We start from the raw sequence: 287,273 nt of genomic DNA, 5'->3' as shown, positions 1-287,273 counted from the left end.
AATTGGAACGATTTAGGTCATTATAATACAGTATGCGTCCCTGGTACAAAACTCCTTTCATCTGTTGGCATAAACTTCATTGCTCCATTTAAGTGTCCATAAAACGACACTTGAGCACCATCTTTTAGGAATTGAAAAACATTAGCAACACAATGTTTTACAATTTTCTTCATAAACCTTTTTAACTACAGAATTCCCTGTAGGAAAAAATGCAGCCCTTAACGTGGGTAAATTAGAGATCGCAAGGGGACTCTTTAGGGTTCAATTGTTGAATTAAACGATGCACCTGTGGACCGACTGTTGCTAAAAAAAAGCCCGACTTCAATTTTTGTCGTGGATCCCATGTATCAGTAAATGTTGTTCCAACCATTCTACATAATTTGACCATGGTTCGATGGATCTATTAAAAGCCGGAAACATTGGTGGAGCCACGTGCAGAGCGTTAAATTTACCTGTGATGGAATCAACACTATGAGCTACCTCTTGAAACGGTGGGGAGTGAAGGTGATGTTCTGACCCTGGGGGCACTGCCCGAATCTGCTGCAGAGTTTCAAAAATGAAAATCCCATCCCAGTCACCAATAACTGTAGTGTCCTGCAGTGATCAGGAAAGAACTAACGATCAAGTTTGAACACACTTTATAATAACTAAAACGCCTTCTTGGCGTGCACTAATTTCCAAATGCAAGAACAACAAGAAACACAACAATTCTTATGGTGGCAAAAACCAGATAAGAGTACAAGACAATGAAAAGAAAATAATAACCAAAATACTACTCTACAAAATTACAAAGATGAATGCTATGGCGAGTGTCTGCTATGCTAGAGCCGGTGTAACTGTAGATACACCCTGCCGGTCTGACTCTGTTGGCGTGCTTATAATGCCGATTCGGCAGAGTGCTACATGTATTCACACTAGTTCTAATTGGTGGATCTCTGTCACATGGCTTTTTACGAAGTAGTTCTGTGTTTATGCGGAAAGTCTGTTGTTGTTTACACTCACTGGCGATGGTTCGATCTGAACTCTTGAAGGGAGGTCGGCAACCCACCTTGCTAGTCTGTTGTGCAGGTCCTCTAACTGATAAGGGGCTGCTACAACAAGAAGGAATAACAATAAGGGTGGTCTGGATGGTAATAAGTATCTGTTGAACTCAAAAAGCAACCCAGAACAAGCGGAAGGCATCTCCCCCCTCCCCTCCCCCCCAAAAAGTAAAGCAGAGGTGGAATGTACTACAGTGAGTATAACAGTTGAAAAAGGTATAAGCTTCTGTTCGACACAGGGGCACATACGTTGCTGGCTTTGAGAGATTTAGGGGATAGGATGCAATGGGACTCATCACATTATAACTTGTATGAGGTGGGGGATAACGATATATGGCCACCTGGGCCGGTAATGGTAAATTTTCAAGTGGAATCAGCCAAGTTTAGGCAGTGTGCAGAAGTAAGGGAGAGCTAGAGCATGATATCAGGGGTAGACTTTCTGCATCATCATCACACCATCATTGGATTTTGAAAAGGTATATGGGAGCTTAGCAGGAAGACATTCCAGTTAGGGGAAGCTGTTGTCAATGTTGATCTGTTGCCAAGATTGTCTCTTATAGTAGGAAATCCAGTTAACTTTGAGTGGTGACATTAAGGCTTAATTCATATGATTCTGTGTGGAGTGGCACCATGAAGTCGCTCTGGGTGAGTGTGTGTCTTCCCAGTCAGTATGTTGTGTATAGTGTAGTGTATAGGGTAGTAATGTATTAAATACAGTGTGTTGTTTAGTGAGATGAGGTGTTGTATACACACATGAAAAAGACGGAGGCAGGGTAATACCTGTCAATGTGTATAATTTTGGTGCCAAGGAGATTAAGTAGTTAAAGAGAACATTAGTGGCACATTATAAATTCTTAAATAGGAAGCTGGCTACCCAAAATGTGTGAACTATGAGAAAGCGTGCTGTTCGGGAGTGGAATGGTAGATAGATAGTATGATTGTGGTTCGATGAACCCTCTGCCAGGCATTTAAATGTGAATTGCAGAGTAGTCATGTAGATGTAGATTGCATTGCATGAAAACGTTAAGCATTTTTGGGGAACAGAGAGGGCAGAGATGGAAGAACTGTTGTTACTGGTTCAAGATGTTATTTCCATTGGGACCATTGCCTGCAGCATCCATGATTTCATTGGAACACAGGATTCCTATGGGGAAAGAAGCACTGGTGTACCAGAAGCTGTAAGAATACCACAGTTCCTGAAGGCAATTTTAAAAGAATTTATCAGTCAGCAGTTAGCCAACACATAATACAAGAGAGTAATAGTCAATGGGGTACAGAAATTGTAGCCATACTGAAAAAGTCTATGGATGGTTGAAGGAACCACTGCTTCTGCTATTTGAACAATGAGACAACCATGGATGTTTACCCCTTTCCAATCACCACAGAAACAATTGATAATCTTGACCAATGCTGGTATGTCTCAGCAATTGATTTGAGGAATGGGTACTGAAATAAATCAAAATGTACTAAATTTCATTAATTATCTCTGTTGTGATGAAATGATCATGCTACATGAGAGCTGTGCCATAAAAATGAGTGTAATGTTACAGATTTTTGTAGTCAAAACAGCAAAGATAATATCTAAATGTTATTCAATTTTTAAAACAAAAGCAGAAAAGCGAGGTCTCCCTGTTCTGATGTTTACTTTACTACTTGTTGCGTTTCCTTAGTAAACAGAGTATGTGTAATTGCTCTGTGTAATTTTTTATTAAACTACTGGCCATTAAAATTGCTACATCACAAAGATGACATGCCACAGATGCGAAATTTAACCGACAGGAAGAAGATGCTGTGATATGCAAATGATTAGCTTTCCAGACCATTCACACAAGGTTGGCGCTGGTGGTGACACCTACAACGTGCTGACATGAGGAAAGTTTCCAACCGATTCCACATACACAAACAGCAGTTGGCCAGCGTTGCCTGGTGAAACGTTGTGATGCCTCATATGAGGAGAAATGCGTACCATCACGTTTCCAACTTTGATAAATGTCAGATTGTAGCCTATCACGATTGCGGTTTATTGTATCGCCACATTGCTGCTCACTTTGGTCGAGGTCCAATGACTGTTAGCAGAATACGGAATCGGTGGGTTCAGGAGGGTAATAGGGAACACCGTGCTGGATCCCAACGGCCTCATATCACTAGCAGTCGAGATGACAGGCATCTTATCCGCATGACTGTAATGTATTGTGCAGCCATGTCTCGATCCCTGAGTCAGCAGATGGGGACGTTTGCAAGACAACAACCATCTGCACGAACAGTTCGACGATGTTTGCAGCAGCATGGACAATCAGCTCAGAGATCATGGCTGCGGTTACCCTTGACACTGCATCACAGACAGGAGCACCTGCGATAGTGTACTCAATGACGAACCTGGGTGCACGAATGGCAGAACGTCACTTTTTCGGATGAATCCAGGTTCTGTTTACAGCATCATGATGGTTGCATCCCTGTTTGGCGACATCGCAGTGAATGCACATTTGAAGCATGTATTCATCATCGCCATACTGCCATATCAGCAGGTGTGATGGTATGGGGTGCCATTGGTTACACGTCTCGGTCAGCTCTTGTTCGCACTGACGGCACTTTGAACAGTGGACGTTACATTTCAGATGTGTTACGACCCGTGGCTCTACCCTTCATTTGATCCCTGCGAAACCCTACATTTCAGCAGGATAATGCACGACCACATGTGGGAGGTTCTGTACGGGCCTTTCTGGATACAGAAAATGTTCGACTGCTGCTCTGGCCAGCACATTCTCGAGATCTCTCACCAATTGAAAACGTCTGGTCAATGGTGGCTGAGCAACTGGCTCGTCACAATACGCCAGTCACTGCTCTTGATGAACTGTGGTATCGGGTTGAAGCTGCATGGGGAGTTGTACCTGTACACACCATCCAAGCTCTGTTTGACTCAATGCCCAGGCGTATCAAGGCCGTTATTATGGCCACAGGTGGTTGTTCTGGGTACTGATTTCGAAGGATCTATGCAGCCAAATTGTGTGAAAATGTGATCACATGTCACTTCTAGTATAATATACAGGCCAAACTTTCAGGAAACATTCCTCACACACAAAGAAAGAAAATATGTTATGTGGACATGTGTCCAGAAACGCTTACTTTCCATGTTAGAGCTCATTTTATTACTTCTGTTCAAATCACATTTATCATGGAATGGAAACACACAGCAACAGAACGTACCAGCGTGACTTCAAACACTTTGTTACCGGAAATGTTCAAAATGTCCTCTGTTAGCGAGGATACATGCATCCACCCTCCGTTGCATGGAATCTCTGATGCGTTGATGCAGCCCTGGAGAATGGTTTATTGTATCACAGCCGTCCACAATACGAGCACAAAGAGTCTCTACATTTGGTACCGGGGTTGCGTAGACAAGAGCTTTCAAATGCCCCCATAAATGAAAATCAAGAGGGTTGAGGTTAGGAGAGTGTGGAGGCCATGGAATTGGTCCGCCTCTACCAATCCATTGGTCACCGAATCTGTTGTTGAAAAGCGTACGAACACTTCGACTGAAATGTGCAGGAGCTGCATCATGCATGAACCACATGTTGTGTCATACTTGTAAAGGCACATGTTCTAGCAGCACAGGTATCCCGTATGAAATCATGATAACGTGCTCCATTGAGCATAGGTGGAAGGACATGGGGCCCAATCAAGACATCACCAACAATGCCTGCCCAAACGTTCACAGAAAATCTGTGTTGATGACGTGATTGCACAATTGCGTGCGGATTCTCGTCAGCCCACACATGTTGATTTGTGAAAATTTACAATTTGATCACGTTGGAGTACATACTGACGAAACTAAAATGAGCTCTAACATGGAAATTAAGTGTTTCCGGACACATGTCCACATAACATCTTTTCTGTAGTAACACTGTTCACGTTTACGTCGCACTTCACTTAGCGTAGACCGGGACTGTGTCCTATGCATGCCCGATGTTAACTGACTGGGCACGGCCTGTGCTGCCTGAGTTGTTGTTGTTGTTGTTACGCCGGCAGAGGTCGCGTCCGAATTCTCGCGTGCCCTCTGGTGGACGGGACCCTACTTGCAGCACCTACCGTCCGTGACGCGCCGTGCCGATGTGCGCCTCCCGCGATCTTTCCGGTGGCTACTGCATTTTATTTATTTGTGTGTGAGGAGTGTTTCCTGAAAGTTTGTCTATACCTTTTTGTAAAACCCTGTATTTGTCCAATGAATACCCATTTATCATCTGCATTTCTTCTTGGTGTATCAATTTTAATGGCTAGTATTGTATTACTAAATAATAAGTTAATTTTCCTATCGATGTGTTTACAGTAATTTGTAGAATCTTGTAGGATCACATACATCAACCTGGATTATGTGATTTAATGTTTTAGGTCTGTGCATCAGGATTTGGCACATATTGTTTGGATGTAAAACAGAAAACAGATTATCTCTTTGGGTTGTTTCTCTATTATGTACATACAAAGTGAAAACTTTGCATTATATTTCAGGGAAGTCTGAATTCATACTTTTTGTTACCTTGTGCAGTGAAATCAATATAAAATGGTAATTGCATTCAAACAATGACAACGTACAATAACCAGCGAGCCGCGATACATAGAGAGAACAACAAAATAGTGATGGCATATGTTAAACAACAAAGTGAATGAGAGTCAACCAAATAATTATATTTATTTTGCAATGTGTGTTAAATTAATAAGTACGCGTCATTGCTCTCATGACGTGCCTTTCTTAACTGCATTGCATACATTTTGGTAATAGCTAAATACTTTTTTTCAAATTTTTTCTTCCAGTAAGGGAGGATACATTACAATACCAACAGTTGGAAGTGGTTGCAGAGGACAGACCAAACACTGAGTTTTTGGTACTTTTGGGGTGTAATCAGTATATAAGGATGCTGTTCAGTTTGAAAGATACACCAGCAACATTTGAGCATTTCTTAGACTGTGTGTTGATTGGGGATTGAAGCCTCATCAGTGTTTAGTATATTTAGATGACAAAATTTATTTTTCAAGAGACGTGCAAAAATATAAGATGTGACTGACAGAAGTATTCAGGAGATTGTGGGCTGCATGTTTGACATTGATTACTGAAAGTATCATTTTGCATTAGAAGAAGTGAATTTCTTGGGTCACGTAATTAATAAGGATAGTGTGAGGACTAATACGAAATTGATACAAGTGGTGCAAGACTTTCCGGTACCAGGGGCAAGCAAAATATTAGTCTTTCCCAGGCATTGCAAATTACTATAGAAAATTTTTGAGAGGATTTGTAGATATAGCAAAACTACTTACACAATTTCTGAGAAAAGGTATCAAATTTGTGTGGTCTGAGAAGTGTTGGGAAGCATCCAACATGTTAAAGGAAGTACTGATGTCGAGTATAGTATTGGTGTTCCCAGATTTTCAGAAGGAATTTGTATTATCATGTGATGCATCAAACCATGCTATATCAGGTGCATTTTGAACTAGGAGGTCAGTGGGGAAGAACACCGTATTGCTTTTTCATCGAGACAACTGGATGGAGCCCAGAAAAATTATTCTACTGTGGAGAGGGAGATGCTTAGCCTGGTATAGAGTAATGTACTTCCAGTGTTACCTCTACGGGAGAGGGTTAGTTGGTTGATTTGGGGGAGGTGACCAAACAGTGAGGTCATCAGTCCCATCAGATTAGGGAAAGATGGGGAAGGAAGTTGACTGTGTCCATTCAAAAGAATCATCCTAGAATTTGCCTGAAGAGATTTAGAGAAATCACAGAAAACTTAAATCAGGATGGCCAGATGTGGGTTTGAACCATGATCCTTCTGAAAATAAGTCCAGTGTTCTAACCACTGTGCCACTCCAGTCGGTGCAGGAGAGGGGTTAAATTAGTAACCCATCATGGAGCTTTAAAATGGTTACTAGGTTTGAAGGACCCATCCAGTAGACTGAAGAGATGGGTATTAAAACTTAGCGAATTTGAGTGCTAAGTAATCCACAAAATGTGAAAAAAACGCAGAAGTATGGACGCATTAAGCAGCAAAGTAGTGGGGATACAAGGCTAACTTACAACCTTGCTGAGTGGCAAGCAGTGCAGATTGCTGGGGAAGAGTGTAAGTAGAACAGTATGCAGCAACAGTTCAACATGTGTGATGGAGTGTTATGTAAGGAGACAAGATTGGGACCACAAGTGTTTGCAGCAGTGAAGAGGTTCTTAATGATAAGCATGATCACATTTTGTCTGGTGATGGAGTGTGCAGAGAAATGAATCAGAGGATGGCATAGAAGTGCTGGTGGAAAGTGACATCAATCTGTATTTCAGGTACTGTTTGCAGTTTGTGGAATGTGCAGAGCTAAGTCAAAAATGAATATTGTTGCAGAGGTTGCCAGAAGCTACAGAACCATTTTATATTTATTAGGACGGAATTGTTAGGACCGTTTGACCAAACTCCAGCAGGAGCAGGGAATTGATTTATGATGGCTATGATAGACTATTTGCCTCATTAAATTGAGATGCTGGATCATCAGGCAGTCACAGTCATGCAAGCCTTGTTGAGTAGATGGGTGTTGACGTTTAGGGTGCCAGAGACAATAAAAATAGACAAAGAGACAGACTTCATTAAGGAACTAATGAAGGAGTTGTGTTGGTTGTTGAGAATGAAGAAATTAGGAGCTAATCTGTTTCATTCTCAGTCAGATGTAAGGATAGAGCAGGGTAATTGAATGACCGGGAGGATGCTCAGTTATCACACCAACTCTTGCTATATCTATTGTGGTAAGTGCGTATGATTCAAAACTACACACCAGCACAGGGATGTTGTAATACGAGTTAGTGTGTGGTAAAAAGAGGGTGTTGCCATTCATTGTGATTAAACGGAAAGGTAGCAGGGATGGAGAGTCAGTCTGAGAGTTTCCAAGAATTGTGAGAGGGTGCAAAAAGCAAAAACCTAGTTACTGGAGAGGCAGTGAAGTGCATGAGAACTTTATCTCAATAAAAGATGGGCTAGTGTGTGGTGCGGTCAAGTCCATATACACCAAAAGAGAAAATAAAGTTTCTGACACAATACCAGGGCCTGTACCAAATGACTGTAATCATGTAACTGTAAATGTGAAGTTACTACTGGCAACAATGTCAATGATCAAACATATTGGATGCTTACAACAATTTAATGTACACCAGGATCAGTGTTGGGGACTATTGGAAGGATCAAAGAAGACAGCAAAAAATAAGGAGCAGAAGAGTAAGCAGCAGGAGGAGGAGGACCATGTACCTTATACACCACATTCCTTAAGGTTAAGGAGGTAGTCAATGTGTTGTATGTTTCATTATTCTTGCAATTTTTTGGGTAAATTGTTAAAGTAATTTTGGATGAGTTAAATAGGACAGCTGAAGCTGTGAGAGAGTTGGAAGAAGGGAATAGGGCACCTGTAGATTGGAATTTCACATTGACTAAGAGTATTTTGTAATAACACATCTTCAACAACTAAACAGAGGGGTAATGGATTATGCCGTACCATCACTAGCACTCTAAAGTGGCATTTAGAGGCAGTTAAAGCTCAAATGAAATCATTGGACGTGAGAATAACACTAACAAGACTTTTGCAATCACTAGGAGGTGGTATCTGGGACACAGGAGTGGAGTTAATGAGCTTGCCAGAAGACGTTTGTCAGGCACTCCGAGGGCAATTGAGTCTGATCATATTGTCATCCAAGCAATATCTGAAGGGACTGAAGAAGGTGGAGAAAGAACTACCACCAGAACTATAGTTAATACCACAGCTTAACAGTCACTTCTACTATCATGGAGCAACTGTGGAAGAGTTGACAGATAATCCACAGTAGTACATGTCAGTGAAGGAACCATTTCAGTCAAGCACGCTTGCTTAGGTGTTACATGGTACACACCTATCCGGTAACATTAGAAACAGTGAGGAAGTCGGAGGAGACAAAAGAGAGTAGTGTGATACTGATAGTGGAAGACAGTGATCAGCATTTGGTGATGACCAAAGGAGACCTACAGCCATGCCAAAGTGGGGTTGTTATAATGCTGGACACAACAAATACTATGGCCATGAAGAACTAAAGTTTGTTTATCCACATTCAAGTAAATGACAAACATAGAAACAGTAGAATAAGCAGAAGAACACAATCTGAGGAGGAGCACTGTTGGTGTATTGGAGGGTTCCGGCAGGCAGAACAGCGGATGTTGTGGTGTTGTGTGACCCACCACAGGGGGCCTCTGGTGCCTGGTCCGTGAACCTGCAGGTGGCCTGCTGCTGCAGTGTGTATCCAGATGTTGCGCACAGGTTATAGCACCTCTCCCCTCTTGAGGAAGGGGTGCTCCTCTGATGATGATAATGATGAGGTGAGTGATGACACATCCATTGGCTCTGTAGCGGCTGCCACTTGTGATGGCGACGTACACATGGCTTCTGTACCTGGTGCCACAGGTGATGACAGAGGTGGCAGAAGGAGGTTCCTGGCCACCAAGCCAGAAATGGTGAGTAGGAATGGATGTGGCATGCACAGCACCCCCACCCCCCCCCCCCCAAATCACACCCCCCTGGGAGCACGAGCACCTTGACATCTGGGTCCTCGATGTGACGGAACTACGCCATTGTTGATGGCAGCAGCCACTTGGGAAGAGTGCAAGAGGTGCTGTTGGTGAAGGATCTGATGACTCAGGCCCAGCTGACAGCGTAACTGCAGGTGGCAGTGAAGCATTACAGGAAGGGCCAGCAGCATGCATCAGTGTGCCAGACCCCGGAGGAGAGGCAGGAGGCAGTGACATCCAGAATCGTGGCAGCAATGGGACAATGTGGCAGCACCTGGGACGAAAGGCTTTACTCCACCCCAAGAAATTTCAGACCCCAAATACATGATAGATATCTGAAGAAATTGTGGCTTGGTGAAGTTGCACTTCAACTCTGCAGTATGTAAAACCAAGAACAAGGAGCATAAGTTGCATAAATCCTCTTCTGTGGATGCACCTGTCACGATGATGTCTTTGAGATAGTTGATGGATACCCTCAATTTTTCCAAACAAAGAAACACTGAGAAATAGCAGCGGCACTAGCCGCACAAAATGTGAGGTGCTGCTATTGGTACAACCCGGAAGGTGTGTTACTTAATTCTCATCTAGTGGAATGTGTAAATAGGCTCCATAAAAATCAGTTTTAAAGAAAAAAACTGCCCCCGGTGAGTTTGGCTCGTAACTCATCCTGAGGGGGCTAGGTGTCAGTGATAGATTGAGAGTCAATGGGTACTTTAAAGTCACTGCACTTAGGTGAAGCTGATAATTTGGTGTTTTAATGATAATGAGGGGGTAGACCTAATGTAATAGACTTTATGACCCCCAATGATGTCAGGTTGTTGAATTCTGATTTCGTGTGGTCACACAGGCCCAGTGGAATAGGGCACAAACAGCAAAAAACATGGCTGTGATGTATGTTTCATGGTGATGTGGACCATAAAATTAGTAGCACAACCTAACCCATCTGAAAAAGGAGATGAGATATGCTGGTAAGGGTCCTGATTGGAAATGAGGGGCACCACATCTGCAATGGAAAACTGAAAGCATCCAGACCATATTTTCATCACCAGCCTCATTCATTTTGAGGAAAGTCAAGGACAAACCACTGATTTATGCACTGTGCAAGCCATAAACTGCACCATAATTGGAATATGCTGCTTGTTGTACAGAAAGTCAAGTAACTGGAGGCAACACCAGAGATCCCAGGTCCACTTAAGTTTGTGAGTTCAGCAATGTCATAGCCTGCACCTGTGTTCACTTGTAGTTGGAGCCCTTTGTCCATTACTTGCATTATAATAAAAAATTTATTGTTATTCATGAACACTGGAGACATGCAGTTAACATCCATGTTCTTGTCTGCAGGAGAGGGTTGGGAACAACACATAGACACTACATGTCCTTTTCTCCCAAGCTGCTGCAAGTAGCACAATAGTTAGGGTACACAACCCTCTGTCATGTTCCATGAGACACTATGGACAAAATGGGAGTGGTGCCACTGTTATGGTTGTTTTCATTTGACATGTCATTGTCCAATGCAGCACAGAGGTCATATTTGTATGGCTGCCATGTCATCCTCCCCTTGAGAAATAGCTGATGCCCAAAGTCCAGGAACAGGAGCCATCACAGTGATGTCATTTCAAGCTTCAATCTGATCACCAGCAGCATGAGATATCTTGGAAGGCAACCAAAGATGGATTCTCACACTGTAGTGTATACTGACACACATCCTTGTTAGGGCCAACTGAGTGATGGTGCCACAGACCATAGAATCAGTGTAGCAATCACAGTGGGTCTCAGTAACAAATTAGTATTTGGGACAGGCTGTGGAGTTCAGCTACCAAAGCCCAATAGGACTGGTGTTGTTGTTTATGAAAATGATAGAACTCGACACATGATGCAATGACATGCATGCGCTTACGGTGGTCGTTGGAGAATAACTTACACTTTTTGTCAAACAAAAGAGATGCAACTTCCTGGAGCATTGCTGACTGGCACAACAACTGGTAAATCTGAGGTGAAATCCATGAAAGAAACAAAGTCCTGCACATGTTTGTATCTGTTCTGGCGTGACGCCAAGCACTGTCACATCGGCCAGGGATGTTACAGCACAAAGGGCTGTGAGACCATGTTAACCAATAGTATGCTGATGGACCTCTCTCTAGGATGACACTGAGGCAGGAGCAGCCTCTACACAAAGAGAATATAAGCATCACACCACCCAGCCATGGCCTGAGTTTAATACAAGCCATCCTTTGAAGCTTCAGCAGTGACTTAAAAACTGTATTTTTTTTGCCTATATTGGAACTGTATATACTGAAGTAGCTTGATTATCTGCATGTTGCTATTTGCTTGTGACACATTTTTGTGAAAAAACAAAGGTAAGTATCATAATTTATCTTACTGTAATAAGCTCTATTAATATGATTTGCTTGCATTGTTGTCTTGTGATCGGAGAAAGCAGCTTTCCTAGGCACCCTATATTGGATGAATGGGTAGAACACAGCAGTATCAGGGACACCAACTGTGAGAAAGTGTTGCTGAAGCTACTTCTCATAAGTCTCTTAGAATTTGGCCACATCATCAGAAGGGGGAAACAGTGGTGAGTACATTGATGGAGTAGATGTGTGTGTAGTCAACATGGCTGATAAATTCATGGCAGCAGTTGTAAGCGCCTGCTGCTGCTACTTGAGGAGGGATTTGAGCACTGCCTCCATGGACATGAGAACTGGGTGTAACGATCAAGTGGACTAAGCACATGGAAAAGAACACCACATTGGTGCCAACTGTATTGTAATGCTAAACACTACCAATAGTGTGGCCACCAAGAACAAAAGTTTCTTTATCCACATTCAAGTAAACAACAAACCTAGAAACAGTACAATAAATAGTACAATACAATCTGAGAAGGATCTCCAGCTGTGTTTTCTTTATATATAGGAGGGCTTCGGTAGGCAGTGCGGCAAATGCCATTCTGTGGGCACTAGTCTTGTAAACCACCGTAAGCAGCCTCTGATGGCTGGCCCACACAGCTGCAATTGGCAGACTATATGAAGTGCAGTGTGGTCTGGTGTTGTGTATCAGCAGGGGTGGTCACCATACGTCCTACTCACAAGATCCAGACAGGAGGAAATGTATGTGCCATGCAGTTGTTTGTGGCCAAGGTAGACAGACAGCCATGCTGACAGCATACTTCTAATAAGTGGGCATACTCAGTGTATGGCAATTTAATAATGGTTGCAGGTTGTTATACACAATGCAAGTTCATGGGAGCAAGATGCTCAGGGTTAAGAGGCAGTGGATCATTAATTAATGGAACCATGTGTGGCTAGCTGAACCTTTGGTGATGTTTCATAAACAAAACAACACATTCATGAACGAGACCTAAGAACCAAGTTCAGTTCACTCGTAATATAGCCTCACAGGAGGGGCAGATCACTGTGGAGCAACTAATGCACCATGCGGAGCAGTATTGGAATGATAGATGATGAGTAACCATGACCTTGAATGCCATGATTCCTAGTGCCGTAGTGACCTACCGTATTTTGTTTTGCATAAATTTTATTTGAGATGGTGAACTACTCACAACACAGTCCCTGGGTAATCCAGGTTCCAGTGGACTGGGTCTCCCAAGCATGAGACAGAAGGTATTTTTTTATAAAAAAGAATTTGTTAGAGCTTAAGGAAGGGAAGATTGGAAGTGTGGAGAAAGTGATGCAGGGGCAAAAAATTATAGTGGGCACATATACAATAGACAAACACATGAAGAAATTACAAGGAAGCATCCAGAAAGTTCAATGCAATGTAAGAAATGTATATTTAATTACTAAACTTGGGAGTGTGTCACTTATTTTGTAAATTGATGGTGGAAGTATTCATGGTGGGCAGCTGGTCCTAAACAAGACACAGGGGGCTGTGTTTTCCCTGTGGAGGGGGCAATCTAGCATCACTACCTAGTTTTAAATGAAACTTGTAGGAACTTGTAAGAAAGCTGCCCTGGAGCATTGTGTTAGCTACTGCTAGCTACTAAGTGCAATGTGGTGATATGTAGGTTACATGTATGCAAACGGATTGTGGGATGGGCTAGCTGTGCTCTCCAAAACCTGCACCACGCTGCGGTAATAGCCAGAGCAGGCAATGAGAGTCACCACACCAGGACAAGAACCACGTCATTAGCTATGTGACTGGGAGCCAGATATTAGTTGAACAAATATGCCCTGAAGCACTGTAAATAAACATGGGTTTTGAGACAGAGTCATTCAGAGCCCAGCACCCATAGCCAGGGCTATGCTAGGTGATGAGACCACTGTGTGCCACCAGCTGCAGTCATGGGTTCAAGAACGGGTTAGGGCAGCAGCCTCTAACACTAAGTCCAGACTCTGAAACTTAGTGCCTCAGCACAGAAACCTGCCATCTACACCTACCACAATGTGATTCCTGTGAGGAGAGCAATGGGTTACGTCCTGTGCATGGGAGTCTTCGCTTGTCAGCGATGAAGATGCGTGTCACGCCTGAGTCACCTGGGCACAGGAATTCAGCAGCAGAGGGCAGATACAGCAAGAACAAGTAATGCACCACTGACTTTAGCCTTGACTACTGATAGACCATCAGCCACTGCCCAGCTTGATGTCAGCAATATAGGGTGCCTATGAAAGTTCTGTCCCGCCTGGGCAGAAACCAGCCATCCACTGACCGTTGCCAGCCTGCCATGCTAGATTGGAACATGTCTGCCTTAATTGATGATGGCAAAAGGTGTAACTGAATATTAGTAAAGTATTTTTCTAGACCGCTAGTTCATCTCTGGACCCCACCAGCTCACCACTCTGCCCACTCACCTCCAAGTTCTCCACTGCTTCTGTAGTTATCTTTCACACTGCCACATACATTAACTGCTTAGCATCATTTAAAGTAATTTAATGATCTGCAGAAGATGAAGTACATCATCTCATTTTCTATGTAAAATGACAATTTTGTAGTTTCATATCCTGGAAAACTGAGATTACTACATCTAAAGCTACATCCATACTATGCATATGACTGTGAAGTGCATGGCAGAGAGTATGTCCCATTGTGTTAGTTACCAGGGTTTCTTCCCATTCCATTGAGGCATTGAGCATGGGAAAAATGATTGTTTGCATGCCTCTGTGCATGCAGTAATTATTCTAATCTTATCCTTACGATCTATGTTTGAATGATGCATAGGGGGTTGTAGTATATTCCCAGAGTCTTCATTTAAAGCCAGTTCTTAAAACTTTGTTGATAAACTTTGTAAGGATAGTTTATGTCTATTTTCAAGAGTCTTCCAGTTCAGTTCCTTCAGTATCTCTGTGACTCTCTCCCACAGATCAAACAAACCTGTGACCATTTGTGCTGCCTTTCTATGTATGCGTTCAATATCTCCCATTAGTCCTATTTGATACAGGTCCCAGACACTTGAGCAATATTCTAGACTCGGTCACATTAGCAATTTGTAAGCATTCTCCTTTGTAGACTTATTGCAATTCCCCAGTATACTAACCCCCCCTCCCCCCCCCCCCCCCATCCACACCCTTGAACCATGGACCTTGGACCTTGCCGTTGGTGGGGAGGCTTGTGTGCCTCAGCGATACAGATAGCCATACCGTAGGTGCAACCACAACGGAGGGGTATCTGTTGAGAGGCCAGACAAACGTGTGGTTCCTGAAGAGGGGCAGCAGCCTTTTTAGTAGTTGCAGGGGCAACAGTCTAACTCTAACCAAAACTGCCTTGCTGTTGTGGTACTGTGATTGGCTGAAAGCAAGGGGAAACTACAGCCGTAATTTTTCCCAAGGGCATGCAGCTTTACTGTATGGTTATATGGAAGTGAAACATGGACGATAAATAGTGTAGACAAGAAGAGAATAGAAGCATTCGAAATGTGGTGATACAGAAGAATGTTGAAGATTAGATGAGTAGATCACATACTAATGAGGAGGTATTGAATAGAATTGGGGAGAAGAGAAATTTGTGGCACAACTTGACTAGAAGAAGGGATCACTTGGTAGGACATATTCTGAGGCATCAAGGGATCACTAATTTAGTATTGGAGGGCAGTGCAGAGGGTAAAGGTCGTAGAGGGAGACCAAGAGATGAATACACTAAACAGATTCAGAAGGATGTAGGTTGCCGTATGTACTGGGAGATGAAGAATCTTGCGCAGGATCTAGTACATGGAGAGCTGCATCAAACCAGTTTCTGTCCTGAAGACCACAACAACAACGGTATATTGTTGCAGGACGACGTATCAAGCCTAAGACGTAATATTGATAATCTGTAGTTATGCACAAAGTGATTGCAGTACACGTGACGGCTGGAATCAGGTCTGTAGATTAGTACAGCTAAACATTTCACAACAGCGACTTCTGGCGAATACTTCACTTGCATTTTGTTGAATGAGATATGGAGTAAGAAGCCTGGTAAGCTAGTGTCATCGCGAAATAGATAGTAGTCTTGTTCTTGAACCATTATATAAATTTAAATTGGCAATGTTAATAGTGTAGTCCGTCCACTGTGTATACAGTGTAGGGTTTACTTCACCAATGTATATATGACAGCTTCATAATCAGGACTTCAGTTAATTATCAAATAAACGTCATTGCACACTCAATACGTCAGCAACACCTGTCTGTGGGAAGTTATAGTGTTATTTTAGTTGAAATGTGTGAAGACATGAGGGAACATACATGGAATTGCAGAATAACAGACTGACAGGAAAAAAATCACGTCAGCAAAAAAATAAATTAATGTAGAGTAGTTAAATTTCGGGAATTGTCTAGGTAAGATATATAAGTGGCTAACATGGTAAGATCACATGTTAATGTAAGCCACTGCAAATATGAAATGCTGGTATATTAATAACCGGTGTAACTACCAGAAAGTTGAATTCAAGCATGCGTTGTGCTGCACACATGCCATATGTCAGTTTGTGGGATGGAGTTTCGTGCCTGTTGAACTTGATTGGTCAGTGCAGGGATGGTAAATGCTGTTTATTGATGGCGCTGGATTTGTCGTCTGATGATATCTCTTATGTGCTCAGTTGGAGACACATCTGGTGATCGAGGAGGCCAAAGCAACATGACGACATTCTATAGAGCATGTTAGATTATAACATCGGCATGTAGGCTAGACCTTGCCGTTGGTGGGGAGGCTTGTGTGCCTCAGTGATACAGATAGCCGTGCCGTAGGTGCAACCACAATGGAGGGGTATCTGTTGAGAGGCCAGACAAACGTATGGTTCCTGAAGAGGGGCAGCAGCCTTTTCAGTAGTTGCAAGGGCAACAGTCTGGATGATTGACTGATCTGGCCTTGTAACACTAACCAAAACGGCCTTGCTGTGCTGGTACTGCGAATGGCTGAAAGCAAGGGGAAACTACGGCCATAATTTTTTCCTGAGGGCATGCAGCTTTACTGTATGGATGAATGATGATGGCGTCCTCTTGGGTAAAATATTCTGGAGGTAAAATAGTCCCCCATTCGGATCTCTGGGTGGGGACTACTCAGGAGGATGTTGTTATCAGGAGAAAGAAAACTGGCGTTCTACGGATCGGAGCGTGGAATGTCAGATCCCTTAATCGGGCAGGTAGGTTAGAAAATTTAAAAAGGGTAATGGATAGGTTAAAGTTAGATATAATGGGAATTAGTGAAGTTCAGTGGCAGGAGGAACAAGACTTTTGGTCAGCTGAATACAGGGTTATAAATACAAAATCAAATAGGGGTAATGCAGGAGTAGGTTTAATAATGAATAAAGCAATAGGAATGCAGGTAAGCTACTAGAAACAGCACAGTGAATGCATTATTGTGGCCAAGATAGACACGAAGCCCACACCTACTACAGTGGTACAAGTTTATATGCCAACTGGCTCTGCAGATGATGAAGAAATTGAAGAAATGTATGATGAGATAAAAGAAATTATTCAGATAGTGAAGGGAGACGAAAATTTAATAGTCGTGAGTGACTGGAATTCGATAGTAGGAAAAGGAAGAGAAGGAAATGTAGTAGGTAAATATGGATTGGGGTTAAGAAATGAAAGAGGAAGCCCCCTGGTGGAATTTTGCACAGAGCACAACTTCATCATAGCTAACACTTGGTTCAAGAATCATAAAAGAAGGTTGTATACATGGAAGAAGCCTGGAGATACTGACAGGTTTCAGATAGATTATATAATGGTAAGACAGAGATTTAGGAACCAGGTTTTAAATTGTAAGACATTTCCAGGGGCAGATGTGGACTGGTTATGAACTGCAGATTAAAACTGAAGAAACTGCAAAAAGGTGGGAATCTAAGGAGATGGGACCTAGATAAACTGACAGAACCGGAGGTTGTACAGAGTTTCAGGGAGAGCATAAGGGAACAATTGACAAGAATCGGGGAAAGAAATACAGTAGAAGAAGAATGGGTAGCTTTGAGGGATGAAGTAGTGAAGGCAGCAGAGGATCAAGTAGGTAAAAAGACGAGGACTAGTAGAAACCCTTGGGTGACAGAAGAAATATTGAATTTAATTGACAAAAGGAGAAAATATGAAAATGCAGTAAATGAATCAGGCAAACAGGAATACAAACGTCTCAAAAATGAGATCAACAGGAAGTGCAAAATGGCTAAGCAGGGATGGCTAGAGGACAAATGTAAGGATGTAGAGACTTATCTCACTAGGGGTAAGATAGATACTGCCTACAGGAAAATTAAAGAGACCTTTGGAGAAAAGAGATCCACTTGTATGAATATCAAGAGCTCAGATGGAAACCCAGTTCTAAGCAAAGAAGGGAAAGCAGAAAGGTGGAAGGAGTATATAGAGGGTCTATACAAGGGTGATGTACTTGAGGACAATATTATGGAAATGGAAGAGGATATAAATGAAGATGAAATGGGAGATATGATTTTGCGTGAAGAGTTTGACAGAGCACTGAAAGACCTAAGTCGAAACAAGGCCCCCGGAGTAGACAACATTCCATTAGAACTACTGACAGCCTTGGGAGAGCCAGTCCTGACAAAACTCTACCATCTGGTGAGCAGATGTATGAGACAGGCGAAATACCCTCAGACTTCAAGAAGAATATAATAATCCCAATCAAGCAGGTGTTGACAGATGTGAAAATTACCGAACTATCAGTTTAATAAGTCACGGCTGCAAGATACTACCGCGAATTCTTTACAGACGAATGGAAAAACTGGTAGACGCTGACCTCGGGGAAGATCAGTTTGGATTCCGTAGAAATGTTGGAACATGAGAGGCAATACTGACCTTATGACTTATCATAGAAGAAAGATTAAGGAAAGGCAAACCTACGTTTCTAGCATTTGTAGACTTAGAGAAAGCCTTTGACAATGTTGATTGGAATACTTTCTTTCAAATTCTGAGGATGGCAGGTGTAAAATACAGGGAACGAAAGGCTATTTACAATTTGTACAGAAACCAGATGGCAGTTATAAGAGTCAAGGGACATGAAAGGGAAGCAGTGGTTGGGAAGGGAGTGAGACAGGGTTGTAGCCTCTCCCCAATGTTGTTCAATCTGTATACTGAGCAAGCAGTAAAAGAAACAAAAGGGAAATTTGGAGTAGGTATTAAAATCCATGGAGAAGAAATAAAAAAAAATGGCTCTGAGCACTATGGGACTTAACTTCTGTGGTCATCAGTCCCCTAGAACTTAGAACTACTTAAACCTAACTAACCTAAGGACATCACACACATCCATGCCTGAGGCAGGATTCGAACCTGCGTAGCAGTCGCGCGGTTCCAGACTGAGCGCCTTAACCACGACACCACTGCGCCCGGCAAGAAATAAAAACTTTAAGGTTCGCCAATGACATTGTAATTCTGTCAGAGACAGCAAAAGACTTGGAAGAGCAGTTGAATGGAATGGACAATGTCTTGAAAGGAGGATATAAGATGAACATGAAGAAAAGCAAAACGAGGATAATGGAATGTAGTCGAATTAAGTCAGGTGATTCTGAGGGAATTAGATTGGGTATTGAGACACTTAAAGTAGTAAAAGAGTTTAACTACTTGGGGAGCAAAATAACTGATAATGGTCAAAGTAGAGAGGATATAAAATGTAGACTGGCAATGGCAAGCAAAGCTTTTCTGAAGAAGAGAAATTTGTTAACTTCAAGTATAGATTTAAGTGTCAGGAAGTCGTTTCTGAAAGCACTTGTATGGAGTATAGCCATGTATGGAAGTGAAACATGGATGATAAATAGTTTGGACAAGAAGAGAATAGAAGCTTTCGAAATGTGGTGCTACAGAAGAATGCTGAAGATTAGATGGATAGATCACATAACTAATGAGGAGGTACTGAATAGAATTGGGGAGAAGAGGAGTTTGTGGCACAACTTGACTAGAAGAAGGGATCGGTTGGTAGGACATGTTCTGAGACATCAAGGGATCACCAATTTAGTATTGGAGGGCAGAGTGGAGGGTAAAAATTGTAGAGGGAGATCAAGAGATGAATACACTAAGCAGATTCAGAAGGATGTAGGCTGCAGTAGGTACTGGGAGATGAGGGAGCTTGCACAGGATAGAATAGCATGGAGAGCTGCATCAAACCAGTCTCAGGACTGAAGACCACAACAGAAACAACAACAACTACCAATAAATCAAAGTCTCCCATCTGTTTTACCCATGGCTGAGCCTATGTGATCATCCCATTGTATATCCATGCAAAGTGTTATGCTCAGATAGTTGTATGAAATGGCCAATTTCAACTGTGACTCATTGATAATACAGTAATAAGATGCTATGTTTTTCCATTCTGTGAAGTACACAATGTTACTTTTCTGAACATTTAAAGCACATTGCTAATCTTTGCACCACTTTAAAATCTTATCAAGATCTGACTGAATATTTATGCAGCATCTTTCAGATAGTACTTCATTCTAGGTAACAGCATCATCTGCAAACAGTCTGAGGTTACTATTAATATAACTTTCCTGTAGTTAATTCTACATCTGACAATGACTCTCCATCCAAGATAACAGGCTGCATCCTCCCTACCAAAATGTCCTCAGTCTAGTCACAAATTTCTCTTGATACCTCTTATGATCATACTTTTGACAATAAACATAGGTGTGGTACTAAGCTGAATGGAATCAATAAATACTGCAGCTATCTGCCTATCTTGAACTAAAGCTTTCAGTATGTCATGTGAGAAAAGTGCAAGTTGGGTTTCACATTATTGATGTTTTTGAAATCCATGCTGGTTGGCATTGAGGAGGTCATTCTGTTCAAGACACTAAAAAAAATGTTTGAACTCAGAGTATGTTCTAAGATTCTCCAAAAAGTGATGTCGAGGATATTGCACAGTAGTTTTGTGGATCACTTCTATTCCCTTCTTGTAGATGGGTGTGACTTGCTTTTTTCCAAGAACGGGGAATGGCTTTTTTGTTCAAAGGATTTATGGTGGACTGTAGTTAGGAGAGGGGATAAATCAGCCACAAATGCAGTATAAAATCTGACTGGGATTCCATTAGCTCCTGGAATTTTTTCAGTTTTAACAATTCAGCTGTTTCTCAATGCCACTGACACTAATACTTTTCAGTGGTATGAGGATTAAATTGGGGTGATCCTCCTGGGTATACCTTTCTAAAGGAACATTTGAAAACAGAGTTAAGCATTTCAGCTTTTCCTTTGCTACCTTGAATTTCAGTTCCCGTCTCATTCACTAGGGACTGGACACTAACTTTGGTGCCACAAACAGCCTTCATACAGACCATAATTTCTTTGGGTTCTGTGAAAGATGACTTGACACTATTCTGCTACAGTAGTCACTGAAGGCATCACACATTGCTCTCATGTCTCATGTTTCATTCAGCTAATCTCTGTTTATAGCCCTATGCTTTGTATTACACCTATAATGCAGTAATCTGTGTTTCTTTAGAAGTTTCTTTACAGTGGCTGTATACCACGAAGATTCCATCCCACTATGAACTGTTCTACTGGGTACATATCTAACCAGTACATGGTCAACTATTCTTTAAACTTGAGCCAGAGTGTCTCTACATGCTCCTGCCCTGTGATAAAGGTTTTAAGATCCTCATTGAGGTATGACAATACTGACTTATTATTTAGTTTACTGAACATAAATGTCTTTCTGCTTGTTTTAGTTGTCATTTATACTTTGGTAATCATTGTTGCCACAACTGCATCACGGTGAATGATACCAGATTTGATGTGGACATCCTCAAAATGGTCAGGTCTATTTGTTGTATTTACATCCAGTATATTTCCATAATGATTGGGGTTCCTAACTTTCTGTTCCAGGTAGTTTTCAGAGAAGGCATTTACTAATGTTTCATATATCTTATCACACCCACCACTAATAAAATTGTAATTAGATTAGAGATTAGATTAGATTAATACTAGTTCCATGGATCATGAATACGATATTTCCTAATGATGTGGAACGAGTCGAATTTTCCAATACATGACATAATTAGGTTAATTTAACAACATACTTAAGTTAATATAACAACTTTATTTTTTTTGTGTTTTTTTATTTTTATTTTTTTATTTATTTTTTATTTTTTTAATATTTTTTTTTCTTAATTTATATCTAAAAATTCCTCTATGGAGGAATTTATTGTTGGATGATTAAAATCTCCACCAATGATTACAGTATGACTGGGGAATGAACATACAAGTGAACTAAGGTTATCCCTAAAGTTTTTGGGTACATCAAGAGATGAGTCTGGTGGGTGATAAAAGGATCCAATTATCATTTTATTCACATCTCTGATACTGAATCTTGCCCAAACAGTCTCACATGCAGCAGCAGTTTCTTTTTCAGTGGATTTGAGTTTCTTGTCTACTGCGAGAAATACTCCATCTCCATTTCCCATTTGCCTATCCTTTCGATGTACACTTAAATTTTCACCAAGGATCTTACTGCTATCAATTTCAGATTTGAACCAGCTTTCTGTACCAAGTATTACATGAGCTTCATTGCTTTTCCTGAGCACTTCGAACTCTGGTACTTTATTGCATATGCTTCAGCAGTTTACCATAAGAATTTTAATACCCTCACCTTTGGGAGGCATTTTTTTTATCTTACATGGATACTTCTGGGTTTCCTACAGCTGTCATTATCTGGATTGGATGAAGAGCTGCCAAATCTTAAAAAACCCTTGTCTGCATACCACACACCGTCACCTACCTGAAGTCGAGGAAGTTGCAGCCTAACTTGTCATAGAACCTTTGAAGTCTTTGGTTCAGGCCTTCCATTCAGCTCAGGAGCAAAGACCATGGTCAGTTCTGGTGACAATGATACAAACTGTGAGCTTCGTTGAAACTCCATGCACAAGGCTGATCTCCTCAAGCTTCTCTGCCAGTCACTGGAATAACTCAAGTATGATCTCTGAGGCCAGGTGACATGCATCATTTGTTTACCGAACACATTTTAAAAAATGAGATGCACATATTTACAGTGCAGAATTATTTAGACAGTGGAACAGAACAACACCATCAATATTCAAAATGCAAACATTTCAAACTGTCATAGTCTTCTTTAGCATGACTTTAAAAACATCTTTACATATGATATAATAATACTTCAGCATTGTAACATCTGTTAAAGAAGGTGACAAAAATGCTTGACTGTTTGATTCATAATTACTTTATTTCTCATGTTAATGTTTTGACATAAAATTTTTAAAATTTCTATGTAGGAGGAATTGATAGGTGATGAAATAAATTATTTCAAATGTTTTTTGTTAATATATAACTTGCTGACATACTTAAAATTTTGGGAAATTTAATTCTTCATTACAAATATATAAATAGCATTATAACAATAATTTTTAAAATGTTTTGGATTGTTATTTATTTATAAAAGGGCCAGTGCCAGGCCTGTTAATAGAGTAGATTTTGAGGCAGTTATGTATCAATTTACAACCAGTTTTTATGCAGTTGTATACTGTATTTGAAAGATGGTGTTTCATTGTCTGATTGGAAACTTTAACTGGACCTATTCCTGCTTGAGAATCAAAGACCATCATGAGAGGCCAAAGCGAACAAGGTAAGTACTTGTAAGTCCTACATACTCCTTATGCTGTGAAATTATGTGATAGACTAGCCTTGTTTATAATTATTGGCATTATTCAATATTTTATTTAGCTGTTGATGAAATGGTACATCAAACTGTCTATGCAAGTAGTGAAGTCTATCGGAGGCTTTGAACTAATCCCTCCTCTGAATCCTGTGAAAATTTTGCTCTTCCTTGGCTCAAGGAGGGTGACCAAAATTGTCTCCCTTCAAGAGTTGAGGAATTATCCTGTCTGTTATATTGCATTAAAATGTAGTAGAAGAATTTCTCATAGTTTACTGTCAAGGTGGCATGGCGTGCTGCACTTGATTCAGTCATGGCTGGAGGCAGAATCACAAGCCACAGAGATTGCTGAAAGTACTCAAACTTGTTGGATCTGAAATTAAACTCTCTGTGTGATTATTTGATCACACAGGAAGTTTGTATGAGGAGGGTGGTGGCAGTAGTCTGGGCAAAATGCTCTGCCACTGACTAGGTATTGTTTGGGGAGTCCCCACCCCCTTCTTCTTCTTCATCATCATCATCTTCTTCTTCATCATCATTGTTTTCTCCTTCCTTGGATGTTACTGTAACTTATGAATTACAATGTTTGCAGTACCTTATACCTATTAATTGGGGTGATAGATCACATGTGAAGCCATCAACTACCACATCAGAATATTATTGAAGGATCTCTTACAAAATCCAAAGCAATTCTAGTAATACCTAAAGGCTGTTAGTGGTACCAAAACTAGTGCCCAGATATTTGTGATAAAGAGAGGATTGGAAATTGAGGGTAACAAAGCAAAGGCAGAAACACTGAACTCAGTTTTCAAGTGTTCCCTTATAAATGAAAATCCATGGGTATTGGCCCAGTTTAATTCTCATACAACTGCAAAAATGAGTTATATCAGCATCAGTAATGTCAAGAAAAGGCTGAAATCACTAAAACTGATTGAAGCTCCATGGTCAGATGGAATCCCTGTCAGATTCTATACCGAATTTGTGACTGTGTTACCCCTCTTTTCACTGTGATATGGTATCAGACAAAAGTCATGCCCAGTAGATTGAAGAAAGCACAGGCCACACTGAGAGTAGCAGAAGTGATGCACAAAACTACTGTCCTATGTTATAAAATCTTAGAACATATTCTGAGGTCAAACAAAATGAGATATGAAATTTCCTGGCAGGAGAGCTTCTGTGATGTTTGGAAAGTAAGGGATGAGATACTGGTGGAAGTAAAGCTGTGAGGAATGGGCGTGGGTCATGCTTGGGTAGATCAGATGGTAGAGCACTTGCCCGCGAAAGGCAAAGGTCCCGAGTTTGAGTCTCGGTCCAGTACACAGTTTTAATCTGCCAGGAAGTTTCATATCAGGACACAACATGTTATCTTGGATGGAGTGTCAGCAACAGATGTAGAAGTAACTACAGTTGTGCCCTAGGAAAGAGTGTTGGGTCTCTTGCTGTTCATTTTGATTTTGCAGGTAATATTAATAGTAACTTCTGCAAAAGGAGATGGTATAGTTATCACTAAAGAAGAACTGCCTGGAAGTACCTGCATGAATATTCACTCAGAGCATGTATAAGATTTTGGAGTGGTGCAAAGATTGGCAACTTGCTTTAAATGTTAAAAAAAAAGTAAAGTTGTGCACTTCAGAAAATGAAAAAAACATAGTGTCCTATAACTCCAGTTTGACTGAGTCACAGTTGTAATTGGTCAACTCATTCATACACCTGAGAGTAGCACTTTATAGGGGTATGAAATGCGACACTCACGGAGGTTCAGTCATAGGTAAAGTAGGTTGTAGGAACCTGTTTATTGGTGGAATACTAGAGAGATACAATAAGTCTACAAAGGAGACAGCTTACAAGTCACTTATGTCACTCATCCTATAAAATTGCTCAATGTGGGACCTGTACCAACTATCAAATATTCAACATATACAGAGATGGGTAGCACAGATTTGTTGACCTGTGGGAGTGTGTTACAGAGCTGCTGAAGAATTGATCTTCAAGACACTTTAAGATAGATGTAAACTGTCCTAAGAAAGCCTTTTACAGGGTTTCTGGAACCAGCTTCAACAATGTGAGTAAAATATACAACAATCCCCTCCATATCTTACCCATAGGAATTGTAACAACAAGATTAGATTAATTACAGCACCCACAGAGACATTTAAACAGTCATTATTCCCATGCTCCATTTGTGAATAGAAAATGAAGAAGCCCTAATAACTGGTACAATGTGAAGTGCACTCTTCCATGTAGTTCACAGTGTTTTGCAATGTATGAATGTAGATATAGATAGAAAATATTGAAGAGGGCTCTATTTTTTGAACCTGGTAAATCTTTATAAGGTTTTTGGCCTTGGTTTTAGAAAAAGGAATTGATTATTATCCATATATGTAGTTTCTCCATCATTTCCTGTGTACAAATTGTTACCATCAGTGTGTTGTTTCTCTTGAATACTGCTTTGCATTTCATCCATTGATATTTGAAGTCACTTTTTGGTTTTCATCTCCAGTAATTTCCACTTCTTTTTCTGCTTCTTTGAAGACAGTTTAATTATCTTCTTCCACTGATAAAATTTGCTTAAGACCTTTTCATTGTCATCAGAATGCTCATTTCATGCGACCTGTGCAATACCTTAATCTTTCTCCTCACGTACTATTATGCAGGTCCTAATAATTCAGATACAAGGTGTGTTTAATAAGCAATGCAATTTTTTTCTGAAAGCAGGTTGATTTTATTCATAATTCCAATACACCATATTATACCCTTCTCTTCTGGCTAACAAGGGAACCTCCCCATCACACCCCCCTCAGATTTAGTTATTAGTTGGGACAGTGGATAGGCCTTGAAAAACTGAACACAGATCAATCGAGAAAACAGGAAGAAGTTGTGTGGAACTACGAAAAAAAATAAGCAAAATATACAAACAGAGTAGTCCATGCGCAAGATAGGCCACATCAAGGAGAGTGTGAGTTCAGGATCGCCGTGGCCCCATGGTTAGCATGTGCAGCTGTGGAACGAGACGTCCTTGGTTCAAGACGCCGGCACGATAACTCAGCGTGTTCGGTCAGAGGGTTAGCTGCCCTCAGTAATAAAAAAAACTGAGTTAATGGATCATCAACGAACTTAAACGGATGTCGTAAGATGTCCGCCCCGAGCAGATGCAACGAACAAAAGCGGACAAAATGAGATTTAAAAAAAAAAAAAGTCTTCCCTCGAGTGAAAAGTTTACTTTCTTTATTTTCGCGAAGTTATGATCTGTCCATTCGCAAAACACAGACACTAAACTCATTACAGTGAACAGAGACGTCAATGAACGAACGGACAGATCATAACTTCGCGAAAATAAAGAATGTACATGTTTCGCTCAATGGAAGACTTGAACCTAGGACCTCTCGTTTCGCAGATGCTCACGCTAACCACGGTACCACGACGCTCCTCAGCTCACACTATCCTTGATGTTGCCTATCTTGCACACGGACTACTCAATTTGTATATTTTGCTTATTTTTTTCATAGTTGCACACAACTTCTTCCTGTTTTCTCGATTGATCTGTGTTCAGTTTTTCAAGGCCTATCCACTGTGCCAACATATAACTAAATCTGAGGGGGGTGCGATGGGGAGGTTCCCTTGTAAGAAATTCCATTTTACAACATAATCCCCATTCTGCAATGGCCTATATATCTGTGTGGCACTGTTCTACTGGTCAATGTTTTGCCAAGATTTTTTTGAGGCATCAGTCTTCTGTCTGGTTGGATGCAGCCTGCTGTGAACTCCTCTCCTGTGCCAACCTTTTCATCTCAAAGTAATACTTGCAACATACATCCTCAATTATTTGCTGGACGTATTACAATCTCTGTCTTCCTCTACAGTTTTTACACTCTACAGCTCCCTCTAGCGCCACGGAAGTCATTTTGTCATGTCTTAATAGATGATCTGTCATCCTGTACATTCTTCTTGTCAGTGTTTTTTTATATATTCCTTTCCCCTCTGATTCTGCACAGAACCTTCTCATTCCTTACCTTATCAGCCCACCCAATTCTCAACAGTCTTTTGTAGAACCATATATCAAATGCTTTGATTCTCTCCTTTTCTGGTTTTCTGACAGTCCATGTTTCACTACCATACAATACTGTGCTACTATATCCTCAGAAAATTCTTCCTCAGATTAAGGCCTATGTTTGATACTAGTAGACTTTTCTTGGCCAGGAATGCCTTTTTGTCAGTGCTAGTCTGCTTTAGATGACCTCCTTGCTACATCTGTCATTAGTTATTTGGCTCCAAGGTAGCAGAATTCCTTAATTTCATCTACTTCATGACCATCAATCCTGATATGAAGTTTCTTGCTGTTCTCATTTCTGCTTCTTCAGCATTACTTTTGCCTATCTTCAATGTACTCTCAATCTGTATTCTGTAATCATTGGACTATTAATTCCATTCTGCAGATCCTTTAATTTTTCTTCACTTTCACTGAGCATAGCAATGTGATTAGAAAATCTTAACACAATAGCCTTTCACCATGAATTTTAATTCCACTCTTGAATCTTTCTGTTATTTCTGTAATTGCTTCTGTGATGTATAAATTGAACAGTAGGGGTGAAAGACTAAATCCCTACCTTACACCCTTTTTCAGCTGAGCACTTTGTTCTTGGTCTCCCACTCTTATTATTCCCTCTTGGTTCCTGTATGTGTTGTATATTATCTGTCTCTCTCTCTCTAGCTTACCCCTGCTATTCTCTGAATTTCATATACCTTGCACCATTTTACATTGTCAAAGGCTTTTTTCAGGTCACCAAATCTTATGAGCATATCTTGATTTTTCTTCAGGCTTCCTCCATTATCAATGATAGCATGAGACCTTTCTGCTCTGATGCCTTTACCTTTCCTAAGGCCAAAATGATTATTATCTAACACAGCCTAAATTTTCTTTTCCATTCTTCTGCATATTATTCTCATCAGCAACATGGATGCATGAGCCATTTAGCTGATTGTGTGAAATCCTTGCACTTGTTGGCTCTTGCAGTCTTTGGAATTGAGTGGATGATACCCTTCTGAAAGTCATGTGTATATCACCAGAATCAAGCCTAGTTTAGACGATGACACTAGGTTGCAGGCAACTGCACTATTGGCCACTGTGCATGCGTGCTGCACATATGTTCAACTCGTTGGTGAAACTAAACACTTTCGGTGTGTTCCAACTTTGGCGACAATAGTTGCTTGAGTTTTGAGTTTATATGTGTTTGTAGAGTGTAGACAAACTGAAATACGAAATGGGGAATGGAGAATAATGTTCACTTTTTGGCTATCTATGCTTTGCATAGCTGTTTGTAGGATTTCAGTGATGCTGATTACAAAAATAAGCAACACTTTGCTGCTGCTGAGACCATCATGTGCGATCATAATATAGATGGTTTGACAATATCTGAGCTGCAGGGCAAAATTTATTGAGTTAGAAGCACATACACAACTGAATAAAGAAAAATACAAGCAAGTGTAACTCTAGCTGTGGCAATGCTCTCGCCCATAAGACTAAAATCCCATAGTTAGAGTTGGCCAACCCTTTGATAAGGAATATTGTTGAAAGGAGGGAAGGATATACAAATTCCAGAAGCTGCATTCTTTATTCAGTATTCATCTATTTCAAAAGTCGCTGCAGTGCTCCCCCATTCACATATGTTAGAATATTGAAATATTGCCACTGTACAGATCTATCTTCAAGAGAGTAGTTTGCAAACCATTCTCTTCTTAATGCGGCCTGCATTGAATAATTATTGTTGCTAATATTAATAATTATAATTGTTAATAATTATTGTTGTTAATGAAATAGCACCATCATGAACTAAAACTGTATCTGTGTCCTCGGAGTGTTTCACAATGGCATACATGAATAAAACGTTCTCGGTTTTCCAGCTGCGTCAGTTCAAATAAAATCCTCGAGCTTTTGATGGCCACCTCCACCATCGTCGTCAGGCGTTCACTGACTGCCGGGGCTACTACCGTTTCTTGCTTATATAGGTATGATGACATCATCAGCAGCCAATTAGATCGATCCAATGTGGCCTGCGTGTGTAAGTCGACCCGGGTAGCTAGCGGAGCTATTTCCCGAGGCAGCACCGGTGACGTCAGGTGGCGCCTGGGGCAGGCGCCACGTTTGAAACTGCCGCTCCCGCGTCGCACATCTGTCTCTGCTTTCTTTCGATGTCCAACGACCGTCCCCATACCCTGCCGAGTGTGTATCCCTGGTCTCTGTTGAAATTGTTGTTGTTTAAACGAATCTCGGCTGCTCTCTTTATAACAGAGTCCCAATATGTAGATGCATGAGCCAACACTTTTGTATTTTCAAACTGTATTTTATGTCTGTTTTCTAAGCAATGCTCTGCTATGGCAGACTTTCAAGCTCTCTTTGTTTTATATAGCGCTTGTGTTCAGCACAACGCTCCACAACTGTGCCAATTGTTTGTCCAACATACATGCTGCCACACTCACAGGGTACACCATACACACCGGACACTTGAAGAGCAATGTTGTCTTTAACAGGGCGCAACATATGTTGTATGTTGCGGGTGGGCCAGAACACTGCTCTTAGCCCATGTTTCTACAGCAGACATCCTAACTTACTGCTAGTTGCTCCACAGTATGGCAGGAATAGAGTCCAATATGTGTAGACATAGTTGGCATTACTGAACATTGGCTATGAAATGAAGTAAAATTAAACTCAATAGGAGGACATCAGTGAGTCACTTTAGCAGATAATTCTCCACATATGCTGGTACAGCTATTTTGTGAAAGGGCAGATAAATTTATTTGCTGCCAATAAATTCTGTATTGGCTTAATAATAATAAAAATTTTTGAACTTTCTGTTATTAAATGTCCATAACTTAAATTCATAATTTTTATATATGTCTAAAATCAAAGATGATGTGACTTACCAAACGAAAGCGCTGGCACGTCGATAGGCACACAAACAAACACAAATATACACACAAAATTCTAGCTTTTGCAACCAACAGTTGCTTTGTCAGGAAAGAGGGAAGGAGAGGGAAAGACAAAAGGATGTGGGTTTTAAAGGAGAGGGTAAGGAGTCATTCCAATCCCGGGAGCGGAAAGACTTACCTTAGGGGGAAAAAAGGACGGGTATACACTCGCACATACACACATATCCATCCACACATATACAGACACAAGCAGACATATTAAAAGGCAAAGCATTTGGGCAGAGATGTCAGTCGAGGCGGAAGTGCAGAGGCAAAGATGTTGTTGAATGACAGGTGAGGTATGAGTGGCGGCAACTTGAAATTAGTGGAGATTGAGGCCTGGTGGATAATGGGAAGAGAGGATATATTGAAGAGCAAGTTCCCATCTCCGGAGTTTGGATAGGTTGGTGTTAGTGGGAAGTATCCAGATAACCCGGACGGTGTAACACTGTGCCAAGATGTGCTGGCCGTGCACCAAGGCATGTTTAGCCACAGGGTGATCCTCATTACCAACAAACACTGTCTGCCTGTGTCCATTCATGCGAATGGACAGTTTGTTGCTGGTCATTCCCACATAGAATGCGTCACAGTGTAGGCAGGTCAGTTGGTAAATCACGTGGGTGCTTTCACACGTGGCTCTGCCTTTGATCGTGTACACCTTCCGGGTTACAGGACTGGAGTAGGTGGTGGTGGGAGGGTGCATGGGACAGGTTTTACACCAGGGGCGGTTACAAGGGTAGGAGCCAGAAGGTAGGGAAGAAGGTTTGGGGATTTCATAGGGATGAACTAACAGGTTACGAAGGTTAGGTGGATGGCGGAAAGACACTCTTGGTGGAGTGGGCAGGATCTCATGAAGGATGGATCTCATTTCAGGGCAGGATTTGAGGAAGTCGTATCCCTGCTGGAGAGCCACATTCAGAGTCTGATCCAGTCCCGGATAGTATCCTGTCACAAGTGGGGCACTTTTGTGGTTCTTCTGTGGGAATTTCTGGGTTTGAGAGGATGAGGAAGTGGCTCTGATTATTTGCTTCTGTACCAGGTCGGGAGGGTAGTTGCGGGATGCGAAAGCTGTTGTCAGGTTGTTGGTGTAATGGTTCAGGGATTCCGGACTGGAGCAGATTGATTCGCCACGAAGACCTAGGCTGTAGGGAAGGGACCGTTTGATGTGGAATGGGTGGCAGCTGCCATTATGGAGGTACTGTTGCTTGTTCGTGGGTTTGATGTGGACGGACGTGTGAAGCTGGCCATTGGACAGGTGGAGGTCAACGTCAAGGAAAGCGGCATGGGATTTGGAGTAGGACCAGGTGAATCTGATGGAACCAAAGGAGTTGAGGTTGGTGAGGAAATTCTGGAGTTCTTCTTCACTGTGAGTCCAGATCATGAAGATGTCATCAATAAATCTGTACCAAACTTTGGGTTGGCAGGCCTGGGTAACCAAGAAGGCTTCCTCTAAGCGACCCATGAATAGGTTGGCGTACGAGGGGGCCATCCTGGTACCCATGGCTGTTCCCTTTAATTGTTGGTATGTCTGGCCTTCAAAAGTGAAGAAGTTGTGGGTCAGGATGAAGCTGGCTAAGGTAATGAGGAAAGAGGTTTTAGGTAGGGTGGCAGGTGATCAGCATGAAAGGAAGTGCTCCATCGCAGCAAGGCCCTGGATGTGCGGGATATTTGTGTATAAGGAAGTGGCATCAATGGTTACAAGGGTGGTTTCCGGGGGTAACAGATTGGCTAAGGATTCCAGGCGTTCGAGAAAGTGGTTGGTGTCTTTGATGAAGGATGGGAGACTGCATGTAATGGGTTGAAGGTGTTGATCTACGTAGGCAGAGATACGTTCTGTGGGGGCTTGGTAACCAGCTACAATGGGGCAGCCGGGATGATTGGGTTTGTGAATTTTAGGAAGAAGGTAGAAGATAGGGGTGCGGGGTGTCAGTGGGGTCAGGAGGTTGATGGAGTCAAGTGAAAGGTTTTGTAGGGGGCCTAAGGTTCTGAGGATTCCTTGAAGCTCCGCCTGGACATCAGGAATGGGATTACCTTGACAAACTTTGTATGTGGTGTTGTCTGAAAGCTGACGCAGTCCCTCAGTCACATACTCCCAATGATCAAGTACCACGGTCGTGGAACCCTTGTCAGCCGGAAGAATGACGATGGATCGGTCAGCCTTCATTTCTCACTTCCAGCCTTGCCTCTCAATCCTTCTCTTAAAAACGTTAATCCTACTCCCAACATCACCACTGCTGAAGCCCAGGCTATCCGTGATCTGAAGGCTGACCGATCAATCGTCATTCTTCCGGCGGTCAAGGGTTCCACGACCGTGGTACTTGATCATCGGGAGTATGTGGCTGAGGGACTGTGTCAGCTTTCAGACAACACCACATACAAAGTTTGCCAAGGTAATCCCATTCCTGATGTCCAGGCGGAGCTTCAAGGAATCCTCAGAACCTTAGGCCCCCTACAAAACCTTTCACCTGACTCCATCAACCTCCTGACCCCACCGACGCCCCGCACCCCTACTTTCTACCTTCTTCCTAAAATTCACAGACCCAGTCATCCCGGCCTCCCCATTGTAGCTGGTTACCAAGCCCCCACAGAACGTATCTCTGCCTACGTAGATCAACACCTGCAACCCATTACATGCAGTCTCCCATCCTTCATCAAAGACACCAACCACTTTCTCGAACGCCTGGAATCCTTACCAATCTGTTACCCCCGGAAACCATACTTGTAACCATTGATGCCACTTCCTTATACACAAATATCCCGCACATCCAGGGCCGCGCTGCGATGGAGCACTTCCTTTCACGCCGATCACCTGCCACCCTACCTAAAACCTCTTTCCTCATTACCTTAGCCAGCTTCATCCTGACCCACAACTTCTTCACTTTTGAAGGCCAGACATACCAACAATTAAAGGGAACAGCCATGGGTACCAGGATGGCCCCCTCGTACGCCAACCTATTCATGAGTTGCTTAGAGGAAGCCTTCTTGGTTACCCACGCCTGCCAACCCAAAGTTTGGTACAGATTTATTGATGACATCTTCATGATCTGGACTCACAGTGAAGAAGAACTCCAGAATTTCCTCTCCAACCTCAACTCCTTTGGTTCCATCAGATTCACCTGGTCCTACTCCAAATCCCATGCCGCTTTCCTTGACGTTGACCTCCACCTGTCCAATGGCCAGCTTCACACGTCCATCCACATCAAACCCACCAACAAGCAACAGTATCTCCATTATGACAGCTGCCACCCATTCCACATCAAACGGTCCCTTCCCTACAGCCTAGGTCTTCGTGGCAAATGAATCTGCTCCAGTCCGGATTCCCTGAACCATTACACCAACAACCTGACAACAGCTTTCGCATCCCGCAACTGCCCTCCCGACCTGGTACAGAAGCAAATACCCAGAGCCACTTCCTCATCCTCTCAAACCCAGAAACTCCCACAGAAGAACCAAAAAAGTGCCCCACTTGTGACAGGATACTATCCGGGACTGGATCAGACTCTGAATGTGGCTCTCCAGCAGGGATACGACTTCCTCAAATCCTGCCCTGAAATGAGATCCATCCTTCATGAAATCCTCCCCACTCCACCAAGAGTGCCTTTCCACCATCCACCTAACCTTTGTAACCTCTTAGTTCATCCCTATGAAATCCCCAAACCTTCTTCCCTACCTTCTGGCTCCTACCCTTGTAACCGCCCCCGGTGTAAAACCTGTCCCATGCACCCTCCCACCACCACCTACTCCAGTCCTGTAACCCGGAAGGTGTACACGATCAAAGGCAGAGCCACGTGTGAAAGCACCCATGTGATTTACCAACTGACCTGCCTACACTGTGACGGATTCTATGTGGGAATGACCAGCAACAAACTGTCCATTCGGATGAATGGACACAGGCAGACAGTGTTTGTTGGTAATGAGGATCACCCTGTGGCTAAACATGCCTTGGTGCACGGCCAGCACATCTTGGCACAGTGTTACACCGTCCGGGTTATCTGGATACTTCCCACTAACACCAACCTATCCAAACTCCGGAGATGGGAACTTGCTCTTCAATATATCCTCTCTTCCCATTATCCACCAGGCCTCAATCTCCGCTAATTTTAAATTGCCGCCACTCATACCTCACCTGTCATTCAACAACATCTTTGCCTCTGCACTTCCGCCTCGACTGACATCTCTGCCCAAACGCTTTGCCTTTTAATATGTCTGCTTGTGTCTGTATATGTGTGGATGGATATGTGTGTGTGTGCCTGTGTATACCCGTCCTTTTTTCCCCCTAAGGTAAGTCTTTCCGCTCTCGGGATTGGAATGACTCCTTACCCTCTCCTTTAAAACCCACATCCTATCGTCTTTCCCTCTCCTTCCCTCTTTCCTGACGAAGCAACCGTTGGTTGTGAAAGCTAGAATTTTGTGTGTATATTTGTGTTTGTTTGTGTGTCTATCGACATGCCAGCACTTTCGTTTGGTAAGTCACATAATCTTTGTTTTTAAGCAACAGTACCTCCATTATGACAGCTGCCACCCATTCCACATCAAACGATCCCTTCCCTACAGCCTAGGCCTTCGTGGCAAACGACTCTGCTCCAGTCCGGAATCCCTGAATCATTACACCAACAACCTGACAACAGCTTTCGCATCCTGCAACTACCCTCCTGACCTGGTACAGAAGCAAATAACCAGAGCCACTTCCTCATCCCCTCAAACCCAGAATCCCCCACAGAAGAACCACAAAAGTGCCCCACTTGTGACAGGATACTTTCTGGGACTGGACCAGACTCTGAATGTGGCTCTCCAGCAGGGATACGACTTCCTCAAATCCTGCCCTGAAATGAGATCCATCCTTCATGAAATCCTCCCCACTCCTCCAAGAGTGTCTTTCTGCCGTCCACCTAACCTTCGTAACCTGTTAGTTCATCCCTATGAAATCCCCAAACCACCTTCCCTACCCTCTGGCTCCTATCCTTGTAACCGCCCCCGGTGCAAAACCTGTCCCATGCACCCTCCCACCACCACCTACTCCAGTCCTGTAACCCGGAAGGTAGACACGATCAAAGGCAGAGCCACGTGTGAAAGCACCCACGTGATTTACCAACTGACCTGCCTACACTGTGATGCATTCTATGTGGGAATGACCAGCAACAAACTGTCCATTCGCATGAATGGACACAGGCAGACAGTGTTTGTTGGTAATGAGGATCACCCTGTGGCTAAACATGCCTTGGTGCACAGCCAGCACATCTTGGCACAGTGTTACACCGTCCGGGTTATCTGGATACTTCCCACCAACACCAACCTATCCGAACTCCGGAGATGGGAACTTGCCCTTCAGTATATCCTCTCTTCTCTTTATCCGCCTGGCCTCAATCTCCGCTAATTTCAAGTTGCCGCCACTCATACCTCACCTGTCTTTCAACAACTTCTTTGCCTCTACACTTCTGCCTCAACTGACATCTCTGCCCAAACGCTTTGTCTTTAAATATTTCTGCTTGTGTCTGTATGTGTGGATGGATATGTGTGTGTGTGTGTGTGCGAGTGTATACCTGTCCTTTTTTCCCCCTAAGGTAAGTCTTTCCGCTCTCGGGATTGGAATGACTCCTTACCCTCTCCTTTAAAACCCACTTCCTTTCGTCATTCCCTCTCCTTCCCTCTTTCCTGATGAGGCAACAGTTTGTTGCGAAAGCTTGAATTTTGTGTGTATGTTTGTGTTTGTTTGTGTGTCTATCGACCTGCCAGCGCTCTCGTTCGGTAAGTCACCTCATCTTTGTTTTTATATATAATTTTTCCCACGTGGAATGTTTCCCTCTATTATATATATATATATATATATATATATATATATATATATATATATATATATATATATATATATATATATATATATATATATATATATATAAAAAAAAACAAAGATGATGTGACATACCCTAGGTTAGCCATTTAGTAAGGCCTAATATATATATATATATATATACAACCGCTACCACACTATCTATATTAGGCCTTACTAAATGGCTAACCTAGGGTATGGTCCCAGTTGCAGATTACTTGTCTAATTGCTTCCAAGAGTAACAAAAATTATTTAATGCAGTTATTGATAGAATTTAAAAACTTAAATTGTTGTCATAGTCTACTCATTAAGAACTATAATCTTATGTTAAATGTCTAATACCATAAGTCAGTTATTGCAGTTAGAAGCTGTGTATACATCCTGAGGCATGGTGCGCAAGTTAACAAGACCGTATTTATCCAGTGTTTGTGAATGAGTGCATTTAGCAGCTCCCAACAAACTTTACATATAATTTCGAAGCTGGAAAAAACTTTTTCTCTTTGACAGCCCCCACAAAATGATGCATGTAAGTAAGTTTATTTGCTACATTTTTGCAGTATGCACAGAAGAACTGCACCATCAGGCCTGATTTAATTTATTACTTATTTACCAATAACTCTATTCATAACAAAATTTGGAGGCAATATCCCTATCTATTTCTGAACGTACACAGAATCATTGTAAGACATATAGTTCACGACATACAATATTTTATACATGTGAGTTCGACTCTTTAAGGGATAGGGGGTGAGAGTGAACTGGCACTAGCTATTATATATTCAACATTGTTCTGAATGGAAATGCTTTCCCGATTTTCCTTATCAATAAAAAATAAAAGAAATTATGGTTGTCTTCAGAAAAATTTCTCTTATCGACTACTTTTTGGTAACTGCTACTACTTTTTCACTACCTCCATGCATAGTAGCTGTGTCTGACAATCATTACAACCTATTCTCAGTACTCCGATTGTGAATTTGTGGACTGTATCTGATAAAAAAAATAGCTTAGTTCTGAGTATGGGTTATAGTGATCCTAAGGCGTAGCTACTACCTATACCCTGATGTAACAAAAGTCATGGGGTACCTCACATTATTGCATCGGACCTCCTTTTGCCCATTATTGTGCAGCAACTCAACATGGCATGGGTTCAACAAGTCACTGGAAGAAATATTGAGCCATGCTGCTGTCCATAATTGCAAAAGTGATGTGGGTGAACGATTTTGTGCATGAACTGGCCTCTCGATTGTGTCGCATAAATGTTTAATGGGATTCATTTTGGGCAATGTGGTAGCCGAATCATTCTCTTAACTTGCCTGGTATGTGTTTGAAACCAATTGTGAACAGTGACATGTTTGGGAACATGAAATCCATGAATGGCTGCAAATGGTCTCCAAGTAGCTGAAAATAGCTATTTCCGCCAATGATCAATTCAGCTGGGCCAGAGAACCCAATCCATTCCACGTAAACAGAGCCCACACCATTTTGGAGCCGCCACCAGCTTGCACAGTGCCTTGTTGACAACTTGGGTCCATGGCTTCATGGGGCCTGTGCCCAGTCGAATCCTAATCCTACCCTCAGCTCTTACCAACTGAAATGAGGACTCATCTTACCACGTCACAGTTTTCCAGTTGTCTAGAGCCCAACTAATATGGTCCCAGGTCCCAGAGAGGTGCTGCAGGTGATGTGCTGGTAGGAAAGGGACTCGCATTGGTTGTCGCTCCTGCCAAATTTCTCTGCATTGTCCTAATGGGTATGTTCATCGTACATCTCACATTGATTTCTGTGATTATCTCACACAGTGTTGCTTGTCTTTAAGCACTGGGAACTCTACACGAATGCCACTGCTCTCTGTCATTAAGTGAGAGATAATGCCTGAAATTTGTTATTCTTGGCACACTCTTGACACTGTGGATTTCAGATAATTGAACAGCCTATTGATTTCCGAAATGGAATGTCCCATGTGTCTAGCTCCAGCTACTGTTCTGCATTCAAAGTCTGTTAATTTCCTTTGTGTGACATAATCATGTTTGAAACATTTTAACATGAATCACTTAATGACATCTTTACTAGTACACTACCCCTTTATACCTTGTCTACATGATACTACCACCAAGTATATATGTGCATATTGCTACCCCATAATTTTGTCACCTTGATGTAGAGAAGTCAACAAGTAGCAGCAGTTCCAGAAAAGTTTTAAAGAACATAATATTCAGTTTTGACTGTAGAGATTACTGATGTCCTTTGAAAAATTCTACTCAACTGTGAACCTCAAACATGAGGAATTAATCAACTGCAGAAACAGTAATTTCAAAAAGAACTTTCTCTGAAGACAACAACTTTTTATTTTTTTCATTCGGGAAAACTGAGAAAGCATTTCCATTCCAAACAATGTTGAGAGTATGTACATGAAATTTCAGAAGATCTTCTTTTACTGTTTTAATATTGAAGTAAAAAACATTAAAACCTAAGATCAATAAATAATCAGTAGCTAAATGCATAAAAATTTCCACTGAGAGAAACATATTTATACAATATTGTAAAAAACAATAAACTTCTCCAAGAATTTACAATTTATTCTAAAGCTTGCAAAATCTATGGTGGAGTAGTCAGACATGTTGAAATTATGTGGAATATCAGTCTGACTAGGAACTCAAACAAAATTAGATCCACATAGAGAGTTATAAAGAAAGAAACTTACAGTTTGATACCATAAAGAAAGAATATTTTAACACTAGAGGGCTTCACAGTCAAAGACTCAAAGTCAGCCATAAAAAAATTCAATAAATACTTGATTGTACTAGCTGGAGACTTCATCCAGATAAATTGTAAAGGACCATTCCCATGTTTCTCTTGTAAGTCAGTTATCTCTGATGCTTCTGAGTGTACTGATGAAACTAATCCTCATGAAACTGCAAGTAAAATTAAATCATTAAGCCGTTAAATGTCAAGTGGCCATGATGAAATACCTGACATCATATTAAAAGCATTTGTTCACCACATAGGAGTACCACTGACAAAAGTTTTCAACCTCTCTTTAGCAACTAGTGCCTTTTGGGTTTTCTGAAAATAGCAGAAGTTTCTTACTGTTTCAAAAAAGTTCATTGATATAACACCAAACTACTGACCAATAGTTAAGGTCATTTTCAGAAATTCTAGAATAACTTTTTATGACATGTTTATAAAATTTATAAATGAATGATGGTCTCTAACAACCCAACAATGTGCTTTAAAAAGTCCAAATCCACACAAACAGCAAGTCTTGAATTCTGATGCCATACTTTAAATCCATCAACCAATATAAAACAGCTGCGAGTATTTTGGTAGACCTTTCAAAAGCCTTTGATGTCGTGGATGATAAAATCCTGCTCAAAAAATTAGTAAGACAAGGTGTAGCATATTGGTGGTTGTGTTCATGCCTAAAAAACCATCAGTAGAAGATATCACTTCAGTGTGAATTCAGTATTGTGAACAGAACAAGATACAACTGTTTAATTGCAGACAAATTATCAATAAAATATGGTGTTCCTCATTGCTCAATCCTAGGACCATTAGTCTTCTTGATTTATGTGGACAATCTTGTTTAACATATGAGTCCCCATACAATACCCTATTTGCTGATGACAACAGCACATTGCCCATTGGATCCAGCCCAGGAACCTTGCAGATAACAATAGAAAGATGTGATTGCAGATTTTCTTGTCATATTCCAATGATGAAATCGTACTCCAGTTATCAGCTGAGTGGCAGTGTTGTCTTGTCACAATTTTTTGATGAGTTTTGTACCCATTATCTTCACTTGATGATGATGAGTATGAAACTCTTCGAAACATTGCAACAAGATGACTCCATCACTCAGTTAATCGTCTGAGAAGATTTTATCAACAGTAGAAAGTTCAATGAAAAATACACCAATAACACCTTTTTGTAAATATGAAAAATCTGTATTTTATTTACTTATTTATTTCTTGTTCTGGTGATCCAGGTTGTGACAATATCACAGGATATCAGAAATCTATGGTAGCACATAAAAACAAAACAAAATGATTTCATATTACAGTAAACAGGAAACTTAGGTTCTACAACAGAAAATCAATTTTGAGAGATAAATAAATATTACAAAACAATAAGTGTTACTGAAAATACATATTGCAAAATATGCATTTACAATAACGAATAGTCAGGATTAAAAATGTAGATTTGGGCATATATTTGCATTTAACAATACAAGAAATGCTAAACACTCTAGTTCAGTAACTCTTCAGTCGTATAAAATGATCCTTGTAATATGAACTACCTTAAAGTTTTTTTAAACAAGAGATCATCTTCTACCAAACACTTAATTCTTGCAGGGAGGGCGTTAAAAATCTTAGAGCCAATGAAATGGGCTACTTTCTGTACCATACTTAGATTTGCCTGTTCATAGTGAATATCATGTTTTCTTCTCATCTCATGACTATGATACTCACTATTCAGTTTAAAAATGGATTTTTCTTTCCTTATGAAGAACATCAAAGAGAATATATGTTGCGCAGTGGATGTAAGGATTCCAAGTTTCTTAAAAAGATTCCTGCATGTGGCTGTAGGATGGGCTCCACACAGGATCTTTATTGCTCTTTTTTGTGCACGCAGTACTATTTTAGCCAGTGACTGATAGCCCAAAATATAATTCTATGTGCCATGAAAATAACCATAATAGGCTGCCTCCATGGTTTCCATACTTCTATAAGAAGAAATAATGCACAAGTAGCTGAACTCAATCTTTTGCATAGATCCAGGATGTGGTGTGACCAGTTCAGCATGCTGTCAATATACAAGCCAAGGTATTTTGAGGTATCCATCCTGGTTATCACCTGCTCACCTATTTTTACTAGCATTTCTTCATCTTTCAATTTTATGTAATTTAAAGAAAGGCCATTAATGTTAAAACAGTTCACTGTTTCACTTAAAACTTATTTACTGTTTCCTCAAGTTTATCTACTGAATTATCAGTAAGTAGTGTAGTGTCGTCAGTAAAAATGGTGAATCTTAATATTCCACACAGAAAGGCAGATCATTTATGAAGATTATAAAAAGTAGGGGGCCTAGAACTGAGCCTTAGGGTACTCCACATGAGATGGTACCCCATTCTGAAGATATGGGTCTCCATTTTGACTATCCACTACAACCTTGTTTCCTGTTTGACAGGTACGAGTCAAGCCATTTCCCTGATGAACCACTTATACCGAGATGTGCAACTTTTTGTAAAAGAATCTGGTGACTGACACAGTCAAACACTTTTGTTAGGTCACAAAATATACCAACCACCTTCAGTTTGTTTGTTGATATGGTCCATGACATTGTCAGCATATGCAAATATTTCACGTTCTGTAGCGAACCTTCCTGAAATCCGAAGTGCTGTGTTTGGTTTGCTGACGTCTGTCCAATTTGCCTATATCAAGGACGCTACATTTTCCATATAAAGAACACATTTCTTTTACTTTAATGTTAGTTTTTCGAATGTCTTTGCTCACACACGAGTGATATATTAGATCATATCTGTGTGGTAAAGTTGCAACTAACGTATTTCGTTGCTTGTTGCGTTCTAGGAACTTTTTCAGTTCCATTAGGCAGTAATTTTCTTCGTTTTTTGCAGTATCATTTGCATCCACTATACACACAGCATAGTCATATTTTCTCGATATTTTATCATGTAAGTCGATACCAATAATGCTTTTCGTTGTTGCTCCTGGCTTCACAATACCTGCTGCGTCGTATTTTTGGTTTCTTTGAGAAAGTTTCGTCATGTTTTTGCCATGACTATCCGTTAAAAAGAATACACTATTTTCGTGTTTGCACTGTTGTACGTTTTTATTGTTATAGTCTTTCCCATTCGTCACATTACTACATGCAAAAGATGGCATGTTTGCCTTAATGCCGAGCTTAGAGCCTAGAGCCTGTATCACCATTCTGTTAATAAGGTTTGTTCAAAAGTTCATGTTCCCTTGCCGAAGTTTGGTCTAAATAAGCCCCTTCACTCACAGAAAGAACATGAAATTTGTTTTTAACCGCCAACTGTTTGGTGTTTTCACTACCTGGCTATGTTTTCGTATTTACAGCTCTGTTTTTATATGGTATTTTCGTCCACTCGTTAGAGTTTTTTCGCGGAATAGAAATGGACTTTTTTTTTACTAATGGCTCACTTATTTCTTTTCGAAGTTGAGACATCTCACTACTCAATACACTGATGATTTGCTAAAGGCTAGAAATACGCTCATTTAGGTTCATAATTTCTCCCCTACAGTTCACGCCCACTGTACTTTTACCGACATTATTTTCGTTTTTCGCAAGAATACAACTCACTTGTACAGTTAACGTCTCCGTCATCTTGTCAACTTTAATTTATTTCCATCGCACTTAGGCCGGTATTACACTATCATATTTCTTCGTCAAAGTTAATACGTCAAATATTTATGTCAAAGAAATTTGATGGTGTAATAGGAAAATTTCCCAAATCACGCCTGTCGTCAAATAAATATGATCAAATTTAGGGCCTCGTTGCAGATTTGATCATAAAAATCGAAATGTGAAATGTTACCACTTGGAGCTCTAGCATCGCTGCAAAATTCTGTCACCTATATATATTCAGGATGCCTCACATTGTATATTAATTTTGTAGTTGTTGGACACAGAATGCAATTATTACTTTGATCTACAGTAAAAACTGTTCTTAATGCACATAAAGTGTTTTGAACATTTATTTATTTTCAGATATTGGTCCTTTTGTGCTTTATAAATTGATTCATACATTTCAGGTATTATTTTAGTTAATGTGCACTGTGGTATTTGAGTGCTGTACTGTAAGCTAGAGTAACTCTCTCCTCTAGCAAGAAATTGGAATGTTACTGTGAGTCTGTCTTCTACAGATATAGCAGTTCTTAAGTGAATATTGTGCTTTGTGATATGACGAGACACTTTACTGGGCAAATACTGAAATTATTGCTCATTCATTTTTAAGCAATTTATGTACAACTTGACATCCTCCACTAGAGGCTCACGTGACAAATTTTGTTGAATGCTTTCATTGTCTCGTCGTACAACCCACGGCTTCACCCACGTACATTCCCCCCCTCCCCCCCCCCCCCCCACTTCTCTTCCAAATGTGCACACAGTGCAATTGTGGTACATGCAACTGCTGCATATAATAACAAGTTGTTGCTGTGAGCCATCTTGAACTGACAGTGTAATACCCCTTTGTAGCACCAAGACAAATATCTTTGTCAAACAAATTTGAGGAAAATTTGATTATATCTTCATTCAAATCTTTGTCAAAGAAATATGATAGTGTAATACCGGCCTTATTGATTTTGTACAGGACTGTCACAGGGTGAGCAAAACTCTTTTTTTATAAAAATATGTGCTGTATGTATAATATAACTAGCTGGGGTACCTGGCCCCTGTGAGGGAGTTCATATGAGATGGTGTGGCAATTGATATAAAAGGATAAGCTTTAAAGTTTAAGAGGTAAAAATTTTTTTATTGAATACATATTCTAACTAGTTCCAATACTTGTTAATAAACATTTTTCATTTTGTTATTCAGGGTATAGATGTACAAATTTTTCGAATTTCCTACTCGAGAGAAAGGTGCATATAGTGGACCTTGAGAGAAGCAGGACCTTTGAGGTTGATGCTGTAATACTTTAAAGTTGGTCCTTGTGTTTTCTGAATTGTAAAAATGTAGGCTAATGTGATTTGTAACTGCAGTCTTTTAAATTGGAATAGCAGTTCAGTAAAGATCAGTGGTATTCTGGTATTCTGGGGCTAAATAGTGCATGTCCTTTGTACTTCCCAGTCATAAGTTCAGTTTCAGTGATGTTATTCAAGAACTGTATGACAATCACCCTTGTTCCATTACATAGTTTTGGTGAGTTGAGATTTCTGAGTAGTATGATTGGAGATCCAGTTTTAAGTCGAAGACAGTGTAATGGCATTCCTGGTAGTTGCAAGGAGTAGAGAAATTCTGTAGGGAAGTTCATACTTTCTTCAATGTTTACCATCATATATCTGACTCAGTTCACTCCTCCATCTGACTGTGAACCACGCCCACTGCCCCAAATCACTCTCGGTTAACTTTCCAGAGTTTTTTAACCTTGAGCTTTGCCTCACTGTCATACCCCAAATCCTTCAACATGCAAACCAACCTTACATCCACAGAAAGAACCGCAGTTCACTATCTAAAAACTGATCTTGACCTTATGATCCTACCTGCAGACAAAGGCTTCACCACTGTTGTTTTGAACCGTGAAGATTACCTGGCAGAAGGACTCTGCCAGCTGTCAGATATATCCGCCTACAAACCTTGCCACAGTGACATCATTCCAGAAATCCAGCAGGATAGCCAGTCTCTCCTCATATCCTTAGGTCCATCCCAGAACCGCTCCCCAGAGCCCTCTGCTCATCCCTACCACTCTCCACACTCCTACCTTCTACAAGCTTTGTAAATCCATAAACCCAACCACCCAGGATGCCCCATTGTGGCCGGTTATTGTGACTTCACTGAGAGAACCTCTGCTCTCATAGACCAACACCTTCAGCCTATTACCTGGAATTTACCCTCCTATATACAAGATACCAACCATTTCCTCCACCAACTCTCCACAGCTCCTGTTCCTTTACCACACGGTGCCCTGCTCATCATTATTGATGCCACTTCCCTTTACACTAAGATTCCTAGTGCTCATGGCCTAACTGCTGTTGAACACTACCTTTCCTAATGCCCGATGCATTCAAACCAACAACCTCCTTCCTAGTCACCATGACCAACTATATTCTCATCCACAAATACTTCTACTTTGAAAGAATTACCTACAAACAAGTCTGGGATATGGCTACGAGTGCTCGAATGGCACCATCCTATGGCATCCTATTCACAGGACATATAGAGGAATCCTTCCTAAACACCCAAGATCCTAAACCCCTCACTTGGCTCGGATTCATTGGTGACGTCTTTGCAATCTGGGTTGAGGGTGAGGAACCTTATTCACATTCCTCCAGAACCTTAACAGCTTCTCCCCCATTTGTGTCACCTGTTCCTACTCAACCCAACAAACCACCTTCCTAGATGTTGACCTCCATCTCAAAGATTGCTACATGAGTACCTCTGTCCATATCAAATCTACTAACCACATGAAATACTTCCATTTCGACATCTGCCTACCATTTCATAACAAGAAGCACCTTCCATGCAGCCTAGCAACCTATGGTTGTCACATCTGCAGTGACAAGTGGTCCCTCTCGAAATATACTGAGTGTCTCACTGAGGCCTTCACAGACCGCAGTTATGCTCCAAACCTTGTACAAAAACAGATCTCCAGTGCCTTAGCTTTCCGATTTCCCACAACTTCCCAAAGTCTCATCGTCTGGCCACAGAGGAGCACTACCCTTGTAAGTCATTACCTCCCAGGACTGAATTAACTGAATTACATTCTCTGTAAGGGTTTCAACTACCTCTCTTCATTTCCTGAAATGAGAAATGTAGTGCCCACTATCCTTCCCACCCCTCCCATAGTGATATTTCATCATCCACCGAACCTACACGATATACTCGTCATAACCCCTGCTCCCAACCCTTTACCTCATGGCTCATATCCCTGAAATAGACATAAATGCAAGACCTATCCCACACATCCTCCCACCATCAGCTAATCCAGTCTGGCCACAAACTCACCTATTCCATCAAAGGCAGGGCTACCTGTGAGACCAGTCATGTAATCTACAAGCTAAGCTGCAACCACTGTGCTGCATTCTATATAGGAATGACAACCAACAAGCATTCTGTCCACGTGAATGGCCAACACAAACTGTGGCCAGGAAGCAAGTGGACCACCGTGTTGCCGAGCACGCTGTGCAACACAACATCCTTCATTTCAATGACTGCTTCGCAGCCTGTGCCATATGGATCCTTTCCACCAACACCAGCTTTTCTGAAATGCGCAGGTGGGAACTCTCCCTGCAATATATCCTACATTCCTGTAATGCTCCTGCCCTCAACCTTCATTAGTCATTTTTCTCACCCATCCAGTCCCTTCCTCTGTTGCCATTCCAGCACTTCACAGCCATCATTCCACCAACGCACCCAGTCTTTTTACTTCTCTCCTTTTCCACAACCCCCCCCCCGCCCCCCCACCTCTCCCCAGTTTACCGTCTTTATCTATTGTAAAGCAAAACTGATCGTCATCTAACAAATCCTCAACTTCCTTACCCACTCATCTGTAAATTGTACTTGTCAGAAACAAGTTCTTGACAGAGTTGATGGTCACGTTTCGTTGGCAGGAAAAAGGGGTAAGTTTGTGAGAAGAGGCTGGAAAAATGGGGAGATGCATATAGTCGGTCACAGGGGGTAGGGGGCAGGGAAGTTGGAATAGTTTCAAGAATGAAGTCATGGACTGGTGATAGAGGCTAAACTGTAGCTGCACTCCCAAGTTGTTTAGTCACTGTGTCGCCACTCTGCTCACAGTACGTGGAAGATGCCTGCCCGGCTAGCCGTGCAGTCTAACGCACTGCTTTCCGGGCCGGGGAAGGCGTGTCGGTCCCCGGCATGAATCCGCCCGGCGGATTAGTGTCCAGATTCGGCGTGCCTGCCAGTTTCCGGATGGTTTTTAAGGCGGTTTTCCCTCAGCCTCGGCGAATGCAGGCTGGTTCCCCTTATTCCGCCTCGGCTAGACTATGTCGGCGATTGCTGCGCAAACACTTTCTCTACGTACGCGTACACCATAATTACCCTAGCATGCAAACATTGGGGGTTACACTCGTCTGATGTGAGACGTTCCCGCACAATAACCCTGGGTTAAATGTGGGGCGGTGGTGGGGTGAGTGGACTGCGGTAGTCTGTTGTGAACTACTGAGGACGTCGGCGGGGACGAGGCCTCTCCGTCGTTTCTAGGTCCCCAGTTCCATACAATACAATACATGGAAGTTTATTGTAAGCACCGCTTACAGCTCCAGCATATTAGAGTATTGTAGTTCACTTGCAAGATAGCTAACTTTGGCTCATATTCATCAGTGATTCCTTAGATTTTTAGGTTTATTAGGTGTTGGTTCCAGACAAACAGTCACCGTGATGGTCATAGACATGTTCATGTACCTATTTCACAGAATTACATCCGAGATTTTATGCAACTTCCTCTCTTTCAGTAGCTCTGTCAAATCAGTGCTTTAGCTGGCTGTTCTCATAGTAAGGTACAAGTAAAGTAAAGTGTTTGTCCACATAATTGTATTTTGTTGCATTGTTATTTATGTGTCTTTTATAAAAACAAAACATAGTGTTACTTAAATCTTGAGATTTTTTAGTTAATTCCCCACCTTCAGATTCACTGCTAACGTTAATAATTGTGTTGCGTGCAAGTTCGGCACTGAATCTCAAGGGTGAAATTGATTTTTGATTAATTTCGTATTGAGAGACATTTCACATTCTCGGACATGTGTAGTTTTGCACATTAAAGGAAGAAAATGTCCTTTATTACCCATTATTAAAACCGTCAGCGGCTCAGAAAGGGATTTAACATGCAGCAACAAAAATTTTTCATCTTTTCCCAATGGTATAGCGTGTGGTAGGTAGCACAGCAAGTTCAGGACCTCAGCTAATATCATTGCTGTTGGACAACTGTTTCTATTCATGGTAACCAGAATAAAACCTTGTTTTTAGGTGTAGATACGCGTGTAGGACTAAAAGTATAATGTGTTCATTAATGTTAACACTAACCACACATACATGTGCTATAAACTGATCTTCCCACATACTTGCCATAAAAGAACCTTTCAAATGGTCTATGGAACGTCAAAGTAACTAGCTAACGAACGAACGAACTAACTAACCAACTGACTAGCCAAGGTGAATCAAGGCACTAAAAGAAAACCATATTGATGGACAGATACCATGATGTTCGCCCCTGTCGAAATAATTTTGTAGGAGAGTGAGAACGATCTGCAAAGTGGAATATATTGCCTAGACCAGATATGCAAGGACTACAATTTTAATGTTTCTCACGAAACGACAAAGATTATGGTGTTTAAAGAAAGACACTCTGAAAATTCCAAAATAGTTTTAACTTCTTAGGTTGTGTTTTAAGCTACGAGACAGAGAAGACGTACAGAATAAATTAAATAAATATCACATGATTTCTAGAAAAATACTTAGAACGCTGGGCAACAAAGCGTAGAAAGAAAAAAAAATAAAGGAAGGCTACCTTCTTTTCAAATACGGCTCAGAGTAATGGCCATCACGAAAGGTATACGAAATGCTTATACAGACCATTGAAATGATATTTACAAAGCGCTCAAAGGCTGTAAGTGTGAGAAAAGAAATGAGGAATGAAGACGTAAGAAGGGGATTAATTCAGTTAAAGGATAAAAAACAAAACAGGGTAAAATGCCTTGAACATACCTACAAGATGCAAAAAGGAAGACTAACAAATCAAGAGTTGAACTGCAAACCGCGAGAGAGGCTAGATCCCTGAAGCCCACGGAAGAGATTGCTAGATCAGGTCAGGCGAGGGGTCTATCCTTTAAAGAGAAGAGGACGAAGGACCGTCCTCTCAGTCGTCTCTGTCTGTTTCGGCTTTTAAGAATCTTTCTCCTGAGAAGAGAAATATAAAAAGGGGCAGGGAAATGTACGCGTCTCACAGACGAGAATCGCGTGGACGTTCATCGGTGGAAGTAGAAGAAAACTCGCCGAAGCGTTCCGTGAAGAAGGCGACGTTTACACGCCGACTATTAACTGCGAAGTATATTTCCGTGTAACTCGCAGCGTCCCTTAAGGGACGGAATCTCTCCCGGAAGCGCTCCGACGTCGGTGCTTCACAGTTTTTCACATCGCGGGACGGTGTTTAAATATGGTGGCGCGTGGGTGAAATTAATCGAAAGACGTTTTCCTTACAAGGATTCCAATAAATTGGGAAACGTAAGACGAATATAAGAAACTGGGATCTGCAGTCATTAATCTGGGATACTGATAGGAGCGCTTAAAGATTTCATTCTCTCGTGAAAAAACGATTGATTCGTTACAAAGTACAGACGATAATCAGGTACTGGCGGAATTAAAGCTGTGAGGACGGGGCGTGAGTTGTGCTTGGGTAGCTCAGTCGTTAGAGCACTTGCCCGCGAAAGGCAAAGGTCCCGAGTTCGAGTCTCGGTCCGGCACACAGTTTTAATCTGCCAGGAAGTTTCATATCAGCGCACACTCCGCTGTAGAGCGATAATCAGGTGGTTCCGCCGTTAAATAAATATGTCAAAAGACAAAGAAATGTTAAACCAATGCAAGCAAAAAAGTACAATGAATAGTAGAAAATTTACATTATCCACAAATATTTACAGAAATAAAATTAGATACAGAACGCAATTAAAATAAAAAAGTAAAGAAAACAACAATAGTGCACTGCAACAGGTAACTACAGTATGAACAGTAAAATAATCAGAAAGTAAATAGCTGGCAGCTGTGGCCCAGCAGTTCTAGGCGGTTTAGTCCGGAACTGCGCTGCTGTTACGGTCGCATGTTCGAATCCTGCCTTGGCATGGATGTGTGTGATGTCCTTAGGTTAGTTAGGTTTAAGTAGTTCTATGTACAGGGGACTGATGACCTCATATGCTAAGTCCCATTGTGCTTAGAGCCATTTGAACCATTTTTTAGAGAAAATAAATGAAAGGTATCAAGATTTTTTTGTCGGATTATGGATTTTATTTAGTGATTTTTAAACATATTACGCTTTTAACTTTGTTCTTATCCTTGGTTATCTTGATGATAATTCTCCCGTTCTGTTTCGAAGCATTACTTGATTTTTTAAAAGTACTTTTCTTGTAATTTTATGCCCCCAACATGCGGGGGAGCGGAGAGGGGACAAGGAATGACAGTGGCCATGTTGCTGCATATAAAAATTACGAACATTCGCACAGTTTATTTACAGTTTGCGTGAATAAAATAACGGGATTAAAATACAAAAAATATGATCTCGTCTAATGGTCTTAGCCAACTATACTGAAGTGCCAAAGAAACTGATATAGGAATGCGTATTCAAATACAGAGATATGTAAACAGGCAGAATACGGCGCTGCGGTCGGCCAAGCCTAGATAAGGCAACAAGCGTCTGGCGCAGTTGTTAGATCGGTTACTGCTGCTACAATGGCAGGTTATCAAGTTTTAAGTGAGTATGGACAAAGTGTTAGTCAGTGCACGATCGATGGGACACAGCATCTCCGAGGTAGCGATTAAGTGGGGATTTTCCCGTATGACCAGAGAAAATCCCCAACTCGGCCAGGAATCGAACCCGGGACCCCGTGATCCAGAGGTAGCAATGCTAGCCACTAGAGCACAAGATGCAGATAAGGAGGATGGAGAGACGAGGGGCAATACGCATATCTGGGAGTCAGGCAGATGTTTTAGTGAGAAATGTGATCGTTGATTGGGGTCAGGACTAAAAAGGAGAGAAGTGGAGTTGTGGCAATCAGGAAGCCCTGAGGAATATTGGAGCCTTGATTTAAGGAGAGCAACGAACTAAGGGTACAGCCGGTAGGACGGGTATATGTGAAACGGGGTGTTGAGTTAGCAGAGGAAACTGGCTGAAGTTTCTTTGGCATAGGATGTGGATGGTGTGAAAGTAGACTGATAGGAACATGTTGTTCTAGGTACTGCAGCAGGTGGGGATTTTTGGCGATAGGATAGACCAATGGATTTTGATCGTCAGGTTTGCGCATTATTAGAAGTGCTTGTACATTCTTAAGTCATCTTGCTGTGACGAATACAACGTTAACCACTACCACCTCCCTACACTCTTACTTCCTTTACTCTGCTATTGTTCTACACAAATATGGTAAGCGAGGATTTCCTTTATCTTCATAGCTTCTGCGGATAGCGCGACTACTTTAGGAATAGGCAATGATATCTCCCACTCTCCTCAGTTTCGTCCCATACATTCTTATTGCACATAAATTCACACGATGAGGGATTTAGCGCCATTCTTTGTTCGTATTTATTTCTTGTCATTTTTGGTTTCCAGATTCTCAGTCTCCACCCTCCTTCGTTTCGGACTATGTCAAGCATTCCAAACTCACATTAAAATGCAGAGAAATGGTCTGTTATTTGAAACATTAACCATTTTTTAGAGCCCACAAACTCCATATTGGATGTTGATATGTTCTGAACTTAAGTTTTTCGTTAATTTCTACCGTATTGAGCTTAATTTACACTTTCAGTTGTATGCGTGTATGTGTGTTGGTATCTAAGCAAAGTTTTTGATGCGCAAACATCTGACTTACTCAAAGCTGTACCGTGGCATACAGATATTTCTTCGTTCAACGTGAACAGGAAAAGCTGAGTTTCTAAAACATTTTTTTTGTCAATCAATTATTAGATTCAGGAAGAATGGTTATCGTCCAGGGGACACAAAAAAAGGATTAACAAAAATCGGGTACCCTGGATTGTTGATGTGAGGAGCGGTCGTCATATGACAGTTTTATAAGGGGGTTGTTTGTATTGTTGCCCCAGATGATAATTACACGAAATATTTGTCAGTATTTGCAAGTGGTGGGTCCTTGAGGTATGGCAATATGCGAGCACTAAGAAGTAAGTGTAAACAGTTTTATTAACAAAAGGCTGATTACCAAACACACACGCTACGTGCACCCATCATCACTGTGTCTGACATCCTAACAGCGGCTAATTATGGTCGTATTGAAAGGCTCCATGGTGAGCTAAGAAAAGAGACATATTCGCGCCTGAGGCTGCGCTGGTTATCCGGCGCGTTGCGGACGGCGGCCAGTCGCTTACTCCCTGCATCGCACTGTGGCCGGACGCACGTGTACTGACCAAGCAAACTGTCAGCATTCCAGATAGGTCGGCTGGCGAGGGCGTGTTACGTACCGTACGGCTGCGTGCAATCCGTAGACCCTTACATCACTCTCCTCAGAGAAAAAGAGCAACCATAGGCGGTTCAAAACGACCTCCTGGGCGTTATGGATCTATTTCGCCACTTGTGGCATCAGAAGACATCGCAACATGTATTTCATTTGCCTTCAGGACGACAACCTCATACATGACAAATGCTGTTGACAAAAGACAAATTAATAAAAGCAATAAAAACACAATACTGACAATCAAGTATGCATTAACATTACTGGATGAATGGAAAGACTTAATTCTGTTCGCTGCTTCAATGAAGTTTAACTCATTGTTGGAAGAAATTACATTTTCGTGGATATCCTTAATTAAATTATTGTCTTCAGAAAAACTTGATAAGGAATGCTTTCCATATGTTCATATGTATGAATCATTGTAATAAACAGATAACATTCTCGTTAATGGCAAATGTCCAGTTGCGTTAAAATTCTAGGGCAATCATCTCTTGGGGGATGATTCATAAACAATTCTTTCTCACAAAAATAAATGGCTCCGAGCACTATGGGACTTAACATCTGAGGTGATCAGTCCCCTAGAACTGAGAACTACTTAAACCTAACTAACCTAAGGACATCACATACATCCATGCCCGAGGCAGGATTCGAACCTGCGACCATAGCGGTCGCGCGGTTCCAGACTGTAGCGCCTAGAACCGCTCGGCCACCGCGGCCGGCTCTTTCTCACAGCTGCACACTCTGCTGTCTAAGAATACTGCCAATTCAGGGCAAATTAACTTATGACTACATTTACACATATGCAAATCATTTTCATTTAGGGACACAAAATATCTGTGATCCTTGCTGATCAGTAGAAAATCATTTAGTATGTACTTGACATGAATACCTGCCTGTCTCCATTTCACAGGTTAAGTATAAATCTTATAAATTTCAAAATTATGCTTTGATATAGAAATGGGTATAGAAACAATGACAGTGGTTAACTTATAGTAATCATATAAATTGTAAGAGTCAACAGGGTAAATCATAGTATAGGTTGCATCTAGCTTTCGCTCAATGGGTAGTAGGATCTGATTGTCCTGGATGTAGTAGTACGCTGCTCAAACAATCATTTGAACTACTTTCTAAGGCTGTTCATAAGTTAAGGGCATCAATTCTAGCATTTGATAAACTTTCAGTAATCCTTAACAAAAGAGTGTTTAAATCTAAGTGTGCACTCAGAGCATTTAATCCTTGGAATAATTCTTGGATATTTGCGTTCGTTTCATTACGAATGACATGGAAATGCGAGATAAATTACTTTACAATCTGTTCAACGAAAACTGTGTGGTTAGTAATGGTTCTTTGCATATTTTTAATACGATAATTTCATTAGAGAGGTTAGTTGAATCTGTACTGAACTGTTGTTTAAGAGGTAATATTTTGCCTTTAACTTCCAGCAGATCTCGACTAGTTAAAGTACCAAGTACAGTACGAAGGATACTTCCTCGAAAATCAAACCAGGCACGTTTACGCCTAATTAAAGTTTTGTGTGGCAAAAGCTTTAAAAAATAGTACATCTCTTGTTCATAATTAGCAAATGTAGACTCTACCTGCATTCTGACTGTGATCCAGTTATTATACCAAGATGTACCCATTTCGAACCTTTACAGAACGAATTAGATCAATTTGCTTCTTTACAGAATTGAACTGTTGCTGGATTTCACTCAGATTGTACTTGAGTACAAGTTTTGCATTACTTGTTGAAACTACCATGTCTGATCGTGGTTTCGAACAGAACACCTGCACTCTGTGGTACTATTACTACAGCATTAGTAGAATACGGAACCATAGTAAGCATTAGAATAAAAATGAACATGTTTAGTTAGTTATAAATACTAGAGTTAACAATGAACATAAAAGAAATTAGTTTCTTGGGGTAACCTGTGGAATAAAAGCTATTGCACTCGTGCAATAGCTTCAATACTAAATTTTCACAACACATTCACATAAGCACATGGCTGAAATAAACACACGCGTTGCACTGTCACACACTACAAACGTTTACGCAGATTGTAGGGGTGTCTGAAACAGGATCGCCCGGAAAACGTGGCCCTGCCTCGGCCTCGAAGTCTGGACTGCGACCTCACGATTCTCACTTCCTGGGTTTGAGAACAGCAGGTCTGCTTCTCGGTCGGTCCTCGTCGTCTTTCGCTGCTACAGGAAGTCTACCCAGAAATGGCTCTACATAATTGACATGAACGACAATCGAACGAAAGGGCAGTTGGAGCTTAAGAGTGACTGGCGACTACACTTCGAAGATTGTATATGGTCCTTTCCAAAACTTCTTAAACTTTTTGACTTGACTCTTCTTTAACACGCCATTTCTCAGATACACAAGATCTTCAACTCGATACTGTGGTACTGCCGCTTGGCGGTCGCGTTGTCTTGCTCGCCTTCTTTAACTTGTGTGCCAGATCCCTTACGTATTCATTGCTGATTCCGGCAGTCTATCGTGCAAAGTCCAAGGGTGAATGCATTCTTCTTCGATAGACGATCTCATATGGATTTAGGCCAGTTGAGCTGTGCGTTTTGGCATTGTAACAACTTACCAAGTACGGTAAACAAATGGTTCAAATGGCTCTGAGCACTATGGGACTCAACTTCTGAGGTCATTAGTCCCCTATAACTTAGAGCTAGTTAAACCTAACTAACCTAAGGACATCACACACATCCATGCCCGAGGCAGGATTCGAACCTGCGACCGTAGCGGTCTCGCGGTTCCAGACTGCAGCGCTAGAACCGCACGGCCACTTCGGCTGGCACGGTAAACAGACATCACAATTGTCATGTTTGCTGCTCACATAATGGATAACCATTTTAATAAATGTTCTGTGGACTCGCTCGATTCTTCCATTTCCTTCAGGGTGTGCTGGTGTAGTCCTTAACTGAGTTATTTGCATGAGCTTTCAAGTCTGTTGAAGTAATTCACTTATAAAATTCGTTCCTTGATCGCTAATTGTACTTAATGGTGATCCAAACTTAAGAATCCATTCTTTTACAAAAACTTTAACTATAGTCTCAGCGCTCTGATCAGGTATTGGTATCATAAGAAGGCATCTAGCTAAATGATCTAACATTGTCAATATGTATTTGTTTCCGTCTTTAGTTTTAGGCAACGGTCCTACGACACCTCGTCCTACTATCTCAAATGGTTCACTTGTCTCTGGCAGTTCTTGCAATGGTACTCTACTTTTTCCTACATTATTCCGTCTGTTACAGAAATCACATTGTGAAACGAACTCGAAAACGTCAACTTTGCGGCTCGGCCACCAAAACATTTGAGCTATTTTAATGTTTGTTGCTCTTTTACTGCAATGTCCTGATAATAAAGAATCATGTTGTTCTCTCATGATTTGATCTTTCATGCTCTCTGGAATAAATAGGCGGTTTCCTTTACTAGTGATTTTGTACAATAATCCATCTATTTCGACAAAACGTTGATCATTTTTCCACAATTTGCATTTTGGATCTTCTTCTAGATCTGCCTTTAACACTTCTTCTCGACTTATTGTAACACAAACGATGAATGTTGAATTTTCCACGCATTGCATCAGCATTCACGTGTTGTTTACCAGGTCGGTGAATAACCTTAAATTGGTACTCACTCAGTCTTAATGCCCGTCTTGTTAATCTGGAACTTGGATCCTTTAAACTCAATAACCATTTAAGTGCGGCATGATCTGTAATAACTGTAAATTTTCTTCCTGTCAAGAAACACCTGTTATGTGTTATACCAAAAACCAAAGCACAAAGCTCCTTCTCAGTAGTAATATAATTACATTCTGCTTTGTTTAATTGTCTGGAAGCAAATGAGATTGGATGTTCATGACCATCAACTTCTTGAGACAAGATTGCACCTATGGCAAAATTGGATGCATCTGTTGAAAGAATAAAAGGTTTACTGAAATCCGGATAGGCTAACGCTGGGGCTGTGATTAGAGCACTTATAAGTTCTTCCATTGCCTTTTTGCACTCTGTTGACCAATTAAATGTGGTTCCTTTCTTCAGTAGCTGTGTCATTGGACATACTATATTCGCATAACCAGCTATAAATCGTCTGTAGAAATTTGACATGCCAAGAATGATTGTAGTTCTTTCAAATTCTGTGGTTCAGGAAAATTCTTTACATCTTCAGTTAATTTTGGATCAGGTCGAACACCTTCACTGTTTATAATATGGCCAAGAATGTTAACTTCACTTTGTGCAAAATTACATCTATCTATTGATAAAGACAGGTTTGCGCTTCTTACACGCTCAAAAACAGCTTGTAGTCTCTCAGTATGGTGCTTCATGTTTTCGTCAAAAATTGTTATACCATCAAGGTAAACAAGTGCTTGTGTTTGGGTGAGACCTCGTAAAACTGAATCCATCAGGCGGTGAAATGTAGCTGGAGCATTATGAAGTGCAAACGGCATACGAAGATACTTGTTTACTTCTGTTGCAGTTATAAATGAAGTTTTTGCTTGATCATCTGGATGCACTGTTAACTGGTGATCACTTGTTTAATCACATACTGAAAAAATTAGACATCTGCCCAAGTAATCCAAGGTTTCCACTAAATTTGGTAAGGGATAAACGTCGAGTGTGGTCACAGCATTCAAAGATCTGTAATCAACACAAAAAACGGAACTGTGGATCTCCAGGAATTGATTTCTTCTTTACAATTACAACAAGCGAACACCACGGTGGGTCTGAAGGATCTCTTGGTTTTATAATTCCGGCTTCTAATTGTTCTTTAACCATGTTTTCTACCAACTCTCTTTGACTGAATGGTATTCGGTAAGGTTTCTGTGTGATTGGGGCTGCGTTCCCTGTAAGAATACAATGTTGAACTAAATGACTGACAGGTACATCTGCACATTCTCGGAATAAATCTGCATTCTCCAACAAAACAGGCGCTAAAATCTTCTGTTCATCAGTTTTCAAAAAAAGTTCAAATGGCTCTGAGCACTATGGGACTTAACATCTGAGGTCATCAGTCCCCTAGAACTACTTAAACCTAACTAACCTAAGGACATCACACACATCCATGCCCGAGGCAGGATTCGAACCTGCGACTGTAGCGGTCGCGCGGTTCAAGACTGTAGCGCCTAGAACCGCTCGGCCACATTGGCCGGCTGATCAGTTTTCAAATGTTCTATCTTCTTCCAAACCTTGCGCTTCAGTTCATTATTAACTTCGTCTCCTCGTTGCAATTTTGCGGTACTGTTACAAAAATCTGTGTTTGTAACTACATCATTTGTTACCTCATCTGGAGTCTGTATTACGTCACTTTTACTTACGCTCAACACTTCAGCAACTTTTGTTCCTCGTGGCAAAACTACATCCTCATTGCTCATATTCTTTATTGTAACAGGGACTTTTGCGACATTCTGTCTCACCATTGTAGTGACACCTACGCTTGTAGCAACATAACAATGCATTGTATCCAATAACTTACTTTTCTCGGAATGCTCAGTTAATAACAAAGTTCCTTCCTTGCATCGGGGTGACTTAACTTCAACGTAGATTGTCTTTCCTGCTCCCTTGAGAATTAGCTAAGGCTGATCAATTTGAGCATCGACACGGATGTTTTGAACTGATGCATCGTTTGGGCGGTCCATTCCTATGACGTCAGTATTGCTGCTCCTTTAAGTACGATCTGAAGAACGATTTCATAGGTTGTAGTTGCTATGGCCTAGTCTGATCTTTGTTTCTGCGACAAATATCTCTGTCTCGTTAGCGGACAAGAAATCAAATCCAGCGTCGTAACGCGTTTCGTTATTTGAAACTACTTGCGCTCTTGCTGTATATTTATCTTTATCTTTATTTTCACCTTCATTTTGGCCTTGGAAAAGAATTATTTCTGCGTCAACTTCTCCATAGTTATGCAGTTTCCTTCCGTTTAACCCTTGCACTTTTAATAGCGGCGGTTTCAATTTACCCTGTTTATCTATGCAACAGCACATTATTGTCTATGCTTCCCTGTCAGTACGAGGTGCATTCAAGTTCTAAGGCCTCCGATTTTTTTTCTAATTAACTACTCACCCGAAATCGATGAAACTGGCGTTACTTCTCGACGTAATCGCCCTGCAGACGTACACATTTTTCACAACGATGACGCCATGATTCCATGGCAGCGGCGAAGGCTTCTTTAGGAGTCTGCTTTGACCACTGGAAAATCGCTGAGGCAATAGCAGCACGGCTGGTGAATGTACGGCCACGGAGAGTGTCTTTCATTGTTGGAAAAAGCCAAAAGTCACTAGGAGCCAAGTCAGGTGAGTAGGGAGCATGAGGAATCTCTTCAAAGTTGTTATCACGAAGAAACTGTTGCGTAACGTTAGCTCGATGTGCGGGTGCGTTGCCTTGGTGAAACAGCACATGCGCAGCCCTTCCCGGACGTTTTTGTTGCAGTGCAGGAAGGAATTTGTTCTTCAAAACATTTTCGTAGGATACTCCTGTTACCGTAGTGCCCTTTGGAACGCAATGGGTAAGGATTACGCCCTCGCTGTCCCAGAACATGGACACCATCATTTTTTCAGCACTGGCGGTTATCCGAAATTTTTTTGGTGGCGGTGAATCTGTGTGCTTACATTGAGCTGACTGGCGCTTTGTTTCTGGATTGAAAAATGGCATCCACATCTCCTCCATTGTCACAACCGACGAAAAGAAAGTCCCATTCATGCTGTTATTGCACGTCAACATTGCTTGGCAACATGCCACAAGGGCAGCCATGTGGTCGTCCGTCAGCATTCGTGGCACCCACCTGGATGACACTTTTCGCATTTTCAGGTCATCATGCAGCATTGTGTGCACAGAACCCACAGAAATGCCAACTCTGGAGGCGATCTGTTCAACAGTCATTTGGCGATCCCCCAAAACAATTATCTCCACTTTCTCGATCATGTCATCAGACCAGCTTGTGCGAGCCCAAGGTTGTTTCGGTTTGTTGTCACACGATGTTCTGCCTTCATTAAACTGTCGCACCCACGAACGCACTTTCGACACATCCATAACTCCATCACCACATGTATCCTTCAACTGTCGATGAATTTCAATTGGTTTCACACCACGCAAATTCAGAAAACAAATGATTGTACGCTGTTCAAGTAAGGAAAACGTCGCCATTTTAAGTATTTAAAACAGTTCTCATTCTCGCCGCTGGCGGTAAAATTCCATCTGCCGTACGGTGCTGCCATCTCTGGGACGTATTGACAATGAATGCGGCCTCATTTTAAAACAATGCGCATGTTTCTATCTCTTTCCAGTCCGGAGAAAAAAATCGGAGGCCTTAGAACTTGAATGCACCTCGTAAGTACTTTGATGTTTCTCCCACGATATACAGCACCTATCACAAAGTCATTTTCGGTCTGATTTTCGCTGAATCACTGTCTCTTGCAGGGGGCGGACGGAGTGGTGACCCGTACGTCCCCATACTCGTTCAAATATCTGGCACATGGTTTGTTGTTTGCTTTACCTTTCTTCTTGTTGCGACAATCTCTCGAAACATGGCCCTGCATCCCGCATTGATAGCAGATTCCATTTTCTTTGCAATCCTTGCGCTTGTGACCCAGCTCACTGCACCTGTAACATTATACTGTTGTGTTGAAAACTCTGCGTTCTTGTTTCTACAACTCATTTGGTGGTGTTTGTGCTTCATCGAAACCAACAACTGATTTTACTGCTTCATGAAAGATTTTACGTGGTGCAAATCGAACAGCTTTGGTTACATCCTCCCAGTGCATCCCATGAATGCATGTGTCCAAGGCTCTCTGGTCGGCTTCGAACAACTGAATGCGATTTTCATTTTCATCTTCTATTAACTCGTACGTTTGAGCGTTGATGCTTCGAATTCTGTCAGCAAACTGGTCGATAGATTCGTCTCGTCGCATTCGCAAACTGTAAAGCTGCTCTCTGTAAAATCTGATATCGTTTTTAAGTTTAAATCTCTGAACAAACATCGTTCTAGACTCAATGTAATCTTCTGTTTTCACGCAAGTAGGTTCCGCGCTAATGAAATCTTGTGCTGCTCCCTGAATTCTTAATTTGGCAACCACTAGCTTATCGGAATCTGTCCATGATCCTAACACTGCGGCACCTTCAAGTTTACGAAAAAACACCTTCATATCATCTTCGGGTTTCCCGCTAAACACTGGTACTGGTGGTAATAATGAAAAATTCTTTTTTGTAGTTGTACCTGTACTGCATCAACTATCATTTGGCAAGTCTTTCGGAATGTTACGCTCGCTTCTTTCTGCTTTTACCTGCCGAATCTCCTTTTGCAGTTCATTAATAACAGTTTGTAGATCGACAACGTTACTCTGACTGGATTGCGACATTTCGTATAATTTAACGTCAATGAGTCACTCAAATGTAAAATAAAAATTCATCACTGCCTTTCGTGTTCTAGCCAGACTGGAGTAGACCAACCTGAATTCGAGCGTTGGATGTCCCCGTGTAGTCGGAAGATGCTCATGCTACTGCTGCTGCTGCTCTAAGTTCACGTTGTGCTGCACCTGTTCAGGACTGTAGATTTTCCGTAATTATCCTCACGCTGACACCACCTCTATAACAGGGTTGTTTGTGTTGTTGCCCCAGTGGCCGAGCAGTTGTAGGCACTGCAGGCTGGAACCGCGCGACCACTACGGTCGCAGGTTCGAATCCTGCCTCGGGCATGGATGTGTGTGATGTCCTTAGGTTAGTTAGGTTTAAGTAGTTCTACGTTCTAGGGGACTCAGAATTTCAGTCCCATGGTGCTCAGAGCCATTTGAACCATTTTTGATAATTACACGAAATATTTGTCAAGATTTGTAAGCAGTGGGTCCTTGAGGTACGGCAATACGCGAACACCGAGAAGTAAGTTTAGACAGTTTTTTTAACAAAAGGCTGAGTATAAAACACGCACGCTACGCGCACCTATCATCACTGTGTCTGACATCCTAACAGCGGCTAATTACGGTCGTATTGAAAGGCTCCATGTTGAACTAAGAAAAGAGACATAGCAATGTAAAATCATAGCAAATTCCGTGCCTGCTGTCACTTTTCTCTTAGTGAACCAAAGCTTTACTTTCAGTTGCTTTGTCTTTTTGTACGCTATATTTCAGGTCATTATTCAAAAATTCTTAACGTGATAAAAGAATACTGTTTCCTATTTATCACAGGATGTTCTCGAAAAAACCTGTTGTTTCTTGAAAGACGTTTAAGGGCAACCCCTTTGTTTTCCCGTATACAGTTCTCGGAACTGAATACCTTTTACTTTTTTCCCTGCGCGTCATTTCAAGACCCCTGACTCTTCCTACGGCTTTCTGCATGTTATTTTCATTCCATTCATTTTTTGGTTTCTCCCCCTTTGTTTGCTAAAGAACAAAACCGTAAAAAACCAAGTGTTTATATTGTACGTTTCCTCCGGTACTATCCGAAATTGCTTTGTCCTGTACGATCTTACCGCTGTTGTTGGTTTAAAAAAAGCACCGCCTGAACAAGCCTTGAATTACCAACAATACCGACGGGCCGCCGTGTCGTCCTCAGACCTTAGGCGTCACCGGACGCGGATAAGGAGGGGCGTGTGATCAGCACACTGCTCTCCTGGTCGTTGTCAGTTTTCGTAACCGGTGCCGCTACTTCTCAATCAAGCAGCTTCTCATTTGGCCTCATAAGGTCTGAGTGCACCCTGCTTGCCAACAGCACTCGGCAGACCCGAACGGTGACAGATCAGAGTGTGGCCCAGCCCGATAGCGCTTAACTTCGGTGATCTGACGGGAACCGGTGTTACTACTGCGGCAAGACCGTTGGCGTTGTAGTTTAACACTGTTATTATTACTTGGACTAGACATTGCCACAACCTACAATACAGAGCATAGTACCAGTTGTATCTAAAGACACTATGAAAGGTAATATTAATTACTTGCAAACAAAGCACAACAATCCAAAGTTACGTTCATGCTCCGGAAAACTCAATGGAAACAGAACTTGATGTCACTTCGAAATGCGCTGTAGTTTTCATTCATGATCGCGTAAGTGGCCTTATTCCTCCATAGTTCACTCTGCAGTGACGTAACAGGTGCTGTCAATGATAGTCGAATTTAGATACGGTTCTTGCCTGTTACAGTCCGCTATCTGATACTACATGAGCTTCCCCTACGCTTGTAAAATCTGTTGGTTCATTTGAAAAGAAAAACTTTGTAACCACATCGTAAGTTAAAATTTATCCAAACTTTTGTCTTCATTCATATGGCAGATACAATCTTTTGAAATCGGGTAGTAAAACCATGCAATTTTCTGAGTGAGATTGTTGAGTCTTGGCAGTATGGAACCAATTTATTAAATCGATAAGAGTGACGGGTTGATTTACAAAGCACTGTACAACATATAAATTAATAAATAAATATCGCAGAGAACGCTTGTCGCAGGACTGCTTCACGTTCAGAGCTCAGGTGGCGCGGGCCTGGGCAGGACGCTCCTCCAGAAGTCCATCCTGGCGGGCAGCAGGTCCCTGCGAGCCCGCAACTCGCGGCCCACCTCCAGGTAGGCCGGGTCATCGTCCGTGTGCGGCGGCCACGCCACGCCCACAGTCGCCGAGGGCTCCCTGTTGGCAGTGCAGCGCAGGGTCACACAGCGATGACAGCCCCGACATCTAGACTAGTGGAACAAGTGTGAGGCTACAGGGAAAACAGCACTCAGAGCGTCCCCGAATGGTATGCGGCCCATTTACGTTAATGTTACCGCCACGTATGTTCTACATCTACATTTATACTCCGCAAGCCACCCAACGGTGTGTGGCGCAGGGCACTTTACGTGCCACTGTCATTACCTCCCTTTCCTGTTCCAGTCGCGTATGGTTCGCGGGAAGAACGACTGCCGGAAAGCCTCCGTGCGCGCTCGAATCTCTCTAATTTTATATTCGTGATCTCCTCGGGAGGTATAAGTAGGGGGAAGCAATATATTCGATACCTCATCCGGAAACGCACCCTCTCGAAACTTGGACAGCAAGCTACACCGCGATGCAGAGCGCCTCTCTTGCAGCGTCTGCCACTTGAGTTTGCTAAACATCTCCGTAACGCTATCACGCTTACCAAATAACCCTGTGACGAAACGCGCCGCTCTTCTTTGGATCTTCTCTATCTCCTCTGTCAACCCGACCTGGTACGGATCCCACACTGATGAGCAATACTCAAGTATAGGTCGAACGAGTTTTTTGTAAGCCACCTCCTTTGTTGATGGACTACATTTTCTAAGGACTCTCCCAATGAATCTCAACCTGGCACCCGCCTTACCAACAATTTTATATGATCATTCCACTTCAAATCGTTCCGTACGCATACTCCCAGATATTTTACAGAAGTAACTGCTACCAGTGTTTGTTCCGCTATCATATAATCATACAATAAAGGATCCTTCTTTCTATATAATCGCAATACATTACATTTGTCTATGTTAAGGGTCAGTCAACGTGCAGTAACTACTCGCAGACGGCAGGTGGCAGCATTAGCAACGGATGGTACGTAAAGCTTGTTAGGGGCACGCGGGAAAAAGTTCAATTGTTGTCGTAATGCAGAAATGGTGCGATTTGTCCGTCGTCCATTGGCTTTCGACACAAGGGTGGAAGCGTTTCTGAAATGGCTAAGTTTGTTAATTGTTCGCGTGCCGCCTTAGTTAAAGTATACTGTGCATGGCAAAATGGCGCTATCCATAATCGGCGCCAAGGCAGCTGCGGTGCACCGCAGGCCAAAAGTGACAAGGATAAACGGCTGCAGAGAAGTATCGGGCAATTGTTGCGTAATTGACACCCCAGATGAATCAAGCGACTACCAACAGTGTCTGCTCAACGACTATTCAGCGAACGTTGCTGTTTATGGGCCTCCGCAACAGGCGCCTGATTAATGCACACGTTGCATTTTCGGAAGGATCCAGACTAGAGGAGGTCACATTATGGTCTAGGCCCGTGGTTCCCAACAGGTAGCCCGTGGACCCCCAGGGGTCCGCGAGCTATGCCAGGGGGGAGGGGGGTCCACAAGATGCTATTAGAATAAAAAATATATTAAATATATTTCAAAGACAAAGATTTGAGAAATAATCAAAAATTTAACAATAACAGTGATGGCTAAATTGAAAAAGTTTTAAGCTCAATATTTTTTCAATAATGAATATGTCAATGTTTTTTCTAAGTACCAAAAATAGAAAACGTATAAAAAGACTCTTAATTTGGCTTTTTTAGGTACTTGATACTGTGATATGACAAGATACCAATCATGCTCGATGAGGGGATCCTCGAGAAAATTTTGTTGGGAACCCCTGGTGTAGGCAATGTTCTCGTGGCATTGCCTGGATGATCTCGCTATTCGGGAAGGCACAATCGATGTATCTGTCATTGAGGACCCTGTCGACCTGTACATGCTGTTTGTTTTTCCTCGGGCTGATGGCATCTACCAGTAAGGCAATGCGTCGTGTCACACAGCCCACAGTGTAACTGAGTGGTTCGAAGAGCTACAGGATGGGTTTATTGTCCTCCTCTCGCCACCACTCTCTGGATTTGAACCCAATCTAGGAATCTGTAGCCTCGATCGGGCTATTCACGCCATTGGTCCTCAACCGAGAAACTTAGTGCAGCTGGCCACGGCACTGGATCTGGAATGACTCCATATCCCTGTCAGTACTTTCCAGAGCCTCACTGACTCTCTTCTTGCATGGCTCGCAGCGGTCTGTGCTGCAACATTTGGTTATTTCAGGGTTTTAACAGGTGGTCACATAATGTGACTGGACAGTGAATAATATTTCAGTCGTTCAAAATTTAGAGCTTTCATACAGTTGAGAGACGAAGTTTCAGCGGTCATTGTACCCGAAATATTATAGTATAGCATTTCTTCTCTTCGCATATGGTGTTTTTGCACCTTTATTTGACGGGTTTTGATGCAGACGTTTTGTGCACACATGAAGCATAACAGCTCATTTTATAAAATTTGTATGTATAGCTTTCAGTTGAATGTTGAGAGCGCAGTACTAAGACGGCTTTTGAGACGAAGTTTCAGCGGTCATTGTACCCGAAATATTGTGATATAGCATTTCTTCTTTTCGCATATGGCGTTTTTGCACATTTATTTGACGGGTTATGGTGCAAACGTTTTGAGCGCACTTAAAGCATAACAGCTCATTTTATAAAATTTTTGTGTATAATCTTCAGTTGAATGTTGAGAGCGCAGTACTTAGGCGGCTTGTATTTTTGTATTTCATGAACACGCAGACGCAGTACTAACAGTGTTTCTCCGTCGTTAACTAAAGCCCGTGCAGTATCTTTGTGAATTTGAGACCCAGTTGACACGCAGTAAATGTCGTCTATGTTACTGTTAATTTATTCTGAGATGTATCTATACTCTTTTTTTTACATTAGATAACTTTATCTATGGAAAACGAAGCATGAGAGGAAAACAGAGCAATATACATATAAAATTATTCTTTCTCTCTCTCTTCCCTTTTTCTTTCTTTTGTATTGCCGATGGAGGCAATACGAATATCTCCGTCTTTCATTAACAATAATAATTGAATTGTATTGTAAAATATTTATTTAAAAAATAATTCATATGAGAGTTTTTGTATGGTTAATTACTATGTGACGGCTTAGTTAACATAATTTAGAATTAAAAATGTTTTGTATTCAACATATCTTGCAGCCTTCACCCGGCTGATAAATGGTAGTACCTGTATACATAGACAAAGACAAGGGTGCTTGTTTTTTATATTTTTATTCCTCCAGACCAACAGCGAGCTACACGCTCATTGTCAGTGGTCTTATGAAAGGTAAATTTTAATATAATGCCTACATTATACAATATAGACTATAAGTTCTGGGAGTAGAACATGTTTATAAATTTATATATTTTGCGTTAGAGTGTGTAGTACTTACTTTCATTTTATTTGGATATCATCAAAGTATTTTTTCCAGATTTTTGTGAATTATCTGATTTACAGCACGCCCTTCCACTAGTATGAATGAGACTAATCGTGCTGTCTAATACCAGTAATATATTTCGTCCTCACAAATGTTAAAGATGTCACTTCGTGTGTATTTATGTTTTATACGTTTATTATCAATGGACGAAACAAAGACATCGTACAGGTTACCTAAACCACACAAACACTATAAAAACCAAAACCCATGAAGCACTGTAATTGACGTCTTTGAGGATAAAATGCTTCACTGGTATTATACCTCGATTAGCGTCATTCATACCAATATGAAGAGGAGCTGCGAATCAGATAAAACTGATAAAACATTTTCATAAATATCTGAAAATATTCTATGAAGGCACAAAAATAAAATATAAGTAACTACTATATGAATTAACGTAACCACGCATGATTACAAACATGTCTCATAATACATAACCGGTATCTTATAATATTACACATTATAGTACTATACAGTATATCTTCTATAGGACCAGTGACGATGCGCTTGTAGCTCGATAAAGGTCCGGCGGAATAAAAATATGAAAAGCAAGCATCCTTATCTTTGTCTACAGATATAGAAAATGTTGTTTAACAGACTTCTTAGAAGATTAGTAAGGACTTTTATAATTTTGTGCATGAGTGTTTTTGAACTAGATTTAGAAGTTTAGCGATGTTCCAGTGAACTGGAAACACATATACCATTTATGGTCATTTCCGTAATTTTCTTCTCTCTACAAATAGTACTGATATCCTGTGTACCAGAATAGCAAACTTGAGAGCTAGCAGTCTATTTAAGAAATTTACTTACTATTATTATTATGTAAGACATGACAGTTGAGCTAGTAATACTGTATATGAAGGAGACCGAATTCTGATCTATTTCAGAAGGGTCTCAGTCAACTTGGGCACTTGTGGCTAAGAGAGCTGTTTTCAGGTTCTGCCAAAAGTACCTTGGTCACTGTAAATTGAATTGTCGACTGCAAATGATAACAATAATTTTTTATGGTTTTTTATGGTTTTGTTGAAAAGAGTATGACAGTTGGATGCGTCTGGATTTTTGCGGAGTGTCTTTTGACGGCTGTGTTTAGTGTGTTGTCGCTTCGGATTGGGTGTCGCTCGAAGTGCAGCTACTGGAGAGAAAACTGATTAAAAGCGTTAATGCACAAAACACAGTACTTTCAGTCTACCATAGAAAAAAAAAGTCACTTGCCAGAACATTCCACTCTGTGTTTGAGAGCAAGCATAATGATTTACCACAACTAACACTGTGCTATTTTGGTGGCAGCTACACGCACTAGTACTAAAATTGTATTATTTCTGGAATTACTTTTTATGTTAGATTTACTATCTAATGTCATGGCGACCATATGATTGTTCCTGGGCAATTTGCACAGGTCAGCAAATAGCGGTTACACGAGTATACTGACTAATGCTTGCTGTTTACGGAATAAAGCTTTTCATCATCAGTGGAACTGGCATGGAAATAAACAGAGTGAATCACCTAAAACTTCCACCGCAAATATTGCGGTAATGGAAAGTGCTGTTGATGTGCGGTTTTCACAGAATGAACTGGTGGTCAGGGGCGCGCATTGTTAGCCGATAAGCAGATTGTAATAATACTTAGAAAGTTTATTTCTTGTGCAAACATACAGTTTTGAAATGGAACAGTGCCTATTGACATTAACAAACTGAAAGTCGGATAGCTCAGAATGTCAGTGGTATTTATTGCACGATTCTAATGTGAGTGGTTTCCGAGCTATCGTATTTCGAAAAGTTTCCGCATCGGCACTTTGTTTGTCCCACTCACCCACCGTAGTTGCTGGGGACGATATTGTTATGTTAGAAAAAAGTGTGCTTGTGTGTTACTTCAGTGTATTGCGACTTGCTAGTCAGTTATTGTGTAATAATCCAAGCAATAAGTTCTTAGTGGACGATGTTTTTTTTGTGGTTTTAGGGAGCACAACTACAGTGGTCATTAGCGCCCAGACTAAATTATGAATGCACTGCGAGGCACAATGTTAAAACAGCAACTAAAAAGGACAACAGTATAAAAGGCACATTAACAGGCAAGGGATTAAAAGAAAACAGCATAATCAAATGTCCTTAGACAGGTTTGTCAAGTGGATAAAACGAAGAACGCGAGCAGCTGCTCCTGGGTCATCCGCTAAAATTTCATCCAGAGTACATGGCAGGCCAAGATCGATGCGTAGTGTATTAAATTTCGGACAGGACGTTAAAATGTGGCGTAGCGTCAACACTTGCCCACATAGAACGGCGCCGGCGCAGCCGTCAGCAGATGGCGGTGGCTGAACCGGCAGTGTCCAATCCGTAACCGGGCCAAAACGACCTCCTCCCGCCGAGAAGGACGTGAAGAGGCCGTCCAAGCTGTGGGGAGAGGTTTCAAGGCCTGAATCTTGTTTTCAGTAAGTGTAGACCAATCGGCATGCCACAGTGATAAAATGCGCTGACAAATGACCCTGCTAAAATCAGATGAAGGCACACAACAAGAAGCTGTCCGAGGCTGGAGGACCGCAGCCTTGGCCGCGGCATCTGCAGCTTCGTTCCCAGGGATACCGACATGGCCAGTGGACGATGGGATTTACCAGTGTAGGAGTGTAGGAAGAATGCAGTTCGTTCTTGTACAGTATACGCGACAAAGTGTCACAGTAGACGTCAACCATGTCGGCTTATTTGTCAACCTCTTCAACCAGTCCGTGAAAGTGGCAGTGTAACACCTAGAAAACATAACGGAAGGTAACAAGTGACGGCAGAGGAGGGAAAATTAATGTTCTTGCAGCTGTTGTTGTTGATCCACACATTATCTTCCGCGCAATCGCATGCTTAACTGGCGTGGGTCGGGCAAGTCTCCTACGCATTCTCCGTCGACATACATCTACATATACATCTACATGATTATTCTGCGATACACCATAAGTGCCCGAGCTCCGATTTACCTCATTTTATTACAATGATCATTTCTCTCTACGTAGGTGGGAGCCAACAAAACATTTTCATGCTATGAGGTGAGGTTTGGTGATTTCATGAGAAGATTCTGCCACAACGGGAAACACCTTTGTTCTAATAACTGCCACTCCAGTTAGCGTATCATATCCGTCGCACTCTCCCCCCTGTTTCGCGATAATACAAAGCGAGCTGCTATTTTTTGAACTTTTCGATGTCCTTCGTCAATACGATCTGCTGTGGATCCCAAACCACACACCACTACTCCAGAAGAGAGCAGACAAGCGTAGCGTAAGCAGTCTCTCTAGTGGAGCTGTTACATTTTCTAAGTGTTCTGTCAACAAATCGAAGTCTTTGGTTTGCTTACTCACAGGATTATCTATGCTATCGTTCCAAATTAAGTTTTTTCGTAATTGTAATCCCTAAGTAGTAATTGTAATCCATAAGTATTTATCTGAGTTTACAGTCTTAGATTTGTGTGATCGGATTCTTTTCAGTGCTCATATGGATGACTTTACACTTTTCATGATTTAGAATCAATTGCCACTTTTTGCATCATACAGAAATCTTGTCTAAGCCCTTTTGCTATTGTTTTTGACCATCTAATGACTTTATATGAGGGTAAATGACAATATCGGCTGCAAACAATCTTAGTGGACTCCTCAGATTGTCTCCTAAATCATTTATGTACACCAGGAACAACAGAAGGTCTACTGCATAACATTCCTTGGGGAACGCCAGGTATTACTTATGTTTTACTTTCCTTCAGTTATTAAGAACTGTAACCTTTCGGATAGGAAATCACAAATCCATTCACACAACTGAGACGATACTCCATAGGCACGCAATTTAATTAGAAATCGTTTGTAAGGAACGCTGTCAAAAGCCATCTGGAAATCTAAAAATATCGAATCAATTTGACGTCCCCTGTCGACAGCACTCGTTACTTCGTGAGAATAAGGAGCTAGCTAGTTGTGACTCATAAGAACCATATTTTCTGAATCTGTGTTGCATAACATTCGAGCACAATATATGTTTAGCCGGCCGCTGTGGCCGAGCGGTTTTAGACGCTTCAGTCCGGAACCGTGCTGCTGCTACTGTCTCAGGTTCGAATCCTGCCTCGGGCATGGATGTGTGTGTTGCCTTTAGGTTAGTTAGGTTTAAGTAGTTCTAAGTATAGGGGACTGATGACTTCAGATGTTAAGTCCTATAGTGCTTAGAGCCAGTTTTTGAACAATACATGTTTCAAAATCGTACTGCAAAATGGCTCTGAGCACCATGCGACTTAACTTTGGAGGTCATCAGTCCCCTAGAACTTAGAGCTACTTAAACCTAACGAACCTAAGGACAGCAAACATATCCATGCCCGAGGTAGGATTCGAACCTGCGACCGTAGCGGTCGCGCGGTTCCAAACTGAAGCACCTAGAACCGCTCGGCCACTCCGCCCGCAAAATCGTACTGCAAATCGACGTTAATGGTGTGGGTCTGTTATTCAGCGGATTACTCCTATTTCCATTCTTGGGTGTTGGTGTGACTTGTGCAACTTTTGCCTTTGGATACTGATCTTTCTACGAGCGAGTGGTATGTGATTGCTAAGTATCGAGCTATTATATCAGCCCAATCTCGCAGGAACCAGACTGGTTTACAGTCTGGACCGGTAGCCTTGCCTTTCATTAGTGTTACAATCTGCTTCGCTATACGGAGAGTATCTGCTTCCAAGTTACTTATGTTGGCAGTTGTTCTTAATTCGACTTCTGGAGTATTTACTTCGTCTTCTTTTGTGAAGGAATTTCGGAAAACCATGTTTAATAACTCTGCTTTAGTGGCACTGTCATCAATAATATCACCTTTGTTGTCGCGCAGTGAAAGCATTCATTACATCTTGCGACTGGTGTACTTTATATACGACCAAAATGTCTTTGGGTTTTCTACCAGATTTCAAGACAAAGTTTCGTTGTGGAAACTATTACAAGCGTCTCACATTGTAGTTGGCGCTAAATTCCGAGCTAATGTAAAACTTCGCTTATCTTGGGGATTTTGCGTTCTTTTAAATTTGGCATATTTTTTGCGTTGCTACTGCGACAGTGTTCTGACCTGTTTTGTGTACCGTCGGGAGCAGTACCATTTCTTATTAATTTATTTGGTATATATCTCTCAACCCCCCTATGAACCATGGACGTTGCCGTTGGTGGGGAGGCTTGCGTGACTCAGCGATACAGATAGCCGTACCGTAGGTGCAACCACAACGGAGGGGTATCTGTTGAGAGGCCAGACAAACGTGTGGTTCCTGAAGAGGGGTAGCAACCTTTTCAGTAGTTACAGGGGCAACAGTCTGGATGATTGACTGATCTGGCCTTATAACACTAACCAAAACGGCCTTGGTGTGCTGGTACTGCGAACGGCTGAAAGCAAGGGGAAACTACAGCCGTAATTTTTCCCGAGGACATGCAGCTTTACTGTATGATTAAATGATGATGGCGTCCTCTTGGGTAAATTATTCCGGAGGTAAAATAGTCCCCCATTCGGATCTCCGGGCAGGGACTACTCAGGAGGACGTCGTTCTCAGGAGAAAGAAAACTAGCGTTCTACGGATCGGAGCGCGGAATGTCAGATCCCTTAATCGGGCAGGTAGGTTAGAAAATTTAAAAAGGGAAGTGGATAGGTTAAAGTTAGATGTAGTGGGAATTAGTGAAGTTTGGTGGCAGGAGGAACAAGACTTTTGGTCAGGCGAATACAGAGTTATAAATACAAAATCAAATAGGGGTAATGCCGGATTAGGTTTAATAATGAATAAAAAAATAGGAGTGCGGGTAATCTACTACAAACAGGATAGGAACGAATTATTGTGGCCAAGATAGACACGAAGCCCACGCCTACCACAGTAGTACACGTTTATATGCCAACTAGCTCTGCAGATGACGAAGAAATTGAAGAAATGTATGATGAAATAAAAGAAATTATTCAGATAGTGAAGGGAGACGAAAATTTAATAGTCATGGGTGACTGGAATTCGGTAGTAGGAAAAGGGGCAGATGTGGACTCTGACCACAATCTATTGGTTATGAACTGTAGATTAAAACTGAAGAAATTGCAAAAAGGTGGGAATTTAAGGAGATGAGATCTGGATAAATTAAAAGAACCAGAGGTTGTACAGACTTTCAAGGAGAGCATAAGGGAACAACTGACAGGAATGGGGGAAAGAAATACAGTAGAAGAAGAATGGGTAGCTTTGAGGGATGAAGTAGTGAAGGCAGCAGAGGATGAAGTAGGTAAAAAGACGAGGGCTGCTAGAAATCCTTGGGTAACAGAAGAAATATTGAACTTAATTGATGAAAGGAGAAAAAATAAAAATGCAGTAAATGAAGCAGGCAAAAAGGAATACAAACGTCTCAAAAATGAGATCGACAGGAAGTGCAAAATGGCTAAGCAGGCATGGCTAGAGAACAAATGTAAGGATGTAGAGGCTTATCTCACTAGGGGTAAGATAGATACTGCCCTACAGGAAAATTAAAGAGAACTTTGGAGAACAGAGAACCACTTGTATGAATATCAAGAGCTCAGATGGAAACCCAGTTCTAAGCAAAGAAGGGAAAGCAGAAAGGTGGAGGGAGTATATAGAGGGCCTATACAAGGGCAATGTACTTGAGGACAATATTATGGAAATGGATGAGGATGTAGATGAAGATGAAACGGGAGATACAATACATCGTGAAGAATTTGACAGAGCACCGAAAGACCTGAGTCGAAACAAGGCCCCGGGAGTAGACAACATTCCATTAGAACTACTGACGGCCTTGGGGGAGCCAGTCCTGACAAAACTCTACCATCTGGTGAGCAAGATGTATGAGACAGGCGAAATACCCTCAGACTTCAAGAAGAATATAATAATTCCAATCCCAAAGAAAGCAGGTGTTGACAGATGTGAAAAGTACCAAACTATCTGATTAATAAGTCATGGCTGCAAAATACTAACGCGAATTCTTTACAGACGAATGGAAAAAACTAGTAGAAGCCGACCTCGGGGAAGATCAGTTTGGATTCCGTAGGAATATTGGAACACGTGAGGCAATACTGACCCTACGACTTATCTTAGAAGCTAGATTAAGGAACGGCAAACCTAGGCTTCTAGCATTTGTAGACTTAGAGAAAGCTTTTGACAATGTTGACTGAAATACTCTCTTTCAAATTCTGAAGGTGGCAGGGGTAAAATACAGGGAGTGAAAGGCTATTTACAATTTGTACAGAAACCAGATTGCAGTTATAAGAGTCGAGGGACATGAAAGGGAAGCAGTGGTTGGGAAAGGAGTGAGACAGGGTTGTAGCTTTTCCCTGATGTTATTCAATCTGTATATTGAGCAAGCAGTGAAGGAAACAAAAGAAAAATTCGGAGTAGGTATTAAAATCCATGGAGAAGAAATAAAAACTTTGAGGTTCGCCGATGACATTGTAATTCTGTCAGAGACAGCAAAGGACTTGGAAGAGCAGTTGAACGGAATGGATAGTGTCTTGAAAGGAGGATATGAGATGAATATCAACAAAAGCAAAACGAGGATACTGGAATGTAGTCGAATTAAGTCGGGTGATTCTGAGGGAATTAGATTACGAAATGAGACACTTAAAGTAGTAAAGGAGTTTTGCTATTTGGGGAGCAAAATAACTGATGATGGTCGAAGTAGAGAGGAAATAAAATGTAGACTGGCAATGGCAAGGAAAGCGTTTCTGAAGAAGAGAAATTTGTTAACGTCGAGTATAGATTTAAGTGTCAGGAAGTCTTTTCTGAAAGTATTTGTATGGAGTGTAGCCATGTATGGAAGTGAAACATGGACGATAAACCGTTTGGATAAGAAGTGCATAGAAGCTTTTGAAATGTGGTGCTACGTTTTACTCCTACCACCGTAAACATGTATTTTCGCCAACATATGGAGGGTACATTGAAGTCACCACCAGCTATAATAGTATGAGTGGGATACTTATTTGAAACGACACTCAAGTTTTCTATGAACAGTTCAGCAACTGCATCATCTGAGTCGGGGGTTCTGTAAAAGGAACAAATTATTAATATTCCTGTCGTCAAATATAACCTCTAACGGTACTAATTCACAGGAAGCATCTACATCAATTTCGATCGAAGGTAAACTACTTCTGGCAGCAATAAACACTCCACCATCAACTGTATTTAACATATCCTTTCTGAACACGGTTAGGTCTTTCGGCTCAACTTATTTCCGTCTTTATCCAGCATCCCGAACCTATAATGATTTGTGATTCAGCGCTTTCTATTAGAACTTGGAGCTCTGGTTCTTTCCCAACACAGCTACGACAGTTTAAAACTACAATACGGATTGTTGCTATCTCTACCCTCTTCCTGTGTTCATCTTGCAGCCTTTGAAGCTGAAGCCCTTTTTGGCGCTTTCCCTGAGACCCTCTATCCTAAAAACCGCCCAGTCCCCTCCACATAGCCCCTGTTACCCATGTAGCCACTTCCAGCGTGTTGTGGACTCCTAACCTATTTAGTGGAACCCGGAAACCCACTGTCCTATTGCGCAAATTGAGGAATCTGCAACGTAGATGGTGGCAGATTCGTCTGAACCTCCGGTATCAGATCCTCCACTCGGCTCTGTACCAAAGGCCACAGTCGGTTCTACCGACGATCCTACGGATGGTGAGGTTCGCCTTCATCTCCCAAGTAAGACTGGCAGTCCATCCCTATCATACATGTCTCCATCACGAGCTGCATGGAAACGATTATAAGAATCGTGTTAACTTCTGTACATGGGCACTAAGACAGGATACTCCAGATGTACCGTGTATCTTGTTTAGTGCTGATGCCACATTTACCATTCTTTGCCAGGTAAACCACCGAAACACGCATTCTCAATCTGTTATCAGTCCCTATTGGCTTCGTCAGGTGGACGTCAGCGTCCATGGAGTGTAAGCGTATGATGTGGGATAGTGAAACATCAGCTCATAGGCCCGATTTTCATAGATGAAACACTGAACACACGCAAGTATTGCAGCCTCCTAACAGAAGATCTTCCACAGATACTAGAAAATCTTCCTCTGCAGTCTGGGAGGAACCTGTGGTAGCAACGCAGAACAACATGTCTTCAGGAACTGTTTCCAGATCGTTGGATTGGACGCGGAGGACGTATACCTTGGCTGTCCCTTTACCCGAATTTGATGCCTGTAGACTTTTTTCTGCGGGGAAAGTTGAAAGACGCTGTCTACAATGACATACCAACTACACCCAATGACAGGCAACGACGTATTACTGCAGCCTGCTCGAACATCTCCGCTGAAATGCTAGATCGTTTGCAGTAGTCGTTCCATACCAGACTGGAAGCATGTATTGCAACCGCTAGTGGTCATTTTGAACACAACCTGTGACTGTCAGTTGTCTCGTTACTGGCCAGAATCCACATAACTACTGTGTGCACAGGTATTAGACAAGTGTCGATTTAGCAACTTCTCAAAATACGATATCTCGTAAACGACTTGTTTCAGAATCCTGCAACAAACCCCACTGACATTCTAATTTACCCTACTTTTAGTTTGTTAATGTCAAGAGGCACTGATACTCTTAAAAATTGTATGTTTGCAAAAAAAAATATACTTTCTAAATATTATTACAATCTGTTTGTTGGCTAGCAATACGAGCCCCCGACTACCAATCCATTCTGTGAAAACCGCACATCAATAGCACTTTCCATTTTCGCAATATTTGTGGTGTACGTTTTAGGTCATTCACTCTGTAGTAACACATCAGTTTGTATGCGGGATCAAAAACTGCATAGTGGGAGGCGTCAATTCGTTTATTATTCGCAACACTTATGACTGAAGTATGTAAATGGTTCAAGTCACTGTGAGTCGAGGGTAAAGATTTACGATCGACATCAGAAAGTTATTTTTGTCCACCATTGGAGCTTTCAGGGCTTTACATGCAGTCACATTCGTGACTGCGGCCAGAAGTCAAACGCACTTAAGCCCTATTCCCATTAGGGGCTAACACACGGGAAAGCCCGCGGTAGCTTCTAGATAGGTTTAGCATGGAAACACCCTCACTGGCACGTCATAAGATGTTCAGTATTGTGGTCTGTACATGTTGAAACACTTCCTCTGCCGTGTGACGTGCCACAGCTAATGTAATCACAGCTAGCATGCTCTCCGTGTGATGTGAATTATTAACTCGTTGCGTCTGTTTGATTTGTTGCTTGAGTGCTGTTAACGCAATCTACTTCTCCTTCCTATATCCATTCCCCAACACCTATATATCAAACCACGTCTGCTTCGACAAATATAATTTTGACTCAAAAATAAAGACCAGTTTTTAAAAGAAACCGTGACAAACAAGGAAAAAACTGGCAACGAGAAGAAATGCGTTCCGTCTAAGGAGTGTAAAACCTCGTTGCTCATTCATCACATAACAAAATACAACTTGAAACTCATATCCTAAGTACAACTGACTTTTTTTGCATTATACTCAGACCTCTTAAATAGGCACTGTAGTGATATCTAAAGGAATGACGTGGCATGTCACGCTTGTTGAGCGAATCTCTGTTAATGTCCCTACATTAGAGGCGGTGTCGTACTGATGCCAGCAACGTGGAACCCAAGTTATTGCCGTATGTGCTGAATATGGAGGAGCTGCCGTCGACAACAACCACTGGTTCAGTAGTTTACACACATAGGACAAGACACGTTAGAGTGAAGAAGTTGAAAATCGTTTAGAAAATTTCTGCGTTCAGTCTAATTATTTCGTACTGCACTGCGGCACTTGTCTTGATTGTGAGATGAAGTCGTGGATACGTGCACGTAAGTGCCGTTATAATAAAAGTGTAATCGAGCAAATGCTGCATTTCGGATATGCATTTTCTGGGCCATGCTAAGACCCTCAGAGCTCTAAGGGATTTCGCTTTCAGACTTGATTAATACTAAATAAATATCACTATTCAAGAATTATGAATCACAAGAACTTCATTTTGCTCTGACATCACAACCAGTGCTTCTCAATCATTTCTGGACACATTTATATTATGACAAATGAGTTTCCAATTGACATACACAGGAATAAATTTAAAGCATCTCATCTGTGGTTGTAATTGTTCTCTCAATAATTACGATAAAACTGGAAGAACCATAGGGAACAAGGTGATATTCTATGAATAAAAAATTAATAAATACAAATAAGTTATCATATATTATTAGCAGCAAAGAAACAAAACATTCACATTGAAAAATTGTTCTTCAGAAAAACTGCTTTCACTCCCAAAATGGTTTGACAATGCTTCACATAGAAATGACTAAATATGGGTCGTGGGAAGTATTGCCCGGTGGCTGGTTCTAGGCCACTCTGCACTGTTGCCAGTTTTTTCCCCTGTGACATCACTGATGATATCATGCACTGTTGACAAATTTCTCCCCCTCCTCCACCCTCTGACAATGCCCAGTTTTCCTATGTATAGAATGCTGGGAAATCCGAAGTAGGCAGGGTTATCTCCTACTCCTATGACAGCACTGTGAAACTAGTATGCTTGTCCTAAGTGTATATTGGTGGTAAATCAAAAAATGCAAGATGTGCAAGTGTCGTACTGTTTAAAATCTAAGATGGCGGACCACGGAATACAGAGCCAGCCTGCATGGTTGTTAGATTTTCCCTGCTGTATGACAGCCAGCCAGCACGTTTGTCAGATCACTTGTTCTAAATTCCGAAAACAGTGCAGTCTGTATGTTTAACCCCGTTCTGTTGTCACGCGTGAAACGAATTCCCTCACTCCAGAAAGCCTAAGTTTGAAATGGTGGAATATTCAAAGAACTCACAAGTTGTAAGTTTAAAATATGGGGAAATTAAGAATAATGTTCACATGGCCTAAGTTTAAAATGATAGGAAATTCTAAGATGCTCTTTCCTAAGTTTAAAATATTGAGGAAACCTAATGGTTGTCATAACTAGAGAATTTGTCTGGTACAGACTGTGTACCCCACGACACTCGGTGTGCTCAATATGGCGACACAGCTTTCAGATGAATTTCTAAGGCTACACAATTTTACATTTAAACGTGGTCTAATTATAGAACTGGATGATTTCTGGCCTCTCTGTCGTCTGGAAACCGATGCTGTAACATTCCCGCGTATGAAATCTATTGCAGCTCCTAACATACATTCACCTAGAAAAGTTCTCCCCTAAAGACCTCCACACACTATGGTCACAAACTGTAAGGCGCTGAAACTTCTATACAGTAACCGTAAAATAGCTGCAATGACCACATAGTTTTTTGATGTCTCATACTACATTCTTTAACTAACATCGACTTTTTTTGTAGTATGCAGGCTTTGGGGCGAATTAAATTTTAACAGTAGCCATTTCTGAGAAGAGTTCTAATTGGATAGTATGGATCACACAAATGAAGATCCACTTAGCAGCACATTAGTATACGGTTTACACCAAATAAGACATCGATTCTGAGTGACACAAACCCTTTATAAGTTTCCAGAGGTATATGACGACAAATGTTTACGAAATTCACGTCCGATAGCGGTTTGGCAGTTGTATGTTCTCATTATTTTAACAGAATGGGTGCCAAGGAACATATCAGCCAACGTACCGGCATCAGCTGCCTTGTAGGGCTCAGGGATGAACAGAGTGACCAGAGGGACCGATGGCCATAGCAATCTGGTCCCTTCATTCCCACAAACCAACCAACCAACCAAGAGTGACCAGTGTACAGCAGCTACCCATTCAACAACGTTACAAGGTCGTTAAGTAAAAACATATGAAGATTATCGTAAATATGAGAACTTTAATGTTTAAACAATTACCACAGTGTGTGTATATTGGATGGCACAGGAGAAGAACAGTTATTTTTATAAACAACTGTTACATACTGAGACATTTGTTGAGATAGCTACACCAACCACAGTGTCGACCAAAAAGTCCTGCATCACAACTGAAGTCGTTTCATCAGCTGTGCAGTAGGGTAGGAATGCTATTTTATTTATTTACACGACTGTAGGGGACATCAGCAAGTCACAACATCTGTCTATCCAGACACACAAGGCCGCTGCGATCATGTGTAGATGGTAGCAGACCTGATCATACAAAACTGTTAAGGCTTTCGTGGCCACTTGTTGACAAACTGCCTATTGGCTTCTGTCTCGGGTTCTTCGGCCGACGTTCATCTCATGATTTTACTGATGTTTCGCCAGCACGAGTGGCTGGTATTGTCAAAGCCTCACCCTCCATTGCCGGTGGTGAACTGGAGCCGAGCTCTCGGCCGCAGACTATAAGTACTTGGTGTGCCAACGACCGAGGGCTTTTCCGCGGTCATTTCCGGTGCGCTTCTCCTCTTGCTACCAGCGACGGTCGTTCGCTGCATTACGGGAAGCCAGGATCCGTTTACCTTAAGGCTTTCCTCTTTCTTGTTGAAGCTATTCGCAGAGCACGCACTGAGTGAGACCGACCACGTAATAAAATTCGCTGACACGGAATTTCTGTCTGTAGAGAAGCACTATCACACGCGCTTGTTCAGAGAAGCTGTAGAAATACAAAAACACCTGAACAGCTTCAGGAAGAAAGAGGAAAGCCTTGAGGTAAACAGATCCTGGCTTCCCGCACTGCAGCGAACGACCGTCGCAGGTAGCAAGAGGAGAAGCGCACCAGAAATGACTGCGGAGAAGCCCTCGGTCGTTGGCGCGCCAGGTACTTATAGTCTGCGGCCGAGAGCTCGGCTCCAGTTCACCACCGGCAATGGAGGGTGAGGCTTTCACAATGCCAGTCACTCGTGCTGGCGAAACATCAGTAAAATCATCAGATGAACGTCGGCCGAAGGACCCGAGACAGAAGCCAATAGACCTGATCATGCTGCAACCCGACTTCGTGTGACTGCCACCACAGGCTAGCTGGCCTGTGTGGCCGAGCGGTTCTAGGCGCTTCAGTCTGGAACCGCGCGACCGCTACGGTCGCCGGTTCGAATCCTGCCTTGGGCATGGAAGTGTGTACTGTCCTTAGGTTAGTAACGTTTAAGTAGTTCTAAGTTCTAGGGGACTGATGACCTCAGATGTGAAGTCCCATAGTGCTCAGAGCCATTTGAACCATTTGAACCACAGGCTGCGAGCGTACAGAGACTCCCTCTACAGTAGCGCGTGACAATGGCAGCATACGAACAGCAAATATTTCTCGAAACATTTGCGTAACTGACATTTTGATTTCCGCACAACACTTTGAGCAATATTCAAACTCACTGAAAGGCGGTCGTAGCAACGGATTTTGACATTTATAGTCTTGCTAAGGATGCCAGCGAAGAACGGTGTGCGTCTTTTTTTGCATAGTGGCTGATGCCGCGGCCAGAGGTTGGCAATCAGTGCACAGACCTTCGTACAAGCATCGCCGTGTAGGAGCATGGTGAGGCATGCCAAAAAACAGCTGCAGCTCTTCCCGTACCCACCGTCAGGTTGCAATAAACGTGGCCAGGTGGAAGAGGGAACTGCATTACGTCATGGCCTTCTCGCACAGTCGCCTCGGCAGCCCGTCGGACATGTAAAAAACTAAGTGGGCTTGCGTCCACACCCCCAACAGGAAATCAACACACACGTAGTATGTAACACTCCTATATTCCCTGTAACTGTTGCAAATACAAAATGCCGAAAGAAAGCACGTTTCGTTGTTCATTACGTATCTTGTACGTATGTATATGTACAGGGTGACAAAGAAAAACGAGAACATTTTCACAATCCAATAAAACTACAAGTGATGAAGGAAAGAAATAGCATTCATAGTAATTGAAACCTTTCAACTTCACCATTTACAAAACACTGATGGCATTTGTCATTTAAAAAAAAATTATGTCCTTTAGATGGCGTCCTCCTGTAGGAATACATTTGTGAAATCTGCTGTTGAGATTCCTCATTGACCGCTGCAACCTCTCAGCTGCGATACTGTGAATTGCATCCCGAATTATCTTTTTTAACTCATCCAGGGTTCTTGGTCGAGTCGTGTAGACTTTTTTCTTGACGTAGCTCCACAAGAAAAAATCACAAACCGATAAATCTGGTGTGAACTAAGGGGCCAGGGAATGTTGCCGAATCGTGAGATCACATGGCTGCCAAACAATTCTCGCACATATGCCACTGACTGCCGTGCAGTGTATGATATCGCTCCGTCTTTTTGAAACGAGGCTTCTTGAACGGTTGGAAAGTTGTACAATGCAGATGTAACGAAAGTTCGTTACATGTCCACGTAACAACCAGCATTGACAGTTATTGTTTTTCTCTGTTCATTTGCGAAAAAATGCGATCTGATAATCCCATGTGATGAAACGCCACACTGTACTAGCGTGTAAAGGGCGCTCATGAACGTCATTAGGATTTGTGTTTGCCCAGTAATGGTAGTTTTATTTATTCACATAACCTGTGAGATGAAAATGTGGCTCATCTGACACCCACAGTTTGTTTAGAAATTCATCGTCATTGTTTATTTTTGTTATCATTTGTTGACAGAATCCTAATCGTAACCGGTAATCGTTATCCTTCAATTGTTGCGCCATCTGTAGTTAGTAAATCAAGATCAAGAATTCTGCGAACACTCTCCCGGGACATTCTAACCACTGCTTCTTGCTTACGAATTGAATGCCGTGGACTCCGTAACACAGACTCGCGTACAACACCAATGTTCACTGGAGAACGCACACTTCTTGGTCGTCCTGTTGGTTTCTTCTTGAGGGCAGATCCAGTCTCTTCACAGCTATTAATCCAGCATTTTATTGTGTGTTTCGATGGAACGGTATCATGACGTCCTAAATTATAAAAACGTCGAAACTCCCTCTGCTCCGCTACCGAATTATCATTGTTTTTATAAAACATTTTTATGGCTAACACACGCTGTTGTCCGTTCTACTGATCCATGATTGCTGAAATGGCGGACTGTTTACTCGCTAACTGTCGCCAACCCGCAGTGCTGCCACCTGCCCATGGCTGCCTCTACTTATTTCAAACATTCCCATTATTCTGTGTCACCCTGTATGTGTGTATGCATGTATGTCACGCACTGAAGTTTGATACTTATGACACGAATAAATAAATCTGCCTACCTTCCATTTGGTCGATGTCTCGGTCTTTTCTTACCTCCTAGAACCTTGCAAAGTACTTCTTTAGTTTATAATCCGTCACCTGATTACGTCACCTGATTATTTGTTCAGCTAATATCCATATCGTTTTTTATTTTATTTTTTTTATTTTTTTTTTTTTTACAGTGAGAATTACGTTTTCGACTCCAGTCTGTTCTATGATCCATTTGTTGTTTTTCTGGTTTCTACCAATAATTCCCAACATCCATCTCTTAATTACTCGCTTAGCAACCCTCAGTTTTGTTGGACGATTCTTCCTAGTGCGAGACCCTTTAGTCGGAATTGGTTCTAAAATTCCCTTTCTGGACATTTCGCAAACTTACATCAGTCCCACCTTGTTTCACAAGCCGCTATAGGAATTGTAAGGGATGAGACACTAAGCTGGAAAATAGTGTTACTGCATTAAATTGCGTCGAGCTACTGCATAACGTATTTTCTTTTTATACTTTTATTTTACATAGCTACTTTGGGCCTAATCTAAACGTATTTTTGTTTCAAAATTCATATGTAGATCAGAAGTCGATGAGTAACATCATACAAATAACATCCCCGTTTGCAAGTTAAGCGTGTACGAATGGGGAGACTCTTTGACGACAGACTTATGAACTTACTTACGAGTAGTGAATTGGATAAGACGTGTTAGTAACGTTACAAACAAATTAAAGAAAACGGAGTATAGGACGAGAGAGAGTGGCAATTAACCTGTTAGCTTTTATCTATATCCTATATAGAAAAACGAATCTTCACAGTCAGTTCAGCGGTATACCGTACGTACCCAGTCTTTGCGAAATCTGTCAGCATCGACAGCCAGACGTCGTTTATCTCCTCCTCAGAATCTGGATCTGATTCTCGGTCATCTTCCGGAGAGTACAGGATGGCGTGCGCGTCTTCACCGTGCATGGCACCTGTTTTCATTATTACTCTTATTATTTCTAAAACATACTACAAAACTATAAATTGCGTAGTACTATTGGGCAAATAAACAAAATTTACAAAAAAAGAGATCGACTTAAAGGAAATCCAAAATTCTTAACAAGAAGTAGCTTTTCCGTCGGCTTAAAGAAGACCACCCACTGTACTGACTTGACAGAACTTTTGCAGACAGGTTGGTGTGGGTCTTGTAGCTCAACAGTGACACTTCTCCGTTGATGGTCCCTAGTGCGTCAGGTACTTCCTGCACTGTCAGCCTGTCCAATCCTTTCCATGTCCTTCAAAGTGATCTAGGTGGCAGAGCGGCAAAACACTTCTTGACTTACATTCGGAAGGACGACAAATCAAATTCCTATGCAGTTATCCAGATTTATGTTTTTCATTGTTTCCATTAGTAGGTCAAGGCAACTGCGGTGAAAGACAGTCACATTTTTCTCTTCTGCTGTATTAATTATATTTGTTCACAACTAGTTTCAGCCTTCTAGGCCATTCTGAGGTGATTTTTTGGTTTTACAGTAATAAACATTTTCTTACGTATTGAAATGTCAGCGTCTCAAAATTTGTGTTTTTTACTCGTTTTGGTTCACAAATGCTGTCTTGTTGGTTTGGCCGCTTGCCACTTACAAACGCGATATAAGCATGGGATAATAATTTCTAATATTTTACTTCGTCCGAAGAGGCCTTGCAAATTCCAACGCTGCTGATCGTCCGCCGTGTCATCCTCAGACGAATGGCTTTACTGGATGCGGATATGGAGGGTCATGTGGTCAGCACACCGCTCTCACAGCCGTTGTCAGTTTTCGTAGCGGGAGCCGCTACTTCTCAGTCAAGTGGCTCCTCAACTGGCCGCAAAAGGGCTGAATGCATCCCGGTTGGCAACAGCACTCGGCAGATGGGGACTGACGCCCATCGAAGTGCTAACCAGGTCTGACCGTGCTCAACTTCAATGATCTGATGGGAACCGGTTTTACCACTGTGGCAACACCTTTGACAATTTCAAATACTGTGACTGTATTTTGTCTGTTCATCTGAGTAAAGTTACGAAGTAAGAAATGAAATAGTATGGAAAATAAAATAAATTAAAAATAAATAAAAAACACAAATTTCAAGACGCTGATAATTTAATACGTAAGGCATAGTTTTCTGTTGCAGAACCACAAAATCACTTGAGAATGGACTGGAAGGTTGAAACCAGTTGCGAACAAATGAAATTAATACAGATAAAGTGGAAACTGACACCGTCTTTTAATAAATTCATTGCTGTGGTACCCGAAATTAAAAAAAAAAATGCCATGAAGGTTCGATTGAAAAGTACACGGCTGATTTTCTTCATTCATCCGAGGTTGTACACTAACCTTCCTTATTTTACAGCCCAATACAACAAGATAATCTAACAGAAATTGAAAGCTTTGCACTAGGAGCACCTTGACCAACACTAACAAACTGATTCTCCACTAATCATATTGGAGTCGAAGCTCTTTTTTGTTCGGTTTGCTTTAACAATACATATGTTTTTGGTTGGGGTCCGCCTTTAGCAAAACACAATTTTGTTTTTTGTCCCAAACAAGTTTCACTGCAATTGCACATCATCAGTGGGCTTTAATTTTTATGGCTGTTAAACATAAAGAATGTTCTTTACAGTTTGTATACTTGTAAATATTGGTTTTTAAATCGTAACTACAGATTTTCGAAGAAACATAAAATTATGTATTCTAGCTTTTCCTGATGTGTTATGTTTTTAGAGCGACTGATTTCTTTCACAGTTTATCATCTACAACCACATGCGACTTAGTGTAGACAAAATTATTTAAGCAAAAATTACAATATGGCTGAAATTAATTAATTCTATGTGTGTGTGTGTATTTACATTATGTTTCACTTAAGTTTTCTGTTTTCCTCATCTTCTTCACTGTGTTATTGAGTTGTCACTGTCACTGTTTCACAACTGTAAAAACAAGATGGTGGACAGCGGAACAGTTGAAGGTGTAAAAACAAGATAGCTGACAGAACAGTTGAAGGTGTTCCTGGCAGTTGTTCTGGATCTTTCAGAGGTGTCTGTGCCTTTTGTGTGTGTGTGTGTGTGTGTGTGTGTGTGTGTGTGTGTGTGTGTGTGCGTAAGGGACAGAGAGAGAGAGAGAGAGAGAGAGAGAGAAGGTAGAGAGAAAGAGAGAGAGAGAGAGTAGGTTTGAGGATTTTTCATTATTATTATTATTTCATAAACACAAATAAAAAAAAAAGTTTTGAATCATCTCGGGCCCAAGAGTTCTGGAACCAGTACAAAGAATTGGAATACAGATCAACATAAACATCATTTCCGTCCTTTTTATTGCTCATGAAAACCACACATTGAATGTTGTACCACCATACAGCGAGACCTTCAGAGGTAGTGGTCAAGATTATGCACACCAGTACCTCTCATACCCAGTAGCACGTCCTCTTACATTGATGCATGCCTGTATTCATCGTGGAATACTGTCCACAAGTTCATCAAGTCACTGTCCCTCTCCTCAATAGCGATTAGGCGTAGTTCCTCGAGAGTGGTTGGTATTGCAGTTATATATATTTGTATTTAATTAAGTGGCAGACAAAAGTTGACAGTTCTTCTGCTCTAGAGTCTTTGGAGAGACAAGTACTAGAAACTAGGTCTTTGTCGGTGTGTGTCTTTGTGTGGCTGTACAATGTGAAATAAACGTAATGTTCAGTGAAGTAGACAGATTCTTTTTAAACCTAAAACAAGTAAAAGTAACAGGTTATGGGCCCAGTTTCGCTTAAGTGTCCTAAGTGAATCAAAGACTCGAAACAGAGACGAAAAGCTAACAAAATACGATAACGAGTGCTTGAGAGTGAAAACCGTTGTTGTAAAACGTTTTGCTGAACCGTGTTAGAGCAAGTAAGCGCCAAAAATGAGAGTTTTTATGCCCAGTAGAAAATACAGTAGTCAGAATTTGAGGTTAGATTGTCGTCAACTGAGTTTTGAGTGGAGCACAGCCAGCTGAGATTTGAGCTCAGAAACATCGACAGATGAGTTTTAGGTTTTAAGATTTGTTTTCAGTAAGTAACTTTCGGCCATATACGCCTATTGTATTTTGAAGCAAAGATTCAGCAATGGATATGTCAAAAAATATAAAACCACTTAACGGACAAATGGACTGGCCAATTTGGAAACGAAAAATAAGAGACTTGCTCGATTACCATGAAGGTGCATTGGATGTTACTGACATGAGGTTAGTTAAGCACAAGCCACTGGAAGACGGCGCAGCAGATGCACAAGCAAAGAAACACAAAGAACAGTTCGATTTGTATCGAAAGGCAAATAGTTATGCAAAGTGTATGATAACTAGCGCCATCAGTGATGAAGTATATCAAAAGGTAATGGACAAGGAAACAGCTAGCGATATGTGGGACGCCTTAAAGCAGCAGTTTGAAGCTTCATCCAAGGATCAGTTGTTCAAAATCTGCACAGACTTTTTCTCCTTCTGCTGGATACCAGGTGATAATGTTTCTACCCACATTGCAAAATTGAAGAGTTTGTGGAATGATTTAAACAATGGACTCAAAGCTAAAAACGAAAGTGTTTTACCAGACCTTATGTTAGTGTGCAAAACGTTGCGTATTCTGCCAAGTGAATTTGAAACTTTTCAATCAAGTTGGATGTTGTTAACACAGGACGAAGAAAGAACATTTGATGAGTTAACAGTGCAGTTATGTATATTTGAAAGGAATTTCTAGAAGAATCCAAACAGTGACAAAACACCAAAGGAAGCATTAATGGTGAACGTAAGTAAACAAAAACCAGATGGCAAAGGCAAGTTCTTCAAGAATGACCTAAGAAAAGGTGACATTTGCAGTTATTGTAAGCGTAAGGACCACTGGGTAAAGGACTGCAAAAAGTGGATTTCTGATGGAAGACCAAATAAAAATCGAAACAGAAGTCAAGAAAGTTGTGCTGCTGCTAGTGCTGTGCTAATGTCTGTCTGTGAGGAGGCCTATACAGTTGAGGCAGATTCAGCATCGTGGTGGGTTGATAATGGAGCTACAAAGCATGTAACAAACTGTTCACAGTATTTTACAGACTTTCTAAAATTTGACACTCAATGTGGTGTAAAGGTAGCCGGAACAGATTTCTAATGGCAGTGGGAAAAGGCAATATTCAGTTATCATCTCTGAATGATGGTTTGTTCCACAATTATCTAGAAATTTGCTTTCAGTGTTAGCTGCACAGGACCGGAATCCTAATAGTGAATTTAAGTCATCAACAAGAGAGTGTTGGCTTAAAATTGATAACAAGGTAGTGCTGCATGGAACCTGTAAGCCCTTTGGTACCTTGTACAAGGCAGACATTCAACCAAATTTGCCCAAGAAATTGCTGAAGTAAATGCCATTGAAGAAACTTCATTATTGCAGCTGTATCATGGGAGGTGGGGACATCAGGATAAACACCATGTCAGAGGAATGTTAGAAAGGGAGTTAGGCGTAAATGTTCCCTTGGGGAAGTCACTTTGTGAGCCATGCATTTATGGCAAAGCACATCGCTTACCATTTGGTCACAGAGAGAAGTCAACCTGCCCAGGTGAACTAATGTCAGCTGATGTCTGTGGACCCTTCAATGAATCTTTTGAGAAGAAGAGATATATGTTGTGTTCAAAGAGAGCTACACAAAATTTCGGCATTGCTTCCTTGTAAGGCAAAAGTCTGAAGCTATAGATGCATTGAAATATATTCTTCAACATTCAAAGATGCTGGGTCATACAGTCAAAGAGCTGCTGAGTGACAAGGTGGAGAATTCGACAGTAAGGAAGTTAAGGACATACTGCAAGCAGAAGGCGTTACTTAGAGGCTGACAGCACCCTACACACCGCAACAAAATGATGGAAGTGAGCGGGACATGCGAATTATAGTTGAAGTAGCAAGAACCTTCAAGTATTCAAATAAAGAAGCTAATTTCCCATCAGCCATATGGGCAAAATTGGTTGGAGCATCAGTGTGCTTTTTGAATCGAACTGCAAAATCATCTGTGGAAGGAATTAGTTCATTTGAGCTGTGGTTTGGCAAGAAGCCAAGAATAAAACATTTGTTACAATGAAATGAACACCCTAAGCTGCTTACAGGCGTTGATATACGTCAAAGGGGACAGATTTTCATGAATATATGTCCTTGTTGACGTATGTCAACGCCTGTAAGCAGCTTAGGGTGTTCATTTCATTGTAATTTCATTCTAACGAGCAGCATGATCATCGATGGTATCTGTTCTTTCGGACATGTCCGAAAGAACAGATACCATCTTAGTATAAAACATTTATGTATAATAGGCTCTACATGCTATACCCACATTCCAGTTCAAAGAAGATTGAAAGTGGATAAGAAAGCTGTCAAGGGTTATTTCGTGGGGTATGATGGAGATGAGCGTTACAGAATTTGGGTAAAAGAAGAAAACAAAGTCATTCTCAGCAGAGATGTAATCTTCCATGAAAAGCCTGCAAGTTGTGAAGAACAAGTCAAATTACCATTGCAGGATGTTGAGCAAAGTAATCAGGGAAAGTATGCAGCTGAAGAAAAATATGAGGTAAACTCCAACAAGGAGACTGAAGAGGGCAGTGGTGATACCAGAGAAGAGGAAATCTTTATCTAGCCTCATCAACAACTGCGAAATCGTTCAACATTAATGAAACCTTCATGGCTAAATGACTTAGTAATGTTCACTGAAGAGATGCTTAATGAAACAAATGAAGAACCAGAATCATATGAAGAAGCTGTAAACAGTACACAAAGTGTTTACTGGAAGTACGCTTATGAAAAATGAAATGAAGTCACTACAAGAGAATGAGACATGGAAACTTACTACTGTACCACAAGGAACAAGAGCTATACCATGTAAGTGGGTTTTTCGTGTAAAGACTAATCCTGATGGAAGTGTTGAGAAATATAAAGCAAGACTTGTCATCAAGGGATTTAATCAACGCTACGGTGTGGACTACAGTGAGACCTTCAGTCCAGTAGCTAAGTTGAGCACAATTCGTTCAATACAGTTTGATGTGTCTACAGCATACTTGTATGGAGAACTAGAAGAAATAATATTCATGCAACAGCCAAAAGGGTATAATGATGGCACAGAGAGAGTTTGCAAATTAAGGCGAAGTTTGTATGGAATTAAGCAAGCCCCAGAATGTTGGAGTAAACGGTTTGGAGCATTTCTCATATCAGCAGGTTTCAAGGCAAGTGATGCAGATCCTTGTTTACATATCAGAGAAGAAGGTGGCAAGAAACTGTTAGTTGCTCTTTATGTAGACGATGGGTTAGTTATGGCAAGTGATCAGCTGGATGCCAGAAAGTTTGATGATGAGTTGAAGGCGGAATTTAAGATCACTGTGAAACCAGCATCATATTTCCTTGGACTTGAGATAAAACGCTTTGATGATGATGCAATCAAGATATGTCAACAAGCCTATGCAAAGAAGATTCTGAAGCGTTTCAGTTTTCAAGAGTGCAAACCTGACTCAACACCAATTATAAAGGAACCAGATACATTACAGGAAAGAATGCAAAGAAGTGTAACTTTCCCTATCGGCAAGCAGTTGGAGCACTGATGTACCTGATGCTTGGAACGAGACCTGACCTGGCTTATAATGTGAGCTTCCTGTCTCGAACTCTTGACACGGCATCAACAGAAGATATAGTGCGACTAAAGCGAGACTCCGGTATGTAGCAGGTACATGTGACCTAGGCTTAATCTATCGTCCAAATTTGTACAGTGGCATATTAGATTGCTACAGCGATGCAGACTTTGGATGGTGCAACAAAACTGGACGGTCAACATCTGGTGTACTTATTACACATGCAGGTGGAGCTATCTCCTGGCTCAGCCAAAGACAGGCAGTGACTGCAACATCTACAACAGAAACTGTGAAGGAGATAATCTATCTGTGTAGACTTTTTAGAGGAATGAGAAAGCTGAGTGAAGTTTCAGTTCTTAAGGTTGACAATCAGGCAATTGTGAAACTCGCACAAAAACCCGAGTTCCATCATCGCACTAAGCATATAAAAATAAAGTATTTCTTCGTCCGAGAAAAGGTATTGGAAGGAGAGTTAGGAATTCGACATCTTTCAACTGAGGACCAGTTAGCGGATATACTGACGAAGCCGCTGGCAAAACAAAGACTGTTAGATTTATGTCATAAGATGGTTCTTTCATGTTGATGTGTTCCCTTTTTTTTCTTAATTAAATAAGGGAATGTATTACAGTTATATGTGTTTGTATTTAATTAAGTGGCAGACAAAAGTTGGCAGCACTTCTGCTCTAGAGTCTTTGGAGAGACAAGTACTAGAAACTAGGTCTTTGACGGTGTGTGTCTTTGTGTGGCTGTACAATGTGAAATAAATGTAATGTTCAGTGAAGTAGACAGATTCGTTTTAAACCTAAAACAAGTAAAAGTAACAGTTGGTGGGTCACGTCGTCCATAAACAGCCCTCTTCATTCTATCCCACACATAATCATCTTGATGTTGAAGCTCTTTTGTCTGTGTTTGCTTTAACAATAACATATATTTTGAGTGCGGTCCGCCTTAAGAAAAACACAGTTTTGTTTTTTGTCCCAGACATGTTTTACTGCAGTTGCAGCATCATCAGTGTTTTTTTTATTATTATGGCTTTTAAACACAAGGAATGTTCTTTACTGTTTAAATATATATAAATATTAGTTTCTAAATCGTAATTACAGGTTTTTGAAGAGCACATAAAATTGTGTATTCATACCTTCTTACGACATGGTGTGGTTTTCCTGCTGTATTACGTTTTTTGAGTGACTTTTTCTTTACAGTTTGTCTCCTGCAACCATATGCAACTTACCGTAGACAAAACATTTACGCAAAAATTACGACTTCTAAACTGTTATGGCTGTGCCTGAGATTAATAATTCATGTGAAAGGGGTGTGTGAGTTTGTGTGTGTGTATCTATTTGCATTATGTGCCACTTACAGTTTCTTTTTTCGTGATCTTCTTCATTGTAATTCTGTGTACTGAGCTGTCACTGTCACTGTTTACGAGCTGTAATAACAAGGTGGCAGACAGTGGAACAGCAGAAGGTGTGAAAACAAGGTGGCAGACAGTGGAACAGTGGAAGATGTCATTGGCGGTTGTTTTGAATTTCTCAGAGAAATTCAATACACACACACACACACACACACACACACACACACACACACACACGCACACACACACACACATATACACAAACACACACACACACACACATATGTTACACGCATATGTTATCCCAGGCATGTTTGATAGGGTTCATGTCTGGAGAACACGCTGGCTACTCTAGTCGAGCGATGTCGTTATCCTGAAGGAAGTCATTAACAAGATGCACTCGTTGGGGGTGCGAATTGTCGTCCATGAAGACGAATTCCTTGCCAATATGCTGCCAATATGGTTGCACTATCGGTCGGAAGATGGCATTCACGTATCGCACAACCGTTACGGCGTCATGGCCACCAGCGGCGTACGTCGGCCCCACATAACGCCACCCCAAAATAGTAGGGAACCTCCACCATGTTGCAGTCGCTGGTCAGTGTGGTTAAGGCGTTCAGCCTGACCAGGTTGCCTCCAAACACGTCTTGGCTGAAAGCATAAGAGACACTCATCAATGAAGAGAACGTGATGCCAATCCTGAGCGGTTCATTCGGTATGTTGTAGGGCCCATCTGTACCGCGGTGCATGATGTCGTGGTTGCAAAGATGGACTTCGCCATGGACGTCGGGAGTGAAGTTGCGCATCATACAGCCTATTGCATACAGTTAGAATCGTAACATGACGTCCTGTGGCTGCACTAAAAGTATTATTCAACATGGTGGCGTTGCTGTCAGGGTTCCTCCGATTCATAATCCGTAGGTAGCAGTCATCCACTGCAGCAGTAGCCCTTGGGCGGATTGAGCGAGGCATGTTATCGACAGTTCCTGTCTCTCTGTACCTTCTCCATGTCCGAACAACATCGATTTGTTCACTTCGAGACCCCTGGATACTTCCCTTGTTGATTGCCCTTTCTGGTACAAAGTAACAATGCGGACACGATCGAACCGCGGTATTGACCGTCTAGGCATGGTTGAACTACGGACAACACGAGCTGTGTATCTCCTTCCTGGTGGAATGACTAAAACTGATCGGCTGTCGGACCCCTTTCGTCTAATAGGCGCTGCTGATGCATGGTTGTTTACATCGTTGGGCGGGTTTAATGACATCTCTGAACAGTCAGAGGCACTGTGTCCGTGATACAGCATCCAAAGTCAAAATCTATCTTCAGGTGTTCTGGGAACGGGGGTGATGCAAAACTTTTTTTGATGTGTGTGCGTGTGCGTGTGTTTGTGTGTATGTATGTGTGTGAGAAGTGGGGGGTGGAGGCTGGATAGATTGGTGGTATAATTTGAGGGCAGAGAACAGAGATCCATTGCAGAGAGCTGTGTGTTAATTTATTACTTGCTTTCCTTCAACTATGGCTTTTTGTATTTGATAGTTTTCTGCAATCCTTAGTTTTTTGAGGGGGACTGTTGCTACGTTTGGGGATTTTCAAGTAAGTATTGATGTCTGTTGGCATATGTTTCTTGTCCATAAAGTGTTCAGTAAATGTGGAATGACAGCTGTTACAGGCACGTGGTCCATTTTCATCTACAACAACAAAGCAGCCCACGAAATAGGCAACATACTCAAGAACCAAGGGCTAAAAATAGCCTACAGGACAGACAACTCAACACAGAGGAAACTAAGGACGACCAATACAAGCACAGACAAACACAACTTATCTGGTATTCACCAACTAACACGTCAGACTGCAAATCAGTTTATATAGGACAGACAAGCAGAAACTTTAATACCGGATACTCAGAACACAGAAGAGCATTACTTTTATGTTTCTTCGAAAATCTGTAATTACGATTCAAAATCTAACATTTACATGAATACAAAGAGTAAAGAACATTCTTTATGTTTAACAGCTATAAAATAAAAGCACACTGATGATGCTGCAACTGCAGTGAAACATGTTTGGGACAAAAAACAAAATTGTGTTTTGCTAAAGGCGGACCCCATCCAAAAACACATGATGCTCCAGTATTTCCATGGCTTGGCATATGTATGTTGAGCTGGAGATTGTAACACAAAGACCGGCAGGGGTGGCCGAGCGGTTCTAGGCGCTACATTCTGGAACCGCGCGACCGCTACGGTCGCAGGTTCGAATCCTGCCTCGGGCATGGTTGTGTGTGATGTCCTTAGGTTAGTTAGCTTTAAGTAGTTCTAAGTTCTAGGGGACTGATGACCTCAGAAGTTGAGTCCCATAGTGCTCAGAGCCATTTGAATCATTTGTAACACAAAGTGCCCATAGGACATCCACATGCAACTTATCGACACCTTTCGAACTTTAAGAAAGGCCGAAATATTAGCATAAGAGACAGGAGAGCCTTATACCGACAGACCGCACTGTCAGTTACGTGTAGTGAAATCACAACAGCACCAATAGCGAGGAGACGGACTCACGACACCAGTGTGGCAAGAAGGGTAGGCACGGGCCCTTAGAAAGGGACTGTACCACGAGACAGTCCTAGCATTATTCGACGTGTCTGAAGAAGGGGCGGATCAGAAAGATGTAAAGTGGATCTTGCATTGCTATGCGTCGTTTACCGCCGACACCATACTACAGACAACAGGATGTGAAGTTAGAGTTAACTGGGACATGGATTGGCATTCTGTGGTGACGCGTTGAGTCACGAGTCTCGCCTTAGTTTCTGGTGGTCAGATTGAAGCCAGATTGTCCGCAGATGTTACTGTAAAAGGTCACAAGGACGCAGCGAGTCTGTAGATCCATAACTCTTCAACTCTTGCAATCATGGCGAGAGGATCTGCTGCATTTGATTTGGCAATTTTTGAAGCAAATCTGTGTGTGCGCCGGTGTTATATTTAGTGATGAATTTCGTTTAACTCATTTCTAGTAAATAATTCCTTTGACGTATAGCTCTCATTCTGCTTCAGGACTTAGAATGTTATAAACAGTTAACTTCGTGTGGGATAGAGGTCTGGGAACTAAAGGCTCATGTATGGTCCTGTCAGAGTGACCACCTCCTATGTTCGACGCCAATGTGCAATAATCATTCACAGACTACAGATGGAAGCAGTAGCAGTGGATCGTATACACTACTGGCCATTAAAATTGCTACACCACGAAGATCACGTGCTACAGACGCGAAATTTAACCAACAGGAAGAAGATGCTGTGATATGAAAATGATTAGCTTTTCAGAGCATTCACACAAGGTTGGCGCCGGTGGCGACACCTACAACATGCTAACATGAGGAAAGTTTCTAACCGATTTCTCAAACACAAACAGCAGTTGACCGGCGTTGCCTGGTGAAACGTTGTTGTGATGCCTCGTGTAAGGAGGAGAAATGCGTACCATCACGTTTCCGACTTTGATAAAGGTCGAATTGTAGCCTATCGCGATTCCGGTTTATCGTATCGCGACATTGTTGCTCGCGTTGATCGAGATCCAATGACTGTTAGCAGAATATTAAATCGGTGGGTTCAAGAGGGTAATACGGAACGCCGTGCTGGATCCCAACGGCCTCGTATCACTAGCAATCGAGATGACAGGCATCTTATCCGCATGGCTGTAACGGATCGTGCAGCCACGTCTCGATCCCTGGGTCAACGAATGGGGATTTTTGGAAGACAACAACCATCTGCACGAACAGTTCGACGACGTTTGCAGCAGCATGGACTATCAGCTCGGAGACGATGGCTGCGGTTACCCTTGACGCTACGTCACAGACAGGAGCGTCTACGATGGTGTACTCAACGACGAACCTGGGTGCACGAATGGCAAAACGTCACTTTTTCGGATGAATCCAGGTTCTGTTTACAGCATGATGATGGTCGCATCCGTGTTTGGTGACATCGCCGTGAACGCACATTGGACGCGTGTATTCGTCATCGCCCTACTGGCGTATCACCTGGCGTGATGATATGGGGTGCCACTGGTTACACGTCTCGATCACGTCCCTTTCGCATTGATGGCACTTTGAACAGTGGACGTTACATTTCAGTTGTGTAACGTCCAGTGGCTCTACCCTTCATTCGATCCCTGCGAAACCCTACATTTCAGCAGGATAATGCACGACCGCATGTTGCAGGTCGTGTACGGGCCTTTCTGGATACAGAAAATGTTCGACTGGTGCCATAGCCACTACATTCTGTAGATCTCTCACCAACTGAAAACGTCTGGTCAATGGTGGCCGAGCAACTAGTTCGTCACAATACGCCAGTCACTACTCTTGATGAACTGTGGTACCGTGTTGAAGCTGCATGGGCAGCTGTACCTGTACACGCCTTCCAAGCTCTGTTTGACTCAATGCCCAGGCGTATCAAGGCCGTTATTACGGCCAGAGGTTGTTGTTCTGGGTACTGATTTCTCAGGATCTATGCACCCAAATTGCGTGAAAATGTAATCACATGTCAGTTCTAGTATAATATATTTGTCCAATGAATACCCGCTTATCATCTGAATTTCTTCTTGTGTAGCAATTTTAATGGCCTGTAGTGTTTAAAATGTGTCAGGGAAACAGTGCAATAGTTTTCGTAATGCCGAAACGGAACGATTTATCTAAAGTCCAAAAGGGCATGATTATTGGCTTTCAGACCACGGGTGGAAGCATTTCTGAAACGGCTAATTTCGTAAATTGTTCACTTGTTGCAATGGTAAAGTATGTTGTGAATGGTAAAATGGCGCTATCCAAAACTGGCGCCAAGGAACCTATGCGGTATCGCGGGCCATGTATGACAGGGGCGAACGACGGCTGCGGAGATGTGTTCGGGCGAACAGATGTGCAACTGTTGAGCAAGTGATCGCCTAGATGAACCAAGGGACTACCAACAGTGTCGCCTCAACGTCTGTCCAGCGAACTTCGCTGTGTGTGAGCCTTCGCAGCAGGCGCCTGATTCTTGCACCCGTGCTGACTGCTGTTCATCGTCGATGAAAGCTGGAATTCGCGCAACAGTACTGCAGCTGGAAGTCCACCGAGTGGCCTCAGGTGGCATTTGCAGATGAATCGTGATTTATGCTCCACGGGACACATGGCGTGTACAGCAAAAACAAAAACAAAAAATGGTTCAAATGGCTCTGAGCACTATGGGACTTCTGAGGCAGTCAGTCACCTAGAACGTAGAACTAATTAAACCTAACTAACCGAAGGATATCACACACATCCATGCCCGAGGCAGGATTCGAACCTGCGACCGTAGCGGTCGCACGGTTCCAGACTGTAGCGCCTAAAACAGCTCGGCCACTTCGGTCGGCCGTGTACAGCAGAAAGTAAACAAGGAGAGAGCGTTATGGTCTGGGTAATGTTTTCGTGGCATTTTCTGGATGATGTCGTGATTTTTGAAGGCACAATGGATCAATAGAAGTGTGCATTTATCATTGGAGACCACGTACACTTCTTCATGGAGTTTTTTTCGGCACTTTGGCGTCTACTAGCAGGGCAGTGCAATATGTCACATGGCTCGCAGTGCCTGTATTGGTTGGAAGAGCACCTCGGTAAGTTTGCCGTACTCTCCTGGCCACCAATTGCCCCTTCCCGGATTTAAACCCAATCGAGAATCTGGGAAACCACCTCGATCGGGCTATCGCGCCATGGATCCTCTACCGAGAAATCTAGCGCAGCTGGTCACAGCATTAGAATCGGAATGGCTTCAGGTCCCTTTCCATACCTTCAAGAACCTCATTGATTCTCTCCATGTACGTCGCACAGCGGTCCAAACTGCAAAAGGTGGTTATTCAGGCTTTTGACAGGTGTTCACGTTAATGTGACAGGACCGTATATTTTGATTAACAAAATTCGCAAGGAACTACAACCAATCTGATATTTACCTTACTTCATACTTCTTATCCCCGCTCCAATCCAGTGGTATGGCTGTATGACCTTGAACAAAATTTCTCTATCACGTCTATATTATATTGCATATGCCGCCGTATCTATAGACCTTCATCTAACAGCGGATTAAAGCATGTATACATCAGATCTACTGCAGTGGTGTACTAGCTGTGAACTTTGTGTTCATCGTCTCCTTTCTCGGAAAGAGGAAGACGAAGGTAGGAAGGCATCGATGAGTCATATCATTTGTAATCTTGTGTTGAAGTTATTGACAAATATTTTGATTAAAAAAAAGCAATCCGTCTTCAGGCCACAAGTGGCCCATCGGGACCATCCGACCGCCGTATCATCCTCAGCTGAGGATGCGAATAGAAGGGGTGTGTGGTCAGCACACCGCTCTCCCGGTCGTTATGATGGTTTTCTTTGACCGGAACCGCTACTATTCGGTCGAGTAGCTCCGCAATTAGCATCACGAGGCTGAGTGCATCCCGAAAAATGGTAACAGCACATGGCGGCCCCGATGGTCACCCACCCAAATACCGGCCACGCCCGACAGCGCTTAACTTCGGTGATGTGACGGGAACCGCTGTATCCACTGTGGCAAGGCCGTTACCTATATTTTGATAACCACAGACCTAATTTCTGATTATGATGGAGGCGGAAATTAAACAAAAATTATAGTACTTTTCATGACAATGGCCCCATATGGCACGTGCCATCAGAATACAGTTCACGCCACAAAAGCCTTGAGGAACTTACGGATTCTTGACTGGCCTACTCGTTCCCCTGATTTGTCACCACAGGGCACGTCTCCCATACGATGGGAAAACGTATACTCTGATATCTGTCTCCGACCAGCAATGTTTATGAAATGACGCAGCTTGGGTTTAAGGCCTAGTAATAGATTCTTCAATTTGACTTTTGGAGACTGTTTGCTTTTGTCACACGAATACAAGTGTGTGTTGAGTGTGTTCGTACCTGTGGAGACACACTTTGAAAAGCGGCGAAGCAGAATGCTACACGTGTTTTCATTCCCGCGATACGTTATTATGCAAATTAGTCACAGTTTTATACGCAAATTAGAGTGAATTTAATATCTAAATCAATTGTATTTCAACTTAAATCCAATAGAATTCTCGGCAGAATGCGGAAACGCACGTTTATTTTCAATTGCAATACAACAACAGTGGCGGCGTAGGTGATTAATCCATTTTCTTCCATCTAAACAGTTGTAGATATTCTATTGCATGTATACTGCGTATAGGCTAAGGTGGTTTCTGCGTGATGTGCCAGCCGCAGAGAAGCGTGGGAAGTTCAACAGAAGAACTGTTCCACCCCACTCTGGTTTGCTTCAGCCTCGTGCCGGACTCAGGGAGGGGCAGGCCGGATGCTGCAGATAGCTGCCCATTGTGCTGAATCGGCTTCCTGAAGAGAGTTTGTCAGCGAGGGTCAGTCTGCAGCTATTTTCTGCAAAGAATGCCTGCAAAACTTTCCAGGGTGGAAAGAGGATTTGGTAAATAACATGGCCAGTTTTTAAGATAAATGTTAATAAAAAACTTTCTAAGCGGGATACCGATCTCGAAAGCTTTCTAAAAGACACGGAGAATCCCTGGGAATGACGGTCACTCGCTTTGGATGTCTGTTCGGCATCTAGCACAACATTTTTCTCTGTTATTTTTCCTCGTATTGTTATGTTACCATGCTAGGAAACTGCTCGCAAAAGGCACCAAATATAAGACATCTTGAGCGGCTGGAGTACAGTGACGTAAAATTTTTGTACGCATGCTTCTGGCAGAGGGGTTTCAGAACACTTTATTGGAAGGCCGCAGTTTTCCTTTGTTGGTGGGAATAGAGCGACGTCTGCTTAATTTTTTCATTGGTGGAACAAAAATAATACTTTTCGGATCAGCAGTTGCTGCTTGAAACGCAAGAAACGGCCACAGAACTGAAGCACTCTGCTCTTTTGACTTTACTTAGGATTTTGCTCTGAGGAGAGCGACTTCAGACTGAGGGGATACTTCGGCCTCTGTTTGCAGCAGAGTCGCTTTGCGTCGTACACATCAGGTTCCGCACGCAGCTGTGACACTTTGCCGACGCGACGCTCCAGTCGTAGACTTCGCCAGCAGGCTCCTGCGTCACAAGACCTCGTGCGAGGGCGATGCAGCAGCGGCGCGCACACAGCAGCGCTTAGCGAGCGAGGCATCGGCGTCTCCCGCAGCCAGCGCATTCACACTCCAGTGATGGCGAGATTATGGGCAGCACGGCGGCCTAGGTCACAATGAATTCAACAACAGTCAATAATTTCACAGTTAGGTTCTACTTGGCTACTGGGGCTGGCACAGTTGCACGACAACGTGAGTTATGTTCCAAGCATGAATGTAAATCACTCTTGTCGAGTTACGGATTTGAGTTAGTTAAAATGTAATATGTTAGAGAACTGTAGTTACCATCAATTGCTTCCCTTACTGAAATTTGCCACACTTCAATTTTTCTAGTTTTTTTTATTATTATTGTCCTTGCTCTGGAGTAACTTGGTAATGTTTCTTATGAAATCAACATCTGCTAATAAACTCTGGAATATCTCGTACTTTCGAATTTCATTTCATACCTAGTCATCCCTGTGCACATTTATGGAAACTATGGAATTACGCCCACCTGCTGAACCACTGCTGGGCCGAAAATTAGCCTTCGCTAACTCTGTTGCGCACAGTTTAATTAGTTAGTTCATTGGGGAGAGATCCATAGCATCATTTCTCACTCTCTTTAATCACGACTGAGCGGGTGGGGGGAGGGGGAGAGGGGTTTGTAACATCATATTGATGTTTATGATGAACAGCAGTTTCGAATGGAAGGAGAATTTAACCATTTAGTGCATATTTTGCGGGACCTAAGAAATGACGAAATAGGCTACAGGAAGCCAACTTGATCTGTGATACGGATATCAGATCTCCTTATTCTCCTTCTTCTTGTTGGCAACTGACACTTTTTCGCGTCTAGGGATGCTAGGTCCATGCAGTGGTGCACTATTAGACTGGTAATCCCCGCGGGTAATCTTTCACGGGACAAAGTGCCTTGTTTAGAGCATCATTTCTTCCAGAGATGCGCCGCTATTCTTCTATGGATAAACGCAGAACAACGGTTGAAGAATATGAAGGTACGCATTCCAGGAACTGCTAAAAAGCTTCCGGATGAGGTCGTTCCGGGCGCACACTTCAGTTGTAAAGGTGAGTCTACAGTCGAGCTTCACTTGGACGTGTCACAGCAGGAGGAAGAAAATAAAGAAATATTACAGTACCATTCATGACCAAGGCACCATATGGCATATTGTGACTTATACTACATTCTCTGCAGATTCGCAGGATTTTGCATATGCAGTGTAGTACGAAACGCGTAAGTAAATGGGAACGTTTATTGTAACCAATGAACAGAAAGCGGTAGTACGACGTATAATCTAAATCTACATCTACATCCATACTCCGCAAGCCACCTGACGGTGTGTGGCGGAGGGTACCTTGAGTACCTCTATCGGTTCTCCCTTCTATTCCAGTCTCGTATTGTTCGTGGAAAAAGGAATATTGCAATCATTATACTCATTGAAACGTTTTGTTAGAAATATCCGTGCTGTCGTTACCTAATGCCCTGTTTACGTTATTTTCTGTTCGAACTTTACTGATTACGTGCAAGCTGGTCTCTAATTTCTTTTGTCCGATGTGAATTAGTGAACGCAATTCGGAGTTTAAATGCGCTACTGCTTCAATGTCAGGAGAAGCATTAAGCGTTCGATGAAACAAAAAGTTCAAATTTAACTTTGTCCGACGATTTAGACCAATCACTGATTCAAACATTTCGGTTTAAAACTGACTTTCCGTTTGCTGTTTTCATTAACTTGTGGCAGAGCAGATTCCGCTGCTGGCGCCGATTCTTACCGTGTTAAAAGCGGACATCGGTGGACTTAATTGCACTGCCTATTAGGAATAATGACATTCAGATGTTACAAATGTCTGACGGTTGTATACCATTCGGGATGACGAAAAGTGATGAACATAAAATGTTTGTTTGCATGTCGATTTTTCGCAGAAGCTGTTATATATAAATTATTTTCTCCGTTTTAAGCTTACTGAAGGAGTAGATTCTTTTTTCACCAGACGTGTTCCGTTTTTGTTTTTGAAGCATCTTCGGTGATAATTGTGAAAATATTGTACATATGTTTCTAAATATCGCTGTTTATAGATTAAAAAGAGTGTATCTTTATAAATTTAGCGTACAATTTAATTATGTCTCTCTTCCTTCCCCCTCCCCCTCCTTCTCTCTCTCTCTCTTTCATACGTTCTGAAGTCCTCTGCTTTTTGCTCGTTGTTAGCGGAGATTGAGGTTTTTCACTTTTTCAGCTTTCACTAACATTTTTTCTACTTTTACTTTTTTGCACTTCACTTTGTAAAACTTCAGAAAGTATGTCGTCATACGAATATTACTGTACTTTCACCTGTTCCGCTCTCAGCACAGCGTTTTTGTGGGTTCATTTGTTTCTCGTGTAAGTTGTGAGTACTGCCAACTTTGAAAATGCAGTATTTCCCCATTCGTGTGTGTGTGTGTTTTAGTAGAGAAGATGTGTTAAGCGGTTCAGCTGTGATGTAGGTGGAGTGGAGAGGCGGGATGCATTTTGTTTAGGGAGGGGGGGGGGGGTACAAAGTAATTGTAGGAAAACCGAGAACGAACAGGGAGGAGGTGTAGTAAGGAATGGGAACTGAGAGGGGTGGGTAAATGATGGTAGTAAGTCGATGAACTAGAGAGAGACATATGACCCCATCTCCACCTGATCATCCTCTCGCTATCAACACCTCCACCACTCATTCCCATATCCTATTATCACCTCGTCCCTGTTGCTTTCCCTCCTTTTACTAGTCAGACCGCTCCCACCCCAATTCTAACAACCACTCACCACCCCACTCAAATCTCTGCTGAACACCTAACACATCATCCCTAATTTACACTCACTCACTCACACACACACACACACACACACACACACACACACACACACACACACATCTTTTCTCTTTGTTCATCTCCCGTTGTATCTCATGTGCAGTCATAAGGTTGGCAGTGCTCACAACGTATACAAATAAGCACATAAAAACATTATTCTGAGTACGGAACAGGTGAAATATCAGTGATATTTCCATGTCGACACGTTTTGTTAAGTTTTGCCAACTGAAGTGCAAAAAAGAAGTACAAAAAGTACGTCCGCAAAAAAAAAAAAAAAAAAAAAAAACTGCGAACGGTGAATGTGAAGAAAACCAAACTTTTCCGACTTCAACCCTCTCTAGCAATGAGAGAAAAGGCAGTGAGCTTGAGAACATGTGTAAAAGAAGAAAAACACTATAAGTAAATTGTATGCCACATTTATAAAGAAAAACTGTCTTCAGTCTACAAATATCAGAACGTAGAAACATTATTATACCACATTTTCAGAATGATCACTGAAGATACTTTGGTAATAAAAGCGAAACGCGTCTGAAACCACAATTAAAAAGACGGAAGAAGCAATAGTAACCGAATCATGAGCACGTTCGACATCTTGTTTCCAAACAAGCATCTCTCAGCCGGATTTAAATCAATATGCGAGGCGAGCAGGAAAAGCAAGGGCCGTGCGAGTCTTCGTTAGAAAAATCTTTATTAGCCGTTGTAGCTACCTGCTAACCTATTTCGCTTTTTCAGTAGCCGCCGTCATCTTGTAAGTCCTTTTCGTGACGTTGCACTACCTTCGTCAGGCTTTCGGCATAGAAGTTCTCTGCCAAGGAACCAATTGTAAATGGCGGTCTTTAGTACTTCGCCATATTCAAATCGTTATGCATCAAGCTATTGTTTCAAGTGGAAGAAGCGTTAATCGTCGCTATGTGCGAGTTTGAGACTGAAGAGGAAGTGATCTAAACTTTCTTACGGAAATACTGAATCTTATTCGTATGAGTCGCTGTGCGTTCTCGTGGAGAAAGACTAATGCCGGACAACAGTTTCCCAAGCCGTTGATTTCGGATTTGCACGTCTCATTTGGTGAGCATTTCAGAGTGCTTGTCAGTTAAAATTCTTGACCCCTCTCTATGAAATAAACCCCACTTTTAGTCCCATGAAATGGTAGCTACTATTTTTCAACTCGAATGAAGGGATTGCTTGAGTTTTTTCAGTTTTGTCGGAGTTGAATGGCGGCGCTGTATTGACTGTGTTTTGATTCTTCGTTGTTGGTAGATATCCAAGTCTCGTCATCGCTAACAATGTGAGAAAACAAACCGGTTCCGCCTTCTCAATATTTTTAGGGCTCCGTATCTCAATCAGTAAAAACGGCACACTTATGAGATCACTTTATTGCCAGTCTGTCTGTTTGTCCGACTATTAAAAACAGTTTTTCTCGGGAACTAGTAGACGTGTGAAGTAGAAATGAATGTCACATACTAAAGTCTTCGGTCCCGTGGCTGTGTAAAAGCTTGAAGCCTCTAATTGTAAGTCAACGCAGTCAAAAGATACGGCCATTTATGTCACATATTTTGATGCGCGGAAACTCATTCCTCCAAACTTAAAGGGTACTTTCCGCTGGTCGAGAATCATGAAATTTGGCAAGAAGCACGGTAAAACCACAGGAAAATATCCGATAACAGATAACTTTTAATTATATCACACGAAAAGACATTTTTTTTTGGTCATTTGTTATGACTTCAAACTTAAAATTAAAAAGTTCTTGAAAGTATTGGAATCTATTGGGCCCATATGATACCAGCATCAATGTCGATAACAGGCATATATCGTAGAGATCCTCAATTCCCGGAATGGATGAACAGTCTATATACGTAATTATGTTTGTACGGAACCCTCAGTACGCGAATCCTACTCGCATCACGACAATTTTATATCTTTTTGAGTCATCGGTCTCCTGACTGGTCTGATGCCACCCACCACGACCGCCACTTCTGTGGTAATCTCTTCATCTCGGGGTAGCACTTGCGACCTACGTCCTCAGTTATTTGCTGCATGAATTCCGTTGTCAGTCTTCCCCTACAGCTTTTGCTCTCTACAGCCCTTTCTAAGGAAGTTATTCCTCGATGTCTTAACACATTTCCTATCATCCCGTCCTTCTTTATATCAGTGTATCCACACTTTCCTTCCTTCGCCGATGATGCGGAGATCCTTCTCAGTTCACCTAATTTTCAACGTTTTTCCTCAGCACTGTGTCTCAGACGCTTTGATTCTCATCTTTTATAGTATTCCACGATTCACTACCATACAATAGTGTCCTCCAAACGTACATTCTCAGAAATTTATTTTTCAAATGAAATCTTACGTGGGGGGGTCGGACTCGGGGATGCTGAGCACGTCTCACGTGTCCCCTATCGGTCGACTGCTGTGACCGCCCCGGGTACTGCCTGCACTGTGGTTGACACCCGTGGTCGAGTGGGAGATCATTCCAAAGTCTGTCAGGCAGCGAAAGACTTTCCGTGGGACCGATCGTAGGGCCTCCCCGGTTCGTTTGACGAACAGGTTTCGGGAGTTATCTGTTGCTGACGAAGTCTCTGGGCCGGATGAAATCGTTCACCCTGTTCCAGAGGAAGCTTCTCGGTCCGCAAAGTCTGGGCATTCACAGAGGGTGGGTCTGCTGCTACTTGGATGTTCCAACGTTAGGCGCGTAATGGGGTCCCTTAGGAACATAGCTGCCAAGGATGGGAAGGAAGCCAGTGTGAACTCTGTGTGCATACCGGGGGGAGTCATTCCGGCTGAGGAAAGGGTATTTCCAGATGCCATGAAGAATACAGGGTGCAGCCAACTGCAGGCGGTGGCTCATGTTGGTACCAATGACGTGTGTCGCTTTGGATCGGGGCAGATTCTGTCTGGTTTCGGGGGGCTAGTGGAAATGGTAAAGAATCCCAGTCTTACTTGCGAGATTAAGGCGGAGCTCACCCTCTGCACAATCGTCGGCAGAACCAACTGTGGTCCTTTGGTGCAGAGCCGAGTGGAGGGTCTGAGTCAGGCTCAGGTGGTTCTCTGACGTTTTAGACTGCAGATTCCTTGACTTGCGCCATCGGATAGTGGGTTCCCGGGTTTCGCTTAGTAGGTCAGGAGTCCACTACATGCAGGAGGCGGCTACACGGGTAGCGGGGCTGTGTGGAAGGGACTGGGCGGTTTTTTAGGTTAGAGGGTCTCAGGTAACCACAGAAAGGGTTTCCGTCTAAAAATGGGCAGGTAAAACACAGTAAGGTAGTTGTAGAAACGATCGATATTGTAGCTTTGAAATGTCGTAGCTGGGTTGTGAAAGAACCAGAGCTCCAAGCCCTAATAGAAAGCACTGAAGATCAAATAGTTATCTGTACAGAAAGCTAGCTAAAGCCGGAAATAAGTTCAGCCGAATTTTTTTCAAACAATCTAACAGTGTTCAGAAATTATAGAGTAATTACAGTTGGTGATGGATAATTTATTTCTGTCATAAGTAGTTTACCTTGCTGTGTAACTGAAGTAGATAGTTCCTGCGAAAAGAATGGGTAGAGGTTATACTTCACAATCGCACTAAACTTTAAATTGGATCGTTTTACCGCCCCTCCCCTCCCCCTCCCTTCCGGCTCAGAAGATATAGTTGCTGAACAGTTCAAAGAAAACTTGAGTCTCATTTCAAATAGGTACCCCACACATTCAGTTATAGCCGGTGTGAATAAAATCTACCCTCAATATTCTGGAAAAATTATACATTTAAAGCCGGCGGCAGGCATGAAACGTCATCCGAAACTGTACTGAATGCTTCCTCAGAAAATTATTTTGAACAGTTAGTTAATGAGCCCGCTCGACGTGTAAATGGTTGCGAAAGCATACTTGATCTCTTATCTACAAATAATCCTAGATAAATAGGAAGTATCGTGTCGAATACAGAAATCAGCGACCACAAGGCAGTTGCTGCTGGACTGAATACCGTAAAACCTACATCTAACAAAAAGAAACACGAAGTGTATCTATTTTGAAAAGCTGATAAAATGCTCCTAACGCCTTTTTAAGAGACAGTCTTCCCTCCTTCCGATCTGTTCATGTAAGCGTAGAAAAGATGTGGAATGATTTCAAAGAGATAATATCGACGGCAGTTGATACGAGTATATACAACATAAGTTAATAAGTGATGGTACTGATCTCCCGTGGCACACAAAACGGGTCAGATCGCTGATGCAGAAGCAACGAAAAAAGCATGCCAAATTTAAAAAAACGCAAAATCCCCAAGATTTGCAAAGTTTTGCAGAAGTTCGAAATATAACCGATCTTCAATGCGAGATGCTTTTAATAATTCCCACAAAGAAACTCTGTCTCAGAATCTGGCAGAAAACCCAAAGAGATTTTGGTCATACATAAAGCATATCCAGTGGCAAGACGCAATCAATACCTTCACTGCGCGATAACAGCGGTGGAGTCACTGATGACAGAGCCACTAAAGCAGAGTTATTAAACACGGTTTTCCGAAAGTCCTTCACCAAAGAAGACGAAGTAAATATTCCTGAATTCCAATCAAGAACAACTGCGAAGATGAGGAACATAGAAGTAGATATCTTCGGTGTAGCAAAGCATCTTAAATCACTTTAATAAAGGCAAGGCCTCCGATCTAGATTGTATACCAGTGAGGTTCCTTTCAGAATATGCTGATACAATAGTTCCATATTTAACAATTATATACAGTCGCTCGCTCACAGAAAGATCCGTACCTAAAGGCTGGAAAATTGCTCAAGTCACATCAACACCTGAAAAGGAATATAGAATTAGTCCGCTTGATTACAGCCCCATATCACTAACGTCGATTTGCAGTAGGGTTCTGGAATATATACTGCGTTCGAATATTATGAAGTACCTGGAAGAAAACGATTTATTGACACATAGTCAGCACGGATTCAGAAAATATCGTCCTTGTGAAACACAACTAGCTCTTTATACTCATGAAGTAATGAGTGCTATCGATAGGGGATATCAAATTGATTCCGTACTTTTAGATTTCCAGAAGGCTTTCGGCACCGTTCATCACAAGCGTCTCCTAACCGAATTACGTGCCTGTGGAATAACGCCTACGTTGTGCGACTGGATTTCGTGATTTCCTGTCAGAAAGCTCACAGTTCGTAGTAATAGACGGAAAGTCATCGAGTAAAACAGAAACAAAATCTAGCGTTCCCCAAGGAAGTGTTATAGGCCCTCTATTGTTCCTCATCTATATTAACGACATAGGAGACCATCTGAGTAGCTGTCTTAGAGTGTTTGCAGATGATGCTGTCTTTTACCGTCTTGTAAAGTCATCAGATGACCAAAACGAATTGCAAAATGATTTACATAAGATATGTGTATGGTGCGAATACTGGCAGCTGATCCTGAATAAAGGAAGAGTGTGAAGTAATTCACATGAGTGCCGGTACTACAAGAAATCCGCTAAATTTCAATTACGCGGTAAGTAACACAAAACTGAAGGCTCTAAATTCAACTAAATACTTGGGGATTACAATTACAAATAACCTAAATTGGAATGATCACATAGAAAATGTTATGGGTAGAGCAAACCAAAGACTGCGATTCAGTGGCAGAGCACCTAGAAGGTGCAACAGGTCTACTAAAGAGACTGCTTACACCACACTTGTCCGCCCTATTCTGGAGTATTGCTGTGCGGTGTTGGATACGCATTAGGTGGGACTGACGGATGACATCGAAAAAGTTCAGAGAAGGGCAGCTCGTTTTGTATTATCGCGAAATAGGGGAGATAGTGCCACAGACATGATACGTGAATTGGAGAGGCAATCATTAAAACAAAGGGGTTTTTCGTTGCCATGGGTCTTCTCATTAAATTACAATCACCAGTTTTCTTTTCTGAATGTGAAAACATTCTGTTGGCACCCACCTACATAAGGAGAAATGATCATCACGATAAAATAAGAGAAATCAGGGCTCGCACAGAAAAATTTAAGTGCTCGTTTTTTCCCGCGCACCATTCGAGAGTGGGACGCTAGAGAGACAGCATAAAAGTGTTCCATTGAACCATCTGTAACGCACTTTATTGTGAATAGCAGAGTAATCACGTAGATGTAGATGTAGATATCAGGAAACTTCTCTTCCTTTTTGCCTGTTTTACTTTGCTTTTTATGTCCTCGTTTTTCGTCTATCATGTGATATTGTACTTCCAAGGTACCAGAAATCCTTAACTTCGTCTGCTTCGTGGTCACTGATTTTGATATTAAATACATCGGAAATCTTATTTCTGCTACTCCTTATTAGTTTGGTCTTTCTTCGATTTACTTTAAATCCATACTCTGCACTCATTAGACTGTTCATTCCATTGAATGGGTTCAGCAAATCCACTTCTCTTCCGCTGAGGACATCACTGTCATCAGCGAATTTTGTCATTGATATCCTTTCGCCCCGAATTTTAATCCCGTTTTGAACCTTTCTTTTATTTTCCTCATTGCTTTTTATATGTACAGATTGACCAGTAGGGGCCAAAGAGGACACCCCTGCTTCCTACCCTTTTTAATCTGAGCACTTCGTTCATGAGCTTTTAATTTAATTAAACATTGCAACGCAATCTCCTTCTGCTCATAAGTAAGTGGAATTTTAGTAAACAACGATGTCTTTCGATATTCTCATTAGTTATATCTTTTTTTTACTATTTTCTATAGCCTTTCTGTTGGTTCTGAATTTCTATTGACTTTTTAATCGTTTAACCGAGCCGGGAAACAGTTGCTAGGGAGGAGCGCATCATCTACCGTTCACAGTTTTGTTGGAATACAAACAACAAGCAACGAAATCTGTGCTCTCCACCTAGGGAAGCTGTGGAAATATCTTGTAAACATATAATGACAACTCGGCTACCAACCAAAAAGCTTCTAAACCACCAATGTTGCCAAGAAATTCTGATATTACATGACTGGTTTCAAGGCTTAGCTCGTAATCAGGGAATAAAAGATCTTCGAAATGAAACATCTTTCTTCGTTCAATATTATATTATCTGATGATCGGTTATATTATTTAAACTCCGCTTAGGTTTCCTTTTTAGGAAATAAGATTTCGTTCACGGAACTAATGCAAACTGCCTAAACTCTGGGACCATTTCAATAAGGCCACATCAGATTTTTCACACCGTCCTTGCACAAATGAGCTACTTATCCGTCTGTAATGATCAAAGAGTCGACAAGACGTTACGTCACAACAATTATCCCTTACTCTAACGACTTCGTATGTTGATTGCCATGCGCAGATCCGAGTCTCAGCTCAGATGAGTTAACAGCATAGCCGAGCTATCAAGGCTTGGAATTGGGAATATCCACTTCTCTACTACGAGAGAATTAGCGCAGGAGAGATGGCCTCTATTCTCTAACAGTGTAGAAACAGTGTTGTTCTTTTATAGACCATGGTATTTCTTGGACGGTAATAAGTGTTTTGACTGTTTTTAACACTTTTTTATTAGGTCGTTTTCTTGCCTGTTTGTTGGGTACAAATTTTGCAGTCGACTTTAAATCAACTCAGTTCGGAACCGTGCTGCCGCTACGGTCGCTGGTTCGAATCCTACCCCGGGCATGAATGTGTATGATGTCCCTAGGTTAGTTAGGTTTTAGTAGTTCCAAGTTCTAGGGGACTGGTGACCTCAGATGTAAGTCCCATAGTGCTCAGAGCCATTTGAACCATTTTTTTTTAAACCAACTTCCGCACGAGCTACAGACTTGAAGCATTCAGCATAGCTCGGAACTGGATGACAATGCAACATTAATTCTCTTTTGTGTCTAGTGTGTGGCGGAGGGTACTTCGTTTTTAATTTGGTACAAATTTTGCAATTTATTTCAAACTAACTTCCTTATGAGCTAGAGACTTGAAACCCCCTATACAGCTCAGAACTGGATGAATGTGCAATATTAACTTCCTTTCGTCACTGGTTTGTGGCGGAAGGTATTTTAATTTCCTGTCTGTCTGTCTCGTACATATTTTGCAGTTGATTTCAAACTAACTTCCCGATGAGTTAGAGAATTCAAATTTTCTACATAGCTCGTAACTGAGTGACAAATTAATATTATCTCGTTTTCTTGTCTGATGTGTGGTGGAAGGTACCTCGTGCACCATTGCATTCAAGATTTGTTAAATATTAAAAAACGCCATTCAATTGTGCCCGATGTTGTGACATTCTTACAGAAATGGTAAACCAAAACCCTCCAATCTGATTTGCTGATTACACAAAATGCTACTTGAATTACATGCTTGCACTGTTTCTATGCCGTATATAAACTGATTTACTATTACCACAACAGATATCAAAGCGACTCTGGTTTTAGCGACGTAGCATTCCAAATGAAACGCAAAACCAATGAACTACTGAGTCGTGTGACTCGATCAGCGATATTCCCGCCGCCGGTATGGGTCATCTTTCCGGTGGTGTGCGCAGAGCGCGCGGTAGCGCCACATACCTGGCCAATCGGGGAGCGACCGCTAAGCTCTAGCAAGTAGCGAGGATTTTGCTTTCGGACACCTAGCAGTAATGTCGTTTCGGAAGTCTGGCGGACAGTACAGATGCCGTGCGAGGCAGCAGGAAGAGCACATTGCCGGCCGTGGTGGCCGAGCGGTTCTAGGCGCTTCAGTCTGGAATCGCGCGACCGCTACGGTCGCAGGTTCGAATCTTGCCTCGGGCATGGATGTGTGTGATATCCTTAGGTTAGTTAGGTTTAAGTAGTTCTAAGTTCTAGGGGACTGATGACCTCAGATGTTAAGTCCCATAGTGCTCAGAGCCATTTGAACCATTTGAAGAGCACATCTAAAACGGGCTGTTTACCCGGACGAACTCGATAGAGCGTTAGCGAGTGCGGGATCCTGGGTTGCGTCCTGCTTGTGCTGTTGTATAATTTCTGCCCCCTTTGCCCGCGCTTGCCGGCTGGCCGTATATCTAGTTCGCTCGCGGCTTAATGTATAATTGGCCGTACGAAAAATGGTTCAAATGGCTCTGAGCACTATGCGACTTAACTTCTGAGGTCATCAGTCGCCTAGAACTTAGAACTAATTAAACCTAACTAACCAAAGGACATTACACACATCCATGCCCTAGGCAGGATTCGAACCTGCGACCGTAGCGGTCGCTCGGCTCCAGACTGTAGCGCCTAGAACCGCACGGCCACTCAGGCCGACAATTGGCCTTACGCACCTAAGATAATAGATTTTTACTGGTTAGCTGATGTTCATTAATAGGTTGATTAATTCTGCAGATGAGGTGCTGTAATGAATTATTGTGTTTCTAGTTACTTAAGGCAGTCAGTCTGTCTGTTGTAGATACCCACTAGTTCTGGGATTTTTCGTGCCTATTCGTGACCGTTGCTGCTCCCGTTTGGGGGTCCATGCCGAGCCTGTATTGGAAACAGCTGAGTGAGCGGGCGTCCGCTTCTGGGCGTAGTTTGTAGAATCCCACGAGGTTGCTTGGTCACATGAAATTTTATATTTTATATCCTACATTGTAGGGTGCCTACCATTTAAGTAACATGGTTGTGTGCCATGGTATCTGATTTGTTGTTGCCTGTACTCTGAATTACTTTGGTAATACCAATCACTGCAGTAACGAAAGACTACATTTTCTCGTAAAATTTTAGTAAATTGTTCTTCAGGTTGATCATACTTTTGGGGTAAATAATTTTAACTTATTTCACTAAAAGTGTAATAGGCCATAAGTGCCGTGGTTTATGAATGTTTAAATTTTGAAGTAACTTGCTTTCATCTAAATGGTAATTTTAAAGATGTGTGGTAATTTTAAAAAATGTGTTGATGGTTTTATTTGTTATTTGTCTTGTTTATGTGTGCCAAATAAATGTTCAGTGCAACTGTCGATGGTGATGGCCTGATGTGTCACTTGGTCCAGTCCTACCACCCCACAGCCTATTGTCCTGAGCTTGTGTCATTGTGTAAAAGTTGAATTCTATGCTGTGCTGACACATCAACTATCTCATTGCACACACGCTATAAAGGTACCTGACGCTATGATGGTGGTACAAAACACATATATTAAATATGATGTATTTGAATTCATTGACTACCATGTAGGCATCCTTTTACTTGATACAAGAAATTAATTTGTCTTTATTAGGAGAAGCATCGTTAAGAGTAACTGCACGTTGTTATTTACAACACAGCATGTCATTCAAGATTTGTTTGCTGTGTAAAACGTCAGCAATATTATGTGACATAAATTTGTGCTTACTTCGTCGTTGATCGGGTAGTTACTGTTTTTTCGTACAGTCATTTCTCTGCAACTAGGGGTAGAGTGAGCCGTTTGAAATTAGCCCCAGTATAGACCGTCGGACCCTTTGCAGAGTGTTTCCCAATAAGTAGAAACGGCTAGAGGACAAATGTAAGGATACAGGAATGTATATTACTAGGGGAAAGACTGATATGCCTGTGGGACATTTAAAGAGGTCTTTGGAGAAAAGATGAGCAGCTGTATGAATATCAAGAGCTCAGCTGGAAAACTGGTACTAGGCAAAGAAGGAAGAGCTGAAAGGTGGAAGGGGTGTATGGAGAGGCAATACAAGGGAGAAAGCAATATCACACAAGGGAAGGGGACGTAAATAAAGATGAAATGGGCGATATGATATTCCGACAAGAATTTGACAGAGCGCTGAAAGACCTCAGCTGAACTGAGGTCCCTGGAGTAGAACACATTCCGTCAGAACCACTGGTATCCACGGGAGAGCCATACAGGACAAAACTCTTACATTTGGTGTGCAGGATGTATGAGACAGGCGAAATACCCTCTGAGTTCAAAGAGAATGTAATAATTCCAATTCCAAAGAAAGCAGGCGCTGACAGGTGTAAACATTACCGAACTATCAGTTTAATAAGTCACGGCTGCAAATTACTAACAGGAATTCGTGTTAGGCATGGCAATGTGTTGTGGGTTTGGCGTTCCCATACTTTTGTCCTCCTCCTGTATTTCTTTCACTACATTACCCACCTGTATTACTGTATGTGGCTTTGTTATTGGTTCCGTATAGGTCTTGTTACCAGTCATAGCCATGGTTACAAAGCACTCATGGCGGGATCCTGCCGTCCAAGATGTTTAGTGAAGACCAGGTACCGTATACCTGGTTCACATATGGAACCATGAAGCGGAAACTGTTCCGACACCTGAACTCATTAGAGAGTGAATGACTCATTTTCTGGTGTTCACTAACATGCTACATTCAGACCCAATCTCCTCACGTGACGTAGTGAGGGGAATAGTGCATGCATTCTCAAGGCCTGATTGCAATTTATATGCACGTTTTGTGCCGTTACTTCACTGTGACTAATCCATAAAATTTGTCGCCCCAACGTAGGTCGACAATAAATCACAATAACTACACTGAAATTAATTACAGTGTAACATGAATATTTGCGCGTGTTACGTTATGTGTGATTCTGTGCAAGATATTCGTGTGTCCTTACCTGAAAGTCCAGTGTCATCTTTGGTGTTGTTGCGCTCGTGCCTGTAGTGGTAGTAGTATACAGGGTACGGTGACAGCGCCGCTACACTCCTAGCCATGCGGTCGATACCTTCCAGGTAGAACATGTCTGTTAACAGCTGCAAACAGATACACCGCATGAAATTACACGTATTGTTGTGTTAAGGGTTTCTCAATAACGGCCAGCCTATAGTTCTGTATTTGTTTTGTATCACTTTGCGGCCATCAGCCAATCAAGTTATTTTCTATGAACAATTACGATACATTTCGAACTCAAGAAACTAATTTTCAGATCCAGAATTCACTTACGGTTTAATAGCTACAGTAATTTTTAGCCTTAGTGCTGAAACGCTGTTCATAAAAATGTTGACGATTAATGGTAACACTTTTTTTTTCACTGGTACTACCACAAAGTCTGGTGCCGAACAGTTGCCGTGCCATCCTCTGCCATTGGCTTCATTCGGACGCGGTGTGGAGGGGAATGCGGGACCAGCATACCGCTCCGCCGGCTTCTGTCGGCTTCCCAGACCTCGGAGCAGGTACTTGTCAGTCAAGTAGCTCCTCAATTGGCCTCGCGAGGCTGAGTGGTCCCCGCTCCAGTCCTCCCACTAATCTCTGGCAGTACCGGGTATGGAACCCGGGTCCTCCGCCGGGCAGCCAGAAGCGGTGACCACTCAGCTGATTAGGCGGATGGCGCCTGCCTCTGGCAGTGTAAATATCTGGTGCGGACTTGGCGTTATTTACTCTATAATTACTCCTCCAGTGGATCGATGTTACACGCAGTTGCACGATCTACAACAAGTGTAGCAGTGCCCTTCCAACGTACCTCAAGATGTACATCTACAGCTCGTAATGCGACGAAATGAAATAAGTTGAATAAGAAAAAGTGTTGATGATTACAATGTCTCTGTTTATATGGTGTATCTTCACATTACAATGCTCTTCAGACATGTATGCATCTCTGAAGGATCACAAATTGTTCTGAGGATTACAGCTGCGATAAACCTTTACGAACTGCATTCGCAGTTTGCTAAGCTGGACTATCAGGTGTTGCGAAAATCAAAATTTGTGGCGGATCCGGACTCGAACCCAGATTTCCTGTTTATTGCTAGCTGTCGCCTTAACCACTTCGAAACTTCACAGTCAGCTGACGATGATTAAGATTCGTAAAACATGAATCCATTTCGTAATATTTATCACAGCTGTCATTGTCAGAACAATGTCTGTTCTTTCACAGGTCCACAAATGTCTGAAGAACATTGTAATGTAAAGGTACAGACACTGTATAAACACAGGCAATGTAATGATCAATAATAATGTATCTGTCTCAACGGGCTAAAGTGACGAAAAAATATCAGCCTTTCCCTATGCGGGAGTCACGAAATGTGCGACCGTAAGGATCGTGAGTTCCTTGACATACGAAAGTCTGCATAAGTCCTGGAGGCGTACTCGAATAGCCAAAGTGGTGAAGGCGACTGCTCGCGATAAACGGAAAATCTGGGTTCGAGTCTCGGAGCGGTAAAAATTTTCATTTGTCGTAGAGAGCTCACGCCAATCTAGATTTAAAAAATGTGAGTCTAAAATAAATTTTGTGACTGAAGTCTTCCCCAATGAACCATGGACCTTGCCGTTGGTGGGGAGTCTTGCGTGCCTCAGCGATACAGATAGCCGTACCGTAGGTGCAACCACAACGGAGGGGTATCTGTTGAGAGGACAGACAAATGCGTGGTTCCTGAACAGGGGCAGCAGCCTTTTCAATAGTTGCAGGGGCCACAGTCTGAATGATTGACTGATCTGCCCTTGTAACATTAACCAAAACGGCCTTGCTGTACTGGTACTGCGAACGGCTGAAAGCAAGGGGAAACTACAGCCGTAATTTTTCCCGACGGCATGCAGCGTTACTGTATGGTTAAATGACGATGGCGTGCTCTTGGGTAAAATAGTCTCCCATTCGGATCTTCGGATCCCCGGGCGGGGACTACTCAGGAAGACGTTAACAGGAGATGGAGAAACAAAAATGGCGTTCTGCGAATCAGCATGGAATGTCGGATACCTTAACCGGGCAGGTAGGCTAAAAAATTTGAAAAGGGAATGTATAGATTAAAGTTAGATATAGTGGGAATTAGTGAAGTTCGGTGGCAGGAGGAACAAGACGTCTGGTCTGGTAAATATAGGGTTATAAATACAAAATCAAATAGGGGTAATGCAGGAGCAGGTTTAATAATGAGTAAAAAAATAGGAGCGCGGGTAAGCTACTACGAACAGCAGTGTGAACGCATTATTGTAGCCAAGATAGACACGAAGCCCGCGCCTACCTCAGTAGTACAAGTATATATGTCAAATAGCTTCGCAGATGACGAAGAGATTGAAGAAATGTATGATGAGATAAAAGAAATTATTCAGATAGTGAAGGGAGACTTTAATTCGATAGTAGGAGAAGGAAAAGTAGTAGGTGAGTACGGAATGGAGGTAAGAAATGAAAGAGGAAGTCGCCTGGTAGAATTTTCCAAAGAGCATAACTTAATCATAGCCAACACTTGGTTTAAGAATCAGGGAAGAAGGTTGTATATGTGGAAGAGGCCGGAGACACTGGAAGGTTTCAGATAGGTTATATAATGGTAAGACAGATTCAGGAACCAGGTCTTAAATTGTAAGACTTTTCCATGGGCAGATGTGGACTCCGACCATAATTTATTCATTATGAACTGTAGACTAAATCTGAAGAAGCTGCAAAAAAGGTAGGAATTTAAGGAGATGGGGCCTGGATAAACTGAAGGAACCAGAGGTTGTAGAGAGTTTCAGAGAGAGCATTAGGGAACTATCGACAAGAACGGGGGAAAGAAATACATTAGAAGAAGAATGGGTAGCTTTGAGAGATGAAATAGTGAAGGCAGCAGAGGATCAAGTAGGTAAAAGGGTTAGTAGAAATCCTTGGGTAACAGAAGAGATATTGGATTTAATTGATGAGAGGAGAAAATATAAAAATGTAGTAAATGAAGCAGGCAAAAAGGAATACAAACGTCTCAGAAGAGGCATGTATCACTGGGGGAGAGGTAAGGAGACCTTTGAAGAAAAGAGAACCACTTGTATGAATATCAAGAGCTCAGACGGAAAACCGATACTAAGAAGAGATGGGAAAGCAGATAGGTGGAAGGAGTATATAGAGGGTCTGTACAAGGGCGATGTACTTGTGGACAATATTATGGAGATGGAGGAGGACGTTGATGAAATGGGAGATATGATACTACGTGCAGAGTTTGACAGAGCACTGAAAGATCTAAGTCGAAACATGGGCCCAGCAGTAGACAACATTTCATTAGAACTACTGATAGCATTGGGAGAGCCAACCATGACAAAACTCTACCATCTGGTGAGCAAGATGTATGTGACAGGCGAAATACCCTCAGACTTCAAGAAGAATATAATAATTCCAATCCCAAAGAAAGCAGGTGTTGACAGATGTGAAAATTACCGAACTATCAGTTTAATAAGTCACGGCTGCAAAATACTAACATGAATTCTTTACTGAGGAGTGGAAAAACTGGTAGAAGACGGCCTCAGGGAAGATCAGTTTGGATTCCGTAGAAATGTTGGAACATGTGAGGCAATACTGTCCCTATGACTTCTCTTAGAAGATACATTAAGGAAAGGCAAACCCACGTTTATGGCATTTGTAGACTTAGAGAAAGCTTTTGACAATGTTGACTGGAATACTCTCTTTCAAATTCTGAAGGTGGCAGGGGTCATATACAGGGAAATACATGGAGCGAAAGGCTATTTACAATTTATAGAGAAATCAGAAGGCAGTTATAAGAGTCGAGGGGCATGAAAGGGAAGCAGCGGTTGGGAAGGGAGTGAGACAGGGTTGTAGCCTCTCCCCGATGTTATTCAATCTGTATATTGAGCATGCAGTAAAGGAAACAAAAGAAAAATTTGGAGTAGGTTTTAAAGTCCATGGAGAAGAAATAAAAACGTTGAGGTTCGCCGATGACATTGTAATTCTGTCAGAGACAGCAAAGGACTTGGAAGAGCAGTTGAACGGAATGGACAGTGTCTTGAGAGGAGGATATAAGATGAACATCAACAGAAACAAAAGGAGGATAATAGAATGTAGTCGAATTAAATCAGGTGATGCTGAGGGAATTATTAGTAAATGAGAAACTTAAAGTAGTGGATGAGTTTTGCTATTTTGGGAGCAAAATAACTGTTGATGGTTGAAGTAGAGAGAATATAAAATGTAGACTGGCAATGGCAAGGAAAGCGTTTCTGAAGAAGAGAAGTTTGTTAACATCGAGTATAGATTTAAGTTCAGGAAGTCTTTTCTGAAAGTATTTGTGTGGAGTGCAGCCATGGATGGAAGAGAAACATGGACGATAAATAGTTTGGACAAGAAGAGAACATAAGCTTTCGAAAAGCGGTGCTACAGAAGAATGCTGAAGATTAGATGGGCAGATCACGTAACTAATGAGGAGGTACCGAATAGAATTGGTGAGAAGAGGAATTTGTGACACAAGTTGACTAGAAGAAGGGATCGATTGGTAGGACATGTTCTAAGGCATCAAGGGATCGCCAGTTTAGTATTTGAGAGCAGCATGGAGGGTAAAAACCGTAAAGGGAGACCAAGAGATGAATATACTAAGAAGATTCAGAAGGACGTAGGTTGCAGTAGTACTTGGAGATGAAGAAGCTTGCGCAGGATAGAGTAGAATGGATAACTGCATGAAACCAGTCTCTGAACTGAAGACAATGACAACAACAACAACATCAACAACAGCTACTGGTAAGTCATTTAAAAATTGCAAACACAGTCATGATAGATAAAAAATGTTGCAACAGTAACACAGCGACGGGTGTGATGAACGTAGCGGTAATAATTAAACTTTCGCCACTTGAGAGGGCCCCATGGAAAACGAGTGATAGTAGAACAATGAAACTCTGTGGAAATATTTGTAAGAACATGTGGAAAAGACTGAACGAATAAACAGTTGAAAGAAACACATTTAGTTTCCACATGAGATGGTAACATGTGTTAATTGCGTGCCGCGTTTACGTTCCAGGTTACAAATATTGCTGAATGTGACGACCATCTGCATCCGCAACAGCCTGGAACTGCACTAGAGAGACCATTTCAAAATGTTCGCAGCACTTTTCGGACGGTGGGCCGTGGAATGTTGAGCTGTCGTGACAAAGTTCGCTCACTGCTTGAAGAGCGCACATTGCGTACAGTATTCTCAGCCATGGCAACACTAACTTCAACAATCTGTGGCGCAATTGGCCGTCGGCCTTTCCCAGGAGCAGTTCCCATGGAGCCGGACCTCTCCGTATTCCTTTGAATTGTCGATACTAGCGAAGAGGAGCAGCACTACAGATGTTTTGATAAAACATCTTTACGAGTAAAGCCCCGCTCATCTTGTCCAGATCCCTGTTGTCTGTCTGCAGTTGTAATGCCCACTGATGCTTGTGTTTCAACCCTGCATCGCCGTACTAGTACCGGCGCCTAACGTCTAGTCATGATACTAACTCTATTAACAACGCAAATACTGCTTCGCGCACTCTGAACATCGTTCCTAAGACTTTGTACACATACTGCTAATAGTTTCCAGTCTACACTGGCTGAGGAGCGAGGCTTTTATTATAACCACACTGTAGCTCAGAGGCTTCAGAAGAGACTCTACCCCACATCGGTGTACTGCAACATACGCGTCAAACAGTGGTTGGAAGGGGGAAATAATCTAAAAATACGTTTCCAAACATCTGTTACGCTGTCCGCAATTTCTGGGCTCTTTTTCGGTACTACACTGTGAACTTCACTATTCAGTCATCACAGTGCTGTTAAAACACATATTTTGTCTTCCAGTTTTGGCAGTCGAGAAATGAACGTATCATCACTGATTCATGGAACTAGTAACGGCCATAAACTAGACGAAAAACACAAAACTAACAAGAATTCGGGGAAAAAGGAGCGAAATAAGACCAAATTTAAGCACGTTGTTATTGGGGAAGAGTTTCGAGAAGAGCTGAAGTGGAGATCCATCATTTGAAAAAGGCGGCTGACAATGAAAGCCCTTCAAAAATAAAAAAAAATAAAAAATGGAAAGGCAGCCTGTCCTGGAGGTATAGTAGTTTAATTGTTGAAGTACGAAGAATGTAAAGTAGTAGAAGCGCTAGTAACTACTATTTATTTAATGATGTGGCTCAAGGAGATGAATAACCCCAAAAAGGATGATATGGTATTTTACCGCCCTGTATAAGAAAGGGATCAGGAGAGATGCAAGTAATTATGGGGATATTAGTGTAGTGGATTCGGTGAGTAAGTTGTTCAGCAGTGTAGCAAAGCACAGGCTGGGGAAGACTGTCCATGTCTCTGTGTCTCAATAACAGTTGGGTGATATTGCTGGGAAAAGCTGTGTTGATAATATTTTTTGTGAACGCCATATGTCACAGAAAATAATCACGAAAATTAAGATCTCCATTGTATTTTTATTTAGAAAAGGCCTATGTTTCAGTGCCAAGGAAGTTACTATGGACAGCACAGGAAAATGTTGAAGTGGATGGTGCATTAATAGAGTTGGTGAGAAGGATGTACCACCAATGCTAGGCAATTGTGAAGGTTGGTGGTAGTATATAGAAAGTTTTAAAACAAGTAAAGAAACGAGACAAGGATGTTCTATGTCGCCAGCCTTATTTAAGCTGTAATTAGAAGTTGTTCTTGGTTACCGGATAAGACAGTGAAGAAATCTGGGTGTAGCAGTACAGCATCAAAGTTTATACTCATCACTGTTTGACAACGATGAGGTACTTATGGCTCTAGATAAGAATGATGTCCTGTATCAAATGAGAAAGCTAATGCATGCTTATAAGCAATAGAGACTAACAGTCAATATAGATAGAACAGAATGTCCCATTGTTGAAGTCGGCAAGGTGAGGATTCGGATTTTGAATTTGGCTGGGAAAAAAATGTGGAAGTGTTCAAGTATATGGGTTCACTAATCGATAAAATCATCCATTGTGAAGTGCACTATCCAACAGTACAAGATAAGTGAGGGTAGCTGTCAGATAGTTAAATGGTATCTTAAAGAGTCGATACATACACAGACGAACTAAAAAAGTAGTGCTCCGGAAAGTGATTTAAAGCTTTCTGGCATATGGGAGAGAGCGTTGGACACTGAACGAGAGACAAGGGGAGAAAATGAGGCTGCTGAAATGGACAGGAGCATGAGGGCACTCGCTTTGATCGACTGAGGAATGAATACGTAATAATGGAGATAAAATGCGATGGAACCAGTCACAGATAGGACTGATGCTCGAGCATTGGTACGGACATGCCCGATAGACGGAGGAAGAACATGGCCGATGCGTTTGCTCACCTGGTCTCCGCCATGGAGAAGGAACCGAGGGAGACCGAGTGGAACGTGGAGTGGAACTATAGCCAAAGTCTATCGGGAGAAGATTTCTAGGATAAAATCTTGTGGCATCTGAGAACAGGCAACTGCATGCGAGTGGAAACACCTGCCAAAGTAAAAGGTAAGTAAGTTAAAATTGTAGAAGATTGAGAATAAGAAGGAAAGTTATTCTGTAACATCTCGTCGACGACGCGGTCATCAGAGACAGGTTGTTAATGTAGTGCAAAATGTCGGGGCATTGTCGCTCCGGTTTTATAGGCGACAGTGCTTAGTAGGTTTAGTTAGAGCAATAATAATAGTGTTAATAAAAATGGTAATGCGATAGAAACGCATTGGAAGACTGTGGGTTATGGCAGGACTGGGAATGATGAAAGCAGATGACTAAGCGGCACAAAAGGGTTCAAGATTACAGGACGGAGGAGAAGATGACAGCTGGTTAAATTAGTTGAGTTGTTTTGAACCACTAGAGCGAAAGCGTGAGATTATTCGAAAGATGCACTAAAATAGCTGCTTATAATAATTAATCATTATTAGCGACACACTGTTTCGGTGTTTATCACCATTATCAGGTACTTGCGAATACAGTTTTGGTGAGACTGTTTATAAATGTGAATGTCATTTATATTAAAGCTAAAATGATGTGACGTCCATGTTACGACATGAGTGAACTGACTTATAATTGTCAATGTCTTATTACAAGGTAAATGACGTGAATTTACTGAAAAATGTTTGCCAGTTCTACTCTTACGACGTTATATGTTTACAAAAATTATACAGATGAACAGCGATATTATTTTATTAAATAAATTTTTCACGATTATCTTTGGTTGTTGCACATGTTAATTCCGATTCATCCTTTTTCGTGTTCTAAAACTTCAATAAAGTATTTGAGGTGGTATTTGTGCCTAAATTCTGTATGCTCGTTGAATATTTGTAGTGGTATTTTCTCGTGTATATTTAGGTTTCCAGTTCTTCAAGAATGTTCATTAGAACACATTTTGGTATTCGGTGTAGGGCATGGAGTATTTTCGATTGTACCGGCAGTGTGGTTTTGATTTTTCAAGTGTAGAAAAAAGCTCGACTGATCATTCTCGCTTTTTCTAATGTGTTCTTTATATCTGACATTAAAATTTCTTCCTGTTTGGCCAGTTTAGACAAAAATACTGCCTCGATTACTTTCCTGTACTTTTAGAATACGAAGAAAAGATACACCAGAGATAATATATGCAACCGCCAAAGATAATCGTGACAAAATTTAGTTAGTAATGTATCGTTGTTCATGTGTATAATGTTTGTAAAAATATAAAGTCGTAAGTAGAGTTGTCAAACTACCGTTTTCTAGAAATTTATAAAGGGCCAAACTTCCCAGCCTTTATATATTCAAAATCACGGTTTTCAGCTAAAAAGGGGAATCTTCTTCCTGAATGGGGGATAAAGGGCTACCACACCATATAACTTGATCGTACTGGGACTCGTTTCTGAATTTTAGCGGCACGCACAATGTACACTTTTAGAATTATATTGATTATCAATTAATAAAGCAGTGAAGATCGCAATAACAATTTTTTTCAAAATTATGACCGGTTTCCGCTTTTACGGTGGCCGCCTTCATATACAACGCATCATACCGCTGTTCAGTGCACCGTATGACTACAGAGTCATATGGTGCTTTAGATATGAATATCGCCTACATAAAGGACGAAACCAAACATCATTTTTAAATAAATGATAATTGCGAACTCACCTGTTTTGTTCATTCACATCTGTCAGTCTTTCTTTTACCACCAAATCCACTTACACCGTAGGCGACGTCCGTTCAAACTGTTTGTTGGAAATTACATGAATTCAGTCCACGAGATTTTGTAATGGACTATGTATAAACATTAACGAGTTTACGACGAACTGAAAAAGAACCTTGTAGTTTGAAAAGGAACGTGGATCACGGGCATTAGTTGTGGCTCTCACGATCTACTATTTTTTAGAGTGACATACCTAGCCGTAATCATGCACATTTTCGTAATTTCTTTAATTAAATTTTGTGTGAGTCACTACAGTATTTTGTCAAGCAGTAGTAGTCAAACTGCAACGGGAGGCTTTTCATAAGACACGGAGAGCTTGGGCAACGCATATGCTGTGCTAAGCCTTTGGTGCGTGGTGGCTCGCAGCACGCTCAAGTACAGAGCGCGGATAACCCGAAGAAGGGCCGCTAAACAGTCATAACTTTTATTATAAGTATTAGCAATAATAATTCATTTTTGATACAACAAATGCCAGGCGAAGTCTCTCAGTCATTGACCATAACTGTTACATCACTGCAATGTAGTTAACTTCCACTTTTGCTAAACGGGAAGAGTTCACCCGTTAGTACAAAAATACATAGTAGATTTTGCTGTGCACCGTCTGAATTAGCAGGCGCTTAGACACAATTGAACTAAGGCCTCCGCATTGGCTATAACCATACACGTTGTCCTCTTTTGATTTAGTTACGTTTATCAAAATCAGAAGCACATTATTGTAAAGTTTATGGAAGTTAATTAAATTAAATATATCATAATGGCATCCCGATTTCTCATTTATTAATGAGAGCTTCCCGAAATTGTATCTTACGCTAAACTTCACCAATTTACAGCATGCCCTGAATGGTATGAATATCATCAGAAGTCACTCCAAAACGAAGCAAGTAGGCGACTGTTTAAATGCTCGCTCGCGAGTGTAACTCAGGACCGAGCTAACCTCGTTTGCCTCCCTTACTGGAACGTGTTTGCTCACTATATATGTACGGCTGTGTCACGGCTCGTGGGCGAAGCAAATTCCGTATACAAGAGTTGGATAAACTGTAGTGGAAACACAGTTATAATTCATACCAGACTTAACTGACATTACAGGCCCTCAATACAATCACATCTTGACAACCTTCCCCCACACAGGTGGATGGCGTCGTATACTTTCAGCGCGCCCATGGCTGTCGATGTCTCGCAAGTATGCCCTATGGCACGGATGATGCCTTCGCTTGTGTTGTAGCGGGTGCCACGAAGAGATTATTTCATTTTGGCGAAAAGATCATAGTCGCAAGGACTCATATCGGATGAATACAGTGGATGTTCCATTATCGGATTTGCCGTGTGGCGTTGTGCATTGTCATGAAGTGTAATGGGACACAGTGCAAAAGGTGACAGAGTTAACCAAACAAAAGATAGTTCTACGTCTACATAGATATTCTGAGATCTGCCCCGTACCACTACTCGTTATTTCCTTCTGTTCCTCTCCCATATATAGCGAGGGAAAAACAATCTTATACAAGCCTCCGTAGGAACCCTAATTCCTCGTATTTCGTCTTCGAGTTCCTTACTCGCTGCGTATACTGGAGAAAGTAGAATCATTCTGCAGTCAGCTTCAGAGGCTGGTTCTCTGAATTTTCTCAATAGCGTTGCTTGAAAAGTGTGTAGCCGTCGCTATAGGGACCCACATTTGAGTTTCCGAGGCTTCTCTGTAATATCTGCGTGTTGTTCGAACAAACCAGCAGCAAATGCAGCCCGCCTCTGAGATGCTTTGATGCCTTCCTTTAATCCTAACTGGTACGGATCCTAAACACTCCAGCAGTACTCAAGAATAGGCCGCAGTAGCGTCCTATATATGGTTTCCTTTTGAGATGAACCGAACTTTCCTAGAATTCTTCCAGTAAACCGAAGCCGACCACAATCCTCACACGGTCGCTCCATTTCATGTCGCTTTGCAACGTTACGCCCATATAAACGGCATGACTGTGACAAGCACGTGGACTGTGCGGCTGGTCCCGGCGGAGGTTCGAATTCTCCCTCGGGCATGGGTGTGTGTGTTTGTCCTTAGGATAATTTAGGTTAAGTAGTGTGTAAGCTTAGGGACTGATGACCTTAGCAGATAAGTCCCATAAGATTTCACACACATCTGAACATTTTTTGTGACAAGCAGGGCAGTACTAACATTATGGATTTGTTTTTCTTACTCATCCGCATTAATTTACATTTTTTTTACATTTAGAGCCAACTGCCATTCATCACATCAACTAGAAATTTTGTCTAAGTCATTTTATCTTTCTGCAGTCACTCAACGACGACGTCCTACCGTACACCACAGCATCATCAGCAAAGAACCGCAGATTACTGCCCCCCCCACCCCCCTGTCCGCAAAGTCATTAATGTATACAGAGAATAACAGTCATCCTATCACACTTCCTTGGAGAACTCCTGACGATACCCTTGTCTCTGATGAACACTCGCCATCGAGGACAACACACTGGGTTCTGCAAGTTAAGAAGTCTTCGAGGCCCTAACGTATCTGTAAACCTATTCTATATGCTCGTACCTTCAACAGCCTGCAGCGAGGTATCGTTTCAAACGATTTCTGGAAGTCTAGAAATATGAAATTTGCCTGTTGTTCTTTTACCGTAGTTCTCAAATGAGAAAAGGACAAACTGAGTTTCGCACAAGCGATGCTTTCTAAAACTATGCTCATTTGTGGACAAAAGCTTCTTGGTCTCAAGGAAATATATTACAACTGAGAAAATGTTCAAGGATTCCGCACTGGGATATTGGCCTGCAATTTCCGGGTATGCTCTTTTGCCATTTTTATGTACAGGAGTCACTAGTGCATTTTTCCAGTCGCTTGGGACTTTGAGCTGGCCGAGACATCAGCGATAAAAGCAAGCTAGGTAAGGAGCCAGCGCCGTAGAGTTCTCTCTGAGAAACCGAACTGGGATTCATCTGGATCTGGTGACTTATTTGTTTTCAGCTCTTTTACTTTTTTTCTCTACGCCAGGGATGCTTATTACTATGCCGTCCATACGGATCAGACAATGGTATATTTGTACGTTACTCCTGCATCAACGATTTCTTGAACGTGAAATTTAAAACTTCGGCTTTTGGGTCAAATGGCTCTAAGCACTATGGGAGTTAACACCTGAGGACATCACACACATCCATGCCCGAAGCAGGATTCGAACCTGCGACCGTAGCAGCAGTGCGGTTCCCGACTGTAGCGCCTAGGACCGCTCGGCCACAGCGGCCGGTCTTCGGCTTTTGTTTTGCTATCTTCAACTACCACACTAGACTGGTCAAAAAGTGACTTTCTTCTCAGTGCGGGACAAAGGTAGCCTGCAGTGACCGTTTGTTAGGGTGCTTGAACTAGCCTCCTGCACATTCAGACACCACGCACACAGCTGTCGCCGCTCACTGCACTACTTCAACTGACCTTTCGCAGTAATCTACAGACGGAGCGCACAGCATTTGCCGCACATCCTTTACGTTACGGCATTGTTGCCAGTACTTCTTATCCAACCCTCGTAGCAGTATTAGGGGATTGGCGAGAGGTTGTTCTACTCGTAACATCCGCTCCAGATTAGCAGTACGTTCCCTAATGGTTCCGACATTTTAGCAGTTCTAGCCTCACAAGTGTGGAGCAGTACTACAATTGATCAGGTGCGCGAAGACTGAAGGCGCAGTTGGCAAGCAGTGGACTCACGTTGAGTACGTCCTCGGTAGCGGCGCTGCCGATGGAGTCGTCGCCGAAGTAGAAGGAGCGCACCAGCGGTGCGGCGCGCAGCCAGGTGGTCTCGGAGGCGCGGCGTAGCGCGGGGTGCACGAGCTGAGGGAAGTTGTCTTGCAGTGCAGCCAGCCTGGCCACTGCAAGCGAAAGATGCAACACTGCACACAAATGTTCCCGCCTGGCAGCGCCACAGCACTTACCTAAAAACTCGACATACACTCTTAATTGCAAGACAGACAGGACACATCTACATCCATGCTTCACAGGCCACTTTACGGTGTGTGGCCGAAAGTACGTGCCTGCTCCAATCGCGAACGGTTTGCCGGAAAAATGAGTGTTGATAGACTTCCGTGTGACCTCGAATCTGTCTAATTTTACTGTATGATCTTTTTGCGAGGTATAGGAGGAACAATATATTGCTTGACTCTTCTAGAAACGCATGCTCTCGGGGCTTTAAGAATAAACTAAACCGTGATGCAGAATACCCCTCTTACAGTGTCTGGCACTGGAGATGACTGAATATTTGTGATGCTTTCATGCTTGCTAAATAAACCTGTAGCTAAACGCGTTGCTCTTATTTGGATCTGCTTTATTTCCTCTGTCAGTCCTACCTAGTACGTATCCCAGAGCAATAAATAAATATTGGTCAGACGATAGTGGGTGGACTGCACTTCCTGAGGATTCACCCAGTGAATCTGTCTGACATACGCCTTACCTGCGATTAGTCTTATGTGGTCCTTCCAACTCATATCGCTTCCAGTGACTGTTCTTCAATCTTGGAACTATACAATAACGGATCTTTCTGCCTGACATGTTACATTTCTGCCAATACCTGTACCAAGCGTCGACCCTCTGCAGGTCTTCCTGTATTTCGCTATAATTGTCCGGCACTGCGATTTATCTCTACATAAGAGCATCGTCTTAGGAAAATCTCATGGACCTTCCAAAGTTATTTACTACGACACTTGTAGACGCCTATATTGTGAAAATTAATGGTCCTGTATCATTCACTTGGAGTTGTTCACAGTACTTTTATGTCTGAGAATGACACGCTGTGTTCTGTTTGCTAGAAACTCTTCATTCCAATTACACAGGCGGTTTGATATTTTGCACACTCGAAAATTGTCATTTGATGGTAGTGCGGAATTGTATCGAATGCCTTCTGCTGGTCAAGGAACTGGGCTTCAACGTGAGCGCCGCTGTCTGCGGCTTTCTGGATCTCGTGGACAAATAGAGCGAGCTGCATTTCATTGATCGTTGTTTCCGCAGCCCATGCTCGCTCCTACAGAGATTTTCGTTCTTCAGATATGTTATGGTACGGGAGCATAAAACACGTTCCAAAATTCTAGAACCCATATATGTCAAAGACATAAGTCCTATAGGTTTAAGAATGAACTCGCAAATTGCGATTATGGTTCTGCATCAGCCGTAGAATGTTTCCGAACAAATAGAAATATGTACCGTACGAGGACTCGAACCCAGATTTCCCGCTTGTCGCGAGCCGTCGCCTGAACAACTCTGGCTGTCCGAGCACGATTCCAGGAGCGGCCCACATCTCCATTTGTCCTGCTGCCTACTCGCCTTTGTGCTCCCACTATGTTTACCGTGTTTCCCGCACAGGGCAAGAGGCTATTCTCTCTCGTCATTGCCTTGTTACAGCACAAGGGCAAACTGACATTTGAGCCGTTTCTTGAAGCATGCTTGGATAGCTGATGTGGTTAAGGTAAAAGTGGCGGTGGCATTAGGTCCCCCTTTTTTTGTAGTTTTAGATAATTTCAGGAATGCGAGGATAAAAAAAGTGTTTCTAAGGCAACCACTTGTGACAAGCAGGAAATACGGGATCGAGTCCTGGTCGGGCACAAATTATCATTTGTTGTGAAATATTCCAAGCTGATGCGGAACCATAACCGCAGTTTGCGAGTTCATTGTTTACTGAATGCGGTTGCACTGCAGTCCTATAGTTAAGATTGTTCTGCAGCTGTACTTGGAAATAGCGCGTGGGAAAAATGACTCCTTCTGCGAACCGAGGTAAAACAAACCTGTGATGCTCGCACTATTCTTATTTGTGCACCCTCGCTGTCATCTGGCAATGAAACGTGACAAAAATTCCACAAGCCTGGGGCTAGTCCAGTGCGGGTTGTGAAACAGTTACAATTTTAGTCTTTTTGGTTTGCATACTTCAGTTAATCCTGCAATCCTTTCTGTCCAAGCTACGGTTAACACGGTACGTTCACACACAAGATGAAATTCTCGTGGGAGTTCAAATACGTCACAACTGATATCTTCGCTGGAATGTATTACTTGCATATGGCTTTGCAAACAAAGAGTAGGTCGTCCGAGTTCCAAAGAAACTGTTTCTACAGAACATATCGACATGAGCTAGTCACGTCTATGAAACTCGCGTGCCGTAACAAATGTTAGCCTTAAAATTTAATGCCAGTTTTAAACAATAGTTATTCGAAATCTTCGCATTAATCAAGAAAATTTTTTCTTGTGATGTTCATACTGGAGACTGTATATAGAATTACGCTTCAGAAGATAGATAATTGAAGAAACAATGTTAAACACAACTACACGGCAGGATTCCCAAAGCACTGTCATTCAGATGTGGTCTGTTACAAACGTAGTACCTACAAATATGTATCTGCACAAAGTTATCGTCGTAATTGCGGCCATCTAACGTACGAGGTTCCATAATTTATTAAAGTGCACAGTTTTAGTAATTAGTGGTATACTTTGTCCATTATTATTTGTAGAAAAGATGTAATACTGAAATAGTTAACAGTAAAAATTGTCGTTCAAGTCTAGAGGAATTCCGTTCACTCGCATCACTGACCCACACTCACGTTGATGCTGATAAATTTGTATGTATCTACTTTAAGATAAACTAATCCTAGACAACGCCATCCAACAGCTTTATTCGATCTATGGACTTATCTAATACTAGAGCTTTTAAAAGAAAATTTCACTTAAAGAAAGACATAGTAGTGCGCCGTTTTGCAATAAAAGAGCACATGTTGGGGTTCTTCGTTGTGATAGAACCCTGAACATCCAGTCTGCTAGCGAGATAAATAGTTCAACAGCTAATACGATAATATTTTAATAACTATGTGGTAGCGATGTTACTTGACCACTAATCTATATTTTTATGACTCTGAGATGTGTATGGAACCTTTGATATGCTATATCAATCTTTGCAAGATGTGAAGGAATGATAAACACTGGTAATACGAGACACCAAGTTCTCCATTAACCAATACTGGAACACAAGACTGAATGAGAGTACTGATATTAGCGTTTTTCTGTGAATGATTCACCTCTAAAGGTGGTTTATTTCCACAAGACAGTGCAGTGAACGCCAACACATTACTACAGTGCTCATAAAGGTTTTCTTTTATAGCAGACAGAGGGCAAAGTTACATATTAATAGGTAACTTTTTAAGATTTGGTTGGCAAATTTGTGTACCCAGTGCAGTGGAAGGCGCACTGCATTACTATTAGTGTTATGGTTATGGTCATTCTGGTCCTCAGTTCAAGCTTGCACCACTAGTTGGTGCTGCAGAAGCGATTCTGTAGCCATGTGACATCATAAAACCAGACCCCCTCCTCTCCCTTTACCCTCCCTCTTTCCTTGCATAATCTCGTTCACCACCCATACCCAGCCTATGGAAAATTTTAAAAAATTTAAAAAATAAAAAAACGCAAATGTTTGAGACAGTGGAACCAGCCCAGTTGTGGTTTGCAACCCCTCCCCTCCTCTTCTCCTCCTTTCCTTCACTCTCCCGCCAATCTCAATGTAGTCTTAATATGAGCTAGCCCAATCAGAATGTAGTTTCAATAAATAAATAAAAACACACACAGACACACACACTTAATAAATAGCTGAATTGCAAAAAATGACGGTAAAAACATTGTAAACTGTTTTTTCTGTTCATTACTGAATATAAAAAATACTTTATGTGCTGGCTCACAAGTTGCATCTGCAATTTCATTGGAAGAAATATATAAGTCGCTACGGAATATTAGAATGAGTATATAACATAGTCTCCATAAATGGTTGCAAACCAATATCTGCTTATCCAAAGCAACTAACAAATTACTCATGCATAGCAATCGAACATGAGTTTTCTTTGAATAATATTCCCTAAAAATTCAAAAATGCAAAATAATAACAACCGATGCTTTTCTGCTCCTGTTGCTTGGTTTCACCAACAGATGGTTGCAATGGTATAACGTTCAAAGTTCAATTGCTATACCACAGTGAAAGACACAACAGAGGCTCCAGTTAATTATTTATCCCATCTATGATGCTTGTTAAATGTCACAATATTCTAAAAGCCTGCAAAAATGCATCAACAACTCAAAAAAGTGCATTGTTTACGTCGAGTATCACAATGTTAAGTCAAGTATAACGATGTTTAATTCAAGTATCATGACGTTATCTTCCACACATATTCGGAAAATTGGTTTCTGAAACATGACTGTGAACTCTGAAGTATGCAATTTCAGTATGGTTTAAGTAAAATAACAGACAGTTGACATTTAAAGGTTGGTCTAAAAGATCGAAACTAGCCCGATCAGGATAAAATACTTGGAAAACACAAACAAATAGGCTTTCTGAACGTAATTATTTAGTCATATTCAAGGTGTAACAACTCGTTTTTCACCACCAATTCTGGAAGGGCCAAGCTAATGTATCACTACCACAAGACAATCTATGATACTGATCGACAGTTATTGCAAATGATTGACTTAGTCAAGGTTAAGTATGAAACAAACTACTGCAATCGGAAGTATTGCTCTCCAAACCGTTTACGAATCAGTCTCTCTTAAACATTTACAGATTCTGTTCCCTGTAATCAACAACAACATAGAATAAAAATATTCTACGTAAAACACCGCACTCTCGCAGACAACAGCAAAATGCGATTTCGGGAAGGAATGTAGACAGGGTTTTATTGTCAAATATACTTAAAATTTTAGAATGACTGCTTCGTTTATATACACACAAGCAAAGATGGTAACAGAAGTGTAACATTCCCAAGGGTCAATATGTAGAAAGTAAAACCTTTGATAAAATTATTTGTGATTTATGGAGTACAAACAAATATACAAATGCACGGACACACACACATACACACACACACACACACACCACATTGTGTGTCTTACCTATTAAAATACACACAGCTTGCATGCTTACTATAATATGCAAGTATAATGTGAATCTCTACGAAAATTCGACCAAAATAAATGAATATTGTTTTCGAAATATGAAAGATTTTGCACATTTTTTAAGTGCGTGCGTTGTTTGGGAAAGGAGACCAGACAGCGAGGTCATCGGTCTCATCGGATTAGGGAAGGATGGGGAAGGAAATCGGCCGCGCCCTTTCAGTGGAACCATCCCGGCATTTGCCTGGAGAATTTAGGGAAATCACGGAAAACCTAAATCAGGATGGCCGGACGCGGGACTGAACCGTCGTCCTCCCGAATGCGAGTCAAGTGTCTAACCACTGCGCCACCTCGCTCGGTCATTTTGTAAGTATAACGGACAATGAAATTATATATTTTCCACATCTAAACCGTCTACATTACTTATTCAGATGCGTGCATTTTGCACATTAACGTAACTGGTAAAAACTTCAGGTTAAGCACCACTCATTAACGACAAAGTTTGGTGCTGTACCACACTTTTCAAACTGTAAGATCCTTTCATAACTTATTAAAATACACCCAGCTCACTTTTCAGCACTACTTAATTAAGTTATAGGTAATTAGATCTTTGTATCAGATATTAAATTTATCTAAATACACAGAAATTGATCACGCATGAGCACTGCTGCAAATCCAACTTAAAGGTTAACCCTCGAGGGTGTACTCCTATGTATAAAGTGTGCCAACCACAACTAAGAGCCCGCATCTCGTGGTCGTGCGGTAGCGTTCTCGCTTCCCACGCCCGGGTTCCCGGGTTCGATTCCCGGCGGGGTCAGGGATTTTCTCTGCCTCGTGATGGCTGGGTGTTGTGTGATGTCCTTAGGTTAGTTAGGTTTAAGTAGTTCTAAGTTCTAGGGGACTGATGACCATAGATGTTAAGTCCCATAGTGCTTAGAGCAATTTGAACCATTTGAACAACTAAGAGTTTTGTAGCATTCCATTGTTGCTTTAGGATTATGAGTCCATAACTATTCCTTCGTTGCTGTTTTAGTCAACAGAGTGATAAGTTGTGTTATCATGTGTCAATGCGAGCAGCAGTAAAATAAAATAAACAGCGAGCTATGCGAAAAAGAAATTACGAATCATGGAACATAAAGACCCAGATTACGAATGTATTCTCTATCCCTCGCCCTTTCTCACTCTCACTCTCTCTCTCTCTCTCATTCTGTATGTGTGTGTGTGTGTGTGTGTGTGTGTGTGAGTGTGTGTGTGTGTTTGTGTGTATTGCCCTTGGAAATGTTACATCTCTGTGATTGTCTTTAGTCATGTTATATGTTTTCTAGTGAACCATTTTCTTCGCTCCACCTAAATTCACGGAAAAAAATGGGATGTTACTTGTAGAGTATCCATAAATAATTACATTCAGATGCCTATATGTTTGTGTGTTTGCCTAGGATTTAATTCTGGTCAGGCTAGTTTCGATTTTTTTGGCCTAACTTTAAATGTCATCTGTCTGTTACTTTTCTTAAACCATATGTGTTTAGGCACTGAGATGGCATACTTAAGTCTTCACAGTGATGTTTTAGACACTAATGTGACGAATGTGTGTGTAAAATAACATCGTGATACTCGATGCAAACATTGCACATTTTTGCGTTGCTGATGCATTTTTGCAGACTTTTAGAATATTGTGATATTTGACAAGCCTCATATATGTGGTAAATAATTAATCTGAACCTATGTTGTGACCCGAACTGTGGTACAGCAATTGCAGTTTGAACATTTTACCAGTGCAGCCATCTTTTGGTGAAGACAAGCAACATGAACATAAAAGTGACAGCTGATTTCATTTCGCGTTCTTGAAGTTCTGCAGAATATTATTTAAAGTAAAATTCATATTCAGTTACTAATGGATTAGTAATTTGTTAATTACACTGTATAAGTAAATACTGGTTTTTAACGAATTATGGAGAGGGTGTCGTACACTCGTTCTAATTCTTCATAAAAAATTACATATTTCTTACAACTAAACCTGCAGATGCTAAACGATCTTTTATAGGAAATAATAAAGGGAGAACATCTTCGCCATCGTTTTACAAAGTCCATGTATTTTTTTAAATTGTCATTGAAGGTATGCACAAAATTCCACACAGTATTACCATATTACTTTGTAAGAGAGATATCCTGTGCAAGGAATACTTTTTATTTATTTTATTAACTTATTGAAACTAAAATATTATTGGATTACTTTATTTTAATACTGTGCTGAGTTTAGCTGGAGAATGTTGGGCAGCGTGAGGGGTTCCAAACCACATCTGGGATAGTTGTACTATCTTAGACTCTTTTGTAATTTTTGTCATATAGTGTGGAGTGTGGTGACGGAGCAAGGGAGGGGCAGGTGTGGGGAAGGGTAAGGTAAGGGGGAGAGGATGAGAAGGGGAAAGGATGGGATGGGCAGAAAGGGGAGTGGGGAGGAGCATATTTGGATTATGTACAAGACTGCAGCACCATGACTGCAGAGCCATCTAGTGGAGAAAACTTGAACTACGCGACAGAACGCTTACAGTACTGTAACTATTTTTTTTCACTGTGCTATCCCATTTATGAAAGTTAAGCAGCAGGACCTACTGGAGGTATGTGTCTGTCTATTCCTGAATCTATAGTCTCTGTACAACTTGGGAACTGGAAGTGAAGATATCTTGGCTGACATGAAAAAACTGTAGTTTATGTGTGATAATTCTTTTGTTCTCTGGCCTTCTGGGCAGTCCCAGAGCTGTAGCAGCAGTGGTGGGCTACTTACCTTTCAGTAGCTGCTTCCCCTCAGCTGATGTGCTGCCTGTGAGGAAGGGCACAGCGTTAGGGAGACCGTGTTCCAGCACCGACCATGGCGTGTCCATCATGAAGGCTCCCGAGGATGCTGGTTCGATGCTTGGCACAAACAGTTGGATCACATCTGGGTACCATTCCTGCGAAAATGATTCAGGATAATGGGGTGGCTCAGTTACAGCTATTCTGCAGTGTTAATGTTGAAAAGCCTAGTTAGATTTGCATGGTTATCATCGATTTCCAGTTGCAATGTCCTCCCCAATGTTTTAATTTTTTTACACGTGAATAATTATTATTGTTTCGAAGCTGATGCTCGGTGAAATACTCATGAGCAATTGAAAGACGAGACAGCTAATACTATCCGGCATGTACTACGTTCTGATGAAGATGGCCAAGATGTGTGTTGATGGCAACCGACGTGTATTCGATATGACTGAGGCCAGGTGACCTGAAGGTATAGATCACCTGTGGGATACTACAGGCAAGCAGACGAGTAAACACAATCAGGCAGTAGGTTCCTGTATCGGTCACGGTAAGAGATCATGACAGATACACCAGGGTTCTGTCACCTCACCTGTATAGTTTGTTCATCAGTCCTGACTGAGTGCCCCCTGGTTCAGGATCGACTGAAGCTAATGCAAGCGGGCTGGCTCTGTGCCATGAGTGTTTTGTATCTAGTCGTTGCCAACACTGGCGACCTGAACTGCTGTTACCAAGTGATTGTCGTGTTGTACCATGATAAACTAGTAAGCACATGTGTAAAGTCAGAACTGCTTGAGGAAATGGCAGCTTGTTCAACCTGCCTGTGGCAGCCAGTACACAGAGCTTGCTTTCTCAGGTTCCCCCTTCCACCACTTTGAAGAATTTGGTGCAGACATTTAAAACATCTATAGCTATCCTCCATATGAGCAGACTCCTATTACCTGACTGAATGGGTGCCATGATGAGCTGTGGGACGCTTCACTGCATATGGTTTTGCCTTTATTCCTACTTTGTCGTCAACATTTGTCAATCTTCTTCTTTCCCTTTTGCCCTTTATCGCGCACATACATGGGGTTGGCATGGTTATTATCAGATGTGACATTTTACAGGACGCCTGGACGCCCTTCCTGTTGCAACCCCTTTTGAATGGTTTATAAACATTTGAATGCATCTAATGACATGTGGGAAAGCGCCTGAAAACCACATCCAGGCTAGTCGGCACACTGGCCCTCGTTAAACTACCGAGTGGATTCGAAACGGAGCCAGAGTGCCTGCTCGAATGCTGCAAGCAGGATGTTAACGGTCCAGACGGCGTTGCAAGTTATCAGTGGCTTTCTTCCATGGACCTAGCGTCCAATGGCTGTATTTACTATCATCATTCAAGGAGATTTTAATAATCCAACATTAAATTTTGTAAATAGTGGGGATGTTAGTACCTCCTTCACCTAAAATATTTTGTAGCCATTTGGATCCTTCGTACCAACACCAGATATTCTGGATTGTGCAGACAGTAAGTCTTCCCGCAATATAACCTACATTTCGATACCCCCAAACCTCAACCTTCGCTAGTTCCTGTCCTTCGTCTGCCTATCCTCTTATAACGGTACTTCACGGGCAGGCGTGTCAATTAGCATCATATTGATTAAAATCGGGGAAGAATCAAAAAGGGGAAAGTAATACGAAACTTTAATAACTGCACAGTATTACTAAGAAGCAATAAAATGAAAAGTAATAAAAAGCAAAGTAGCAAAGACCAAGCGGGACAGAAAGATATAGGGGCGCGTTTGTTTTTTAATACATATAAAAGAACATGTAACACATTATTGAGCTCTCTACCTTCAGTTATCGCGATCGGGCTAGTCGATGAAAAAGTGGTTCGCGACTGCGAAATTCGTTAAGGAGATTATTTAGAGACTCTTCAAGCACGTTTAAAATGCATTACGTGTGACGAAGTGATCAGAGACGTTTATTGTCGGGTGGAGTAAAAATGAATCCGACAACATAATTTGAACTTTGTGTTAGCTGGTAAAAATACTCTTGGGAAACTATTATGGTTGTGGAACCCACGAAAGTTGTGCGCAACGGAAAGCTATAGGTTACGTAATTCTGCATTTTATGAGATTGTGAAACGCGTGTGCGCGGAATATTAAGAGAATCTTATCCTTGGACGGTTGCGGGAGTAACTGATACAAACAACGCGCCAGCATAAAAAATAGTTCGCTTATTAACTACCAGATTTTAATTAACGGGGACCTAAAATACTAAAAAAGGATAGGATCATCACCTCCAATCCCGATTCATATTTCATATTTAATTAGTGAAAAGAGAAGTGTTAATAAACAAACTACATTTCAATTTTACCCACGATTTTGGCTTCATTACGTAGTCTTGACTACATGATAAACAATATCTGTGGAAGTTGTATGCAACGTATCGTCATAATATTTAGCCAACCAATATTGTGGGACACCAAAAATGTAAGTGCATGAAATTATTCTTACAGCGGATGTATAATGTGTGAGTGCGACGAACTATATTGAGAAACTGAACATCCATTACGTACTTGCATGTTTATCTGCGAAAATGGTCCTTGTCGGTACATCAGCATAGAGTTCGAATAGAATCGCTGGATCATTGCAAACCATTCAGATTAATCGAACATCTAAGTACGCATAATGCTGGTACCACCAGGATGTGTTCTTTCTCTTCACCCCCGTGGCAGCAATTGAATTAAAAGTCAGCCGGGAAATACATTTACATCAATTGACGACCATTGAGCTAGCGTCACGAATTTCCTAACGTCCACTGCCATGTATGAAGGCGAGTGACACCACGAGTGCTAACGTCGATCGAGGGGTGTCGTCGTGATCGTATTGAATGATATTGAGCGGTTACACCCTTCCCTGCCCCAGTTCAAGCACTCGGCAACCTTCTATTCTCCCAGTGTACCCACTAGACATTTCTTCCTTTTTACTTCTCTCCTTTCCCGCTACCCTTCTCCGCGCCCCTCCCCAAACCTCCCTATTACGCTTAGCAGCTCTACCCTGTCTCCACCACATCCCTGCATGCTCCCACAAACACCACTACACCTTCCCTACCCCTGCCGTAGTGTATCTCACCCGCTAGACATGGCCAAAATCGTTCATCTTTGAGAACTAGTTCAATGTTGATCGCTCCTTTCTGCGAACAGTTCCTTTTTATTCATTCACCGTTCCTTCCTTTGCGTGCTATACGGTTTTTAGATAAATTTCCCGAAAAATATCAAGTATGCACAAGTATTACTTCTGCTTGATAAACTCATTGATTACCTAACGTAGACAGGCTGTTTACTTCGATTTCCTTAGCTGAATGTGTTCTCAGAACGCATCACATTAGTCGGGTGATGTGACGCGCGAGTGGCCTCCACATAGGCAGAGAGAGCCCAGAACAAGCTGAATGGAAACTGTTTACGACCCAGCGCGGACAACCACGGTCGTCAGTCACTTTCGAGGTGAGCTTATAGTTGTAACAAGTACAATGTATTGGTTTTCATTTCGTTTACTGAAAATTATATATATTTGTGTGGCCAGTACTAACATGAAATAACTGGAACATTAGTTGTTGTCCTTTACAAGTTGCTGGTGTATAAATTAACTACGCATCAATGCGTCATGTGTGAAAATTTAGTTGGAAAATTAACGACTTCTAACGTAGGAGCTGAGAAAGTACGTACTAAAATTAAGAAGGTTTGTATCAGCAACGGCAGCAGCTAGATCAGTATGCTGTGAGATCGTCGAAACTTAACAAGTGAAAGGGAACAAGACATTTTTTCAAAACCTTGTCTCATCAGCAAATATTATTGCTTTCAAGTTCTTTAGAATCGAAAAATGGAACCGATTTTTTGACCGTTCAGCAGCTGAAAAGCGCCGCGGGATACATTCATAAAATCAGTCATCAGTTATTTGAGAAAGTGAACTTGTAAGCTAGCACAGGCAACCCTTAACAAACGAGAGTGAAACAAACATGAGATACAACAAATCAGCAAATTACGTATAAATGTACTTAAAAGATATTTTTAACACATATATGTATTTGAAAATAAAATAAAAGAAAAATGCACGCTATTTCAAAGCCCATAATTTTAAGCATACTTCGGTCGTTTCTCTCACTACGTCAAAGAGCAGGAAAAAATTGTCCATGAAACTCGTACTGAATAGCTTTTTTGCTAAATCGTTAGTATCTGTCACAACAGCATAAATTACGGGCCCTTTTACAGATGCGTTTTTTTTACTGCAAACATTTTGAAAAGGAAGAAAGATTTCTTCTATTTACCTTGCAGTCATAAAATATATGAGGAGATTGTGTTGATAGTTTTTGGATTAACAACGAATTACCTCCTCGAAAAACCACTTCATGGAGTATTTTTCCGTGCTCCAAAGGGATGTTTCATGTAAAGTGTATGGCGAGAACCATTTATGTATTGAATAAGCTTATGTTCTTTGACGAAGCTGAATTGCGACTACAAGAACAGACTGCAATTTGTTCTGTTTGTATCTTTCTTAGCGCTATGTATGTCCAAGTTTAGGAAGCCAAAACTTCGTACTGGAATTTCAGAATTATTTCAAAACTTTTTGTATATGGCAGGTTGTGTGTGCCTTTAGGAAAAGTGAAATATCGTTTATGGCTCTTGCCCCTTGTTCCGTCGCCTTAAGCTTCTAAATCAAAAATTTAAACAGTCATTACAATGAATCGTGAAGCACAACCAATAGACGAATCGCTCAAATAGCAAAAACTATGATTCAGGGATGAAACTACTCTTTTCTAGCAAAACAAAAATATATTTGCACATTTTGATTCGAGTGATAGGTTCCTTAAGACAGATTCTTCACAGTGACGTAAATAAAGATGTCAATACTCTACACCTAGTTTGTACACTAATCGTCGTGAATTATCCGATTGAGATGGGCTTCAATTTCATGGAAACACAAAAAAGAAAATAAAGAACAGAAGCTACGATTTTTCAAATTAATTTTTTTTAAATGTGTGAATATAAGAAACGTCGTTTTAATTTCGTTTTTAGTTGTATTGTGTTTCATGGTGAGAAGAAAAACATCTGTTCTGTTAGAAATACTGGAGCACCCTCCTGAATATAGATTCAAACGCCTTTTTTCATTAGTTTGGACTGTGTTATAACCAGCCTCGCATATAGATATGAGGCTGAATTGAATGAAAATTTCAGTTTCTTGTGAAGTTATCCTAGTTCACCCAAGGCAGAGCTTGAAAAGAGATCTAACAGATAGTCAGAAATGAATATCAATGCCGTGTCAGCTGATACAGGACAGAAATGAATGCTCTGAAAGCAATTCAAGACGCTGTCTTAGGTGGCTGTATTACTCCATTTCAGCTCCTAAGGAGAATTATTCAGTAAAAATTGAGCGACGTTTTCGAGAAATCAAGCGTCGTTACAAGGATATGTGTGGCTGAAGCTGAAAATCGTGTTACACACAGAGGACAATGAAAAGTTTTCTACGCATCACAGTGACACAACATAGTTCGTTAGAGTTTGGACTACTTGCTATGGAATCGACTTTGGCTCTTTGGTTAAACTTCATTAATATAAATTACACATTTGTCAACAAAAAACAATGAAAACTTTTTATCAATTTAACGGTCTGTTCTTTATGTAGTTCTGTTACATTCACTTATAATACTTTACAACGATATGTTGTGTCTAACACTGCACTAGATACTACGGAATGTAGTGTAGGCCCTACATCCCACATGCTTTTCTAAATAGTGGGTTAAATCACTTTACAGGTATTTTTATTCTGAAATGATGCACTATTTAATCAAACAGAACTTAATTTGTTGAAAACCACTTACAGTGCTTCAAAAAATTAAGTTCTTTGTATTGCTTTTTATTTTCAAGACTGAAGGCTCACCAGACCTATTCGATGGCGCACCGTAGTTCTCATGACGTTCTGAAGTATGCATACATGTTTGAGAAACGGAATGGATGAGCTTGTGTGAACGTTCATGGTACCCAGTACTCTGCGCTCTAGCAAGCATCCAAGATGGCGGGTCCCAAAATAGGCGCCATGTTGGTAACATAGCTTCACAGCTCTTCCATTTCAGTCCACTTGGCTTTTAATTTCTATTTATCCACATTGTTTTTGAATGTGACACACCCAGGGCATCAGAAGTTGTAGTAATAATAACCTTACAGCCAATAGATACTGTTTATTAATATTGGGCCTAAATACCCTGACGTAAGTGATATACTCATTGTACGGCCGCTGAGAACATTCTCGGCGGAGGAGCTGAAGCCACTTACAGTTAGTGTTTGGAATAATAGCAGGAATAGTACTGTCCTATTGAAGTGGCCAGTTGCAGACAGTACCTGGTAAGCCTCTGGCAGTCTAGCGACCACATCGCCCACTGGGAGGGTCCGCAAATCCTCGGCCACGTGGCTGTAATTCCAGGAGCTGTCAATGGGTAAAGCCTCGCTGAAGATCATAGCGGAATGCCGGGGAGAGTGGTTGAAGGCCCAAGGGTTCAGCGGAGATCCGCCCATGGCGATGGCTCTGCTAAACAAGCCTGTTTGTGCAAACAAACACATAAACTTAGCGTTATTAGATATAAGAATAAAAGCTTCTGAAATCCCGACAGCAGTTCAACAATATGCTTACCAGTTACTTCTGGAACATAATTTTGCGTACCGTACCGCTTCAAAATCATAAAGATGTGAACGCGTAGAGACGAAGAGGATGCAGATACAGAATAAAAATTCTCGACTTTTCTAAATTTGTGGAAAAAACAAGGGAAACATATAATTAATTTTTGTATTATTGAAAGCTGCAGTCTTGTTACTGTACAAGTTTCCAAAGATGTAAATTTCATCAAGTCAGTTGGTCGAAGTATTGAAGTTCAGGTAATGCTTTTATTGTGACATTAATTTGAATATCAGAGTTTCAAAGCAAATTTGGAAAGATAAGTTTAAAATTTGTAAAATAACTTCTCTGGTCATTCTACACTTTTATTACATTGTTTCGATAGGATTCCTGCTTATGTGTTACATTCAGAATGTAAACAATGAATGTTGAAGGCTCATTCATCAAACCACATGTTTGCACAGTATCATCATCATCTTCAATTTCATTTCTAGTCCCTACCTCTATTAAACATTTGTAAAAAACCTAAAGGCTTATCATTCTCCGCTTTCATTTCATCCATTATAAATAATGTTTTTAGAAAATCAACATCTGTTTCGTTAACGATTTAAATAATAAAGTTACTACACAACTTACGCTTTTTCATGGCGAGCACAACGCATTTCATGAATTATTCCAATTTTTAAGTATTGTGTGGCCTACATAGTGTTTAAATATGATTTCTAAGCGTGAATTGTTGTCCCTCCTTTTAATGGCAGTCGCCCTTTTATGTCGTCATTAAAAATGGGAAAACTAGAAAATATAATACGCTGAAAAACTAAATGGTGAAGTTAAAGGATAGCATCTTTTGCGATTTACTTTTAGGTATTGTACCAACTATACCGCATATACATTCTAGGACACGAAATTCACCTTTCATGTTGTTTGCTTACTTAAAGTGATATTATCGCAATATCTATATACTACGTTATAGGGAATCTTTGTTAGAAGCTGATTTATCTACATCCACGTTGCATTCACACTCTACAATGCAATATGAATTTCCTGGTAGATTGTAGGCTTACAACTCTTTGTGCCACATACTGGAGTTTCTTCCCGTTCCATCCGCGAACGGAACAAGGTGAGATGACTGATTAAATGTCTCTGTGTAACATTAGGCTAAACTTGTCCTCGAAGTCGATACGAGAGCAATACGTTGGGAGCTGTAGTGCGTTGCTAGATTCCCCACTTAATATTTAGTAGTTTAAATTTTGTAAGCTGCATTTCGTGGGTTAGCAGGCTTTTTCTGGCACCTATAGATGAAAATTATAGTTCCACCATAGCTCCTCTTGAAATAGGTCGATAAACTCTTTTCAAGCATAGCTACAAGCTCTTTTCTAAGTGGACAAGATTTACTGTTCTTTAACCTTGGAACATTTCTTTATTCGCTCTTTCAACCGAAGACGTATAGAAGGTTCCGATACGACGCCGAGGTTATATTTTTTATTTATAATGTCCCTGAAATGCCTCTGTTTGACTTTCAGATTTCCTGGAGCTACAGAACAATACATTATTCACAACTTGCGTTTAGTAAATGCAGACCAAGCAAGTGACGCGTTGGTTGGACACTGGACTCATATTCCAAAGCAAGACGTTTCAATTTCCCTTTCAGTCATTCAGATTTGTCTTTTTCGTGGGTTCCCCTAATTTCCAAAAACAAACTTGGGGGTGATTCTTTTAGTAAGAAAATTGTGCTCCGATTAATTCGTCGCCAACTAGACACTAAACGCTAACGCTCCTTTCTTCCTTTTAGTAATAACAGCAAGAATGCAACGCCTTCAGGAAGCTACCGCACGTTTACGTGGCTCACTACAAGGGAATGAAATTAAAGATTACATCAGTTTATAGTCTTCTCTCCTTTCGTCAACACCACGGATTTTATTTGAAATTTACCCACTCTCACTAAATTTGCTGTGATTTAAGTGCAAACGAAGGGTGCTCGTTTAGCGAATAGCTAAACAGGTAGAAAGAAGAGAACAGGAATTAATGTGCTGGTATGAATGCTGAACAACGCCGTCATTTATATCGAAATAATCAGCGAGCAGTTGTCTGAAAGAAATTTTATTTCCTTGCCGTTTTCAGGCACTTCATGCCCTCTTTCAGAAGGCTATAACTATCACATTATCTGCGAGTGTCAACAGTAAGATGCATGCAGAATATTGCTGTGGTCATGTGGTTCATAGTTACTGTGCAAAAATGATATAACGAAGCCAAACAACAAGTGCAGGTGTAGTGCCAGAACTGGAGCTAATCAGCTAATAAACAACTAATAATTAGCTCCAGTTCTGGCATGATATCCGCACTTGTTGTTTAGCTTCTTTTTACCACTTTTGCACAGACACTCTGAACGACACACCAGAGAAATATGGTGCATGTACCTCATTGCAGACACTTGCAAATAATTCGTAATTATAAACTTCTGAAGGACACTAGTGTCTGAAACCGGTTAAGGAAATAAAATTTCTTTTATGCGGTTTCTGATTATTTCGATGTATACAACTACAGTTGCTGAAGATGGGGAAAATACTAATGGCGTCATTTAATTACAATTATAATAAGTGTAAAAATGATTAACAAATTACGTAATTGTGTTGACGATGAAAATTTGGCGTGGCCTAGCACGGGACATAAATAGGTAACAGTTCTAAACTCAAAGACTTTTATTTCTTAGCTTGTGGTGTTTAATTGTAGTGACATACACTTGCAAGTTTTACTTTGGAAATATTATTTAGATAAAATACAGCACATATCAAGAAAATTAGATTAAAAGCTTTAGTGGAACCTTGAACGAGAAAATGGATACTGTAGATATTGTTACAAATAATAGACAGGAGAATGCCAAATGCGAAACAATTTTGGAACTTTATACTTTCTAAAACGCAGAATAATTACATCTTTGTAACACATTATGCAGTTGGACTGGCTTAACAATGCGTAGCACTTATCTCGATCTAGGTGGAAAAGAAAGAATGTGAGTTTTTGCAATTTTACCCCTCAGGTTTACTCTTCATCGATGGAAATGTCAACTGTCACCGGAAATAAAGGCACGTTTTGCTTAGTTACTGAGCGCAAATGTTTATTTTCTCACTACTGTAGCTATGAAACAAACTCACTATCTGGCGTATCGAGTGGTTGCACTTAACTTGCTACACAGCATCATCAAACACTGTTTTTGTGATCTTTGTTTTCCCCCTGACAATAACAGTTTTTACTAGCAGTGTTCCACAAGAACTGAATGGTCAGCATGTCTTTCCGGAGGACCTGGCTTCAGTTCCCAGTACAGTCAAGGGTTTGTCTTTGGTGGGAGGAGTGGAATGGTGTGCACTCTGTTTCGTAGTGCCATTGAGGAGCTACATAACTGACAAGTAGCGGATCTAAAGTCCAGGAAGTTGACAACGATCAGCAGAGTAGCGTGCTCATACATAGCATTCCATATCGCATCTGACAGATGCCAATTGCAGAAAATGATACGGCACCCAGTCCTTACTGAATGTTCCGTCAGGGCCGGAACACGGAGCCAATATGCCTCAGTGCACCCTATGATCAGTAATCTGAGAATAACGTAATAAAACTATGTGCTTTTATTTGAATGGTTTCTATTTCTGTGTTGTTTGATATTTATTATTTTGTTCCATAGACTTCTTAATATGTCCCTTGTTTCTTGCAGTCGTAAGTGTATTCCGCAAAGAAGGCTGTTGAAAATAGATTGAATGTATTTGCTACCGCGTGACAGCAATTCCACGAAACTCGGAGTACCCGTTCAATGCTCCCGAACGCCTTCCGTTACTCTTTGTAATTATTCTGGCCGCTTGTATGCCCTATTACAGAACATAGAGAGTGCAATTTAGATTGCGTTGTACATTTCGTATGACAAAGAATATTGTTCGAAGGTAATGTATCTCTCTCTAAATACTGCAAATAAGAACACTGCTGACATAGTAGTTGTAATATAATTTGTTTCCGTCAAGAAACTGATGCGGCATAATTATTTTAAAAATGATAAACGTCAGCTTTAGCAGTAAGTTTAGCCCTAATGAATAACACTTCTCTGCTAACGTCGGCCGCTTGAGTCAGATGATCGTATGTGTGACGCTCTCGAAGTGGCTAACGGGAACCGTGACGAAATGTGCGGCTCTTATGTAGCTGCTCTACTAATTATGTCTAACAGCGACTATAAAAAGTCATGGTTGTTCTGCCAACGGCATTCTCAGAGGGTGGGGAAGCGAGGAAGTTCCCTTCCCCTTGGGTGGGAAACTGTCCCTAAAAGGCGAAAGAATCCGCAATAATGAACAGCATGAGGGTGCAGAAAGCAATGGAAATCACTACATCAAAGATACATGATTTTTATCGACAGAAAATGTGGCCTGTAATAGCAAAAAATGTCATGTTTCCATTGGCAAAAAATTCTGGATTAGTCGCCAGTTCGAATGTCCGGGACGGGACTGCCATGGGGAGGTGACCATGAGGAAAAGATGGAATAATCAACACCAGATCGATATTCTACGAGTCAGAGCATGGAACGTCAGCAGTTTGAATGTAGCTGGAAATCTTGAAAATCTGAAATTAGAAACGTAAGGCCTCAATCTAGATATACTCTGATCAGTGAAATGAAATGCAAACAAGATAAGGATTTCGTGTCAGCCGAATATAGGCTAATATCAACAGCAGTAGAAAATAGCATAACAGGAATAGGAATTGTTATGAATAGGGAGCTAGGCCAGAGGGTGAGCTACTGTGAACAATTCAGTGATAGTGCTGCTCTCATGAGATTCGACAGCAAATCAACGCCGACTACGATATTTCAGATATACACGCCAAGTCGCAAGCAGAAGATGAAGATAGAGAGAAAATAACTGAGGATACTTAACGGGTAATTAAGTATGTAAATGGAGACAAAAATCTAATATTTGTGGGGGATTGAAATGCAGTTGCAGGGAAAGAAATAGAAGAAAGCGTTAGGGAGAATATGAGGGTTTGTAGTAGGAATGATAGAGAATAAAGAGTAATTGAGTTCTGCATTACATTTCAGGAGGTAATAGCGAATACTCTGTTCAAGAATCACAGGAGGTGGAGATACACTTGGAAAAGACCAGGACAGATGTGAAGATTCGACCTGAATTACGTCATGGTCAGACACAGATTCCGAAATCAGGTATTCGATTTTAAGGCATCCTTGTGAGCAGATATAGACTTAGACCACAATTCAGTAATGATGAAAAATAGATCGAAGTTTAAAGAGAATCGAATGGAAGAATCAGTATGGAACGAAGTGGGATACTGAAGTACTGAGGAATGTTGAGAGGCATATAGTATTAGCCAAAATTTGAAAGAGCTCTGGAAGACTTGAGTCAAACAAGCGTATAAGCATAGATAATATTCCATTGGAGTTTTTAAAATCATTGGGGGAAGCGGCAACCAAACGACTATTCAGTTTGCTACGTAGAATCAATGAAATTGGCGACGTACCATCAGACTTTCGGAAAAATATCATCCACACAAATGCGAAGATAGGAAGAGCAGGTAAGTGCGAGAACTATCGAACATTCAGCTTAACGGCTCTTGCATCCAAGCTGCTGACAAGAATGATACACAGAACAATGGAAAAGAAAATGAGAAGCTGTTAGATAACAATCAGTTTGGCTTTCGGAAAGGTAAAGGCACCAGAGAGGCAGTTCTGACATTGCTCTTGATAATTTATTCTCGAATTCTCGAATCAGCAACATACAAATTTACAGTTGTCATACACATCAATAAATATATACACACAAATTGTATTTATATTACATGTGCCCAGTACTTGGCAACCTCCAAGGCGCTTGGAGTGGCTTGCAGGAGATCAATCTTCGTGCAGGATGTAGGGCACAAAAGGCACTGGAGCATGTAGCTTGTGGTTTGTTCTTGTCCACAATCACAGGACGTATCTTCTGTTATGAAGCCCTATCTCTTCAGGTTGTCTCTGGATCGTCCAACTCCTGATTGTAATATGTTTAAAGATTTCCACACCAGCCAGCTCTCGTTGCGTCCAGGTGGTAGTTCTTCAGCTTCTGGCGTCTGCAAGTGAGGCGTCGACTTCTTCCATAACTTCAACCTTGCCTTCTCTGGTGAAATGGTGAGCCTCTGGGATGTTCTCAGGAAGCTCTTTCGCGATCTCAGCCGTTGCTGTGGTAGATTATGTCCATGTAGTGGATGGGCACTGTCCTGTTCCACTTTCAGTCTCTCCTTGTTGGCAGCCACTGTTCTGCGTATCCATGGTGGCGCTATTCCAGCCAGGCAGTAGAGCTTATCAGTTGGGGTAAGTCTTAAGCAACCTGTGATCAACCTGCAGGTTTCGTTGAGAGAAATGTCTACTTGTCTGGCATGAGATGACCTGTACCAGACTGGAGAAGCATATTCAGCAGTAGAAAAGCACAGTGCCATTGCAGAACTGCGAATATTTTGTGGATGTGATCCCCACTGTGTCCCCGCTAGTTTGCGAATTAGGTTGTTTCGAGCGGAGATTTTCATTTTGGTGTTCTTGCAGTGAGTTTTGAATGCCAGAGTTCTGTCGAGAGTGACTCCCAAGTATTTAGGTGCGTGACGATGCTGGAGTTGGATGCCTGACCATGCAATATGTAGCTCACGATTAGCTTCCCTGTTCCTTAAATGAAAGGCACACACTTGTGTCATCGAAGGGTTTAGTCTGAGTTGGTTCCGATTGTAGTAGCTTCACAGTGTTCTAAGTGCTGTTGTCAGGTTTCTTTCCACTCTTTCAAAGCATGAGCTCTGTGCAGCAAGGGCTAGGTCATCTGCATATAAGAATCTCCTTGTGCCTGGGGTCAATGGCTGGTCGTTGGTATAGATGTTGAAAAGAAGTGGAGCCAAGACGCTTCCCTGAAGTAGACCATTTTTCTGCGCTCTCCAGCGACTGCGTTGTCCTTGAAATTCAACAAAAAACCTGCGGTTTTGGAGGAGGGTGCTGAGTAGTCTAACGAGGTGAGCGTTGTTGATCATATTGTATAGTTTTGCATGGAGTAACCGATGATGGACAGTATCGTACGCTGCTGTGAGATCCACGAAGACCACGCCCGTTACTTGACGGGTTTCAAAACCATCCTTTATAAACTGAGTGAGATTCAGAAGTTGCCCTGTGCAGCTTCTATTTGGTCGAAATCCTGCTTGTTCGGGTATCAGGAGAGGGTCTATTACTGGTAGGATTCTATTCAGAATCATACGTTCGAACAGTTTATAAAGGTGACTCAAAAGGCTAACTGGTCTGAAATTCTTTGAATGATTTGCTTCCCTTCCAGGTTTCGGAAGAGCTATCACCCTGCTCTTCCGCCAGATCTTTGGTATTTGGCACTAGTTCATGCACTTGTTGAAAAGCTGCAGGATCCACTTTCTTGTTTCTGGACCGAAATTCTTGATTTGCTCCACACGGATGTCATCTAGACTGAATGCTTTACCAGTTTTACTCTCCTTAATAGCCTTGTTTGATTCAGATATCTCGAATGGGAGAGTCAGATACCTCGTTTGTTCTTGGACCTCTTGCTGTACTTTTGGAACTTTGGTTCTATGGCTTCCTTCCCATTCATGAGCAGTTGGTGTGCTATCTGATCTGCAGTAATGTTGCAGTGTGCTGTGGATCTGGTTGGGTCATTATTGAGGCGTCTCATAATCTCCACGCTTTATGACTGTTTCTGATGAGATCAAGTTCTTCCATAGTTTTAACCCAAGAATTCCTTTTAGATTCTTTCAGAGATGCAATAAGTTTATTCCCAGCCGATAGCGTTGTCTCACCGAATGGATCTTCTTCGAATAGTACCTTATACTCTGTAAATTGAGCACTGAGTTCTGAAGTTAGACCAGGAATGTATGATGTTCGACAACCCCGAGGAACTGCAATTCTGGAACACCTCTTTACAACCCTCACAAAAGTGTCATACGTCTCAGTTGAAGGTTCAATATTGAGAACTGCAACTTCCAGCGTTTCTGTAAACTTCGGCAAGTTGGCTTTCCTGAAGTTAAATCTCCTTCTGAACGGAACTGTCTGTGGTCTAACTGCTGCGTAAATTTCGCACATGATCGGTCTGTGCTGTGAATTTGGAATAGGGTTGCAGACAGTTTTTATGCACTGTTGTGAGATGTTCTCTTGATAATGAAAGCAAGACTGAAGAAAAATCAGGACATGCTCATGGGATATGTCGATTTAGGAAAAGAGTTCGACAATGTAAAATGGTCAAAGATGTTCGGAATTTTGAGAAATATGGAAGCAGGCTATAGGGAAAGACGGGTAATGTACTACGTGCACAAGAACCAAGTGGGAACAATAAGACTGGAAGACCGAGAACGAAGTGTCCGGATTAAAGAATGTGTGAGATGGGAATGCAATCTTAATCTATACATGGAAGAAGCAATGATGGAAATTAAAGAAAGGTACAAAAGTGGGATTAAAATTCAAGGTGAAAGGATGTCAATGATAAGATTCGTTGATGACACTGTTATCCTCAGTGAATGAAGAAGTGTTACATGACCTTTTGAATGGAATGAAAAATCTAATAATTACAGAATATGGACTGAGAGCAAACCGAAAAAAGACGAAAGTAATGAGAAGTAGTAGAAATGAGAATAGTGAAAAACTTTACACCAAAATTAGTGGTCACGAAATTAAGGAATTCAGCCACCTCGGAAAGAAATAATCTATGACGGACGGAGCAAGCAGGACATGATTTGCACAGAAACAGGCAGCATTTCTGGCCAAGAGAAATCTACCGATATCAAACATAGGCCTCAATTTGAGGAAGGAATTTCCCAGAATATACGTTTGGAGCATAGCATTGTATGGCAGTGAAACACGGACAGTGGGAAAGCAGGAACAGAAGAAAATCAAAGCGTTTGAGATGTGATGCTACAGAAGAATGTTAAAATGAGGTATACTGATAGGATAAGGATTGATGAAGTTCTTCGTACAATCGGGAAGAAAGGCATACTTGAAAAACACTGACAAGAAGATGGGACATGATGGTTAGGACATGTGTTAAGACATCAGGGAATAACCTCAATGGTACTAGAGGCAACTGAAGAGGGTAAAAACTGGTGAGGAAAATGGAGACTGGAAAACATCCAGCATATAATTGAGGATGTAGGGTGCAAGTACTACCTTGAGATACTACTCTGAGATGAAGAGGTTAGCGCAGGGGAGGAGTTCGTAGCGTGCACTTTGTAAGCTATCTTCTTAATTTATATTTGATTCTTCCAATGAGTCTGTAGAGCATTTGGCTTTTCTGTAAATAGTTTTAAGTGCTCGTTCCATCTTAAATCGTCCTGGACGCTTACTCCTAAATGCTGTATGACTTCTACTCATTTCAGTGATTAATCGCCAGTGGTAGAGACTAGCAATAGCTGATTTTTCAAGCCTTAATGTGCAATACGCAACATTTGTATGTATTGTGGGTCAGTTCGCCATTCTTGCACCAAACGTTCATCATCTGCGAATCTTTCTTCATTTCACAACAAATTTCCAATGTTGCGAATCCTATGTAAGAGATGTATCACAATTAATAACGAAAACTGACATGCGTGAAAGTGTGAGATAATGGATGCAAAAGATTATCACTAAACATGAGACCACAATCGAGTCGTTTGCAAAAAAACTGTGGCCATGTGATTATGAGCAACTTCAGATTTCAGTATGAAATACTGTTCTAGTTAGAACAACTGCATTTGAAACAAACACTTCAATTATTTCCGCATATAACTGTGCTCAATTTCCATGCATAATTCATGGTCGGGGAATGTGGCAGATGCATGATGGAACACCGGCAGACATTACTGCTACATCTAATGTATCAACGTGGTCTAAGATGGGTGGGTCGGACAAGGCGTGTAAGTTAGTCCACAAAATCACCTACCCTCATTCATCTGCTTTTTTCCTATCTCAAAAGCGTACGGCAGTCGCGACGATACTGTTGAAGAATTGGAGCACCGAACTGTACACTCTTGCCTAGATTCGTGATATGATCGTGGATGTTTGATAGAATGCGTAAGTCACTGAAGAGACGAATGGAGTATTGGATCCGGGTGAGGGTACGATTTGTGTATACCTCCGTTAACAGGTACGAAAATACAGTAGACTGTAACTTGTGCCGTATTAGTATTTTATCTCTTGTTAAGGTAGACCGTTGTGCCCAATTAAATGAAGATTTAATCAAAATTACATACAATACAAATACTCTTGTTCTAAGCCGGACAAATCTCATACTGAAATCAGTAACCCCACACTCGCAATTATCACGCAAACTGCTCATTTTCCGACCCAAGTTTAGTGTTGCGTTTTGGCTTTTGTTATCGGATACTTTCACCTGTGCCAGTTTTGTCTATTAATTATAATGCTCCCTGTATACAACACCGTCATCTGTGAAGAGTCCCATAGAGCTGTGGATGCCACTCACCTAGTTATTTGCATCATTAACAGTAACGATCCTGTAAAACTTCTTCAGGATGTAGTTCAAGCTTCTTTCGCATCTGAAGTTTTCTCTCCGTTGAGAACGACGATTGAGTTCTGTCTGCCAGTAACTCTACAGTAAAGCCACAAAGCTGCCCCAATATTCCAGAAGCTCGTGTTTTTATTTATTTTCTCCTTTACAAGCTGCGCTGTGCAACCGTATTGAATATCATCCGGCAGTGGAGAAACAGGTCACCTTCTACAGCCTCATTGATGTTGTAGGTTAACAGAGCGACAGAATTTTGTTCAACTATGATTGGGAGAATCAATGTTGATTCCTTTGTCAACTAAGAACTGTGAGCTCGTAACACCAAGGGAATGTCACATAAGTTGTATTTAATGACGATCAATAATCAATGTAACGAGTGCTTTGTGACTGGTAGAAAACAGGACAGTATCGAATACGTAGTCTCTACAGTGATCTCAACACCAATGCCTAAAAATACTGTGTTACGAAGCTAATCGTTAAACACACCAATGCAAAAGTTTGAAAAGAAACGTGGCTTTCAGTATACATTTAGGACTGGCACCACGAAGAGCAACAGAAGTATTACAATGACGCCTTATTTTGTTAAACGAATATCTGTGTCCTTGGTCTTCGGTGAGCACCTTGCAACTACTGTAAGATTTCTGGGAAACTGACGGGTAGCTGATGAGTACACACCCGCGGCAAAATCCATCTGGCTGTAAAGCAGAGCTTCCCATGGGAGTAACGCGAATAACGCTCAGCGACTGCCGTTGTCAGGTGGTGCTGTTCACAGCGTTTCCTCACAGTAGGTTGGTGCTGCGGCTATTCTGTCTAGCACTTAGATCGTTAGCTGCTTTTTTTACGACCGTCGGCCCTCACAGCACCTATTGAGCGGCGCGGCACCATTGTTAGGCATTAGACTCGTGTTTAGGACTTGAGATTTCCTTCCGACCATACTTCCATTTATGTTTATAGCATTTCGGCTTCTTTTTTCTTATTGGAATCCGCGTGGCGTTGTTGCATTATTGGAAATTCTTCTACAATGTGCACACCATCGAATCTCTGACATGGAGTGTAGTGTACTTGAAAAACTGAAACCAATTGTCTCAGTATCAGATTGCAAATATTACCTGTCACCATTTATAATTTTTTACTGTTCAACGCACAGTGCAGTAACTGACACAATAATTAAATAACTCTGCCAGGACGGTTTATAAGGCCAAATATTCTAATATATAAAAGGAGCAGCACTATCGCTGTTGCTGAACTTCGTTACTACATACTGAACTGTTAATAAAATTTATTAAATTTTACCATTTCTTTGTGTAGACGGAAAAATTTTACCACTGCAAAAACTTCTCCTCTGATACCTTCGAAGTTTGGCTACGTTAAAATACGGAATGTTTGACGGAAAAGGTATTCAGTTTTTTTTTTAAAGAAGATAGTATTATTCAAAACTAGAGGAAAGCCATTGAGCTTATACCTGGAAAAAAAACCTTGTTGAAACACCTGCCGTTTTGTTCCTGTATGCAAATCTGGTTCTTGATGTGATTACTACACAGTTTGCTCCTCCTTCAGGCCTTCAGCCCGCCCACTCAAACGCTAAAGAAATAGTGTGAGCATACCTGAAGGAAGACGGAAGCTGTCTTGGTAACTATGTATGTTTATTCAAATTACCAATTCCGACCTTTGTCAAGGTCAGCTTCAGGTCTATTATCTGATTACTGTGAATCGCAGTTGATCAGCTGGGAGAAGAAAATCAGGGGTTAGAAAACTGTTTCCATTATTTTGCTTCGTTTTTGAGTTCAAATTATAGTAAAGTAGTCGTTTTTCTTATATTCTTTTTGTTGTAGGCCAACACAACCGCAAGGAACATTCGTCACGACCAAAAACGACCACACGCTGACTGATATTTTCGGGTATTTTCTGTTCGCTTCCTTTTCCGGTCTCTCAAACGACTACCAGCTATATAGTTTTATTCTTGCAAAAAGGATGAACAGTAGCCAGATACTGTTAAAAACGTACTTTTAGAGGGCCATGAAGGGTTTCCAACATGAAAAGTTGTCTGACGATGAATCTGTTGGTTGGAAACCGTTAACAGCCCTCTAAAAATACGTTATCAACAGTATCTGGTTACTGTTCATCCTTTTGTTTTCATAAGAATAAAACTATATTGATGGTAGTCGTTTGAGATCCCGGAAAAGGAAGTGAACAGAAACTTAAAAAAAAGAGGATGAATCTCTTGTCAATTTTTTCCTGTATAGGAATATAGTTCTTGATGTGATTACTAAACACTTTGTTTACGATCACAGGTACAGCCCTCCCAACCGAACACTACAGAAGGAGGGAATTATCTAAATGAAATGGAAGTATTCTGAATCGATAGATGTGATGTACATGAACAGAAAAACAAATTATTACAGTTTCAGAAATATTGCACGATTTATTCATGAGAAAGAGCTTCATAAATTGAGGAAGTCAATAACGCGTTAGTCCACCTCTGTCCTCTATGCAGCAGTAATTCGCCTTGGCATTGCTTGATACAGTTGTTGGGTGTCTACCTGAGGTATCTCCTACCAAATTCTGTCCAATTGGTGCTTTACATCGTCAAAATCCCGAGCTGGTTGGAGGGCCCTGCCTATACTGCTACAAACGTTCTCAATTGGAGACAGATCCGACTACCTAACTGGCCAAGAGAGGGTTTGGCAAACGAAAAAAGAATGACTAGAATGTCTCGCCGTGAGTGGGCGGGCTTTATGTTACTGAAATGTAAGCCTAGGATGTGTCATGAAGGGTAACAAAACTGGGCACAGAATATCGTCGACATACCGCTGTGACGTAAGAGTGCCACTGGTGACAACCAAAAGGGATGTGCTATGAAAAGAAATGGCACCACAGACCATTACACATGGTTGTCGGGTCGTATGGCGGGTGACAGTTTGTTATCCCACGGCTGTCCGTGGTGGTTCCAGACACGTCTTAGCTGGTCATCAGGGCTCAGTTTGGAGCTCCAGTGAATGGGATTCCAAGCCGAAAAAGTGTCTGGAGACGCCCCAGATATCGGGGTACCAAACTTACTGTCGTCTGCCATACGGTCCGACAACCATTTCATAGCAGGACCCCGCTGGCTGTCATCCGCGGCACCCTTGCAACGTAGCGGTATGCCAATGATATTCTACGCGCCATTTTGTTTCCCTTCATGGCAAGCCATCCTGAGCTTACACTCAGCAAGATAACGCCCTCCAGCACACAACTATTTCTACTGATTGTCTTCCTGCTTACAAAACCCTACCTTTGACAGCAAGGTCGCCGAATCTCTCCCAAATTGAGAACATTTGGAGCATTGTGGGCGGGGCCCTCCAACCAGCGTGGGTTTTTGACGATCTAATGCGCTGATTTCACAGAATTTCGGGCGGTGTCCCCCAGGAAGACGTTCAACAGCACTAACCGTCAACAACAAGCCGAATAACTGCATGCATAATGACCAGAGGTGGACCAATGCGTTGTTGAATCGGTAAATTTATGAAGCTCTTTCTCTTGAATGAATTATCCAGCTTTTCTGAAACTGTAATTATTTGTTTGTTTGTAAATGTACATCACATCTACCGATTTCCGTTCTTTTAGGATAATTCCTTCGTGGTGCGTCGTTTTACTTTTGTCTTAGAGTGTATATTGCACCAATCCTGGCGTCATGGTGTGAGGAGCCGTAGCATACAATGGGCGAACAACTCTAGAGTTTATCTGGGGAGCACACCAATCGTAATTCATCCTTTCGCCGTTCTTAGAAGGCGAGGTAGGCGTGCTCTTCCAGCAACGTGCGAGCCATGACTGAGATCGTTTAGTGGATTTTCATAATCGGTAACTTCCTACAGTGAAAATTACAGAAGGAAGTAAAGTGAACATTCCGTGCCACGATGAAGTTCAGGTGAATTGGAACAAACTGCAGGAAACGATTCCTGAGAGAATAAGGAACAAAAAAGGTCACATGGACATATCATCGCAATGCATTGGAAAGCAAGTAAACCTATTTGGAGCTGGAGGTAAAAAATATTTCACAGTGCGGGTTGTAGTGTGAAAGCTCACATGAGAATACATTAAGCAAACAGTACTAATGTTTCAGCTCCACATTAAAAAGGGTAGTGTGATGGAGCACGTTCATGGGGTAGCCCCATTATCCTTCATCTCTCCAAAGACATGTCTTCCAGCAGGAGAGATAGGGTCAACTGTACGGAGCGCAGATATGCTACCTGATCGAAACTGTTCGGACATCCCTATGTAATGCGGAACTGACCACCAGATGCCATGAGAGTTGGACCTGGGGAGAGATGGGAAGTATTGCGTTGTCAGTAGAGAAGCTGTGGCAGCAGAATGGCTCCGTCCGCAAAGCTCAGTGACATCGAACGTGGACAAGTCACTCGCCGTCATCTGAGTAACAGATCCATCCTTCCAAGCTCAACAGGTAATGTGGTTGTGAAGTGGAAGAAACAACCATAGCTAAACCAAGACCCAGCAGACCTCATGCAATAACTGTCGAGCATTACGGAGGGTGGTTATAAAAATTGCGTTAAATCAGAGGAAGGAATCCCAGGTGAATTCAAAGTGGTATCAGCGCTCCAAGCAGCACAATGAACGTACGTAGAGTGTGGAAAAGAATGAGGTATAATGATCGGGGAGTTACTGATAAGCCATACATTTCCGTAATCAGTGCTAAGCGACTGGACAGTGAATGACAGAAAACGAGTAATTTGGAGTGATAAATCATGCTGAATACTGTGGCAGTCGGTTGGACAGCTTGGCGAATGCCTGGAGAACGTTACCTGCCGTCACGCATAGTGCCAACGGTGAAGTACTTTGGAGGTGGTCTTATAGTTGTGGGAGTGTTCGCATTGGTTGGGATGTGGTTCCCTTACTGCACTTAAAAAAAACGCTGAGTGCAGAAGGATATGAACTCATTTTACAACATTGTGTGCTGTGAGCAGTTGAGGAATAACTCGGAGATGATGACTGTTTACATGAGCACGACGGTGTACCATGTCATAAAGCAGTATCTGTGAGGCAGTTGTTTGTGGACTCTAACATTCCTTAAATGGACTGGCCTGCCCACGTTTCCGAGCTGAACCCAATGATAAGGGATGTTTCAGAACGTCGACTTCGCTCCAGACCCCAGAATCCAACACTACCTTCTTTGGTTCCGGCTCTTGATGAAAAACGCACTGCCATTCCGGCACAGACATTCAGAAACCTCACTGAAAGAGCCCCCAGCAGATTCAAACCATCATAAAGGTGAAGGGTCGACACACACCTTGTTAATATCCCGATACTTTTGACAGATAGTGTATACCTTCACTGTGAGGCGTTGAGGAAGGACGACTGATCGCACGAGACGGTCGCCAGTAATCGCTATCCGCACACTGAGGCTGTAGTGGTGCTCGTGGTTCGCTGCCAGCATACCATGCGGATTCTCTGTAGCCCACTTATCGGTGCTGTGAAGGTTGATAATACCGCCTTTCGCAAAGGTAGCCTCTTACAGTACCGCTCAAAAGTATTTTGTAGAGATAATAAAATCAGAAAACAAATTCCTTAGGAGAAAAATGCAAGAAATTAACTATCAAATATTTATAATGTGTAATTTATTTTCTTACAAGTATTATTTAATTATAATCTTAGCATCAATAATAAAACACAAATGAAGAAATCTCATAGGCTGAAAAATATTTTGTTATAACTAAACTCAAGGAAAACAATAATAAGTCTTGGCCCTTGATGTTCTTCGATTACTACATGGTTGCATAGCCGTTTGCGTGCATTATTGCAGCACGCCTCGATGGCTTAGACCCCACGAGTTTGGCCAATCGCGCCTGAGGCATCGTCTTCCATTGCTCTCACAATTATTTACAGAATTCCTCCTTGTTGGTGCTGTTTTATGGCGAACACGTCTATCCAGCTCGCCCCAAAGATGTTCTACGATGTTTAAGTCTGGACTTTGGCTTCGTCATTCAAATACCTTTACTTTGTGCTGCTTCAGAACTTCTACATCTAAAACCATACTCCACAAGCCACCTGACGGTGTGTGGCGGAGGGTACTTTGAGTACCTCTATCGGTTCTCCCTACTATTCCAGTCTCGTATTGTTCGTGGAAAGAAAGATGGTCGGTATGCCTCTGTGTGGGCTCTAATCTCTCTGATTTTATCCTCATGGTCTCTTCGCGAGATATACATAGGAGGGAGCAATATACTGCTTGACTCCTCGGTGATGGTATGTTCTCGAATCTTCAACAGAAGCCCGTACCGAACTACTGAGCGTCTCTCCTGCAAAGTCTTCCACTGGAGTTTATCTATCATCTCCGTAAAGGTTTCGCGATTACTAAATGATCCTGTAACGAAGCGCGCTGCTCTCCGTTGGATCTTCTCTATCTCTTCTATCAACCCTATCTAGTACGGAACCCACACTGGTGAGCAATATTCAAGCTGTGGGCGAACAAGTGTACTGTAACCTACTTCCGTTGTTTTCGGATTGCATTTCCTCACACAGCTTGAAGTGTGCTTCGGAGGGTCGTCGTGTTGGAATTATCAATGAAGAGTCGTATGCCGTCTTCTGTGAGGTATCATATGGTGTGTTAATACTTCACCACACTTCAGACCATCCATTACAGCATGAATTTCGTCGAGAGGAACTACACCACATGTTGAGACACAACCCCACACCATGGTACTTCGTGGTTCATGGTGGGTACCTGGCACTTTCTGTCATTCCTCTTGTTTTGCGGCCGTCGGACGTACTGTATCCCGTCTGCAAAGAAGAGACTAAACTTACTTTTATCATTCCATAGAATGTTTGACCCCCGTTCAGTGGTCCAAGATGCATATTTTCAGCAAATTGTAGTCTGCCTTCCTATTTTTCGCACTTGTCACAGATTTTCGAAAAGGTCGCCTGCACATACAGACCTATAGATGCTAAACGACGTTTAAATGTCGAAACATGGACCTTCATCCCGTGTTTTAACTATAGATCATCACGTACAGCCCTGGCCATCGATCGTCTTCGCCTGATTATGTCTTCTTTCTGGATGGTTCTTCGGGGCAGACCACTTCGTGCATCGTTATTCTCCTCTTATTTTATGAAGTTGGACCCAGACACTCACAAGCTGTTGTCAGATGACAACCTTCTTCGCAACGAAGGACTGAATAGGGCCTTGACTCAGTGCTGTTAAGATAACTTGTTTGAAGTCAACTGAATGTTCTTTATTTTTAGGCATTGCTGTAAGTAAATAAAAATATTAGAAGCAGATTTGCTTCATGTAGTTAGGTTTTTCGCAGTCTTCCCATTCTACAAAATAGCTAAGAATTGCTTGGGAACCCTGTTACGGCTAAAACCTATGTTTACCTTGCCAATCAGTACATGTAATAGCGCCGAGGTCAATCTGTCTTCTGTTGTTTGAACAATCGGTTTTTTTTGGTTTCGCATATAGATAAACGCGCCTACCAACCTATTAAGTCAACTACAAAAAAAAAAAAAAAAAAAAAAAAAAAAAAAAAAAAACGGCATCAGCGTAAGCAAGCCCATATATAATGACGCCTTCCTGTTCCTGACACCGGGATTAGTATCAATGGCAATGGTATGTTATGTCCACCCTCGAGTAGGTGTTTCTCCTTCAGAACTCATGTCTGGCCATACGTCCGTATTAATCTTGTTTCCTGCACTCCGAACTTGTGATTCCCGGCCGCTGTGGCAGAGCGGTTCTAGGCGCTTCAGTCCGGAACCGCGCTGCTGCTACGGTTGCACGTTCGAATCCTGCCTCGGGCATGGATGTGTGTGATGTCCTTAGGTTAGTTAGATTTAAGTAGTTCTAAGACTGGGGGACTGATGACCTAAGATGTTAAGTCCCATAGTGCTTAGAGCCATTTGAACCATTTTGAACTTGTGCTTCATTTTCTATGTCCACGCTGTCGACGAGACGATAAATGAAAAACTTTCTTACATGTCTAAGATTGTCCCTACACACGACTGTAGGACAGAATTTCAACTACAATAGGCTACACAAGATATAGAAATTGTCTAAAACAATCAGTCCATAGGTGAGTGACTTTATACTACCAACATTTTCCACGTACAACCCGTAAAATATCGGAATAGAACTTCATTAATGCGGGACCATTGCAGTAGAGCGAGAAAATTTTAATTTGCGTTTAATTATCTACATAGTCAGCATGGACAAAACGAACTGCCCTTCTTTGAACTTTTTCGATCTCCTCCGTCAATCTTATCTGATATGGATCCCACACCCCACAGGAATACTCCAGAAGAGGGCTGACAAGGTAGTGTATACAGTCTCTTTAGTAAACTTGTTACATTTCCTAACTGTTCTGCCAATAAATCGAAGTGTAAGGTTTGCTTTCCCCACAACATTATCTATGTGATCATTCCAGTTTGAGTTATTCGTAATTGTAATCTATAAGTATTTAGTTGAGTTCACAGTCTTTAGACTTATGTGATTTATTGTGTACTGAATTTTAAAGGATCTTCTTTTTAGTGCTCATGAAGATGACTTCACAGTTTTCATGATTTAGAGTCAATTGCCACTTTTTGCATCGTACACAGGTCTAGTATAAATCATATCGCAAATCGTTTGGATTGTCTGATGAAATTACACAACGTTCAATGACAGCATTATCTGCAAACAACCTAACATGGCTGCTCAGATTATCTCCTAAATCGTTTGTGTAAATCAGGAACAACAGAGGGCTGTAACACTTCTTTGGGGCGCGCCAGATCCTACATCTGCTTTACTCGACAACTTCCCCTCAATTATTACGAACTGTGACCCTTCTGACAAGAAATCAGGGATCTAGTCACACAACTGATACTGTACTCCATAGGCGCTCAATTTTATTAGAAGTTGCTTGTGAGGAACGGTGTGAAAGCCTTTCAGGAAATCTAAAAATATTGAATAAATTTGATGTCCCCTGTCAATATCACTCATTACTTCATGGGAATAAATAACTAGTTGTGTTTCAGAAGAACGATATTTTATTAACCCATACTGGCTAGTTATCAATAAATCGTTTTCTTCGAGATGATTCATAATGTTCGAGCAGAGTATATGTTCCAAAACCATACAGCAAATCGACGTTAATAATATGAATTTGTAATTTAGCTTATTACTCAACTCAGATCATGCTGTTGGTGAACAGCTAATTTTCTTTTTTGGGTGTTTGTGTGGCTTGTCCAACTTTCCAGTTTCTGGGTACGAATCTTCCTACGAGCGAGCGGTTGTACATGATTGCTAAGGATGGAGCTATTGTATCAGCATGCCCTGCAACGAACATGTGTGGTGTACAATCTGGACCGGAAGCCTTGCCTTTCTTAAGTGTTTTAAGCTGCTGTACCAAGGATATCTATTTCTAAGTCACTCATGTTGGCAGTTCTTCATTTTGGAATATTTCCTTCGTCTTCTTTTGTGAAGGAATTACGGAAAACCGTGTTTAGTAACTCTGCTTTAGTATGGCTGTCATTAGTAAGATCACCATCGTTATCACGCAGTGAAGGTATTGATTCCGTCTTGCCACTAGTGTACTTTACACAGGACCTTTGGGTTTTCTGCCATGGTTCGAGACAGTGTTTCGTCGTAGAAACTATTAAATGCATCTCGCATTGAAGTTAGCGTTACATTTGGAGCTTCTTTAAAACTTCATCAATCTCGGTAATTTTGTGTTCTTCTAAATATGGAATGCTTTTTTTCGTTGCGTCTGCAATAGTGTTGTGACCTCTTTTGTGTAGCATGGGGGATCACTACAATCTCTTATTAATTTATTTGGTATAAATATCTCACTGCTATCGACACTATTTCGTTGAATTTAAATTATATTTGGTCTACGTTTACATAGTCAGATTGGAAGGAGTGGAAGCTGTCTCTTAGGAACTTTTTATCTGCTTTTTTAAATGGATGTTTTTTGCTTTTATTTTTGATAGGTTTGGGTGTTGCAGTGTTCAGTCTAGCTACAAAACCCTTGTGATCACTAATTCCTGTATCTGTCATGATGCTCCCTATTTCGTTAATTATTTGTTGCTAAGACGTCAACTATGTTTTCGCAACCATTTACACTCCGAGTGGGCACTGATCTGGTTGTTCAAAATAATTTTCTGAGAAGGCATTCAGTACGGTATTGAACGACTTTTGATGCCTACTGCCTCCTCCAAACACATATTTCCGCCAACGTATCGAGTATAGATTTAAGTCACCTCCAACCGTAATTGCATGTTTGGAATACGTATTTGAAATGACTCATGTTGTATTTAAACTGTTCAGCGACTGTATAATCTGAGTCGAAGGGTCGGGAAAAGTAATGCGTTATTAATTTACTCCGGTTGTCAAATACAACCTGTACCCGTGCTAACTCACAGGAAATATGTACTTCAATTTCACTACAAGGTAAACTGACAGACATACACACTCCATCATCAACTGTATGTAATGCACCTTTTCCGAACACGGTAAGAACCATGGTAAAAATTTCGGATGAACTTATTTCCGGCTTTAGCCAACTTTCAGTGCTTTCTATTAGCGCTTGGAGCTCTGGCTCTTTTCCAACACTGCTACGACAGTTTACAACTAAAATATTGATTGTGCCCCTGTGTACCCTCTTCTTGTATTACAAAATGTTATGTTTAATTACTATTTCTTGGAATGTTTAAAGGTCTATAAATGTTTGATGATGTCAAATGGTACTTTGGAATAAATAATAACTGAAAATAAACAATAGGTTTTGTTGCGGAATAGTTAGGCTATCGGTCTACAATGATTAAGAAAGCTTCACATAATTTTAAAAAGTATCACTTAACGGTGTTTCCCCTCTGAAGAGTATTATATATTATAAGCAACAGGAGGACACGCCTCTGTAGCCGAGATCTTACAGAGCAGAGGCCTGAATGAGGAGTCGTAGGACAATTTTTCATGTCAAATGCTTAATGTGGATCGTTGTACCTTCGGAAAGCGGAGACAGCATGTGGAAGCCGACCGATGCCGCTCCTGCGCCGACACCGAACAACGTGACCCTGGCGGGGTCTCCGCCGAAGGCCGCTATGTTGTCCCGCACCCAGCGCAGAGCCGCCACCTGGTCCTTCAGGCCGTAATTCCCAGAGTCGTGAGTGCCCAGGAAACCTGTTGACCAATACGAGAATCACGTGAAACAAGGCACAAAAAACCTTCACTTTGCATAAAAGGTTCACAGGCGTAACTCGCCATCCTCAGGCGTCGCTGTGGTTTGCCGTCGTCACTTGTTAATTTATACGCTGGTTCCTGAGGGCGGGGCTGTGATGTCATCGTAGAAGACGCTGATACCCACAGCTCACTGCCACAGAAACGGGATGCATACCCTGCGCGGTTTCGCCACGAACGGCGGAACAGATTTGAGATTTCACGACAAATGGTCCTAGTTACATTTGCTGCTAGTCAGTACTTATTACATGTTACAGTACGCTTCAAAGAGATACGTAACTTACACATATGTTAGTACTTGCTGGGTACAGCCATACCCCATGAAAGCCACGTTTGAGAATATTCGATAATAATTACAGTAGAATTTTCTTAAGGGGGGTAGGACGTCAAACGGGCCGACTTGGAGCAGGAGCGGCATCACAGGACATTTTAATTTCCAGTGTCTATACTTTTGCAAATAAACTCATAAAACTTTGTCAGCATCACCAGGAAGGATTCAGGATTCACACTCATTGCAGTGGAAGTTCGAAAACATAACGAAGTAATTTTTTTTCATGTCAAATTTCATCGTTTTTTTTCACTTACTAATGGCAGCATTTGTTGCTATAGGTACACTTTTCTTCATATGTTAGAGAGATTCTTCGTTAAATTTTGCGCAGCATACACACCATACTTACAGGTGATGAAATTTGACATGTAAAAAAAATTACTTCGTTATGTTTTCGAACTTCCACTGCTATGAGTGTGAATTCTGAATCCCTCCTGGTGATGCTGACAAAGTTTTATGAATTTTTTTGTAAAAGTATAGACAGTGGAAATCAAAATGTCCTGTGGTGCCTCTCCTGCTCCAAGTCGGCCCGTTTGACGTCCTACCCCCCTTAACTATCGGATGCATAACGAGGATTTTACAGCAGATTTTTTTTTTTTTTTAGATATTGGATGTATAACGGGGACATTTTAGACCTGGCAAGCCTCCGTTCTCTCAAGAAATTGTCTTAAAATTTATTTATTATACTTCATGTCCTGTGTTCAAAAATGGTTCAAATGGCTCTGAGCACTATGGGACTTAACTTCTGAGGTCATCAGTCCTCTAGAACTTAGAACTACTTAAACCTAACTAACCTAAGAACATCACACATCCATGCCCGAGGCAGGATTCGAACCTGCGACCGTAGTGGTCGCGTGGTTCCCGATTGTAGCGCCTAGAACCGCACGGCTACTCCTGCCGGCCATGTCCTGTGTAATCCTTGGAAATACAATCTACTTTCTTCAGAAGGACCGTTGTTTATTGCAAATCAAAATAGTTATTTAATTTTATAAATATTGTAGTCTTACTCGCATAATGCATAACAGGGGTCTTCTAGACATGCCGCGAGCAGTTATTTTCACGATACTTTATTTCTGTTCTACTAGAATTGCATGTTAAAGTAGCTAGATTGTTGGTAATAGTTATCAGTTTGGCATGATTATTCTCAAAGGCACTATGAAAGCTACGTCTCAGAAGCACTGTAAGAGCTATAACCTAGTACTCAGCTGAAGGTATGCGTATTTCTCAATGTCAAAACACTTGTACATGAACATAAGTTTTGTATCATAAACAGAATAACTATCTAAGATACTGTTGTACCTTACATAGAACACAGCTGTATACCATACTACCTATAAAGACAGAAGAACGTCTGAAGTCAGCACATGTGATCAAAACTTTAAATCAATCGTTATTGAATGGCTTGAAGATGAAACTTCCTTTGATCAAGAAGACAGTAGAAATTTAGATAGTGATGGTCATCAGAATAATGAACCAACATCTTCTAGCGTCCTGTGTGATTCAAGCAGAGAAGAATTAGATGGCAGAGACCACAAAATTAATTTCCTTATCGGTCATGATGGAACTCAACAGAGTGAATCACTGCTACCAATGAACAGAATACGAATACACAGTATCATGAAATTCCACCTTATCCAGTAGGGGTAATACAACTAACCAAAAAGAAAATACACTCGAAATAAGGGTTCCATGACCTGGGAACTTTTATAAACATCATTTTCGTCTGAAAGACAATTTGACATTTGTACGTTGTGTGGCCAACAAGAACAAATGTGAGACGAGCCACCCTAGATGAAAGACGTAAAAACAACATTATTCAGCAATGAATGTACTTCAGAAATTGATTGTCTTGGCCAGAAGGCAAGCACATACGCTTGGAAGAGACCATCAAAAAGATTGTATTTTGTGTTATAGACAAACGTATTTGAGATATTAGCAATAAATATCTAGCGCTTATTTTCACATCCCAATAGCATGGAAGGCATATCTGATGAAAACAGAACATTTCTCATATGTAGAGAAGATGCAACAGGCCACGTCCCTAAATAAAGTTCTATAAGCCACGACACCTTGTGGAATTAGTAGGCAACAGACGAACATTGCGGCAACTGGAAGATCCCCAAAAGGAGGATAATTCATGTGCCCAAATCTATAACATAGAAAAGCGGTCAAACATTCTGCAAATGCAAAAAAAAAGACAAGGAACGTAGTGAAATTATTTGTGAAGAGTATTTCTTTTAATGAGTAAATATTATGGTGTGGATCAGTAAAACTGACAAGTTAGTTACTCAAGTCCGGAAAATTGTAACACAATTTATAATACTGTGTTTCATATTACTCTAAAATAAAAGTCATAATAATAAATACTGTCTTATTCATTCTATGTCACCAACCCCTTTAAAATCCATACTAATATTACAGAATCGAAAGTAACTCTGTTACACTTTCACGACTAAACCGCTGAACCAATTTTGATTAAATTTGGTATGGAAATAGCTTGAACGCTGAGTAAGAGCATAGACTATTTCAGAAAATGTGTAGTATAACATATTTATTGATTTGAAGAATATAACGCCAAATAAGCAATGACAATTACTGTTTGAAAAAGGTGTTTACTCTTTGAGTTTTGAACTTTATCATATTTGTGAAAATGTTGTTATTGCTTCGAATGATCCACGTAACATGATTCAACGTAATCAGTACAATGCTTACACTATTCTCAGCGTATGTAATTCATACTTCCATGCTAATACCAATATTACAGATGTGAAAGTAACTCTGTTATGTTTTCATGACTCTACCGCTGAACCATTTCCTATCAAATTTGGTACGGAGGTAGCTTGAACCCTGAGGAAGGCCATCGGCTACGTCCGAATGTTTTGTTGTCTTGTTAAAGCACTCAAAAAGACAATAATGATATACGTTAGCGGGATCAAGATGGCGCTGGTACCATTGTCGAAGACTCTTTGTGTTTATAGATCATTCCGTGACAGCGCGTAACAAATGTTACTGTGCGTGACGTTAATGATACAGATTTGCTGCACTCCGTGAGATAGTTGGGGAGTTTTTGTGGCAATACAACAATAAAATCCAACGGCAACCCCGAGAACATATATTTAAAACTACTACGATATGCTTCGAAACATAGATTGAAGAGAACTCGAGCTGGGATAGTTACTCGAACGCAGCAAATGTCGGAGCAATCTCATTCCGCCGGACGTAAAGATGCAGAAGGTCACGCAGCCGAAAGAGCTACTGAGACAGCAGAAGAGTGACAAGCCCGTCGCATTTTTTATGCTGATTGTCACGCATGTCTTACAGACGCTTGACTCACAACGAATGCAACATTTAAAGGCTATACGACAAACATAGAGACGTCGTGCCATTCCATGTAGGACGTTGTAGGCTTTCAGTAAGGCTGCATTTCATTGTGATCCATTAATTGACTATGTTAATCATCGATTGCTCATCTTAGGGAGAATGGATGAAAAATGTAGGCATTGCCATGCGCTGAAATTGAAGGAAGAAATGGATGCTAAGTGTTGCTCTGGTGGCAAGGCCACACTTCCATTACTAGGTGACCCGGAAGAACCGCTATAAACTCTGCTTCTGTACGAATGTAATGAATTGATGCGCTTTTTTTAAAAAAAAATTGAAAATATAATGCATGCTTTCAGATGACTTCATTTGGTTGGGAGGCAGAAGTCAAAACGCCAGGTTTTTCGATAACTAATACGATACAAGGTCAAGTTTTCCACAGACTTGGCTCTTTGCTTCCACCAGATACAAAGTCATCACCAACGAAATAGACTGCATGTGTAATAATATCCAAGGGATGGAAAAAGAAACGATGTGGAATAATGAGAGAATTTATTCATTAAGTACTCATATACCAACACCACAAAGATATATAGATATAAATGTACATATCTATACCACCATATACCCAGATATTTAAAAATTACTAGCATACTTCGCCACCAACACTCATCGTAAATAAATTACTGATACGCGAGTTCAGGCGTTGGTAACAGCTAGTTTATAATACTTCGTTAATTCAAACATTTACTACATGTTTCAAGGGAGGGGTCTTAAAGACCCCCCCTCGTGCATTTATGCTAGTTCAGCCAACCATGGACCCAAGAGTTAATGAAAATTCGTAAAATGTTTCCAATGAAAAATTTTTCTCTCATGACACCTACTCCATTTTAGTAACAAAAGCATGCAAACATAGGTAATAAAAATATTTTAAAATTGAAATATTTGGACAATTATCGTATACACATCACACTCTTGTGGAATCAGGTATTTTCGGAATTCTGATAAAAGATTTTGATGGTTTGAGCGAAAGATACTGAAATTGGGAATTACTCCACGTAGTTCGACTGCCCTTCAGTCTCCTAAAAGACTATCCAGCTGTGCCTGAGGCGTTGAAAAGTGATAATGATATAACGAATTGTTTAGATAACTTCATTAAATTTTATTTTTAATTTTTTTGACAAGTCGTAGCACATTGCCATGAATATTATTTGTGAAATTTTTTGTGGCCGAATCGCCTTCTTTCCTCAGACAAAGTTTGTCCTGTATTTGAAAATATACTTTTTGAAAGCACACAACTAGCAAATACGTATAATCTTTTAGGTCCAATGAGTATAAATGTGGATAAACAAGCTGTCTTTCCATCGGCGACGACAGAGGATTCACATCCATCCTCGGGAAGCAACATGTAAGAATTGTGCTTGTCAGTTTGACTGTAGACTGCTAACGAAGGTTCGATCACTCGGACCAGGTCCTGTGATATGTGAGCGGCTCGAGGACTTTTAAGTAACAGAACGTTGTCCTCGAGAGGTAGTGTTTATCAGAGACAAGAGTGTCATCATGATGCCTCAGGGAAATGTGGTAGGGCCGCTCTTGTTCTCCGTACACAGAAACGTACAGACTGATAGGGTGGGCTGCAATCTGCGGCTGTTTACTGATGACACTGTGGTGTATTGTGAGGTGTCGTCATTGAGTGGTTGAAGGAGGATTCAGGATGCCGGCCGAAGTGGCCGTGCGGTTAAAGGCGCTGCAGTCTGGAACCGCAAGACTGCTACGGTCGCAGGTTCGAATCCTGCCTCGGGCATGGATGTTTGTGATGTCCTTAGGTTAGTTAGGTTTAACTAGTTCTAAGTTCTAGGGGACTAATGACCTCAGCAGTTGAGTCCCATAGTGCTCAGAGCCATTTGAACCATTTGAGGATTCAGGATAACTTTGTCAGAATTTCTGTTTGGTGTGTTGAATGACAGTTTTCTCTGAATGTAGAGAAATGTAAGTTAATGCGGATGAGTAGGAGAAAGAACCCTGTAATGTTCCAATACGGTGTTAGTGGTCTGCTGCTTGGCACAGTCGCGTCGACTGAATATCTAGGCGTAACGTTGCAAAGCGATGTGAAATGGAACAAGGGCATGAGATTGCTAGCAGGGAAGGCAAATGTTTAACTTCGGTTAATTGGGAGAAACCAAGGAAAGTTTAGCTCGTCTATATAGAAAACGGCGATAGAACGCCAGTGCGACCTATTCTTAAGTATTGCTCGAGTGTTTGTAGGTCAGAGTAAGGGAAGAAAACGAAGTAATTCAGAGGCAGGTTGCTGTATTAGTTTCCGGTATGTTTGATCAATACACGAGAATTACTGAGATGTTAGGGGAACTCAAATGGAACACCCTGGACAGAAGACAACGTTCTTTTAGAGAAACCCTATTGAGAAAATTTAGAGAACCAGCATATGCAGAATGATTCTGCTGCTGCCAGTCGTCTTTCCCTCGCTCTGTTTGCGAATGGAACAGGAAAGGAAATAACTAATAGCTATAAAAGATACGCTCAGCCATGCACTTTGTGAGGGCTTGGAGAGTTTATGTGTGGATGTAGTTAGCCTTCGAATCATAAGTTTCTGTTGTTTTAGGCACTTGTTTGTACACTGCCTCAAAAAGAAAGTGAAGCACGCAGAAGGAAAAGAGGAAACAAAATGAAGCTTTACTGGTTGAGAGACTATCTGTTGTTATTCCAGTGATAACATTCTTGTCCAGTTTACAGAGAACCCGGTAATATGAGCCTTCTTATCAGAGTGACGTTGCACCTCATCTAGTCTGAATGCATGCACTGATTCGGTTGGAAAGCGTGTCATAAAGCCGTTTTATCTTCTCTTAAGGTGAATGGCCCACAACTGTTCTGACTGGTACTAAAACGGAGTTGACTTCCAAGCTGGCCCCACGCATGCTGTACTGGGAACAGATCTGCAAATTTTGATAACCACTGGATTACATCAACGTCAAGAAGACAGTTCATTGAGACGCATACAAAGTGTGCGCGAGCATTATCCTGTTGAAATATGGCACCAGGATCTCTCTTACGAGAGGTAAGACCTGAGGACGCAGAACGTCCGTGACGTACTTTTGTGCTGTCAGAGTTCTCTCAAGCACCGCTAGCCGTGACCTGACCTCACACCCAATGGCTCCCCACACCCTGACGCCAGGTGTGTCTCTCCAAAACATCGGAAAAAATGGACTTTCCCCCACCTCCCCACCATACTTGCCGACAAAGGTCATCCGAGGTGGTGCAGCACTGCATTTCATCGGTGAACACAACGCGACGCAGTTCATCAGCTGTCCATGCTTCTCGCTCTCGGCCCGACTCCAAACGCAGCCGTTCGTGCTGTGCTGTTAGCGGCAGCCTACGCACGGGACGGTAATTCCAGAGTCTTGCTGCTGCTAAACTCTGAGCAATGATGTGGGATGAGACAGAATGTGTTATGAACTCGATTACTTGTTCTTGGATGGCAGGTGTCGATCTGAAGGGGTGGCGATATGCTTCGTGCGCAATACGGCGGTCCCACCTTTTGGTAATCAGACGTGGTCGACTGAACCTTGAGTATGCCTGCCTCACGTTCCATATCAGTCCAACATGGTGCCACTGGCACGTCCGATTGTCGTAAAAATCTGGATATTACCTGATTCGACCAGCCGTCCACATGGAGACCCACAACGAGGTCTGTTTCAAACTCTATCAGGTGCTGTATCACACTACAAAAATGCTTTATGTTGCTCGTTCTACCTGTCAGAGAGAATTATAACTCTAATCACTTACAAATCCACTAGTAACGTGCACGTGTATGAAGCTGCCAATGTCTTCTGGGCGGTTCATTTTTTGTCAAGCAATGTAGAAGCGTTCCTACGAATTAAAATTTCTTGTAGGAAAGGTAGAAGAAGAAGAAGAAGAAGAAGAAGAAGAAGAAGATGATGATGATGATGATGATGTTGATGCAATGTGCACTTGAAGAGGAGTTTAGTTAAACAGGTTTATTGCCATTTTCTTGACCTAACAATAGCCTAATTTTAGTCAAGATTTCTATGATGGAAATATTTCGTGTTGAGTTCTAAGAAACAGGTTTTTTTATGTGAATCTGGTAATGTCTTTCGGCTCGAATGGTTCAAATGGCTCTAAGTGCTATGGGATTTAACATATGAAGTCATCAGTCCCCTAGACTTAGAACTACGTAAACCCAACTAACCTAAGGACATCATACACATCCATGCCCGAGGCAGGATTCGAAACTGCGAGCATAGCAGCCGCGTGGTTCCGGACTGAATGTCTTTCGGCCAATAATAACCAACATAATAGCAAATCACTCTTCAGCAGCTTTTACAATTCACTCAGACATTCCTATTGCTGGCGGCGGCAACCCTTCCCGGTTTTGAAACATAGACGTAAATGTCAGAGGTTTTCTGGCAACGAAAGAGTTTGCTTTAGTGATTTCGTGAAAGATTTGAAATAATGTTATTAAATATTCAATTATGTCTCACTCCACTGGCGACAATTTATGTTCATACTTTCCGAGAACAGCTAAAGTGGAAATTACGATCTTTCGGTTTTTAAAATCCCGGATTATCGTATCTAAAATCAAGTTCCAGCGACTGAAGAGGTATGTATTTGATTTAAATGTAAGATTATGATAATTCTTAAATTACCTGGTGTGAACACTAAATCAGGCGGCAATCTAAGGTTTTGAGAACGCAATGAACAAAAGAGACCACAATTCCATATCGAATGGCGAGTGGTGGTACTCGAACGAGAAACGACTGACCGCCCAAAAAATAACGAGACCGAGACGGGGATGAGGCCAACCCGAAGCTAACAATTACTTAGAAGTCGTTGCCTGGTAATTCCGTTCAATTTAGTGAACCGTTCTTTTGGCACCGTTCCTTCATGAATGACCACTTATAATGCAGGGACTAGGAGTTGACCCTGAAAGTTAATAAACGTAACGTATTGGCAGGACTGGGCGAACAGACCCGTTACTCTTTGATTAAACTACTGGCAATATACAATTTGAAACAGTAACATCTAGGAGCAACCGTTCACAACCACATAACAATAACTGTAGGAAAAACAGATACAGGGCTGAGGATCATTGGTAGAATATTGAGCAAATTTTAATTTATTCACGAAAGGAGTAAGGTATAAAACACTTGCACCAGCTATTCTTGAGAAATGCTCATCATTCTGGGACCATTACCAGTTTGTTTTAATAGGAGGGGCAGAGCTCCAGCGAAGAGCGGCACGTTTCGTCATGGTGTCGTTTAGTCGATGAGTGAGCGTCGCTGAAATACTCAAAACAGTCTGCAAAAGAGATCATGTGCGTAACACAGAGTTTCGCTGTTGAAATTCTACGATTATACGTTCCAGAAAAGGTCGGCAACATCTTACTTTCTCCCTCATTTGTCGTTCGAAATGAACACAAGAAACTGACAGAGTAAATTAGTTTCTTGTAATATGCATCCACAGCTTTTATGAATTTTTAAATGACATCTCCATGCTTTCAGCTGTTAGAACTTTAACGATTGACATTTCGGCATTAAGCTATTTCCAAGCATCTACAAGCATAATACAACGTAATAATGGGATTAACAGTAGGTACAATCAATTTCATAATTTTTTAGACATTCATATACGGTACTTACAAGATTTTGACGTATAAGTTTCCGTTAGGCAGAGATAACAACGCAATATGCACATCAAAGAACAACTAGTCAGCCATACTAGTCAGTATCTCATTTTATGTGCTGCGAGTTTGAGCGGTTTGTATACAGAGGGGCCCGGAAATGTAGACACTCTTTGATAATATCTTCGCAACAAGATTACGTATCATTGGAATTTTGCGCGGTAGCGTCTCAACAGATCTTCGTTCGCGTTTTTCGACAGATGACAATGCAACAATGAATGAAGCAAGATAGTCGTTTGAGCAGCGCAAGGACGTATTGAAGTGGTACTGGAAGTGTGGAAACTTGCTGGAGGTACAACTGCAATGGCGCAATGTGTGTGGAATTCAGCCACCAACACGTGTAACAATTTATCGTATTCGGGATAAATTTGAAACCGACTGTACTGTTCAGCATGTGCGTAAGGAAAGGTCTGGTCTATCAAAAACATCAAGAAGTCCAGCTTCCATCGCTGCTGTGTTGCAACATGTTACTAGGTCACCTCAAAAATCTATGAAGCAGGGTGCACGTGAAAGCGGGATAAGTCGATCAAGCGTACGACGAATTCTGAAGGTTGCAAAGTGGAAAGTGTACGTTCCAAGATCGCTGCACGCTATGAACGAAGACGACACGGATAGAAAGATGTAAAGTAGTGCGAGTGTTTCAAAATGGTTCAAATGGCTCTGACCACTATGGGACTTAACTTCTGAGGTCATCAGTCCCCTAGAACTTAGAACTACTTAAACCTAATTAACCTAAGGACATCATACACATCCAGGCCCAGGGCAGGATTCGAACCTGTGACCGTAGCAGTCTCGCAGTTCCAGATTGTAGCGCCTAGAACCGCTCGGCCACTCCGGCCGGCAGTACTGCGAATGATTTGCAGGTATGCCTCACGAGGATGAATGGTTTGCAGGGATGGTTATCTGGTCTGACGAGGCGAAATTCAAACTAAACTGCACTGTAAACCGCCACATCTGCGTGCACTGGTCTCTTGAAAAGCCTCACGTTCACTTGGACAACCGTGTTAATCTACCGGGTTTTGGTGTGTGGTCTGTCATCGAGCGGTTTGGTTGGCCTATTCTTCTTTGAAGGTACCGTAACTGGTGAGGTGCATCTTCATATACTGTAAACATCGATTTTACATGCCATCCGAGAGGAGTTTGGGAATGAAAGATTTTACCTACAACAACATGGTGCTCCACCCCACTACGACAGAGATGGCAGGGCCTACTTGGATGAAAATTTACCTGAACGATGGACAGGTCGAAGAGGAGATGTTGGGATCCCACCGCTATCTGCAGACCCTACAGCTCTTCTACCTGTGGGGAAACCTTCAAAAATTAAGTTTATCAACAGAAGCCAGCTACATTGAACGAGCTACGAGAAACCATCGAGGCGTCCTGTACGGCTACCACACCGACAACACTGACAGCCGTAGTTCGGACAACAGTTTAGCGGCATCGACGTTGTTTGGCTGCTAATGGGGGCATTTTGAACGCGTAACATAACCTCTCCCCCGTGAAAGAATTGTAGCTGTACGCCAGTTTGTTCCATTAATATTGATTATCAAAGAATGTCTACATTCTTCTGGACCCCTCTGTATATGACGCATCTAAAAGTGTGCACTTAACAATACGTTAGAGTAAATGTCTAAAACAATAGAGAAAACTTTTATTTCTGATGCCTCTTTGTTCACTGAGTATGTATTGTGGTTGTTCTTTGAAGGTGCTTTAAATCTGAATTTCTTCTAGAGGGTCAATTAATCTTTTTACCCTACACAGTACATATAAAGATTCGTCAATGCTGTTGGTGAGATGATTGTAAAACTAATGTACGAATCGGGATCCACACCAACTACAAAGTAGGGACAATCATCAGAAACACAGCCTACGAAAAACCATTTACACAATCAGGGATTTATCAAATCAGATGTGATGAATGTCAAAATCTCTGTGCGGTGCAAACAGGTAGACGTTTCTCAACCAGATTGTGAAGGGACACAAATATAAGCGAAAATGGTATATTGTCATTTAGTGCACATCAACGAAACTACAATCATAACACCAACAGCATCGAGGAGCCCTTAAAGGTACTACATAGGGCACAGAAAGGCATTTTAATGGACGCTCTAGAAGGAACTGAAATTTATAGCGCCTTCAAAGAACAACCACAATACATACTCAGTGAACAAAAAAAACCTCAGAAACAAAAATTTTCTCGATTGTTTTAGATGTGTGATGTATACAGTCCACTCACAATGGCAGTACATAAATGAAATATTGACTAGGTCGCTGACTAGCTGTTCTTTGATGTGCATATTACATTGTTATCCCTGCCTAACGTAAATCTATATGTCAAATTTGTAAGTACGGTATGTAACAGTCAACAAACTACACAATTGGTTGTACTTACTGTTAATCCAAAAAAATGGTTCAAATGGCTCTGAGAAGTATGGGACTTAACATCTATGGTCATCAGTCCCCTAGAACTTAGAACTACTAAACCTAACTAACCTAAGGACAGCACACAACACCCAGTCATCAAGAGGCAGAGAAACTGTTAATACCACTATAAATTGTTCTCATTACGTTGTATTGTTTGTAGATGTTTGGAAATGGTTCAGTGCCGAAATTACAATAGTAAAATAAAGTTAAAACAGCTGAAGGCAAAATGACGTCATTTTAAAGAAAGAGAGACGCTTATCGAAGACGAGAGAGAGCGAGAGAGAGAGAGAGAGGCCAGGGCTCGGAAGTACATGTGAGGTTTAAGCTGGGTTAGTGACGTCACTGTGGATGTGTCACCGGATGGGAAAATCGTCACGCCTCTCTGTTACCAACATCATAGCCGCTCTTCTTAACGCCCCTGCTACGGAGGGCAGAACCGCGAAGCCCAGCGTTGAAATCACAGAGGCTTTTTATTGGTGGCGGAGGAAAATATTTCGGACTCACTGCTGCTCAGAATCGACACGAAAGGCCTCAGGAGGTGTCGTAAAGAGCGCGAATGAAACTACCCCTCCCTTAGGGTGTTTAGTTTTACACATTTCGCACTCGAAAATGAGAATTTGCAGTGAAATGTGCGACAGGATGATATTATAGACATTTGACCTGCCGACAGGCCCCAGGCGAATCAAATCTTCTGTAAGGACATTGTGGGGCTGCAGCCGCAATGGACATGTCCCCCATTTAGAGCGTAGCGTGACAGCAGCTTTTTCTCTGTTATAAGGAGTGAAATCACTAGGGACCATTGAAAACTATTCTATGAAATTTGAACCGATCCGAACCAGTAAAGTGTGTTTATGCTTTAACATCCCTCATTTCCGGCACTCTCCTTAGGCATCTGCGACATTGACACATGCATGAGCATCCGTTTCAACACCTGTCTGATTCCGGAAGCGGGGAGTAGGCGCTAGTGTAGAGGTGTGCAGGTTTGTATTGTCGAACGGGAGGTCTTACTACAAGGAGAGGACATGATGTTGGGATCACGGACTTACTTCAGACTTTGTACACCTTCAGCAGGCCATTAAACCAACATCATGTGCAAGTAGTAAAGCAATTTCGAGAAAATAGCAAGAGAAGTTTTACTCATCTAATTTATTACTAATGTATCTGAGCAAAGCGAATAACCGTAAGAAGTCATTGTGGTCAAGTTGACGCCGGCGCCGTAGCTCAGCGTGTTCGGTCAGAGGTTTAGCTGCCCTCTGTAATAAAAAAAAACTGAGCGAATGCATCAACGACAAACTTGAACGGATGTCATGGGACGTCCGCCCTGAACAGATGCAACGAAGAGTATCGAACAAAATAAGATTAAAAAAAACAAAAAAAGTTGCTACCGATAGCGCGCTGTAAGAATGACGCGGACGAGACGACGGTTAGAGTCCTGTTAACAATTACTTTTTTATCTATATATTTTTCATCACTGGTCACATTATTTAATTTATGACATTTGAGAGGTAAAATAATGAAAAAAAACCTGCGCATTTTCATGAAGCTGTTGTGAATGTCATGTATTATTTGACTACTTACTATTTGTAATTAATCATCAGGTTTAAATTTATAATTAAGTTTTCAAGGACGAGGGACAGTCTTGGAAAGCCCAAGTCAAACCTCGACATATAATGGTGCGAATGACGTTATTCGCGATCAGTAATATAGTAAGCCATGTGCTCGCTCCATGTCACGTTGGAGGATGGTATTTGTCATGCAGACGTAGAAACATAAATTGAAACTTCATACAAATAAACGTGTTTTTTTTTTCATTACACTACCTCTCAAATGTCATATAAATTAAATAATGTGACCAGTGATGAAAAAAAAATTATTAATTACGTTTGAGCAGTAATCGAACCGTCACCTCACACACGTTCGTTTTACAAAGCTCTAACGCTAATCACTTGAGCACCAGAAGCTCTAACGTCCGGCGTCTACGCACAGATACACAAACCACATAATAGACACGTAAAACTTCTATGGCAATTTTCTCGGAATTTCCAGAATAGTGCATCTTACGTTGCAGATTACATTGTTTTAGTGGTCCACTAAAGATGTACAAAGTTTGAAATAAGTCTGTAATCCCAAAATCGTGGCTTCCCCTTGTTTGCCAATTTATTCATGTTTGTACCAAGGTCGCAGACGCCGAAGGCGAACGCCGGAAAGGAGGGATGAAAAAGCATAAACATACTTTTGTGCTTCACATCACATTCAAATTTCGTTGAATGTTTCTGAACGGTTCCTACTGGCTCCACCCTGAATACCAGAACAAAAATTGCGGTCACCTTGTAACGCTTATATCGATTAGAAGTAGCTTTATATTATGTAACTGTGTATCTGCAATTATGGAGTGCGTATTATTTGTTATTTAAAGTCCTCAATTTGTGACAGCAAATTTAGAGTTTTGTAATGTATGTATGAAAAAGATAAATTATTATAAGTATGTTCATGAAAAGAAAATGTTTATTGAAAGCTGGTTCACGCTTAGGGCACTTGTATTGTAACACGTAAAAGATGTAGGGAAGTCCCTCCGCAACGGAAGTGGCATGGCGCGATGTAAAAGGTGGTTTTGGCGGCTTCATGGTATGAACGGTACGCAGTATGTGGCTAGCCACAGCACGGTACACTTCAACGGTGCTAAGAGAGGCAATTGGAAACTGCTTTACAATGGATTTGCCTCTTTACAATGGATTTACCTCGGATGTGGATCTGGCTATTATCTGGTATTCTCGGCAAAAACGAATGGCCCTAATACGGTGAAAATCCGACGCCAAGAAGAGAGTTTATAGAGCATTTGAACATTAAGAGCCGTGAGTAGAGTTACCCGCGGTGTCACTTGCCAACAATCTTCGCCACTGCTTCACTAACTTCATACATTCAGTAATGTATGTGGGAATGGACCAGTTAAATTGTGTGTGATTTGAATAATAACCACAAAAACAAATTTGTGTCTATATATTATTATCCTGATCACGAACCTATGCAGGGTCCTCACCTAAGTGCTATTAAAACAGAGTATCCTGATTTAAATGAACAATTATTGCGTTCAAGTGTTTTCAAGTGACCTTTTGCCTAATGTAAAAGGAGTAGTAAGAGTTAAATTTAAAACGACAAAAGTGAAGTTACATAGGATTTTGCTAAAGTATCCTTAGTTTATTACAAAGTATAATTTTGTGGAATGCAGTGCAAGATTGTGTAAATATTATTGTCTAAAATACCTGCTTCACAGGTGATAAAAAGGAAAATAAGTTAAGCTCATTTACAAAAATAGTGTGGTTCTGATTTATATCATGAATGGTTCCTTTTCTGAAGTTAATTAATCCCAGTGTTTTGTTTTATTGTCTTACAAATGAAATTATGAACTACTCCAAGTGAAGTGAATGATTATCTTTTTGAAGTACTTTTTTTTACTATAATAATCCCCTCCCCCCCCCCCCCCGCCCCACCACCCCCCCCCAGGAACCATGGACCTTGCCGTTGGTGGGGAGGCTTGCGTGCCTCAGCGATGCAGATAGCCGTACCGTAGGTGCAACCACAACGGAGGGGTATCTGTTGAGAGGCCAGACAAACGTGTGGTTCCAGAAGAGGGGCAGCAGCCTTTTCAGTAGTTGCAGGGGCAACAGTCTGGATGATTGACTGATCTGGCCTAGTAACACTAACCAAAACGGCCTTGCTGTGCTGGTACTGCGAACGGCTGAAAGCAAGGGGAAACTACAGCCGTAATTTTTCCCGAGGGCATGCAGCTTTACTGTATGGTTAAATGATGATGGTGTCCTCTTGGGTAAAATATTCCACAGGTAAAATAGTCCCCCATTCGGAACTCCGGGAGGGGACTACTCAGGAGGACGTCGTTATCAATAGAAAGAAAACTAGCGTTCTACGGATTGGAGCGTGGAATGTCAGATCCCTTAACCGGGCAAGTAGGTTAGAAAATTTAAAAAGGGAAATGGATAGGTTAAAGTTAGACATAGTGGGAATTAGTGAAGTTCGGTGGCAGGAGGAACAAGACTTTTGGTCAGGCCAATACAGGGTTATAAATACAAAATCAAATAGGGGTAATGCAGGAGTAGGTTTAATAATGAATAAAAAAAATAGGAGTGCGGGTAAGCTACTACAAAGAGCATAGTGAACGTATTATAGTGGCCAAGATAGACACGAAGCCCATGCCTACTAAGTAGTACAAGTTTATATGCCAACTAGCTCTGCAGATGACGAAGAAATTGAAGAAATGTATGATGAGATAAAAGAAATTATTCAGGTAGTGAAGGGAGACGAAAATTTAATAGTCATGGGTGACTGGAATTTGAAAGTAGGAAAAGGGAGAGAAGGAAACATAGTAGGTGAATATGGATTGGGGCTAAGAAATGAAAGAGGAAGCCGTCTGGTAGTATTTTGCACAGAGCATAGCTTAATCATAGCTAACACTTGGTTCAAGAATCATAAAAGAAGGTTGTATACGTGGAAGAATCCTGGAGATACTAAAAGGTATCAGATAGATTATATAATGGTAAGACAGAGATTTAGGAACCAGGTTTTAAATTGTAGGACATTTCCAGGGGCAGATGTGGACTCTGAGCACAATCTATTGCTTATGAACTGTAGATTAAAACTGAAGAAATTGCAAAAAGATGGGAATTTAAGGAGATGGGACCTGGATAAGCTGACTAAACCAGAGGCTGTACAGAGTTTCAGGGACAGCATAAGGGAACAATTGACAGGAATGGGCGAAAGAAATACAGTAGAAGACGAATGGGTAGCTCTGAGGGATGAAGTAGTGAAGGCAGAAGAGGATCAAGTAGGTAAAAAAACGAGGGCTAGTAGAAATCCTTGGGTAACAGAAGAAATATTGAATTCAATTGATGAAAGGAGAAAATATAAAAATTCAGTAAATGAAGCAGGCTAAAAGGAATACAAGCGTCTCAAAAACGAGATCGACAGGAAGTGCAAAATGGCTAAGCAGGGATGGCTAGAGGACAAATGTAAGGAAGGATGTAGAGGCTTATCTCACTAGGGGTAAGATAGATACTGCTTACAGGAAAATTAGAGACCTTTGGAGAAAAGAGAACCACTTGTATGAATATCAAGAGCTCAGATGGAAACCCAGTTCTAAGCAAAGAAGGGAAAGCAGAAAGGTGGCAATGTACTTGAGGACAATATGATGGAAATGTAAGAGGATGTAGATGAAGATGAAATGGGAGATACGTTACTGCGTGAAGAGTTTGAACGAGCACTGAAAGTCCTGAGTCGAAACATGGGCCCCGGGAGTAGACAACATTCCATTAGAACTACTGACGGCCTTGGGAGAGCCAGTCCTGACAAAACTCTACCATCTGGTGAGCAAGATGTATGAGACAGGCGAAATACCCTCAGACTTAAAGAAGAATACAATAATTCCAATCCCAAAGAAAGCAGGTGCTAACAGATGTGAAAATTACCTAACAATCAGTTTAATAAGTCACGGATGCAAAATACTAACGCGAATTCTTTACAGACGAATGGAAAAACTGTTAGAAGCCGAACTCGGGGAAGATCAGTTTGGTTTCTGTAGAAATGTTGGAACACGTGAGGCAATACTGACCCTACGACTTATCTTAGAAGCTAGATTAAGGAAAGGCAAACCTACGTTTCTAGCTTTTGTAGACTTAGAGAAAGCTTTTGACAAGGTTGACTGGAATACTGTCTTTCAAATTCTGAAGTTGGCAGGGGTAAAATACAGGGAGCGAAAGGCTATTTACAGTTTGTACAGAAACTAGATGGCAGTTATAAGAGTCGAGGGGCATGAAAGGGAAGCCGTGGTTGGGAAGGGAGTGAGACACGGTTGCAGCCTATCCCCGATATTATTCAATCTGTATATTGAGCAAGCAGTGAGAGAAACAAAAGAAAAATTCGGAGTAGGTATAAAAATCCTTGGAGAAGAAATAAAAACTTTGAGGTTCGCCGATGATATTGTAATTCTGTCAGAGACAGCAAAGGACTTGGAAGAACAGTTGAACGGAATGGAGAGTGTCATGAAGGGAGGGTATAAGATGAACATCAACAAAAGCAAAACGAGGATGATGGAATGTAGTCGAATTAAGTCGGGTGATGCTGAGGGAAATACATTAGGAAATGAGACACTTAAAGTAGTAAAGGAGTTTTGCTATTTGGGGAGCAAAATAACTGTTGATGGTCGAAGTAGAGAGGATATAAAATGTAGACTGGCAATGGCAAGGAAAGCGTTTCTGAAGAAGAGAAATTTGTTAACATCGAGTATAGATTTAAGTGTCAGGAAGTCATTTCTGAAAGTATTTGTATGGAGTGTAGCCATCTATGGAAGTGAAACATGGACGATAACTAGTTTGGACAAGAAGAGAATAGAAGCTTTCGAAATGTGGTGCTACAGAAGAATGCTGAAGATTAGATGGGTAGACCATATAACTAATGAGGTGTTGAATAGGATTGGGGAGAAGAGAAGTTTGTGGCACAACTTGGCTAGAAGAAGGGATCGGTTGGTAGGACATATTCTGAGGCATCAAGGGTCACCAATTTAGTATTGGAGGGCAGCGTGGAGGGTAAAAATCGTAGAGGGAGACCAAGAGATGAATACACCAAGCAGATTCAGAAGGATGTAGGTTGCAGTAGGTACTGGGAGATGAAGAAGTTTGCACAGGAGAGTAGCATGGAGAGCTGCATCAAACCAGTCTCAGGACTGAAGACCACAACAACAACTATAATAATCAGAGAGATTTGACTAGAGAAACTATACTAGTTTGTGGGTCTCCACCATATTTTCCACTTATTAGGGAAAAATTGATCTATTACTGTTGCTAATAAAAACTGATGTATGTAGAGGAGTTTAAAAAGTGTATTTATAATATTATTCATCTTTATTGTTTTTTTGTATGTCAGTTAAGATATAAGCCCCTCATGTCCAAATTTAGTTCTGCACTTCATGTGTAACATTTCAGTATTTGATTAAGTAATGCTCTTGAGTGTAGCAATCATTAGTATGAGCTCGGTGCAAAATTACTTCATATAATTTACTGATGTGAGCGTTATTGGTAACAGCTGCTAAACACAGTTCAGAGTGCATTATCAGTTTGTATAATGTTCGCTATTCAAAGGAAAATTTCAACGAAAGTAACTTCGATAACAAATATTCAATTTTCTTAAACGTATATTTCCAAATTAATGCGCCTAATTGGGCTGGCGACCGCTCATTTTTTTTCATTCGCTTATGAATTTATCTCTTCCATTAACTCCTAAGGTTAGTCAGTTTGGTTTTTTTTCTGTTAATTTCACCAAATCAAAATTATAGTCCGACACCTTCGTCCATTAGACACTCGCGCGGTCAATCCTAAAAATCCTCCCAGAGGGTAACATTAGCTTGTTTCACGGCAAGTTAGACGTGTAAAACTTCACTTGCGATTTTCTCGGAATTTCCCGAATAGTGCACCTTACTACTAAACGGATGGCATCACTTCCAATGGGCTTGCAATCCGTGAGCAGGGTTTAATCGCATGGAGTGTGCCAGTAGTGACAAAGGCTTTCAAGAATGTCCTCCTGTAGCTCATTGAACTGAGAACTGTTGTCTTCGACCACGAAATATTGGGAATCAACACACCAAGGGAAAGGGTGGTTTTATTGACGCCGTTCATGCCACCTCCTGAGGCATATTCGTGTCAACTTTGAGGAGCGATGTGTGTGAAATGTTTTCCAAGGCCACCCACAAGAAACCGCCTAATTTCAGCGGTCGGCGTCGTGGCACTGACTTCCATGGCAGAGGCGTCAAACATGGGTTGAAATGTGAATAACGTGGGATTTGGCAACCTTCCCATCGTGTGACACATTCACGGTTGCGTTAATCAGAATTGTGATGAAATTTGGTGTCAATGTGACATCGTTAACCCATCTTACACCTCACACGATCTTCTGAGCTCCGGCCTTTTTCGCCTGTGTCGACACTTTGCTGTCTGAAGGGTCGCCGCGTCCGAGTGTGACGTCGCAGGGCGCCAGCAGTAGGATCCTGTAGGAACCATCCAGCCAAATCCCGAACTTCTGCGTCGCAATGGGAGATAAGGGCGGGATTGCAAAAAAGTGAGACTTTAATTTTGTTGCGTAGTGCAGATGTATATGTTTCTTCCTCACAAACAATGGTTGGAGGAAACTGCGGTTTGGTGAAGGAAGGGGAGGTGGGGAGTGGCACACTGTTCAGATACATACGATCGATTCATCGTTTAACATAAGCTCCAGTGAGAGCTGTGGTCTAAGTAATGCGGCGCAGACACAGGCGGCCCATCAGCAGCGGCTCACTCACCCAGGACTCCGCGCCGGTACTCCACGGTGACGACGACTAGGCCCTTGTCCACGAGCCGACCTAGCCGGGGCCTGCGCGGGACGGGGTCGCGGAACACGAAGCTGCCGTCACCCAGCCACACCATGACCGGCGCGTCGCCCTCCAGCTGCGAACCAAGGAAAGGCAGTAAATGTCTCGCTGCCAGTCAGACTACTAGAGATGGGCAAGAATCGCTATTCTGACTGTACGCATCGACCTTGGCGCTATCGAAGAAGCAGTCTTGACATCCGGCTGAAGTGATTTAGCGAGAAACACGGAAAATGTAACCGAGGGTGGTACGTCAGAATGATGGTTTTCACGACCTGATGACATTTCTGCTGGTAAACTTTTCGGGGTCTAAGGTCATCCTTCACGACACACTTCCGTTCCTTTTTCAACGTTTCGTCCAGCACTAAGCTGGACATCTTTAGAGGAGTTGCTCCTCCGTTGAATCTTGCCGACTGACGAGTCAGACGTCGGAGAGCGACATATACAGCATGTCCCATTTATCTTGACCACCCTAAATTACTGTTTGTCCAGATGCAAATTGCAAAGTGTTTCAAGCAAATGTTCTTTAGCCGTCAGGGGACATCAATCAGCATGATTGCCTTCATTGTAGCTTTGATTTTTACAAAGATATGAGCAGCAGTATGATTTTTTTTAAATGGCACCATGTATTTTTTATTCGGTAATTCATTTCCTCTCCTAAAGACCTATTCAAAAATGTATCACGTGTACCATTCACTGAAACACAACGTTTTAATTACATAACACAACAGTGATGCTGACGCTCCCAGCGCTTAGTGCAGGTGCTCGGGGTAATGGAACACATCCTCGTGCTAACGCTGATAGAGGACAAATGTAATCATAAGTAAACATAAGTAGCCAACCATTGTCAGTTGAAGAGTTGTGTGAGTAGAATGTACAGCAACGAAGAGAAGGTAGAAATGCTACTCATCTATGGGGAATGTAAGTTAGCAGAACAGTAATTGAAATACTGTTTTCTTATGTACGGGTACATACAGTACAGTTGAAAGGTCTCTGTTGGATTCCTTTCATGTTTAATTTCTTAAATCTGTTGCCATTTATGGAATAAATTCCTCTTCTAAATGTACTGTGGCGTTTCTGACTATCTGGGAGGAGACTGAGCAGTGGAACGTGTTACTTTTACACATAAACAAGAACGATCTGTCACACTACTACACTTTAAAACACAGTTTATATGTAATTCATGTCACACAGTCTCATACGGAACCTACATCCGCTTTCTGTTATATACTGTATATGATAAGATACTGTCATCCCCCTTCCCTTCTGTGTGAGAGGATGAATGATCAAATGTGTTTGTAGTTGCATGCTTGAGGGTAGCAGACAAGCCTGTCTGCTAGAGAACAGTAGGACCAACGTCGGAACAGGTAGCTACGCTTCCTAAAAGCAAAGAGGTTTCTATCCTTAGTATGGTTCTGTCCGTCCGTTGTCATGTTGGTATAGGAAGCTGCCCCTCTGGCCACTTCCGTTTGTCTTTGTGAGCCACCCTGAGGAAGCACGCTGGGCGGTAGGCAGTTGCAGTCTGGCGGTGGCGAGCGTCTGAAGTGGTAAGATCTCCGGCTAAGCGCGTGTCTGCTAAGTCCATAGGACAATGGATTTGTTAAGTTCAGCCTAACTGAAAGTTTAATCATCTTTATCTCGGGTTTAGCTCTAAAATATCTAAGGTTATCTTAAATTGCAGCGTAGTGTAATTCTCGTGTGAAGTTCAGATTATTTTGGGGTAGTTGGTTTGTCATTACTTTGCGAGTAAAGTGGAACCACGTGTTGATCAGTAACTCTAACTAAGTTCATCAATCTTAAATGTGAATGCTTGTGTGATTATAACGTCTCGTCTGGACAATATTTTACAATATAGCAACTTTTCTTTATGCTTTTCTTTATGTTCAACCCACGTGGAGTGTACTTTGCGAGACCAGTACCACGTGCTTATATAACTGTTTGACCCATCAGGTTAATAGTAAGACGTTAGTAACCAGTTCAAGGTTTTGCTTTTGTCAATTGCTTTTCGATCTAATGTATTTTAATTATCAAAATTATTGTGGAGTTGTACGCTTTGTGTAAACCAAATTGACCACGTGGAGCATGTGGTGTAATCATCAAAGTAGCCCTCAGCTATTCTTTTTGGCCGGCCGATGTGGCCGTGCGGTTAAAGGCGCTGCAGTCTGGAACCGCAAGACCGCTACGGTCGCAGGTTCGAATCCTGCCTCGGGCATGGATGTTTGTGATGTCCTTAGGTTAGTTAGGTTTAGCTAGTTCTAAGTTCTAGGGGACTAATGACCTCAGCAGTTGAGTCCCATAGTGCTCAGAGCCATTTGAACCATTTTTTTTATTCTTTTTGCGAAGACTTCACAAAGAGTTAATATGAATTTAGTATACCAGTGTGTGGTAATTAGATGACGGACAGGATTGTGGTATGAACGTAATTTCTTTGGGTATAAAAACTGAATCTGTTGGTTGTGGTTAATTTCTTCTTGCTTATGTTTCAATGTTCTTCGTGAGTTATTTTATGAATGCAGTGTCGTATGCAGTCTCCCAATCTTGGCTCCATATTTTATGTGTTCCGTAAGATTACAATCTCACATTTTTCAATCGTAAATAAGGCACCAGCTCAGTTATAACTCACGTATAATATGCTGAAATTTCAATGAACAATCTTAAAATAAATTTCCAAATATAAACTGATTTCTTTCTTTTTATTTAAATTCTCTTTATATATATATTTTACCGGTTTTGTATGACTATTAAAAGATTATCATTAATGTTAGTCTGCTTGGTAAACCTAGACTAAATATCTGATGAAACAGTTGCCCAGTAATCCACGGTTAACGTCCCCAGACAGATCACGGCTTTTAACCCACTTTCATTGTCAATTAGCACCGATATCAGCATAGCAAAATTCATGTAGCAATATTACACAGTAGTTTAGTCCTTTTAAATGCTGTTGTGTGTAGTAGCCATACAGTAAAGGCTGTCCTTCCTACAAACTGCATCGATATAACGTTTCTTTTATTGTTGTTGTTCTTGAAGGTAGGCGAAATGCTACGCAGGCAGCGGAACTGTACACAGAGCGATATCCTGACAAGAACCCACCTTCCCGACGGACGTTTTTTCGTCTTGTTGCGACGCTTCAGGAAACGGGAAGTTTCAGTCCACGACAACGCAATCGTCGTAGCACTCGCACAGACGAAGCTGCCGAAGTTGCTGTTCTCACTTCCGTTACTATGAATCCACAAGTGAGCACACGACAGCTTCAACACGAGACTGGCATTGCTAAAACCAGTGTACATCTTATTCTTACACGTCACCGGTTCCATCCTTAGCATGTACAACTACATCAAGAATTGCATGGGAATGATTTCCAGAATCGTGTACAGTTCTGTCAGTGGGCATAGGAGCAGATCCTCGCCAACCTGAACTACTTCTCCAATGTTTTATTTACCGATGAATGTTCCTTCTGAAACAAAGGACAGATAAATACAAGGAACATGCATCATTGGTCCAGCGACAACCCACGATGGTTCAGACAGGTGGAACATCAGCGTCAATGGAGAGTTAAAGTCTGATGTGGGATGCTTGGTACTACAATTGTTGGCCGTTATTTCATTAAAGGTAGTCTAAACGGCACAGCGTATGGCAACTTCCTCAGACGAATTCTTCCTCCTCTTCTGGATGAAGTGCCGCTAAGAACCAGAATGCTTATGTGGTATCAACACGATGGATGTCCAGCACACAACGCCTTGCGTGCACGTCGTGTTCTGAACCGAAGGTATCCTGCCAGATGAATTGGTCGAGGAGGAACAGTTACTTGGCCTGCTAGGATTCCTGATTCAAATCCTCTGGATTTTTCTTTGGGGATGCATTAAAGACGTTATCTATCGCGATATTTCAACAACTCCAGAGGGCATGCAGGAACGTATGTGCTTGCTTGTAATTCTCATCAGCAGGCAACGCTGGAAGCAGTAAACAATTTTTTCATTCAACGAGAGCACCAGTTTACTGGTATCTAGGGTCACCACTTTGGGCACCTTTGAGTGTCCTCCTCCTGGGCAATGGTACAGGGGAGTCGGTCAATTTTGTGTTATGTTTTTACTTGGTTTGCATATGTTTTCTGACAACTCCAGCAAGTGGACGAGTTTGTGATTCTGGGCTCAAAGTCAAAGTTGTGTTATATAATTAATAACTTGTGTTTCAGTGAATGGTACACTATGATACATTTTTGAATAGGTCTTTAGGATACGAAATGAATTACCGAATAAAAAATACAGAGTGCCATTTCAAAAAGTCATACCGCTGTTTATATCATCGTAAAAAACAAAGCTACAACGAAGGAAATCTTGATGATTGATGTCCTCCTGGCGGCTAAAGAACATTTGCTTGAAACATTTTGCAATTTGCATCTGGACAAACAGTTATTTAGGGTGGTCAAGATAAGTGGGACACCCTGTATACTGTAGAAAAGTGGTTGAGGCCAGAATTACACCTGATAAGCAGAGATGATTCTTATCAAAGATAAAACATAACTATCGAGTGTCGTCTTGTCAAAGATAAAAAACTATTACGATTCTGAAGAGCCATTGCCCATATGTCGCTAAGTTTCATGAGCTCTTCTTTCCTATTAAAATTGTCCCTGATTTTATATATTTGAATGGCTGCTGCACATAGGGACAGAGTTTCGTGGACCACCAACGTATACCCCGAAACGTTTACCAGCAGTACTGGCGGTATGATTTCGAGTCGCATCACGATCCTGCAGAATACTATCCATTGTCTTACAACTTTGGAATCTTACTGAGTAATTAAAAACGAAGCAGGTGCTTTGCGAATGTTCCACCGGATTAGTTCGTTTTAGAATGAGGCACCTAGGTGGCGCCTACCACAGCCTTTGTTATCGGCTGGTTCTTGTCTAGCTAGTTTGATGGGTAATATTTTGTCACAAGTGCGATAGGAGGCCCAGAACAAGGTACGATGCAAAAGGAACGTATGGTTTTACTTCTCGCTGACAACGCTTTTATGAAAGTACGAGGGATGGTCACCAAGTTTTAATTACAACCTTTAAGAAATTAGGATGCTGTTCTCCCTTCTCTGCGTGTTCACCCTTCAATGCGACGTATTTTTCCGTATGATGGATGTCTTCATAAAGACGTCGACTGTATAAAGCATTTTGCTGTTCATCAAAGGTTTCACCTGGAAAATCACCTCGTCATTACTGTTGAAATGCCAGCATTTGTTTCTTCATCCGACGACAGAGGAAGGAGCCACTGGGTGCCATGTTAGGAGACTAGGGAGGGGTGAGTGAGTCAGAATTTGATAACCCACAGAAGCAGCCTGTGTCGCACTGTGTCCTGTGCTTACTGAGCTGCATTGTTGTCGTATAGCAAAAACACCAATGCAACCAGTTTCCTGTGATGCTTCGTCTCCATAGACTGCCGTAAGCTTTTTAGCAGGTTTCGGAAGAAAACTTCTCGGACGGTCTGCCGTTACGAGCGTACTCTATTAGGGACACTCAACGGCAGTCCCAAAATACACTGAAGGAAAAAAATCGCAACAACAAAAAATAATTAAATTCGGGAATAAATTTGTCTAGGTAATAAAAGTGATTAATATTGCAAGATCACAAGTTAGTGTAACCGCGAGATAAGTCATTGCAAATATGAAATGCCGGTACGTTAACAAACGGCGTAACAAAAAAAGGCTGTGAGCACTATGGGACTTAACTTCTAACGTCATCAGTCCCCTAGAACTTAGAACTACTTAAACGAAAGTAACCTAAGGACATTACACACATCCTTGCCCGAGGCATGATTCGAACCTGGGACCGTTGCGGTCGCGCGATTCCAGACTGTAGCGCCTAGAACCGCTCGGTCACCTCGGCCGGCAACGGCGGACCACTAGAATGTTGAATTCAAGTATGCAAACGTGCATGAATTGTACTGTACAGGTGCCGGATATCAGTTTGTAGGAAGGAGTCCGATGCCTGTGGCTCTTGGTCGATCAATACAGGTACGCTTAATGCTCTTTGTTGATGACGCTGTAGTTGTCGTTCTAAGATGTCCAATATGCGCTCTATTAGAGAGAGAGTGGTGATCGAGCAGGCCAAGACGACATCTCGCAACATGTCGGCACTCTGTAGAGCCTGCTGCGTTACAACAGCGGTATGTGGGCGAGCGTTATCGTGCTGGCAAACCTCCAACCCTCCAGGAATGCTGTTCATGGATGGAAGCAGAACAGGTCGAGTCACCAGACTGACGTACAAATTTGCATTAATGGTGAGTGGGATAACCACGAGAGTGCTCCTGCTGTCATACGAAGGCGGACCCAGACCCTAACTCCTGGTGTAGGTCCAGTTTGATTAGCAAGCGGACAGGTTGGTTGCTGGCCCTCAACTGATCTCCTTCTGACCACCACACGGCCATAACTGGCACCGAGGCACAACCAGATTTCCCCGGAAACCACAACAGACCTCCCCCTGCCCTCAAGGTCTCGCTTGATACCACTGAAGTCGCAAATACCGGGAGTTTGGGATATGTGGAATGCACGCTACAAGGCGTCTGGCTCGGAGCTGTGCTTGAAGTAACCGGTTTGTAACAGTTCGTTGTGTCACTGTGGTGCCAAATGCTGTTCAGATTGCTGCTGAAGATGCAGTACGATGTGCCAGAGCCAAACGTCGAACACGATGGTCGTCCCTCACTTTAGTGCCACGTGGCTGCCTATAGCCTGGTCGTCTTGCAAACCGTGAATTCTCGTGACCATCGCTGCGAGCAGTCATGTACAATGGCGACATCTTGCCAAGCCTCTGCAGTTTCGTAGAAGGAAAATCCAGCTTCTCGTACCCCAATTACACGACCTAGTTCAAACACAGTGAGGCATTCTTGAGTAACACCACGTCCAGTCTCGAAGGTAACTAACGCTCACGACAGTTAGTGTGTACTTAAAGCAAACCTGATTCGCATCGTCATAATCGCGTTACTAGCGCCACTATTATGCGACTAGCGCGAAATTTGAGTAGACATCACCTTTCAAATGTAGAAACACACCTACATACTTTCGTTTATGCCACACAAATCCTTCCTGGTGTTACGATTTTTTTACAACGTGTATACTGAGAAACACCTTGTCCAACAATGGTTGGGCCTTCACCTTTATCAACGGTGGTGGATAAACAAGTTTCCATTGCTTTCTTTGCTCCCTTATATTGATAGACCTAGTACTCGTTCATGATGATTAGGCGGCTAGAGACGTCATCAGTACTGGCCTGATACAGTTACATTTCCAGTGCTACCTGGGTTCGGCGGGCTTTTTGATTGAATGTCAACACCGGGTGGCGGGCTACCTTTGTCATTTTCAAAATGATGTTGAAGATGTTCAACACTACTTCATGACCGATTTTCACTTTTTCCACTACGGCTTAGATTGCCACACGGCGGTCTTCGAGCACCGTGGCCTCAACTTCTCTCGCCATTAACGGTCGTTTACAAAGGAGATTCCTTACAAATCACTTGTGCGGCCCATCCTACAACAGTTTTCAAGTGTGTGCGACCGGTACCAAACAGGACCAGTAGGGGATATTGAACGTGTACAGAGAAAGGCATTACGAATGGTCACAGCTTTGTTTGACTGGCGCGAAAGTATCACAGAAATGCCGAAGAAATAGACGCAGACTATCCAGAGAAAGCCTACAAACTAACTTTCTGGAACCTGCATTAAATGGTGAGTCTAGGATATACTACACACAAACCACTACGCATCGCCTCCGTAGGGAACGTGAGGACAAGGTTAAATATGCTACAACATGCACAGAGTCATTTCAACAACCTTTGAAGAAACATTTAATAACCAGGATCGCATTCAGTAGTACTATTTGCGATCTTGGCTGTTAAAAGTTTCCTCAAAGCAAATACAGATCGCTCCTTCCAATTTCTAATTATCAGAAATTTCAATTTAAATTGTTATTCCCCCTGTCTCCATATATGAATGTAACGGCAAGAAACTCTTATAACTGGTAGAATGGGAAGTAACCTGCGCTGTGTACTTCACAGTGGTTTTCAGTGGATGCAGATGTTCTCAGAGAGGTAATCTGTGACATCGTTCTTCGGTACTGAGACTCGACATACTGCGCTGGAAGCAACTGTACCGCCTAACCGCAGTGTCATATAATGCTACCTTGTTGCTACACACTTCCTTCAACTCGGTTTGTATTGTTGCAACGTTTTTTCCATCGAAATGCAGAAAACGAATTACTGCATGATTCTCCAGTCCATATTCTGCGCCGTTTCGGTTTGGTTGCTCTAGCGGCGTGCTACGGTACTATGGTGTGGGAATTCAATGCGTCCCAGGACTGCAGATATGTGCCTACAATCAAACAAAAATGTAATTACGGAACTTTAATGTTTCAAGCTGATAATTAAAATTTTGAGTATCCCTCATACAAATCTAAATGACGGGTGAGTTTTCTTTCATTTATTTTATTTTAAGAAGAATATGCTGCAAGTTTCACATAGCTATTATAAAATGAGGTTATTTACGCGTTAGATATCTTCACTTTTAGCTTACACCGACTTAGTAGAAGACACCTGATTTTGTCCTTCACCAAACGCGGAGTGTCTTCAGACACAGCATTTCCTAATACTATTCGAAGTTATTATCGGAAGAGGTAGATAAAGTCTTACTGGTAGGTCACTATTCGTATTTTGTATCTTACCATTAACAATCTCATTAGTTTGGGTGATTTACTCGGAATGCCTATACAATAAACTTCGTCCTGTCAATCGCGCTATAGTCATACACTTGATAGAGCTTATCGGTGTCATAAAAGTCAGACACGTGATAGAGTTCTCCAGTGTCACAGTGACAGTCGGCTTGTTCACGATGGTGCATCCACCGACCAATATTAAAGTATTTTTGGAGATTCAATAACAATTATCTGCAGTTAGCAACTCAACTGACATCGGTTCATAGACTCAGAAGCACCTTGCGCAGTGTTTTAACCACTGACAGTGATTACCGCCGTTCTTGTGGTGAATCGATGAATCTCCAAAGACTACCTCTTGCAAAAGTCATGTAGACTACTTTCATTCTGTGAGTACTGTTGCCTCGGTAATACAGACGCACTAACTAGAAAGGAAGGGCGAGTACAGTTTGACGATACCTCACTGTCGATGTCACGAGAAAGGGAGCAATACCTCAGATAGATGAGTGTAAGGTAGGATATTAACCCTGGCCTTACTGAAGGATTAAGGAACCATAAATGCTTCGGCCTCATATGATTTAGGGAAATAACGGAAAAACTAAATCTGTATGACTGGAAAGATATTGTAATCTCGCTCCATGCCACTGCTCCAGTACGAAATGGAGCCGATTATCCTGAATAATGGCTTGCGGTTTTGATAATGTGCCACTTATTTCACTGACTTACAACTGAGGCTAATCTTAGCTCCGCCTTTTCTGAGGTCCGCTGACCGTCTGCTTTTTCTATCATTCTAATGAGACAGGAGAAGATACACCGTGTAATACGAGTATAAATTATCTGGTCACCATTTAACAGGAACGTTATATTTTAATATGAAATAGAATGACAAAGCCACAGCAATTGTTAGATTATGTGTAACAACTTTATTTATCTGAATGTACAGTAATGGCAAAACCTAGGCCAAAAATCTGGTAGACAAGATGAGGTAAATTCATTTAAAGACTTATAGCTCATTTGTACAGCAAAACACTTTTGGTCACATCTTGCACGTATCATAAAATTGCATGTTCTGTTTCGTCTCACGAAAACAATAAAAATCTGCACCTTCCTGGCAAATTAAAACTGTATGACTAAGAGGGACTCTAACAACGATCTTTGCCTTTTGCCGTCAACACTCAACCATCTGTAGTATCCAAACGTGTTTCAGAGGATACAGTAACCCTGTGATAAACTCCGTTAGAATCCGCCTTTACACGTCCGCTGGTCTAGCATTTCTCGGAGAAAAGATGTGGCGCAAAACTGGCATAATTAGAATCAAGAGACTGGTATCAGAATGAAATTTTTGCTCTACAGAGCAGACCGCGGTAAAGTAAACTTTATTGACGATTTAAAGCTGCGTGCGGTTCCGGGACTTGAAATCGGAGTATCTTTTGTGTTGAGTTTGGAAAAGTGTGTGGCATATCTGGCTGACTGTAAAGGGTGTTTGAAGTACAGCTGAAAATCTTATTGAAGTCTGGAACCTTGGGATTTTGTTTTGAAATATAACGCCAACTATCCCTCCCATCTATGTCTAGTCTCTCTTGCAAGACTGAGAAGTTATTGATTCACGACTATCGCGTGACTAATGGTTGCTGAAGCTCGGACATTGGTCATAACTACGCGCTGTGGTAACAGGAAATGTTAGCGCGCGCACTGCACTTACCTGTGGAGTATAGACGTTTAGATAGAGGCAGTCTTCGGCTCCCACGTATCCCCTCGCAGCTCCTCTTTCGACGACCAGACAGATCTCACGTGGGCTCTTTGCGGCGAATGTGTTCTCCCACTTAGGAGGCGGGATCTGCGGATCCTGAAAAGTGGAAATTTGCCAAGTCGGTGATATGGCACCGTAAGAGATCTCGGTAAGTAGTCAGTTGCATGATCCTCTGATACGGACCACTTTAATATTTTGATTAGGAGCAATTCCCGTAGAACAATGCAGTCTCTTGAATCTAGCCTAGAGGTACAGGCGCGTGAGTAGCTTAATACGAGGGTTGATCGGAAAGTATGGAACGATCGGTCGCGAAATGAAAACCACAGTGAAAATCAAAACTGTTTTCTTTGCACATTTAGCTACACCATCCAGGTACTTCTCTACATAGTCACCGCTGCGAATTAGACATTTGTCGGAGCGTTATACCAAATTTCCAACACTGTCATAGAAGGCAGCCGCCTGTGGTTTCCGATAATTCTCTACGGTGGTCTATAGCGCGTAGGCTGCGTCCAAGTGTTGCTTCATTTCCAGCGTTTCATGTGAACAGAGATGATACTCAGGACGAACCAATTAGGGCTGTGTTGTTGGTGATCGAACACTTCCCACAGAAAAGGCTGCAGGAGCGTCTTCACTGCCACTGCAGAGTGCAGCTGAGAATTGCCATGAAGAAGGAAGTGCGTGGCAGTTGTGATAGGTGGGCTGCATTCATTAAGGCGAAGCCTCTCAGCGGGCCCTCATACTTGGCAGGAGACATCGTTGTTCTAGGCACCTTCACTCGCTCATAGTGCGCTCACAACTGAAAAGAGCGTCTTGATACGATCGACAGGCATACTAGAGACACTGCCCAAAAAGTCTGTGAAAAGTCTCGTCGGATTTTCCCAGTGGTTTACATTTCGCTACCAATCTTTCCTTACTTTCCGAATAGCCCTCGTAAATTCTTGAATCACTACAACAGTCATTGTAAGTGTGGTGTCACCGCCAGCCACCACACTTGCTAGGTGGTAGCCTTTAAATCGGCCGCGGTCCATTAATATACGTCGGACCCGCGTGTCGCCACTGTCAGTGATCGCAGACCGAGCGCCACCACACGGCAGGTCTAGAGAGACGTACTAGCACTCGCCCCAGTTGTACAGCCGACGTAGCTAGCTACAGTTCACTGACCAATACGCTCTCATTTGCCGAGACGATAGTTAGCATAGCCTTCAGCTAAGTCATTGCCTACGACCTAGCAAGGCGCCATAGCTTTGATAATTAATATTGTGAAGCATGATCATCAAGAGCGATGTTCTACAAATGTAGATTAAAGTTAAGTATTACAAGATTTTCGTACTTTATTGCAATTCTCAAGACATTGTCCTGTTCCAGACCTCACGCCAATCTGCGTGAGCTTAACGCGTGCCTTTCGGCTTCCTCTCGTTGTGACTTGTCTGTCTTGCTAAGTCACAACAGTAAGTGTTGCTGTTCATGTATTATATTAATATTTAGCGGAAAACTATATTAATATATATAGTGAAATTTTGTTCTCCTGCAAGACAGGTTTATCATATTGGCACTAGTGCTGTCTGCTGTGAAAGTGAGCCGGCCGCCCTGGTCGAGAGGTTCTAGGCGCTTCAGTCCGGAACCGCGCGACCGCTACGGTCTCAGGTTCGAATCCTGCCTCGGGCATGGATGTGTGTGATGTCCTTAGGTTAGTTAGGTTTAAGTAGTTCTAAGTTCTAGGGGACTGATGGCCTCAGATGTTAAGTCCCGTAGTGCTCAGAGCCATTTGAACCATTTTTGCTGTGAAAGTGAGTGGAGTTGGACAAAAAGAACTCCGAAACGTAAGCGAACGTCGGAAGAGTTCGTTGCACAACGACCTCAGAGTCAGTCCATCATGTAAGTAATTTGAGACCACGATAGGAAAAGTAATTTTTTTTTCAAATTCCACAGATCACACATAAAGAACAGAAGGGCTTTAAACTAAGCGATCAGTTACTGTTCGAACACTGAAATTCTCTTAGAGTTTTAAAGGAGGTTCCGATTCTACACTGAAGCGCTAGGAAAATATTGGAGCGCATGTTAAGGCAAAACACGTTACGACAGCAATGAAAACGTTTCTGTAATATATATAACACGTTGCACTTTACAAAGGAATAGGCAATTTATTTTGAAATACGTGCAATAAGATATTGTTAGATGTTACACATTAATACTGAAATTTTAAAAATATGCCTGCTGATATGTAAGAAATATAGGGAAACGGCCATTAAAGACAGTGCAACATTAAAGAGTAACGAAAAAGTTTAAACATTATATTCTGATCTGTGGCATGCTGCACGGATTTGCTGAAGTTACCTTTGTCGTTCGTATCACTTCCACGGTGCAACGGCGCGGTTGTTATGTTTCTACATCTACAGGAAAATGTCCATATCCCTTCGGGGATTTCTTCCCCTGCAGCCCAGTCCACACGCCTGCCCTGTTAGAAAACGAATACTGTTTCTCTATTGGAGAAGCTGTCCGAGTAGCACTGTATGTACCTATAGGTCACTTTAAAAACTTTAGTTTCTACTTAACTGAGATATTTAATTGTGTATAGTTCATGAGTGGAAGCTTCAATATACTGTTATTTGTTTGATACAAGAACACCGTTAAGCCTTTGTTAATCTGAAGTTACAGTTTCGACTCTCACATGCAATCACAGTCACTCGTAATAGACAGCTTATGGTATGCAACGGAACTTGTTACCAAAAAGATTGCAAAAAATGATTGTGTGTGACATGGTTCCCGACTTGCACAATACGCCACGCGGATTTTAGTAATTTCAAAAGACACAGTTCACTCATCGGATTTTCGTGCGTTCGTCTTCAGCACTCGTTCGCGATTGCTTTGCGGCACTACATGGCCAATTTTAACTCATAAGTCCGTAAAATTAATGAATCTATTCAGAGCTCCTAACACACGCGTCCGAACCTGATGAGGGCTGAGCTCCAAATCTCGTCTAGTCTCCACAAAGCAATTATTTAGCTCACATAACACGTTCTCCCTTTTTATCAGCTGAGAAACGTTACAGCCAATGATATGTCCGTATAAACCAGCGCTATCCCGTGTTTGTTATTACGAACCAATCACGATTTATTAGCTTTGCTGAGTAATTTATTAAATGAACAAATTTATGAAACTCATAAATATCAAAATAACTCCCTCTTTAAATAACAGAATCGTAAAATGGTTTTGTATCCCCGGTACCATAAACTGTTTAATCACACTTTACAAATTTATCCTGAGCGTATGGTTCATTCTCCCTTTAATAACATATTTCTCACGCTAACATATAGTCAGTTAATAGACATAACAATATTCATTTATTATGGTACTTCGGAGTCACCCCTTCAGTCACACTAATAACTAAACGCATTAAACCTGCAATAAATAATAAAATACGTAACATTCCCAGAAGACACAGTTTCATTTACAAAATTTACTGGTTTGAAAAATTAGGATTTCATAGTCCGCAAGGTGCTGACACCTTCCGGCCATGGCCGTTGTTACTTGGATCTGTCGCTCGATCGTAAGCGTACATCTGTCGTACTACGACCATGAGTCACGGTCTGTATGAAGCCATCTGCTCTTTTCTGACTCCTGTAGGAGCGATACATCGCGCTAGGCCTAAATGGGAAGCCTCTTCACACAAAGTTTAGCATAGTAGTCTTAGTACTTGATGCCTTGACATATAACGCAAATTTTCTAATGAGATATGGGTATCTACGGAGCTCTGTTTGCTGCAGATGCTACCATAAACATAGCCGGAGTGTTGGAACAATTCTTGATCCGAAAATATAAAACATATTTTCTGATATTATGACAATATTACCGCGAGGTCTTCGACCAGTGATAGAATTCGAGTCGGTTAAGGCACTTCCTGGTAGATTGAAGCTGTGTACCGGAGCGGCCCTCAAACATGGGACCTTCCCCTTTCGCTGGCAGGTGCTCTACCTACGGAGCTACCCACACAAGAACTGACGACCCGTCGTCACAGCATCAGTACCGCCATTACCTCCCTCCTCCCTTCTGGAAACGATGAAAGTGGTCTACTTCTCACGCTTCATAAACAATTGTATGCGGTGTGTACGTCGGAGCACATAGCCCACCAGCATTGCAGTACTACGCCATGAGTTGCCTATGGATTAGGGCGCCGAGGACCCGACAATGCAAGCAAAAGAAAGTGCCATGATGGCAACACCAGAAATAAGCCTGCTATGGAGAACAACTCCGGACACCACCGCTGCGACTCCGGGTGTCCGCGCAGTTGGCGTGGATTTATTTGCCTCTCTTACGTCACGTGGCCGCAGATAGTTCGCAAGCAGTTCATCCAGACATCCGACTTACTCCCACGAAATCTTGTGTGCATACTTGCCTGTTGCTGCACTGAATTTCCAATCACAAGCCGCTGTCATAAGTGTCGTGACACTAGCCGGATTACGAAACATTTCTCAGATATTGTTTATATGGCTTGCGTAATATATGACAGCGATCTTACCCAGGATAAAAGAAGATGAGAAGCACTGCAGAGGGAATGTTTATGACATTTTTAACCAATTTAATGACGTATATAGACATAAACTGCTGCCGATATTATCCAAAATCGTTAGCTATGTCGAAATTGTGGATGGGGTGGAATCAGGATCAACGGAAATGCTGTTGATTTGACGTTGCCCGTAAACAGTGGATGGACTACATTTGTAATGAGTATCATCCACGATCCTATTATCGTTCATTTCAACACTTTGTGCTTTATATTAGTGTGACAATATTAATTCTGTATTATACAGTATCGTCTATGATGCAAGACACGAATGTCACTATGTGACTACGATTTCGATTGAAAAATGTAGAATATCGAATAAAGCATTTCAGCACGTCGATTTCGACCTCTAATTCGTTATAAACGATCTCAGAACACCTTATACTCTTTAAGTTTTACTAGAGTAAACTAAATTTTTAAATTTTGATCTGCTATATTGGATCCGCCGATTTGAACTTTGTAATTCATCTACATCTACACGGATACTCTGAAAATCACATTTAAGTGCCTGGCAGAGAGTTCATCGAACCACCTTCACAATTCTCTATTATTCCAATCTCGTATAGCGCGCGGAAAGAATGAACACCCATATCTTTGCGTACGAGCTCTGATTTCCCTTATTTTATCGTGGTGATCGTTCCTCCCTATGTAGGTCTGTGCCAACAAAGTAATTTCACATTCGGAGAAGAAAGTTGGTGATAGGAATTTCGTGAGAAGATTCCGTCGTAATGAAAAACGCCTTTCTTTTAATGATGTCTAGCCCTAATCCTGTATCATTTCTGTGACACTGTCTCCCATATTTCGCCATAAAACAAAACGTTCTGCCCTTCTTTGAACTTTTTCGATGTAGGCCTACTCCGTCAGTCCTATCTGGTAAGGATCCCACACTGCGCAGCAGTATTCTAAAAGAAGACGGACAAGCGTAGTGTAGGCAGTCTCCTTAGTAGGTCTGTTATATTTTCCTTCCAATTTAAGTTGTTTGTAGTTGTAATACCTAGGTATTTAGTTGAATTTGCGGCTTTTAGATTAGACTGATTTATCATATAACCGAAGTTTGAGTTCCTTTTAGGACTCATATGGATGACCTCACTCTTTTCGTTATTTAGGGTCATCTGCCACTTTTCGCACCATTCAGAAATCTTTTCTAAATCGTTTTACAGTTTGTTTAGATCTTCTGATGACTTTATTAGTCGAAAAACGACAGCGTCATCTGCAAACAATCGAAGACGGCTGCTCAGATTGTCTGCCAAATCGTTTATATAGATAAGGAACAGCAAAGGGACTATAACACTACCTTGGGGAACGCCAAAAATCACTTCTGTTTTACTCCATGACTTTCCGTCAATTTCGACATCGGACTCGTAATCAGCGACTCCAAATCCCCGAAAAGAACAGGTTTGTAGCATTTCTCCAGTATGTCCGCGTTTTGAAGCGAGTTGACCCACTGGGCCTCACCCGGATCATACGGTAGCTGCATCCAGCCAGCCAACACTCGATCGCTATCATCCACAGCTACGTGGAGCTGCCAGCAGTCTTCATCCTGGCAACGCAAAGACTTGGCCGCTCGACGTTCGGACCTCCCAGACTTCGGTATCTCGGTTCGCTACTCTGATTGAGTTTAAAGACAGTCGTCTCACCGTGTAGTCCCTAAAACTTTGACCCCGTATATCGTTTTTAATTTAGCCATTCGAGGCAAACAGTTAAAGTTTGACTTCAACTATCAGTAGTATATAGTAAGACAGAGACTTCGACTGCCTAACTATTTTTGTGATCTTGTAAATTTATGGTCCATGACGGAGAAGAGTGAATTAGTATTATTATTTTTAAACTTATTGTTAATTATCTTCACCGGTGTTGGCTTTGCTCACCAAACCCAGAGCTGCTACTTCAGTTGGCAGCGAAGTTTCTTTCTGGATTGGACTGAACCCTTCTGCTGCGAATGAAATATTATACTGGTTAGTCTTGCTAGCACAAATGCCCAGTTTTAATTCATAAGTGGTGACTAGTTCAGTTCCGATGTGGATTATCTTTGGACCAAACCCCTCTGATGATGTGTGGAGACGATGGTATGGAGCAGGAACTGTGGATACCACACACTAATGTGACATCTTCTGCTCATCGTATCGTGTGTAACTTAGTCACTCTAGGCAAACAGTTAAACCTTAACATCAGTGGGTAGCTAGTGTCCACAGTTCCTGCTCCATACCGTCGTCTCCACACGTCAGTAGTCGTAGATTTTTCCGAAAATGCTCAACATCGAGGCGAAACTGGTCACCACTTATGAACAAAAGTGCGTTTTCATGTGATAAGAACTGTTCTTTATGGTATTTCATTACTAATTAATTGGATGATTGCTGTTTCCACTATGATTACAAAGATTATCTTCTGCTGCATCCCAGGGAGACGGTGCATCCACTTGTTTTACCATGTATGTGATGTCCTTATATCAGATTTCCGTTTGAGTATGTCCATAGCTGTTACAGACGTGGCCATCCAAGTATTATTGCTTTCACAAAACATGAAGCAAGTGCAGCAGACCATGCAGCACGTGCAAGAACTTTTGGTGCATAAGATGAGCACCATAACCTTGTCATCTTACGTCACCAACTGATTGTCTCACCTCAGCTCCTTCGTGAAGGGCTTCAAGGCGTTGTTCCGCTGTTCCTAGCATTTGACAGGAAAACAGAACCACTGGCCATCTATGTGATATGCCCAGAACAGCATTTCATCGGGATCTCAGATGATACCCAGCAGCGGGCTTTTTTGTTGGGCTATGTTGGGGCTGATGTCTATCGCCTCTTGCAGCAGTGAAATGATAAGTACAACCACATGGCTTAACTTATTAACATTTGGACTGTTTTGATTCACTGCTTCATATAGAAGCCGACAGGAGCAAATTTTTCAATTACTGTAAGTGAAACGGACCATCCTTCTGGGAGTGGATAGCACAGATGCAAGGAATTTCCCAGCCTGGGCGTTTTCAGCATTTCAATATTAAGTGCAAACAGGTCATTGGTTGGGGATATGATTCTAGTCCATTCTCCACATGGAATCACCTGCTGAAGTTAAATAACCCATTTTTGTCCATGTGCCTGCCCCTCATCTGGGCTTTCAAGCAGTCAGTTGTCCTCAGCGGCCCTAAAAGATCCAATACAGCTGACTGCCACTCATCTCCCACATAAGGCTCAGGCTCGACCCCACCATTTAAGCCTGCCTGTTCCAATGGACAAGTCTCCCTCTAGTCTGGAGGTCACAGGAAATTGCCGCAACCAGAAGTTACCCTCATCCAGAAATTATTTTATCAGACGTCAGCATCAGCAATGATACTTCCGCCCATGGTAAAACTGGACAGAAGGTGGAGGTTTCCCTAAAAATGAATGTGGCTAGTATTCTTATGGATGTCCTGAATAGTGACTCGAACAAGGCAGACTATGTACACTGCCTGAATGTCATCCATGTGCAGGCTGTGCTGCCCCTCACTGATAGTATGTCGTTATTATAGGTGCTCATCATAACTGTACCCTTAACTTTCCAGATATACGCTCGGTCCTCCACCTCTATCATGAATTGGGACCTATATAGGCACCTTGGTTCATCACCACTCCAACCCTTTGCCAAACAGCTTAAAAGCAGCAGCATTGACAGCACTGGAGTGAAGGACCAATCCAAGGCTCAGATTCAGTATTGAGCAGCATCCATTTTGGCCTGTATCGTAATAGTCTGCTCGATGGGGGCCACTATCGTTTCGGGTTTAGATCTCTTTGATTATCTGGATTTGCAAGTCCACGATTCAATGATCCGCAGCCAAGCATTTCTTGCTACCTACTCTGGAAAGCTTTTTACAAGGTATTCTATGGTGTTTCTCACACCAGACGACCGTCGTTGCCGGCTTTGAGGCACACATTTCCTTATAGCTCGTCAACGATGACTAAAACTGCAGGACAAGCTTCACCTCAAGATACAAATATTGCAAGGCGCAGGAGTTCTGATTCCAGCTGCCAACAGTGAGTGGGCTATTCCTATGCTGATAGTCGAAGAAGTGACCTGATGTTGGAAAATTAGTGGAGATTTTAAGTCTACCGTCAATGCATAATCTGTTACTGACACCCATCCTGTTCTGAAGGTTGAGGAGATCATGGCAAAACTAGCTCGCGGCACACTGTTTGCATAAGTCGACATTAGGGTTGCCTATCTAGATCTACCATTGTATGATGCCTCCAAGTGCACAACAAACCTTTTTTTTTGCCTTTTTCAATATAATTGTCTTCCATTTGGCACTGGCAGTGCGCCTACATATTTCAAAGATATTTCTGACGCCAGACACAGGGAATTACAGGCATAGCCAATAATCTGGACAATACCTTCATCATTGGCAAAAATACAAAAGATAGCACAATAATTTGGGAGTGTTATTCAGTGTGCTTCGACAAGCGAATTTGAAGTGCAACAAACACAAAAGCTGTTTTTTCGTACAAGAATTTAACATTTAATGCATGTCTTATTAAAGTGTCTCAGGGATATGCCCCATTCCAAACAATGTGGAGACCATGTAAAACCTGCCTGTCACATGGGATACCATACAACTAAAATTGGTTTTGGGTCAGCTACACTACTACCTAAAATTAATTTCCCATACAATGGCTATCGCTGAACTCCTCCATCAGCTTCTTCACAAAAAGGTTAAATGGCATTGGTTATCCGCTTGCAACAAGGCTTTTTGGAACTTAAAACAGGCGATGTGACTCATGGGTTACAACACTATGCAGTTGCTGATCTTTGATGCAGGTGTGTCAAACTATGGCTTTGGGGCCGTTATTTCTCACAAAATCAACGGCGTGGAGCTCCTAGTTGCATTTGTTTCCCAGACCTTGTTACGAGCACAGTGCAATTATAGTCAAATAGAAAACCGATGGCCTTTGTAGTCTGGTCCTGTCAAACCCATAAACCAACCTCAAATAGAAAACAAGGCCTCGGCCATTATCTTGCGCTAAAAAGTTACATGACATGTGTGTGGGTGGTGATTTATTCTTTTAACAGAGCATAAGCCACTTCTGCCATTAACGACCACGTTGAGATACCTACCAGGATTGCCCAGAACCAACAATGGGGACGTGTTCCTTGTCAGTACGATATGCATTGCCGTTCAACATGGCTGCATGCGAATGCAGGTGCATTGCCGATTTCCTTGTAGGGCAGGATACAACTATGATGCTGAATTAGAGGTCTGCTTGCATCAGATGAAGAGGCAGATGCCGCCACCAGACATTTCCAATAGATGCCACGACTATTGCCAACAGCTCGCCAGAGGATCTCGTCCTCCATGACAGTATCCAATTTTTGTAATACAGGATGGCGGTAGACACCAGTCAAACATCCCAAGATCGAAGCATAGGGACAGTATCGGAATGAATTCACAACACTCACTGGCATCCTCTTACTGCATGGAGACACCGAAGTCACTATCGCCAAACCACTCCAATACCAGGTACTGCTATTGCTCGAAGAAAGTCAGTATGTACAGTTATCACCAAAAGGTGGGCTCAACAACATGTCTTCAGACATCGATAAAGACATCAAATAGATGACGACAGCATGCCGGACACGCCAAGCCAGGAGGTATTCCAGGCACATAGATGTTTCCCATGGCTTGAGGCAATGTCCCTTGGTGCTGATTTCATGTAGGCTTCACTGAGCCTTTTGTGTGTTCATCTTGGTTTATCTTGGTTCTTGCAAGAAGCAAATTCCCTTATGTCTCTCGGATACAATTAATTTCCTCAGCAAAAACCATACATTCCTTATCACATTTTGTTTCCATCGAAGGATAACTAGAAAGCATGACCATAGATATTGAACCTCAATTCAAATTGTCAGAGTTTTGCTACTTTTGTGAAGAGAAAAGCATCACTTTCGTCCAAATGGCACCATCCCATCGAGTTTCCAGCAGCCTGGTGGAAAGGTTTGTCTGCACCTTCAAACCCAGAAGGCGAAATCTCGAAGAGGTGTTTACCTTGTTGCTCGCCTCACACCTCTTTATAGCGAGGACGGGTCCATCTCAGCAGAAAAACTACATAATTAACTGGAACGCATCCAGTGCGTCTATCTTTTAGCTTCTAGCATGACACGGAAAGGGGTGGGGGGTGGGGGGGCGGTCAGTACCGCTTGGACGTTCGAGGCCTGATCGGACGGAATTTAGTTTTTAGTTGCCTTTACAGAAGATGTCATCCTGCAGCACGAATGCAGGCCGCATATCAACGTCTCATGGCCCTGCAGACACGATCCTAACTTCCAGCACACTGCTGCAAGAAGCAGTATTAGAACATACTCATGTGAGGTAATCTGCTGGTGACGGGGCCTGTTCACGTTGGAAATAATGATAAAACCGTTGCAAACCATGAGATTGAAAACTTCCCATGAACGCTCAGATGGCAATGGAACCATCTAATTTCTCCCGATCTAGACCTCTTCATTTTGGGTACCTCTCCTGGTACAGACGACGAGCCAGCGCAGCGTTTCCGTTCGCCTTACCGTACGTGGTTCAAATGGTTCAAATGGCTCTGAGCACTATGGGACTTACCTTCTGAGGTCATCAGTCCCCTAGAACTTAGAACTACTTAAACCTAACTAACGTAAGGACATCACACACATCCATGTCCGAGGCAGGATTCGAACCTGCGACCGTAGCGGTCGTGCGGTTCCAGACTGTAGCGTCTAGAACCGCTCGGCCACACTGACCGGCTACCATACGTGGAATGCACTCCTGCTAGCTCTTGATGTGAGTACACGTCGAACGGCAAACCAACACTCAGCGCAGCCTTCGCTAAGGAACTAAGTGTCCTGTTGATATCATTTGTCATGACAACTGGCTGCTGGAGGAAAAACGTTCCGGTGAATATCACTGTTTTGAAAGAATTTGCGAACGCATGTTGCCCTGAACTGTTTTTTCTGTCCACATGTGGGGAATACATACCTGTAATAATGACCCTTGTCTTTGAAACACACTGTATCCTCGACAGTTTGATACTGATATAAGTTATAGCACAGTGCGACAGAGCCACGCTGGAGCGCAACGCGTTGGCTTCGTCGTCACGCACCTTGAAGCGTAGCGGCCCCAGCGGCGGCTGCGCGTACGGCAGGCCCTCGAAGCTGTAGAAGCGCCGGCCCGAGGCGGAGGTCTGCGCGAGGCCCTCCACTGGGCCGCTGCTCGTCCTCGCCATTGCCGGTGGGGCCCTCTGCAGCGGCGACGGCGCCGAAAGCTGTTTTCAACGTCATGCGTACAGTCTGCGGAGCGTGTCAAGCTTCCACAAGTTTAGCACTGGAATTTTCCTGAATTTTATACGCGCTGTGACACATTCCTATTTCATCTACTCCCTTTGTCAGTAAAATTCAAGGAAAGGTTTTTCTAAAAACAGAAAACTGCAGTTACCAAATAATAATCCTTGCGCTGCCGAAATAGTCCTCTTGGCTATCTACATACAGTTGCCAACCTTCCTCGATGTGAAACTTCCTGTCAGGTTTAAACTGTGTGCCGGACCGAGACTCGAACTCGGGACCTTTGCCTTTCCTCACTGTGAGGACGGGGCGTGAGTCGTGCTTGGGTAGCTCAGATGGTAGAGCACTTGCCCACGAAAGGCAAAGGTCCCGAGTTCGATTCTCGGTCCGGCACACAGTTTTAATCTGCCAGGCAGTTTCATATCAGCGCACACTCCGCTACAGAGTGACAATCTCATTCTTTCTGGGTGTGTTGGAAGAAAACAGGGAAATTTTCAACCACGAAGCCTGTAAGCTTATTTGTCATAGCCCGTTGCATATCTGCGATATCTTGTACAAGCTATCCCTTCTGTTGCCTTTTCACTCGTGGAAACAAGAAAAAATCGCAAGGCAATAGGTCTGTTGATTATGGGGGATATGAGATGACAATAACAGAATGTATGGCCAGATACTCGGTAACAGATAAAGCAGCATGAGGTCTTGCATTGTTACACAGTGAGAACCAGTCCTGAGAATGCCACAAATCAGACGGATTTCATGTCGCAAACGTTTCTAGACGTTGATGTAAAGAGTTCAGTTCACTGTTAGACCTGGATGAACATACTCGTGGCGATCAAATTCCTTACAGTCAAAGAACGCGATCAACATTGTCTTTGTTCTGGAAGGTTGTCGTTTGATTTTTCTTGAGGCTAGTGATCCAGGACCCCGCCTTTCAGCACTTTGACGCTTTGTGTGAGAATCTTACAGGTAGCACCAACTTTCATCCCCAGCAATAATCTTTGACACAAATGTGGGATCACGTCTGGCTCTATCCAGTAGTTCAGCAGAAATTCTTAGTCTCTTCTATTCTCTTTCCGTTCGTCCGTTAGTATGTGAGGGACGAGTTTTGCATTTTTAGGTTTCCCTAAATCTTCGCGTAAAACCTTATGACAGACATCACGATTCAAATTAAGTTCTTCTGACATCGCACGCACAGTTACATGACGATCTCCCTGCAGTAATGGTCTTACACATTCCACGTTTCCATCGGTATGTGCTGCAGACGCGCGACCAGCTCTGGGATCGTCGTGCACTGAATCTCTGCTTTCACGGAACCTTCTGTGCCACTCAAAAACACGACTTCTTCAAAGTGCCTTGCCTGAATATGGTTCCTTAACAATTGTCCAAGTTTCACTAGGTGTTTTCCGAGCTTAACTCAGAACTTTGTAATCATTCTTTGCTCACTATGAGCATCTATTGTGTCACTGTAACTAATGCGCCAGGAACCCAAACAATGTGTTGCTAAGCACAGCCCTGACACGTAGTAAGTTTGTGCGGAAATATAGCGAAGGTCATTTCGAGAACGCACACATACTGCGAAAAAATTTCTCTCTGTTTAGTGCTGCAACCTCAGACATAAAAAAAAATGTCCTGGAACTTTTCTGACAAAGAGTATTAAGGTCTATATAAAATTTTCTCTTTCTGTTCAAAATTTCGATATTAAAGTTCCTGCATTAAGCACATAATATCAATATTATGAAAATGGTAGGAGCAAATTCACCTCATAGAACTTTATTGTGGAGGTTGTTCAGTTTTTTCTCATGACTGCACTGAGATAATGAATTTTGTCAGAAATAATGGCAATCAGATGTTTCTGCAGTTAGAAAATTTAATGTATCTAGCCACAAGGAAAAATTTATGAACTAATGTACTGTGTATGCTTCTATTATTTGGTGATATACGAACTATTATGCTCCACTTACGTCCATACTAACTACCTGTGTGTTAACATTATAAGAGACTGTAAGAGACCTTTTCATCACCGGTAGTATCTTAAAGACGTGATTAAAGATTAGTGAACTTCAAATTTTGAAATTTAAAGAGGAGCTTCTGGATATTCATTTTAAGGATAAGTCCTACTACAGCACTTATACGTGTGATCCACCGAAACTGCGCAGCTATCAACGCTTATTCCATAACAGGTAGGGCTTGTTTGTGTGACAACGTTGTGTAGCAGCAGCAGTTCAAATGCTTAGAACTTCATCCAACACCTTTGTTGTCAATGTCAAAAATATGTTTTACCTATGTCTTCAGTTAGAAACCGATGAGTCTCAAGCAGATTCAAGTGAAGACAGCGCACAAAAAACTTCCAGCAGTACACTGAAAAGTAAGAATCTAGGGAATTCATTAAAGAGAAATAAAGTTCTGTTTCGTAGTTCTCCAGCTAAAGTGTTGGCTAACTTTTCAGGATGGTCTAGGATCAGAATACCATGGCACCAAATTTTTTTTTAAAATCTGGTGCTGGTATGGAGCAGGTAATACAGAATTTGGGATCATTTTGCAGAGACTTCATCAAGGAAGAGTCTGTGGTTATTATGGATGGGCCAGGTAATAGTACTGACAGAAATCCTGCGTGCAGTTTAGAGTTGACCTGGCAAAGATTCCATCATCATCGAAATATATCGATGTTGTTTTTGCACCTGTTCTCAGACACTATGACCTACCTCATTTGAGCTGTTTTGTCAGGAAAGTTAATTTGGAGTTGGCGTCTTTTCTGTTGGTTCTCTAAATGGATAATATTATAACAGGAATGGCCTTTGCCTCAACAGGAAAGGAAGGGTAAACTGGCTGGGCTAATAGCAAAAAGTTTAAGGGGGGAGGCACTGTCATGAGTCATGAAATACCAGTGGTTACAGAGTTCAGAACAACACCTTTTTTAGGGTAAAAAAACAGACATGAACTACGTTTTGAGAGATTAGGACGGAAACAAACATTCAGTTCGAGAAAGGAACCAAACAATACAAACCTGGCCTACTGTATTAGCACAAACAGCTGTTGGTCAAAAATTTTCAGCAAGCAGCAGAAATTTTATTTCCACCCAATTTTAAGTCAGTGGCAGTCAAATGGCAGCTGTCTTTATGAAATATAAATATTCGAGGACTAAGAAGTAAAATTAATGAACTGCTTATCTGCTTTGATGGATTAGTCTTCAAACTCAATTGACATAACCTGCTTCCCTGAACATCATGTGACTGTTGGTATAAATGTGTTAGCTGTTACAGGATTTAGGTCAGCATTTCCTTTTGTAGAGCATAAATAGAGAAAAAAGGGAGTTGCCACATTCCATTCATCAAGAACTGTCATAAATTTAAGATCAGAGGCATTAATAAATTTTGCCTAGAGCAGCACATAGAAGCATGTGAAAGAAAACTAGAATTTCGAAACCAATCTTTCATAATAGTAAGTATATACCGAGCACCTACAGGTAAATATAATCTGTTCATAAATCACCTCGAAGATCTACTGGCCTATTTAACATCAACAAACGAAGAAACAGCGTAGATTTTCTTAAAGCCTCTCCCAATAAGAATTTATAAGTCAGCAACACTATCATTCTGCTTAGTTCCTACCATAAACTGCCCAGATAGGATAGCTCATTGCTCACAAACAGCCATTGACAGTACATTCATAGAAAAGTCTAATGAACAAAACTATATCACAAACCAATAGTTAATGGCCTCTCAGACCATGATATATAGTTCCTTTTGCCAAGTATTAAGGCCAAACAGCATATAAAATCTGTATTCAAGAGGGTAGTCGTAAGCCAAAAATTGTTAATTTTAGGGCACTCTTGAAAGACATGAACTAGAGTAATGTGTACAGCGTTCATTCCATGAATGAAAATTAAATCACTTTTATTTATAATGTTTTTACGTTATTTGAATACTTTTTCCTCCAAAAAGTAATCCAGATTAGACCAGGTTCTACAGAGAAGCGATGGAATACTCAAGGAATACAGGTGTTTTGTAAAACAAAGAGAAAACTGCATCTGTCAGTCAGAAACAGCTCTGATACTGATGTTATAGCTCATTAGAAGAACAGACATCATAGCTAATACAGAACAAGGAAAAGATAATCACATGAGATAAAAATGTAAAGGCAATATGGGATATGTCCGCAGCTCGTGGTCGTGCGGTAGCGTTCTCGCTTCCCGAGCCCGGGTTCCCGGGTTCGATTCCCGGCGGAGTCAGGGATTTTCTCTGCCTCGTGATGACTGAGTGTTGTGTGCTGTCCTTAGGTTAGTTAGGTTTAAGTAGTTCTAAGTTCTAGGGGACTGATGACCATAGATGTTAAGTCCCATAGTGCTCAGAGCCATTTGAACCATTTGAACCAGTATGGGATATAATGAAGTAGGAGACTCGTAGAAGCAGACGTGAAGAGGGGCAGTGAGCATTAAGAGTAACTGATGCATTGGTAACCGATTCACACAGAGTTGAAAAACTTTTTAGCAATCATTTCATAAATGTTACCAAAACGATGTAGTTGCCAGACTCAGTACATGCTGCCATAGTGTACTTCAGACCAGTCATTACACGTAACTTCACTCATGTGAATATGCTCCTACCCTATTAGAAGCAACATCCACCATAAAAACTATAAAATCAAATAATTGTAGTGGTCATGATGAAATATCGACAAAGTTAATTAAAGAGTGTATTTCTGAATTTGGTAATATATTATGCTATCCGTTTTCTCGGTGGAAGATTTCCTGTTTGGTTGAAATATGCTAAAGTATATGATTACGTAGGCTTTCCCGGCGTAATAAGTCTTGAAAGTCTCTTCGGGTTTGCTGCCGGATCCTAAAATCAACTTGACTCGATATTTCGGCGGACCAACTGGTCGCCAACTTCAGGAAAATGCTGCTTCTGCTGATGATTCCCGCTGAGAACTGACGCCAGGCTGGAAATCGACATCCTATACAGGCCACCGTTCAGTACACGGTGCATGCGCCGCCCATCACTGTTGCTGCCCTTCAAGACAGGAAGGTGGCGCCGCCCTTAGTGGAACACTGCTGGCAACGATATATCGCACTCAGGGCCGCACCGAAGAGCGTTCAATTTTGATGCGAGATGATACAGGATTCCACGTCTTGCTAAGAGGAAATCCATTGTCTCTGTTGATTGAATTATCAGCCAACCTAATTTCAATCGCCTCTTTATAGACACCGTTCCAAAAACCGGAAATTTTGGCAACTACCAGTTTCATCAAATTTCATACTGTGTCCCTCATTTAAGCAGTGTTCTGCTACTGCCGAATTTTCCGGCTGTTGTAGCCTCGTATGACGGGGATGTTCCACGCATCTGTCATGCACTGGAACATCGAGAAGAGAGGGAACTAGAAAGAATTATCACCACAAACGGCCATCAAGATGTATCAAAATATTGGAATTGTGCTCTCTTAGTGGGACAGGAGTCCTTTAAGATGGCTTATCGCTGCTCTTGACTGTTGTGGTTGAGGAAACACCTTGCAAATGGCCGCTTATAAAGCACCACACTGTCGGAGGTCTAAGACCTTGACACAACATTTGAAAATAAGAAGCCCCATACGAGCAAAACTCCATGTTTCTTGTACGTCTAAAGAGTTGTTAGGGATATGAACCGAGAAGTAGATTCGTTCTACATGCAGCAATCATTTTGGTGCCTTGCACACGATTAAGATTTTTATAATTTTCGACCGGTTCGTGTTTCAGTCCCCAAAGACACAAAGAAAAAGAATATTAACGGAATTACTCACCGCTGTTAATTGCATCAGACCATATACAAGGAGAAGTCCTAGCCCCGTCAAGATGACAAATGCAGTGCAGAATTTCACTGGCTTATACAGAGAACTGCATGGCACCTGAAACAAAAAATTCCAGTATCACCTTTCTTTCCAATGCTGATGTGTGGTTTGGTGTTTAAGATTCTATGAACACTGGGGCCTTTATCCGTTTTCCCTCTACTAACGATTGAAGACTCTTCGATGTTCCTAAATTTGATATGGTTGCTCATTTGGGGAAATATAGGAGAAAGTGCGTGTGAAAGTGTTATGTCATTCGACTGAAAAAACATAAATTAAAGTTACTTGATATGGTTTTGAAATATACTTCTCCTGATATGTAGCTCAGTGCCTTAGCAGATTTGTCAAACCTTTCGATTTTGCAGATATTAAGACATTACCTTGCACAAGTCCAGTAGACGCCGCAGACATGCAAAACTCAAGAAATATCGAATGAAAAAGGTAGACAGTTTACTACGCAACTTGAGTTAAGCAGGAACGAAGCAAAGACGACAGTGAAGAAGGGTGGTAGAAAAGAAGATAGTGATTCGTTCATCTTCAGTATAGGAAATGGCACAGCAGGATAAGACAAAACACTCTCCTGTCCACGCAGTAACATCATTAAAACGATTGAATAAAGGAAGATATCAGTGGATGAATGGCGCACGCAAAGAAAGGTTCCTTCAATTAGAGAAGTCTGATAATATCAAATACTGGTAAAGAAATATAGATAAGATTTAAATCTGTACGTCTGGAATATTGGTTTGTTAGACAGTAAAATGTGGGCTGCTGCAAAACTTGCAGCACTTAAAATGCAGTGTTATAGTTAAAACGGGGCAGATACGTAAAGCACGAAATGAAGATGTTCTTATTTATTGTATAACACTAAGAGGCTAGTAATTTTAAATGCTTTCAGGGATTCTTGTTGACTTTGTACTAATGTAATGCATTCATTCTTATATCAGCCTCTGACTAAAACTGTGGATATCAATATTTTAAACAACCGTTTTCTCCAACTTGATCGACATATAATTTAGATGCATTCCTGCCACTTAGTCTACCTACTTTTCTCTGACCTTATGGTGCACACATCTACTTCAACAAAGTTATGTTTAATCTTCTTACAAATAGTTTGTGATTTTTCTTAAGCAAGTTACTATTTAATTCGTTTACATTTCTCTCGTAGCTATTCCGCTTTCGATTAGTCGTGCTACTTGTAGAGTTTATTTCTAAGCGACCTATGATACTGGCTACTTCTCATAACCTTTTTTTTTCGTTTTTCTTTTTCTGTCAGTATTCCACTAGTTGCGAAGAGTCTTTTAGTCTACGACTTTTCTGTACCGTCGATGGCTGCTGCGTCCTTAAATAATATACTTTAATAATGTATTACACTGTTTTACTGAAACACCATCGGAGTTTTTGGGTAAAACAATGACCATAACTGAAGAGAATTTCATAATTTTTGAATATCGCAGTTTCTCGTACATTTCACGTGTACCCGTACTGTTAGCAGTTTCAACATGTTGGTCATGAATACTGAGTTACGATACGCAGCTAGTTAACGCATTTTAATATAATTCGTAGTCCCTATGACTTGTCTAAACTTTCTGTAGCCCAACTGATAATTTCCGTGGCTCGAAATCTTTCCTAAGAACACCTTTCTCTTCTGTGTATTTGAAGAAATTGTTTTCAAAAAGTGGTTGAAGTACGTCACTGAACTCTTGCAAGCCTGCCCCTTTTTCTTTCGTTTCCCACAATTTATTTTGCTTTTTGTTTCAGCTGTTGATAAAATACTTTAAATGCAAACAGTCTTGCTAACGCTGATTTCAGGCTTTTCATTGATTATTTCTAGTATTCTCATCACCATACCGTGCAATTTCCCACATTTTCAGTGTTGTTATCGACATTGACGGCGTTTGAACTAAATAATTTGGAAGTCGTAGAATAAAAACCACGTTCCGGAAACTGTTTCCTGATATATCTGAAAATATGTTTTCTAAAAAATGCGTGTGTACTGGCATGTGTCCCTCTTTAAATGGCAGCATTGCAGGTTATTTGCCGCCAGTGATGTACTGTGTGGACCTTTCAGCTTTCGGTACTAATCGAGCAATGAAGAGTTCTTGTATTTTTATGATAGAAAACTTTGAAACACTTAGCTGTAGAGAGGGAGAGACACTTGATGACTCAAGATTGCACAACTTCTAGTAAGATTTGTTCTCAGTGTTATTTCTGTTAAAGCAATATGATGTGCCACACCGAATGATCGGCGAGTTCGACAGAACCCAAACAAAGTAATAATAAGTGAAGATTTAGAACAGTTATTCGTGCGTTGCTGTTTTGCTGTGAAGCGGCGACGTGTTTTCATTCTACCCCAAGTTTCGGAGCGGATCACACGCCACGTCTGCGGAAAACGAAGATGGGAAGCCGTAACCCGATATTTGCTGTTGTGTTTTCGGGTCAGTGAGTATATTTGACTATTCCGGTCAAATAACGATGTCCCTAGAGTGAGTCAGTTTGAAATGATTAGTGTCTGTACATCAGCTGTCCCTGTTTCATAAGCGTAATGAAATAAGACTATATGTACCTTCGTATCACATTTAATAAAGAGTACAATTTCGTCATGGATGTGATTGAACTTGTTCAGAGCAGGAAATTGAACAAGAAACCAGGTATAAGTACCTTATCTGTGTCAATGAATGCTGGCGAACAGTTTTACTGCAGCCATCTAGATCGCACGCGTTGTAGAAAAAAGTGCGAAGTCCGAAATGGTGAAATATAATTGCGTTCCGACATTTTGGAGACTTGGTATTGTTAGAAAACTTTCGAATTAATAAAGAAGCGTTCCTAGTTCTGAACAAAGGATTGACGAATGTTTTGTCACTCACAGTGATTCGTATGAAAGAGCCTTTGTTGCTAAAAAGGAGAGTGGATAAAGTAGTTTATAAATTAGCCGAATATCAAGAATGCAGACTTGTTTCCAATCAGTCCAATTTTGCTAATTTAGAAAATATACACTGGTGTGAAAAACTTCAGGGGAAAAGTAACTTTTGTGTGCTGTGTTACTGCCAAGTAATATACACTGAAGAGCCAAAGAAACTGCCTGTTATCGTGTAGTGCCCCCGTGAGCACGCAGAAGTGCCGTAACACAACGTGACATGGACTCGACAAATGTCTGTAGTAGTGCTGGATGGAATTGGCACCATAAATCCGGCCTGGGCTGACCATAAATCCCTAAGAGTGCGTAGAGGTGGAGATCTCTTCTAAACAGCACGTTGCGAGGAATCTCAGATATGCTCAATAATGTTCGAGTCTGGGGAGTTTGGTGCCCAGTGGAAGTGTTTAAACTCAGAAGAGTGATCCTCGAGCCACTCTGTAGCAATTATGGGCCTGTGGGGTGTCGCGTTGTCCTACTGGAATTGCCCAAGTCTGTCGGAATGCACAATGGACATGAATGGATGCAGATGATCAGACAGGATGCTTACTTACGTGTCACCTGTCAGACTCGTATCTAGACGTATCAGGGGTCCCATATCACTCCAAATGCACGGGCTCCACACCATCACGGATCCTCCACCAGCTTGGACAGGCCCCTACTGACATGCAGGGTCAATGGATTCATGAGGTTGCCTCCCTTCCCGTACACGTCCATCTGATTGATACAATTTGAAACGAAACTCGTTCGACCAGGCAAGATGTTTCCAGTCATCAACAGTCTAAAGTATTGACGGGCCCAGGCGAGGCGTGCAACTGTATGTGGTGTAGTCATCAAGGGTACACTAGTGCGCCTTCGACTCTGAAGCCCATATCGATGATGTTTCGTTGAATGGTTCGCTTGTTGATGGCTCAGCATTGAAACCAGTAGCAATTTGCGGAAGGGTTGCACTTCTCTCATGCTGAAGGATTCTCTTCAGTCACCGCTGGACCCGTTCTTGAAGGATCTTCTCCCGGCTGCAGCGAGGTCAGAGATTTGAGTTTTTACCGGATTCCTGATATTGATGGTACACTCGTAAAATGAACGTACGGGAAAATCCCCACTTCATCGCTGCCTCGGATATGCTGTGTCCCATCGCTCGTACGCGGACTATAACATCACGTTTAAACTGAATTAAATCTTGATAACCTGCCATTGTAGCATCAGTAACTGATCTAACAACTGCGCCAGACATTTGTCTTATTTAGGCATTGCCGACCGCAGCGCCTCATTCTGCCTGTTTATATATCTCTGTATTTGAATACGCATCTACCCTGCGCTTGTCTCTGGCCCGTTGCTGTGACACCAGAGGACGCCTACCCGCAACAAGGCGCTTAAGCAACGCCAGGCATGGATATAAGGGCGTGTTTGGCTAACTATGGGGAAGTGGCAAGCAGGGAATGGGAAATTCGAGGTCCAGGTTTACCGAGGACGTGTGAGCGTTCTCTAATGCTGAACATAGGTGGAAGGTAGCGGACGGCCTGTGGGGTTTTATTGGTGCCATCACGCTGGTGCGAGTTTAAGTGTGAGCTACACGGCAACTGGAGGAAGCGAGTCTGCTCGGTACTGGATTGGATTGGATTGTTTGGGGGGAAGACACCAAACAGAGAGGCTGTAGGTCTCATCGTATTGGAGAAGCACGGGGAAGGAAGTCGGCCGTGCCCTTTCAAAGGAACCATCCCGGCATTTGCCTGGAGCGATTTAGGGGAATCACGGAAAACCTAAATCAGGATGGCCGGATTCGGGATTGAACCGTCGTCCTCCCGAATGCGAGTCCAGTGCCATAACCATTGCGCCACATCGCTCGGTGTCTGCTCGAGGAACAGTTGTGTGTCCATATTGTGGACTATACTGTGATGCCTTTTGTAAGAGGCAGTTATTTTGTACTTAACAGATGTGTGAGGCACTGCATCCTGGTTCCTTTCGGGCATAGCTAGTATTTGTGGTCGTTCCTTCGATTCGCTGTTGTGAGCCATAGTCGCTTCTTTCTGTTTTGCTACTACGCTACGTTTACCCGATTTCTGCGACAAGTGTTCGCGATGTGTGGGGAGCATTTCTTAGATTCTGATTTTGTTGTCTACTCGACACGTTACTGAGCAGCGTATCTGGGTTGTTCGTGAGTGCAAGCCACACTTTCCAAAAATGGTTCAAATGGCTCTGAGCACTATGGGACTTAACATCTGAGGTCATCAGTCCCCTAGAACTTAGAACTACTTAAACCTAACTAACCTAAGGACACCACACACATCCATTCCCGAGACAGGATTCGAACCTGCGACCGTAGCGGTCGCGCGGTTCCAGACTGAAGCGCCTAGAACCGCTCGGCCATACCGGCCGGCCACACTTTCCATCAAATCACTCTGTAAACTGCCTGCGTGCCGTATTACTTATTCAGTGACCTGTTAGCTGTTTTCAATATGTTTTTGAAACTTGTAATGTGGAATATGCAGGTTAATTTTAAGGAAATATGGTCTGATTAGACCTCTGTGCTAAGGATATATCAATTTTTTTTTTACTTAGTGATCTTCTCAAAAAATAACGTTTTTTAAAATTTAATTCAGTCATTTCTCTAAGTTATGTACTACCCACCCACAGTTATGTTGTTGGAAATTAGTGTAATTTATTCTGAGGGTAGTGCTCAGATTTTCTTGCATCAGTTTCTGTGTTTTAATAAATTGGTTTGTGTTTTTAAAAATAGATTAGTAAATTTGTGGCCCAGTATTCTTCCACTCACCAACAGCTCCCTGCTATTTTGCAGACAGCCTTCTTTAATTTATTGGTGTCTTGTATTTTATTAGAATAGTTTTTAACGCACTTACAGTTAGAATTAACGGTAAGCTACCTGTCTGGCGCCCTAGCCATCTTTAGCCGGTAGTGGCTTCTGAGGAACATGTGGCCCACATCGCCCTTTCGGTCGGTGCTCACCTCTAATTAACTCCCAGAAAGGCAGTACTACAGAAATTGTTAGTATGTGGTGCTAGCCAGTATCAGCGAATGAAATGACTGCATCGTAAAGAAAGATCTGATGTACATATAAATCGAAAAGAATGTATAGTATATTAAATGTATGCTGGCAAAATCTTGCCGCCTTACACTGTCAATGCTATTACATTTTCTTGTAGGGAAATTCACTTAAGATTGGTCAGTATTGCCGTAAACAGCACTTTATGGCTGAGGAAAATTATGGGTAAAAATATATTAGTTGAAATGACTTCCCCAAGGTAGCTACTTGACGTTGGGCCTTAAGCAGTTTCGGCACTTGCTAAGTATAATTATTTGCTTTATGAACTGATGTTCTTGACCCGTAAATCTCCATTAAGAACTTCTACTCCAACTGCTTAACGAATATATATTATGAAAGTAAGTGCACAATGCACCTGCTGCTAAAACTAAGAAACGAGTCCCGGTACGATCAAGGAAATTGTATTGTGTGACAGCCCTCTATCGCCATCTATGAAGATGGTTCCTTTTTCTACCTGAAGGGCGTGCTTTTGAAGATACAAGGGTTGGAAAGTTTGGCCCCCTAGAACATTCGAGAGTATTCGAGAACGTTCCACAAAATACGAGAGTATTCTAGAACGTATCACAGGATTCCAGAATGTTCCGAAATGTTCCACAATGTTCCGGTAAGTTCTGGAATGTTGCGAATAGTCGGCAACATTCGGGAAGATTCGAGAATGTTCTGGAACATCCCAATCATTATGGAACATTCCAGAACACTCTCGAATGTTGTGAATTTGAAGTCTTTTTGGTATGTTCTGGAATTCGCCACTAGTGGGGCTATCCATCGCTAGGAATATACAAAGAAAGACCCATCTTAGATTCGAACGTCAGTTTATTGTCAGTGACGAAGGGAGTAACTGAGAAATTAGTGCAAGGAGTGAAGAAAAACAAACAGTGAAGTGTGAGTAGTCAAAGAGAAACAGCGACTGAATATAAATCGAAAATTAAGTGTGAAAAGTACGTTAAGTGTACTTACTGTATTTGCTAGTAAAAAGTTGATTTGATTTGTATTTTAGACAACTACCAAATGTAAAATAGGAGGTGTTGCCAGTTCTGAAGCCTAACGGCGAATAATAACAGAACAGCGAAAAAACGAGACAGACAAAGAGCGCGAAGCAAAATTAAGTTCCCAATGAATGAGGATGAGCATCGTGAGAAGCAGAGAAGCCGAAGAACAACGAGATGAACGTATTGAAATTCAAAAATTGCGACACAATCTTATAATAAAAGAGTGCGAACTGAAGTCAGAGATGAAAATATCACCCTACGAGAAGCGCGGTCGAAGACAAGTAAACAGCACAACCTACCAAATGAAGCATTCCAATGCGGCCTGACGAAAGAATATAACAAACACAAACACGTCGTAATCGGAAAAAATGGATAACGTCTGACAACGCGAAAAAATTTAGTAGAAAAACACCAGAATTCTGTTGCATGAATGGAAAAGTTTGATTAGCCTCATTGGAAGCACCTCCGCAGGAATTTGTACATTACATAACCTGGAAAACTATAGAATCAAAACATTTTCTTCAAAATATAATAGCGTACAGCGCCTGCTCCCAAATGACTTCTCTTCTTTCGGTGTCACTTCGATCAACAGTAACAGAGATGAAATCGATTATGTTTTTTTTCATCCAAGGACAAATCTATCACAACATGGCATCATTACTACCACCACCTATCCAAGGCCATTAATTTCCGTAGGTGTCTTTCATTGGAAATGAAGAAACATAAATTTATCAACGATGCACAAATTTCGGTGGACTGGGACGAGAAGCAGTCCAAGATCTACAGAGGATCTTACACAGATACAATCAACTGATTCACATATTCAATAGAGATCTGGACAGAATAATTTCGACTACAAAGTTATAATTCGAGCCAACAAAAGACTAACTGTAGAACACGAATTTCGATTTAAGGGACCTCAGCTAGGCGAAGCCGCCATCGTAATTGTGGACAATGAAAACACAAGCCGTAACGTAGTTGGACAACGAAGAACAGAAGGACTACAAGGCACTGCAGCGACATACCGTTCATAAGGTGCCCTCCAGTATCCATTAATACTGCTGCACGGAGAGGATGGACATCATTTTAATGTGAAACAGGCGTAAAACAAACAAAAAAGTTACTTGAAAGGGGTTCCTTGCTTACCGCTTGATGACCAGAGACAATGAAATACACAATCACATTCTCAACACTCATCGTTCATTCCAACAATTCCTGATAGATAAAATAGAAGTGCGACGGATGCTTTACATAAGACTGAATCAGAAGACACTACGCCCGGAAGAATACATCCACCTTCGAGACGCAATCATAAATGAGGGAAACATTGACGACATTGGAACAATGTTTATCTTGCCATCATAATACATAGGAAGTCCTACACACATGACCGAATACACTCAAGATGTCATGACCCCGACATACGAAAATATGGACACGCCTGGCCTCTTCATAACGTTCACGTGCAACCCGTCGTGGCCAGATATCAAAGAACAACTACGATACGGACAAGCCCCCATGCATCGACGCGATAAAATAGCCCGAGTTTGAGACCGTTTGGAATCGTTAGATTCAGGATGTACATAGTCGAACTGCAAAAATGAGGACTGACTCACTCGTACAATCTCATATGGCTACACGACAGAATTCATCTCACACGTATCGACAAAATCATCCAAGCTGAATTTCCCAATCCACAAGAACATCCAGTTCGAGAACTGTATAACGTAGTAGTGAAAAACATTATTCACAGATCATGTGGGGCATTAGCCCTACGCGCCACGTATGAATAACGGAAAATGTACAAAAAAATACCCAAAATCATACTTGGATGACACACAAACCGGAGTTGATGGCTACCCGAATAAAGAGACGATCACCCAGAAACGGTGGCTTCTCAGCAAAAATACGAATATGAGGCAGCTACGAACTGGAAATAGGTAATCAGAGGGTAAATGTAAATGTCGTGTGACTAGGGCCTCCCGTCGGGTAGACCGTTCGCCGGGTGCAAGTCTTTCGATTTGACGCCTCTTCGGCGACTTGCGCGTCGATGGGGATGAAATGATGATGATTAGGACAACACAACACCCAGTCCCTCAGCGGAGAAAATCTCCGACCCAGCCGGGAATCGAACACTGGCCTTAGGATTGACATTCTGTCGAGGTGACCACTCTGCCACGGGGGGAGGACATGGATCGGTAGGACCACGTAACACACAACTTTCCAAAATGTTCCAAGCACACATAAACATGGAAAACTGCAATTCAGTGAAATCCATCAAAGCCGGCCGCGGTGGCACTCAGTCCGGAACCGCGCGACTGCTACGGTCACAGGTTCGAACCCTGCCTCGGGCGTGGATGTGTGTGATGTCCTTAGGTTAGTTAGGTTTAAGTAGATCTAAGTTCTAGGGGACTGATGACCACAGATGTTGAGTCCCATAGTGCTCAGAGCCATTTGAACCATTTTTGAACCAAATCCATCAAATATGCATAAGTATGTGAACAAAGGTAGTGAGATAGCAGTATTTCAAATAGCCAAAGACAGCGAACAACAAAACACTCGACGAGATCCTCATGTACAAAATGGGAAGATGCATCAACAGTAACGAAGCAGAGAGGCAGATTTTCGGTTTCCCATACACGAACTCGAAACAACTGTGCAACATCTAGCAGTAAATTTAGAGAATGGGTAGAGAATTTTCTTCACAAAAGACACCGGCAAAAAAACTGCAAGCGAACCACCTCAGAATACAACATTAACAGCATTTTACTAAATGTGCCCATCGGATCCATTCGCGGAAACAGTACTATATGTCGACGTCTGTGCCTATTATACGTCGAACACAGCAAGAGAAATCTTTCAACGACGGAAACAGCATTCCAGTAGAAGATCATCGAGAAATCATGAAAATTGGCATACTACGCCGAGTATACATCGTACATCCGAACAGCGTTGAATGTTTCTATCCCCGGATGTTGCTACAAGGAATACGGCGACCAACAAGTTTCACAGGTCTCAAGACTGTTGACAGTTACCTATGAAAGACGTACAGAGAAGCATGCCAACGCTTAGGACTACTGGAAAACGACAACCATTGGGAATTAATAGTACAAGAAGCCTCACTCACAGCCTCAGCTTAACAGATGAGAAACTTATTCACCATAATTCCAACAGCATGTAATCCATCGAATCCAAAACAGCTATGGGACTCCTTCAAAGAGATTATGATTGATGACACACTGTACCAAATCCGACAAGCTTATCCTGTATTGATCATAGAATTCAACGACGACATCTTCAATGAAACACTCATTCGCCTAGAAGGTAAATATCTAGCAATAAACAACCAGACCTTAGTACAGCGTGGGATGCAAGCACCACGAAAAGATGCTGTCAGTGTGCTAAACTTCGAAATTACAAATGAAAAAAGTTACAACTTCAACGAAATACTTCAGTACGTTGCTCAAAACAAACGACTCTCAATGAGAATCAAAAGGAAATTTATAACGTTATCATAGACCAGATGGACAACACTGGCGGAATTATTTATTTGGACGCATCAGACGGCACCGGGAAAACATTTCTAATAAATCTATTGCTGGCGGAAATACGTGCTAAACAACGCATCATACTTGCATTGGTGTTATCCGGCATCGGAGCCACTGTTATAGAAGGAGGACGAACTGTCAGTCCCGCCCTACAACTACGGTTGAATATAACCGAATAACAATTCCCTGTTTGTATTTACGGTCAAGAGACTCGAAGCCATGGGCAGAACGTTACAAGACTTGTGAGGAAACTCTGAAGTGATGGGAGGAGCTCTACTCATACCCTCAGGAGATTTTCGACAAAAACATCGAGTTATCAAGTCAACACCAGCAGACGAGATCAATGCATGCTTACAAAAATCACATCTCTGACCATACATACAAATACTGTGACTATCAAAAAATATGAGAGTTGAACTATCGAAAGACGAAACAACAGCACATTTTACAAATAGACGAAGGCACATATCCTACTTGCCAGACGACCGGCCTCATTAACATCTACAATGATTTATGCAACATAGCCAGTGCTGAAAATGAATCCATCGACAAAATTTATCCAAACATTGTTCACAACGCTACCATCAGGACTGGCTATTGGAAATGGTAATTTTGGCAACTAAAAATAATATTGATGACCATATCAATTTTAGTATTCAAAACGTTGAAGAAAGTGTGGACTTCCCTACAGAACTTCTGAACTCTTTGCAAGTACAAGGAATGCCATTATACTGCCTTAGACTTAAAATTGGACCTCCAATCGTACACTCAGAAATCTCAACTCACCAAAGCTACGTAATGGAACAAGGATGGTCATCAAACAGCTCTTGAATTACATCATCGAAGCCGAGCTTATGACCGGAAAGTACAAGGGACACACACTATTTATCCCCAGGACACCACTGATCTCTACTAACTGCCATTCCAGTTTAAAAGACTGCAATGTTCAATCAAATTATCCTACAGTTTTACAATTAAAAAAGGGAAAGGACAAATTTTAAAATATTGCGGCATCAACTTCAAAGACTCTTACTCTCGAATAGGAAATTCGAAAAATTTGTACATATGTACCCCGGATAACAAAATGAAAAATGTTGTTTATAAACAAGTACTGTAAATGGTTAGAATACGTTTCCAATATTTTTTTTACCTCTCATACTTTAAGAATTATTGTAAATAGTTAGAGCATGTTTTCAATAAAGATTTCTTACCTATTACACTTTAACAAGTGCTGTAAATAGTTAGAATGTGTTTCCAATATTTTTTTACCTCTTATAAAGTTTTATGCTTTTATTCCAACTTCCACACAATCTCATATCAAATCCATGGTCGAAGCCGGATACTCCATCTAGTACTTTAAATTATTTTGGCCTGAGTGAGATTTTCACTCTGCAGCGGAGTGTGCGCTGATATGAAACTTCCTGGCAGATTAAAACTGTGAGCCCGACCGAGACTCGAACTCGAGTTCGAGTCTCGGTCGGGCACACAGTTTTAATCTGCCAGGAAGTTTCATATTTTGGCCTGCCATGGAAACACTTATCACTGAGCCTTAAGCTACTTGTGCAGTTACTAAGAATAGTCTTATCCTTAATCAAGTGATGTCCTTGATTTGTCTGTTAACGAGCAATGTTGTAGGGCAATTAATAATTCAATTGCAACTGCTTAGTACCTGAATTATTTTAATAATTTAATTTTGGACTACGAATGTGAGGTGATCTTGTTTTTTCAACAGTTATACTTGATAGTATATTTTTTCCCATTGTAAAGAGTTTAATTTTTTCCTGATAATAAGCTGCTGTTAAAGTATAATTTGTTTTGTGGTCCCAGTACCTTCTCACGAGCTCTCTATTGCTTCAAATACATAAAAAGAATCGCTAGAGTCTAGTACAGAAAATAACTGACAGAAATAAGTAATGAGACCAAAAGAAATGACACTTTTATTGAAAAACAATAATTACACTTAAGTCATCGCGATTCATTATGGTCCCTTGGACATTACAGAAGGCGGGGTATGGTTGTTAACAGGACGTGAGATCACCTCATATGGCAATGCATGCTCTATGATATGCTCCAAGGTTGGTAAGGAATTCTTGTGGTAGGGCGTACCTTTCCGCCAGCAGCATTGTCAACAACTGCTCGATGATCGTTGGTGGATGTGGACCTGCTGCAGTACGTGTGTCCAGTGCATTCCACACTTGTTCGATGGGATTTGTCGGGTGAACGGGCAGACTAGTCCATTCGCGTAATATCCTCTCGTTACAAGAGCTCCACCACCTTCGCTGTTCGATGACGTCGCACCATGTCATTCACAAAAATGAAGTCAGGGCCGAGTGCATATCCGCAAGAACGGGCATAGGGAACGAGTGCTTCGCCACAGTAGCGTTGAGCGATGATTGCACCATGTTTAAATATGTGGACGTCAATGAACCAATGTAAGATGGTGCTTCCTCATACCACTACTCCTGGACGACCAAAACGATCGTGTTCCACAATGCTAGAAGTACCTTTATATGACGAGAGATGGGATCACATAAGGCTCTTTTCCCCGACTTAAATCTCCTCGAGCATGAGTGGAATACGGCGAGGAAATGTTCTGCAGCACACCTACGTGCAGAAACGACCATGCAGCAACTGTGTACCGCTCTGGTGGAGGAATGGAACGCCCTACAGCAACAACTCCTTTCCAGCTGTGTGGCCAGTATGGGAGCATATTGTGCAGCATGCATTGCTGACCGTGGTGATCGCACACTCAATTAAGAGGCATGTGATGTACAGGGGGCCGTCATGTATCGTTGTGACTACAGTGTAATTATTGTCATTGAACAAAAGAGTCATTTCTGTTTGTCTCATTGCGTATTTCTTCAGATACCTTCTGTACCATACTTACGGCACCTCTGCCTGGCACAATGAAGACCCGCCGGCCTATCAGGCTCGCGGCTGCTCTATGATGCCAGCAGCGGGAGGTGAAGGCCGCTTTTGAAGAACAACAGGGACAAGGGGGACCTCACCTCCACCCTCAATGCTGAGGATGGCACCACCTCCGTGTCGTCCAGAGTTTCTTGCGTCGCTGGCCATGCATCCTGCCACTGTAAGTTGGCCAGGATGTCGTTTGCAACCCTGAGGCAAAGGTCAACTTGTTGGCTGCTGCCTTTGAAGCCAACTTCTCCCCTGTGGTTGACGATGATGACCACATTCAGTGCATCACTTGATGTGTCACTCACACCGACACAGGGAAACAATGACCGAAGTTTATTGACTAAGGAAAGAAACGTCTGCTTCGACGATAACAACAAAATCACAATTACAGTATCTCACAAGTATGTAGATTTGAGAGTACGGCGATTCCAGAATCTGACAAAGTAACATAATTAGGATTTTCATAGACAAATACACTTCTATGGAAAATATTCTGAATGCGATGAAACTGTCCTGAATAACAGCAGCATAGGAACAGAAAAGTATATCCTGGCTACAGTCTCACTGCACCCAGGGAAATAATGGTGAATGCTAAACACAGCGGCGTCGGTCCCTACAATGGACTTTGATAGCATCCTAAGACAATGGGGTGGGTCGCACCCGCCCAGAGGCTTGGAGAGGCTCTCGAAGCCGGAAGAGCTGATCTGCGCAGCACTGGCGCCGACCTTTACAGCGGCCGGCGATGGAATAGTTGCGCCAGTATTTTCTGGTCGTATGCGTGGCGGACATGAATAGGTCCCTTGGAAGTGGCGGCCTCTGCTAGGACTGGTACCGCCGTCTGGTGTCCGTCCGTTTTTGTGACGGAGTGAGTTCGTGATGCTGTTGCGAGTAGGGACCATATAGGCTGCACACGTGCCCGAGGCGCCCAAAGGATTGCCAATCGCTTTTGCAAAGAATTCCGATATAGTATCACTGAGTCAATGCTTCATCCGCGCCAGGGCATCACACTGGTTCGCCCAGTTTTGAATCTCGCGGCCTTGTGGGGGCATTCTGCCGACTCCCACATCGCTGCCCTACAGAGGGAGGAAAATGGGTTTCTCGAACTGAGGCGTAGCGCCTTCGCATCGCTGCTGTCACTTGTTAGGACCATATCGTTATAGGCATGAGACATCGACAGATGTCACCAGCTGACATGGACCTGAGTTACGGAGCTGCACGTAGTTGTACTAGTAGGTGGCAGAGGTCAGCAGTTGACGGACAGTTCTAGCAGTCGTAGTCGAAACAATGTTCTAAAGTTATGTTTGATTAATACTTAATGTATTTGCATAATTATAATTGTTTTATATGTGTAGTAATTAGCAGTGTGAGTGTTGTATGAGTGAAGAAAAACAGAAGTAAATGAAAATTGTTTTGTTTATTCACGAAGTACCAGTTAAACTATACAGGGGATTTCCTATAATTAAATGTGCAGTCAGTTTATGGTACTAATAAATCGTGAGTAGAACACAAATTAATCGGTAAATTCAGAAGGAGTGATTTTATATTTGATACTTTTCTAAATTTATTTATTTAGCAATTGCCATAGAAAGAAATGTTTTACTATGATTGGTCATTGAAGTAAAGCGCGGGTTAGCGCGGGATAATGCTGCAACCTGATTTACTGTTTGTGATATCAGCCAATCAGAAAAATGCAGGCTCACGCCAATCTATGCTCGGAACAAAGCCTTTGGTGTGATGTAGGGAAGTCGGGGCTGAGGGTTGTAACTAGTAGCATCTCATTGAAAGCAGCTCCGACGAAAGTACTGTAAAATCGCGGAAAAATGCTAATTACGGGTTCACAAAGTAGTACAAAGTGTATTTAAGTGAACGGTATAGTGGAAGTCGTGTGGAATTTCGGACGGAATATCAAAATTATTGCTTTTGTCTGTTAGTTAAAACCGCGTGGCGTGTTGTGCGAGCTAAGTCTAGAACAGGTATTACTTGTTGAGCACAGTGCACAACATTTGAGCGAGCATTTTCATAACTAAACGATCCGGTGAACTCTATTAACTTCGGTAACGGGTGTAAATACCATAAACTGGCTACGTGTGTGATTGTGATGTGCGTGTGAACTTTACATTGTGTTGCCACTTAGTACGGACTTGGCAGTATTAACTGTGATTTTTATCGTAAAAGTACACCTGAAAATTTAAAACTTTTATTTCAGTAGCTAGCCACATCCCGTTTACCGGACAATTCTATGTATGTTGTGACCTGCAATAGACAGTAGTGGTCTAGTATTTTATACCACTGCTTTTAGCTAGACAAATGAACATTGCTGGACACTGGCAGGGTGGTAAAAAAGTTGCGAGCCGCGCCGCATAACGTTGCGCTTTCGCCGGCTCCATCCCACGCACCAGCTCGACGAGGGTGGTGGCCTCCCATTGCTGCAGGATAGGTTCCGGCAAAAAGCCTTTGAATGTTAGGGAAAGGCAAGCCTCTTCGGCAACTGGCTCGTCAACAGCTTGGGCCACCGACACCATCACTGTCCGACTACATGTCGACCGGATCTGTTGCGAGAGTGTCGCTCTCTGCAACAGCATGACTGCTCTCCTCACATAACCTAAGGCTGGTCCAACGCGTTAGGCCACGATCCCGAACCATGACTAGAAAGGCAGGTACCCCATGCTTAACCTGTGACAGGCTGAGCTCTGTTTGTTCGTCCGTACTGCGACTGCTCCGTAAGTTAGTTGTGATTTCTGTGAATTACCATACACATCTTGCCACATATCGTTGTCTTGGTTCTGTATTCGCTATGTCTTAGTATTCCATTGTGGTTTGTCCTTCGGACATGTTATTCTGCCGTGTCCTCTACGTTGTCCCTTGTTGTCTCGTGTTGTCCATCTGTTGTTCTCTGGAGACTCACTGTCGACACTCACGGCCAGTCAGACAGCCACAGCTAGTTCTGAAATCGTCCCCGAACTTGTCCAGCTCTGGCCACTATAATAATGTTGCAGTTCTTTCTATGTATGGTCCAAGTTTCATCGAACTACACTCCTGGAAATGGAAAAAAGAACACATTGACACCGGTGCGTCAGACCCACCATACTTGCTCCGGACACTGCGAGAGGGCTGTACAAGCAATGATCACACGCACGGCACAGCGGACACACCAGGAACCGCGGTGTTGGCCGTCGAATGGCGCTAGCTGCGCAGCATTTGTGCACCGCCGCCGTCAGTGTCAGCCAGTTTGCCGTGGCATACGGAGCTCCATCGCAGTCTTTAACACTGGTAGCATGCCGCGACAGCGTGGACGTGAACCGTATGTGCAGTTGACGGACTTTGAGCGAGGGCGTATAGTGGGCATGCGGGAGGCCGGGTGGACGTACCGCCGAATTGCTCAACACGTGGGGCTTGAGGTCTCCACAGTACATCGATGTTGTCGCCAGTGGTCGGCGGAAGGTGCACGTGCCCGTCGACCTGGGACCGGACCGCAGCGACGCACGGATGCACGCCAAGACCGTAGGATCCTACGCAGTGCCGTAGGGGACCGCACCGCCACTTCCCAGCAAATTAGGGACACTGTTGCTCCTGGGGTATCGGCGAGGACCATTCGCAACCGTCTCCATGAAGCTGGGCTACGGTCCCGCACACCGTTAGGCCGTCTTCCGCTCACGCCCCAACATCGTGCAGCCCGCCTCCAGTGGTGTCGCGACAGGCGTAAATGGAGGGACGAATGGAGACGTTTCGTCTTCAGCGATGAGAGTCGCTTCTGCCTTGGTGCCAATGATGGTCGTATGCGTGTTTGGCGCCGTGCAGGTGAGCGCCACAATCAGGACTGCATACGACCGAGGCACACAGGGCCAACATCCGGCATCATGGTGTGGGGAGCGATCTCCTACACTGGCCGTACACCACTGGTGATCGTCGAGGGGACACTGAATAGTGCACGGTACATCCAAACCGTCATCGAACCCATCGTTCTACCATTCCTAGACCGGCAAGGGAACTTGCTGTTCCAACAGGACAATGCACGTCCGCATGTATCCCGTGCCACCCAACGTGCTCTAGAAGGTGTAAGTCAACTACCCTGGCCAGCAAGATCTCCGGATCTGTCCCCCATTGAGCATGTTTGGGACTGGATGAAGCGTCGTCTCACGCGGTCTGCACGTCCAGCACGAACGCTGGTCCAACTGAGGCGCCAGGTGGAAATGGCATGGCAAGCCGTTCCACAGGACTACATCCAGCATCTCTACGATCGTCTCCATGGGAGAATAGCAGCCTGCATTGCTGCGAAAGGTGGATATACACTGTACTAGTGCCGACATTGTGCATGCTCTGTTGCCTGTGTCTATGTGCCTGTGGTTCTGTCAGTGTGATCATGTGATGTATCTGACCCCAGGAATGTGTCAATAAAGTTTCCCCTTCCTGGGACAATGAATTCACGGTGTTCTTATTTCAATTTCCAGGAGTGTATGTTACTTGGCACTGGCATATTATGCGAAAGTTACTTCAGTCATTAAGTTTAGCACACCTGAGTAACATCGTTTACGTGCCGCTCTCCAAACATCTAACAAAAATGGGCGGAAACGAAAGTAACAAGGTGTGTGCCCCAACGAAGTGTAAAAGGACCACTGATGTTTTCAAAACACACAAACGTTTCATCAAAAACGATAAGCAGTGGCATAAAGTTGTTCATAGTACATGACGATGTGTAAAAGAAAGTTTCGTCATAGCGGGACCATAAAAAAAAAAAAACTGAAGAAAGACTTAGACAAAGTTTCCACTTGGTATAATGAATGCCAGCTTTCTTTGAATCTGGATAAATGAAAAATAATGAGAACAACAAAGATAAAGAACCCAATGGTAGCTGATTACGTGACTAGTTATGAGCATCTTGAGCACGTTACACCCTGTAAGTCCTGAGAGGTAATAATAAGAAGGAATATGAAATGAGACTTTCATGGAAAATGAGTATTAGGGAAGGCGAACGGAAGACTTAGATTTGTTAAAACGACCCGCGGAAACCAACAAACCTGTAAAGGAACTCGCGTGCAAGAGGCTAGTGCGACAAATGCAGGGACTATTTTTGCAGTGTTTGGAGTCCTTATCAAGTAGGCATCGCAACAGGCATGGAACTCAGAGACACAATTCTGGGATCCTAGCGGGTTGGTATATCAAGTCTATACGAAAGTGTGACAGAAATGGAGGGGGAACGTCAATAAAAAACCGAGACTTTGGACTCCAATATTTCTTCTTTTCCAATACGTCACACAAAATCGTTTCATGCACACTGACAATATTTTAAAAAGCCAATAATTTCCTGAAAACCCAACAGGGTGCTCACGTGGAACGGGTATCATTTGCGAGAATTTCCTAGAAGCGATACTGGAGCGTTTGCATGACCAACCAGAAGCGGTATTGCGATATCCGTACCAAAAAGCTGCTTTGTTAGCCCACACGAGGTAGTGTGACGGACGGTTGCCACATGTCAGAACAGGTAGCTACAGATCGGCGTCAGCTGCAGGTGCTCGACTATGCGGGCCGATTTTATTATAGCAAATCATCTGTCTTTACTGATTCAGGGAATGCGGTCGTGATTAAAAAGTGGTTTTGGTTTTGTAATTGAGCCTGGATTTCGTTATGAATGATGAGCGAACAGCCACATTAGGGATATCCTGCCTGTAACTGTGACAGGAACAGTGTCACATTTACGAGCAGGCTATACAGTCATAAGTGCAGGGCCTGCTCGAAAACAATTAAAATTACAATAAGTATTCGTTTTAATACTGCGATGTGGGACCTCTCACAACTGTAAGATGACGTAGTTACTTTGTTTCGACTTACTGGCAGGATTTTTCAGAGGACAATTGATGTGAATTAAGCCAGCTTCACCTTTCAAACCCCAGCGTCCCCCATCAAATTCCCAACGGCGACGGTAGAAATGCGTGACACCTCAGATAACGAAATCTCTGAGAGTTTAGAATATTGTTAACACAGCTTTCAAAGGTTGAAGTGAGTTCGATTTTCGAAAAAATCCAATTCGCTGCGTGCCTCATTGCATCCAAATAAGAACCCATACTTCCAACCACCAGAAACGGATTCTTGAGCTCTTTAAATTGGGGACAGCAACTTTTCAAAAATTTTATTAGTCAACGGGATATTGTGGAAAAGTCACAAGATGTAAGATCCATAGCGTCTGACACGTAGCTTGCTGGCTCGCGAAGTCATAACGTGAACTCAAAAGTCAAATAAACAAACGTGTCAAATAAACAAACGGTTTTAGGAAATTTTGCTACCGATTGGGAGCAACAAAAATTGCACCACATCCCTATCATAGCACTATGAAGGCTGTATCCGTGATTGTAGGCGAATAACAAATAACAGCAAAGTAATGCTATTACTATAGGAAGACTTTTTATATACATTTGTGTAATCTATTATTATAGGCCGCCATAAAATAGAAATAAACCGCAGTTAAAAAAAAAGAATTTTTTAACATCATGAATTCATTAAATCATAAATTGTGCAGCAAAATTTTACCATACGTATACTAATAGTAAAACTGTCATGTTTGTCTGTCTGTTTGAACACGATTTTCCAAAACTATTAGACGAATTTTCATGGAGTTTTCCTGGTAACTTGAGCACAGCTTCAGGCAACGTATAGGCTTAATTTAATCGATATCAGATATCTAAAAAAAGGATATCCATAGGCCTACATATTACAAAAGTGTAGGTGTGCATATATGCACAAAATATCCTCCGGAACCTATGGACGATTTCAACCAAACTTTATACACATATAAATTTCTGTCTGGGAAGAATCGCTATGGGGGTTAGAACAACCTACTTAACAAAGGAGTGAGGGTGAAAGAGAAGTGTATGGTACGAAGCGCGAATAACCCAGTTTTTATTCATCTAGTACTTGAGAACGAGAGCACTTAGTGACTTGGAACAAACTTTACCAATAATTCCATACCTTTACGAAACTTTTTTTAGCTTGGAACCGTCAAACAATGACGAAAGGAAAAAGTTTGTCACTTACTACATTTTATCTGTTGACGCTGTATGACTGTAGCATTATGCATGACGTTTTAGTTTATTACTTCTTTACTACTGAATGTATTAGCGACATATTTTTCAGCCAGTATTGACATATACCACTTCATGCATCAACAAAATTCTATCATTGTACGACACATAGACTAGGAGATATGATGTCGTAAACACCGAGCTGTAGGGTCAAATTCGCAAGAGATACGGGTGAAATACGAGAATGTACAAAAAAATTTATTTCGATGAAATTTGGTGTGGAGACAGCCAGAATCCTGAGAAAGAACATAGGCTACTTTAGAAAGTGTATAGTACAAGATACTTATTGATTTGAAGAATATTACACAAATTACGGAAAATATTTACCCTTTAAAACAGCTGTTTATTCTTTGACTTTTGAAGTACATCATATTTGCAAAAATGTTTTTATTGGTAGACATGTTCCATGTGATACGATTCAAAGTAATTAATTCCATGCTTATACTATCTTCAATGTGTTTAATCCACAGTACTACACTTTTTGCACAAATCACATGTTGTATACTGTAAAGCTACTTCAGTAACACGATGCATAGATGAAAGTTCCTACGCATGCCCCCCTACACGCACTGCTAGGCAGCGATGCTTTGCATGCCGACACAAGATGCATTGGGACAGCTTGGGAGAGGGGGAGAGCGGAGAGTACACCACGGGCTTTGCTTAACCAAACGAACAGGCAGACACGTGAGGGCAGCTGACGTTACTGCGTGTACTGCAGCTTCCTTGTTCGCCATCACTCATCATAACTAAGGTACTGATATGTGAGTGAAGCAGCAAGTAACACCTAGTTAAATAATAAAGCTTCAGTGCTGCGTTATATGATGTTAATGCAAAAAGTATTCTAAAATAAAATGTTTGTGGGTTATTACCACAAAATTTCCCATGACGGCACTACAGGTTCATCCTGCATTAAATTACATTACACCAATACTTCTCCCATAGGTCACGAATACCACATTTCATAATTATGTAGAACGAGTCAGTTTAATGAATGGTTTCTTTACACGATATTTTTTTTACAGTTACTGCTTAATACATAAAAATTCATCTACTGAGTAGCAACCGACTTCTGTTCAAAGTCTATATTTGTCAGTGGTGCTATGCCTTTTACTGTATAGAACTGTATACACAGTGTTTTCTCAAAATTTAGTGAGAGTCCATTTTCAGAGAACTATTTAATAATTTTCTGAAAGACATTATTTACAAATTCCTTTCCTAATTCTTGTTTGCTGGGTGTGATTACTATACTTGTCTTAATCAAAAAGAACTATCTTTGTATCTTCATGAATGTTGTTGTTGTTGTTGTTGTTGTTGTTGTTGTGGTATTCAGTCCATAGGCTGGTCCGATGCAGCTCTCCATGCTACTCTATCCTGTGCAAGCTTCTTCATCTCCCAGTACCAACTGCAACCTACATCCTTCTCAATCTGCTTAGTGTATTCATCTCTTGGTCTCCCTCTACAATTTTTACCCTCCAGGCAGCCCCCCCAATACTAAATTGGCACTCCCTTGATGCCTCAGAACATGTCCTACCAACAGATCTCTTCTTCTAGTCAAGCTGTGTCACAAATTTCTCTTCTCCCCAATTCTGTTCAATACCTCCTCATTAGTTATGTGACCTACCCGTCTAATCTTCAGCATTCTTCTGTAGCACCACATTTCGAAAGCTTCTATTCCTTTCTTGACCAAACTATTTATAGTCCAAGTTTCACTTCCATACATGGCTACACTCCATACAAATTCTTTCAGAAACGACTTCCTGACATTTAAATCTATACTCGACGTTAACAAATTTCTCTTCTTCAGAAACGCTTTCCTTGCCATTACCAGTCTACATTTTATATCTTCTCTACGTCGACCATCATTAGTTACTTTGCTCCCCAAATAGCAAAACTCAGTTACTACTTTAAGTGTCTCATTTCCTAATCTAATTCCCTCAGCATCACGCGAGTTAACTCGACTACATTCAATTATACTCGTTTTGCTTTTGGTGATGTTCATCTTATATCCTCCTTCCACTTTCAGAATGTGAAAGAGAGTATTCCAGTCAACATTGTCAAAAGCTTTCTCTAAGTCTACAAATGCTAGAAATGGAGGTTTGCCTTTCCTTAATCTATCATCTAAGATAAGTAGTAGGGTCAGTATAGCCTAACGTGCTCCATCATTTCTACGGAATCCAAACTGATCTTCCCCGAGATCGGCTTCTACCAGTTTTTCCATTCGTCTGTAAAGAATTCGTGTTAGTATTTTGCAGCCGTGACTTATTAAACTGATAGTTCGGTAATTTTCACATATGTCAACAATGCTTTCTTTAGGATTGGAATTATTACGTTGTTCTTGAAGTCTGAGGGTATTTCGCCTGTCTCATACATCTTGCTCACCAGATGGTAGTTTCTTGTCAGGGCTGGCTCTCCCAAGGCTATCAGTAGTTCTAATGGAATGTTGTCTACTCCCGGGGCCTTGTTTCGACTCAGGTCTTTCAGTGCTCTGTCAAATTCTTCACGAAGTATTGTATCTCCCGTTTCATCTTCATCTACATCCTCTTCCAATTCAATAATATTGTCCTCAAGTACATTGCCCTTGTATAGGCCCTCTATATACTCCCTCCACCTTTCTGATTTCCATTCTTTGCTTAGAACTGGGTTTCCATCTGAGCTCTTGATATTCATACAAGTGGTTCTCTGTTCTCCAAAGTTCTCTTTAATTTTCCTGTAGGCAGTATCTATCTTACCCCTAGTGAGATAAGCCTCTACATCCTTACATTTGTCCTCTAGCCATCCCTGCTTAGCCATTTTGCACTTCCTGTCGATCTCATTTTTGAGACGTTTGTATTCCTGTTTGCCTGCTTCATTTACTGCATTTTTATATTTTCTTCTTTCATCAATTAAATTCAATATATCTTCTGTTACCCAAGGATTTCCACTAGCCCTACTTGAGCCTCTGCTGCCTTCACTATTTCGTCTCTCAAAGCTACCCATTCTTCTTCTACTGTATTTCTTTCCCCCATTCTTGTCAATCGTCCCCTAATGCTCTCTCTGAAACTCTCTACAACCTCTGGTTCTGTCAGTTTATCCAGGTCCCATCACCTTAAATTCCCACCTTTTTGCAGTTTCTTCAGTTTTAATCTACAGTTCGTGACCAATAGATTGTGGTCAGGGTCCACATCTGCCCCAGGAAATGTCTTACAATTTAAAAACTGGGTCCTAAATCTCTGTCTTACCATTATATAATCTATCTGAAATATTTCAGTGACTCCAGGCCTCTTCCATGTGTACAACCTTCTTTCATGATTCTTGAACCAAGTGTTAGCTATGATTAAGTTATGCTCTGTACTAAATTCAACCAAAATTCTTCATGAATATTGAGTGGCAAGTCATTAACATACATTAAGAACAATAAGGAACCCAAAATTGAACCCTGTGAAACTAAATGCAGCCCCGAATCGGAAAAACGCCACAAGAGCAGCGGCACAGATGACGTGACTAGCGCTGGCTGATTGCTGAACAATATGCACCGGCATTGGTTCATCCTTAGATCGGGACCCCTGGAAACTTCGATATAGCTTTAGTAATGGATTATAAAGGCCATTTGTTCCTGTAGTGTTGTAGGAATCGGCATCAATGTTCTTCTCTAGTTGTGACAGAGTATTTACAAAAAAATCAGTATCGAATATTTTGTACGCATTGTATCGCGATGGTGTATTTACAATCAGTAATTCATTGAAGAGGTACCTATAGGATGACCACAAGTGAACACCGCATATCATGTATTATTTTGTGCAATCAGTACTTCTTTTCTAAGTGACGAGTTACACCATACACTTATTCAGTGATAGTATCTTATTTATTGTTTTATTACCAAAGAAGATTTTCTGGTACTGCTTTTTCTCGAAAACTGTATTTTTCCAATCGTGTGTGGCTTTTGCATGACGCATTCACTTAGTAGAGATTAGCTTTGTACGCCGACCTTGCACTGGACGTATGTTAGCGCCTAAAGGCCGGGCTGCTGCGAGGCTATCGCCGACCCTGTGAGCCGAAAGCCGATAGCCGCGGCCGCAAGTGTCTCCATAAAAGGGGCGCCGCGTACCGTGTCAAAGGCCGGCGGGCGGGCCTTCACGCGATAGCAGAGCGCTGTTGGCGCACGTGACTTTTCCTACGCGAACGTCCTTAAAGCAACTACGAGGAAATGCTCTCCGCCATGTAAACGACTAAATACACTGCTGCCCATTAAAATTGCTACACCACGAAGATGACGTCATACAGACGCGAAATTTAACCGACAGGAGGAAGATGCTTTGATATGCGAATGATTAGCTTTTCAGAGCATTCACACAAGGTTGACACCGGTGGAGACACCTATAACGTGCTGACATGAGGAAAGTTTCCAACCGATTTCTCATACACAAACAGCAGTCTGCAAGACAACAACCATCTGCACGAACAGTTCGACGACGTTTGCAGCAGCATGGACTATCAGCTCGGAGATCATGATTGCGGTTACCCTTGACACTGCATCACAGACAGGAGCTCCTGCGATGGTGTACTCAACGACGAATTTGGGTGCACGAATGACAAAACGTCATTTTTTTCGGATGAATCCAGGTTCTGTTCACAGCGTCACGATGGTCACATCCGTGTTTGGCGTCATCGCGGTGAACGCACATTGGAAGCGTGTATTCGTCATCGCCATACTGGCATATCACCCGGCATGATGGTATGGGGTGCCATTGGTTACACTTCTCGATCACGTCTTGTTCGCATTGACGGCACTTTGAACAGTGAACTTTACAGTTCAAATATGTTACGACTCGTGGCTCTACCCTTCATTCGATCCATGCGAAACCCTACATTTCAGCAGGATAATGTACGACCGCTAGTTACAGGTCCTGTACGGGTCTTTCTGGATACAGAAAATGTTCAACTGCTCCCCTGGCCAGCACATTCTCCAGATCTCTCACCAACTGAAAACGTCTGGTCAATGGTGGCCGAGCAACTGGCTCGTCACAATACGCCAGTCACTACTCTCGATGACCTGTTGTATAGTGTTAAGCTGCATGGGCAGCTGTACCTGTACACGCCATCCAAGCTCTGTTTGACTCAATGCCCAGGCGTATCAAGGACGTTATTACGGCCAGAGGTGGTTGTTCTGGGTACTGATTTCTCAGGATCTATGCACCCAAATTGCGTGAAAATGTAATCACATGTCAGTTCCAGTATAATATATTTTTCCAATGAATACCCGTTTATCATCTGCATTTCTTCTTGGTGTAGTAATTTTAACGGTCAGTAGTGTAAATAGGTCTTCTCTAACAGAACTTTCCGCCTCAGTCCTGCTATATGCCGTCAGTGATCTACAGTGAAAATTTACATACCAGATTACTCGAGATACTCATTTGAAACCTGATTCGTACCACTGAAGTAGTTGTTGCCCATCGCTCATGCAACTGAATTATACACTAAAATGACAAAAGTCATGGGATAGCGATACTGACATGTACAAGTGGCGGTAGTATCGCGACACATGATGTAAGAGGCAGTACATTGGAGGAGCTGTCATTTGTTTTCAGTTGATTCATGTGAAAAGGTTTCCGACAGTATTATGATCGCCAGACGGGAATTAACTAACTTTGAACGCGGAGTGCTAGTTGCAGCTAGGGAGATGGAACATTCCAGTTTGGAAATCGTTAGGGCATTCAGTATTCCGATATCCACAGCGACAAGAATGTGCCGTGAATATCCAAACTGAGGCATTACCTCTCACCAAGGACAACGCAGTGGGCGATAGCCTTCAGTTAACGACAGAGAGCAGCGGCATTTGCATGGAGCTGTCAGTGCTAACGGACAAGAAACACTGCGTGAAATAACCGCAGAAATCGATGTGGGACGTATGACGAAAGTATTAAAAATGGTTCAAATGGTTTTATGCACTATGGGACTTAATATCTGAGGTCATCCCCGAGACAGGATTCGAACCTGCGACCGTAGCGGTCGCGCGGTTCCAGACTGAAGTGCCTAGAACCGCTCGGCCACACCGGCCGGTGACGAAAGCATCCATTAGGACAATGGGGTGAACTTTGGCATTAATGTGCTGTGGCAGCAGACGACCGACGCGAATACCTTTGTTAACAGCACGACATCGCCTGCCGTGCCTCTTCTGGGCTCGTGACCACATTGTTTGGGCCCTAGAGAACTGGAAAGACATGGCGTTGTCAGATGAGTCCCAATTTCTGTCGGTAAGAGTTGATGGTACGGTTCGAGTGTAGCGCAGACCCCACGAAGCCATGGCCCCTAATTGCCAAGAAGGCACTGTGCAAGCTGGTGGTGGCTCCATAATGGCAAGGACTGTGTTTACATAGGACGAGCTGGGTCCTCTGGTCCGACTGAACCCAACCTTGACTGGAAATCATTATGGTCGAGATCCTGGGCACTATTTGTTGCAAAACAACGGTGGAATTTTTTGGATGACAATGCGTCATGTCACCGGGCTACAGCTGTTTGTGACTGGTTTGAAAAACATTCTGGAGAATTCTAGCGAATGATTTGACCACTCAGATAGCCCGACGTGAATATCGTCGAACATTTATGGGACATAATCGAGAGATCAGTTCGTGCACAAAATCCTGTACCGGCAACAACTTCGCAGTTATGGACGGCTATAGAGGCAGAAAGGCTCAGTTTTTCCTGCGGGGGACCTCTAACGACTTGTTGAGTCCATGCCACGTCGAGGTGCTGCACTACGCCATTCAAAAAGAGATCCGACACGATATTAGGCGATATCCCATGACTTTTATCAGCTCAGTGTAAGTCATTAAATACGTGATGCTATGCAGGGGGACAAGGAAGGAGGCTCCGCTAGAGCATTCTATAGCGACATCGTCAGATTATAGCATGCCGGCGTCCCCTGGAAACGTTATCAATAACGATAACGGCCAGTCCTTCCACCACCGGAAACCTTGCAAGAAGGTAACAAATAGGCCCTTTTCAGAGCCAATCCTGACGATTATAAGCCCAAACGTCGCGGGAATTATAAACAACAAAGAAGACATCTTATCGGAACTCTGCCAGATTCATAAATGGGATATGTTATGCATCCAAGAAACCCACAGAGCCGCAGAAGCAAAAACACCTGAAATACAAGGCATGCGACTAGCTGTGGAAGCATCACATCCTAAACACGGCGCCGCTTGGGGTAGTCCCGCCGTCTGGGGCATCTTGTCACGGTCCGCGCGGGTCCCCCCGTCGGAGCTTCGAGTCCTCCCTCGGGCACGGGTGCGTGTGTGTGTGTCGTCCTTAGCGTAAGTTAGTTTAAGTTAGACTAAGTAGTGCGTAAGCTTAGGGACCGACGACTTCAGCAGTTTTGGTCCCATAAGACCTTACCACAAATTCCCAAATTTTTCTGAACACGGCAGTGCCATATTCGTTAGATCTGAGATGACGGTGACTTCTGTCGGAAAACCCACAGCCAATGATATCGAAATACTAACAGCTGAAATTGTAAACTTTACAGTAACATCCGTGTATAAGCCTTTATGAAAAAAATTTGCTTTCACTCCGCCAAAAAACTTCACAAACCAAAACACTAAATTCATTGTAGGAGATTTTAACTGCCACAGCACCACTTGGGGATATAATGAAACAGACGAGAACGGACACCTGTTGGTGGAATGGATAGAAACAAGAAACCTCAGTACCCCCCATAATCCAAAACTTCCCCCCTCCCTCACAAGTAAAATACGGAAACGTAGACATAACCACGACAACTGTATTACCAGCTCAAACATAAAAGACTGCTGTACTAAAGTAGTATATCAACCTATACCTCGAACACAGCATAGACCAGTAGGGATACAGGTGTATACAGCGCTAAAGACCACTACAGTACCGTTTCACAGAAGATTTAATTTTAACAAGGCCAATTGGGAAACTTTCGCAGAGGAACTGGATAAAGCCACCATAGTAAGCCTCTCCCCAAACCCAGAGAACTACCATGCATTTGTACGAATGCTACAGAGAAGCTCCAGACAACTTATACCATGAGGCTGCCGACAGCAGTACATCTCAGGTCTCTCACATGACTCCAGGCATCTCTTAGCCAAGTACGAGGAATTACACCAAAAGGACCCCTTTAATCAAGAAACAATAGCATTTGGTACGGCTTTGATTGATTGCTAAGTGAATTTCGGCAAAATAGGTGGTTGGAGACCCTGTAGAAGATGGATATGACTCATAGCAGCGAAATAGCCTGGAATCTTATGAAAAAACTTGGTGGAGACCAGAATGGTCCCAATCAGTCTGCCGCGGTAACACCTAATGAAGTGGCTCATCAACTGCTCCTGTATGGAAAGACTAATACAAAACAACAGAAAGTAAAAATTAACAAGACTTTAGAATCGGAAACTAATAGGTGTTTAACACCCTTTACCTGATTCATCAATGAACTATCGCCCAATATCTCTCCTGTGTGATCTATACAAACAGTATGAGAGACTTATTTTAAATCGTTTGACAGACTCTATGGAGATGAAACATATTCCTGAACAAGCTGGTTTTAGACCTGGAAAATCATGTACTAGCCAAATTTTGTGCTTAACAGCAATATGAATAGCGGCAAAGCAGCTGCGGTGGATGACATGTGCGCAGAGCAGATCAAACGCTTTATCCGGGCCTAAAGAACTGGATTCTGCAACTTTTCAATCAATGTCGCGAGACATGTAAGATCTCCAAGATGTGGGGGAACGCAAGGATAGTGGAACTCTTGAAACCCGGGGAGGCACCTGATTCACCAAAGAACTGTCGCCCAATATCTCTCGTGTGTCATATTTACAAACTGTACGAGGGACTTATTTTAAATCCTATGACAGACTCTTTTGAGACGGAACTTATTCCTCAACAAGCTGGTTTTAGACGTGGTAAACCCTGTACGAGCCAAATTTTGTGCTTAACAGAACACATAGAAGAAGGATACGAAAATTAAAAGATAACAGGGCTAGCCCTGGTCGACCTTGGCTCTGCATATGATACAATTAACCACAGGCTGCTGCTCCAGAAGCTCTAAAATAAACTAAGAGACTATCAGTTTGTTACGATATCGAGTCCTATTACAAAATATACACTTTTATATTGTCCTCAATGGGGAAAAGAGCAGATGGAGAAACCAGAAAAATGGGCTAGCCGAAGGAAGCGTTTTGGCGCCCTTCCCATTTAATCAGTATACCAACGATCAACCGATGCCTAAGCATACAAAACATTTTCTGTATGCGGATGACCTGGCAGTTACAGCACAGGGGAGGACCTTTGAGGATGTAGAACAGAAGCTGGAGAAAGATAAAAACAACTTTCTTAAGCCAAACACGTCCAAGACACAAGTCAGCGCCTTCCATCTTCGACTCTGACAAGCTAACCGTTAACTTAACGTCTCTTGGAACAATACCACACTGGAGCAAACCGACAAAGCAACTTACCTGGGCGTGGTGCTCGACAGATCTCTGACATACAGGTACCGTTGCGAAAAGACGGGACAAAAGGTAACTGCCAGAAGTAATATTCTGCGGAAACTAGCAAACAGCAAATTGGGTGATAAACCTTCCATTTTAAGATCAACATCATAAGACTTACGCTTCTCTACAACCGAATACGTCTGCCTAGTATGGTCCAGATCAGCCCATGCAAAGGAAGTCGACGTAAGTCTCAATGAAACATGTCGATTAACAACGGGATGCATGAAACCTACTCCCCTACCAAAACTATACAGAGCTGCCTGGTTTGCGAATACCAACTTTCGGAGAACATCACATGAATTTACAGAGAGGCTCAGGGAAAGTATTGACGATCGGCTTCCCCTTTCTGGCAGTGAGTGAAAACCCGGGCGATTGAATTCCCGTAAAAGGTTCTTAGTTACGATAATAGAAGAACCACCAGCTGATTACCCACTTGCACAGGAAGTGCCCAGCAGATTCAGCACAAACTGGGAGTCATAGAGGACACTGAACAGAATAAGGACAAGGTGGCCCCAGTGAAGACAAAGATGATTAGGTGGGGTCTTGGAACCACGGATGACAAGTTGGACTGTGGCGCTGTGCAGGATATGGAGCATCTGCTCGCCTACCCAAACTACCCTTATAGGTGCAACCCCGACGACTTATGGATAGACAAGAAAGAAGCTTTGGACGGGGCCCTATACTGGGCTGAAAGATTGTGACCTGGTTTCCGGACACGAAAAAGTAAAGTAAAGTAAGTACTATGTATTAATTAACAAGTACTAATGACTCGTTAAATGTAGTGATTTCGTCACAAGCTTCTTGTTCTAAATAAGGGCAGCTGGCACCTTCGCTTCCCTGTTTACGCATGTGCGTATGCATTGCACGGAAGATAGCGAAGGGTCTAAAGAAATGGCTCATTCATGTAGGACGTCGCACTAACCTGATGCGAATGAAGCAGAAAACTGCTAAGGTTCCAGTAGAGGTAACTGTTATCTGAGGTAGAATCTTTCTACATCATAATCTGATCATAAAAATTTTACGCTACCCTCATGACTTGCATAATTTGTATTTTTTTAAAAATCGGAAACTAATTTTTCAATACTCTTTTCACTACAAGTCATCAATATGTATGCCTACAGCAATTTAGTTTCAGTACAGGTTTTTTTTGTTTCCTGTATAACAATATGCGAAGCTTCTATTAAGTTACAGTTCAAGAACCACAGAACAAAGTTAACGTGTACAAACCCTGAACGGGGTACAAGGGCAACAATCTCGGTGGTAGACGAATAATCTCAAAAAGACTCGCCAAGTGGTTATCAGCGGAGCAATTGCCCTGCTCTGCTCTCGTACAGCAAAGCGTAGTCCAATCCAGGAGAGAAGAGTGATGTCCCAGAATCGTGTCACGAGGATGATGCACACAGTCTTCACTCGGCGAATGATGTGAATGCTGCTGGCTGCTGGCTGTTGCTCTTATAACGCCGTTCTGGCAAAAAGGCGGAGGGACCATCTGAGGCGCTCGGAGCGTCGCCAGTGTAAGCTGTCGTGTTCTGCAACCTCTTTGACCCGATAACTTCAAAATCTTCTGTCATGGAACTGCTGTCGTTATCCAGGTAAGATGCAGAAAAAATAAATAGACCTGCATTCTTAGCGCAGTATAGGAGGGCATGCTGTGACTCCTATCATGAACGGAGCAATGCATTACGCAAACGCTGTTCCTAAATATGTCTCAGGAAGCCGCTTCTAGCTTGGACTGTGCGTAGATTGTCACTATGTGGCAATATGTCTACCAACTTTGTGTCCATAACGGAGACTTATTCGAACATTTAACCATTATTGTGAGACACGAATTATTGGAAATGTACCTCGTAGTGGTTGCCCATAATACGTAACATCGGAGAATGATCAATATCTACAAATTGGGACTCGAGGGTATTCCAAGGAAATTGCAACAGAACTATGCCTACCATTCTGGAGTCCATGAGAGGGCTGTGGTGACACAAACAGAGTGCAACCGTCTCCGTACGATAAATTTTGCCCTCTGGGCGCCCATTACGGACAATAGTATAAAACGTCAGCACCATATGAGCGAAGAAGGTGTGCAACGTGCAACATGGCAACGGACCACCTGAATGGCACTGTGTGAATTGTGTCAGTGCAACAGGTTCTCATCAGCAACGAGTACCGGATTTGTCTGAGGCCTGATGCTCATCGTATTATTATTATTTTTTGTTTGGGTCCTCAGTCTACTGACTGGTTTAATGCGGCCCGCCTAAAATTCCTCTCCTGTACCAACCTCTTTATCTCAGAGTATCACTTGCAACCTGCGTCCTCAATTATTTGCCGGATGTACTCCAATCTCTGTCTTCCTCTACAGTTTTTACCCTCTGCAGCTACCTCTAGTACCTTGGTAATCATTCCCTGATGTCTTAATAGATGTCCTATCATCCTGTCCATTCTCCTTGTCACTGTTTTCCACATATCCCTGCCCTCTCCGATTCTGTGCAGAATCTTCTCATTCCTTGCCTTATCAGTCCACCTGATTTTCAACATTCGTCTGCAGCACCATATCTCAAATGCTTCGATTCTATTCTGTTCCGGTTTTCCCACAGCCCATGTTTCTCTAGCACACAATGCTGTGCTCCAAACGTACATTCTCAGACATTTCTTCCTCAAATTAAGGACTATGTTTGATACTAGCAGACTTCTCTTGGCCAGGAATGCCCTTTTTGCCAGTGCTAGTCTGCTTTTGGTGTCCTCCTTGCTCCGTCCGTCGTGTGTTATTTTGCTGCCTAGGTATCAGTATTCCTTAACTTCATCTACTTCATGCCCAACAATCCTGATGTTAAGTTTCTCGCTGTTCTCATCTACTACTTCTCATTACTTTCACCTTTCTTCGATTTACTCTCAGTTCGTATTCTGTTCTCATTAGACTGTCCATTCCGTTTAGCAGATCATGTGATTCTTCTTCACTTTCACCCAGCGAATCGTATCATTGATATCCTTTTATCTTGAATTTTAATCCTACTCTTGAACCTTTCTTTTATTTCCATCATTGCTTCTTCGACGTAGAGACTGAACAGTTGGGGAGAAAGGCTACATCCTTGTCTTACATCCTTTCTAATCCGAGCACTTCCTTCTTGGTCGTCCACTCTTATTATTCCCTCTTGGCTGTTGCACATATCGTATACTATCCCTCTCTCCCCATAGCTTACCCCTATTTTTCTCAGAATTCCGAACATCTTGCACCATTTTACATTGTCGAACGCTTTTTCCAGATCCACAAATCCTATAAACGTGTCTTGATTTTTCTTTTGTCTTGCCTCCATTATCAACCGCAATGTCAGATTGCCTCTGTGGTGCATTTATCTTACCTAAGCCAAACTGATAGTCATCTAACGCATCCTCGATGTCCTTTCCCATTCTTCAGTAAATTATTCTTGTCAGCAACTTTGATCCCCCAATGATTTTAGAAATTCTGATGGAATGTTATTTTCCCTTCTGCCTTATTTGATCTTAAGTCCTCGAAAGCTCTCTTAAATTCAGATTCTAATACTGGATCCGCTATCTCCTTTAAATAGACTCCTATTTCTTCTTCTATCACATCAGACAAATCCTCCCCCTCATAGAGCCCTTTAGTGTATTCTTCTATTCTTCCCACCTATCCTCTCTCTTCTCTGCATTTAACAGTGGAATTCCGGTTGCAATTTTTATATTACTATCCTTGCTTTTGATTTCACCGAAGGTTGTTTTGAGATTCGTATCTGCTGAATCAGTCCTTCAAACAAACATTTCTGTTTAGATTTCTTCACATTTTTCATGCAGCCATTAAGTCTTAGCTTTCCTGCACTTCCAAGCTATTTTATTCCTATTCTTCAGAGACTTGTATTTCTGTATTCCTGGATTTCCCTGAACATTTTTGTACATCCTTCTTTCATCGATCAACTAAGTATTTCTTCTGTTAACCATTGTTTCTTCGCAATTACCTTCTTTGTACCTATGTTTCTCTTTCTAACTTCTGTGATTGCTGTTTTCAGAGATGTCGATTCCTCTTCAACTGTCCTGCCTACTGAGCTACTCCTTATTGCTGTACCTCTGTCCTTAGAGGACTTCAACCGTATCTCGTCATTTCTTACTACTTCTGTATCCTACTTCCTTGTTTATTGATTCTTCCTGACTAATCTATTAACCTACAGCCTACTTTTCATCACTATTACATTGTTAAATGAGGCTGTATCTGCTCCTGAGTATGTCTTACAATCCAGTATCTGATTTCGGAATCTCTGTTTGAGGATGATGTTATCTAACTGGAGTCTTCCCGCATCTTATGGTCTATTCCAAATACACCTCCTCTTCTTATGATTCGAGAACAGAGCATTCGCTATTACTAGCTGAAATTTGTTACAGAATTCAATTAGTCTTTTTTCTCTCTCATTCCGTGTCCCAAGCTGTTATTCTCCTGTAAGCCTTTCTTTAATGCTTCCCCTACAACTGCAATCCAGTCCCTCATGACTATTAGATTTTCACCTCCCATTATTTACTGTATTACCCTTTCAATATCCTCATATACTTTCTCTATCTCTTCATCTTCAGCTTGCGACGTCGGCATGTATAACTGAACTATCGTTGTCTGTTTTGTTTTGCTGTCGATTCTGGTAAGAACAACTGTATCACTGAACTGTTCACAGTACCACTCTCCCTTCCTATTCATAACAAATCCCACTTCCCTTATACCATTTTCTGCTTCTGTTTTACCTTGTACTCATCTGACCAGAAATCCTTGTCTTCTTCTCGTTTCACTTTACTGACCCCTAGTATATCTAGATTAAACTTTTGTATTTCCCTTTTCAGGTTTTGTAGCTTCCCTACCGCGTTCAAGCTTCTGACATTCCATGTCCCGACTCGTAAAACTTTATCCTTTATTTAGTTATTCAATCTTTTTCTCATGGTCACCTTCCCTTTGGGAATCCACTCCCGGGTATTCGAATGGGAGAGTATCCTGGACTCTTTTGCCAATGGAGAGATCATCATGTCACTCTTTCAATTGCAGGCCACATGTCTTTGTATAAGAATATGAAAGGTGTTTAATATTGCTAAATCTTTCTACAGGGTGTTCGGAAATTTCTATTACAAACATCTAGGACTTGTGGAGAGGAGTCAGTACATAATATCTGGAGTAGGAACACATGTCTGGAAACGTGCTGTTTCCGTTCTACGACGGTTTGAATTCAGATGGTTATCTCATGCACTTCCATTTGAGAAATTGAAGTAGGCATCATACAGTACAATCATTAAGTGACAATTTGAAAGGACAGATAACGAAACATTCATTTATCACTTAAACACATACGTTGTATTAACACTTAAGCATTACGTGTTTACATTATTCCAAAACAAAGAACCCAGTGTACTGCAACTACAGAACAGTACTGACACATTACATCAGGTGACCATTTGACGTAGTACGTCTACCCCATTGCTTTCTCTCAGCAGACATGGACGCATTACACTTTACGGACATAGGTCCCTATTCTAAAAAATATGCACTCACTCCGCTCTTACAAGTCATAGAAGTTTGTGACGGAAATTTCCGAATAACCTGTATATGAACCATTCAAACCCCGTCCTCACAGCTTTACTTCTACCAGTACCTCGTCTCCTACCTTCCAAACTTTATAGAAGCTCTCCTGCGAACCCTGCAGAACTAGCACTCCTGAAAGAAAGGATAATGCGGAGGCATGGCTTAGCCACAGCCTGGGGGACGTTTCCAGAATGAGATTTTCACTCTGCAGCGGAGTGTGCGTTGATATGAAACTTCCTGTCAGATTAAAACTGTGTGCCGGACCGAGACTCGAACTCGAGACCTTTGCCTTTCTCGGGCAAGTGCTCTACCAACTGAGCTACCCAAGCACGTAGTCTCGGTCCGGCACACAGTTTTAATCTGCCAGGAAGTTTCATATCAGCGCACACTCTGCTGCAGAGTGAAAATCTCATTCTGGAAACCTGTATATGAGACTGCCGCACATGCGCGACGTCCATGGCGGCCTACTATCGACATTATGTGCCCTGTGTTTGTCTCTGGCCCTTTACTGAGGCACCAGACACCAGAGGACGTCTGCCAGCAAGGGGGCGCGTATGCGATGGTGGACAGGGATATAGAGGCGTGCTCGGCTAGCTACGTTGAAGTGACCTGTTTGCAGCAGTGGGCTGTTAGAGATCTGGGTTTATCGAGGGCGTATGAGCGCTCTTTTGGGTCGAACATAAATTGGGAGGCGGTGGCCTGGCCTGTGGAGTGTTGCTGCCACAATCACGCTGGTTGCAGTTCACTGTCAGCTACTCAACCACTGAAGGAAGCGAGCCTGCTCTGTGAACCACTGAGTGCCCATATTGTGGACTATATGGTGAGACCTTCAGTAACGGCCAATAACTTTGTTCTCAATCTATTTGTGAGCTGCTGCAGCCTGATTCCTCTCGCACCTACTTGATATTTGTGTCGTTGCTCCAGTCTGCTGTTGTGGACAACGTGGTTTGTGGCGAACGTGTACAAGATTTAAAATTTTGTTTTCGACTCGCCATTTTGCTGATCAGCGTGGCTGGCTTGTTTTCGTGTGCAAGACATGCTTTCTCTCATATCAGTCTGCAGGTTACCTGCCTGACATTTTTTGCTTATGCCATGCTTGCCAGTCTTCTTTACAGTGTCTTCTGTTTTATGACAGTACTGTCCAAAGTACTTTCTGGTATGGTTGACTATAAACTACCTCCCTGAAACATTATTTAGTATCTTGTATTTAATGAAAATAGTGTTAACTCATTGATAGTTTTGGCATTTCATTAAAATAGTGCTTGTCCAATTGGCTTAATTCATTGCCATCTGAGCCGTGCGTGACTCATGTTCGTACCGTCTTTATTTAACATCTTGTTTTTACCGTACGATCGCCTCGTCATTTTAATTTAAATTAATGATTTCACTGAACTGTTGTCTTGCCTGCCCGTGAGCGGTAGCAGCAGCGCATATCGGTAAGTCCACTGTCGTACTGTCTCTGGGCGACCGATAGTATTTCCAGGTCATTGTGTGTCTGCCGGCCGGAATGGCCGAGCGGTTCTAGGAGCTACAGTCTGGAACCGCACGACCGCTACGGTCGCAGGTTCGAATCCTGCCTCGGGCATGGACGTGTGTGATGTCCTTAGGTTAGTTAGGTTTAAGTAGTTCTAAGTTCTAGGGGACTGATGACCTCAGAAGTTAAGTCCCATAGTGCTCAGAGCCAGAGCCACTGTGTGTCTGGAGGTCAGTTGGAGAAGGATCAGCAGGGTGGTCGCGACGCAGCACCAGTGGAGTCGGGCACGGAGCCCCAGTGAGGTCTGCACAGCCAGTACCAGTGGGGACGAACGTTGTTTGATCGTTAGGTCGGTCGTCTCACTGACGACGTGTATTTGGGTCGGTTCCTTTCTGTGTAGAAATCTAGGTTGTGTTCCCTCTGCATGGTTGGGTCCGAGCCAGCGTCTCTGGGACCCCGTCCATACGAAGGATGTGAGTGAGAGACGTACCAGCAGTGCAGTCGCGACGGAGCAGCAGTCGCAGACGGACCAGCAGTCGAGTCGGTCGGTTGGCGTGGAGCAACAAGCAAGCACCCGTAACGAGAAGTAGGGCTGGAGCCGCTGGCGACGTGCACGCACAGTTGGAGTGTAAGGGTGGAAGCATGCTGGGCCCATAACCCAGAGTTCCAGGGATCGAAACCACGCTCTACTACCAGTGAAGTACCTGGGCTAGCGGGACAGAGCGGATTAAGTTGTGGAAAGGGGCCAAAATGAGTTCCTGTCAGTTGCACTCAACACACAATTTTATTTATGGTTCAAATGGCTCTGAGCACTATGGGACTTAACATCTTAGGTCATCAGTACCCTAGAACTTAGAACTACTTAAACCTAACTAACCTAAGGACATCACACACATCCATGCCCGAGGCAGGATTCGAACCTGCGACTGTAGCAGTCCCGCGGTTCCCGGCTGCAGCGCCTAGAACCGCAAGACCACCGCGGCCGGCAACTTTATTTATCAACACACAATATTACAGCAAGGGTGTTTACCCAAAACTTTAATTGAACTCCTTTGATTAACTTCAGATCGTCTGAAGGCCACATTCAAAATCCAAGACACAAGGCCTAAGCAAAATTGAAATACGAGGTTGTTCTGGATGTTTCACCCAAGAATATTTTCTAAATCTTCAATCTAATTGGCTGAAGGCCTTAGTAATTTAATTTTAATGGAACTAGGCTGGAGGTCGCATATTAAGCAATAGAGGAGTTTCAATCAAAAGGCAGAAGGCCTTATCTTAACACATTTCATATAAAATAAAAAATAACGCTCTCATGTCAAGGGCAAGACAAGGGCATTAATTTAAGACATATTAATTCTCGGCTCAAGGCCACACATCAACACAATAATTTAACGGCTTAAGGCCTTAAAAGATTTGATGAAAAATTGGGCTGAAAGCCCCATATAAGGAATGTCTAAAGGGCAAGACAGGAACATTAATTCAGGATATATAAAAGCTCGACTGAAGGCCACACATCAACCAAATCACAAAAACTCAAACAAGGAAGTTACTATGTAACAGACACGAAACGGCGCTCAGAAATTTCCAAGGATCAGCCTGAAATTGTGACACTATCACCCGTTTAGGCGAGACAGGCGGCCTGACCAACAATCTCTAAATCGGAAGGCAACCCAACTGACAGACAGCCGACACACCAATCAACCACATTAGTTCCGCTCCATGCAACCACCGAAACGACCACAAGATTTCAGTAAACGACACACAGAATATTGGCGCCCCCAACGACCAACAGCACCTCTGCTGTCTAACTACACGACGCGCTGGACAGCAACAACACGACGAGGAAAATACACTGCCTAAAATTACGTCAACGACCAGGGCAGGTAACCGGAACGTCATAGGCCACAAGGCAGAAGATATCGCTGGTGAACTTCCATAACAGGGAATAAATTAAGTTAAATATCATAGGAAGGGAGCTGGAATCTTAGCCAACTTAAATACACACACGTTGTTGCTCGTGGGAATGTCCCAAAACCGACAACCAGGATCAAACAAAGAAATGCAAACAGTTGAGGTTCGATAATAAGTTAAGTGAGGACTCAACCTTCGTGTCCAAGATCGGTGGGCGACGAACTTCGTAGCACTCACAAGCAGCACCTCACACTCCAACCGCGCGTGCAAGACGCCAGCGGCTCCAGCCCAACTCCGCGCTACGGGGGCTTGCTTGCTGCTCCACGCTAACCGACCGACTGGACTGCTGGTCCGTCTGCGACTGCTGCTCCGTCGCAACTGCACTGCTGGTGCGTCTCCCACTCACTGACTTCCTTCGGATGAACGGCGTCCCAGAGGCGCTGGCTCTGACCGGACCATGCAGAGGGAACACAACCTAGATCTCTACACAGGAAGGAACCGACCCAAATACACGTCGTCGATAAGACGACCGACTGAACGACCAACCAACGGTCGTCCCCACTGGTACTAGCTGAGCGGACCTCACTGGGGCTCCGAGCCCAACTGCACTGATGCTGCGTCGCGACCATCCTGCTGGTGCTTCTCCAACTGACTTCCAGACACACGACGACTCGGAAATACTATCGGTCGCCGAAAGATAGTACGACAGTGCACTTCTCTATATGCGCTGCTGCTGCGGATTACGGGCAAGCAAGGCAGCAGTTCAGTGACACCAGTAACTGAAATTAAAATGAAGAGGCGGCACTCACTAAACGATTTTGTAATACTTCTGCGGGAAGTGTAGATATCGATTTGGGTAAGACCTTTGGCGAGCTCACTACATCATGTCCCTGTTGTTTGTCATTTTCTGTTTGTCGAACTAGTCACCTGTGGGATAATTATCTTGTTATTTGTTAATTTACTGTTACTAGTCACCGAGCTTAGTTGATTCCGTCTGTATGGCTGGTTGGTAACTGCCGCTATTTACTTTTCTGTAACCTTGCTTTGGTGTTTTATATGTCAAATGTGTATGATTTAATGCAACTGCTTTCTTCTAAATCCCATCTGAGAAAATCTAAGAGACACCGCCTAGAGGGGACCTTTAGTATAAGTTTAATCTGCTGTTGTGCTCGGCCATTGCGCTGTATTTAGGCTTAAGAACTTCCCTAACAGTTACTAGTTTCTGTAAATCCTGAAGCACCTTCACAAGCAGTAAAGTTGTAACACGGCCCTGGGCCGCTAATTCTATTGCTCTTTATATGTCGTAATAGCTATTAAGAGTCCTTTTAGTGTTATTATGTCTACTTAGCATTTGGTCGCTGTTCCCCGTAAACAGGTCTTTATGGCTGAAGCTTCTTTTTCATTACTGAAAACTGAGCTTCAAATTGTATTACATGATATGGCTTCTCCTTGGTTGTTATTTGTCATTGGTCCTTAAGCCGTTTTTGCAGTTGCTAAGAATAATTATCTGACTGGTCTTGACCAGGAATTCTTTTTCAACCACTTTTACTCAAACTGATTAACACTTTTAATTATTTTTATTTCGCGGTGAAAGAGACTTGTCGTTGGGCGTTAAGACGTTCGTGCAGTTCTTAAGTATAGTCAATTTATTTTCTGAAATTATTTGTTAATGAGCAACAGAGTAGGGCGATTACCAATTTGCGAGCAACTCATTTGTACCTGAATTACTTCATAATTTGATTTTGTTCTTCCTATGTCAGGGGAGCTTGATTATTTTTTAATTATCATCTTAAACTCATGCATTTAGAGGTTTGTATTTAACTGTGTAGTTTCTCATTGTAAAAAATTCAATTTTTTATCAGTCAATTTTTATTCTAGTATATCGTATTTTTTGGTCCCAGTGTCTTTCCACTTCCTAACAATAGCGATTTTTGAGGAGTTGATACTTTAATGTGTACCGCTTCACAAAATATTGCCTGTACATTTAATTAATTGGAATCGTGAAATTTTATCTTTTGAAAAGTAAACCGTAACGATTATAGAAAAGAAAGTTATTGAAAAACTCTTAGTGATGATTACGATCTTCACTGCCTGACAAAAAAGAGAAGCATTGGCAAGACAAGGTCGGATATTATTGAGGCTTCGGACATGTACAGATCACTAAATGGTTAGGGGTGCAGTTCTCTGCGACACGAAGGACAGCCAACAGAGTGGATTACAGTTGTTTGTGTTTAGTGTTACCAGTCCTGGTAGCGTCTGTAAGAGGCGTGAATGGACTCAGGTGTTGTGCGATAACTGTGAAGGACACGGAGATGCCATGTACTCTTGTGAAAACAGCGCCTGACAAAGTTTCAAAGGGGCCTCACGGTGCGTTTCCACTTGGCCGGCTGGGCAAATTGCGCAATATTCAGATTTGTGTGGGGCACTCGTATGAAGCAATGGCTCGATGTTCGACTGCGTGGGAACATGAGGGCGCCGTCGAAGTTCCGATCGATCACGACTCTCTCTTACAAGGGAGAATCGTCATGCTGTGCACCAGACTCGTTGTAACGCCTCCACATCAGTACCTGCCATCCGAGTACAATTAATGGGCTACCTGCAACATTCTGTGTCCCTCCGCTCCATTGCCTGGAAATTAGCAGCAGCCGCATTAGGGAATTACCATCCCTTTTGCAGACTGTCGTTTGTACCACAACACAAACGGCTGCGTTTGGATCTGTGCCGTGACTGGGAAGCATGAACTGCTGATGAATATCGTCACACTGTGTTCACCAGCTCATGCTATGTGTTGGATAAACCTTGGTTGCTATTCTGTGTTTAGTCTCCTACAGTTATCGCGATTATGCTGTTATCCTCTCTTTCCACGGGTGGCAGCAGCGATGTGTATCGATATTCACACCTTGGACTCTCTTTGGTCCGGCGCTTATAGTTTCCAGCTGGGCTGTGTAAGGGCAGTTGGTCAGTTGGGATGGAGCAGCGAAAAAATCTCCGCGGCGCATAGTTTGGCCGGGCCCACTTGCAGCCTCTATGCGGTGTCGGAGTGTGTAGTGCTGTTCCGACTGCTATGAGGTTCGTGGCTCGCCGATCCAGGACATGGAAGTTGAGTTTTGACTGAATGTACCAGCAAGTCAGGACTGTTCACACTGTGTCGTTTGGAGTTCATTGTCGGCTGTTGGGATATTTCTGCGAGCAACAGTGTGTGTTTTCAAGTTGGCAAATTTTAGCCACCCTCCGGCGGAGTTTAACTGTACTTGGTTATTTGGATTGAAGTGCACCAGCTGAATCTTCTGCCTCGTGGCCGTTAACATTCCGGTTACCTGCCCTGGCCGTTAACATTCCGGTTACCTGCCCTGGCCTTTGACGTAAATTCAGGCAGTGTATTTTGCTCATCATGTTGTTGCTGTCCAGCACAGAGTGTACTTTGACAACTCAATGTATGATTGGTTGTGGGCGCCAATACCTTCTACGTTGTTCCACTGAACTCCCTGTTGTGTGCTGGTTGGGTGAAGCGGAGGTTATATTGTCGCTGGGTCCGTTGACTGTCTGTTGGTTGGATCGTCATCAGATCGACAATGGTTGGGCCGACTGCCTGTCTCACCTAAGCGAGCGTCAGTGTTTGAATTCCAGGTCGACTCTCCGAACTTCTGAGTGCCCTTGGATGTACTGCCTTTTCTTGCTTGTTCTTGTTGTTTGTACTTGTATGGCTTCTAGCCGATCTTTAGATTAAGGTTCTTTTGCCCGTAAGGCGTCAGATGGTTTGGGCATCAGCCTAATTTAAGAACTGTTTTACGTAAAGCCTTTGGCATTTTTAAAATAAATGTTATTGAGTCTTAAGTGTTGGGCCTTCAGCCGATTTTGAATTTAAGTTGTTTGCTCTTAAAGTGTCAGATTCTTTGGGCCTTCAGCCTAATTAAGGAACTGTTTTAGGATAAGGCTTTGCCTTTTAAATTTCTGATTTTGGTTGAGCCTTAAGTTATGGGCTTTCAGCGGTTTTTAAATTAAAGTGGTCTTGCCCTTAAGGCATGAGATTGTACGGCGCATTCAGCCACTACTTAAGTTTCAAAACTAAATCTCTGTTTTTTTAAATTTTTCTTGGCTTTTGTAATGTTTGATCAAATAAAAGGTTGTACGTTCGAGTGAAATTGACAACCGCTTATTTTGGCCCCTTTCCACAACTTAAACTACGTGTCCTGTCTTGCGGATTTAGCAGGGGGTCTCACAAACGAATCATGGTTCTGCACAAACCTGGCTAATCATCGTTGGCAAGTATGGTGGCGACGTGGCGACAGGTCTCTCTCTTCAATTGTTTGGGAGAGGCACAACGATGTTGATTCTGGCGCCATGGTTCGTGCAGCCATCGGTCATGACTTTACGTCATGGTAGTTACTGAGATAATTCAGATACCACAATGGAACGTTTCGTGCATCTGCATCCTGCTTTCTCGTGTAACATTGTGTCATTTTTCAACAGGACAATGGTCGTACACATACTACACATTCTGTATGATGTGTCTGCGTGATGTTCAGGTGCTCCCATGTACAGCAAGATTCCCAGATCCGTCCCTGATAGACATGTGAAACCGGCTCAAAGTCAATTGTGTCGCAGTTCCAACGTCCAGGATATCAGTGACCAGTTACAATTATGGGCCACCTTGCCTCAGGAGAGAACGTAGTAACTTTGTGACACCCTTCCCAGTCCAATCAGTGCACGAATCCAGCCAATATGTGCAACGTCATCCTGATCTACATCTCCATCTGCAAAAGCACACGGAGTGGCCGAGCGGTTCTAGGCGCTACAATCTGGAACCGCGCGTCCGCTACGGTCACAGGTTCGAATTCTGCCTCGGGCATGGATGTGTGTGATGTCCTTAGTTAGGTTTAAGTAGTTCTATGTTCTGGGGGACTGATGACCTCTGCAGTTAAATCCCATAGTGCTCAGCGCCATTTGAACAATTCTGCAAATCACACTTAAGTGCTTGGCAGAGGGTTCATCGAACCACCTTCGCAACAATTATCTATTATTCGACTCAACAGCGCGCGGAAAAAAGGAACACCTATATCTCCCCGTCCGAGCTCTAATTTCCCTTATTTTATTCTGATGATCGTTTCTCCCTATGTAGGTCGGTGTTAACCAAATATTTTCGGATTTCGCGGAGAACACTGTTGATTGAAATTTCGTGAGAAGGTCCCGCCGTAACGAGAAACGTCTTTTTTTAGTGAAGTCCACCCCATATCCTCTATCATGTCCGTGACACTCTCATTCCTTATCGATAATACAAAACGTGCTGCCCTTCACTGAACTTTCTCGATGCACTCCCTTAATCCTATCTGGTAAGGATCTCACACCGCGGAGCTGTAGTCCGAAATGAAAGGGACAAGCGTAATGTAGGCAGTGTCTTTAGTAGATTTTTAGCATCTTCTGAGTGTACTGCCAATAAAACGTATTTTCTCGTTCGCCTTCCTTACAATATTTTCTATGGGGTCTTTCCAATTTAAGTTGTTCGTATTTGTAATTCCTAAGAATTTAGTAGAATTTACGTATTGTAGGTGTGATTTATTTATCGTTTAACCTAAGTTTAAGGGATTCCTTTTACCACTCATGTGGATGGCCTCACACTTTATCATTATTTAGGGTCAATCGCCAATTGTCGCACCATAGAGATATCTTATCTAAATCGTTTTCCAATTCATTTTGATCTTCTGATGACTTTACTAGATGATAAACGACAACATCATCTGCAAACAACCTAACCCTGTTGCTCAGATTGTCTCCTAAATTGCCTATGAAGATAAGGAACAGCAGAGGGCCTATAACACTACATTGGGGAAAGCCAGAAACCAGTTCTGTTTTACTCGATGACTTTCCGCCAATTACTACAAATTCTGACCTCTCTGACAGGAAATTACGAATCCTATTGCATAACTGAGACGATGTTCCATAAGCAAGCAATTTCACTACAAGCCGCTTGTGAGGTAGGGTGTCGAAAGCCTTCTGGAAATCTAGAAATACGGAGTCAGTTTGAAATCCCTTGTCGATAGCACTCAACACTTCGTCTGAATAAGGAGCTAGCTGTGTTTAACAAGAACGATGTTTTCTAAATCCGTGTTGACTGTGTGTCAGTAGACCGTTCTTTCCGAGTTGATTCAAGAATATATGTTTGAAAATCCTCGTGCGTATCGACGTTAATGATATTGGCCTGTAATTTAGTGGACTGCTTCTATTGCCTTTCTTGAATACTGGTGTGACCAGTGCAACTTCACAGACTTTGCCTACGGATATTTCATCGAGCGAACGGTTGTACGTGAGTATTAAGTGTGGAGCTATTACATCAGCATACTCAGAAGGGAACCTAATTGGTACATGGTCTGGACCGGAAGACTTGCTTTTACTAAGTGATGTAAGTTGCTTCACTACTCCCAGGATATCTACTTTTAAGTTCCTCATGTTGGCAGCTACAAGATAAACTACTTCTAACAGCACGCAGCCGCCAACTGTATGTGGCCTACCCTTTCTCAGCACAGTTACCTCCTTCACAAAAATAAAAATAAATAAATTGTACAGTCAAGTTCTTCGTAAATTTGATTTCATTTTGTAAGCAGTGAAATAACATAATACACCTTCTCAACTTTTGAAGTTTCATTTCATGTCCTCCTCGCCTTGGTGCTTAACTTTTTTTGTCAGACAGTGTATTTAGAAAGTTACAGCATTTTAGAATGAGCCCCTTTCCTTATGCTTCCACTTTACATCTTGATTGAATGTAATAAATAATTCTACAATGTAACATAAATCTTCACAAATAACTAGTAACACAACAACGATAATAAATCAATAAGACCAGTCCTTTCTGTAATGTTCACCTGAATATAAGAATTTTTATCGTCTTTAATCTTTGTATACAAAATGGCTATTTGATCTAGCATAACAAGTACCCGCGTCATGGTAGGATAATATACAAAGATACGGTGATCTTAATTTTCGCCTTCGTCGACGATATCTAAGCCAGCGAGCAAAAGTGTATGCGATGGCAGAGGTTTTAATTATCGACGCTGCGTCTCTGGTGTAGCGGGCATTCGATGCTACGTCTACGTAGACATTCTGCAGTTGCCTATGAATGTCTGTGATGTTCTGCTTTTCCGCAGAAAGAAACTCAATGACGGCTCTGTGCTTGGAGTGCACCTCCCTTACATACACCATTTGGAAAGTTATGTATAGCGCCGCCACCTATCGGAACTTCATGAAAACATAGGATCTGAAGCAGGAATATTCCACGACTTATCGGAACAAGTTCTGCGTGTTTTTAATCGAAACTGACCGAGAAAAAATGTCTTTCATTACTAATTGAACGCCCCTCGTCTGAAAGCGGGAGCTATTAAAATAAACTCACCTGCAAGGAATATGGCTATCACTCTATTTCAAAAGGGCTCATGTGCGAATATGAGTTCAATATTTCAAGGGACAGACAAAAAGTATGCAAAGCATTTCAGAAAATGTTGGGTGTAATGGTTACGTAGATGTGAAAACGTCAGTGGAAGACAGGACACTGTGGAGAACGGCATCAGACCCCTCGAGAGACTGATATCTGATTCAGCCGTTGATTGCAAAGCTGTTCAGATCTCAATGCACATCATACCGCTTGGGGATCTACGGCAACCGTTGTAGATGGGTCCTACACAATTAAACTTGCAGGTCAGTGAAACCTAATGGCGATGTGCCAAAATTGTCCGTAATACTTTTAACAGACAATCAGTGAAACGGAATCTCCGTGCAGAAACTACTAGCTTGGTGCATAAGATTGTAGCGTTTTTGTTTTGTATCTTGACATTCCGATTGCTATGGGACATTTTTTGATTGTCAGTTTTCAAAAAATGGTTCAAATGGCTCTGAGCACTATGGGACTTAACATCTGAGTTCATCAGTCCCCTAGAACTTAGAACTACTTAAACCCAACTAACCTAAGGACATCACACACATCCATGCCCGAGGCAGGATTCGAACCTGCGACCGTAGCGGTCGCGCGGTTCCAGACTGTGGCGCCTAGAACCGCTCGGCCACCAAGGCCGGCTGTCAGTTTTTATTTGTAGATCACTGTTGCTATTTTACGCATTGTCGTTTTATTGTTTGGAGATTGAGAGTGTAGCTGCGGATGCTAGAAAATGGAGTGCCAAGTGGAGAAATCGGAACATTGCAGACTATTCTTCTGTTTGAGTTCACTACAGGCGTGACAGAAGCGAAGGCAGCCGGAAACATTTGCGCCGTGTATGGGGATAACACCAGAGGAGAGTGTGGAAATAAAATGGTTTTCTCGTTTTAAGGAAGATCGTTTTGACAATAGTGACTCTCCACGTTCAGGGAGACCTTTGTTGTTCGATGAAGATCGTTTAACCGCCTTAATGACCCACTTCAGTGTACTCGAAAACTGGCAGATAAGATAAACTGTGATCATTCCATCATCGTGCGACATTTGGATGCAATGGAGAAGGTTCAAAAATCGTGTGTAAGGGGATCGCATGATCTAAGCCAAGATCACAAGAATCAGTTGGTGGCCATTTGCGTATTTCTGCTAGCTCGTTTTTACTTGGCTCGTCAACAACACCGATCTTTCCTATCCTGTGTCGTTACTGGTAACGAGAAATGGTCTTTATGGTAACGCAGGGACAAGAAAGAAATGGTTGAGCCCAAACAAAGCGGCAACTCCTCGTACAGAGACCTGCGCGCATCCGCTGAAGATAATGTTATGTATCTGGTGGAACAGCAACGAGGTGGTGTACTATGAACTGCTTCTCCGAGGTGTAACCATCACTGCCAGACACTTATTGTCAACAATTGAGACTCACTGCAGACGCAGTACAAGAAAAACGACCAGGAAGACGGCGTGAAATGCTGCTACGATGACGCCCGCCCGCATTCTGCTAGACTGACAAAAAACACTCTGCAGAAGGCGGTCAGGGAAGTCATTCAGCACCATCTTTATTCACCTGATCTTGCGCCCTTGGGTTTTTAGCTTTTCCACTTTCTGTCGAACAATCTCCAAAGAACTTCCTTTCCGGACGAAAATGCGCTCCGAATATGGCTCGGCGAGTTCTTCGCCTCAAAACCACGTGATTTCTACGTAGCGGAATCGGAAGGTTACCCCAGCGTTGGCAGACTGTTGTAAATAGTGAAGAAGAATATACTATTGTTGACTAAAGCCTCTGTTCTGTATATCTGTTCTTTAAGGAAAACCGCTACGAACTCATTCAGCACTTAAAAGAATAACGCCGTCACCGATGAATCCTATCCGTACAAGAAGCCGAATGGACCGCACCGGTAGTCTTCTACCGTTATTATCAACTGGTGATTGTAAGACCTCTAGCAGTAAAAACTTTTTGATATTGCGTCCCAGTCGTCTCAGAATGGATAAATACAGGCACTGTATGTTTTGCGATTCGACCGGCAAAACAGTGGCAAGTTCTAGTAACAATGATGGAGGTGGTTAACAATCAAGCGTACTTCTCACGAGGGAGGCTCGACATTATTGAGATATTGTCCCTGTCGCGGCCATGGGAGATGGAACAATTTATACTCGTGCTGGCACAACTAGTGCTGGACGATTCACAGGGGCTGTTTGTGTGTCCAGTCCATGAACCTCATTTCTGTGCAATAAAATTGTAGCCAGCGTCTCAACAAATACAAACACTCTGATAATCCTATAACAAAGCTAACTAACTTAATTTCTGTTTCCTATTATGTGTATGTATTTGGATGAGTGACTCTATATCTACTGTGAGTTCAAATGTACATTTCGTTAACCCTAGGATGCATATACAGGGCCACCGAGGCCCTTGTATGTCTTCATTTTTAAAGAAATTCTGTAATTTTTTGTCTGATTTCAAACTGCTTTCCAGTTCTCTTTCACTAACACTGTGACATTCCTCCTGTCAAGTCTGAATGAGATACCTTTTTAAGTTTTTTGTATAATTCAATACGTTTACCCATATAACGTGAATGCATAAGCAGGGCTTCAGAAGCCCTCACACATTTATAAATGTTCTTTAGCCTATATTGTCTTCAATATTTGTTTGGAAGCAGTTATTAATTCAACAATGACTGTAGTGGTATTTCCAGCAACAGGAGTGCCAACAACAGCCGTATCTGTAGTAGTAATGGTATAATTAAAAAATAATACACATTACTTTCACATATTGGCGATGTCTGTGTATTATTGCTATTTTTGCTATCAAATGTTTTATTATTGCATAGTATTGTTATCCTGTGCTGCTCTTGTCAGCCTCATTGTTACTGTAGTTTGTTTGTTGCTGCAAGGCCCATATTGTTACGAGTATGACTCGTTTAGTGCTGCACAAGCTGCTGTTCGAGTGGCACGCCTTTTGCTATGGCTTCGACACGCAAAGTAAGAGTGTCAGTACGTGCAAATGCAGCTAATTTTGAAAGTGTTGTGGCTCAATGGTTTGAAGAAGATGATTCTTGCGAAGAAGGAAATATTTTTGAAGATGCAAGTAGTGAAGAATCAGCCAATGAACCTGCAGATGTGAATATTGAGGCAGATGTCAGTCCTTCCGATAATATTACTTCATCAGAGTCAGAAAATGAAGAACCATCGCGAAAAGGTATAGAAGACCACACATACATTAGTCGGAATGGAACGATTTGGAAATTAGATCATCCTGCAACTTTTCGTACTCCTGTCCATAATATCGTAAAGAAGGTACCTGGTCAAGCACGTGGTTTGAAAACCTGTAAACCTAAGGATCCCTGGGACTATTTCATCTCCAAGGAAATACTAGAAGAAATCATCAACTGCACAAATATTGAAGGCAGAAGAGTGGCTGCTTTACGTGGTAAAACGTGGAAAACGTTTCGCTTGCTGGAATGGAGGGTTTTCTTGGTCTTTTACTGCTTTCTGGTGTTGAGAACAGTTGGGATGTCCCTATTAGAGAATTATTCTTGGATGAAAAGGCAAATCCTACATATAAGGCCAGCATGTCAGTAAATAGATTCGCAGATATAAGGAGAATGATTAGATTTGATGACAGGCGTACCCGTGAAGTTCAATCTGCAGATGACAAACTTGCAGCTGTTCGCTATGTATGGGAACTATTTCTTGACAAGTGTAGAAATAGAATGATTCCCAATGATTCGCTCACAGTTAACGAACAGCTAGTCCCATTCCGTGGAAGATGTAGCTTTACCCAGTATATACCATTTAAACCAGCCAAGTATGGCATAAAAATATTTTGGTTATGTGATGCTACATCTGTATATGCTTTAGATGGAATTGTTTACACGGGAAGGAAGGCCCATGAACCTATTCAGGAAAATCTCGGATTGAATGTGGTGAAAGATCTTGCTAAAAGCATTGAATGAGCATCAAAAAATATTACTGTTGACAACTTCTTTACTAGTGTGCAGCTGGCAAAAGAGATGCTTCAGAAGCAAATTACAGTGGTGGGAACAATAAACAAAATAAACCAGAAATTCCTAATGAGATGAAACCATCTGCCTCAAGAGCGATTCATTCCTCTTTGTTTGCATTTAGAGGTGACATTACAATGGTGAGTTATGTTCCCAAAGAGAAAAAGTCTGTAGTTCTCATTAGCACAATGCATCACGACAGAAACATTGATGAAACTCATCCAAAAAAGAAACCAGATATAATAAAGTTCTGTAACTGTACGAAGGGTGAAGTAGATCAAATGGACCAGAAAATTCGTTACTACACTTGCAAGAGACAAACAGGAAGATGGCCATTTGCATTATGGATGAATATGATGGACGTCGCAGCAATGAACAGTGAAATTTTATTTTCCGCCCAACATCTGACATACCATAGTGGAAGAAGTGATAAAAGGCGTTTGTTCCTCTGCTCTCCATTTAGCAGAGGAAATGGTAAGACCACTAATGGAACTTCGTATTCAGATCCCTAATCTTCCAAAGAAAATCGTTGATGCCATGCAAAGATGTGGTGCTCAAAAAGATGTCATATTGCCGAACCATCTACTTGTTTCAGGAAAAAGAAGAAGGTACAATTATTGTCCATATAATAAACTCAGGGAAAAGTGCTGTGACATGCATTAAGTGTAAAACCAACATTTGTAAGGAACATAGTGGCGTTCTTTGTGCTTCTTGTTTGTCACATGTTGAAAACTAAGAAAAATGCAATTTTATGTGACCAATGAATAATAACTTTTTGTCAAAATATTGCCTATAAACATAATATTGTGAATAATGAGTTTGTTTTAATCGAAGAAATTAAAATGTAAACTGCAACTTATAAGTGAATTAATGAAATTATTTTTATATGTTGTGTGTAAATGGATGTAACTAATAAAAATTCACTCTTAGAGTTTTTTTAAAAAATTAATAAAATGTTAATCAGGCAAACCATATCCTGTTACTGTATCTTAGGAATCTGTCAATGTGACAATAAATTTGAAAGAAATAAAATTAACTCCAACGAATGATTATATGAAAAGAGGAATATTTTAAATTAGGGCAGTGCCTTGGAGGCCCTGCATATGCACTCATGTGTGTTTTCGGCACCATGCATCCTAGGGTTAAAGAGCAGCGGCTGGAGGAGCATTACAAAAAGCAAAATAGTTTTACCTGGGTGCTGTACAAAAGACCATTGGCGATTAAAAGACATATTTAGGGTGAACACTATATATCAACGCGTAGTAGAAGCAGCTTATACCGTTAATTAAGATCGCCGTGGACACTGCGGTGCTAAGAAAGAACTCAGTAAGTATTAATAAGAAGGAGCTCCTTGTTGGGCAGAATTTCCAATGCTCGTGAGTTGTAGTGGAGGTGAAAACTAGCTTTTAATCAATACAAAAACTATAAAACGTCAGAATATGTTTAGAAATACAAACAACCATATAAGTACGAAAAGAAGTAGAAGGCAAAAGAAAACATGGAAACACTTCTGTGCTTTGTAAAAGAAGTAGGTTAGTTTCAGTGAAATATTTTAGGAAAGCAAGTATTACGTGTGATAGGGTTAGAGGATTTCAGACACAAAATCCACAATGCTACAATGAAAATTCTCTTAAATCCTTTGTTATATGAAGAACTACAGAAAGGAATAAAAAATTATGGCGAATGGAACCCCTGCAAAAGATCGAATCCATTAATCTCATAAAAAAGAAGTGACCTGTTGTGGGCCTTTAGCCAAATACGATGAAGAAAGATGTCGGAGACGAACAACACCAATATGGAAACCAGATAAAGACAAAAATGAAACGAAATTTATCGACGAATTTCATCATACTTGTTTCTAGCAAACTTAGTTCCATAGAAACGAAATACTAACGGTAGCAAATACCTAGATTGAAACAAATTGGATTTCCTTTCAGAATATGCCTTAGGATTAATTCATACATATAGCAAGATACAGGTCGATTCATAGGTGTTGCTACAAACTTTCAGGGACGATGGAGAAGAGAAAACGTATCAGTTTGAGGAATTGGATTTTGCTCCGAATACGACTGAGTTGAAACTTATTAGGGAAAATCGTGTTAATACCTTTGACAGTGGAATACATGTACCAGCACCATTGTTGCTAGGTAATATGGATCAAAACAATAAAAAAGTCTAGTAAGCGTGGGCTGTAAAATACAAGCCTTAAGAGGTATGAGCACTCCTTCATCTTCGATACTATGGAAAACATCTCTTCTACTGCTAACTCTTTGGTTTTCATATTTTTGGACGAGATAGTAAAAAGCAAAACAAGAAAAAGATGTCCAATAAATATAGGACCTAAAGTGCGTATCTTAAGAGCTATGAGCACTTGTTCATCTTCGCTATTGTGAAACACATCTTTTTTGCTGTATAAGTGCCCATAGCTCTTAAGGTACGTATGTTAGAGCCCATATGTACTGGACTTTTTTTCTTGTTTTGGTGCAGACTTCCTTCTCTAAAAACATGGAAGCGAAAGAGCTTGCTGTAGAAGAAATGTGTTTCACATTACCGAAGATGGATCAGTTCTCAAAGCTCTTGAGGTAAATATTTTAGAGCCCATATTTAGCGGGAATTTTTGTTGTTGTTTTGGCCCGTATTAGCAGCTCTGAAAGTTTCCTATTCTACAGTCTTAACAACAACAGTACCGGTATATGTACCCGTATTCGACTGTTAGAGATATCAGATCGATTTTCGCTTATAACTTTCTACTCGGTTGTCCCCGGACCAGGATTTCTTACCTCAAATTGATGCATTTACTCTTCTTCATAATCCACGAAAGGTTGTACTATCATCACGGAATCACATTGTTTAATTAAGCTTCAGAGATAAATTTCTCAGACCACAAAACTTTACTTCTAAATAATTATGAAAAATCAGCCTCAGTTGCACAACTACCTGGTGTTTATCTAGGTTTCGGCGTGGGTGACCACGCCTTCTTCAGAACAGATATAAAACAGCTTGGCTAAATGTTAGGCATAGTCAAAGGCTAAAATCAACACCTACAGCGGCAATTATTTTGTATTGTCGTTCTTTCATAGTACAATTACGTCGAGTAAACCTAGTGAGCCAGTTGATCGCTCCGTGTTTAAAGGAAAAATCTTTGTGCTTGTGTGTCGTGTTTGAAGTAAAAAGCTTTGTGCTCATGTGTGGTGTAGCACGATTGGAACTGGATACAGTCTTTCTTACTTTCCTTTTACAATTTGCTGGCCGCGGTGGTCTCGCGGTTCTAGGCGCGCAGTCCGGAACCGCGCGACTGCTACGGTCGCAGGTTCGAATCCTGCCTCGGGCATGGATGTGTGTGGTGTCCTTAGGTTAGTTAGTTTTAAGTAGTTCTAAGTTCTAGGGGACTGATGACCACAGCTGTTAAGTCCCATAGTGCTCAGAGCCATTTAAACATTTTTTTTACAATTTTTTTCTTTTGTTTTGACTGTTGGTTGACAATTTTGTAAGTGCCTTAACATGAGTAACAGTGAAAAAGCAAACGTGCAAAATTAAGTGGGGCGGCATTTCGGAAATTATCGAAGGAAAAGCGAGAACAAGAAGCCAATGTTCTAAAAACGATTGTCAGAGTAGATAAATTTTTCACAAATAATGTTGCGGGTTCGACTTCGAGTTGAAGTAGTATGGATGATATTTCTGGCACTGCATCTGTTGTAAAAGAAGTAAATACAGACGAAACAAAAGTTAAAAATGAAGAATAGCAAATTGTTCATGATTTCGAGTTTCACGAAAAACTAGGTGTCAAGTCAGACATTACAAAAAGAAATAACATCGTTAGTGATGATCCTGCAGAATGGTGTGTCAATGAATCAACAATCGACATTCTCTTACAACGTGGCATTAATCAAAATTGTAACGGTGATTTTTTTAATTCAAGAAGATCAGTAGGCGATAAAACCAGATATTTGAACATAAATGTATTTTACCGTAAACTTTTAAATGGTGAATCAATTTTGCGTGATTTTCTAGTATACTCCTGTAACACCGGTGTTGTATTTGTACACCATGTAAATTGTTCGGAGGTAAGGCCGCCATTGCTGCTAACGATATTGAAGATTGGAAAAATGTTTCTAATATTTTATCTCATCATGAGAATTAACAAAAACAGGAAAATACAGAGTTATCACTCTTAACAAGAAAAAAGTCACTTGGAACAATAGATAACCATTTCGAGTCATATGTTGAGGCAGAACAAATGTACACGTTGTAAGGTTCCATTCATTACATAATGGTTAATGTATGATTTATCTTGAACTTATAGCCGAGTTTGATCCTCTTCTCGCAGAGCACATTGAACGATATGGGAAATCACAGTAGGGACGTACAAGTTATCTTTATTCAACAATTTGTGATGAAATAATAGAGCTTCTTTCTGAGCGAATAAAAAGAATTATCATAAGTGAAATAAAACAGGCCAAATATTTCTCTATAATAGTAGCTTCTACTGCGGACATTTCATATATTGAGCAATTATCTTTCATATTAAGATACGTGAACGAGAATGGTGAACCTGTTAAACGTTTCCTTTTGTTTTTACCAAACCCGGGTCACAAGTCCGAAAACTTAGCTGAGGCCGTACTAAAAGTCCTGTCTACAAATTCCATTGATATTACTGACTGTAGAGGCCAGTCATATGACAACGCAAGTAATATGTCAGGAACCTACACTGGATTGCAGACACGCATTAAAGAACGAAATGCGAAGGCGCATTATGTGCCTTTTGCAGCACATTCTTTGAATTTAGTCGGCAGTAGTGCTGCAAGCTGTTGTCGGAAAGCACGTTCATTTTTCAGTGTGGTGCAAAACCTTCATAATTTTTTCTCTGCTTCGACACAGCGCTAGGATAAAATTCTTTCTTTTATGAAACCAGGAAGCAAAACGGTAAAAAGTTTATCAAAAACACGTTGGTCAGCAAGAGAGGAAGCGTGTGTAAGTCCATATGAAAAGTGGGAGGGCGTTATCAATGCCCTCTCATATTGCCAATAAAACGTTTGAAAAAGCACTTGTGCGAAATGAGGCTACAGATTTACTCAGTGAACTCAGCAGACTAAAAGCAGTATTCATGATGCCAGTTTGGAAGGTTATACTCCAGAGATTTAATAGTGTAAATCTGAAATTGAAAAGTATAAATATTGATACTAAAATAGTACATGGATTATATGAATCACTTGTAAGATTTATTGCATTTATTCGTGGCATGTTCGACTATTATGAAAATAAATCCATGGAGATTGAGACTGATATAGACTATGAATGCACCTACAAAAGATCACGAAAACCCAAACTTCATAATGACGAAGAAACGGACTCTGAAGAAGTTTTTTCTGGCTGGAAGGGAAAAATTTAGAGTCGAAACATTTCTCCCGGTACTCGACAACTTGTACGCCGAATTAGTGAGGAGGAAGAAAGTTATAGAACACTGTTGGACTCCTTCACAGTTTTCAGTAACCTTAAGAACAGTTCACCTGACGATATTGCTGAACGTGGATCAAAACTCCAAGCGTCATATGACAGATTTAGAGCCGTCCTTCCCTAGTGAATGTGTACATTTCGCGGGACTTTTGAAATCTTCTGAGATTCGTGATGTACCAGTCGAAAGGAGTAAATTTTTACGTGAACAGGGGTTACAGTCCGTGTTTCCGAATGTTGATATAGCTCTTAAAATATTTCTATGTATGGCACTGATATACCAGTCGAAATCAGTAAATTTATACGAGAAGAGAGGTTACAGTCCGTGTTTCCGAATGTTGATATTGCTCTCAGAATATTTCTATTATGGCACTGATATACCAGTCGAAATGAGTAAATTTTTACAAGAAGAGAGGTTACACTCCGTCTTTCCGAATGTTGATATTGCTCTTAGAATATTTCTACGTGTGGCACTTACAAATTGTTCAGCAGAACTATCGTTTTCGGCTCTTAAAGGACAGAAATAGTACCTACGTTCTACGTTGTCTGAGAAGAGATTGAACGCCTTGTCCATTCTTCACATCGAAGCTGACGTCCTGACTGATAACTGTCTGAACTATGAAGATATGATCAACGACTTTCCTGCCGTCAAAGCCAGACACAAACTTTGATGGTTGGTGATTTTGTTTATTTATTTATATTAATTTTAAAAACGTAAGATTATAACACTTTTATTATAACTTGAGCACATTCATTGGATTTACAGACTACGTATTACCTGTTTATTTTACATTTGCCGATGGCAGAACGCGGAGCTAAACCTCGTTTACGTGCAGACGCGACCTAAGGCCCTCGATAATACTAAACAATACCCAGGCCGCTCGGCGCTGTACAGTCAAGTCATACTAATACTGTAGTATATTAAAACTGAAGCGTATTCTTGGTGTCTGCCGAAATGCATACTTACCGCGGAAATATACGTTATCGGAGAGCGCACTCAGATGAAAAAGTGTTAATAAATAACGTAGTTCAGTTCTGTCGATAAATACGTAAAAGCTTTGCTAATACCGTTAGAAAGAGCTATGGTGAGAGCAGGAGCTGCAGTACAAAACTATTCAGCCATTACATGGATTACAGGTGTTGTGTACACTTATTATGCAGCATCTAGCTTCGCAGACCCTAATGTTTTACACGTTAACTATTATATTATAAAACAAGTTTGATTTTTCCAAACTAGTCTGTGAAATTATGTAATAGCAAATCCAGTTCTGTGTTTGTTCGTCTGTATTTAGTTATTAGTTCGTGCACCGAAATCTCCATTTCATTTTCATTTCTTACGCTTTCTTATAGATCCACGTATTAACACCGAATGTGCTTTTTTTTTGTAATCTGCTACACATTCAAGTTATTAGATCGTAAGACGACAGTCTAATTTTAATTTTGAACTCATCTCTGTAAAAGTACGTATTAATTTCTAATGTATGACACGTTCGCTTCAGTTTTTAGATTGTAACATACATTTTTTTATTTTCATTTCCAATGCTTTCGACTAAAAGAACATATTAAAAGTGAACGTAAAACAAAAATCCGTCGTCTCCTACACGCTCTGCTGAATTTTTAGGCCATAAAAGAAAAGTTATTTACCTTGTGTTCGTTTCTGTTGTCTTTCGACAGAAGAATGTGTTAACAGACTGCAGTGTCTAGTTCGTTTTATCCGCCGCCGCACACCAAGTACAGTTCAGGAACGATATTACACTTTGATTGAACGTGACTAGACCGCTGACGCGTCCTTCAGAACAGCAAATAGCAGAGTACAGAAACAGCTCACAGCGCTCTACCCAAAACGGCAATTGTGAAGCTGTCGGGTAATAGTTATTATTTAAAACATTTTTTTTATTGGGGGGGGGGGAGGGGCGGGGACCATATAATATGGTGTGCCTAGGGGCGCAAAATTTTTAAATCCGCCACTGGATATGTAAACTGCGCAGCTCTGTCATTGCGTACCGTAGCGTGAAGCGATATATATGAAAGTCTTCAAACTTACATTTATCCAAAAAGCAGGTTTATGAACATAGATTCCTAATTAAAATTGTATGTACGAAGTCCCCTTTGCATCCCCCAAGCCTGTAACAGGAATTTTGAAATACTTCATATATTATTTTGAGGACTGATCTTGTCGTCTTTGCCTGAATCACGTGGTTCTTATGCACGCAGATAAGACATGTATCTGAAGAGGACAACTTAGGTCAGACGTTCACTTGAATGAAAGCTGACCTTGGTAATTGGCTCATGCATATAACAAATATACTACCATATTTAAAAGATTCCGTTGCATCTCTCCTACTCGTTCGTTACGAACTGTAAGACCCACTTTTTTCTTAAGAAAGCTGCCTCCAAAACTCAGGCGCGTCTGACACTCGAAATTAATATAAAAGTGTCCAGTGTCTGATTTAAAATTGCCGCTAGTCTTAAAATAGCCACATATTCGTTGCCGCGGGAAACCTTTCTCTGTCTGGCAACACTGGATTCAAGTGGGAGCACCAGTGCACCGGCGGGACGAACGTGAGCTACGGGGACTCACAGGCTCGCTAACACTCTCTCCCGCCCGCCCCGCCATCACAAAGCCACAACACGGTCTAGCCTAAAATGATGCGTCATTGCAGTCTACGGTGACAGTGAACTTGAACTGAAAACTATTTTTGTTAGCAGATACTTTCGCAATGGCAAAAAACAAAAGGTATTTGTATGATGCAGGCTATAAACTGAAAGTAATAGCATATGCAGAAGAACACGGAAACAGAGCAGCTGAGTTACATTTCGGTCCTCCATTAACAGAAAAAACCATTCGCTAGTAAATAATAGCTGAAAACAATGGGGAAGGCTAAATATGCAAATGGAGTACTGAATGCAAAATGGTCAAAATTAGGAGATGACGAAATGGATTCAAGGACGCAGTCAAAATGGCGTTGGAATTAATACAACAATTATTCAAATACACGATCGTAGCCTAGTGCTACAGCGGAACTTAACAGACATTAAGGAGACTGCCTACTCTAGGCTTGTCCGACCTCTTTCAGAATACTGCTGCATGGTGTGGGATCCTTACCAGAGAGGATTGACGGAGTACATCGAAGAAGTTCAAAGAAGTGCAGCACGTTTTGTATTATCGCGAAGTAGGAGAGAGAATGTCACTGAAATTATACAGGTTTTGGGATGGACATAATTAAAACTACGGCGTTTTTCGTTGTGGCGGAATCTTCTCACGAAATTCCAATCACCAACTTTCTCCTCCGAATGCGAAAATATTTCGTTGGCTCATACATAGGGAGAAGCGACCGCCATGATAAAATAAGGAAAATCGGAGGTCGTACGGAAAGATATAGGTGTTAGTTCTTTCCGCGCGCTATACATGATTGGAATTATAGAGAATTGTGAAGGTGGTTCGATGAACCCCTCTGCCAGGCACTTAAATGTGACTTGCAGAGTAATCATGTGGATGTTAGATGTAGGTGAAGTTGGTTGGTACTACAGGTTTATGAAGAGTCATGGACGTAGCATGCGAACCAAAACCAAAATATGTCAGAAAATGCCACTATAGTACGAAGAGAAAATATTATCTTTCCATCGCTTTACTATTCAACTTCGAAAGAAAACTGATGTGGAACTAAGCCAAGTAGAGAACATGGACGAAACTCCTCTGACATTTGGTGCACCGAGTAGCAGACCTGTTGCCATGTAACTACAAAACAAATGGACCTGAACAAATGCACTACACTGTTGTTCTTCCATGTTGTGCTGACGGTACTAAACTTAATTCAATGATCATTTTCAAGCGCACAAAAACGCCAAAATCTTCTGAAGTTCCGCCAGGTGTTGTTCTTCACGTACGTGACGAAGTTTGGATGGACGAGGCTGGCTGTGCTATTATGAATTAACCAAGTGTGGCAGAGAAGGAAACGAGATTTATTGCAGAAGAGTTCTCTTCTTTTGCTAGATCGGTTTAGTAGTCACCTGAAAAATTCTGTGAAAGAGAAATTGAGACATGGAACTACAGAGCTTGCTGTTATTCCGGAAGGACTTACTTCACAATTACAATCTCTTGATGTCTCTATAAATAAACCATTTACAGAGTATATGAGAGAGGAATGCCATGGAACAAAAGGAGATGGATGAAAGGCAACATGAATTCACGCCGAAGGGAGTTTTAAAACGAGCCACAATGAAAGAAGTGTGTCAGTGGATAAAAGAGTTGTGGTCTAGAGTGAGAGAATAGATTATTGTTAAATCTTTCAAGGAGTTCGGCAGAAGTAAAGGTCGCGACAGCAGTGAAGAGCATCTTATATATGAAGAGGACGACGAAGAGGAAGGCGAAAAAGTAGAAGAAAGTTAAAATGATAATTTTGAGGGATTTTAAAGCTCAATTCGGTTTTATGACTAAGAATATTTTGTCTGTCTTTGCAATCTAACAGTAAAAATGGAGAAAATATTTTTTTTAAATGCTTATAAATTATATTGCATATTATAGTATGTAAAATACTGTATCATCTGACTCCGTTCGCCAGGAGAGTCTTACAGCACGACTTGTGGTCTCACAACAAGCAGATCTTATCCTTCTTGTGGAAATTACGATCACAAAGAGATAAAGCAGTATCGAGCGCTCTAACAGAAAGAATAGCTAATGAAGGTCATGGAGATATATTCCGCCTTTGCTACTGAATCGAAAACTGTCTGCTTTTTGCCATACTCGCTTTGCTTTTTTTATGAAGCATCTTCATTGGGCTGTATTACATGTGTTTTTTATAAGCAGGATGCTTCACAATCCTTGTTGCACACTTCTAGACGTTGCAGAGGGAGCTTACTAGATCAAGTTTTATATAGGAACCATGCCCGGAAACGTCATCCAACCACGCTACAGAGCGTCAAAGTTATAGGCGCCGGCGCCTGTAGATGTATGTATGTATATACTGAAGGAATCCATGATATGTTGCAAAATTTCAAGGATGGTAGAGAAGAGGAAGTTTGAGGTAAGCGTCCCGCTGTTGGAAACGAACGAGTCGAAAGTTGCAAGCGAAAATCATTCTCATACCTCTGACAGTGGAATACATGTACCAGTACTGTTGTTGCTAAGAATGTAGGGTGCGCAACTTTCAGAGGTGGTAGTAGGGACCAAGAAAAGAAAACAAAATGCCTAGTAAACATAGGTTTTAAAATGCATAGCTGAGGAGCTATGAGCACCTGCTCCTCTTCGCTAGTGTGGAACACATCTCCTCTACCGAACAAGTCCTCATAGCTCTTACGGTATGCATTTTACAGCCCATGTTTACTGGACATATTTTCTTGTTTTCCTACCCTACAATCTTAGCAACAACAGTCCCGGTACATGTATTCCACTGTCTGACGTATCAGAATGGTGCTCGCTTGTAACTTTCGACTCGTTCGTATCTAGAAAGGGACCCTTATCTCAAATTGATAGATTTATCCGTCTCCATCAACCGTGAAAGTCTGTTATCACCATGGAATCACCCTGTACATACATACATTCAGAGGCGCCGGCGCCTGTAACTCTGACGTTCTGTAGCGTTCCTGGATGACATTTCAGGACATGGGTTCCCACAACATGATCTACTAAGTCCTTTCTGGAACCTATAAAAGTGAGCAAGAAGAATTATGAAACTCACTGTACACAGTTTGTCTCAAACTTTTTGCGTCGAATTGAAGCGGGTGACAGTAGGTCCACAACCGATTATATTAAGATACGGAACGAATGGCCGGAAATGTATATTTATTGTGTCATGTACATACCCTGCGTACATCGCGTAACAAGAACGTAGCTCATAGTAATTTTCAAAGTGATGACCGGCAATCTCAGTGAATACATGGCAACGGAGACGGCCGTTGTGGCCGAGCGGTTCTAGACGCTTCACTCTGGAACCGCGAGACTGCTACGGTCGCAGGTTCGAATCCCGCCTCGGACATGGATGTGTGTTCTGTCCTTAGGTTAGTTAGGTTTACGTAGTTCTAAGTTCTAGGAGACTGATGACCTCAGATGTTAAGTCCCATAGTACTGAGAGCCATTTGAACCATTTGGCAACGGCGCCTTTCTCTCTAAAAGACTCCTGCTGTCTGTTGTAACAGGAGACAGGCAGCTATCCTAGCAAACAGGTCATCATCCGTTTCTACCGGGGCTTTCGTAGCTACAGCAACGTTTTAACCCGAGAGGAAAAAGTCGAGCGGTGTGAGATCCGGCGATCGAGTTAATACTATCGAGCGGTGAGGTCACGTGTTGTTTAGCTGCTCCTACATTATTATCGAAGTGGGCTGGTGCACTGTTGTGCTAACAGCACATCTTTTCTCGGACAGTAAGGGGTACAGTCTTCAAGAACAGTGACAGCACATCTAGCAGGAACAATCGAGACTGGCTGTAGTCGCTTTGAACAGTTACTGTGAGCTATGTTGCTGTTATGCTGTGTACGCTGTACATGTCCATAACACAATAAATATGCATTCCGACCATTGGTTTCCTAACTGAAAATAATTGGTTATGGACACCTATAACCTGTTTCAGTTTGACCGAAAATTTTCGAGGCACCCTATGTCATTCAGGCATTATGTAGTAATTACAAGTATATTACTACATTACGTTTACTCATGTCTTTCTTTTGTTTTTCAGCTCAGAGAACTTATGCAGGAAAAGTTTCGTGAAGTTAAAACAACGTTTGGTGTTACTTCTCATTACCAATGTTGCTAGTCCACGTGTGACGTTTCGGAGATGTGTTTACTAAGCTCTCTTACTCCAGATAGCAGATTTCCGGCGTTTTTTCCGCCCACATTTATTGGAACACTTCACTTGCACTTTTCAATGTGCGTTGAACGCGTATGTGTTTACAGTATATGATGTTGCCAACTGCCTCTGTGTTTCTAAATTTCCTCTCTTGTTTGTGTTGTATGTATAGTTTGCTATTTGTTCATTTCTTGTGTGTGTGTGTGTGTGTGTGTGTGTGTGTGTGTGTGTGTGTGTGTGCCTACGAATTTCCAAGCAACTAAGGAGAACGGCGGAAAACGAAGAAATGAAGTCTTCGAATATACAGTACTGGCCATTAAAGTTGCTACACCAAGAAGAAATGCAGATGATAAACGGGTATTCATTGGACAAATATATTATACAAGAACTGACATGTGATTACATTTTCACGCAATTTGAGTGCATAGATCCTGAGAAATCAGTACCCAGAACAACCACCTCTGGCCATAATAACGGCCTTGATACGCCTGGGCATTGAGTCAAACAGAGCTTGGATGGCGCGTACAGATACAGCTGCCCATGCAGCTTCAACACGATACCACAGTTCATCAAGAATAGTGACTGGCGTATTGTGACGAGCCAGTTGATCGGCCACCATTGACCAGACGCTTTCAATTGATGAGAGATCTGGAGAATGTGCTGGCCAGGGCAGCAGTCGAACATTTTCTGTATCCAGAAAGGCCCGTGCAGGACTTGCAACAAGCTGTCGTCCATTTCCTGCTGAAATGTAGGGTTTCGCAGGGATCGAATGAAGGGTATAGCCACGGGCCGTAACACATCTGAAATGTAACGTCCACTGTTCAAAGTGTCGTCGATGACAAGAGGTGACCGAGACGTGTAACCAAAGGCACCCCATATCATGACACAGGGTGATACGCCAGTGTGGTGATGACGAATACACGCTTCCAATGTGCGTTCTCCGCGATGTCGCCAAACACGGATGCGACCATCATGATGCTGTAAATAGAACATGGATTCATCCGAAAAAATGGCGTTTTGCCATTCGTGCTCCAGGTTCGGCGGTGAGTACACCATCGCAGGCGCTCCTGTCTGTGACGCGGCGTCAAGGGTAACCGCAGCCATGGTCTCAGAGCTGATAGTCCATGCTGCTGCAAACGTCGTCGAACTGTTCGTGCAGATGGTTGTTGTCTTGCAAACGTCCCCATCTGTGACTCAGGGATCGAGACGTGGCTGCACGATCCGTTACAGCCATGCGGATAACATGCCTGTCATCTCGGCTGCTAGTGATACGAGGCCGTAGGGATCCAGCACGGCGTTCCGTATTACCCTCCTGAACTCACAGATTACATATTCTGATAACAGTCATTGGATCTCGACCATACGAGCAGCAATGTCGCGATACGATAAACCGCAATCGCGACAGGCTACAATCAGACCTTTATCAAAGTCGGAAACGTAATGGTACGCATTTCTCCTCCTTACAAGAGGCATCACAACAACGTTTCACCAGGAAACGCCGGTCAGTTGCTGTCTGTGTATGAGAAATCGGTTGGAAACTTTCCTCATGTCAGCACGTTGTAGGTGTCGCCACCGGCGCCAACCTTGTGTGAATGCTCTGAAAAGCTAATCATTTGCATATCACAGCATCTTCTTCCTGTGGCCAGTAATGTAGTAATAAATGGATAAAGACATTTGCGTTGATGGTAGCTTTTGCCGAGAATCTTACACGAAGCAATTTTAGTGGAAAATACGCACAACAATAATCTATTTAAAACTTGTAATGACTTTCCTGAATGATGCGTGAAGTATCGTCGAGATAAGAGAGTGTAAAGTGGCGAGGCAAAGCAGGAGACTCACGGCGCGCGGCGGCTGCTCCATGCTGCAGACACGGCTGTCGGGGCCTCAGCGGACAGCTGGCGGCTGACTGCTGGAGGCGCGGGCGCCGCGACCCGCCCACTGACCCGCGCAGGGCGCTGAGCGGCGCCTGTGTTTCGTTATCTGTCACCAGTCAGAGCGGCTCTCCCAGCTTAATACGGCAGGCGCGCTAGCTAGGCGTCGCGAGATTTTTATCTCAACTCGACACCACTCTGGCTCGCCATCTGGTAACGATTTCCCAAAAGATTCTCACTTGCATCGCGTTTGAAATGTTACTCTGCTTCTTATCTCTTCTTTCCCAATGTACGAGTTTACTTTCATTCAATACTGTTAAGTATAAGGACCTTGTGGATAACATCGGAAGTTCACTGAGGCTTTTTGCGGATGATGCTGTAGTATATAGAGAGGTTGTAACAATCGAAAATTGTACTGAAAAGCAGCAGGATCTCCAATGAATTGGCGCATGGTGCAGGGAGGCAATTGAATCTCAATGTAGACAAGTGTAATGTGCTGCGAATACATAGAAAGAAAGATCACGTATCATTTAGCTACAATATAGCAGGTCAGCAACTGGAAGCAGTTAATTCCATAAATTATCTGGGAGTAGGCATTAGGAGTGATTTAAAATGGAATGACCATATAAAGTTGATCGTCGGTGAAGCAGATGCCAGACAGAGATTCATTGGAAGAATCCTAAGGAAATGCAGTCCATAAACAAAGGAAGTAGGTTACAGTACACTTGACCCCCCACTGCTTCAATACTGCTCGCCGGTGTGGGATCCGTACCAGATAGGGTTGATAGAAGAGATAGAGAAGATCCAACGGAGAGCAGCGCGCTTCGTTACAGAATCATTTAGTAATCGCCAAAGCGTTACGGAGATGATAGATAGACTCCAGTGGAAGACTCAGCAGGAGAGACGCTCAGTATCTCGGTACGGGCATTTGTTGAAGTTTCGAGAACATACCCTCACCGAGGAGTCAAGCAGTATATTGCTCCCTCCAACATATAGCTCATGAAGAGACCATGAGGATATAATCAGAGAGATTAGAGCCCACACAGAGACGTACCGACAAATGATGACTAACAACACGACACTGGAATAGAAGTGAGAACCGATAGGGGTGCTCAAGGTACCCTCCGCCACTCACCGTCAGGTGGCTTCCGGAGTATAGATGTAGATGTAGAGGTGAATGGGAAGAGAAATGGCAAGTAATCGCTGCAAACATTCGTATCTATTTCTCTCCAACTAGGAATTACGCTACTGTAGAGTTATAGCTTTAGGGAACCCATATAAATATTTTTTTCTCATTTTATTATTTGATTTTATTAGTTATATTCAGTAATGAATGTCAATTCATTTGCCTACATTCCTATGCAGAACTTAACAACGAGATAGATAAAGTCAGATAAAATATTAACTACTCAGTGGTATTTGCCGAGCGATCTAAGGCGCTGCAGTCATGGACTGTGCGGCTGGTCCTGGCGGAGGTTCGAGTCCTCCCTCGGGCATGGGTGTGTGTGTTTCTCCTTAGGATAATTTAGGTTAAGTAGTGTGTAAGCTTACGGACTGATGACCTTAGCAGTTAAGTCCCATAAGATTTCACACACATTTGAACATTTACTCAGTGGAAATGAATCTAAGTGCGGGGACACGTTACCAAATGTCTCCCAGTTGCGCATAGGAAACTGATCGTCACATGACGTGAGTTGGGCGTGACTATAGGTTCTAGGCGCTTCAGTCCGGAATCGCGCGACCGCTGCGGTCGCAAGTTCGAATCCTGCCTCGGGCATGGATGTGTGTGATTTCCTTGCGTTGCTTAGGTTTAAGTAGACCTAAGTTCTAGGGGACTGATGACCGCAGATGTTATGTCCCATACTGCTCAGAGCCATTTGAACCAGCGTGACTATAGCGTCCAATGGGGCTGACCGCGAAACTCGAGGCAGTTGAAGAACCGAGAAAAGATAATCTGCAGTTACGCTGCACCATGGCGGTGTTCTTCATTACAACATAGACCGTAGGCAACATTTGGATACTTCACACTCGGAAGAATCATCGACAAACTGGAAGGAGGATGAATTGTGACGAGTTTTGTGGGGAGTTTTCTGAACGTAGTCACTGCTGCCTGACGGAAATGAGATGATCGGCTACGATCAACTGCAGCAGCAAATGATCGCCACATTGCGTAACTGGATAGAAGGGAGCCACATCAAACAGCAGGTGCAATTACAACCGTATTTAACAGAACTGCAAGGCGCACGATGACAAGCTCCAATGTGGCACGGTGACCACGCTGGGTGGTCTGTTTGCCCGACGACAAGTACGTGTCGTGTTCCGTTGACACCCCCACGTCTGCGGTACTGTTCACGATGGTGCCAAGAGCGTAGGGAATGGACCAACGAAGAGTGGGGTAGCGTGCTCTCCCGGGATGAGAGCAGATTCAGTCAATCTCGAACAATGGCGATTCTGATCACGTGCAGTTCTCTGATGAGAGCAGATCATCTGATTAGCGATTCCGGATGTACCCTTACATGGCAAAAGTTGGGAACACGTAATGTACCCAGGAACAACATCGATCGTGGTCATTTAGCTGGTCAGATTTTTAGGGTGTGGGGAGAAATAATGTCGCATGGGCGTACTGACCTCCAGATCTTTAAACATTGTACACTCACAGGTCAACGTTCTTATTACATTGTACTCTCTCCCCATGTGCGTCTTTTCGAGGATGTATTCGGCCCTTAATTCATCCTCCCAGGTGGAGGAGCTCTTGAAACGAGAGGATATTCGCCGAATGAACTGGCCTGTTTGTTTCCCCGACTTAAATGCCATCGAGCGCATATTGGATGAGTTGAGGACAGGTAGTGCAGCGCGACCACCTGCACCAACGACCAGCCAGCAGTTGTTAAACTTTCGTGCTTGTCTTCTTCTAGCTTTGATATACACCGAAGAGCCAAAGAAACTGGTACACCTGCCCAATATCGTGTAGGGCTCCTGCGAGCACACAGAAGTGCCGCCACACAACGTGGCATGGACTCGACTAATACCTCAAGTAGTGATGGGTGGAATTGACACCATGAATCCTGCAGGGCTGTCCTAAATCCGTAAGAGTGCGGCGGGGTGGAGATCTCTTCTGAACGGCACGTTGCAAGGCATCCCAGCTATGCTCAATCCCAGATGCTCAATCATGCTCATATCTGGGAAGTTTGGTGAGTAGCGGAAGTGTTTAAACTCAGAAGAGTGTTCCTGGAGCCACTCTGTAGCAATTCTGTACGTGTTGTGGTGCCTCATAGTCCTACTGTAACTGCCCAAATCCGTTAGAATGCACAATGGAAATGAATGGATGCAGGTGATGAGACAGGATGCTTACGCATATGTCATCTGGTGAGAGTCGTCTCTACACAGATCAGGGGTCATATATCACTCCAGCAGCACACGTCCTACACCATTACAGAGCCTCCACTGGTTTGAACAGTGCCCTGATAACATGCAGGATCCATGGATTCATGAGGGTGTCTCCAAACCTGTACACGTCCATCCGCTAAATACAATTTGAAACGAGACTCGTCCGACCAGGCAACATGTTTCCAGGCAACAGTCCAATGTCGGTGTTGACAGGCCCAGACGAGATGTAAAGCACGACGAAATGTCGTGCAGTCATCAACGGTACACAAGTGGCCCTTCGGCTCCTAAAGCCCATATCGATGATGTTTCGTTGAATGGCTCGCACGATGACATTTGTTGATGGCCCAGAACTGAAATCTGCAGCGATTTGCTGAAAGGTTGCACTTCTGTCACTTTGAACGATTCTCTTCTGTCGTCATTGGTCCCGTTCTTGCAGGATCTTTTTCCGGCCTCAGCGATGTCGGAGATTTAATGGTTTACCGGATTCCTGATATTCACGATACACTCGTGAAATGGTCAATGGATAAATCCCCACTTCATCGCTTCATCGGAGATGCTGTGTCCCATTGCTCGTGCGCCGACTATAACATTACGTTCCAGCTCACTTAAATCATGATAACCCGCCATTGTAACAGCAGCAACCGATCTAGCAACTGTGCCAGACATGTGTTGTCTTATATGGGCGTTCCTGACCGCAGCGACGTTGTCTGCCTGTTTACATATCTCTGTATCTGAATACGCATGCCTATACCAGTTACTTCGGCACTTCAGCGTATATCTATGAGAGCGAATACAAGCCTTAGTTTATTTGTTCCACTGTGGAAATTAGCTTACATTGTGATAAACCACAATGAGAGGCGCACCTATAGAGAAAAAACCTAACACTACTCGTATACATATCGCTAAATTGTAGAGAGATGGCCGACTGGCTTGTATTAGCCGCAGCATCCGTGTGCATGTGTGTGTACCAGATTGGCTAACTGAACATAAAGATGTGCTGATTAGAAGTGCTGACGAACCATGTAGAGGCAACATCATGTTGCTTTAAAAGGAATTGTGTGTGTGTTTGTATTAAATACACAAGCCTAGGTTGAAAAGTTATTATTAGAGCATATTGAAACAATTCTCTCTCGCCTTATTCGTTAGGGGTCTTACACTACTGAGTGCACTGTATTAACCACTACGAGCTGACACTTAGAGCTTTGGCAGGAATTTCCAAAGACTGGACACCTAACGTTCATTGGTGGACCGACGTGCAGATCTGATTCTGTTCGTATACCAACATGCTTGCCACAACACAGACCACGTTCCAGATGCATCAAGACAGTATACAGTACGTCGTGAGCATACGGTTTTGCACTGTCTAAAACAGAAATATCGGTTGGAGGCTTTTCTGTAGCTTCAAGCTCCATAGGAGTTTAACGTATCACTAATGATGTGTCTGGCAGATTACTTTGTTGTATTAATCTTAAATTCGTTGCATTATACTGGAGCTGAGTGATTTCAAGTATGTAGGAATTTTATTTGTTTTTGTTGTCTTCCTCCTTCTTCGACTATATTCTACTGTTGGATCACAGTATATATATATATATATATATATATATATATATATATATATATATATATATATATATGTGTGTGTGTGTTTCGAAAGCTTAAGAACAACTCTCTAGCTGAAAAAATTTCCACAGAGTTGCAAGTTTTGTAATTGTTCTGTGTAATATTTGTGGTACGTCTGCATTATTGATTGCTCTATACATCATCTTGTTACAGTAAAACTGCTGGATGCCTATATAGATTATAGTGAGCACATGCTGAGGTAACTTCTGCCTAATGTTTGCTTGGTGGTGACATCTCTCACATAAAAAATGACACCAAGGTTTTTTTCTGGCATACTATCCTATGACATTATTGTTTTATACTGCCAAAGGATCTTACCTCACCAGCCGATACAGTGTCTTATCCCTTCACTACAGGACAAACATCTCGAAAAGGGAGCAACAATGCGCAGTTATTAAGTAATACAGGTACCTCTGAGCACTAAATTATTTGTGTTGAAGCAACATTATGCCAGTATGTGATGCATATGAGATGCCAACGTTACATTGATGTGACGCTTGCTATTCTGGTGTTACACCTGTATACCTAATTTACTACTTACACAGGAAATACTACCAGGTTTCAGATTTGGGGTATGTCTGCTTCTCACTACAGTGCCTGATCCTCTCACTAAAACCCAGATTCCTTAAGAACAGTGGAGCCCTACAGCTATTAGCTGAGAGCAAGAGGGCATCGTTGACAAATAATTCAGAGCAGCTCTCATAGAGTGCTTGCACAGTAAAAAGATACATACAGTACATCCATATAAACAGTTAAACCCATTTATTTATATCCTACCAAATTGTGAATTTCCTGCAAAAAATGTGACAATTACAAGATTCTGCTCCTGCAAGTTTAATGTCATGTTGTTATTGATTGATAGCATTAAGATAAGTACAAAAAAAGAATGTTATAGGATACATATGTATTTATAGACCTCTCGAGCTATTACTTCGTTGCTCCTCTTCAAAGAGGTGACCATTTGCATCTGTGGCAATTATTCGTTAGGTGGCCCTACTTCCTGCATATCGTGCAAATGCCCCCAGTGTATGCTGATGACACTTCAAGGCGTGGGGACCATCCCAATTAGATAGTATGTGGATTAATGGATAGAGCTCACCATCTACCTCACTCGTATTGCCCCTAAATTCCCACACTGCATCAGGGTTTGCATCAGTAACAACAAAACCTGAGTATAAACAGCGAATGGCATAACATTATTAGTTTATCTGAAAAAAAACTTGTAGTTAATCAAGGAAGCAGTATATTAGTTGTCATCTCTCGCCCTTATTGACTTTGTTATCAACAAACAAAAAGAACTGGCAAAGTACATGGTGTCAGACTTCTCTTGTCTGACCGACTGACTGCTATTGCTGCTGGCAGTACTTAATACTGGACAGGAAATGGCAATGCCCATACAGTCAAACTATAAATAGTTAAATTTGCTTGAAGAATGTGGAGCTGAACTTGCATATCATTGTCCAAGTCGGGGTTTAGTGGTGCTGGGTGCAAGAGGGGGGGGGGGAGGGGAAGGTGGCTTGGTTGTTTGGGGGTGTCAGCAATGGGCTGGAGGGGAAGTGTTGGGTGCTGTGGGATGAGGTTTGCCTTCAGGGGGCAATGATGGAATGATGTCAGCATTCTAGAGGTGCCCTGGTCCATGTGGCTGGACGCAATGACATAAGAGTGCTGACAGACGCTGAGTCAGCATTTTCTGCCATAATGCCCACTGACCTTCTACTATGAAAGCTGCCATCTAAGCAGATATGGATGAGACTGAACCCATGTTATTAGAATGGCTAACTCCCTTCCCCAAACCCCTGAGGACTGGGCAGATCCACCTTCTTGTCGCTTGTTTGACTGGAGCCGCATAGCTCTGTGGCCAGCGCGGCCACCTGCCCTCACCTCGGCCCCTCTGTCGAGCCAGTGCATAGAACTCTACGATTTCAATAGTTATGCCTAGTTGACAGCTTCTCAGCATACACATAAAGTCACAAAGCACAACATTATTTAGTAAAAGTTCTGTGTATGTTCCCTTGCCTGAATTGTTTTTAGTTCATGTTTCATTTCAATACTAGGCTACACTCCAGACAAATAGTTTTAGGAGATACTTCTTAACCCTTGAATCTACTTCTTTTAGTGGCTGATTTTCTAGTCTCATTCCCTCAGTGTCACATGGTTTATCGGCATCATTACAACGCCATTGTTTTTCTTTTGCAGATGTTCATCTTAATTATTTGTTACATATTTGAATGACCTAGCTGATCCGATACTATATCCAGCATATAAGCAAAATCTATCTTAGGGGGCTGCATGAAGTCCGTTGATTGGAACAGAGTGTCAAGTGATTTGATTTCCATGAGAGTTGCGAGTTTTCTGTAAGAAGCAGAAATTTATTTTCAGTATCTTGGCATGGCCACACATACTTACTTTACTTTAGGAAACTGATTACGCTGCGAATTGGAAATATCCTTTATTATTCCTCCAAAAGAGCAACTTGCTGTTAATACATTCACATGTATGTTGTTCTTAGATTAGAAATTGGAGTTTCTGTTTTACTGAAAAAAGGCAGCTAACATTAGTGAACAAACAAATATCGTCAACAAACATCGCATTTGCAACGCCGCTGCAGCATGAGTTGGTTGCTTTTGCGAGATCTCTTTGTTTCTTTTCATCTCCAGATCAGCTAACAGTTCTCTCCAAAATTGGATGCGTTCTGCCATGATGTTCCGCTGCATCTTGGGCACAGAAGATATATTCATAAACGCTTGATCCTCCAGCGTGAAGGGGAGCCACTCTTCCTTCATCAACTCATTAGTCTTTGGTGCAGGGTTTCTGTAATATAAGCCAAATGAAAATTAATAATGTTCCTCATAACAGAATAGAAAAGTAACTCACAATACAGAGGAGCAATTCCAGAATACGTAATTTCTCTGCCATTTACTATTTCGAAATTAACCTAGGTTTGGTGCAATATTATTTGACCTGAATGTAGTCGATTCGTTCCTAAAGACAGAAATAACATAAAGCTTCTAGACTGGACATATAAGGGGAGAACATCTGTCGAGAATCTGTCAGACACTGAATTACGTTGTCTCATCTGGGTTAAATTCTAAACGTGCATTAATTGTCATTAGGAGCTTCAGACGAGGAAACAGCCAATGGATATCACGCCTTCTGAAGTAAATGTTCTGTTGCTGCCCTCAAAGGGCAGATAATACTTGTATTACTGTCTTCTCTTACTCTCCAAAGCCAAGTTCGGGCTGTTAATAAAGATTAGGTGCTATCTTGAAAATAATGTGCTTAAGAATAGTGAAAATCTTCCATCGATCTCTTTTTTTTTTGTAGTGGTATTAATTCATTGTAAGGAAATTATATGACGACAGTAATTCTGGCAACTCGGCCAATGGATATCATGTAGTGTGTGTACTGAGAACATGTTCTGCTTGAAGCAATCGTACTCTCAGATAATTGTCAACAGCTTGTATCAGAAAATGTAGTATTAAGAGCAGAGATTCTTCGTCTTCTCTTAGGTCAGTCGGACATAACGGAGGAACTCAGAGTTCTCCGACAGGTTATCCACAATAACGAATATGATCCGAAAATGGTCGACATAATTACGAGAAAGATCACGTCACGAACTCGGGATAAAAACAAGAAGCTTAGGGACTATGAAATATATAGGTAAGCCGTCTGAGAAAAACCAACACATATTTCGAAAAAACAATACATAAACCGCGTCCAGCGCCACAAATAATATTACGAGTGAAATACGATATAAATTACTGAATAAAGAGATCCAGTATGAAAGCCCAGGGGTTTATAGGGTTTGAGACATGACTGATATGAAATACATAGCCCAGACAGGTAGAACATTCAATACACGACTTAAAGAACACTCCTAACCAAGTAATGAAACTGCTTTAGGCGCTCACTTTGCAAAGGACAATCCTAATATTTTTTCTATATTCAAGAACAGTTAAAGACGGTATATGTAGGAAAAAGGTAAACGCTTGGACATTTTTAGATGAAACAGAAATTTATGTTTTAAGAACGAGCAAACTGCTGAACAAAAAGAACAAGTTCTCCACCGATACTTATTGCAGCATCTATAAGGAGCTGCTATTCTGACGTTCGCGGTTCCTTACTGACATCCCACTTGTGGCTGGTGTCCAACGGACACGCTTTTTACCCTCCTCTCCAGCCCGGCATCCTACAAGGAAATGGTGACCTATCAGTTGCACATTATGACAAATGAAGCGCCACCTCGTAGACGTTAGGGAGCATGTTTTACTCATTTCTGCTAACGAAAATACATGCAACTTAATATATTAAGTATTCAAGAATTTAATTGTGCAAAGTATCCTTATCAACATGTTCCTATGAATCACTCCCCACAGTCCATCATCCTTCACCTCCATTGTTATGAATACTGGAGCTTAAAAAGTGTTTTTAATTTTTGTCAAAAATGGCTCACAACATTTCACGTTACTCTGATGAATGGAAGTATAAAATCTCCTGATGTAGGTATTCCTTCTTTTTTAATATTGCACAGATATTTACTTCATAGATTTTGTAGACACTGTAATAATCCTTTATTTCCTCTTTTCATCTACTGACAGTCTGAAATTGACCACTGGCTGGTCGAAACCGCTTACGCCATTGTGAAACATTCAAGTGACTGTGTCACAAAATTATTAAAAAAATTGCGCGTATGCGTATATAGTATATTCTCCTATTCGTTTTCTGTCAAATCTAAGATTATATTTTATGTTTTTAGCCGAGTTGTTTCCAGCTCTCGCAATTGTCAGCTCCTGATCATCCTTTCTAAAATTTTAAATCATTTGTCCTAAGTTTTCTTATAAGGAATAGGTCATGGATTGACAATACTTGCATCGTCGTGCTCTGAAAGTACGAGACATTCCGTTATTCCGTTTACCACATGAAAATGGGATTACCAGTGTGCATGTGTGTGTGTGTGTGTGTGTGTGTGTGTGTGTGTGTGTGTGTGTGTGTGCAAGCGCACTGCGCCGTCATACGCGTTGAAGTGTTTCTTAGACAAGTGTGGACGAGACATCTTCGTTTTGGTATTCTTTCTGTTTCCACAACCTTGGACTGTGAGGCATGGTTTGTCGATTCTCTTCTCAAAATGAAGATGTTCATTTCTTGCACTAATTCTTTGACCAAAATTCTCCTTTTATCAGCCTGCCTTCCTGATAATTGAGATGTTTCTGTAAAAATAAAAAAAATTGTTGAATGTAACTATGTCTGGATTCTTTTTACATCGTTCACCATATGCTTACCAACTATGTCACTGTGGCCCAATCACTGAGCAGTACGATACTTTTGTTCTTGTTAGGCGCATAACCTACGGTTGTCAAATTGTCTTCTGAACCATACGAAGACGATAAAACATTTCTGAACTCGGAAGCCTTCATGTCTGATGGTATTTCCTTGTTATTGTGTCTCAAAGTCCTCATTGCTGTAATGAATTCCTGCAATAGTTCTTCGAATAATGGAACATCTGCGAAGCAAGTTATCCATTTTAGTCTCTGTTGAGTTTCCTGTTAGTGCCTGTGTTAGTGTCGTTATTGTAGAAGAAGCAATACTTGTTTGTTTTACCTGATCAGGATCAGAAAAATGTACATATTCCCTCAGATGTAATATTCTACTAGTCTTTTCCCTTGATACTAGCAATGCGCCTTGCTTCAAAATAATTACATGCGCAATCTTCTACAATATTGTTTGCAAGGTAATATAGTCGCATATGTTCTTAGAGTGAAAGATGCGCTACCTGTTTCGAAGTAAGTGGAATCTTCACGATATTGTTTACTCAAATTACGCTGCATGGTGGCGGTGTTTTACACCACTGAGTCCTATCATGACCAATAAAGAAATCAGCACTTCTGTAGTTAGTCTTATCTCTGAAAGTTAGAAAACGCGGATTAGTTACCCTGGGGACCCTCAGTGTACGAATCAATTTCATCTTCCCGATCAAAACGAACTTCATCTTCAAGACTTTCAGGAATTGTTGAATCAAAATTATGATCACTCTAGTTGACTTCAGATGATGTTCTTTCGGTTCCCGCAGATAATAAGGAAACCATGCTGTAAGTAAAGTACCCTGAATAATTATTCTGTCCTTCAAAATTAACTAATGCACACCTGAGCGTAAGAAAATACACTTCCCTTCCAAAAGAGTACCCAGATTTAGCTTTCGCAGTATTTCTGACTTTTCAACGATGAGAGTATGTGCGCCAGACTGTTTATTGTTGTCAATAATCTTGCCAATACAACTTTCCATTCGGGCTTCACATAAATAAACTATTCCAAATAGGGATTTTCGGTAAGACGTCTATAAGACCAGTGACATTCATTAGTTTATAAAATTAATAAAGATACATAACTCATTTGACTGCACTAAATAATATTTTTCCTAGAAAAAGTCCATTGTATTTCCAAGGATTACACATAACGAAAACTACAATAACCTATTTTTAAGACAGTCGAAATGGAAGGTTTCTGGGTCTGAAAGGCCCTACTTTTGCACCTAAGGGTTACTTCAGTATGAATGATTACCCATTTAAATAGATGTTACTTTGGCGGCTTGTGTGTCCGGCCTGTCATGTGTGTAATTGCATAGTGCAGGTGGCTGCAATGAGTAAGTATGAAGCGTAGGGGCTTGTCTATGTTATT

General features: G+C 41.9%; 1 protein-coding gene across 3 annotated transcripts; it reads right to left on the bottom strand.

Moving 5' to 3' along the window:
* Positions 1–62,610: 62,610 nt before the first annotated feature.
* Positions 62,611–275,683, bottom strand: LOC124777181 (esterase E4-like). Of its 3 annotated transcripts, XM_047252492.1 has the most exons (12): positions 275,563–275,683; positions 211,098–211,202; positions 205,148–205,309; positions 193,448–193,591; positions 182,994–183,138; positions 162,636–162,812; positions 140,897–141,093; positions 134,510–134,675; positions 126,532–126,692; positions 113,616–113,751; positions 83,111–83,240; positions 62,611–62,897 (listed from the first exon to the last, which is right to left on the bottom strand). In XM_047252492.1, the coding sequence occupies exons 1-12, from the start codon at positions 275,581–275,583 to the stop codon at positions 62,735–62,737; spliced, it is 1,707 nt and encodes a 568-aa protein (XP_047108448.1). In that variant the 5' UTR covers positions 275,584–275,683; the 3' UTR covers positions 62,611–62,734. The 3 variants fall into 3 exon arrangements, with proteins under 3 accessions (XP_047108448.1, XP_047108449.1, XP_047108450.1); XM_047252493.1 differs by lacking the exon at positions 83,111–83,240; XM_047252494.1 differs by lacking the exon at positions 205,148–205,309.
* Between the last annotated feature and the right edge of the window lie 11,590 nt (positions 275,684–287,273).

The sequence above is a fragment of the Schistocerca piceifrons genome, chromosome 2, assembly GCF_021461385.2.
Source record: "Schistocerca piceifrons isolate TAMUIC-IGC-003096 chromosome 2, iqSchPice1.1, whole genome shotgun sequence".
NCBI classification, from domain to species: domain Eukaryota; kingdom Metazoa; phylum Arthropoda; class Insecta; order Orthoptera; family Acrididae; genus Schistocerca; species Schistocerca piceifrons.
This window is presented reverse-complemented; position numbering and strand designations above follow the sequence as displayed.

Bases quoted from the DNA above. Each gene is read 5' to 3' on its own strand.
- LOC124777181 (XM_047252492.1), bottom strand. From the start codon at position 275,583: ATGGAGCAGCCGCCGCGCGCC. The intron at 211,203-275,562 runs GTGAGTCTCCTG...TTTTTGTTTCAG, and splicing joins TGGAGCAGCCGCCGCGCGCC to GTGCCATGCAGTTCTCTGTA. The intron at 83,241-113,615 runs GTAAGGACACAC...TAATGAAAACAG, and splicing joins AGATGACACTGGACTTTCAG to GTGCCATGCACGGTGAAGAC.